Raw genomic sequence first — 286,094 nt, 5'->3', positions numbered from 1 at the left:
ATAATGAAAAGACAATATAAAAGTTGGAGAAGAAGTGGTATTACAAATTGATACATCTGCTTTGGAAAACAACCTGCAGTGCCTCAAAAGGTTAAACATAGAGCTACCATATTGCCCAGCCATTCTGTACCTAAATACCCATTGAAATTGAAAATATGTGTTCACAGAAAAATTTACACATGAATGTTCATAGCAATATTCTTCATCATAGCCAAAAAATGGAACTAATATAATTTCTTATCAACTGATAAGGGCATAGATGAAATGTAGTATATATCCATACAATGAAATATTATTCAGCAGTAAAAATAAAGAAAGTGTTGATACATGCTGCACTATGGATAAACTTTGACAACATTATGCTAAGAAGCCAGTTACAGAAGATCACATCTTATATAATTCTATTTATATAAAATGTCTAGGATATAGACAAATCTATAGTGATGGAAAATTGACTAGTGTTACCCAGCATTAGGGGAGTAAGAGGATACAGGAAGTACATACAAATGGGTATAGGATTTCTTTTTTTTTTTTTTTTTTTTTTTTTTGGTGGTGCTGGGGATTGAACCCAGGGCTTTGTGCTTGGGAGGCAAGCAAGCACTCTACCAACTGAGCTATATCCCCAGCCCCCCAAGGATTTCTTTTTGGTGTGATAAAAATGTTCTTAGATTGAGATGATGGTTACAGAACTCTGTAAATATACTAAAAACCAATGAATTATATACTTTAAATGGTGAATTATATATAGTATGTAAAGTAGATCTCAATAAAGCAATAGACAACCCACAAATTCACTAAAAACTATATAAAATTGTTATAACTAAGAGGTCTGGTTTTGGGATTTAAAAATAGTAATAAAAAAAGATTCTTTAGGGCTGGGGATGTGGCTCAAGCGGTAGCGCTCTCGCCTGGCATGCGTGCGGCCGGGGTTCGATCCTCAGCACCACATACATACAAAGATGTTGTGCCGCTGAAAACTAAAAAATAAATATTTTAAAAAATTCTCTCTCTCTCTCTCTCTCTCTCTCTCTCCTCTCTCTTTAAAAAAAAAAAAAGATTCTTTAAAATAACAACAAAAAATGTGAGAGCTTTGTTGTCAAATCTGTTTTGCCACCTGCTGACTCTGTGTCCTCAGACCAGTTATTTGACCTCACTGAGCTCACTTTTCTCATCTATAAAATGGGCATTAGATCATTATGAAGATTAAATGAATTAATGTGTAAAAAGACACTTGACAGCTGGGCACAGTGGTGCACACCTGTAATTCTAGCAGTTTAGGAGGATTGCAAGTTCAAAGCCAACCTCAGCAACTTAGTAAGACCCTAAACAACTTGGCAAGACCCTGTCTAAAATAAAAAAATAAGAAGAGCTGGGGATGCGACTCAGTGGTTAAGCATCCCAGGTTCAATCCCTGGTACAAAAAAAAAAAAAAAAGACACCTGTCACATAATAGGTGCTCAGTAAATAGAAACCGTAAAGAAATGTCAGTGAACTAAAGGAGAAAAACAGTAATTTGTAACTAAAGGAGAAAAACCAGTCTACATCAATACATTTATGTCTTAACATTTGGCTAGGCTCTAGGGACATAAAAAAGACCTTAATTTTGAGGATCTGGAAGACTGAGAAATTAGGCATTCTGGGGCATGTGAGAGCCAAGTACCAAACACAGTCATGAACCAGTTACTCAGACACAGGGGGAAAGACTTTTGCAAGGAAGGAGATTTGAGTTGGCCAGGTGGAAAAGAGAAAAGTGGACTCTTGTCCCCTCCCCTTGATCAGAAGGATACAAAGGATCCCTTCTGGAGAAAACTGGGCAGCCAGAGGTAGAAGTCAGAGGAGTGATTGTGGGCTAATTTTTCAAAGTTGTGGTAGGCACTGAATCAGCACAGGAGGTGAAAGGCAGGACTTGCTCCTGGCACAATAGGTGAGCTGAAGCTTAGGAGCTTCTCTTTGCTCCCCTTGGGCATAGCTCCCCTAAGTCCCTAAGCTCTAGATCTCCTTCTGCCTCCCACCAGTCCTCTTTTGGGGAACAGAACCCGATGCTCTGTGGGCAGAGCATGACGCCTCCATCACTCCTCCCTCTAGTGACTCATTCCCAAGACTCGGGGTGGCAGGAAGTGCCAGGGCCCCAGAGCTGCAACTCCATCCGGATTCTGGCAACTTAGAGACATCTTATACTCTTCCCTCCTCCCTCCACCCCCGCCACCTCCCTTACTTCCAGCTCTGACTCTTGACATTTCTGCATAAGAGACACCCACCTCCACCAAAACTCTTCTTGGCTTTCTATTACATCCTCTAGTCCCTCAATTCCAGCCCCTAGGGGCTGCTGGATGACACAGCCTGATCCCAAGAGAATCAGGTACAACTCAGACCTTGGAGGTCCTCTCCTGGGGAGGCTGATCAGTCAAGGTCTGTCTCCCCATTGCCAAGTGTCAGGCAAGTCTCATGATCTAGAAAGAACTCTGATTGACCCTTAAACAACAACAGAATTGCTTTACTACATGCTAAGCTCTTCAGAGGCTGTATCTCCTTACAAAAATTCTATGAATCAGACACTATTATCAGTGGCATTTTGCAAATGAGAAAAGAGGGAACTGATTGGAAAGTAGCAGAGCTGGGACTCAATCCCAGGACTTACATCCTGAAACTTTGGGCACCAGGCACTCCGGCTTGTCTTGGGAACTTGTTGCCGTGCAGGTGTCTTTGAGCACACTCAGGGGTATTCAGTACAGCTGTCCTGGGGACTATCCTGGGGTGCCCAGGAGCTATCTAAAAGAAGGAAAAGAAGGAGCATTGCAGCCAAAAGGAAGCTACAGGCACCCAAGAGTGGGGATGACCCAGGTTTACAGACAGAACTGACATCTATCAAATCAAAGAGGCACAGAGACGGCCCACATGACAGAAGAAATAATAATACCCTTGAATTATGTAGCACTTTATAATTTCTCAAACACTGTACAAATATTTGATCCTCCAGATGACCTCCTGGAACCCAAGGAGACAGAAAGCATCTTTTATAAGCTGTCACGACCTGTCAAGCTCTCCCCCGAAAGGGGGGAGGCAGGAGTCAGGCAAGGCAGTGAGTGGGTTAACGAAACTGAAGCCCCTGTGGGTAATTGATAGTTTTAATAGTGACTTTATCCTCAGACTTCATAGACATCATATTTCCATTGGATTACCACATTTACATAACAGTGCAGGGTGAAAGACCCTGATAAATCTTCCTGCATGGGGATGAATACAGTAGAAATGTACTTTTGTTGACAGCGATTTGTTTTACTACACTACTGCCCTTCAATTTAGGGAGGAAAGAGCAAAGTTATTGCTTTATGAGGGGAGGGAGGGAGGGGAGGGAAAGAAAGGGAGGAACAAAGATCAGAGAGCTGGAAAGAGAGGAATGAATTGAGGGGAAGAGATAGAAGGACAAGGAGAGCTATAGGCAAGGTAGGCAAAAGGAAGGGGTAGAAAGCAAGAAGAGAACTGTCTCCACAGCCAAGGTTTAGTGGTGGAAGGAACAGGATGGTCTGCAGATGTGTGACTGGCTGGTGGAGAGCTTCCCACCGAAGCAAGGATAAGAAAGATTCAGAGGTCTTTAGGGGGTGTGCCAGGTTCTCAATTTTGTCAATGGTCAGGAAAGGTTGAGAGAATAAGGGCAGAGGGTCAAGGGCACAGGGCTCTTTTTAAGCCCACTGTTTTGAATTGAACGTGGGAGTGCTTTAACCACTGGGATACAGGCACAGTCCTTTTTCTTTTCTTTTCTTTTCTTTTTTTTTTTTAATAGAATCTGGCTAACTTGCCCAGGCTGGCTTCAAGCTTGTGATCCTCCTGCCTCGGCCTCTAGAGTAGCTGAGATTACAGGTTTGTGCACCACCAGGTCTAGTTTAAGCCCACTTCTGAGATGGTATCAAAGGCCTCTTGGGATCTTGTCCCACCACATCCCTCCACTCCCTGCCAGCCTTTATCCAGAGAACAAGTGGGCTCTAGAGGCATGAGGACTGAACTCTAAGAATCCCCAGACCTAAAGTTCTTCTGATAACAGAGGCTTGGGCTCTGCCACTAATTTAACTAGATGGTTTTCATCCTCTGAATTCTCAGCATTGATTCTCTATTGATGAAATGGGAATTTATTTTATTCATCCAACAAATATTTACAGATTATGCACCATATATTGCGCTATGGGGCTATCTGTACAACAGAAAACAAGATAGAACTTTCCTTGAAAGAGTATACAATCCACTGAAGGTAGCAAACTTCCTCAGAGAATCAGGCCCTTCCCACGCTAGGACAATAATGAGAGCTCACTCTGTGCCAGGCAGGCACCGTGCTCTTGCTTATGCATATTAACTCCTGGAGTTCTCCAGCACCCAGTGAGGGACGTCCCATCACCATGCCCACTGCACAGATAAGAACACCCTAGCGGGGACAGCCTCCTTGACACACCCCAAACATTAACTGTTTTCTTTTCTTCATTGCATGCACTCTTATCTAAAGTGGACTATTAACTTACACATTTGTTGTCTGTTCACAGCTTTATCTTCAGCACCTTGAATAGTCTCTGATCCCAAATAGTTCTTAAATGCTTGTTGAGGGAAGGAAGGAAGGAAGGGATGAGAAGCTGGTGGAAAGTGAGGACCACCCTGCCACCAGCACCCTGTGATGCTGAAGCAGGTGCTGCAGATGTTGCATCATGCCTTAGAAACTGGGCACAATTATCAGCTGACATTTATTTTGGAAAAAGCGCATCTTCCCTCTTTTCAGCTGTTATTTATTTATTGATTGATTAATTTACTTACTTATTTTGTTGTTGTTGTTTTAATACTGATGATTGAACTAGGGGAACTTAACCACTGAGCCACATCCCCAGCCCTTTTTATATTTTGTTGTGGGACAGGGCCTTGCTAAGTTGCTTGGGGCTTTGATAAGTTTTTGAGGAGGGCTTTGAAGTCCTCCTGCCTCAGCCTCCTGAGCCACTGGGATTACAGGCATGCACCACTCTGTGCAACCAGCTGTTTTTTTTTTTTTTTTTTTAGTTCCTCTCAGACAGTCTTCTCATCTCTCTCCCCTGATTAATTCTACATCCTCTATTTGTCCTCAATTTCTGTCTTACTCTCACTCTTGTCCTTTTGGCTTCCCTGCTTCTTGGTTTCTCTTCATGCCTATCTTGAGAGAAAGTTCACCCACTTGGATATCACTAGTTTACCATGGTTTTCCAAGGCCAAGAGGAAGTTCCATTCTTGAACCAAAGTCTTCTCCCTGCAGAGGATACTTTTCTCCCTCTGTAAAATGGGTCTATTTTCACGGGGTTTTTTGAATCAGTGCTGGTGAGCCTGATAGGGAGGAATCTCAGGTTCACAGCAATGACCTTCCACATCCTCACTCAAAGAAGTCTCACCGAAGCCTCAGCCACGGGAGCCCTAGGCCCCAACAGAGACCTATTTCCTCTACTACCATATGGGCTCTTATAAATCAAAGGATTAAAAGCCTAATTTTCCCTCTGTCTTCAGAGTTTTGAGAGTTTCTCAATCCATTGCATAACAGGGCCCTGTTGTGGATTTAACTGTCAAGACCATGTCACTACAAGGCCAGTGGTATTCAGGAGTGATTGAGATGGGGGGCCTCAAGATTCAGACAGCTGAGCTGGGGTTGTGGCTCAGTGGTAGAGCACTTGCTTAGCAGTATAAGGCACTGGGTTTGATCCTCAGCACCATATAAAAATAAATCAAATAGGGCTGGGGATATATCTCAGTTGGTAGAGTACTTGCCTTGCATGCACAAGACCCTGGGTTTGATCCCCAACACCACAAAAAAATAATAATAATAAATGAAATAAAGATATTGTGTCCATCTACAATTAAAAAAAATATTAAAAAATAAAAAAGATTCAGACAGCTCTGAGTTTGAAACCTGGCTCTGCCACCTCATAGAAGAATAATTACTGGGGTTTTACTTTTCTCTTCTTCTTCTTCCTTCTTCTTCTGTTTTTTTAAGAGTGCTGAGGATCAAACCCAAGGCCTCACACATGCTAGGCAACTGCTCTACCACTGAGCTACATATGCATACTTATGGTTGCTATTAAAATAGGCACAGAAACACACTGCCCTCTGTGGGGCCTCTAGGCTTTTGCACATGAGGTTCTTTCAGCCTAAAAGTCTCTCTCTTTCTTCTCCATCTAGATAATGTGAAAAGTGTCCTCTTTGGCACTTTTCCCAAAGTGCCAGAACCCTCAGAGTCCCATGCCAAACCAATTTTACTACTTTGCCAATCATGTTGGGATTGTTTCTTGCAGGAATGTTCAACCCACTGGACTCTGAGCTCCTCAAAGTCAAAAACCAAAATTTTTCTTCCTCTTATCTCCAGAGCCAAGCCACTTACTGAGCTTGTCCAGTGCACAGGCACTCATCTTACTCCTCTAAACTCTATTGCTCCTTAAAGCTTCGTTATATTGAACAATTACTATGTACTAGGCACCCTAAATGTGTTATTTTACTTTTTTGCGGCACTGGGGATTGAACCCAGAGGTATTCTACCACTGAGCTATACCCCCAGCCCTTTTTATTTTTTTATTTTGAGACAGAGTCTTGCTAAGTTCCTTAGGGCTTTGCTGAGGCTGAGCTTGGTCTCAAACTTTCAATTCTACCTCAGCATCTCAAGTTGCTGGGATTATGTCCTCATAATGGCCATAGATTAAATGAGACAATAAGCATTATCTCTTATCTAGATATAGGAAGAGCCACCTTCTGGAAGAAAACTGAATTCTTCCTCATCTGACACCCAACTTTCACCCTTGCCACCATACAGCCACCAGGATGATCCTTTTTTTCCCCTCCTGATGTTGGGAGGAAAAGGGCCTCACTGGTGCTACACATATATTCTACCACAAAGCTATATCCCCAGGAATAGAGTGATCTCTTTAAAATCATGCCACTTCTCTGCTCACAACACTTTAATGATTCCCTATTTCATTCAGCATAAAATAAAAAATTCTTACCATGCCCTACAAGGCTTTACAGATCTTCCTAACCCTCAACCCACAAACTTTACTACCTCATGCCCTACCACTTTTTCTCACAAACCATACCAGCTTCCTGACTATCCCTCAAATGTTGCTACTCACAGTTCTGCCCTAGGTCCTTTGCACTCGCTGTCCCCTATGCCGACAAATTTTTACCTATGATATCCTGGAATTGTTCTTTTGCTTACTTCAAGTGTTTGTTCAAATGTCACTTCATTGAGGTGGCCACTGTGGTGATTTAAAAATATTCCCATGGTGCTGGGTCTGTGGCTCAGTGGTAGAGTACTTGCCTGGCATGTGTGAGGCACTGGATTCAATTCTCAGCACCACATATAAATAAATAAAAAATAAAGGTCATCGGCAACTAAAAATATATTTTTAATAAATAAATAAATATTAAAATAAAAATATTCCCACAAATTAGTTAATATTCCTGTCTTCAAGAGCTAGAACTAATTCCCCTTTCCTTGACTATTGTCTAGACTTAGTATCTCCTCTCTCTCTCTCTCTCTCTTCTCCTCCCCCCCTCTCCCCTCTCCTTCTCTCTCTCTTTCTCTATACTGGTGATTGCACGCAGGGATGCTTTACCACTGAGGTACACCCCCAGCCCTTTTTATTTTTATTTTTTTAATATTTATTTTTTAGTTGTCATTGGGCACAATACCTTTGTTTCACTTATATTTATTTTTATATGGTGCTGAGGATTGAACCCAGGGTCTTGCACACGCAAGGCAAGCACTCTACCGCTGAGCCACAACCCCAGCCCCTTTTTTTATTTTTTATTTTCAGAAAGGGTCTTACTAAGTTGCTGAGGTTGACCTCAAACTTGGCATCCTCCTGCCTCAGCCTTGCAAGTTTCCGGGATTACAGGTATGTGCCACTGTGCCTGGCTTAGTGACTCCTTTGTGAAGAACAGAATATAGTAGAGATAACATGTCACTCCTAAGATGAAGTCATCAAAAGCATTATGATTACCCTAGGTTGATCATGAGAAAACATCAGACTAATCAGACTAAGGAACATTCTTCAAAATAGATCAATAGTCTTCAAAATTGTCAAGGTCATGAAAAACAAAGACAGATTGAAGGAGACTAAGGAAACATGATGACTAAATAAAATGTGATATCCTGGATTGGATACTGGAACAGAAAAATGGTATTAGCAGAAGATGAAACCTATAAAAAGTCTGTAGTTACTAGTAGTACACCAGTGTTAATTCCTTAGTTTTAACAAATATACTATGATCATGTAAGATATTAACATTAGAGGCAGTTGGGTGATATATACATGGACCTAGGGGAACTCTATACAAGTTTTCTACAAATCTAAAATTACCCCCAAACAGAAAGTTATAAAAAGTTCTGCGGCTTCCTGCATGTTCTTTCTTTGGCCACATGCTGCTGTGTTGTGAGGACACTCAAACAGTTCTATCAGGAGGGCCACATGGTAGCAACTGAGGCCTCCAACCAACAGCCATGTGAGTGAATCATCTTGGAAACATCCGTCAGCCCTAAGGATCAAGAGAGACCCTGAGGTGAGGGCGTGGTGGCACACAAGCCTGGAATCCCAGCAGCTCAGGAGCCTGAGAGAGGAGGATCTCGAGTTCAAAGCCAGTCTCAGAAACTTAGTGAGGCACTAAGTAATTCAGTGAGACCCTGTCTCTAAATAAAATACAAAATAGGGGGCTGGGGTTGTGGCTCAGTGGCAGAGCGCTTGCCTGGCATGTGTGAGGCACTGGATTTGATTCTCAGCACCATGTATCAATAAATACAATAAAGGTCCATTGACAACTGAAAATAAATAAATAAATAAATAAATAAAATGATAAAATACAAAATAGGGCTGGGGATGTGGCTCAGTGGTTGAGTGCCCCTGAGTTCAGTACCTGATACCAAAAAAAAAAAAAAAAAAAGAGAGAGAGAGAGAGAGACAGAGAGAGACTTTGAATCAGAACAACAAAGCTAAGCCACTCCTGAATTTCTGATGCTCAGAAACTGTGAGATAATAAATATTCATGTTTTAGGTTTTAGAGTGATTTGTTGTGCGGTGACAGGGAGAAAAGAGGAGATGAGGTAGATGTCCAGGGTTATGCTAGGGTTCCATTAAGACCTTTCCCTTTTTTCTTCTATAATCTTAGTCTCACTGACAAAAGAAGTAGCCCCATCAACCGGCCTGCCCCTCTGTCTCACCAAACCACTCTGTCAAATGTTGTTTATTTGAGCCATATTGGCTGTCTTCTGAACCTCTTTCTCCTTAGTTCACCATGGCCCTTTTGCAATGCACATGCTCTGAGTTCCTTCCTAACACCTGCTCAAGGTCTCTGTAGACTTTCTCATATTTGGTATGAAGACAGGTTTGAGGGGCCACTTTCTCTCTAAAAGAACACTTTGTTCAATTTTTTTTCCCTTAGTACTGAGAATTGAACCCATGGTTGCTTTACCACTAAACTACAACCCCAGTCCTTTTATTTATTTATTTATTTATTTTAGTACCAGGGATTGAATTTAGGGGTGCTTAACCACTGAGCCATATCCCTAGCCCCCCCCCCCTTTTTATTTGAGACACGGTCTTGCTAAGTCATTTAGGGCTTCACTAAATTGCCAAGGCTGGCTTTGAACTCCTCCTGCCTCAGCCTCCTGCGCCACTGGGATTATAGATGTGTGCTGCTGTGCTGTGCCTGGCTTATTTTTTACTTTGAGACAGGATCTTTCAATTTGCTAAGGCTGGCCTCAAATTTGACATCCTCCTCCCTTACCCTCCTGCTGGAATTACAGGAATGTGACACTTTGCCCAATTTTAAAGGCTTGGAATCTTGGTATGTTGAAGGACCTGATAAGTTTTTGGAATCATAATGGTTGTATCATGTTTAGTCTGTAAAGTGAGATTGAGAGCCTTGGGAAATGAGGCAGGGCAGTAAGCAGGAACCAATCCTGGTTGATGTCTTAGTCTATTTTGTTGCTGTAACACAGTATCTCAGACTGGGTAATTTTTCATAGTTCTGGAGGCTGAGAAGTCCAAAGTCAAGGGATGGCATCTGATAAGGGTCTTTTTAATAGGTCATGCCATGGCAGAAGATAGAAGGACAAAATAACATGGGTGACGGACTGGGGCTGTAGCTCAATGATAGAGCACCTGCCTTGCACGTGTGAGGCCCTGGGTTCAATCCTCAGCACCACTTAAAAATGAATAAATAAAGATATTGTGTCCACCTACAACTAAATAAATATTTTTTAAAAATAACATGGGAGGGTAAGAGAACAAGAGGGGGTCAAATTTGCTTTTCCAACAAACCTACTCCTACAGTGGACATTAATCAATTCATAAAAGGAAGAGCCCCCAAGACCTAATTGTGAAGTCCCACCTTGCCCAGTTCAGAGGCGCACGCCTGTAATCCCAGCGGCTAGGGAGGTTGAGGAAGGAGGATTATGAGTTCGAAGCCAGCCTCAGCAATGCAGCAAGACCCTAAGCAACTCAATGAGACCCTGTCTCTAAATAAAATACAAAAAGGGCTGGGGATGTGACTAAGGGGTTGAGTGCCCCTGGTTCAATCCCCAATACCAAAAAAGAGGTCCCACTTTAGTAGGCCCCACCTTCCAACACTTATTGCTTTGGAGATTAAATCTCTAGCAAATGAACTTTGGGAATACATTCAAACCATAGTAGAGGATTTTTGCCTCACAGACTATGGAAACCACTAAAGAATTCCAATACATTGAAACATTTCCCTTCCACTCAGCCCTCCTTTCTTACATCCCTTGCTATCTTTTCTGTCCTGCATCCCCTTCCTCATTTGGCTCATACCAATATCCTAGGAACACCAAAGATTTATTGAGATTTTTTCACTATCTACATTTTCTGTCCACGTTACCTCGTTTAAAGCTTTCAACATCATCAAGGGGAAAAAAAAATATCTTCATTAAGTTATTTGCCCTAAGTCAGAAATCAAGGAAGAAGCAGAGTCCAGTTTCTTAACCATTACTTTAACTGATTCACATTCTCTACCCTATTCTAAATCTTTCATTTGGAGAAAAAATTAAAGATATCTGCATGACGCCTTTGATGTCTGTAGGCAAATGAGATCAGAATGAGTATAGAAGCTAGACAATTCTAGAACAGGGATTTCCAGATTCTGATGGGGCTGATTTCACCTAGCCTTGCTCCCTTCTCTGTGCTTGGCAAAGTCTCTTCCTATTCTCCCTATTCCCTTTTTTTTTTCTGGATCAGGAAGTCATAATTATCCTCCATCTCAACTCTATATAACCTATCCCACTGACATCATCATTCACTCAGTCCATCTGTCTTAGCTTGACTTCTCCCTGAATGACTCCAAGATGCCTCTCTGACCTCACCCCATCCATTTTCCATTAACCTTCCAGAGTAATCTTTCCAAAATGTAAACTTGATCTTATCACTGCCCTACTTGAAATCCTTAAAATCTTTCCATGTCCTAAAGTTAAATTCACATTCCTTAACATATTTTTAGGCTATTCTATACCACTCCCACCCAATTTTCTTCCTTTCTGCCTTCTGGTCACACCTGTCATTCTACTGGTATTCTAGCCAGAATTTCTGACACATTTGCTCAGTTCATTGTAACTTGAGTGCTCTCCTTTGACAATATGATACCCCTTTGATCTGGAACTCTCTTTCCCCAACTATCTTCTACTGACCCTTCAGACCAGTCTTGGCCTAAACTCTCTTCACCAGAAAACCTTTCAAAGCCCCTAGACTAGGCATACTACCTCTGCTTTCTGCTCCCATTGCCCAGTATTTACCCCAACACAGCACTGATTTTGTTTCTGCTGGTTTATTCCCTCTTATGTCTTTCACACCCAACCGAGAGCTTGCTGAGGGCAAAGGACATGTCTTATTCCCTTCTCTAACCCAGAAGCTAATAGACTCCCCCTGAACAATTTTTAAATAAGTGAGTGAACAATGTCCTCTTTGTCTTCACAGTACAGACTCAGGTGCCACTGCAGCTTCTACCACTATCTGCCTGTTACTGTTCCAGATAATAGGTGATTTGCTGGGTGTTCCTCTTTATGGATTTCAATTGCACTTGTAATGTTTGTACCCCTAATGCCTAATACCAAGTTCTGCATTCATCCTTCCACTGACCCACGCATTTTTAAATAATTATTGAAAGTCTATTATGTGCTAGATACTGTGGATGCAGCTGTGAACAAGTCGACAGGACCCTGCCCTTGAACTCATTCCCATGGCATAAAATGGGTGCTCAGCAAGCAAGCATGAGGTTGAAGGGATCTCAGTCCTACTGGGAAGCCCCCAGGGTCTTTCCTGTCTAGAAATACAAAGCAGCAAAGCAGAGAGTACCAGAAGAGGGGGAGGAAAGTAGATTCTTAATTTTTTTTTTTGGATACCAGGAATTGAACCCAGGGGCGTTTAACCTCTGAGTCACATTCCCATCCATTTTTACATTTTATTTAGAGACAAGGTCTCTCTCTAAGTTGCTTAGGGCCTCCAGAAATTGCTGAAGATTAAAGTAGATTTCTTTTGATGACTTCTGAACCTCCCTTTGTCCAGGCCCCCTTGAGACTAACAGCAGCAGGAAGGGAGAGTATGAGGCAGGGAGGAAAGGAGGGCTGAGTGAAGAGGGTCCCTAAAGACAGGCAATAGTGTTGTGACTCAGTGCCCGTGGCCACTTTGCTAGAGCAGTTTGGTAACCAACTTTCTTTCCTGCACTGGAGTAGAAAAAAGAAATGGATCCACAGCGGGAAAGATTAAGAGATAGAGATGACAGAGGAAAAGTGAAGGAGAGAAAAAAGGACCATGGCGGGGGAAGGAGGGAAAGGAGGGAAGAATCAAAAACCTAAGGAGAGGGGCTGGGGATGTGGCTCAAGCGGTAACGCGCTTGCCTGGCATGCGTGGGGCGCGGGGTTTGATCCTCAGCACCACATAAAATAAAATAAAGATGTTGTGTTCACCGAAAATTGAAAAATAAATATTAAAAAATATTCATTTTCTCTCTCTCTCTCTCTCTCTCTTTAAAAAACAAACAAACAAACAAAAAAAAAAAAAAACTAAGGATAGGGAGGGAGACTAAGGTACAGACAGAAGGCCTGCGGGACTGAGTCCTGTATTCATTACTGGCAGGCAGCTCTAGGGTGTAACTCCTCCTTTTAGTCACTGTGGGGGAAAAGATAATTCAGTTTTGAACCAATGGAATTCCCTAGATGCTTTCCAGGACCCACTGATTGCTCAAATCATTTCTGGCCCCATCTGGCCTTCTCAGGAGGCTTATTCCAGGGACCTGCCAGCCCCTAAACCTGAATATACTCCCTGCAGACCCCTCATAACCAGCAAGGGAAATACAGTCTCTCTTGAAACAGCAGCCATTGATTTTCATCTTTCTTAGAAAAGATCATAGAAAAGACACTGTTCACTCTGTGTTTCACTGGGGTCTCAGGCCCTGCTTTCTGAGATACAGGCCTGACAATATCTTAATTTGCAGCACAGAGAAAAAATTTAATTGAGCTGAGATGTGTCAAGGCAGGGGGCCCTGCCCCAGGATCCCCAGAGGCCAAGCCAGCAGCCTGAGTTCCTTACAATGCTGCTGCTCTTGCCAGCAATCTCAGCAGCTCGCTCCTGAGGCTGCGATGCCATCTGCTGCTCATTTTAGGAAACTGGTCTGATCTGGTTGCAGAGCTGAGGTCCAGTCCTGGGAGGGAGTGGGGGTTGAGCAGGAAGCCCTCTGAGCCTCAGGAGAACATGTCTAATACTGACCCTCAGGGATGAAGCAAAATCTCTGATCCTTGTCCTTAATCATTCTTCTTAGATTAGGCAGGATGCCTCTCTTTCACCAGAAGGTAGCTAGGGATTCTGGAGGTACAGGTGGGTCGCTCTATCCTTCATAAAAGTCTAGTGTCATCTCAAGGTTAAATTATCCAGAGGAGCCCAAACTGCCTTTGAAGTTCTATAGCTTTCCTCAAAGTGATATTTTTTTCTTTGCAGGTTTAACTAAGATTGACTTAAATTGGATGAATGAAATTATGAGGCCAGGCCTAGAGGAAGAGGACTTTGGAGAAATAAGCATACTCCTGCACAACTGACATAAGACCTGTAGATTCTCAGCAGCTTTCTGAAGGTCCCCCTCTTGGTATTGTTCTTATTTGTTAAAGAGATGATTAGAGAAATTCTTCTGCAAACCAGTTGTAGTAGTCAGCCTCCAAAATGACCAACAATGATCCCCAACTCCTGATATTCATTCACTTATAGTTCCTTCCCACATGGCACACTGTGTTACCAGGACAGACATATTTGTATGTAATTTCCAAGATTAGGTATCAAATAAATAATAGTTTCTGGGCTGGGGATGTGGCTCAAGCGGTAGCGTGCTCGCCTGGCATGCGTGTGGCCCGGGTTCAATCCTCAGCACCACATACAAACAAAGATGTTGTGTCCACCAATAACTAAAAAATAAATATTAAAAATTTAAAAAAAAAAGAAATAATAGTTTCTTTCTTGGTCACTTTCTGTTGTTCTCTCTCTGTCTCATCACTTGTTCTGGGGGAATTCAGTTGCTATGTTGTGATCAGCCCTATGAGAGAGGCTATGTCAACAGCCACATGGATGATCTTGAAGGAGATTCTCCAGCCATGGTCAAGGTTTCAGAGGACTGACTATAGCCCTACCAGATACCCTCACTACAACATCATGAGTGATTCTGAGCCACCTCAGCTGAGCTCTTGCCCCTCAGAAACTGTGTGAGATAGATGTTGTTTTAAGTTGTTAAAATTTCGAATGATTTGTTTTGGAGCAACATAATAGATTTCTTCTTTATCAAGAAGAAAGAAGCAGGTAAACCAAATCAGCAGTTTCTTAATATTATGATTCTATCGTGGCACCAGGCATGGTAGCACACGCTTGTAATCCCAGTGTCTTGAGAGGCTAAAACAGGAGGATTGTGAATTCAAAGCCAGCCTCAGCAACTTATCGAGGCCTTAAGCAAGCCAGCGAGAACTGTCTCTAAATAGAATACAAAAAAAAGGGCTGGGGATGTGACTCAGTAGTTAAGTACCCCTGGGTTCAATCCCGGTTACAAAAATAAAAAATAAAAATGATTATATTATCTCATGTCATCTGCATTATTTCACTTGGTTTTCTTATAAATCTGGCATCTTGAGTTCACCCCTTCAGTCTCTCTAACCTTATCTTTTATCCTGCCTCCTCAATTCATCCCCACCCTTGGCTTAGTCCTGCCTTAGGCACTTTGCATTTGCTTTTTTTCCTCCACTGGAACCTCCTTCCATCCGCATACACAATCCTCCTGCCTCAGTCTGAGAATCTCTGTAGGTCATTCCCTTGTCTCCTTCAGGTCTTTATTCAAATGTCACCTTTTCAGTATAGCCTTTCTTAATCTCCTCTCTCTCTTAAATTGCAACTGCCATATCTTCCTATTCTTTTCCCTACAGTATTTTTATTCTTATATTTTGTAATTATGTAACATATATAATAAAACATATTTTACATATTTATCTTGTGATTTTTCTCTCCCCCTCTCCACTAGAATGTAAGCTCCACGAAGGCAAGAATTGGTGATTTTTGCCAATGTTGCTAACTATTCTTTCCCAAGCACCTGGAATAGTAATAAGTATATAGTGGATATGCAATATATATTTAGTTGAGGGGGGAAAATGAAGGTCATAATTCATTTTAAATTTGTAATTGTAGTATGTCTTTTAGTTCCCACATTATATATCATGTGCTATATTACATTAGGTCACATATATGTTATACTTTTTTTGTGTGTGAAAGGGGGTGCTGGAGATGGAACCCAGGGACATTTAACCACTTAGCCACATTCCCAGCCCTTTTTATATTTTATTGAGAGACAGAGCCTTGCTAAGTTACTTAGGACCTTGCTAAGTTGCTGAGACTGGCTTTGAACTTGCAATCCTCCTGCTTAAACCTTCTGAGCTGCTGGGATTACAGGCATGCCACCATGCCCAGCTCATATATGTGTCATATTTAAATGCAGTTCAAGGCAGCACACAGACTAGCTTCACAAATAAGAAAACAAAGCTTATTACTTGCTAGCTAACTATGTGACTATGACCAGGTCTCAGTTTTACTCATCTGTAAAGTGAGACCAATACAATTTCCCTGTCCTATCATTGGGTATCATAGCGTATTATAGGGATCAAAAGAGATAATGAGTGTTACAGCATTTAAGAAAAATTTAATACATGACATAAGTGTTTTTGAAATGTGTTCCAAAGACCACTTGTCATAGGCTAAGCTATGTGAAGAAGAAAAAAAAAAAAAAAGGTCAAAGAGGTTTGGGCAATGTGGATTCTAATATCCTAGCCCCTTGTGGATATTTACAACTATATTAGCCTATGAAAGTTTCTAAAAATCCTGTGCCTAAAGGTCTTCCTCCAATGTACCTGACTACATGTTGAGAAATCTTGTTTTCTACAAATACAGAGTACTACTTGTATGAGCAGAATAGTGTTGTTATTTTAGATCAAGAGGGAATGCTTTAAGTTCTTGGAACAGATATCTTGCTGGGGTGAGTGAGGAGATCCAACAGCTGAAAGGGAAATTGGGAGGAGGGAGGAGGAGGAAACAGAAAAGGAGAAGGTATAAGAGGGAAGGAAAACAAGAATGAGGAAAAGCAGAAGGAAGAAGAAAGAAAAATGATGGTGAGGGGAGAAAAGGACGACTAAATTAATCACCTTTGCAAATGACTTAAATAGAACAAAAGCAACCTGAAATTTCCTATGGATGGGGGCAGAGACAGGAGAGGGGATCCTGGAATTCTAGTGCTGCCCGCTGAGCCCTGCTTATTCCTTTGAGAACTGCCTCTGCCTATTTCCGCAGTTGGAGCTCAGGTTTCCTTTTCAGCTTCAAGGAACCTCTCTAATTGAAGAGATTTCTTCTTTATCAAGGAGAAAGAAGCAGGTAAACCAAATCAGCAGTTTCTTAATTTAGTGTTCTTATTAAGTATCTGAAATGGCAGCTGCCATTTTTCCTTTTCTTGTGAGCAATAAGCCTTATGGCAGCATTCAGCTCCCCAGGGCACACCTGGCTTAGAAAAGGCAGAGGAAGAGTAATACCTCCCACAAGGATACTCTTAGGCTAAACAGGTTAATTGTCAATCTCCAGGTAGGGCTGCTCTGGCCCTGTCCAATAGATGCTCTTAGGAAAGCAGTTCCGTAGCTCTCTCAGGCATCTACTCACCCAGGCCTCAAAATGAGGAAGTTATTCTTCATTATATCTTTTTTTTTTTTTTTTGGTACCCCAAGGATTGAAACCAGGGGCACTTAACCACTGAGCCACATCCACAGCCCTTTTTATATTTCATTTTGAGACAGGGTCTCACTATGTTGCTTAGGGCCTCACTAAATTGCTGAGGCTGGCTTTGAACTCACAATCCTCCTGCCTCAGCCTCTGAATCTGCTGAGATTACAGGCATGTGCCACTGCGGCCAGCTCTTCATTATATCTTGTTTCAGTCTTTTTCTCATAATTTCGTTTTTTAAATGCCTTTCTCTTTCCTCAAAACAAGGGACTGACCTGGCTATCATAATTAGCCTGCAATTATAATAACCAATCAAGTAGCAACATCTCCCTCTCTCCTCTCTTCTCTCTCTCTCTTTTCTTTTTTCTCAACTGGGAATTAAGCCCAGGATGCTCTAACCCTGAGCTAGATCCCCAGACCTTTTATTTTTTATTTTGAGGCAGGGTCTTGATAAATTGTTGGAGTCCTTGCTAAATTGCCAATGCTAGCCTTGAGTTTGACATCCTCTACCTCAGCCTTCTGAGTTTCTGGAATTACAGGTTGTAGGCCACCTCCTGGCTAGCAACCTATCTCTTTGAACATGATTAGTGTAATACTATTTGAGAATCCTCATTTCCAGTTGGGAGACTAGGCTTTATTTATTTTAAAGCCAGCCAAATTTATCAGTGGGATCATTTATTTATTTTTAATTGTGGGATTCAAGGGTAAAAGAGAAGCCCAGTGCACACACCTGTGATCCCAGAAATTCTGGAGGCTGAGGCAGGAGGTTTGCAAGTTCAAGGCCAGCCTGGGAAACATGGAGATCCTGTCTCAAAATGAAATTAAAAAGAGCAGGGGCAGCGGGGACATCTTAGTGTTAAAGTGTCCCTGGGTTAAATCCCCAGTACCATAAAAAAATAAAAGAAAGAAAGAAAAGAAAAAAAGGATAAGACAGGGAAATAATGGAAAGTTAATGAGATACATTGGGTATTTCATTATATATGAGATATACCTGGCTCATTATACATGATATTACATTTAATCCTCACAATAGCATTAAAAGGTGGAGATTTCTCTATTTTTAAATTTAAAAAAAATTTAAAGATGGGGTTTTGCTATATTGCCCAGGTGACTGGCTTCTAAGTCCTGGGTTCAAGTGATCCTCCTGCCTCAGGCTCCTGAGTAGGGACTACAAGAACATATCATTGCATCTGGCTACTATTTCTATTTTATAGGCAAGGGAACTGAAATCCAGAAATCACTTACCTACAAATCAAATAGCTTATGTGTATGGGACAGATAAATTGTTGGAGTCAGAATCATGTATGACTCCCAAATCCATGTTTTCTCTACCTGGGGGCTTGCATACATCACACAGAAACCTAGGTCTTTAGTTTCCTGACATCCCTTGTGAAATATTGGGTCTATTCCCTAATAAACATGTTAGTGTTCTTACATCCCCATTTACTGCATGATAAACTTAATATCAGAAAGATGTAAGATCCCCAGCCTTAGTCTTCCTGGCTTTCCTGTGACCAAATCTGAATTCACTATACTTGAGGTCCACCTCCTCCATCACACTGTAATCTCCATAATGATAAGAATTAAGTCTGTTTTATTCTTCACCAAATTCCAGCATAGGGCCTAGTGTAGGGTAAATACTCAACATATGTTAAATGAATAAGTGAATGATGAAGTCAGAAACAGACTATAAAAAGCAAGATAAGATAAGACATAAGAGGTCAGATGAAGTGCATGCATCTGTAATCCTAGCAATTTGGGAGGCTGAGGCTGGAGGATTTCAAGTTCAAGGCCAACCTGGGCAACTTGGTGAGATTCTGTTTGAAAATAAAAATTTAAAAGGGCTGGGGATTAGCTCAGTGATAGAGTTCCCTAGGTTCTATCCCCAAAATGCCCCCCCCCCTAAAATAGCAAGATAAGAGAAAACTGGGACAAAGAATTAAAAGGCCAATTTTTTAGTTTAAAGAAGAAGCAAGGATAAAGAGAGGTAGCCAGGAAGAGAAGAAGAGACAGCAAGATAAGAAAACTCAGCACAAACAAGCAAGATAAAAATAGCCTATCGCCACTGTCCTTTTAAAATTACTTTCTATATTTGAGCCTAAGTGACAAGTGAAATCTCCTCTGTAATTTCCCATGTGTTCAGTTTAATGAATTTCCGGCAAATGGTTTCAGTATTGGAGGGCCAATTTGGACATCGTGGGGGTAGGGTTGGTGAGAAAATGAGGGGTATGAAAATAGACTATCAAATTGAGTCTAGCAACCAAATGAAGGGGTGATTGGAGGCATGTGAGGAGGGAGTCAAGTCCTGGAATTTGTTCAACTCCAAGAAGGAGTGGAAATTGGACTTGCTGTAGCTGATGTAATCATGTTTTCCTACGTGCGCCATATAGGGAGCCCAGAAGACTAGGGTTTCTTATGACTCTTCTTTGTATAAAGCTGCCTATTGTCTAAAGAGTTGCATTTGTTTTTACAGAGAGAACTATAGTAGTAATTTAATTTTAAACATCAGAGAGAATAAAGAGACTGTGAATTTTTCAGGTCCCACATACCTTCTACATGGTAGGTGTGCCATAAGTATTGCACTTAGTCATTATGAGGAAAGTGAGTTAGGGAGGGTAAGACTGAGAGTGCATGATGGACCCCTTTTAACTTGTGCTGCTGGCCCAAACTTATAGACTGAGGAAGGAGTTCTCAGAGGCCACACAGTTCTCTGAGTGACCACACAGCTCACAATTTCAAGCAAAATCAGCCTGAGCAACTTGGTGACACCCTGACTCAAGAAAAAAAAATTAAAAGGGTTGGGGAGGTAGTTTATTGGTAGAGTACCCCAGTACAACAAAACAAGAAAGAAAAAAGATAAAAAAGAAACTCTAAACCCTTTAGCTATCACCTTGACCACTCTTAGCCCTAAGCAACCTTTAATCTACTTTCTGTCTCTATAGATTTTCCCATTTTGAACTTTCATGTTGTCTTAGTCCATTTTTTGTTGCTATAACAAAATACCTGAGAGGCTGGGGCTGTGACTCAGTGGTAGAATGCTCACTTAGCACATGTGAGGCATTGTGTTCAAGCCTCAGCACCACATAATTTTTTTTTAAATAAAGTAAAGGTATTGTGTAATCTACAACTAAAATTTTTTTTAAAAATCCCTGGGGGAGCTGGGGATGTAGCTCAAGCTCGCCTGGCATGCATGTGGCCTGTGTTCGATCCTCCGCTCCACATACAAACAAAAATGTTGTGTCCACCGAAAACTAAAAAAAATAAATGTTAAAAAATTTAAAAATAAAAAATAAAAAGTCCCTGGGGGTGGGAATTTTATAAAGAAAATAATATTATTTAGATCACATGACCCCTTTGAGGAAGGTAAATGACATCATAGAGAGAGTTTGTGTGTGAGAAGATGAGATCACATGTGAGAAAGGAAGCTAGAGATCAGAAAAGGGACAGTCTTGCTCTTTTTATAACAACCCACCATCACAAGAACTAATGGGGGTCCCTAATCCACCACTTTTCACTAGGCTTCACCTTCTTCTTTTTTTTCTCCCCAGTACTAGGGATTGAACCCAGGGGCACTTGACCACTGAGCCACATCCCCAGCCCTATTTTGTATTTTATGTTATCTTCACAGTATCTTTATTTCACATTTATGTGGTGCTGAGAGTCAAACCCAGTGCCTCACACACACTAGGTGAGCGCGCTACCACTTGAGCCACATCCCCACCCCTATTTTGTATTTTATTTAGAGACAGGGTCTCACTGAGTTGCTTAGCACCTCGCTGTTGCTAAAGCTGGCTTTGAACTCAAGATCCTCCTGCCTCAGCCGCCCAAACCGATGGGATTAGAGGCCTGTGCCACCACACTTGGCTTGCTCACTCTTCCTTCCTTCTTTCCTTCCTTTCTACCTGCCTTCCTTCCTTCCCTTCCCTCCCCTCCCTCCCTTCCTCCTTCCCTCCCTTCCTTTTCCTTCCTTCCTTCCTTTCTTCTTTTCTCCATCCATCCATCCCTCCCTCCCTCCATCCATCCATCCATTCCTTCCTTCCTTCCTTTTTTAAGTTTTGAGACAGGGTCATGCTAAATTGCCTAGGCTACCCTCAAACTTGCAATCCTCCTGCCTCAGCCTCCCAAGTGGCTGGGATTACAGGCACAGAGCACCAGGACTAGCCAAGGCCCCATTTCTTAAAGTTTCCACCACTTGAGTGCTGCCACATGGATCAAGTCTCTAGCACATGAACCTTTGGGAGATAAACCATATCTAAACCATAGCACATATAAATAGAATCAAACAATACATCACTTTTTTTTTTAACTGGGTTCTTTAACTTAATGTAATGTTTCAAGATTTGTCCATGAACTTTATAGCATGAATTAGTGCTGAGAGCCACGGCTGAGTCTGTATGGCCCCTGTCATTTTGCCAACAGTATTGATTGACAGGCGAGGCATTACTATCCGCCTCTGCCGCAACTTTTGAGTTCTCACACTATTTTGGAGTTCTCCTGGGGATTTCCGGGGATTCCCCGAGAGTTCCCATTGGTTGGGGAAGTGCAGGAGGAGGGATTTCCGGGAGAGATATTTCCGGCTGGGGGTTCCTGGACAAGCCTCGTGGCGTTCCGGACGATTCCCCGGGAGCTGTGTGAAGTGTTTTCCTGCAGTTTAAAAATAAAGTTTGTTCCTGCTTCAGTGGCTAGTGATTTGTGCCCAGCCAGACTGCGGCAAATTAGTACTTCTTTTCTTTTTATGGTCAAATAATATTCTATTATATAGCTATACTAAATTTTATTTATCTACTCATCAGTTAATGGATACTGGTTTTGTTGTTGCTGTTGTTTGTACCAGAGATTGAACCCAGGGGCACTTAACCACTAAGCCAGGTCCCCAGCCCATTTTTTTTTTAATTATTAATTTTTATTTTGAACTTGCATTCCTCCTGCTTCAGACTCCCAAGCCACTGGGATTACAGATGTGTTCCACCGAGCCCAGCTGACATTGGATTTTTAAAAAACTTTTTGGGTATTATGAATACTGCTGCTGTGAAATTCATGTAGAGATTTTTTTAAGAGAGAGAGAGAGAGAATTTTTTAATATTTATTTTTTTAGTTTTCGGCAGACACAACATCTTTGTTTGTATGTGGTGCTTAGGATCGAACCGGGACTACACACATGCCAGGCGAGCGCGCTACCGCTTGAGCCACATCCCCAGCCCTCATGTAGAGATTTTTATGTGGACTTATTTTCTTTTCCTTTGAGTATATACCTAGGAATGGTATCATTGGGTCAAAAAGTAACTCTATGGTTTATTATTTGAGGAACTGTTATCTTCCTTCCTTCCTTCCTTACTCCCTTCCTTCCTTCCTCCCTCCCAGAGCAGCAGTACTACTTTACATTCTTACCAGCAGCATATGAAGACTCTGATTTCTCCATATCCTTGCCAATCTAATGATGTTCTCTCCCACCCCTGGTATTGGGGATTGAACCCTAGAGTGCTCTACCATCTTATCCCCTGCTCTTTTTATTTTTTATTTTGATACAGAGACTTGCTTAATTGCCCAGGCTGACATTGAACTTGCATTCAACCAGACTCAGCCTCCTGAGTATCTGGGATTATAGTCCTATCCAGCCCAGCTCTAATGAAGCTTTTGAGAAATAACAAGAGCAACTGCAGAGCCCTATCTAACTTGTATTGCTATTACATGTCAATAAAAAGAGCACAGGGATAAAGGAGTAGTACCCCTTTATTCTAAGCCATTATGATCAGTGATCTCTAGAATTTTCCCTGACCCCAGACCAAGTAAAGCTGCCCCTGATACATGCCCAAGGATGCCCATAGTCTTTGTCATTCTTCCCCACTAGACTATAAGCTTTAGGTGAAAAGGAATCCCTATTGCTCTGACTTTATCTGAAACATCTGAACAGGATCTGACACATGCTAGATGCTCAGTAAGTGCTGATTGACTGATGGAACACATTATTAAATAGTACTCTACTGGTGTTTCCTGTTCAAAAAGGAAAGGAAAAAAATCAGTCCTAAGGGCAAAAGTTTTCAAGGAAGAAAGCAAAAAAGAAGAGGATAGGTGGAAGAGAAATAAGATAGATGAGAAACTTGGGTATCTGGTATCATTTGGGGCTACTTTTAGTTATGAGGTCAAACTCAGAGCAAATGGACTTGCCCTCATTTTTTGCCTTCCATCTGGACACAGTTTTTCTAGAAATCCCCCCCTTATTTTTTGTTATTATTCCTAACAATTTTATCTTTGCAGGTATAGGAAACAAAAGTACAGAAAAATGTTGACATCACAGATAAAAGAATGCATAAATCAAGCCACCACTGTGAATTTGGAATTTAAAAGGAGGGAGGTCAAGAAGGTTGAGTTTGAAGGATTTTTTAATTAAGAAAAGAAGAAATCAAAATCAAGGTTTTCCTCCACAGGACACTGAATTTCCTAGACCTAAAAAAGGTGACCACATTTTCAATGTGGCTTGCCTCACAGCCTTACTCATAATGTCTGGCCTTTCTTCCACATAAGCCCTACCTTGTACCTGGACGAATCTGAGTCCAATCATTACCAGGTTGTTGGTCCCTTCTTCCCCAAGGGCCTTCAGATCTCCACTGTTCAATTATTTCCTGTCTCCTTTCTGAAATCACACATGTGCATGTTCTCTCTCCCTCTGTCTGTCTGTCTGTCTCTCTCTCTCTCTCTCTCTCTCTCTCACACACACACACACACACACGCGCGCACACACACACACACACACACACACACCCCTCATCTTTCCTTTTCATGAATCCTCAGGGTAACTCTGCATTCTCCACTTTGTGTGTTTAGAAGGAAAGATAGTAAAATATATGAGATGCCAATTCAATTTCTCCTTTAGCAGAGCTCCACAGGACAATTACCCACCCAATCTGCTTGGTTTTATAGCTCTCATAATCCTCCTTTATGAACACACTGTGACAGCTGGATGTGGCGGCATTGATTATGGCAGCAGTCTTCAGCCACATTCCTCTTTAAGCGCAAAGCAGAGCTCCTGCCTACCAGCACAACACTGGTCATGTGACTTTTTAAATTACTGGATTTATGTAAGCCTTTTCCTAACTAGTCTGTGTCCAACTCCATCAAAATTGAGGAGGATTTGTGCTTGCCACTTGTCCATTTCTCCATGGTTCTTTGGCTCCATAGCCTACAGTCTCTTGTTGAAATCAATTTGGGGTTCTGAACTTTTTCAGTAGATGTCTGCAAGTGTTGGGTGCACAGAAAGCACTTCTTTTATTTCATTATGTAAGAACTGAGGAAATAGTAAAACATGTTGGCAGATGCCAAGGGCAGTGGCTGATTTCCAGGGACTAGCGTCACAATCGTGCCAGGTGCAATAGCTCAGTAGAGGATGCTTTTGAAGTGGAAGGAGAAGGGGATCAGAAAGGGAGCAGCTCTAGGGCTGAGGTTGTAACTCAGAAGTACTGGGCTTGCCTATCATGTGTGAGGCACGGGGTTCGATTTTCAGCACCACATATGAATAAATAAATAAAATAAATGTCCATCAACAACTAGAACTATATATTAGAAAGAAAGAAAGAAAGAAAAAGAAAAGAAAAGAAAGGGATCAGCTCTAGAATTCAGGTATTACTGCTGGTGGACCTTGTCCCTCTGGGCCCCAGCATCACTCACCACTTGGAGTCATCATAATGACTCCAAGTGGAGAAAGGAAATTTGGTATTCAAAAGAAATCCTGGTATGGCGGCAGGCTGTCCAGATCAAGGACATGACATCTGTGGCTGATTTTGTCACGCAAGCAGAGCAAGCCTGGCAAAGAAAGCCAGTGTTCTTCCGCAGCCCAGCTAAGGATCCTATTGCAGGGCACTAGGGATGTGGCTGCAGGGTTAGCCTATAGGAATGAAGGGCCTATGTATTGGAAAACCTGGAGAGATCCCAAAGACCAGACCAAGGTGACCTGTGTGGGTGGGAGATCTATTAACGAGTGACAGCCCTGCTGCAGCAAGTCAGTAAGAGGATCTTTGTAAAAGGTGCAAAAGCGCGAGCTACACCGGCAGCAACCAAAATGTGCCAGGCACGGGAGAGAAATCAGCATCCCTAGCGCACTCAATGCGGGCAGGCAGCCAGCCTGGCCCTACTAAGACGTAGGTACCCTCTTTAGCAGCTCCCAACCCAGCTCCCCTTCTACCCATAAGTAAGACATGGGTTGGGAGTCCAACAAACGTAGCCACGATTAGGACCTCAGTCCTTTCTCCCGCGGGGCCTCACCTCCACCACCACCTTCGCGTTTTTTTTTTTTTTAATCGGCCTTTCCTGGGCGGGACTTCAAGCCCCGCCCCGACGTCCCGCCCTGCAGCCGCTCCGGGGCGGGGCTCCCTTCAGCCCTCGGCTGCCCTTTCCCCTGCGGCCTCTACCCGGAGTAGCACCCGCTGCGGAGCTCCGGACACGTGCGGGTGAGTGAGGGCCGGGTGAGCAGCAGACTGCGGGGTTTATTCGCCTGAGGCGAGAGGGAGTGTGGGGAGGCTTCTGCCAGGGCACGGGACGGAATTGGGGTTTGTTCCCTGGTGATCCCAGGCTTGGAGGGCTTTTTTGAAAAGACCTGGGAAATCGTAGCCTCAGAACCTGCCGCTATTTTCTGCCATCCCTCTTCTCACTGGAGAGTCGCCAGGAGCCTGACCCTGGAAGTCTCGCTCTCTCGGCGCCGCCATGGGCAGAGCTTGGGAAGATCGTGAGGAGCACGTGTCGGGTGGAACTGGGGCAGCCTCTGCAACCAGAGGCCCCGAAAGAGGCAGTCTAGTTTGAGATTCGTGGTTTTTGTTTGGTTTGGTATTGGGGATTGAAGCCGGGACGCTTTAAATTTTTTTAAAATTTTGAGACAGAGTTGCTTAGGGACTTGCTAAGTTGCTGAGGCTGGCCTCGAATTTGTAGTCCTTCTGTGTACCGCCCCCCACTTCCCCCATGACTGGCTTCCGCCACTGCGCCCACCTAGGTTCCTTTTCAGACCCCAACATTGAGTTTTCCATGCATTCCTGTTTCTCCCGAGGAGGTTAGATGTGAAATTGAGAATGGCTGGAAAAAAGGTATGGACTTAGATAAACTCACTTTATAAAAACAAATTATAATGGCGAGCGTGTAGAAATATTTGTTAACATCTTTGCAAACATCTGTTTTATGTGGTACTAGGCAACTGGGATTGAACCCAGGGATCCTTAACCACAGAGCCACATCCCCAGCTTTCCAATTTATTTTTATTTATTGAGAAAGATTCTCACTAAATTGCTGAGTCTGCCTTGAACTTGGGATACTTCCGCCCCAGCCTCCCCATCAGTCTCTGGGATTACAGGCCTGGGGAGCACCATTGTACCTAGCCAGCCTTTCTAGTTTTCACTGCCCATTCTTCCTGGACAACCTTCCCTTACTCATAATGTTAGGGTACAAATATTTGTGAATGGTAGGAACATGAGGTTAGGGAATAACTATAAAATGAGTCAACTGGCCAGGCATGGTGGTGCACAACTGTAATCCCAGCTCCTCAGGAGGATTGGGAGTTCAAAGACAGCCTCAGCAATGGCGAGGCACTGAGCAACTCAGTGAGATCCTGTCTCTAAATAAAATACAAAATGGGGCTGGGAATGTGAGTCAGTGGTTGAAAGTCTGATGTCATATTGCCGACGGTTAAAAGTCAAGAGGTGGGCTGGGGATGTGGCTCAAGCAGTAGCACGCTCACCTGGCATACGTGCGGCCCGGGTTCGATCCTCAGCACCACATACAAACAAAGATGTTGTGTCCGCTGAAAACTAAAAAATAAATATTAATATCCCCCCCTCTCTTTAAAAAAATAAATAAATAAAAAATAAAAGTCAAGAGGTGAACCTGGGCAGGATTCTCTGAGATCCCCAATAAAACTGGAGTATAGGAGAGGCACACTGTCCCTCTCTGAGTGAATCCACTCTCCCTTGAGGGTGTCCCCTTTCCCTTTCCTTTCAATAAACTCACTCCTATTGCTGAGCAATATATCTGAAATCTCTCTGACTTGATTGGGGGTTTGAAGTGGGGTGGACTTTGCACTACCTCAGTTTCTCAGAGGCCCCAGATCTCTAACAATCCTAGATCTCTTTTTTTTTTTTTTTTTTTAAAGAGGGTGAGAGAGAAAATTTTTTTAACATTTATTTTTTGGTTTTCGGCAGACACAACATCTTTGTATGTGGTGCTGAGGATCGAACCTGGGCTGCACGCATGCCAGGTGAGCGCGCTACCGCTTGAGCCACATCCCCAGCCCAATCCTAGATCTCTTCCTGAAAGGTAAGTTCTACATATCCTGTGGGTTTAACCTATATTCCATTTAAATCTATGTGCAGAGCACTGTTAATAATATCCCCATTCTCCAAATGAGGAGACTGAGGTTCAAAGTTACTTGCCCAGTGTGGTTTGGCATTAGGTGGAAGAGCCATGCTCTCTGATAATTGTTGACTGGGCCATTATTTTGGTTGCTGTTGAACTGCTGTGGTACATTAGTAAATATGATTTGAGCCAGGCATAGTGGCACACACCTGTAATCCCAACAGCACTGGAAACTGAAGAAGGAAGATTCCAAGTTTGAAGTCAGCTTCAGCAACTTAGATCCTGTGTAAAAATAAAAGGGCTGGGGATGTAACTCAGTGGTAGAGCATTCCAGTTGCACACACAAAATAATAATTTTAAATAATGTGAAAACAAAGCTAACCAGGGATAGGCTGTTTTATTGTCCACCATTGTTTCTTTTGCTCTGGCCTCTTAAGTTACAGGGCCTCTAATCTGCACACGTGTTCACTGTTGGCTGACTATAACTTGGTTTGTTTTGATTGCAGAGTGGCCAGCTATGGACTTAAGGCAGATATGACCCCTGGTAAGAATAATACCATTGTCCTCCTTTGGCACCAGCTGTAGGCAGCTGCCTAGGTTGCCTTGTACCTAGGCAAGTGTTACACTGCTGGGAGAACAACAGCCAATAGCTGGTTGGCATTCTGGTCTCGGTTCATGCTGACCCTGTACTGTTAACTATACCAGGATGTCAGCATAATTGTTTATACATCAAGGTTAAATCTGTAAGCATGATATTTTGCAGGGAGAAACCTGAAATCCAGACCTTCCTATGTAGGTACTGGACTAACAGGTTTGGCTAGTATTAAGTTGCTTGACTCATACCTTGGAAATAAAATGCAAGTAATCCAGCCAGGGAGGGATATGTAAATAGAGGGGGGAAGTCACATTTAATTTTTTAGTGCCTGTGAAGTATTCAAAAGTACTTGTGACCCCAGGTGAGTATAACACAATAGTCCTTTGGTCTCAGCTGTAGGCTGTAACCTTGTACCTAAGCAAGTGATGCAGGACAGAAGTCAATGAAAATTTTACTGATTTCACTGAAATCAAAGCAAAAACCCATGCATGAAAATATTGCCAGGCATGGTGACACACCAGTAATTCAGCTACTTAGGTTCAGGCAGAAAGATAGTGAGTTCAGGCCAGTCTGAGCAAACTAGTGAGATCCCATCTCAAAAAGAAAAAAAAAAATTGAGGGGCTCTGGGAACTAATAATAATTTATAGAGTTATAGAGTTGTTGTCCCTTTATAGAGTAGTTAAGTATTGAATCCCTTCAAAGTGTTTTCTCAGAAGAGATGCCTCCCCTGGGCAAACATCACATAGGGTGATTCTGGGATTGTCCAATAAAGCTGATTTAGTTACTGCTTCTGTGAAAAGTAACATCCTAATTTCCACATGAGGAACTGGTGAGGATGTTTGGGAGAGGGAAGCTTAAGTTATCAAAGCTTGTTTTGTTCCATCAGTTGGCTTTCCCTTAAAGGATTCTCCAACTAAATGCTGAGGATTTGTGTGACTGCCTCAAATGTTTATCATGAATAGCCTTTTAGATATGGGATCTTAAGACTAGAGACATGGGGGATGGTTAGCTTTATGGCACTCATAGGCAGGAAAAGCAAATAATGGGAGATAAAAATAATTCTTAAGGTATAGACAACATGATAAATCATAAATGGCAGGCAATATTGTTGGTTTGTTCAAAGTAAGAGGATACAAGTGGCTTAGCTTGGAGTAGAGTATCATTGATAACCAGTTTGCACAGTAGCTTGATGATATGACCACCTCAACGCACAAAATCATCAGCAAGCTGTCACTATATCCTTGGCACCAACAGAACATCAGGAATAAACTCCTGTACCCTCACCCTGCACTTCCCACCTTAGTGCAGGCTTGAGTGTACACCTAGATTTGATTGGCCCAAAGTTAGCCCACGCATGCTCTTTTTCAAATATATACACCTAAATTTTATATATATATATATATATATATTTATTTATATGTAGTGCTGAGGGTTGAACCCAGGGCCTCACACATGCTAGGCGAGCGCTGTACCGCTGAGCCACAACCCCAGCCCATACGCCTAAATTTGATTGGTTTGGGAAACAACCAAAAGGGGAGAAACCTTATAAGGAAACTTAGGCAACTTTCAGGAAGATTATAACCCCATAGTACTCGGCCTGTGAGGAACCAGGGGAGGGAAACTGCATTTTAGGGAATAAAATGCTCTATGTAACTGTTCTAGGGGTGCATGGTCACCAGACACTGGATCTTGCAAGACTTGCCATTAGAGCCTCACTTTTGTACCTCCTGTCTCTGAGTCCATTCTTTGGCATTGGGCGGCAGGTGAGTGAATTTCTCATTAGCAATTTTGAAATGTATAAGGCATTGTTATTATAGTCACTATTATGTATAATAGATCATTAAATCTTACTTGCCTGCCTTTTTAGGATGACTTGAAATTGTGATATTCTTTACCCTCCAGAAGAGAGGAAATAGTGATGGGTGGACAGTGTACATGTGGAGTTTTCAGATAAATATCCCTGTTCATTCTAGAGTTGTTGACCTCCTATGTGCCAGGCATGGTGGCACATACCTATAATCTCAGTCTCCAAAGGCTGAGGCAAGAGGATTGCAAGTTGGAGGCTAGCCTCAGCGATTTTGCAAGTCCCAAAGCAACTTACTGAGACCCTGTCTCAAATTAAAAATAAAAAGGGCTGCAGATATAACTCAGTGGTCAATTGCCCCTGGGTTCAGTCTCCAGTACAGAAAGAAAGAGAAATAATTGGGATGAAATTCACTGTTTGCCCTCAATAAATTCAGTCTCCAAGCAATTAAAGTAGGATTTTGGTGGTTTGGGTGAAAATATGTAGGACCTTGCAGATTCGCTGTGTCACTCCATCTGGGGTATTTACAAGGAGATTGTAAATTTTTTGAGGGAAAGGGTAGTGTATCTTCCGTTCACTGCTAGATCCCAATTTCAGCCCCTAGCACATGGCAGGAACTCCTTGAATGTTGGATAAAATACCCCAAAGCAGGCTGGGGTTATGGCTCAGAGGTAGAGCCTTTGCCTGGCGTGTGCGAGGCTCTGGGTTCAATCCTCAGCACCACATAAAAATAAATAAAGGCATTGTGTCCAGCTACAACTAAAAAAATGAATATTTTTTTTTAAAAAGCATGGAAAATACTTCCTTTCCTACTTCCAGCTACTACTGATACTGTAACTCTGTCTTCTATGAGGGTGGAGGCTGTAAGGATGAGAAATTTGTTTCAGAAACAATCCAGCGGTTGTCAGCTATCCAGGCTAGTGTGGTGCCTGTGATTGTGTTACACTGTTGGAAGAGCAAGCACTGTCTTTATTGAGGTTTGGCTCCAAGCACTGTTTTGGTGTTGTAGCTAAGTACCTTCAGGCAGTGTTCTGCACCTCTGAGAGTGGAATGACTCCTCCTGTGGAGTTGGTCCTAGTCTGGGTGCAAACAAAAGTACCCTGGGGCTGGGAATGTTAGCTCAGTGCTAGAGCACTTGCCTAACATGTGCAGGGCCTCAGCACCCAAGGGATAGTCTTAAAGGAAAACATGTCATCCTTTACCTTTGAATCCTAGATACTTTAACCTGAATGAGAATGAGAAACCTGTCTTCATCAGGACCTCAGACATCTAACAGCTTTGTGCACACCAAGACAAGTAATGTATATAGTCCTTTTTGTTATATATTTCAGCTCAGATGGGTGGAAGAGCTTAAAATTATGGAGGGAATTGGTTGTGGCTCAGTGGTAGAGTACTTGCCTACTATGTGTGAGGCACTGGGTAGAGACAAATGCTTAAAATCCAACTGTCATTTTTTTAGAGCTGTGCTGTACAATACATATGGCTAGTTAAGTTGTAAAAATTAAATAAACCAGTTTTTCAATCTCAGTATCTGTTTGACTAGTGACTACCATATTGGACAGCTAGGACATTTCACCAGTACAAAAAGTTTATTGTATACTCTTAGAGCAGAGATCTGCAAACATCCTGAAATGGGCCAGATCATAAATATTTTAGGCTTGTGCAGCCATGTGGTCTTTGTAACTACTTTGCAATTGTAGTGTGAAAGCAACCTTAGTATGTCAACAAAAAAACATGGCTATGTTTCAGCAAATTTTATTTATGAGCACTGGACTTGGAATTTCATAAAAATCGAGTGTCACATTTTTTCCATTCTTATTTTTGGGGGCCATTCAAAAACAGGTTACACCGGGTGTGGTGGCTTGGGGGACCTTAACAGGGCTGGGGATGTGGCTCAATGGCCCCTGGGTTCACTCCCTGGAACACCCCCACCCACCTTAAAAAAATTAGGTTGTAGCCTAGACATGCACAGTTTCAGCTACTCAGGATACTGAGGCAAGAGGATTGCAAATTCAAGATCAGTCTGGGCAACTTGGTAAGACTGCCTCAAAAAAATAAAAAGGGCTGAGGATATAGCTCAAGTGATAAACTACCCTGGGTTTAATTCCTAGTACCACAGACAACAAAACCCTGTAGGCCGGGCTGGGGATGTGGCTCAAGCGGTAGCGCACTCGCCTGGCATGCATGTGGCCCGGGCTCCATCCTGAGCACCACATACAAACAAAGATGTGTCCACCAAAAACTAAAATAAATAAATAAATCTTAAAATTTAAAAAAAACAACCACACTGTAGGCCGAAAGCTAGAATTGGCCTGTGGGATATGGTTTGGTGACCCTGTTCTGTAGATTATTTGGGCCTTGAATCAAATAGCTCATTAGTGACGGGTTCAGCGTTACCAGTGTGTCCCACTTAAAATTCCGTGTTAACAGTACTTTTTTTCCTATATCCATACACTCTTTTTTCATCTCTTAGAGGTAACTGAAGTAAATTAGTTCTTGTTTCTTTTGATGGGAATTGTTTGCTGGGCATACTTTTATCATAGTGGTTCTCTCCGTTTTTAATGCACATCTTGGGGAGATCTTAAGAAAGAAAATAGCCAGCAGAGCCTTTGATCATGAACTTTGTCCTAGGTAGTGAAACAGAAAAAGAAAATTTTATGTCATTGGTAGCTCCATGGGATTTGGGTGGTTTTTGTTGTTGATGGGGGTGGGGATCCTGGGGATTGAACCTAGGGCTGTGCTCTGCCCCTGAGCTATTAGTCCTCTGTAGGCCTTTAAATCTGGGGTCTCAATTCCTGACCACAGATAGGGCTACCCTTGTACAGAGAAGAGGAGAGGTTCCTAAGTCACCACTTAAAAAGGGATAATTTGGTGTTTGTGGACCTATAATAATATCCCAAGAGGTTTCAATGACATAAAATCATGCACAGATTTCCTAATTGATAACAGTTGTTTCTCTTTTTTTTCCAGCAAATTTATGTCCTGTTGTCTTAAGAAGATGAAGTAAAATATTTGAATAGTTTTTCGGGGGGGGGGGGTTGTTTTTTTAAATCCCTTTCTTTTCTCTTTTTATTCTTTTCCCATGCTTCAATGGACAGTGGAATTAGATTGCCAGGGTTGTTGGTCTGTGAATATCCAAGCTGCTATTATAACCTATATTTATTATAACCTATATTTATAACCTATATTATAATCTATATTTATTGCTACCTATAACACAAGCTGTTATAGGTAGCAATAAACACAAGTACTGGCCAGGTTTTAGGTCCCAAACCTGTACCATATTAAGAGGTAAGTAGGGGACTATAATAAGTGTTATCTCAGACACCTATCATATGTTCTTCTTGCTAAGCTCAAAGAAACTAATGAAAGTAGTTTTCTGGGGTTTTTTTACATTGAAATTTTGGATCCTGTCTCAAATTTCAATGGGGAAAACAAAGCCCAGAGGGGTAACTCTGTAAGCCTCAAAGGGATGCAAAAAGGTGGCTGAGTACCTAGGAATTCACACAAAGGAAAACAACCAGCTAAGAGCAATTAATTAAGAACTTGAAAAGAGTGAGAATGACTCCTGTGAATCTTATTGCTTAATTAGGGCTTTATGAGCAGCTCTAGTTAATGGACTTGTCAATATACACAATTTCACTGAATTAACAAATTAATTGTAATACTTAAAATCATGTTTCTACTGACTACTATTTAGGAGTATATATAAGCCAACTTGCTGGGTTATATATTTGTCATTTCTGTAGCCTAAGGCCTGATTCAAAGGAACCCCTATTTATTTGGCCTTCCTTGTCCTTCAGTAAAGCTCCTTTGAGGTGAGAGTGTTCCCTGCTGCATGTTAAGGGTAACTTTACTACTCAGGAAAGGGGTAACATCATGGACATGGAATGGAATTTATTTTAGAATACTTCCAGTGAAGCACATCCATTTTCCCCTAAAAACATCTTACATTAGTGTGTTATGATTGTCGAAATGAATAGGCTAATATTGATTCATTAGTATTTAAGTCAATATTTTATTTAGGTTTTCTTAGTTTTTGTTTTTTTTTTTTTTAACCTAAAGTCCTTTTGTTTTAGGATCCCAATAAGTATGCCATATTACAGGGCTGGGGGTGTAGCTCAATGGTAGCATGCTTGCCTACAACATGTGAGGCACTGGATACAATCCTTAGCACTACATTTTTTAAAAAGGTATTGTGTCCATCTACTACTAAAAAAATATTTTATTAAAAAAGAATATCACATTACATTTAGGTTGTCATGCTTCTCTTGGAAATACAGTGTTTATCAGCTGAAAATATTTTTTTAATATTTATATTTTAGTTTTTGGTGGACACAACATTTTCATGTGGTGCTAAGGATCGAACCCAGTGCCCCGCACATGCCAGGCAAGCACGCCACTGCTTGAGCCACATCCCCAGCCCAGCTGAAAATATTTTAATCAGGGTAGTAAATAATCAGTTTGAAGGTAAATGATAATTACAGTTATCTGTTCTAATTAAAAGGGCATTTATTTATAAGAATCCTAATAAAAATTAAAGCTATTTTACTCTAATATTCTTATGGGAAAATAATCTGTAAAATTAGTCACAACATTACAAACAGAATGAAATACATATCAATTGAGCAGATAAGGAAGTCCAAAATTAGGCATTAAGATACTGTGAAGTTTTTAATTGTTCATGGACCTTTATTCATTTCTTTGTATGCAGGGCTGAGAATTGAACCCAGTGCCTCACATATGTGAGGCAAGCACTCTACTATTGAGCCATGATCCCAGCCTTAACTGCGGAGTTTAAAAAAAAATGCTGGGGTTGTGGCTGAGTGGTAGAGGGCTTGCCTGGCATTTGTGAGGAATATGTTTAAAAACAATATGACAATGTTGGGACAACTTGATAACTGTGTGAGGAAAAAAAATCCCATTGAAATTTTGTGGCACAGATTTATATACAGAAATTAAATTTGAGAAGAACAAAGAAAGTGCCTTTTTTTAAAATATACTCTTACAGTAAGTTTGCCTTCTAAGTTAAAAACAATGAATGGTAAATGACTAGATTATTGCAAATTCTGTATGAAAAAAATAACTGGAGACACAAACTGGTAAAGATGTTTGCCAATTGTTGCTTATTTGTTTTTGTACTGGGGATTGAACCCAGGAGTTCTTCTCAGTCACTCTTAAGTCAAATATAACAACCCAACATGTCTACAAAAGAAATAAGCAGCAAGTTTGTTAACTTAAAAAAAGCACATTTGGGGCTGGGGTTGTGGCTCAGTGAGTGGAGTACTCCCCTAGACATGAGGCTCTGGGTTTGATCCTCAGCACCACATAAAAAGAATGGTGTGTGTGTATGGTGCTAGGGATTGAGCCCATGGCCTTGTGCATGGGAGGCTAGAAGATGCTATGTTTTTTAAAAAAGTGCACATTTGCTTAGGCAATAGTGCTGACTATCCACCAAATACCTGAGATAGTCAACTTGGAAAATGCTGGGCTGGAGCATTTGCCTTGTATGGCTCTGTGTTTGATTACTAGCATCACCAAAAGTTTATTTTGGTTCAGCTTTAGAGATGTTAATTCAATCCATGATTGATTCACTCTATGCTTTGGGCCTATGGTGAAAAATACTTCATAACCACAAAGTATAAAGGAGGAAGGGACCCCTGTCCAAATGTCTCTTTCAGGACATGCCTACATTGACCTGAAAACACCTATTGGTAATGTCAATATGGTGACCAAGCCTTTAATTAATGAGTCCAAATTTTGGCACCAATCCCAATGTGATTAAAATATGATGTGAAAATTATATGAAATTCTGGGGCCAGGAATGTAGCCTAGTGGAGCATATTCTTATTTCACATTTCTGGAACAATATGTATGTGAAATAGTTTTTATGTATGGAAAGTGTAGAATATATAAGAAGTGGTTGATAATAGTTGCCTTTTTTAATGTAGGGGAATAGAGGTTGTCAGGAAGGTGGTCAAACAGGACAGTAGGGGTCTCATTGCCTTACAAAAATTAACAGACCTATATCATTCATCCTCAATAATACCCTACTGCAAACCTCGTGACTGGCCAGTATGGCCCCATCGTCCAGTCCAGTCCCCAAGGACCAACATCCTCAGGCTCCTAGCCAACACCTGTAGATGCAGACTTTGGAAAATATGCTTCAGGTGAGCTGGGTATATAGCTCAGTTGGTAAAGTTCACAAAGAGTGCACAGGGCCCTGGGTTCAATCCCCAGCACCACAAAAAGTAGGCTTTAGGTTCACATCTGAAGGGTACAAGCTTAGCTCACCTACAGATTTACACTATGTGGCCTTACCACAATGTCTGAATAAGCTAGCAGGTGAAGGGCTTCTCATCTGAGTCCACTCAAAAATGCGTAATACCAGGGCTGGGATTGTGGCTCAGCAGTAGAGCGCTCTCCTAGCACGTGTGAGGCTCTGGGTTTGATCCTCAGCATCACATAAGAATGAAATAAAGATGTGTCCAACTACAATTAAAATTTTTTAAAAATGTTTAAAAAATATTTTTTCTTAAAAATGCACAACACCAGCACAATAGCCATAGGGGTCATTAACAGCCAGGAAACATGAGCCTACCAAATGAAGTATCCCCTGTTCCAGAGTAATGGAGATTTACAAGTTGCCTAGCAATTCAAAATAAGCTTGAGATGATCCAAATTCTGGACCTGAAGAACACAGTGTCTATTTCTACCAACCTGTACTCCCTAGCACTTGGGAGACTAAGGCAAGAGGATTGTGTGTGGCTGGCCTACAAAGGACTTATCTTGAAAATGACAGGATGAAACTGGTATGTAAGCAAGCAGAAGGCCCTATATTCAATCCCCAGTACCATAAAAATAAACTGAATTTTTCATAAAGAGCTTCAGCAGACTCAAAGATGATGAATCCTGGAATGGTGGTATCTTGGGAGGCTTAGGCAAGATGGTCCCTTAAGGCCAGCCAGGGCAATAATAAGATCCCATCTCAGTCATTTGAAATTCCTACCTAGGGGAAGTAAAAGCCTGAGACTTATCAGATAACAAACAAATGAATATGTGCATTGTGGGTGCTTTGGAAGAAGCAAAATGAAAGTTGCAGGTTTTCGTTATAGAGTAAAGTTCCCAAATTTGGAGAGGGAGATGAACTCCAAATAGATTAAATATTAAGAAATTACTGAGACAAGCTGTAATCAAGCACTCGGAAGGCAAAGCATTGCTGGGTGTTGTGTACACTTGTAATCACAGCAACTCTGGAGGCCGAAGCAAAAGGATTGCAGTTCTTGCCCAGCTTTAGCAGTTTGACAAGACCCTTTCTCAAAAAGGTATGGAGGTGCTGGTCACATGGTAAGCACCTGTAACCCCAGTGGCTTGGGGAAACTGAGGCAGAGTTCAAAGCCAGGTTCAGCAACTTAGCAAGGCCTTAAGCAACTTTAGAAGACTGAGTCTGAATTTTTTAAAAAAAAAAATGTGAAAGGTCTGGGCATATGGCTTAGTGCTTAAGTGCCTCTGGGTTCAATCCCTGGTACCAAAAAAAAAAGACAGTCCCAGGGCATTCAAATCTATTCCAATAGAAGATTCTGAGGCTGATATTCTGCTGAAGACAATATTGCATAAGTTCTGACTTTGTCTGTGTGACCATAGGCAAGCAGTCCTCCCCTCCCGACCCCTGTGCTGGGGGGTCAAACCTTGTACATGTTAAGCACACATTATGGACTGGGGTTGTGGCTCAGTAGTAGAGCACTTGCCTCATACATGTAGAGCACTGGGTTCAATCCTCAGCACCACATAAATAAAGGTATTGTGTCCATCTGCAACTAATTTAAAAACACATTATACTTTGTTTCCCATTTACAAGCAAATGCATGGCACATGATATTAGTCTCAAATATTGACTGCTAGCAGTGTGCAGTGGTGCACACCTGTAATCTCAGTGACTTGGGAGGCTGAGACAGGAGGATTTCGAGTTAAGACCCAGCCTCAGCAATGGTGAGGCACTTAACTCAGTGAGACCCTGTCTCTAAATAAAATACAAAATAGGGCTGGGGATGTGGCTCAGAGGTTGGTTGAATGCCCCTAAGTTAAATCCCCAGTACCAAAACACAAACAAATATTGACTGCTAAATGTAAAAATGATTGACCTTAAAGGGTGTGGATACCATTATGTAATCTTTTCTACTTTATCTAGTTTAATTCTTTCAAAATTTAAGAAAAATATTATTGGGCTTGGGGTATAGCTTAATGATAAAAGTCCTTGCTTAGAATGCATGAGAGCTTGGATTTGATCCCCAAAGTGGCGGGGAGGGTGTGGGGGTATTTAGGGCTAAGGTGGTAGGTAGCTCATAGATAAAGTACATGCTTATTAGCATGCACCAGGCCCTTCACTGAGTCCAGCACCAAAAACATATATGTGTGTGTGTGTGTGTGTATACAAACATATGTATTTCTCATGACTTCCTATATTTAACTAATTTGTATGTTTTAATGGATCTTGTCCTTCATATATGTATATTTTCTTCTCAGCTCAAATACAGATGTTATCTTGGCATTAAAAGTTTCATCATTTTGGGCTGGGGATGTGGCTCAAGCGGTAGCGCGCTTGCCTGGCATCCGTGCGGCCCAGGTTCGATCCTCAGCACCACATACAAACAAAGATGTTGTGTCTGCCGAAAACTAAAAAATAAATATTAAAAAAATTCTTTAAAAAAAATAAAAGTTTCATCATTTAGTTGTACCAAAGTGGTCATTTATACTGTTCATTCTCAACAGCAATTATTGCTTTGAAAGTCTCATTCTTTACCATTCCTGGTACATACTACTTCCAGTCCCAAATAACTCAAATGTGAATAGAACTTGATCTAATAGTAACTCTGCTCACTGCCAGGCTCCTTCAGTATACTTCATCAGACCAAGGTCCTCTAGGGCTTGCAATTTTGTCTTTTTCCTCATTGTATTCCCAACCTTGTAGAATGTTCTTCATGAAATAAGCACTTGGTGAATGAATTCCTGTTATCTTTGTTTTTCTGGGGTGTGGGACACCAACCTCGCAAGTGACTTGAGTTAACTCCCCCGCTGGGCGATGTGACAGGCATCAGGCACCCATGCTGATAGGCTGCTCTGCTCTTCTAGAGTTCAAGTGACCATGTCTTCGTGCCTGGGCGTGGCTTCCTACAACCCCATGGGTGGAGCTATGCTCACTTGTTCCTTTGTAATATAACCCTTTTCCCTGTTTGGGGTAGAATTTTCCAAGGAAGTTCCTTGTGTGTGTCCCCTTCTCTTACTGTGCCCCTGGGTGTGGCCTACCCAGATGTCAGTCAACCTGCTGACAGTGGACATTATGAAGATAGACTCAGCCCCCTAAAACCTGACCCCTTGCCTCATTTGAATAGCTTCTCAATAAAAGGGGTCAGCGCATGTGTGCGCTCTCTCTCTCTCTTCCTGGGGACCCTTAAGGTCGTAGGAGCCATCACAGCGACCCCAAAGGAAAAGGTATTTGTATCTCTTGTGTGGTTATTTTGCGCAGCCCCATTAGCCCAGTTCACCTGGAGTGACCCCTACACCTTTTAGTCCCGAACAGAAATCCAGCACTGGGGTTTGTTGTTGTTGTTTTGCTGATGAGCCTCTAAGCATTGGTAATTCCTTTGAATTTCCCACATCATTATGCAGTTCCTCAATAAATACTCAATTTAAAAAGCTTGACTTTTCTTCGTACAATCACCAGATGGCATTGGAAGGTTATGCAAACATATGGGTAAATGTATATGTGAACAGAGATTTGATAGGCAATCATGTTTCTGTCTGTCAGAGAACCAGGGCCTCTTGTTGACCAGGGCTGGGGATGTGGCTCAAGCGGTAACGTGCTTGCCTGGCGTGTGCGGGGCGCTGGGTTCGATCCTTAGCACCACATAAAAAATAAAATAAAGATGTTGGGTCCACCGAAAACTGAAAAATAAATATTAAAAAAAAATTCTCTCTCTTCTCTCTAAAAAAAAGGAAAAAAAAGAGTTGAGGACCACATATTGGGAAGGCTTTAGCATGACATTTGGAATCAGGCTGAGGAAGTAGAAAGCACAGGTTTAAAGTGGAAGCAAGACCCCAAGATTGACTGAAGAATTAGGATCCCTTACAAGAAGTTGTCTTAAAAAACAAACAAACAAAAAAAAAACCCTAGCTATATGATAGCCCCCAGCCCTTGATGAACCCTACTGAATGCCTTCTCTAACTATAGAAAATCTGCATACATATAACTGAGATTGCAGGTCCACTTTCCACAATGACTTTTTAAATTTTTTCCATTGCAACTCCAGCCCTCAACATATGAATTTGTCATAAAAATTGAAGTCACCTGGCTATAGTGTCCATGTTTCTCATTCAGTAGTTTTTCCCTTCTTTCAAAACATTCTACCCTCATTGCTTTCCCCACTTTACTGGAAGCAACCCTCAATGTTACTAATGATGTCCATGTTGCTAAATCTTGTTTTAAGCTTTCATCTTGACCTCTTGCTAGCATTTGATCCTGTTGATCACTGTCCTTGAAGGATTTTCATTTTCAAAGCAATACAATTTCTATGCTTTCCTCACTTTCCCCATATTTTTCATACATTTACACATAAACTTAAACCCTCCTGATTCCAAAATATACACTTCTGTTCAATAGATCTCCTATGCTATACTTGGTTACAATTTCTCAAGACTTGGTCCTCCGGCCACTCATCACTGTATTCTGTAGCATATCCTTCAATTCCTGTTCATTTATATTGTCACAAATTTGTTGCTAACCCATAACTTCCCCCTGAGCTCAAAATCCATATATAACACTCATTTTAAAATTTGTGTATCCCCGGACTGGGGTTATGGTAAAGCGATTGCCTAGCATGTGTGAGGCACTAGGTTCAATACCTGGCACCACATAAAAATAAATGAATAAAAATAAAATGCATGTATCCCAATTAAACTTGTCGTCTTGTCTCTGCATCTGATACATTTTCAGTGTTCCTTATATTAATAAACAGTGTTATGTGTCATTCACACCACTTCTCTCCCTTATATCCATTCCAAAATTAACAAGACTTGGGGTTTTATCCTCCTACAATATCTTTACAATTTGTTTACTATCCTCTGTTCTCTATCTTTTGCCCCCTCCATTGTCTTCATTGTGGAAGCAGAATGATTTTTCATAAATGCAAATCTGATTTAGCATGCTTTTAAAATTATTTTGTAGTACTGGGGATTTAACCTAGGGGTACTCTACCACTGGAACTCATTTTTATTTTGAGCCAAGGTCTCATTTGGAGGCTGGCCTTGAACTTGGAATTCTCCTGCCTTAGTCTCCCAAATCACTGGGATTACAGGTTTACACCACTGAAACCAGCTAAAATTATTTGTGAGAGCAGGTATCAGGGATTGAACTTGGAGGCATTCGGCCACTGAGCCACATCCCCAGTCCTATTTTGTGTTTTATTTAGAGACAGTATCTCACTGAGTTGCTTAGCACCTCACTGTTGCTGAGGCTGGCTTTGAACTCACCATCCTCCTGCCTCAGCCTCCCCAGTTGCTAGATTACAGGCATGTGCCATTGTACTCGGCCTTTTTTACTTTTTATTTATTTATTTATTTATTTTTGTAGTTGTAGAAGGACAACAAGCCTTTATTTATTTATTTTTTTTAAACCTTCATTGTATTTATTTATTTTTATGTGGTGCTGAGCACTGAAACCAGGGCCTCCTATGTGCTAGGCTCTACTACTGAGCCACAACCCCAGCCCCTTGTTTTTTATTTTATTTATTTATTTTTTTAGTTGTAGTTGGACACAGAACCTTTATTTTTATTTGTTTTTATTTTTATGTGTTGCTGAGGATCAAATCCAGAGCCTTGCATATGCTAGGCGAGTGCTTTACCAGTGAGCCACAACCTCAGCTCATTATTTGGTTATTTTTATGTGGTACTGAGGATTGAACCCAGGGCCTCACATGTGCTAGGCAAGCGCTCTGCCACTGAGCCCCAGCCCTAGCGGCCCACCACCCCTTTTTTACTTTTTGAGACAGAGTCTTGCTATATGCTTAGAGCCTACTAAATTGCTGGGGTTGACCTCAAACTTGGTGATCTTCCTGCTTCAGGCTTGCTGGGATTACAGGCCAGTGCTACCACCCCTAACTTGACACTGCATTTGTCACCCCAGGGAAATGACATTTCCAACTTTTTCAGCCTTATTTGTGCAATTTCTCCTAGTCTATGAAAGTATGTCTTTTACCACACATTGTTCCTTCTGCCTGGGAATTGCTTTCTTTCCATCACTTGGTTAACAACCTACTCGTCAGATATTAGTCCAAAGTTTGGTTTCCTAGGAAAATTTGCCATTCTTTAATTACTCAACTAGCTGCTTATAAACACTCATTTTTATGGTCCTCAATGAGGACAAATATCAGTTTTGCCTAAGTTTACTGATTCCTTGAGGTCTAACATAATGCAGGAGACACTCTCCAAGTTCTTCTATCATTTAATTAGATTTAGGTGGACTAATATTGTGAGCCAGGTGCTTGCAGCATATTTTGTCAATAGAGCAAATGTCCCTGGTCCAACAGGTTAACCTCATTTTTATGGGTATACTATTTTAGCAAATGCCTGATTTAGTTTCCAGGAGTCTACTAGCTTTTTCACTGTTACTTAATTTATATATCCTTGTTATGTCTGTTTTCTCATCTATTAAATGGGATAATCCTAGCCACCTCTCAGGGTAATTGTAAGGTTATTAATTACTTTTTTTTTTTTTTTTGAGGGGGGCAGGTGCCCGGGATTAAACTCAGGCACTTAACCACTAAGCCATATGCCCAACCCTTTTTTTGTATTTTATTTAGAGATAGGGTCTCACTTAGTTGCTTGGGGCTCCCTAAGTTGCTGAGGCTGCCTTTGAATTCACAATCCTCCTACCTCAGCCTCTCGAGCCGTTGGGGTTACAGGCGTGAGCCACTGGTTTTTAAAAGGTTTCTTAAGTGTCGTTGCCCACTCCATAGTAAGCATTCCATAATTATTATCAGTTGTGCTGGAAAATTCACTGCTGTGAGAGTTCTGTGAGGAGGGTTAGGGAGAAGGGCAACCAGATCTGGTATCCTTAGATTCTGAGAACCAGATCTCAAATCTTAGGCAGGGATTTGGAATCAGGATCTCAGCCCCAACGCTGTTTGGCATTCAATCAAGTTCCCCAAATGGCGATGGCGGTCTTTGGGAGAAAGGGCTTGTCTCCCACCCAGTGACCCTTTGGCGTGGTATTTGTTGAGGTTAAAAACCAAATTTCCGTGAGCGGGGGCGCACGCCTGTAATTCCAAAGGCTTGGGAGGCTGAGACAGGAGGATCTCCGAGTTCAAAGCCAGCATTTGTAAAGGCAAGGCGCTAAGCAACTCAGGGAGACCCTGTCTCTAAATAAAGCACAAAATAGGTCTAGGGATGTGACTTAGTGAGTTCGGTCCCCGGTACCCACCCTCTGCCAAAAAAAAAAAAAAAAAAAAAGAAGCAAATTGTAGGTATCGGTTCCGGTTCTCCTCTGTGGTGCCATTTTCTAGCGTTTCCCTCCATTCCATTTCTCGCCAGGTAATTGGAAGACCGAAGATAGGTTTAAGGTAGGGACTCCTGCGAATCGCTACTAACGGATACCGTACTTAAAGTTTTTAATATTTTTTTAGTTGTAGATAGACACAATACCTTTCTATTTTTATGTGGTGTTGAGGATCGAACACATTGCCTCGCACGTGCTAAGCAAGGTCTCTGCCACACATTGAACTACAAACCCAGCCCTCTACTTAAATTCTACACTGTGCTATTTATGGATTCGATTTAAAAAAGAATTTTTTTGATAATAGGACTCGAACTCGTAAACCGTAGTTTTTCCTCCATTTCCCGCCTCAGCTGAACAGGGACAGTTGGACTCGGGGATTAAGAAACAACCACCGCAGCTGAAGGCGCGAGCGGGATGCGCGCGCCGGAAAGGGGAGGGGCTTAGCGCGCGCCGAATCGGGACCCGACGCGGTGGGAACGAGCTCTCTCGCGAGAGTGGGTTAGTTCTTGGGCTGCAGCCGCTGCCGCCACCTCTTACCAGCGCCGTTGCTGCGGGGGATTGTGGGAGCCTCCGCGTCCCGCTCGCTGGGAGAGAGGTACCTCTCCTTTTCCCTCTCCCTTTCCCTAAGGTAGGCGTGAAGCGGGTAAGAGTCGGGGTGGGGTGGCCCGGGGCTCTTCGCGTCCGTCGGGAGGGGGCAGCGACGGCGACTAGGGCCTTGGGGAGCCGGCGGCGCGCCTTTCTTGCTCGCTCCCGCTCGCCGGCTCTGCCTCCCTCCGCGCTGCGTATGTGAGCCGCCTGATCGGCGGCCGCCATGTTAGGAGCGCAGTGGCGGCGCAACCAGTCTCCTCGGGCGTCGGAGGTGAGCGGTCCCAGAGGGAGACACGCGTTCAGCCAGGGTTTTGGGGTGCAGCAGGAGATTCGGGGGTCCCGAGGTCTGCTATTCGGCCGAGCTTTCCGCTTCCTCGTTTGTCTGTGGGCGGGGGCGGGACGACTAGCCCGTTACACGCGGGCCGCCGCGCTGATGATGAGGGAGGAGCGTTTAAGGCCTGAGGGACCGACTGTCCATTGGGGGCCTGCCGTTTGGGGAGTAGAGTTAAGATAGCAAAGTCCTTGGGTAGCGCCAGCCCCAAATGATGTGTTTGCCTTTTTTTTTCCTCGGTAAATGTGTCCCAAAATGGAGGACTTCGTAGACTATGAAAGGCTTAGCTGGTTTAAGCGTTTCTTAATTTTCCCGGTGTCGCGCCGTTCCTCGCGCATCGCTGCTTAGCGTCCCCTAAAACTCCCTTGTCCCCCGCCCACACACGCGCGCGATTTTAGCCAGACATCTAGAACAATTCCTCCCCACCCCCACCCCATCGTGTAAAAATGGCCGAAAAATGAAACGTTAACGCTTGTTTTTCGTATTGCGTCGTGCATAAAGCCTTCTGCAGTACCCTGCGAGGCAGCCGATTTGCTCTTATTTAGTCAGTCACCTCACATCCCTTTTAATTAAAATACTGTTAGACCAGGTTCCTCTGGAGAGGATGGCGTGTTGTGGGACCTTCCGGTTTCCAGACAAAGGGTTTGGAGTACCGTGGTGTAGACGCCGCATTGTTGTTCTTTCCATTGCTAGCGCTGTGCCGTGTTCTGTGTTCTACGTTTGTCGTAGATGAATATCCCTTAGGTGTTTACACTGCCCTGTGATTCTATCTTGTGGAACGGCCTCTTCTGTGGAATATTCCTATTGGATCAGTTACAGTTTTTCAGCCAGATATTTCCAGAACGGTTATGGAGATGGTTCTGAAATTTCTAGTCTTGTGTGCTGGAATAATGTGAGTCGTTGGTTTCGTAGGTAATATTCATGGAATTTTTGTTTTGTGTATTAAAGCTTTGGTAAAGGTTTTAAAGTAAGTAATTAAGCATATCTTATGAGGGCAAAGATACTTTAGGCTGTTTCCATATTTATTCCAAAATAAAATTTCCCTTTAAAAGCTCATTATTTTACTAACGGCTTGTTAGTAGACTATCTACGCAGTCTATCGACATAATTTTGGTATTTGGACATCAAGAAGAGTAGTGGAGGCATTTTTTGTTGTTGTTGTCGTTGTTCCAAAAAAGATCTGACATTGATTTTTGCTCTTAAATGGAATGTTTTTGCATGCTCGAAATTAAAGGCCATCGAAATATTACATGAAGATTTCTTCTGTTTGGTTATATAAGATTTGAAAAAGAGCCTGGCGCGATGGCGCACGTTTATAATCTTGGCTACTCTGGAAGGCTGAGGCAGGAGGATCGCGAGTTCGAGGCAAGGCTGTGCAATTTAGGGAGACCCTGTATCAGAAGGAACATAAGAGACATAACCCAGTAGTGATAGAGCATTTGCCTAGCATGTGTTTCTTCTTGAGTTCAATTCCCAGTGTTGTATTTGGGGGGAGGGGAGTTGGAAAAGATTCACCAGAAAAGTATCATAGTTCACATCCCTAATTTGGTAGAAGAGAAGATTGAATTCTAGAGGTTTTATAGTTTATCTGTGCAAGTGCTGTCAGTGTGGACTACAAGCCTTTGGCCCTTAATTCAGGGGATTTAATAAATAGGCTTAAAATAGAAAAGCTGTACACAGGAATTTATCCTAAGGAAACTGTGTGTCAAAGATTGGTGTCCATAAGTGTTAATGTAGTTATTAAACATGCTAAAAGTCTGCAAGATTTAGGCTGGAGGTGTAGCTTAGCGATGAGTGCTTGTCTAGCAGAAGGGAGGCCCTGGCTTCCATCCCAAGGAAGGAAGGGAAAGTTAAAAATAAGTTGCTACTTAAAATCTAAAAGATTCAGCTTTGAGGGATCTGCTAATTTTCTTGTGGAAATGGAATTCTATAGAGCCACTTAAAACAGTGTTTTAAGAGGAGAGAAATGAGAAAATGATGATGCTATATATACAGTTTTAGCTGGAAAGGAAATCATAAAACTGCTGGTTTCAAATTTGGTTATTTAGATATATGTTTATATATTGTTTTGGTGGTACTGGGGATGTAAACCTGGGGCCTCATGCAGGCTAGGCAAGCCCTCTCTACTATTGAGCTATAATCTCATCCTTTTTAAAATTTTTATTTATTTTTTAGTTGCAGTTGGACACAATATCTTTATTTTACTTATTTATATGTGGTGCTGAGGATTGAACCCAGGGCCTTGCGTGTGCCAGGGGAGCACTCTACCTCTGAGCCACAACCCCAGCCTCCCCTTTTTATTTTAAGACAGGGTCTCCCTAATTTGAGCTCCAACTTGTGATCCTCTTGTTTTAGCCTCCCAAGTAGCTGGGATTACAGATTTGTGCCACTGTTCCTGTCTTATTGAAATCTCCCAAGAAATTACATTTACTTAATAATGAGAAAAAATAGGGATTTTATTTTTTTTTAATAAATGCTAGTAGTGCTTAACAGATCAAAATCTGTTTTTTATTTAGCATTTTGTGAATTTTTAAAAGTGAACTAGCAGGCCCTGGCTGTGTCTCAGTGGCAGAGCTCTTGCCTAGCACACAGGAGGCACTGGGTTTGATCTCTGGCACCACATAAAAATAAAAACAATATAAAGGTATTGTATCCATTAAAAAAAAAAAGTGAACTACCTTGTTGAAGCCTAAAGATCAGAGCATAAAAATAGTACTTGTTGTGTTAAGATCAAAAATTGAATAATGGGGGCTGGGGTTGTGGCTCAGCGGTAGAGTGCTTGCCCAGCATGTCTGAGGCCCTGGGTTTGATCCTCAGCATGCACCACATAAAAACAAATAAACAAAATAAAGGTATTATGTACAACTAAAAAATAAATATTTAAAAAATTGAATAATGGTTTCTTAGGTTTTCTTAGCTAAGAATATTTTTTTCTTTGTTCTTAATGTCATCTATAGTTAGAATTACATAGAACTGTCTAGGTTCAAAAATGGGTGGCTGGCTTAACATCCGGGATAGACTGTACTAGGTTTGTTGGTGGTGTGTAGTTTTATTTTTTTTTGTGTGTGTGTGTGTATATATATATATATTTAATATACTTTTTAATTCCAAGACTAACACTGTAGGAAATAAAGTGCTGCAGTTGATTATTCTTAGGTATGTAGTAGGCTTTCCTCATTGGAACATTATGGTCAAGGGTTCTAAAATTCTTGGTGAAATAGTTTATATGTAGAAAATTTTAGTGGCTAATTAAAAGTAATACAGAGAGAACAAGCCTGTGGATTGATAAAATTTTAGATACATTGCCTTTAAGGAGTTTTTAAACATGATTCTAAAAATTGAGTGTAACCTTGGGTTTTAATTTATTCAGTTCATTTCTATTGTAAACCTAGACTTTATATGATAAAGTGCTATACTGTCTTGGGCTGAGTGTAGTTTATTATTGTAGCAGGTCTATGACTGGAGTGCAGAGTGCCTGTGATGTAATATAGCTTTGGTAGTTTTTATTTGCATGCCAAGCCCTAATGTCCTCAGTATAGATAAGGCTCAAGACTGTTTATAACTTAAACAAAACAACACCTTTAAGAGGAGTATAAAAAGTTTTTGAAGCCATTCCAAAATTAAAAGATGGTTATAAAATATTTTTTTGACAAGCTTTTTTAAATGGCCTATTTGGTATTCTCTACAGTTCTACTAAACTGAGGCTATTGGTAGCATTTTCAAGCAGTAACAGGAAAACAGTGTACTTATGCGGGGAGGTAGTTTTTTCTAGCTACTGTTGTTGGATAAGAGCAAAGAGGGAAAAAAAAATACCTGTGCTAGGTGTCTTAATGTGACTGCAGTAATATGTAGCAGATATAGAAGAATGTAATCATCTAGTTGATGCTAGGGTTTAAATAGGATCTTTGATTTGAAGTATCATTGTTGTTTTCATTACGTAGGGACTCATAACTTTTCAAATTAATCTGTGTGTTTTTTTTCCTACTTATGAGTACATTAGTCACCCCGCCCCCTCTTTGGTACAGTAAGAAAGGAATCTATACCATATATGAAAAGTTAAAAGTCAAGTGTTTGGACACCTAACTCAAGAAGTATCTTAGAGGTGCTGGGGTTGTGGCTCAGTGGTACAATGCTTGCCTAGCATGAGTGAGGCACTGGGTTTGATCCCTGGCACCACATAAAAACAAATAAAATAAAGGTATTGTGTCATCTACAACTGAAAAAAAATTTTTTTTTTAATTAAAAAAAAAGACGTATGAGGCTGGGATTGTGGCTCAGCGGTAGAGCCCTCCTCGCCTAGGGGTTCTATCCTCAGCACCACATAAAAATAAAGGTTTTGTGTTGTGTCCATCTACACCTAAAAAATAAATATTTAAAAAAAAAAAAGAAGTAGCTCAGAAAGAACATTATCAACCAAAGAAATTTTTTGAAAGGCTGTGGGTGTAGCTCATTTAAAAGAGCAGCTCCGGTAGCATGCGTGATACCCTGGGTTTGATCCCCAGCTTCATAAAGGAAAGGGGGAAAAACTCAACATATTCTGTGAAACAGTATAGAACAAGTTTTATTTTGTTTAGTTTTTAATTTTGGTGTGGTTGGGCATCAAACCCAGAGGCTCACACTTCTAGGCAAGCACTCTAACACTTTGCCATACCCCCAGCCCTTGGTACCAGTTTTAGTACTTTGTATTTTGAAACAAGTTTAGGGGGCTGGGTTTGTGGCTCCATGGAAGAGCACTTGCCTGGCATGCATGAGGCATTGGGGTTCAATCCCCAGCATCACATAAAAAAAAAAAAAAAAAAAGTAAAGGTATTGTGTCCATCTATAACTATCTTTTAAAAAGAAACACTTTAGGAATCCATCATCTGAAGAATTCATTATTATTTATCCTTGTTATATGTGCTTGCTTAATGATAACTCTTGCAGTGAAAGTGTAGGTTTAACATGTGTGAAAAGCAAATGAGAGCCAGGTGCTGTAGCACCATTCCTGTAATCCTAGCAGCTCTGGAGGCTAAGAAAGGAGGATTGCAAGTTCAAAGCCAGCCTCAGCAATTTAGCGAAGCTCTAAGCAACTCAGTGAGACACTGAGTATCTCACTGCATTCTAAATAAAATACAAAATAGGGCTGGGGGTGTGGCTCTGGTCCAGTGTCCCTGAGTTCAATTCCCAGTAAAAAAAGAAAAAAAGAAACTGAGCATGGTGGAACGTTCCTGTAATCCCAGCTGTTTGGGACATTGAGGCAGGAGGATCTCAAATTCAAAGCTAGCCTCAGCAAGTTAAGGAGATCTTGTCTCAAAATAAAAATTAAAAGGGGCTGGGGATGGGGCTGGGATTGTGACTCAGCACCTAGCATGTGGGAGGCCCTGGGTTTGACCCTTAGCACCACATTAAAGAATAAATAAATAAATAAAGTTATTGTGTACAACTACATCTAAATAAAAAGGTGTGTGTGTGTGTGTTTTAAAAGGGCTGGGGATGTAGCTCAATTGGTTCAGTGCTAATCTGCATGCCCAAGGCCCTGTAAATCCTCACTGCTACCCACAACAAATTTAAAATGTTGATATGTGAAATAGAGTTTAGTAGAAGAGAAAAATTGTGACTATTCATACGTCCCTGGGTCGATCCTTTTACCTCTAAAGTTTCTCAACTAAAACTAAATAAATATAAATTTTGCCTTGTGTCTCTTTGTAAAAGACCAAATTACAAAAAAAAAAATAGATGGTCATAACAGTGCCAGACACATTCTGAGTGATAATTTATTGATACTGGGAATTGGACCCAAGGACACTTTGCCACTGGACTACATCCCCAGCCCTGTTTTTATTTTGGGACAGGGTTTCACTAAATTGCTGAAACTGGCCTCAAGCTTGTGATCTTCCTGCTTCAGTCTCCCAAGTGGTTGGAATTACAGATGTGTGTTCCCACGCCCATCAGAGAGTATAAAATTTCAAAGTGGGGCTAGAAATTATAAAATGGCAAGCACTCTATCACTGAACTACAGTCCCAACTCCTAGTATTATATTTTTAATTAAAGAAGAAAATAAATTCAATAAACAATATCAACTCATGGAATAGGAGTGGTAAAATATTAACTGAAACATTTTTTTAGCATATATAGGAATGGTGTTTGTTCAGATTTGAATTTGTGAAGCTTACATTTTTAGGATAGTGTTGAATTGTATCAAGAAATAGACTAAAATTTCAGGTTAATTCTATGGAGTTGTCCATAAGCCCATTTGCTAAGAATTTTAATACCATATAGTAGTAGACTGCTTTTTTTTTTTTTTTGGCCGTGCTGGAGATCAAATCTGGGGCCTCATGTATACTGGGCAAGTATTTACTTCACCCCACAGCCAGCAAACTGCATTTACAAAATAAAGTTATATAAGTAATGTTGGTTGCTGTTTGGGGCTTCCCCACCCTGTTTTTTTGGGGGGTAGGGTAGGGTGCCCCCCCTTTTTGGTACTGAGGATTTAACTAAGGGGCACTTCTCCACTGAGCCACATCCCTAGCCCAGCCTTGTTTTGTATTTTATTTAGAGACAGGGTCTCATCAAGTCAAGTACTTGGTGCCTCACTGTTGCTGAGGCTAGTGAACTTGTGATTTTCCTGTCTGAGCCTCCTGACCCGCTGGGATTATAAGCGGGCACCACTGCTTCGTGGTGCATTCCTTTTTTGAACGTGAAAGGTTCTACATTGGAGGGCATTTAGAACTTAGTGTAATTTATGAAAAGACAGTTTTGGTAATTACAGGGAAAAGGCAAGCACGGTAGCATACCTGTAATCCCAGGGACTAGAGAGGCTGAGGTAGGAAGATTGCAAGTTCAAGGCCACCCTCCATAACTTGGCAAGACCCTGTCTCTAAGTAAATAAATAAAATTGAAGATGTAGCTCATTGATAACACATCCCTGAATTTAATCCCTAGTTTTTCAGTAAATATCTTGAGGTTGTGCTGACTACCTATGGCCAGCAGGTTCCATGTAAAAATGGCTTGTACATCTTTATGTTCAACATTGATCAAAGACGCCACATTGATCAAAGACGCCATGCATGCCTGTGATCCCAGTGACTTGGGAGGCTGAGGCAGGAGGACTGGAAACTCAAAGCCAGCCCCCAGCAACTCAGCAAGACCCTGACTCAATTAAAAAAAAAAAAAGCTAGGATATAGCTCAGTGGTTAAGTGCTCCTGGGTTTAATTCCCAATCCCTCTCCCCACTCCCCCCAAAAAAGATACTAGAAAAACTGCTTTGATGAATGGTTTGTAAGCAGTGCTACAATGTTTGGTTTATCTTGTTGGGTTTTTTTTTCCCTAATAAAAACATTTTTTAAAAATATTTTTTAGTTGTAGTTGGACCCAATTCCTTCATTTTATTTATTTTTATGTGGTGCTGAGGATCGAACCCAGGGCCGCATATGTGCGAGGCAAGCGCTCTACCACTGAGCCACAACCCCAGAACCCTAATAAAAACATTTTTGAGAATTTGTTGGAATAAAAAGTTCAACTTAAATTCTCTTCATTAATATTACTCTATAATGTTCTTATGGAGTTGTATTTTAGATTGAAATTCAGTTTATCTTTAAAATATTAAGTTTGTTCTCATGGAATTATACTGTCATGGGATTTACGTTGTCTTGCTCCCTTTTTTCCTGACATCTGTTTTGTATTGTCATCTTTATCCATATATAGATCCACTATTTTAGTATTAAGATGCTAAAGTGTAATTGATAATGTCTGTAATTTAACAACATATTTTTCATAAAATAATGTCATTAAATTTTTTTTTACACAGTCAGGTGTGGTATACACCTGTGATCCCCTCGACTTGGGAGGCTGAGGCAGGAGGATTGCAATTGCAAGTTTTGAGGCCAGTCTCAGCAACTTAGTGGAACCCTGCCTCAAAAAATAAAAAGGGATGAGGATGTAGCTCAATTAAGGGAAGAGCTCTTTCAGAAGTCTGTTTTTTTTTCAGTAGTTAATTTGTCTATAATATGAAAGTCAGAGCTGCATTAATACTTCTGATACTTAAAAACATTGAAGATATCTCTAAGTGGTTTTTAATTTTTTTATATTTTTATTTTCTTATTGTATTGTTTTGTACCTAGGATCAAACCCAGGGGTGTTTAACCACTGAGGTACATCCCCAGGCCTTTTATTTTTTGAGTTGGTTAAGTTGGTCTTTGAGTTGGTTAAGGCCTCAGCCTTCTGAGTTTCTGGGCTTATAGCCATGGGCCACCACATCCAATTTGTTTGTTTTTGTTGGTTCAACTTGTTTTTGTTGAACCCAGCCTTCATACATGGTAGACAACTGCTCTACCAACTGAGCTACATCCCCAGCCCCCTAAAGGTATTGATTTTTTTTAAAAAATTAAGTATACATGAAGACTTAGTTTTATCAATACAAATATACATAGAATTTAAGCTGCATTCTATGTCATTTTCAAGACATTAAACTTTCATCCAAAGTTTACTTACTCTTGTCTTTACTAATTTTGTCTTAAAACTCAAGGACTTTACATAGTGGATCTCATGTAGAACTAGTTTCCTTGGTGTCTTTTCTCAGATTCACTTTCTTGGTTTGCAAAAACATCTGGAACTCCAGCCACCTTTGACAGCATTTCTATCATTTTAATTTATTACATCTACTTTTTAAAATCTAATCTAAATCTTTTTTTATACTAACTCTGCCACTGTATTTGTACAGTTTATCCTTGCTTCAATCTGTCTTTGAAATTGGTCCCATACTAGATATGTAACTGTTACTTGATATTGTTAGTTTTTTCTGTAGTAAAGTTTAGCATATTGAACTACAAGTGCTTAGGTGTGTGGGTGATCAGACATAAAATTTTAATAAGCAATGCCTTGAAATAAAATTCTGTAGTAAGTAGCATCAGATTTACCTATGTATGTGGCTGTGATTATAAAACTGTTTTCCCTTCAGACATTTATTATGTACGTCTTTTTAACTAATATTTAATGAGAATCACGTAAATGCTTTGCATATTCTTATGTGACAATTTTTGAGACATGTAATGATTTAAGAAAGAAAATGAAAACGGTTTCATCTAGAAATGCATCTTGGTGGACCATAATCACAATTAAAGTGTTTCAGGTGATTGGATTGTTCTTGTGAAAAGTTTGCAGAAATCTGTGTAACCAAGGTCTCATTTTCATTTTTACCTGTTTTGAGCTCTAGAGGTGCAGTATCCCTGAGCATTAAATTAGTACTGATAGATGCTAACTTGGGGTGTTTTCCTTCTTTAAATCGCCTGTTTCCTATACCTGGGTTTTTTCTTGGGAGGTCTCATATCTACATTGACCAGAGTTGGCTCTCCTTACCTTATAAGAGTAGATATGAAGTAAGCATTGCCTGATCTAGGATGGTCAGTGAGAAGGCAATTCGTTGTATGGCTCAAGTTTGTGCAGAAATCCTTAAAACTTTCACATCTGTCTTCACCTCAAATTGATTTTGTTGCATGAAGGTCTCAACTATTGTTTGGTCTTAGATCTTATATTAGGTACTTGACCTTTAAGCTTCATTTACTTGTTATTTTACTTGTTTCTTTCTGATAGCGATAATAGATCTCGTTTTCCAAAGCAGAATACAACTGATTCATCTCTGACTTGCTGAACTTGATTTTTTTTTTATTTTTATTTTTAAAAGTCTTCTGAAACTTAAACATCATACTATAGGGTGCGTTTTTATTCTTCTAAAAGAAGAAACCCATCTATGTTTTGACTGAAATTTTGATGTGTTCAGACATCTAGCCCTTCAGTTTAAATGTTTTTAAACTCAGTATGAAATTCCCTTTTAATAGTTAAATTTTAGCATGAAAAACTACTTTTTAAGTATCTATATGCAGGCTCTGCATACATCTGGAATCTGTTTAAGATATGTAATAAATTCCTTGTAAGTTTGAGATCTTAAATGGTTTTTTTAATCAACATGATGCGTAAGTTTTTTTTTCTTAAAAAAACGGCATCTACTTAAAGGGATTTATGACTAAAATTGCTTATTTTTCTACAGAGTTGTCTGCTGGTTCTCAGCTTGAAGAAGATTCTACAGTCCTTATTGATCCTTTTTCTTGGCGTTACCATTTTTTGAAGCAAAGTTAACCTAGCTTTCTAGTTTGAGCTTTCTTTTTGGCCATCTTTAAAAAATTTTTTTTTCAATCTATAAAATAGACAAGAGATAGTTCTACAATGTCCAAGTCATTCCAGCAGTCATCTCTCGGTAGGGACTCACAGGGTCATGGGCGTGACCTGTCTGCAGCAGGAATAGGCCTTCTTGCTGCTGCTACCCAGTCTTTAAGTATGCCAGCATCTCTTGGAAGGATGAACCAGGGTACTGCACGCCTTGCTAGTTTAATGAATCTTGGAATGAGTTCTTCATTGAATCAACAAGGAGCTCATAGTGCACTGTCTTCTGCTAGTACTTCTTCCCATAATTTGCAGTCTATATTTAACATTGGAAGTAGAGGTCCACTCCCTTTGTCTTCTCAACACCGTGGAGATGCAGACCAGGCCAGTAACATTTTGGCCAGCTTTGGTCTGTCTGCTAGAGACTTAGATGAACTGAGTCGTTATCCAGAGGACAAGATTACTCCTGAGAATTTGCCCCAAATCCTTCTGCAGCTTAAAAGGAGGAGAACTGAAGAAGGCCCTACATTGAGTTATGGTAGAGATGGCAGATCTGCTACACGGGAGCCACCATACAGAGTACCTAGGGATGATTGGGAAGAAAAAAGGCACTTTAGAAGAGATAGTTTTGATGATCGTGGTCCTAGTCTCAACCCAGTGCTTGATTATGACCATGGAAGTCGTTCTCAAGAATCTGGTTATTATGACAGAATGGATTATGAAGATGACAGATTAAGAGATGGAGAAAGGTGTAGGGATGATTCCTTTTTTGGTGAGACCTCGCATAACTATCATAAATTTGACAGTGAGTATGAGAGAATGGGACGTGGTCCTGGCCCCTTACAAGAGAGATCTCTCTTTGAGAAAAAGAGGGGCGCTCCTCCAAGTAGCAATATTGAAGACTTCCATGGACTCTTACCGAAGGGTTATCCCCATCTGTGCTCTATATGTGATTTGCCAGTTCATTCTAATAAGGTGAGTTAATGCAACAGATGCTTCTAATTTCTTTTACATTGTAGTGCCTATTCTGTATTTATATCTTTTACTCTAATTCTATAGTCTGATGACCCCGAGTTGATCGAGAATTTTTATACTTTTGAGAACACTTACTTTATTTGGAAGGTAATTGTTTTTGAGCATTTTAAACCAGGGCTTTACATTAATAAAATCTGCCTAGATTACTTCTGGCCACAAAGCTGTCATCCACTGGAATTATCTTGTTGGTTTTTGGCATCAATATGTTCTTCTTAATCATATATTTAAGCAGGTTTTTTGTCTGCTTTGTTGAATTGTTGAATTAAGAATTTTTTTCACAGTCAATGAGCTCTGCCATTTAGGATGCTAGATTTCAGCTCTCCATCTGTCTTGATTGCTGATTTGTATGTAGTAAAGATATATTCTTGAACAATTCTCTTTTTTTCCTTATCTGTGGCTACAGGGAAAGAGTTAATGTAGAGCCCTGGTGTTTGTTTCCGTATGTTTCATATTTTAGATTAGTTCATTCTTCTTTTTTAATTTCCCTTTAACACAAACTCTCATACTATGACTGAAATTTTTCATCATTTTTTTTCTCCTTTTCCACAACTTTCTTAAACATACTTCAAAACTCACTTTTTATTATCCCATATTGCATCTGTCCCTTTAGAGACTTGAATAAATCAACTACTACAGTATCCTGCTCTGTGTTCCTCATAAGCAAATTCTTTTTCTGACTTAGGCTTATTAGACTTCTGGTATAGTCATTTGAAAAAAAAAATCTAATTCTCCTTTACTTTAATTATCACATCTGGCAAAATGGGGACTTTTTCAAAAATGCCCTTTTAAATACGTTGTCCTTTCTCTTTGAACTTTTTCAGTGTTGTTCATTCTCACTGGGTTTTTTTTCCCCCCAATGTATATTGCAGTTGACTTAAAGTCAACATTATATAGTACCCCACTAGCTTGATCTATAATCTGTGACCATCCATTTTTCCTGATGTGCTGTATAGTTTTCTGCTTAACTGGATTATTCAAGTTGCTGCCATGAAACTGATTTGATGGTTACTGTTACAGGGTTTTTCTTTACAGTAACATCTGGAAGGCTCATTTTCTTTTCATATCTATTCCTTTGAAGTGCATTTTTTAGTGAGTATGGATTTTTGAGTAGACTTAAACTATATGGATAGAGAATTTGTTTTTAATATGCTGTTAAAAGAGTATTATCAATCACTCCCTTTCCTGTTTGGATCTTAGCATTTTTGTCTTTAATTGTTAGTCCATACCAAAACAAGTTAACGTAAAGGCTAAATTTAGGTTCATAGATTTATTTTTGTTTAAGAAATAGAACCCCAAACTCAGCAAATTTTATTTGATATGTGTTTTTAGTGTTATCTTTTTCCAGTTTTGTTGGATGTACTAAATATATCATGGAATTTTAGTTTTCTGTACTAAACTTCAAGGTTTAGGTCCGATGTGAATTAATATAATGAAAAGCTACATTAACTTTGTTGACTCCAATTTTTTTTCTATATTACTTCTTGCTTTGTTTACAAAGATATAATAGTGGACATGGTCTTGGGACCAGTGTTCTCCAAAAAAGATCTCTGTATTTCAAGGAATGTAGTTAGTGTCTTAAATGAAAGTGATCTGAAGGGACTTAAAAATTATTGCCACTGGAGTCATAAAGTTGTTGGGATATCAAAAAAGGAAACATAAAAGGGAACTATAAGAGGACTTACAAGATAAAAGTTTGCTTTTGTATATGATTATTATTTTTCTCCAAATTTTGCTACTTTCTAGTTCCTGAAGAAGGCTAATAATTTAAATGGATCTAAATTAACGAACAGTTTTTTAAATATTTGATGAAACTTTGGATTCAAGAGTATACCCTACTCTAGAGCAAGAGGTACTTTTTAGCCTATAAAAAATGCTTAGGTCCTATCTAGTTTTGATATTCTGTCAAAGTACTGAATATATTTAAGAACTATTTTAAAGGCCTTTAATTGTTTTAATTGTTCAATTTACAATATTTGTATTTTAACCAATTTTATGGATTTTCTCAATGTTTTCTACTTGCCTAAACAAACGTATCTGATATTTTCTGTGCATCACTAAAAAAAATTAAATACTCACTTTAGCAGTGGATCCTTGATTTTATAACTGACATGGAATGATGGTAGAGAAAATTCCTATGGTGGAAGTAGATTTTGAAAAATTTTTAAGCATTTAATCCTGCTCTCTGGTATTGCTGCATAACTTGGAAAATCTGTTATTTCCACTTAATAGTAATGTTAACTAGCCTACATGCTCACAAGTTCTTCTTGCTATGAAATAAGAAACTTAAGTGAAAAACAGACTCTTAATTTATCATCATGGCGTCTTTTTTTTTATGTTTTGGTGTTACTTTAAGTGATGGTCTTACTTTTATTTCTTTCTAGGTCATTTTAGAACATCAAGTTGCTTTTCTACACAATCTCAAACTTCCTTCAAGTTCCTTTCACTTAAGGAAAATTGCCCACTAAAGCCCTTTTGCTCTCTTGTCATTTGAGTTCATATTTTTCCTTTGTATTACTTTAGAAGCCCTTAAATTGTTCTATGTTCTACCTTCTGGAAGTGTTTCCCAAATTATTCTTCATGTAACTTAAGATATCTCAAGGATATCAAGGTGAATGTAGTTTTCCTACAGAAATTTCTGAATTCTAAAAGTTATTTTTATTCTTTATTGATCTCAGATGTCTTTAAGATTGCCTTAGTATAGAATCTAAGGATACAGATTCAAAACAAAACAAAAAACCCTTTGACTCTTAGTTTGCACCTTAAACCGCACAGGAAGAGATCAGGTAACAAATGCAGATTTAGAAATTGGTGAGTTTGGGCAGTACTTGACTAATTTTCTGATTTTGACCTTTCCAGCATTTTGAAAGACCAACCACATTTTTTAAAAAATATTTTTTAGTTATATTTTATTTTATTTATATGTGGTGCTGGGAATCGAACCCAGTGCCTCACAAATGCAAGGCAAGTGCATTGCCGCTCAGCCCCAGCCCCAAAACCAACTACATTTTTATGATGAAGTTTGAACCTTTAAGGAACCTGGGGGATTGGATAGAATTCTGTTAAGCTATGTACCTTTTCCATTTCCTGTGAATTAGAAACTTACCTAATAGGGTACCATTTATTTTTCTGTTTGTTTTTTTAATAAAATATAAATACTTTTCAGTTTAGAAAAATTTATTTAATCCCTCTTCTGAATTTTGTGAACTTCACCTATAACACCTCTTCCTTACAGCCATTTTTAAAGTAGCCTCCAGCAAATCAATGGTCTGTTGCTTTGCTGTGAGACATCTTACATATCCCAAATATCTGATTGTAGAGCTAGAGTAATCTTAAGTTCCTATTTATTAGCCATTATTTTTAAAAGACAGTGTAAGTTTTTATAGTCGTGGGAATAGTAATTAGCAGCTCCCCACATTTTGTTTGGATACCATCTTAGTTCTTTCACAGGGTTTAAGTTAATTCCCTTGGGGCATAGGAATGTACATAAACTGTGGTAATTAATGTAAATTATTCTTTAAAAGTTAAAGTTCCATCTATAAAATATTATGAAGTTTTTCATAACTCTGTATCTTCAAAGTCTGGTACCATGTTTTTGTTTAGCCGAGACCTCCTATCCTTCCTCGATTTAGGTATAAAAACACATTGCCTGACTACATTTATATTCCCCTTATAACTGTATAGGTATAAAAGGTGTTACAGAAATTGCCTCATTGTGGGAATTTGGGAATAGTCAGTAAGTTGTAAAATGAGATGGATTTATGAGCAGTACAATGATAATTCACCCTGTTTTCCTCGAGAGCACTTGCCATGTGCTTCCCAGTGTTCTGAAGCAGTTTGCCTTTTATTAACTCATTTGTTTTTCACAACATCCCTATGAGAATATTGTCACAATGAATTTAAATAGCTTTGGACTAAGGAATAACATCTAGTCACATGCAATTTAGGAGTGGAACCTAGACAATTTGGCAGCAGACATCAGTTTTTTGCCTCTCATAATGGCTAAAAAGGTAACTGAATTCCCCCCCCCCCCCCCCAGGACAGGAACATTTATTAAATACAAATTTAGAGCTTAGCGCAGTGGCGCACGCCTGTAATCCCAGCATTTTAAGAGGCTGATTTAAGAGGATTGCGAGTTCAAAGCCAGCTTCAGCAACTTGGCTAGACCATGTCTCAAAAAAAAAAAAAAAAATTTGTAAACGGGCTAGGAATGTGGTTAAATGCACCACTGGCTTCAATCTCTGGTACCAAAAATGAAAATAAATTTAGTTCCTCTAATTTTAAAAAAGCCACAGAGGAGCAAATGTTAATAAAAACATAATGTTTCCCTATTTAAAATTTGGACACAGACTTAAAATTGCTTTTCTATTTTTGGGAAATATGGTTACTTGATTTTGGGGTAAATGGGGGAGCATTTTCTAGAGAATACATTTCTGTTAAATAATGTTACCTTTTTAAGGCAATGTAAATTATTGTGCATTTTTCACTACATGCATGCCTCAAAACCTGGGTGGAACTAAAGATTTTATATTTAATTATTCACATTTATACATTTTCTAAAAACTGTTTACAAACATGGATATTTTATCATTTAGAATGTTGTAAAGTAGCAGTTCTAATAGCGAATATTTCTGTTTGGTCTACAACAGAAGTTAATATGTTTAACTGATCTCAAGGTCAGTGTTCTTGATCTTTTAAAATTCTATATCTTTTCTGTGTCAGTATTCTTAAGTATGTTGACCAAGTTAATATTAATCCAGTTTTTCCAAGAATGTGCATAGCGTATTTGAGGGCAGGATCAAGTTTCAAGGACTCAATAATGGCTTTAAATTAAATCAGTGTGATTTAATGAATCGAGTGTTTGTATAGCCTATGAAACTGCATAGGCATTAACATCCTAGAGTTTGAATGGTTCAGATGAAAATATTTTAAGCTTTATTTTTGTTAATTCTACTAATTTACTTTGCTGCAGGAGTGGAGTCAACATATCAATGGAGCAAGTCACAGTCGCCGATGCCAGCTTCTTCTTGAAATGTAGGAGTTTGAAATACCTTTAAAGCATCCTATCCTGAATCAGAAACAACCTTTATTGGTTTTGGGTAGTTTACCATATTACTTGTAATAGCAACATAATTGATACTGTGTGGGCAATACTAATTACAGATAACATATTTAAGTCTATAATCTTACATTGATTATTAGATGCATAATGGTGACACTTCATGGTTTGATTTTATTTCTAAGGTAAATACATATTGGGCATTTTTATACAAGTGGATTTTTTTGGCAGGTGGTATTAAATATGGGGATCCTCAACCACTGAGCCACATTCTCAGCTATTTTTTGTATTTTATTTAAAGACAGGGTCTCATTACTTTGCCTCAATTTTGCTGAGGCTGGCTTAGAAATCTCCATTCTCTTGTCTCAGCCTCCTGAGCTGCTGGGATTACAGGCGTGTGCCACCACGCCCAGCAACAGGTGGAATTTTTAATGAACTAAATGAAAGCCTTTGAAACTTAGAGGATTCATGATAGCATTTTAAAATAATAGTGAATATGTGCTCTAAAAATATAGATGATATGACTAATTAAAAGTTACTAGTTTATCATGCAAAATCCCTCATGGTTTTTTTTTTTTCTTTTTCTTTTTTCTTTCTTTTGAGACACCTTAGTTTCTAAGTTTAGGCTGCTATAGCAATGTGGAATTCGTAAAGAAAATGCCTAAAACAGCATCATGCCCATTGTTCACTGAAGTTGAAATTTTTATATATGCCTCGCTCACTTGAGGCTGTTCTTTCTATTGTCATAACTCATATATGTTCTTGAGACTCAATATTAGGGAAGCAAAACCTGGCAATCTGTTCTTGTTTTTCTATATAACCCACAATTCTAATTCTTTGTTCAACATTTTTCCTCCTCTTAATTTAACAAATACAGGGATCATTTAGTTTCAGTATACATTGCCTACATTTGCAAGCAATACGAGACAAGTTGATTCACATTGGTTTGGACTGTTTTGAAGTTCTTTTGAAATATATTACATACTTTAAAACTGTAATGTTTCTAACATTTAGACTCTCAGATAACTTTACTAATAAATTATCTCTATTTTAGAGGCCAAACAAGGTTACTTTGTGAAAAGGACAGTTTTATTTTAAAGTTAATTTTCTGGTCTTTTTAAAGCTACCCAGAATGGAATCCTGACAATGATACAGGACACACAATGTAAGTTAAAAAATTTTAAGCTATTGTTTGTACAGGAGATCAATGTAAGGAATCCAGGTTTAACTTTCAATATTCATAAATATTTTAGAATTTCATTGCTGAATTTGAGAGATTAAAAATCAGTCTTATTATAAAATTGTGTAGTAACTTTTATTCTTTTATTGTTATGGATTTTCCCCTAGTTATGTCATATATAAAGCCCTCAAATAAAGTTGTCATAGTTGTACAAAGAATACTTGTAAATCTTACTTCTGATGCACCTCTTTATTGTTTTTCATATTTTCTTCACATTACTAGGGGTGATCCATTCATGTTGCAGCAGTCTACAAACCCGGCCCCAGGAATTTTGGGACCTCCACCCCCCTCCTTTCATCTTGGGGGACCAGCAGTTGGGCCAAGAGGAAATCTGGGTAATTATATGAAATGAAATTCACATTAACTTTTTTCATATTGCTTTTTGGTCATAAAATTTAAATTCGAATATTGTTCAAAAAAATAACAGCATGAAAAAACAGCCAGGTATTTGTAATATTTGTTTGTTTTTAAATAGTACTGGGAATCAAACCCAGGGCCTTCTGCATGTGAGGCAAACATTCTGCTAGTGAACTATATTCATTTCTCCAATGTTTTTTAATTTCTGATTGAAAATTATGTATACTTTTTCATTAAAATGGCTTGTTATAGAAAGTGTACTTACTATAAACTTTCTTCCCACCTCCCCCAAAGGTGCTGGAAACGGAAATCTGCAAGGACCTAGACACATGCAAAAAGGCAGAGTGGTCAGTAATGTAGCCATTGCTTTTTATTTTATTTTCTGTTTGGGGGTGGGTGTGTAGTTTAACGTAAATACTTACTAATTTAATTTTCATTGAGGTTCTTATCTATAGGAAGAGTGTCAATAGTTTGAAAATCATTAGATTTTTAAGTGACCTGGTATACCACACAGTCTTTAAAAAAAATCTCACCTTGAATTGGCATCTAAGGAACTTGCTACCCAGTTATGTATACAACATTCTATTTAAAAGACAATAGAGACTGAAAACCTTGGTGATCATTATAACCACTTGGATTTAAGCAGAAAGAATTTATTACAGTGACATTTAAATTACTATGAAGTTTTAAAATTCTGGAACGTTAAATACTTTTGTGGTTAATTAGACTATAAAATTCTAATGGATGATGTGTTTCATGTTACTTTAACTTCTTCAGTCTCCAGAACCTTGAGCTTGCTAAGTCTGTGGTCTATATCATTGGACTACAACTCCAGTCCCTTCTTTTTTTGTTTGTTGGTACTGGGTATTTTTTTCAACTTGGGCACCCAACCACTGAACCACATCCCCAGCCCTGTTTTGTGTTTTATTTAGAGACAGGGTCTCACTAAGTTGCTTAGCACCTCCTTTTTGCTTTGAACTCATGATCCTCCTGCTTCAGCCTTGCAAGCTGCTGGGATTATAAGCATGCGCCACCACACCTGGCTGCTTGTTTTTTGTTTGGGTTTTTTGTTTCTGTTTTTTATATGTACTGGAGATTTGAACCCAAGAGTTCTTAACCACTGGGTCACTTCCAGCTTTTTATTCTGAGACAAGAGTCTTGCTAACTTGCTGGGGCTGGTTTTGAACTTGTAATCCTCTTGCCTCTACTTAAACTTCCCAAGTCTCTGGGATTACAGCAGTCTACCACTGCACCTGGCTCTTGTTGGCTTTTTAAAAACTTACAGCTGGGCACACCTGTAATCCCAGCAGCTCAGGAAGCTGAGGCAAGAGGATCACAAGTTCAAGCAACTTGATGTCTTGAGTGGTTAACCAGCCTTAGCAAGTTACCAAGGCCCTAAGCAACTCATTGAGACCTTGTCTCTAAATAAAATATGTAAAAAGGGCTGAGGATGTGGCTCTGTGCCTGGATTCAGTCCCCAGTACCATATATAAAATATATATATATATATATATATATATATATATATACACACACACACACACACATTGACTTGAGTTTTCTCCCCAATGAATAGGAAACTAGCCGAGTTGTTCACATCATGGATTTTCAGCGAGGGAAAAACTTGAGGTACCAACTGTTGCAGCTGGTGGAACCTTTTGGAGTCATTTCAAATCATCTGATTCTAAATAAAATTAATGAGGTATGAATTGAAATAAGCATTGTTTACTAATACCATTAAGGTATTTTCTTAGTTGATATTGAATCAGAAAAGGAATGAAATCCATGTATATAAATCATGGACTGGGAATGTAATAAAGGAAAAGCCAATAGTTGAATATCTCAATATTCTAGTAGTAATTGATTATTAGAAACTTTGTATATTGTGATCTGTAAGTAGTAGTATTGTTATTATACTACTATAAAGGCAGTAAAAGTAAAATTCTTTGAAAACTTTTTCAGACCTATGTCCTAAATGATGCTAAATCATTTTTCAGCAATGAGCATAGTTAATGATAGTTTAATACCATGAATATAGTTTCGGGTAACTTTTAATAAAACAGCAAATTGTCAACACAAGTCTTTTGTTTACATTTCTTGAAAGTGCTTCCTATTCGGTGTGATGAAATGTAACATCTAGAAATGTTGGGGAAATATCATCTATTGAAAAAAAATTTTTTTTTTTTTTTTAACAATTTTAGGCATTTATTGAAATGGCAACAACAGAAGATGCTCAGGCTGCAGTGGATTATTATACAACCACACCAGCATTAGTATTTGGCAAACCAGTGAGAGTTCATTTATCCCAGAAGTATAAAAGAATAAAGGTATCCTCTCCCCCCTCCCCTAACCCTCCAGGTTATATATAGGTAACCACTCAATACATCATTTTATTAACTTTGTCTATTTTAAATTGCTGTTTTAAAAAAAATAGGATTGACCAACAGTTTCCTTTCCTTTTTTCCCCTTTTAAAGAAACCTGAAGGGAAGCCAGATCAGAAGTTTGATCAAAAGCAAGAGCTTGGACGTGTGATACACCTCAGCAATTTACCCCATTCTGGCTATTCTGATAGTGCTGTCCTTAAGCTTGCTGAGCCGTATGGGAAAATAAAGAATTATATATTGATGAGGATGAAAAGTCAGGTAATAAATTCATAAATTACTTTTTAAGATACTTCATTTGGCTGAGAATATAGCTTAGTGGTTGAGCCATTGTGTAATGTGTAAGTTTCTAGATTCCACTCCCAGTACCAAAAAGAAAATACATATAAGTCTTCTTAGCCATATAATGACTGAGATTTATTTTCCCCATAGTAGGTATGCATACAAAGCATTGAATAAATTCTGATAATAAAAAGCTTTTAGTTTTTGTTTTGTGTAGTCCTGGTTTTGAACCCAGGGAACTCTACCACTGAGCTACATCCCCTGTGTCCACAGCCCTTTTTATTTTTGTATTTTGAGATAGGGTCTTGCTAAGTTGACTGGGGCTGGCCTCAAAGTGTGATACTCCTGCTTCAGTCTTCAGGTTTGCTGAGATTCTGTAATCCCAGCAAATTCAGGCTGCAGTTTGGCTTCTTGTTTTATGTTACCAAATTGATAACACCCACTTCTAATCAAACTAACCTTGTTTGAAGGTGTGGTGTTTTGTTGTTTGTTTTGGAGGTTTTTCTTTTCTTGTTTGTTTTGGTACTAGAATTGAACTCAGGGGAACTCGGCCACTGAGCCACATCCTCAGCCCTATTTTATTTGTAGAGACAGGGTCTCACTGAGTTGCTTAGCACCTCTCTATTGCTCCTGTCTCATTGAGAGTGTTTTATAAATATATTATAGGCTTTTCCAAATCTGAAATTAATGGCTAAATTGTCCCATGCTTGTATTCCAGAGATTTGATAGCCAGGGGCAATGACACATCCTATAATCCCAGTGGCTTGGGAGTCTAGAAGGAGAATTTTGAGTTCAAAGCCAGCCATAGCAACTTAGTAATGTCCTGTCTCTAATATTCATCCATTTGCTTGCTTGCTTGTTTATTTATTTATTTATTCATTGTTGGCAGGCCTTTATGTGGTGCTGAGACTCAAACCCAGTGCCTCACACATGCAGGACAAGTGTGCTTCCACTTAACCATAGCCCCAGCCGCTCTAATAAAATATTTTTTAAAAGGGCCGGGGCTAGCCATGGCGCAGTATGGTGGCACACACTTGTAATCCCAGCAGCTCTGAAGGCTGAGATGGGAGGATCAAAAGTTCAAAGCCACCCTTACTTAGCAAGACAATAAGCAATTCAATGAGACCCTGTCTCTAAATAAAATATAAAATGGGACTAGGGATGTGGCTCAGTGGTCCAGTGCCCCTGAGTTCAATCCCCATCACCAAAAATAATAAAAGGACTGGGGATGTGGTGCCATGCATGCTTAAGTGCCCCTGGGTTCAATCCCTGGTACCGCCTCCCCCCCCCCCCAAAAAAAAAAAAATTCAGAGGTTTGAAGTAAGTTCACTAGAAGACTACCCTTGGTTCAATGCACAGCAGCCCCCCTCCAAGAAAAAAAAATTGGAGAGTGTCTTTTTACTGCTTTCTAGCTCAACATTTTGAGTTTTCTAGATTTTTTTTAATTTTTCTTATATTATCTGTGTTAATATCTACTAAGTTTATTTGTTTATTTATTTTTAATTTTTTTTGCAGAAAGACTGCATAAAAATGGTTTTATGTTTGTTTGGTTTTGGTACTAGGGATTGAACCCAGGGGCACTTAACCACTGAGCCACATCCCCAGCCCTTTTTGTGTTTTACTTAGAGACAAGGTCTCACTGAGTTGCTTAGTGCTTCGACTTTGCTGAGGCTGGCTTTCAACTCATGATCCTCTTGTCTCAGCCTCCCAAGCCACTGCACCCAGTTTAAAAATGGTTTTCTTTGATGCTATAGTGACTTTAGGGACTTCATAAACCTGATAGGTTGCCCACTGCCTTTTTTCATTGTGGCTCAGGTTTTTTAAAAGTGTTGCTATGTTAGTTTTCCTAATGAGAATAGAACAGATATTACTGTACAATTCTGAGAATTGATATCCTTAATGGGTTTTCTTTATTTTAGGCCTTTATTGAGATGGAGACCAGAGAAGATGCAATGGCAATGGTTGACCATTGTCTGAAAAAAGCCCTTTGGTTTCAGGGGAGATGTGTTAAGGTTGACCTTTCTGAGAAATATAAAAAACTAGTACTGAGGGTATGTACTGCTTGATTTCTCATCATGAAAAAACTTTTATTAAGTGACAGACTCTGGCTGTATTGCACAATCTGGCCCCTAACTCCTGGACTCATGTAGTCCTTATGCCTCAACCTTAGTCCCAAGAAGGTGGACTACTTGTGCACGTTATTGTGCCCAGCCAGCTGATACCACAGCATTCTTGTTCAGATTTTTATAAGATTTGATTATTGAAAGACAACACCCTTTTTTCTGGTTTTCTCTAGTAGCAGAAGTGTCTTTATAACTAAAATTTTGATTGAACAGCTTGTTACCAGAATGTTTATTATACACTCTGTTTGGTGATTTTGAAGAACTGAGTATCCTCAGTTTGAGTTCTTGGGCATGGTAACAGGGATTGAATGAGTTAATTATGTAAGGATGGCCACCAAATGTTAATGGATGACCATATATTCTATAAATGAGTATATGGATGATCATATATTCTATAAATGAGTATATGTTGATGCAGTTATTTCACATCTGCAAAATGTTTCTTCTCTTTTTAGATTCCCAACCGAGGTATTGACTTACTGAAAAAAGACAAATCCCGGTAATTTCACTTTTTATATTTTTTATGCATTAGTATGTAAAATTTTTATTTTTCCAACCCCCCAAAATTCATTGTGGTGCATCTTTTTAATTTCAGAAAAAGATCTTATTCTCCAGATGGCAAAGAATCTCCAAGTGATAAGAAATCTAAAACTGATGGTTCTCAGAAGACTGAAAGTACAGCTGAAGGTAAAGAACAAGAAGAGAAGTCAGGTGAAGATGGCGAGAAGGATACAAAGGATGACCAGACAGAACAGGAACCTAATATGCTTCTGGAATCTGAAGATGAGCTACTTGTAGATGAAGAAGAAGCAGCAGCACTTCTAGAAAGTGGCAGTTCTGTGGGAGATGAGACTGATCTTGCTAATTTAGGTGATGTGACTTCTGATGGGAAAAAGGAACCTTCAGATAAAGCTGTAAAAAAAGATGCAAATGCAAGTGCTTCAGCAGCAGCAAAGAAAAAGCTTAAAAAGGTAAATAAGAGATTTTATATTGAATTGTTTTTATAGAATAATATATATAATTTTTTCAGATTATTTACTGAAGCGCAGGGCCCAATAATGAGAAATATGTTACTAGTATCAGAAAAACAAAAACAAAACAAAAAGATATAAAAACATTTAAGTAAAATCTCTGCAATAAATAAATAGAACATTTTATTGTAGTTCTAACAAAGAAGTAGCTAATTTGAAAAGAGAACTTCTTAGTAATGAGTCATAACTTACGTATTCTTCTGTATTATAGTGGTCATATAAAAGTACTCCTAGGACATCCTTAGAGTACAGCTTATATTAAAAAAAAGATGGGGTTTGAGTTTGCAGTAGGTTAACTGACCAAACATAACTTAAAGAATTTATCCTATTTGAGAAATGTGGGCTTAGTAGGTACTTTGATTTAAAAACAATTTTACTAGAAAATAAGTTATATATAAGGATATAAATATAAAAATTTATTACATGCTAAAAAGTAAAATGATCCCCAGTACCACAACCCTGGCATGTTGAGATAAAATGTGATAAAATGATGACATGGTGAAATGAGGGTTAAGATAAGTGTGGTGTGGTATCATGCCTGTAATTCCTGGTGCTTGGGAATGAGGCTGAGGCCGAATGATCTTTAGTTTGAAGCTAGCCTAGGCAACATTGAGTTTCCCATCTCAAAAAAAGAAAAGAAATACTGCCAGGTATGGTGGTACATGCCCATAGTTCCAGTGACTCTGAGGCTGAGGCAGGAGGATTGCAAGTTCATAGTCCTAACAACTTGGCAAGACCCTGTATCAAAATCAAAAATAAAAAAGGATGGGGATGTGGCTCAGTGCTTAAGCACTCACAGGTTCAATTCCCCAGTACCAAAAATGAAAGAAGACTTAATATTTCCTTTTAACCTGTGAGTTTTAATGGCTTGGTCACACAGCTTATATATTAGTTTATTATTCTGCCTGAAGTATATGGTCATTGTGTAATAATGTTTACCCTTGTAGAAAGTTAATGATTGAGCACTAATAAATGCCATAAATTTTTCTAAGCTCTTTATATATGTGCATTTAAATCCTCACAGTAAACATGCAGTAGGTACCATTATTAACCCCTTTCCATAAATCAGGGTTTTTGTTTTTGTGGTACTGGGGATTGAATCCCTGGTACCTCATGGACACTAGCTAAACACTGTGTCACTGAGCTACGCTCTCCAGCCCTTTTCCATTTCTAAATTTAGGGAATTGAATTCTGGAGAAGTTCAATAACTTGTCATAGTTTGTACTGCTTCTAAAAAGTAGATCCAAAATTTAAACCTGAATAGTCATGCAGCAGAACTTGTTTTCTTAATGATTACACTGTATCAAACTTGAGGGGTTTTCTCAACAAAAGTTGTATTGCAAGGTATTGTCTTGCAGAGAATGTTACTCAACTGCAACTGCTTTTATCAAATCGGTTCTGTGACACATCTTAGCAGCATAATAGTCTCAGAAAGTGTGGAAATGAATAGTCTTATATCAATTACTTTCTTTGTGTGAGTCAGGCCTTTCATTAGTTTTTGTTTTTGGTGCTGGGGATGAAATCCAGGACGTGGCACATCTGTTGATGAAGTACTCACTGCCACTGAGTTACATCCCCAGCCCTATTCTTTATTATTTTCCAGTACTTACAGTCAAGTCCAAGGATTCTCACATGCTGGGCAAGAGCACTACCATTAAACCCCATCCCAGCCCCATTATTTAAATTTGAAACAAACTAAATTGTCGTTAAAGTCATCAGTGCCAAGAACAATGGTGCAATCCCAACAACTCCAGAGGCTGAGGCAGGAGGATCCCAAGTTTGAGGCCAGCCTTGGCAGCTTAGCAGAACCCCTCAAAATAAAAAATAAATCTCAGATAAGCTGCGGGGAGGCATAATGGCACACTCCTGTAATCCCAGCAGCTCAGAAGACTTGAGACAGAATCTTGAGTTCGAATCCAGCCTCAAGCAAAAGCGGGGTGCTAAGAATTTCAGGCCCTGTCTCTACATAAAATACAAAATAGTGGCTCAGTAGTTGAGTACTCCTGAGTTTAACCTGGTATCCCATCCCCAATAAAAAGCTGCAGATATGACTCATTGATATAGTGTCCCTGAGTTAGTTTGATCCCCAGTACCACAAAAAAAAAAAAAGTTACACGTGATTTGGGGGAAGTGAAAGGAAAAGGTTAGCATTTTGAGAGAATTGAATAAAGACAAAAGACGCGCTATCCCTTTCCGTTCAAGTAAAACAAATGGAAGGGATGCTGCAGGATAATTGTTGCAGAGTAAATTTGTCTTTCTTAACAGCGTCGTTTCCCAGGGAGTATGGAAGGTTTTGTCACTCTAGATGAGGTTGGTGATGAGGAAGATTCGGAACTTCAGAAACTTCGTAAATCGGGCATGGCATTTAAATCTGGTGACAAAAATGATGATGGTTTGGTTGAAATTAAGGTGGACAAGATCGAGGAACTTGATCAAGAAAATGAAGCAGCGTTGGAAAATGGAATAAAAAATGAGGAAAATACAGAACCAGGTGCTGAATCTGCTGAGACTGCTGATGACCCCAACAAAGATACAAGTGAAAATGCAGATGGCCAAAGTGAAGAAAACAAGGAAGACTATACAATCCCAGATGAGTATAGAATTGGACCATACCAGCCCAATGTTCCTGTTGGTGAGCTTTAAGGCTTTGTTATTCCCTCTTATCCCCCTTACTAAAATAATATGTAAATTTTGCTTTTATGTAATATAAGCTTTGATAGTATGTTAAACTAGCTTGTTGTGGGTTTTTTGATTTGTTTATTCCAGTGGGGAATAGTTCATACACCTAAGTAATAACATTCTCTTTTCTTCTTCCACATGTCTCTTGATTTTGTATTATGTTATTATTCCACAGTGTTCTCTCTGCTCATAGTTTTCAGAAAATTACTCATTGCTTTTTGTTTAGTGTTTCCGTGTTACATTTCTGTCTTTTATTTTTTAAGAGTACAGTTAGGTGGGATCTTGAACTATTAATGTGGGTTTGGATTTATTTTGTTTATAGCTTAGGACGTATGGAACTTCCCACAGTTATGTTGTCTGATTCAAGTTATATTGATAGGAGAAACAATTTGAGACTACTCAATTTACTTAATTTGTAAGAATGTATGTTTGTGTTTCTAGGTATAGACTATGTGATACCTAAAACAGGGTTTTACTGTAAGCTGTGTTCACTCTTTTATACAAATGAAGAAGTTGCAAAGAATACTCATTGCAGCAGCCTTCCTCATTATCAGAAATTAAAGGTAAGGCTGAATCTAAAAGAGGAGAGCTCTTTGGTGAAAACTAACAAATCATTTAAGTTACAGAATTAAAATAGATAAGTAAAATAAATGTGTTGTGTTTCTGGACCCAGTGCAGTGCTTTAGCCTGAAGATATTTTCTTTCAATTGATGGGCTTTAAGCAGTTTAATGGATTCTAGAAACATCTATTGAGCCTCTTTTCATAGTTCACTCCAATTAAATAAAGAAAATTTAGTAATAACTAGCTATATTATAAATTATCTGATATAATTAAAAACACCCAAATGTGCTGGGCCTTTTGGCACATACCTATACTCCCAGGGAGGCAGGAGAGGATCACAAGTTCAAAGCCAGCCTCAGCAACTTAAGGAGACCTTATCTCATCTCAAAATTTAAAAGACGACAACAGACCGATGTGGCTCAGTGGTTTTAATACCCTTGATTTCATCCTTGGTACCCAAAAATAAACAAACACGGGCTGGGGATGTGGCTCAAGCAGTAGCGCGCTCGCCTGGCATACGTGCGGCCCGGGTTAGATCCTCAGCACCACATACAAATAAAGATGTTGTGTCCGCCGAAAACTGAAAAATAAATATTAAAAATTAAAAACAAAAAACACCACACACATGGTGGGTAATATGTGTAGATGCTAGAGGTCTAAATTCCAAGTGAGATGATGTAAGGCTTTATCAACTTTGTACAATGCCATGTCCCTATGTAATTTTTTTTACCAACATTATTTCCCAGTAATGACACTCTTCGATTTTTTAAAAAATATTTATTCATAAGTTTTAGGTGGACACAATGTCTTCTTTTACATTTATGTGGTGCTGAGGATCAAACCCAGTGCCTCCTGCATGCTAAACGAGCACTCTCCTACTGAGCCACAACCCCACCCTACTCTTCAGTTATTTTTAAGTTGTAGATGTACAGTACCTTTTTATTTTTATGTGGCGCTGAGGATCAAAGCCCAGTGCCTTTCTCATACAAGGTGAGCACTCTACCTCTGAGCTACAACCCCAGCCCTCAACATGTTGAATGTCCCTAATATGGAAATCCAACATCAAACTTTGAGAACCAACATGATGCTATAAGTATAAAATTCCACTCCTGACCTCATGTAGTAGATCATTGTCAAAGGTACTCTAAAAATATTATATGAAAGTACTTTCAGGAGCTGGAGCTAGAGCTCAGCAACAGAACACTTGGGTAGCATGAATGAATCTCTGGATTCAATTTCCAGCACCACATAGTAAAAAGAAAAGAAATTGCCTTCAGGCTATGTGCATAAGGTATTCATAAAATAAAATATAAATTAATTTTTTATTTAGACTTGGGTCTTGTACAGTGCACAATATCTCCTTACGCTTTTGCACACATTCAAAAATCTGAAGTTCAAAATACTTATAATCCCTAGGACCTGTCCAGGTAAGGGACATTCAACCTGTACAGCAGTCAGTTATCAAAAACATTTTCTATGTTGACTAGATGGATAATTATTTACAAGTAATTATTGTTCCTGCCTACATCACTTTTGTTTCTTTTTAATATACCTATTTTTTAATTTATATTTAATGTGGTGCTAGGCACTTGCTAGGCAAGTGCTCTACCATTGAGCTACAACCCAAGCCCGAATATAACTATTCTTGCTACCTATATGTCTCTTACAATTATGGATATGACAAAGTATGGTGTTTATTCTCAGCAGTAACTGCAGTTGTGTTTGTGCATGTATGTGTATAGTGGGGATTTAACCCAGAAACCCTCCTACACATTAAAAGCATGTGCTGTACCACTGAACCTAGTGTAATATTTTTGCTTTCTTTGATTTTAAGCTGTTCAGGGTTAGAAAACTAAGTGGAAGCACTCTTTCCCTGCATGTGTGAGGCACTGGGTTCGAGTCTCAGCACCACATAAAGGCCTGCCAACAACAAACAAGCGAATGGATGAATATTAGAGACAGGGCATTACTAAGTTGCTAAGGCTGGCTTTGAACTCAATTCTCCTCCTAGACTCCCAAGCCACTGGGATTTTGTTTTTTATTAAATTAGTATAGGAATAATATGAAAGTGGTTTCTAGGTGCTCATATTTGGTCTCTTGGAGGTGGCTCACTTCATTATTTCCTTCTATTAAAAAGAACTTTGTCAGGGCTGGGGTTGTGGCTCAGTGGTAGAGTGCTTGCCTTGCATGTGTGAGGCACTGGGTTTGATCCTCAGCACCACATTTAAAAAATAAATAACTGAAATGTATTTTATTTATCTAAAGGAAACTTTGTCAGGCTGGGAATATACCTCAATTGGTTGAGTGCTTGCCTCTTATGCACAGTGCCCTGGCTGGGTTCACTCCCCAGCACTACAAATAAAGAAATTTTGTCATCTGGGCATGGTGGCACATGCCTGTAATCACAGTGGCTTGGGAGGCTGATGCAGGAGGATTATGAGTTCAAAATCAGCCTCAGCAACTTAGTGAGACCCTAAGCAATTCAGCAAGATCCTGTCTAAGTAAAATATTAAAAAGGGCTGGAGGATGTGGCTCAGTGGTAAAGCAACCCTTGGTTCAATCCCTAATACAAAAAAAAAAGAAAAAGAAATTGTCAACTATTAGGAAATAATACCTTGCTAATATATGATAAATTGATAATTGGGTGTTTTTTGGGGTGGGGGTTATTGGTGTTCATTCTATCTTTAAGGATATAGTAGCTTATAAGCCTTCCATCAATTTGCAGTAACAGAGTTGACACATTTCAACAAAAGAAGTAAAGAAACTTTTGGTTTTGTTTTTTTTTTTTTTTTTTTTAAAGGAAAGCCACACATCATGGCTTTCATCTTTTTTTTTTAGAGAATTTTTAAATATTTATTTTTTTTTTAGTTTTCGGCGGACACAACATCTTTGTATGTGGTGCTGAGGATCGAACCCAGGCCGCACACATGGCAGGCGAGCATGCTACCACTTGAGCCACATCCCCAGCGCAACTGGGGATTAGATTTTTAAATTACTTCTGTGCTTGAATTGGTGTCTTTAGTAGAGCTCATGTCTAGGAACTCTAGATTAGAAGTCTCAAGTTTAGTGGTGGCTCATCAAGCTATATTTGTGGCCCAGGTGCCTGCTCTTGGAAATAAAATTTTATTGGAACACAGGCATGATTATTGTGACTGCTTTAGTTGAGCACTAGTTCCAACAAAGACCTGGTGCTCCACAAGCCTTATATATTTATTACCATTCCTTTGAAAACATTTGTTAACAATTAAGACCATTGAATAAATGCATGCCATTTTAATTAATCTATGTTCTTGGAGTAGCACCAATTCTATGTGACTGTATTTTCATCTATAAAAGTTAGGGTTAATTGCATAATTGAAGAGTACATTTTTCACATTTATCATTTTTTTCCCCATGCCTTATTTGTGGTGTCCTCTGAACCAGTTGAGTTTTGTATACTTAAGAATAAACTCATTCTTGAAGTATTAATAAATTTCTAGTTTAAATTTTACTCAGGTCCCTAAGCTTGGATGGAATGTTTTAGAATTAATGTATGTTAATGTTTTTCTTCATGCCTTAATTTCTATAATTTTTTCTTCTCAGAAATTTCTGAATAAATTGGCAGAAGAACGCAGGCAGAAGAAGGAGGCTTAATATGTTCAAGAAGCTTAATTTCAAAGAAAACAATGGTTCTTTGTTTTTAATGTTAACCTTTTTTAAATACAATGCTGATAGTTAGAAGAAAACTATTGTACTCTTTTGTTTTAGTGGAAAAATAATAGATGTCTGTTCATGTGTTAAGTGTTATAGCAAAAAAAATACACATACGGTTAAGTTAATGAACAATAGTTTTTGTTTCATCAGAATGGCAACAGACAGAAGTACTTTGTAGAGACTGACTCCATAAGCTACGTTAAGACAACTTGCACCACTAAGTAAAAGATAACATAGAACCGTTCAGAGAAATGAAATTTAGTCGTTCCAAGCTTCAAAGAAATGTCAATTTTTGATTCCATTCAATAAAGAACAAAAACAATTGTATTTTTATTACTTTCATCTGAAACATTCCACATTTTAATCTGAGCCTTGCAGACTTTTCATTTGGAGTTTGAAGCTGTTTTGGTTGCATTCATTTTTAGAGAATTTCATGTGAAATTGGCAATTCAAATGCAGGTGCAGTTTTCTTTTAATGTCATGCTGTTGTTTAGGTAATAAGAAATATTAAGTAATTGGCTTTAGATTTTGTAATTTTTCCCTGAGTTCCTGCTAGGTTTTGTATTCTAGTAGTCAATGTATTTTCAGTGAAATGTAAAAATATTCCCGTTCTCTTTGACCAGTATTAATTTCTTGAGATTTACTGCTTGTCACTTGAATCCTATAGCTGTCATACATCGCTGGTATAAGCAATATTTGATTTTTGAAGTGTGTAGACCATCTCTTCATTTTTTCAAGATGTAATTTCAACATTTCTGCATTTTAAAGTTTGGCCATAATTCTAGACGCACGCTTCTAATTCATGTACCTGCACATGTGACCTTTGTGAACAGAAATTTGCATGTATAATCTGTGTTTACTTGTAACTCTGGTTATTTACTGCTTATATCTGTGGATTCAAGTTACTGAAGTGAATACCAATAAAAAAAAAATCCTAGGCCATGTTCATTGGTTATACATGTTTGGAATGTTAACCAATATATTTGTCAGTTGTGATTTTTATTCACTGTTACACTTTTGTGCATGCTTTAACAAATTATTACTTTTTTAATCTAGAGTGAGTGTTCTAAAGACTGCTACTAAAGATCTGAATTTTAAACTTTTTGGTGCTGGTGGATTTCTTGTTCCTGTTACATAGCTAAAATGTATTTTGGGATTTTTTTTTTTTTTTTTTTTTTTTTTTAAGAGGGATGGTTTAAAGCATTAAGGGTGAAGAAATTGCAAAGTTTATTTAGTCATGTCCATACCTTTATAGAATTGGGACATGAAGTAACAAGAATTACTTCTGCTAGCCTTTCAGTATAGTTATATAGGAATTCTTGGTGTTGAATTATCTGTTGTCTAAAAAATTTTTTAATTTTTAAAAATAAAACCTGTAGTGATTATTTGAAACTCCTAGCTGAAGTATATTAAACAATATTTCAAATAGTTGGGTAAAATTTTATGGTTTCCAGGTGGATGCAGCAGCACATGCTTGAAAATCCCAAATCCTGGTAACTTGGGAGGCAGAAGTATGAGGAGTTTGAGGCCAGCCTCAAAAATTGGTGACTTAGTGAAAGCCTAAAGTTTTTATTTTCTCATAATTAAAAAAAAAAAAAAAAAAAAGGACTGAGGATATATGTAGCTCAGTGGTAAAGTGCTCCTGGGTTCAATCTCCAGTTCCCATTCACCCCCATTTATTTATTTATTTTTAATTTTTTAAAATATTTATTTTTTAGGTGTAGATGGACACAATACAATACAATGCCTTTATTTTTATGTGGTGCTGAGGATCGAACCCGGCTCCCGCCCATGCTGGGCAAGGGCTGAGCCACAATCCCAGCTCCCCCCCTCCCCCTTTAAATTTTTATTTTTTTACACTATCCTTGGTTGAAGGGTAGATTACTATTTTAATGTAACATGCACAAAAAATCCTTGCCAGTTCACTTCAATTTAAATTTTATCTTTTACTAATTACCCTCTTGTTTTATTCCATTTTTAACTAACAGCAGCTGAAGAAAGCATTATGTACAACATTGTAGATTTTGTTAGATTTAAAGATGTTTAGTTTTTTTCTGATAGCATGTAGAATTCCTAAATTTTCATAAATAAGCTGCTAGCAATGTACATTTCTAATACCTATTTATCAGATCAGACTGGCACTTGTACACTTAAACCTTCTGATTGTACAGTTTAAGAACAGTTTCCCTGTCATGATTTCAGTTTTATTTGGAAATGGGATGAAAGCTTTTAGAAATACCCTGGGTTTAGCTAAGCACAGTGGCACATGCCTGTGATCTCAGTGACCAAGGAGGCTGAAGCGAGAGGGTCACAAGTTCAAAGCCAGCCTCATGGGTTGGGGTTATAGCTCAGTTGGTAGAGTGCTTGCCTAGCACATGTGAGGCATTGGGTTCAATCCTCAGCACCACATAAAAATAAAATTTAAAAATTAAGGTATTGGGGCTGGGGATGTGGCTCAAGCGGTAGCATGCTCACCTGGCATGCGTGCGGCCCGGGTTTGATCCTCAGCACCACATACAAAGATGTTGTGTCTGCCGAAAAACAAATAAATAATTAAGGTATTGTGTCCATCTACTGTAAAAAAAATAATTAAAAAAAAAAAAAAAAGCCAGCCTCAGCAACTTAGCATGACCCTATCTGGGGGATTAAGGGGAACAGTGCTAAAGCGGCCCTGGTTTTAAATTGTAGTACCAAAAAAACATGATTTTCCCTTAAGTTCATTGCTGGTTAAATTGGGATACCACGTGGCCTCAGTGACGAGGCTTCAGTTCAGTTGGGTAGCTATAATGTAATTCCATTTTGTTGGGCACAACGTTCTGTATTTGCAGTAACAGCCATTTGGGAGACTAGGAAGGTGTGATCACTTAAGCCTGAGTTTAAGTCCAGCATGGGCAGCATAATCCTGTTTCAAAGTTTTTTTCTGAAGATAACTTGCTATTCAGGAAGATGAATTTGTGAACATGGTGTACACCACCGGCACCTAGATTTTAAAATAATGAGTTTAAAGAACTTTTTACCAGAAGAAGGAGGGGCATCTCCCAGCTGGCCTCTAGCTTGTGACCTTCCTGCCCCAGATTCCCAAGGAAGTAGGTTTAAAGGTATGTGCCACTATGCCCTGTTTCTAAAAAACATCCCTTGTCTGGATTTCCTAAGAGGAAGAGATACCTCTGGCCCTTTCATTAAGGTGATGTGGCAGGTAGTAAGGTTAGAAAAGAAGAATGTAAAACAAATTTATTAGTTGAGCATTGTTTTTTGCATGTTAATTGATAAAAGCTCATGCACTGTAACTTTTACTATGACCTGGGTATGGTGGTGTTCGTGTAATCCCAGATACTTGGGAGGTGAGGCAGGAGGATACCACATTCAAGGTCAAGTCCTGTCTGAAAAAAACTTGGGCCATAGTTCAGTTGTTGAGTGCCCCTGGGTTGAATCCTCAGTACATCAAAAGAGAAGATGTACTACCATCTCTATGAGGACACTTGTTGGTCTCCATCCATCATAGTATGTAGTTCAGTATAACTTGAAAGCTAGTTCAAGTGTTTAATGGTTTTGGGTTTGAGATTGTATTCACTGACAAAGGACCCTGAGCCAATTTTTGAGCTAAGTATATTTTTTTATATATATATATATTTTGGTTGGGCACAATACCTTTATTTTGTTTATTTTTATGTGGTCCTGAGGATGGAATTCAGGGCCTTGCACATATGCGAGAAAAAAAGTGCTCTACCGCTGAGCCACAACCCCTATTTAAAGGACCCATCCACTGATGAAAGTTCTTACAACCATTGGAGGTTTATTAGACTCAAGAAAGTACCAGTGGTTTTCAAATGTTAATATACATCAAAACTACCTGGCGGTGTGAACAGTGCATGACCCAGAGTTTTAATTCGTTGAGTTTGGAATAAATACTGATAATTTGCATTTTGGAACCCAGGAGCACTCTACCACTGGGTCTCCAAGCCCTTTTTAATTTTGAGATGGGTTTTTCTAAAAGTTGCCCAGGCTGGCCTTAAACTTCTGATCCTCCTGCTTCAGCCTCCAAACAGCTGGAATTACAGGTATGTGCCTCTGTGTCTGGCAATAATTTACATTTTAAATGGGTTTCCATGTGATGGTGATGTAAAAGATTAGGGATCATCCAGAGATCTATTGCTGTACCTACATCTAAAGAAGTGTTTGTAGTGTTGGTGTGCTGGTGCACTCCTGTAATCCCAGCCACTCTTGAGGTGGAGGCAAGAGTATCACAAGTTTGAGGCTAGCTTCAGCAATTTGGCTCTAAGCAATTTAGTGAGAACTTGTCTCGAAAAGGACTGGGAATATGGTTAAGTGCCCCTGTGTTCGATCCTTAGTACAAAAAGGGGGAAAAAAAAAGTTTTTTCCCAGGCACAATTTTGGAGGCTGAGGCAGGAGGATTGCAGGTTTGAGGCCAGTCTCAGCAACTCAGGCTCTAAGCCACTTAGACTCTGTCAAAATAATCTGGGGGTATACCTCAGTAGTAAAGTACCCCTGGGTTAAATCCCCAGGACCCAAAATACAGTTTGTGCTTGGCATTTGTAACCAGGTGCCTGGAATGGTTGGTTAACAGTTATATAATACTAGATTCCTTACTTTAAAAAGCTAAAACCAGGGGCTGCAGTTATGGTTCACTGGTAGAGCACTTTCCTGGCAGGTGGAATTAGAGGTATGTGCCTCTGTGTCTGGCAGTAATTTTTGCATTTTAAATGGGTTTCCATGTGATAGTGATGTATTCAGTCCTTAGCACCACATAAAAATAAAGGTATTGTGTCCATCTACAACTAAAAATTCAAAAAAAAATAGAAATAAAAAACTAGTCCGATGTGGTAATCCCAGCGATTTGACAGGCTAAGGCAATTTGGCAAGCAAGACAATTGTCTCAAGGACTGCACATGCAGTTCAGTGGAACAGCTCCCCTGGGTTCCTTGCGCAATACTTTCCCCAAACAAAATGCTAAAAACTGAAGGGAAGACTGGGAAGTGCTAACCATTTGGACTCCTGCCCAATACAAAGCATTTTTTTAAATCATAGGAGAGAGCCTTTTTACTCCCTAAGTATTGCTTTGTCGGGTCTGGCTGGGGTTTTTTGTACAAAGTTTTATAATTTTTATAGGAACTTTCAGAAATATCAAGGTAAGTAGGGCAGAGAGAAGTTTTCAGGGATTTGCTGTTATTCCTGCCATGTTTTCTCCTTTTCCTTTTTTTTAATACCATCTTTTTCCAGTGCTACTAGAGATCCAATCCAGGGCCTTGCACATGCTAGGCATATGCTTTATTACTGAGCTATACCCTCAGTTCTGTTGATACATATTAATATATTGTTGGCACTGGCTAGAACTCAGTTATGGCAGTAACAATTGTGTGGATCTCAGTGGTAGAACACTTTACCAGCATGCTTGAGGCTTTGGGTTCATATACACAGCAGCAAAAAAGAAGGCAACACTAGTAATTGGGCAAAATTTGAAGATAACAATTATTGGAAAAGTTTTCCAAAAGAATAAACAAACATTTAAGTATTTACTTTTGTGTTCCCAGCCCTGGCCTCTCCTTGAACTTTTACCTCAGAAGTGGATACAATTCTAAGAGTTCTAAGAACGGTGTAGAGGGGCTGCGGGGAGCTTGGCCTGTAATTCAGCTGCTTGACAGGCTGAGACAGGAGGATCGAAAGTTCAACGCCAGCCTCAGCAACAGGGAGGAGCTAAGCAATTCAGAGAGACCCTGTATCTAAATAAAAATAAAAAGGGCTGGAGATGTGATACAGTGGTTCAGAGCCCCTGGGTCCAAACTTGGTATAAATAAATAAATAAGCCGGCTTCAGCGAGGGTAGGGCGGGAGGGATGTATCTCAATGGTAAAATGCCCCTGGGTTCAACTCCAATGTTCCTTTTTTTTTTTTTTTTTAAAGCCAATGCTCTCCCTACCTTAGAAGGATATGTACACTGGAGTTGAAAATTACTGTCATAGGGGGTCAGGATTGTGGCTCAGTGGTAGAGTGCTCGCCTAGCATGTGCGAGGCCCTGGGTTCAATCCTCACACCACATAAAAATAAATTAAAAAAAAAAAATAAAGATAAAAGAAAAAAATTACTGTCACTGAGTAGAGGTTTGATAGCCTTTCTTCAAAAGCGTGATACCATGCTTTATACATGGTAGTTTTTTAATTAGTTGCTCCTAAGGATGTACTGCAAATGAGGATATACCAAGAGCAGTTTTTCTTTCATTTTTTCCTTTCATGATAATGGGGATCAACCCTAGTGTGAGTCTTACTTTTAATTAGGAATGAATGCTGTTTGTGTTTCACTCTTTCCCCCTGCCTATTAAACAGCAGGACCAATTTCTGTTTGCTCAGTTTTGTCAGGAGTGATGGGTTCTCATTGGCTATTTGATTGAAGGTTAGCTAGTTGGGAGGCTAAGGCAGGTGTATAACATGACTTTGAGAGCAGTCTGCGCAATAGACCCTATCTCAATTAAAATAGTCAGGTGTAGTATCACAGGTTCATAATCCCAGCAACTCAGGAGGCTGAGACAGGAGGATCTTGAGTTCAAAGCCAGCCTCAGCAAAAAGCGAGGTGCTAAGCATTTCAGTTAGACCCTGTCTCTAAATAAAATACAAAAAGGGCTGGTGATGTGGCTCAGTGGTCAAGTGCCTTTGAGTTCAGTACACCCGACTCCCCCCTCACTTGCCAAAAAAAAAAAAAAAAAGGATAAAAATGGCTTGGGGATGTAGCTCAGTGATCTTTTAAAGCAACCTTAGGTTCTATCCTTAATACCAAAAAATAATAAAAAATAAAATAATGGCTATGAATATGAAAAGCAATTCATTCCAGCTAATTTCTTGGCAACTTTCAAGTTCTACATGAGATTCCTTTTTAAATTGGGTCCACTTCTACAGAGAAAGGATGGGGATGAATCTCAGTGGTTGTCCTTGCCTAGCATGTATTCAGCACCAAAAATGAAAATTCTAGCAAAGTCATGAGAGCTTGTGGAAAGGGATTGTGGCTTGAATGATGATTTATAGGATGAATTGAGACTCAAAAGATACCTCCTAATTTCATTTTCCTGATTGCGGCTGCAGCTCACAAGAACCAAATGTATCTGACCCTTTTTTTTTCTTTTTCTTTTTTTGGTAGATGTAGATGAACAGAATGCCTTTATTTATTTTTGTGTGGTGCTAGGGCACAGTGTCTCACACATGCTATGCAAGTGCTCTACCACTGAGCTACAGCCCAGCCCTGACCCATCTTATTTGAAAGTCAGCAGGAAAGGGCTTGACCACTTGCCCAGCCCAGGCTGGAGAAGAAGAATTGCTTCTGCCTTTCTAGTACTGACAAGTATAAACTCATCATCACTCTTCTGCAAAAATGTTTACCTATTCCCCATCTACACCTTCTTTTCCAAATCGTGCTTGCCCTGCCTAGTAGACCTCTACAGTTTTGGCCCTTCTTTTTATTTTCAATCATTTATTTACATTTATTTATTTGTTTGTTTGTTTATTTATTTTGGTACTGGGGATTGAAACCATGGGTGCTTTTCCCAGCCCATTTTATCTTTGTGTGTAAGTGTGTGTATTGTCGGGGATTGAACCCAGGGCCTTGTCATGACAGGCAACTGAGCTATATCCTCAGCACCTTGATTTTATTTTTTTAATTTTTTAAAAATCTCTTTTGTAGTTGTAGATGGACAGAATGCCTTTATTTTTTCATTTTTATGTGGTGCTGAGGATCAAACCCAGTGCCTCACACATGCTAGGCAAACTCTCTGCCATTGAGCTACAGCCCCAGCCCTAAGCCTTTTTTATTTTGAAATTGGATCTATGTTGTCCAGGCTGGCCTCTAACTTCAGATCCTCCTGTCTCAGCTTCCTGAATCACTGGGATTACAGGCTTGTACCACTATGCCCAGATGATAGATTTCACCAAAAGCTTTTCTAGGAAAAACTCATGTCACTCTATTGCCTGTGTATCTTCAGTGCCTAGAACAGTGATGGTATAGTAGGCATTAAAAATGTATTTACTAGCCAGGCACGGTGGCACATACCCAACATCTTGGGTGGCTGAGGCAGGAGGACTGAAATTTCAAAGCCAGTCTCAGCCATTTAGTGAGGCCCTACACAACTCAGCAAGATCATCTTAAAAAAATAAAAATTAGGGGGCTGGGGTTGTGGCTCAGTGACAGAGTGCTTGCCTTGCTCGTGTGAGGTACTGGGTTCGATCCTCAGCACCACATAAACAAAGATATTGTGTCCATGTATAACTAAAAAAAAAAAACAAAAAACCACACATTAGAAATAAATAAAAGGGCTGACTCAGTTAAGCACCACTGGGTTCAATCCCTAATACAAAAATAAATAAATAAACGGGATTGACTAGTTGGGTCAGTATTGACTAGGCAGATGCCGTGGAACATGCCTGTAATCCCAGAAACTTGGGAGTCTAAGGCAGGAATATAGAAAGTTCAAGGCTAGCCTTGGCAATTTAGTGAGTCCCTGCCTCAAAAATAGAAAATAAAAAGGAGTAGGACTATGGCTCCATGGTAAAGCACCCTGGGCTCTATTCTGAAAGAGGGAGGGAAGGAGAGAGAGAGAGAGAGAGAGAGAGAGAGAGAGAGAGAGAGAGAGAGAGAGAGAGAGAGAGAGAGAGAGGAGAGAGAGAGAGAGAGAGAGAGAGAGAGAGAGAGAGAAGAAGAAGAAGAAGAAGAAGAAGAAGAAGAAGAAGAAGAAGAAGAAAGAAGAAAGAAGAAAGAAGAAGAGGAGGGGAGGGAGGAGAAAGAGAAAGAGTGAGAGTGTATTACTTACTACTAATGCCTCCTCTCAGCTGTTAATCAGAGCAGGGAACTTTGTTTATCCTCACAGTGGTAGAAACTTATTCAACAAGTTCATACTAGGGTACATTGTCTGTTTAGCTTCCACATGATACAAATAAGCATTGGGCTAAGGCCATTCATTACTAAGTTACCATAAGAACATATGTTGGTTTTTATTTGGTGACTGGATTTTTTCCCCTGTTTATAAATGCAGGCAAGTTTTCATAAAATTAGACCATATTAAAAAGTATAGGAAGCCAGGCGTGGTCATACACACCTGTAATCCCAGCATCTTCCAAGGCTAAGGCAGGAGGAACTGCAAGTTCAAAACCAGCCTCAGCAATTTAGCAAGGCACTAAGCAACTCAATGAGACCCTGTCTCTAAATAAAATATATTTAAAAAAAGGAAAAAAGGCTAGGTTTTTGGCTCAGTGGTTAAACAGGTGGTTAGTGTACAGCATGAGCCTAATCACAGCCATCTTGGATCCTCATCACCATACTCTTCAATTCCCCATAACCTCCCCCGCCAAAAAAAAAGTACAGGAAATAGTAGATCCTTCCAAACATTACTACGTAGAGGTAGTGCTATTAACATTTTGATGAGGGCTGGAGGTATAGTTTAGTGATATAACACTTGACCCAGCATGTATGAGGTCCTGGATTTGATATCTAGTACCAAAAATAACATCTTTTTGGTGACCATTCTGATAACTTGGCATTTATATCCATGCATGCCTATGTTTACATATATTAGAAAATTATACATGCTGTTTTTCAGCCTTTTTAAAATAAAAAAAAACTTGTATATCAATGGATATACATTTTTGTAACAACTATATGATTCTATTAACACAGTAATATAAGCAGTTCCCTATTGATAACTTTTCAGTTTTCTGGTTATTTATGAAATTGCTTGACTAACAAATCTTTACACATGTCCAGTATCTTTAGGTAGATTCCTATATGTGAAGTGTTTGGGTGAGAAAATACTTTTTTGGGGGGTACTGGGGATTGAACTCGGGGGTATTCAACCACTGAGCCACATCCCCAACCCTATTTTGTATTTTATTTAGAGAGAGTGTCTCATTGAGTTGCTTAGCACCTCACTGTTGCTGAAGCTGCCATTGAACTTGTGATCCTCCTGCCTCAGCCTCCTGAGCCGATGACATTACAGGCATGCACCATTGCGCCTAGAAGAAAATACTTCTTACATATTAATAAACAGATCTGCAGAAAGGTGGTTAGTGTACAGCATGAGCCTAATCACAGCCATCTTGGATCCTCATCACCATACTCTTCTGATTCCTACTTAAACTTCCATCATTAAAAAAATTTTTTTTGTAGTTGTGGATGGACAGAATGTCTTTGTTTATTTTTATATGGTGCTGATGATTGAACCCATTGCCTCACACAGGCTAGGCAAGCACTCTGCCACTGAGCTAAGCCCCAGCCTTTAAACTCCCATCTTAAGATTGTTACTATATGAACCAAACAGGTAAATTCTACATTATCTTTTTTTTTTTTTTTTTGCAGGGGGGATACTGTGGATTGAACTCAGGGGCACTGAACCACCTCCCTAGCCCTATTTTATTTTATTTTTTTTATTTAGAGACAGGGTCTCACTGAGTTGCTTAACACCACCTCACCCTCATTGATGCTGGCTTTGAACTCAATATCCTCCTGTTTCAGCCTCCCAAACTTCTGGGAATACAGGGGTTCTCTACTGCACCCAGCTGGCTCTACATTATCTTCAAGCTTGATCTCTGCTAGTCTGATTGCAGTGTCTGTCCTCATCATTACTTAGCCTTTGGTCTTTGTGTGTGTGGTACTGGTGATTGAACCCAGGGCTACATGCCTTCTACGCCAGCTCTTTAGCACTTAACTACATCTCCATCTTCAACTTTTTGTTTTGAGACAGGTCCTGGCTAAATTGCCCAGGCTGTCCCTGAATTTGTGATCCTCCTGCCTCAGCCTCCAAGTAGCTGCGATTATAGGGGAAAGCCACCATGCCCAGCTTTTGACAGTGTTTTTCATTCATAGATCACCACCACCAGCATTCCCTTTTTAAATTTTGAGACAGGGTCTTGCTAAATTGCTTAGGGTCTCACCAAATTTTGCGGAGGCTGGCCTTGAATTTGTAATCCTCCTGCTTCGGCCTTCCAAACTGCTGGGAGTGCAGGTATGTATTACCACACCTGGCAGCATCACTGTATTAAAGTCCATCTTGCAAGCCATCAGAGGTTCTTCATGTCTGGAGGATGCCAAGGGATAACCGGGTCCATCAACTTTCTCAATCATGATGGTGATCTCTGTGATCAGGGAATTGATATCACAACTCCCTTTGTGTGGGTTTAAATAGCATAGTTCTTTGACTTGTTCACTTGAAACTAACCCAGGGTTTAGCAATTTTTTTAAATATTTATTTTTTAGTTTGGTGGACACAATATCTTTATTTTTATTTTTTTTAATATTTATTTTTTAGTTATTGGCAACACAACATCTTTGTTTTGTATGTGGTGCTGAGGATTGAACCCAGGCCGCACTCATGCCAGGTGAGCGCACTACCACTTGAGCCACATCCCCAGCCCAATATCTTTATTTTTATGTGGTGCTGAGAATCAAACCCAGTGCCTCACGCATGCTAGGTGAGCACACTACCACTTGAGCCACATCCCCAGCCCCTAGCAAATTTTTAAAATATTACCATTATAATAAATTAAGAGGTTTGTGTTACTAAATAATGAGTTCAGTAACCTCATGATTAGCCTCTAAGAGTATCTGGGTCAACTACAAATTATTTAAATATCAATATCTACCTTGATTTTTGTTCTCTTTAGATCTCTTCTAGTCTCAGATTGATTGCCTACCTTCCAGATTCCTCACCAGCCCCCTTTGAATGAATCATATACCACAGACTGTCAAAACAACACCATCTCTTTTGCTCAGCAGGCAACAAAGTCAAACCTTTCCTCCCTGTAAGTTCCTTGCTTAGTATTTGAACAGCCATCTTAAGTGACAGCCACCATTTTAAGAAAAATTTCTCTTAAATTTCCTGCCTAAAGGCATTTCTGACAAAGGCTCATCACTCCTTCATACCAACCCCATCCTTAACCACCAGCATTAGGACTCACCTGGCTCTAATCCCTGAACCTGCCCCATGAAAGTTCTGAACCTCAAGCCTGTTTTGCCTCTCTCGGTCTATTGAGAGATGTGCCTTTGTCAGCTCTGACAAATAAACTCTCCTGTGTATCTCTGCCTGGTCTCCATCTTTCATTTCTCGCTCACCTGTCTCCCAGTTCCTAGCTTTCTTTTCATTCCCAGTTTAGGATGTAGATCTGTAAATGTGGACAAAATGGTTGAACCACGGGTTAGAGCATAATACCTGTATTGATTTTGGGAGGCTGTGGGCTGGACCAGAGCAATTTTCAATGAATGAAAATTGCCTTGAGGAGAAATAAACTTGTTTCTGGATTCAAGTTTTCCTCTGGAGATTTTATTTTTAATTTAAGTGGATATTATAAACATTTCTATTTTTTATTTTATTAATTTTTTGGTGCTGGGTTTAAACCTAGGGGCACTTTATCACTGAGCTACAACCTTTTTATTTTTTGAGAAAGAGTCTTCTAAGTTGCTTAAAGCCTTACTAAATTGCTGAGGGTGGCCTGGAATTTGTGATCCTTAAGTCACAACCTCCCAAATCTCTAGGATTACAGGCATGTGCTATTGCACCTGGAACCGGCATCTGATTTTTGTTTTATTTATTTTGGTACCAGGATTGAACTTGGGGGCACTCCACCACTGAGCCACAACCACAAGCCCTATTTTGTATTTTGTATTTTTTCTTTTTAGAGACAGGGTCTCATTGAGTTGCTGAGGCTGGTTTTGAACTCGCAATCTTCCTGTTTCAGACTGCTGAGCTGCTAGGATTATAGGTGGATACCACTGTACCTGGATTCTCATATTTTAGAGACAGGGCCTTATTAAGTTGCTGAGGCTGGCTTTGAACTCTCAATCGTCCTGCCTTAGCCTCCCAAGATGCTGGGATTACAGGTATGTGCCACTTTTCCCAGTGAAGCATATGATTTTTGAAATATTCAAAGTTTATAAGAGTAAAAAATATAATTCTTTGTATTGATTTCCTAGTTCATTTTCCCTCCCCAGAGGGAAGAAATTACTAGGGTTTGTATGTCCCCTTTCAAATATGGAGTATACATATCTGAACATCCATGTTTTTTTTTGTTTTTACAGGTACTTCTCTTTACCTATCATTGATCTTTTATTTATCATTTATGTTCTTTACATATATTTACTAGAAATATATCTTGGAGCTTACCAACGATGATAGCAAGGAAGCATGGATAACAATAATGCATAGGTCCCAATTCACCAAGGTTCGTGGACTAGGAAATTCTTGAACCCTTCTACCCTAGGCATTTTCTCTCTCAGACTCAAAGGCAGCTCCACAGGCTGGGAACCACTTACTGATATTTTTTGTCTGCATAAGTCCGACTTAGAAGTTGTTGGTGCGCTTGCACATACAGCTTTGTGATCAGTTACTATGCTTCTGTCAGTGTCTTTATTATTTTTCTGTGTAAGGATCTCGATGTGACGTCGGTATATGTCACTCATTGTGACACTGTGTATTACTTTCAGTGTGTGTGTCTGGGTGGGTGTGTTTGCTGGGTTATCTAGATGTTCTTCGTATGTGTTTGAGGTCTGTAGAATCCACATCTGTGTATCTTAGTCCCCAGCTCCTCCACTCTCTGTATCCATTCTCGAAGGTTGGGCAGGTATGGGACAGTGGCTTCTCCCCAGTCCTGCCTCCCAGAGAGAATGCGACAGGACTATTCGTAAAATCCTGCGGTCCCTCGCCGTTGCACACGCACACGAGAGTGGCTCAGGAGACCAAGAGATCTTTGCAGGCGCGCGTTCTCCGGTGCGCTCTCTAGTGGCCTAAGGAGGGCAACGCTGACAGAACGAGAGGGCGGGGCCGCCAGCGGCGGAAGTGAAGTCACTTCCGGGCTGGGGTGTTTGTTTGGACTGGAGAAGGGAGGCGGCGGGCGAAGCGCACGTCGAGCGGGGGAGCGGCGCTGCTTGTGGAGATCCGCGGAGGCCGACAGGATTCGTTGGCTGCCGTCCCCGCTGCCGTGCACTGGGTGAGGGGTCCCTTCGGGCGGAGCAGCCAAGAAGGGTGCGTCGCCTCTGGCGGTCCACCTCGGCGACTGCTGAGGGGCCTAAAGGGTCCTCCGGGTTGTTGGCCACCAAGTCCTGTATGGCCTTCGTTGTTCCCTGCTTTATGTCCACCTAGTCTGAGGGATTAGATTGGGCCGACTTCATTTCTTTCTTTTTTGAGAAATGGCCGTCGCTTTTTTTCCCATTGTCATTTATGATTTGGATCTCGAAGCTTTCTATCCGGGTCCTCGGTGGCGCGCGGGGGTTGCCGGGATAGCACTTTCTCCCGTTCCTCAACCCCCAGTCCCTCCCCCCAACCCGTTTTACCCTCTCCCCTGCCCCCCTCTACCGCCTCGGCAACAAAGCTCATTGTTTCTACCCACTTTACGCCTGCGCGTCGCACGCGCAGCCCCTACTCGCTGCGCGTGCGTGCTCCTGCTGAGACTAGGGTTGGAGAGGGGCGGAGAGACCCGCGGGCTGGCGGGCTAGAGGCACTCTGCAACCTTAGGCGGGCTTCTACCTTTCTGATTTCTTCTCCCATTTCTTAACCATCCCTGCCTCCTAGTTTTATTTTGTTGCATGCTCCAGATCGGATAATCTTTGAGGGTACTGGGAATTCTTATTCTAGGAGGGCTTTGAGATTAATAAATTTAAGAGCCCAACTGGTTCACATTCTTTGATTCTGTTCCTCTTACCTTTAAATAATATGTACTTGCTCTCCTCCCTCACCAAAACCAAAAAGTGGGATGTGGGGAAGTTGTGGTGTAGTTAATGTTTTGAAAACATTTATTGCTGTAGCCAGCAGTGATTTTTTTTTTTTTTTATGACTCCTAAAAGGTGCCCTGCTTCCTTTTGTTTTGCTTTTCCTGATTTTACAGCCCCATTCCTCAGGGAAATCTCAAAGTAGAGAGAATTTGGCTTCCAATTTGCCTTAGGAGAAGGTCTACATAGCTGATAGACGTTGACTTTTATTTCAACAAAAGACAAATTCCTGTTTTGAGTGTGATAGCTAATCTTTTCTTGTACCCTGGTGGCATTGTTTTTCACAAATTTCATTTGAGCACCTAATCAGGTACTCATTTTCATTAAATGACATTTGAAATTTCGACTATAGGTTATGTTTGTAAACAGGTAAAGAAAGGGTGGCAAAGAATTTTTAATGTGACTCCCACTATTTGCTCTTTTGAGGTCTGTTTCTGTTTTGTGAAAGAATATTTGGGCCAAATCAGTCTGTAATTTGTTAGTTGTGACTTTGAACAAATTTCTTTTTTCTCACAAATAAAGATAGGTGACTTTCCCGAAAATTATACTCTGTTTATGTTTCTCAAGGATATGGGGGGGGGAATGGAGATTAATAGTTAAATAGATTAAATGTTATATTACAGTAAAAGGCTGGTCATGTTGCTATTTGAGAACTCAAATTGAAGTAGGTAATTTCCACCCACTTTGGGACATTTTTTTGCTGATTTTTCCTTCAATAAGTCTTATTCAGGTCCATGTATCCCTTTATGACTCTTAGTAATTTATAAACTTTTCATATTTACTGTCATGAAAAGCTGTGAAATAAGTAGAGCAAATTTTATATTGCCCATTTTGAAACTGGGGAAATAGAAGACTGAGAGGTATTGTATTTAGCAAATACATGCACTTAGTAATGTCAGGCCTTGTTTTAAGTGCTTTTACAAATATTAACTAATTCTCAATTTCTCTAGGTCATAGACACTACTGTAAAATAAAGCTAACAAATAAGAGATGTGAAGTATTGCCCAGTGTCACACAGATAGTAAGAGCTAGATTTTAAAACCACATAGTCTGAATAGTGTGTGCTCCTAACTGTTATACTGAACTGCACGTGATTTATTAACATGGCAGATCTTGTAGGTGGCTAGTGGCATAGGTTAGGCTTAGGCTTTGGATCTGGTTCTTCTCACTCTGGTTCAAGATTAGGATTGTCTTAAGACATTTCCTTTGTGACCACCCATTTCATGGGTGCATTAGTACTTTGTATTTGATACAGCCTAAAAGTTCAGTTCTGATAACTTTTTTTTTTTTTTGTAATTTCCTTGTTGTTTACAACAGTTCTGTTCAGTAAAGTAGTTATTAACTACATACTCATGGCTATTGAGCACTTGAAATGTGGCTCTTGCAGCTAAACAGCTGAATTTTAATTCATTTAGAGAGCTATACATAGTTAGGCTGCTATATTGAGTGGCACAGGTTTGGAGAGTTTTAATTCCTGCTGTGTGTGTGTGTATGTGTGTGTGTGTGTGTGAGAGAGAGAGAGAGAGAGATGCTGTGCATTGAACCCAGTGCCTTGTGTTTGGGAGGCATGCATTCTAACAACTGAGCTATATCCCTAGACCCCCCCCCCCTGCTTATTTTTTATATGTTTGTATAAGTTAGGATAGTGTTTGTGATGTGCTTGAGCTTCTAATAATAATAATGACAGTGGGAGTGGTGAGCCATTTCACGTAATCTCCTTTTGTTATATTACAGTGGAAATTAGGGTTATAGCCTTTAAGATTTTTTTTTCCCCCTGCAGTATTGGGGATTCTACTCAAGGCCTTTGCATGTGCTACACAAGTACTCTACCACTGAACTACATCCCCACCCCTTTTTTCAAATTTTTATTTTGAGATAGTGTCTCACAAAGTTGCCCAGACTGACCTTGAACCTGACATCTTCCTGCCTAAGCCTCTCAAGTAGCTGGGGTTACAAATCTGTGTCATCATGCCAGGCCTGACTAGGATTTGTCTATGATATTTTTTCATTCCTACGGATTTAATACCTATGACTTTTACCTGCACCTTGCTCTATAACTTTTAACTTCTACAAATGTTTAATAAATACCAAGATAGACAGTACTACTTGTTATGTGCCAGGTGCTCTACCTTAGTACTTTTATTATTGCTCATTTTTCAGATTAGGAAATCTGATTAAATAGCTTGCCCATCCATAGTCATAAAAGCTAATAAGGCAGCCTGGTCTCAGCACCCATAGTTGTTTTTTTTTTAAACTGTTATTTTACACTGCCCAAAATTAAAACAAAAAACTGAGCACGGTGGTGCATGCCTACAATCCCAGTGACTTGGGAGGTTGAGGCAGGAGGATCTCCATGGTTATGCACCCCAGGATTCAATCCCTGATCCCCCCCCACAAAAAAAAATGTGTGTGTAACTAAAAAAGTCACAATAGTTCAAAGTAGAGTCCTAGAGAATAACATGATGCCTATAAAGGCAAATTAATGAAAGAATCAGAAGGGAACTCTATTCAAATTTTAAGGAGAATTTTTTTTTTTTTGGTGGGGGGTACTGGGGATGGTACCCTGGGGCATTTTACTAGTGAGTACACCCATAGCCTTTTTTATTTTTAGAGACAGGATCTCACCTGAATTGCCCAGGCTAACCTTGACCATGTGATCATCCTGCCTCAGCGTCCCTAGTAGATAGGATTACATTTGTTTTTTTAAAGAGAGAGAGAGAGAATTTTTTAATATTTATTTTTTAGTTTTTTCGGCGGACACAACATCTTTGTTTGTATGTGGTGCTAAGGATTGAACCCGGGCCGCACGAATGCCAGGCGAGCGTGTTACTGCTTGAGCCACATCCCCAGCCCAGGATTACATTTTTTTAATATTTATTTTTTAGTTTTAGGTGGACACAATATCTTTATTTTTTAAATTTTTATGTGGTGTTGAGGATTGAACCCAGTGCCCCGCGCATGCCAGGTGAGCGCGCTACTGCTTGAGCCACATCCCCAGCCCCAAATGAGTTTTTTTGGGGGGGAAGGGTCTGTGCTGGGGATTGAACCCTTGTGCATTTGAGGCAAGCACTGTACCAACTGAGCTATATCCGCCCCTGCGCCCACCCCCCCCCGAATTCTTAAGAGCTGAAGCTATGTTTTGAAATTTTATAGTGAATAAAAGGACACTCCTGGAAACCAGTATGTCAATAAAGCCACTTTTGTAGGGAAAAAACAGCCGAAGAAGTAATTTAGTAAAGACTTGAGTTTGTAAATTGAAAGGTTTTGCTGGCTTTCAGGAAACATTAATAGAGATAAAATTGTTCTTTAAGTGTTAAAACATCTTAGCTGTCACCAGGCATGGTAGCACATGCCTATGATCTCAGTGAGTCAGGAGGCTTGGGCAGTAAGATTTCAAGTTTGAGGCTAGCCTCAGAAACTTAGTGATATACCATCTTAAAATTTTAAAAAAGGGCTAGGCATGTAGCTTAGTGGTACAGTGCTGTTGGGTTCAATCCCTAGTACAACCCCCCCCCCCCAAAAAAAAAAGAAGTTTAAATTCTGTTTAAGATATTTACAAAGGAAAGAAAACTGGTTTTCTGCAGCAGTGAAACTTGGAATAATATAAAAAGGCTGATTATTGACCTAAAGGACAGAAGTTGAAGAATTCATCAAGCTAAAATTTGTATTCAAATATATAGGCATATTTGGACATGGCAGTGGCTTAGAAATATATGTCTGCAGGTAACCTTTTGAAGAAATGCTCCATTTAAATTAAATTCAGCTGGGCAAGGTGGCACTTGCCTGTGGTCCTATACTTGAGAGGCTAAGGCAGGAGGATCGTAAGATACAGGCTAGCATGGGCAACTTAGCAAGACTCTGTCTCAAAATGAAATTAGTTTAGGATGTGGCTCAGTGGTAGAATGCCCCTGGGTTCAGTTTCCTGTACCACAAAAAATGAATAAACAAACACTTTAGGCACAGTGGTGTATGCCTATAATCCCAGTGACTTAGGAGGCTGAAGCAGGCGGATTGCAAGTTCAAGGCCCAGTCTAAACAATTTAGTGAAGATTTGTACACTGGGTCAAATAATACTATTATAGGGGAGGATCTGAATAAGGTACTTTAAAAATTTCACAGATCAAGTGAAAATGATTAACTTAATATGTACATATTACATTTGTGTCTTAGAAATCATTCATTCTTCCCTCTTTTTTTGGGGGGGGGTACTGGGGTGCTTTGCCACTAAGATATACCACCAGACCTTTTTAAAATTTTTTATTTTAGCATGATCTCACTAAGTTGCCCATCTTCCTGCCTCAGCCTCCTGACTTGTTGAGATTATAGGTATGCTTCTCTTTAGGCACAAGGAACGTTTTGCAAAAAGTAATCATGTAATCATAATTTTATGCAAATAAAATTATAATAAATTCCAAAATGTGAAGGTTTTTATGGTTGCATTTTATACCATAAGATGAGAAACTGTAATCAGCCAGGCACAGTGGCACATGCCTGTGATCCTAGAGGCTCAGGAGGCAGAGGCAGGAGGATATCAAGTTCAAAGCCAGTCTCAGCAAAAAGCAAGGCACTAAGCAACTCAGTGAGGCCCTGTCCTTTAAATACAAAATAGGGCTAGGGATGTGGCTCAGTGCCCCTGAGTTCAGTCCCCAGTACACGCCCCCCCCCCCAAAAAAAAAGGGAAGAAATTGTTGCATTAGATGATAACCAAAAGAGTTGGGTGTGATGGTGCATACCTGTAATATCAGCAATTTTGGAGGCTGAGGCAGGAGGGTCACAAGTTCAAGACCAATTTAGCAACACCCTGTCTCAAAAAGAGCTGGGGATGTGGCTCCGTGGTAAAGTGCCCCTGGGTTCAATCCCCAGTAACAAAGGAAAAACAACAAAAAACTTATAGGGAAAATTTATAGATATACATTTTATTAAGTAAAACAAAGATAGGGTTGTTTTGTTTTCAGTAATGGGGATTGAGCCCAGAGGTGTTCAACCACTGAGTTATACCCCTAACCCTCTCCCCCTCCCCCTCTCCCTCTCTCTCTCTCTCTCTCTCTCTCTTTCTTTCTCTCTCTCTCTCTCTTTCTCTCTCTCTCTTTCTTTCTCTCTCTCTCCTCTCTCTCTCTCTTGTATTTAACTTAGAAGCATCCTATTGCTGAACCCAGTCTCCAGCCCTTTTCATATTTTATTTTGAGACAGTATCTTGCTAAGTTGCCTAGGGCCTTGCTAAATTGCTGAGGCTGGCTTTAAACTTTAACCCTCCTGCCTTCTGAAGAGGGTTAAAGGGTTGCTGAGGTTACAGGCAAGTGCCATCATGCTTGGTCCTTTATATTTGGTTTTATCAGGCACCAGGACACTACCAGTTCAAGACCACCTTATACTCACTTCATGGTTTAGAACATTTTGGACTTTTTTTTCTTGATTTGCTAGAGCCAAGGCAACTTGGTAGGCAGTATGAATTTCTTTGGGTTCATCTTTACCTTGAGACTGCCCTACCCTTTGAGGTTCCAGTTTAGAGTAGATAAGGAGAATCTCCTGCTGTTAGATTTTCAAATTTGAATTTTGTGCATCTTGCCCCATGAGACAGCCAAGGAAGCAACCCACAGAAGTCTAATAAACAAAAGCCCTCAGTGCTTTCATTGATTGAAAGTTCCACTTAGCACTCCTGAACCCCTGGTTCAGTCCCTATTACCAAAAACAACAAAAAAATTTTTCATCACTTTTACTTTTCAGTAGGAAGACTGATGCAAATAATCTAGCCCACCATAATTGGAAAAAGAAATCTCCATGTGTGTTTTAAGAGACTAAAATCAGAATATTCATACCATCTTTTCTGACCAGAAGACATAATATTAAAATATCAATCCTGATTAAATTGCAAAATGTAATGAAAATGGTAGATTATTCTGGCAAAATGATTCTAAAGCAAGTCTGAGAAGGAGCTAGGGGTGTGACTCAGTGGTGGAGCACTTACTTGCCTAGCATGCTGGGGGCTTGGGTTTAATCCCCAGTACTGCAAAAGAAAGTGTGGAAGAAAATATGCATATCAAAACAGTAAGGTGATGGGACTGAAATATTTGAGAATGAAAGAGCATGATGCAAGGCCCTAAGGGTGCAATTTATCCACAAGTTAAGGAAAAATTAGAGAAAACTATAGCAAAAGTGTTCATTATACTGTTTCAGTTTTTCTATAGCTTTAAAATTCTTCAAAATGAGCTGAGCATTGTGGCACATGCCTGTAATCCCAGCTACTTCAGAAGGCTGAGTCTGGAGGATTACCACATTGAGGCCAGTCTAGGCAATTTAGCAAGACCCTGTCTCAAAATAAAAAGGGCTGTTATGTGGCTCAGTGGCAGAGCAGTTCCCTAACATCTGGGAGGCCCTAGGTTTGATCTCCAGTACCATAAAAAAATAAAGTAGGGGGAAAAAAATAATAAAGTTGGCTGGGGTTGTGGCTCAGCAGTGGAGCAGTGCTCACCTAACACATGTGAGGTGCTGAGTTCCACCCTCAGCACCACATAAAAATAAAGAAAATAAAGGTATTGTGTCCGACTACAACTTAAAAAAAAAAATTAAAAAAAAGAATAAAGTAAAAAAAAAAGTGTCATTTGCATGAGATTAATGCTGAAAATTGTAAAGTTTTAAATGTATATTCTGATAGTTTTAATGGTTTTGGGTTTTTTTGTTTGTTTGTATTTTGGTAACCCAGGGGTGCTTTACCCTTGAGTAACATTCCTAGCCCCTTTGTTCTTACTGTTGTTTTGAGACACAGTCTTGAATAAATTGCTGAGGATCTCACTGAATTGCTGAGATTGGCCTTGAACCTGTGATCCTCCTGCCTTTGCTTTAGGCACCACCATACCTGGCACATACTTTCTTGTTTCATTGCACATCTAATAATTTTTGTTGACAATGACATTTTGAATATTATAATGAGGTAACTCTGGAAATTATATTCTACCCTCCCCAGGATTACTTACTTACTTTTTGTAGTTGTCTGTTTACTGACCTTCTGAAATGCTTTGCAAATTTTGTACTCTCTTTGTGTGTATCACCATCAAGGTTTCTGTTTCATTAGAAGAGTAGTCAGCTTAGTGATTTAAGAGGTTTCTTTAAATACCTGAAAACAAAAAACAAAACTCTGCAAGTCTTCACAAATGGGCTCAATGTGTTGAGGCAGTTTCAGCACTTGGACAGTATAGAACTCTGCCTCAGCCTTCACTTCCCACATGTGCAGAACCTGAAAGTCAGTCAGAGGTGGGAGCGTAGGGTTTTCTCAGATTTTTTTTGCCCATGGCATTTTAGGTTTCCCAAACCTCTTGTGCTCAGACTATTTCCTCACTGGCTTTTTTCCCCAGATTTTATTTGCTTTGTCTGTTGCTTGCCCCAAATGATAGTGCTGCTGCATTTATTTATTTAGGCACCAGGGATTGTATCCAAGGGCACTGAACTGCAGAGCCACATCCCCAGACCTTTTGTTTTTTATTTTTTTAGTTTGAGATGGGGTCTCACTAAGTTGCTAAGGGCCCCACTAAGTTGCTGAGGCTGGCTTTGAACTTGCAGTCCTCCTGCCTCAGCCTCCTAAGCCACTGGTATTATAGGCATTGTTTAGGATCCCACTAAATTGCAGTCTTCCTGCCTAAGGTGCTAGAATTATAGATGTGTGCCACCGTTCCTGGCTTGCATTTATTTATTTATTTTAATGTACACAGTAGAGTTTTATTCAGTCATGAAGAAAACAGAAATTATGTCCTTTGCAGGAAAATGGATGGAACTAGAGATGATTCCTGGCTTATTTTTGTTTTCAACAAATATGTGAGTGCTGTAACTCAGCCACCGCAGACTTTATTTTTTGTACTGAGGACTGGAACCCAGGGGTGCCAAGCCACTGAGCCGTTTCCCCAGCCCTTTTCTAATATTTTTATTTAGAGACAGGGTCTTGCTGAGTTGCTTAGCGCCTTGCTAAATTTCTGGGGATGGATTTGAACTCACAATCCTCTTGTCTTGGCCTCTTGAACCACTGGGATTACAGACCTGGACTACTATGCTTGGCCTTTTTATTTTTTGAGACAGGGTCTCTTTGAGTTGCTGAGACTGGTCTCAAACTTGGGATCCTCCTCCCTCAACCTCCTGAGATACTGATATTGCAGTCATACAACCATTCCTGGCTCCAGGCTAGTTGAATTCAATACTCTAATGAGTATTCAAATTCAATCAAAATGATATATAGAGGCTAGGTTGTAGCTTAGTGGTAGAGCTCTTGCCTAGCATGTGAGACACACTGGGTTTCATCCTCAGCATCACATAAAAATAAAGTATTATACCTATCTACAACTAAAAAATATTTTTTAAAAATGATATGTATAGGGGCTGGGGTTGTGGCCCAGTCATAAAGTACTTGCCTGGCATGTGTGAGACATGGGGGTCAATCCTCAGCACCACAATTAATCTTTTTTTTTTTTTTGGCGATGCTGGGGATTGAACCCAGGGCCTATGCATGCGAGGCGAGGCAGGCACTCTACCAACTGAGCTACATTCCCAGCCCATCAGCACCACATTTAAAACAAGACAAATAAATTAAAGGTATTGTGCCCATGTACAACTAAAAATATGTTTAAAAATGATATGTATAAAGGCAGCCTTGAGGGCTGGGGTTGTAGCTCAGTGGTAGAGGGTTTGTCTAGTATGTGTGAGGCACTGAGTTCGAGTCTCAGCACGTCATATAAACGAACAAATAAAAATAAAGGTCCATCTACAACTAAAAAAAATAATTAAAAAAAAGCCTTGAATACCTGATGCCATGATTTGACTTGACCTGCTATCTCTGTAGTTCACTAGATATGTAACCTAGAACAGGTCACTTAAGTCCAAGTTTCTTCATTATTGAAATGAATTTGATCATAATGCCTCCAGCAATGAGACTTTTCCCCCCACCCCTATGTACTGCTGAACCACATCCCCTGCTGCTATTTTTATTTTTGAAATAGAGTCTTGCTAAGTTGCCCAGGCTGGCCTCAAACTTGTGATCCTCCTGCCTCAACCTCCCGAGTTACTGGGATTGTAATCACATGCCACGTGGAAGCCATAGGAAGTGTCTTGGTTTCTAGATTTTGCTTTGTTTTGGTACGAGGGATTGAACCCAGGGGTACTTAATCATTGAGCCACATGGGGGGGGGGCTTTTTTTTTTTTTAATATCCCTGTGGTGCTGGGGATTAAACCCAGGGCCTTGTGCAAACAAGGGAAGTACTCTACCAACTGAGCCATATCCACAGCCTCCCCAGCCTTTTGTTATATTTTATTTATAAACAGGGTTGGTCTCAGTTGCTTAGGGCCTTACTAAATTTCTGAGGCTGACTTTGAACTCAAGATCCTCCTGTCTCAGTCTTCTAAGCTGTTGGGATTTTTTTTTTAATGGACTTTTTTTTTTTTTAAGTTGTCAGTGGCCCTTTATTTTATTCATTTATGTACTTACTTTATTTTTATTCATTTATGTACTTATATGTGGTGCTGAGAATTTTGAACCCAGTGCCTCACACATGCAAGGCAAGCACTCTACCAACTGAGCTATATCCCCAGCCCTCTAGATCATTTTTGATGACTTCAATTTTGATTTGTTTTCCAGACATTGCTTGACAGATTATTATTAATTATTATCTTTCACTGGGATGTATACTGAAATCACAGGTTGTTTGATGAAGTGATGATAGGCAAAAATCTGACCTCAAGTGCATGGAATTAGTCTCTGCTACTTACTGTTTATATTTTAATTTTCTACTGGTGAGCATCAGAGAAGAAAGGAGGGAGTTCCCTGTTGACTCTGGAATTTGCTGAGTCAGATTTTTGTTAGTACAAGCTTAAAAAAGAGAGATTGCTTTTGTGTTTATTTAGGTAAACTTTAGTCAGTGGAAGCCTTTTGTTTGTTTTTTGGTACTGGGGATTAAATCCAAGGGTATTCTACCACTGAATTATATCCCTGGTTCTTTTTATTTTATTTATTTATTGGTAGTACTAGAGATTGAACCCAGGACTTTGCATGCTAGGCAAGCATTTTACCACCTGAGCTGTATCCCCAGGCCCTTCATTTTTCACTTTGAGACAGGGTCTCGCTAAATTGCCAAAGCTGGCATGGAACTGTGCTTCTTCTGCTTCAGCCCCTCAACCACCAATAGCTGTGATTACACACCTGTGCCACCATACCTGGAAGTTAGAACATTTTTGGAGGGATGCCAGAGATTGAACTCAGGAGCACTCTATTACTGAGCCACATCACTAGCCCTATTTTGTATTTTATTTAGAGACAGTTTCTTAATGAGTTGCTTATAGCGCTTTGTTAAATTGCTGAGGCTAGCTTTGAACTAGCCTCCCTTTTTCAGCCTACCGAGCTGCTGGGATTGCAGGTGTGCGCCACAACCCCTGGTGGTAGAACATTTTTTAAAAGCAAGTTAGGATTATTCTACATGTATATGTTTAATACATATAGTTACTACTTTTAATTTTTTAGTTCCAGCTCAATATTGAATACTCTATACTTGGTGCTAAACTTAATTGGGGGGGGGTTACCGGGGATTGAACTCAGGGACACTTAATTACTGAGCCACATCGCCAGCCCTAAACTTAATTTTTCTCTGTTATTTTTTCTAATAATTAAAGATGTAGGGGCTGGGGCAGGGGCTAAGTGGTAGAGCACTTGCCTGGCACACGTGAGGCTCTGGGTTTGATCCTCAGCACCACATTTTTTTAAAAAAAGGTATTATGTCCATCTACAACTAAAAAGTGTATTAAAAAATATATATAAGTGTGTCCCTGAGTAGTTCAATCCCTGGTTAAAGAAAAAAAAAAGATGGTTTATGCTAATACTTATTGATATGGTAGTCTTTTGAAAGGTAGGATTTAGTGGATATAAGTTGGGAAATGATAAATGAAGAGCTACTATACAATAGAGAATATAGCTAAACTTAATGGTTGGTTGAGATGTAATTAAGTAAATTGCAAAGCAAGGTCAATCACTGTTACTAATAGCTATTGAGGAAAATCTAAAATGTAATTCATTTGAAGATGAACATAAATAAGTATTTGGTAACCTGACTTATAAGAATGAGTAATTTTCTGTAGAGGAACTGATTGCTGTTTAGTCAAACTTGTCATCAAAATAGTTTATTTCATCCAAACATTTTTTGGGGGGAAGGTGCTGGGAATCAAACTCCATGTTGTGCAAGTGCTCTGTCACTGAGCCATATCCCTAGCCCCTTCATTCAACTTTGTTTGGTACTGGGGATTGAACTCGGGGACACTCAACCTCTGAGCCACATCCCCAGCCCTATTTTGTATTTCATTTAGAAACAGGGTCTCACTGAGTACTTAGCATCTTGCTTTTCGCTGAGGCTGGCTTTTATTTTTATTTTGAAACAAGGTCTTGATAAATTGCTGGGGCTGGCCTGAAACTTGGGGTCCTCCTGCCTCAGCTTCCTGAGTTGCTAGGATTATAGGCATGTGCCACCAAGCCTAGCAATACTCTACTGACACTCTAGCACATGACTCTCAGTCTGAATCTGCCTCTCCCACCCACTCCCCCCACTACTAGAAATTAAACCTAAGAGTGCATCTCCCCAACCCTTCTCAAGACACAGTTTTGCTAAGTTGTCCAGACTGGCCTCAAACTTGGTAAACCCCTGCCTCAGCCTTTTGAATCACTGGAATTACAGGCATAGGCCACACACTACCCTATCCCACCACTGCCTAATTAATATGTTTTTATTTGAGTGAAAGTAGTATCAAATAGTAGGTCTGGGTTTTTTAGAATCTCTTCAATAGCTGATAACATGATGTAACCTAATTGATATATTGTAGGCTAAAAGTTAAAGCATTATGTTTCACATTCTAGAAATAATAGAAAATGTAGAAAGAGCCAGCAGTGTAGCTCAGTGGTACAAAATAGCCTGGGATCAATCCTTAATATCCACCTCCTGCCAAAAAAAAATTTTAAAAAGCTTAAAATTGTATTTCAGTGAAATCCAGACACAGAGGAATTCAGTGTAGACCTGGAAAAAAGCAAATAAGGCAGTGAACTCTGAAGAAACTTAATGACAGTGGACTAAGGGCTTAAGGCATTGGTTTGTTTTTACTTTCAATCTCTGATCTTGTTGAAATGAGTTTTAAAATTAATTTGGTTTTAGTGGGGCACGCCTGTAATCCCAGCAGCTCAGGAGGCTGATGCAAGAGGATCGTGAGTTCAAAGCCAGCCTCAGCAAAAAGCGAGGTGCTAAACAACTCAGACCCTGTCTCTTTAGAGAAAAGGACTGGGGATATGGCTCAGTGGTCTAGTACCTCTGAGTTCAATCCCTGGTATCAAGAAAAAAAAAAAAAATGTTTGATTTTCATCACTTTAAGACTAAGTCTTCCAGATGTGCTTTTTTTGAAATATAAACAGAGGATATTGAAAAATAAATTGGATGATTTGGAGATTTTATATAAGTAATTTAATACTTTGGTTTTTCTTTTGTTTACCTAGGGATTGATTAACCACTGAGTCCCTTTTTATTTATTTAATTTGAGACAGGGCCTAGGCCTTCACTAAGTTGCTGAGACTGGCCTCAAACTTGCAGTCATTCCTCAGCCTCCCAAGTAGCTGTGATTACAGGTGATTTTTTTGTTTGTTTTGGGTATTGGGTATTGAACCCAGGGATGTTTTGCCACTGAGTTATATCTCCTGCCTTTTTTTTTTTTTAATTCAGGGTCTCACTAAGTTGCTATAGCTAGGCTTGAACCTTCAGTCCTCCTGCCTCAATCTCTCAAGTCACTGTGATTACAGGCTTGTGCCATGGCACCCAGTTTCTGCTATTTCTTTTTTTCTCCCCCTTTTTATTTATTGAGACAAGGTCTCGCTTAGTTGCTTATGGCCCTACTAAGTTACTGAGGCTGGCCTTTGAACTCACCATCCTCCTGTCCTGGCCTCCCAAGCCACTAAGATTACAGGCATGTGCCACAGCACTAGGCATCTCAGATATTTTAATCATTAAGATCATTTGGGGAAAAAATAGGAATCTTTCCAGTTTCTTAATAGATCATGTACCTACAATAGCTAACCATGATGCCTGGTAATAATAGATGCTAAGATTGAAAGAATAACTAAGTTAATTGTATGTTCTACTTTTAAGGTTAAAAACGACAACTAACGCCAACCATGAAAGATCCAAGTCGCAGCAGTACTAGCCCAAGCATCATCAATGAAGATGTGATTATTAACGGTCATTCTCATGAAGATGACAATCCATTTGCAGAGTATATGTGGATGGAAAATGAAGAAGAATTCAACAGACAAGTTAGTTTTGTATACAAATGTGTACTTTTTCATAGCTATTATAGCCTGTATAATATGATTGATTTGTGCCTATCACTGAAATGTGTTTATCTTATCATTTATTAAATGTGTGGATTTTTTTCACTACTCCTATTTTAATTAGCTTCTGATTACTACCAGGCTTAATATTTCATTGGTATTACTTGGAGAGCATGTATGTTTCAGTATTCCACCCTGGAAATTCTGATTCAGGAGGATTAGGGTAGAGCCTGGGAACCTGTTTTTCAAAAGCTTCCAGACAATTCTAGTGAGCAGTCAAGTTTTAAAACCACTGGCTTACACCAGTCAGATTGCTGTATTACACTGCAAGTCAGAAAAATCCAGGAATCAAGAACAAATGGACACATATTAGGGTACAGAATTTCAGCTGAGATCCCTTATCTGACCATCCTGAAAAATCTGGCACCACTTTTCTCTTTTTTTTGCTGGGGTACTTAGAGACAGGATCTGGCAAGCTTGATTAGGGGAACACTGTGTTGCTGAGAGGTTGGCTTTGAACCCCTGATACTCCTGCCTCAGCCTCCTGAGTTGTTGGGATCACAGGTGTGCACCACCATCCCCAGTCCCACTTTTCTCTTTAGAGAACTCTCATATGTTGATAAATGTTGTCTTTTATTTTGATACTCTGGTATCTCTTCTCATCTACTTTTTCATTCCTCCCCTGATTGGGATTTTGGTAATCAGTAGCTAACTTAACTTCTCCATAGGCATTGATAGACATTCCAGAGTAAAACAGTTTAGTATTATTTCAGTAAGTATCAGGTGGTGTATTTAATTTTCTTTTTAATGCTGGGACCCAGCACTCAAGACATGCTAGGGTCAGTTGAAGTGTCATCCTGCCCCATCCTGGGTAGTAGGGATTGACCCAGAGGCCCTCTACCACTGATTCACATGCCCAGCCCTATTCTTCAATTTTGAGATTGAGTCTCCAATTTGTGATCCTCTTGCCTCAGCCTCCCTGTAGCTGGGATTACAGGTGTGCATGTCCACACCCAGTTGTTTTTATTTTTTTTTTTTTTAATATTTATTTTTTAGTTGTAGTTGGACACAATACCTTTATTTTATTCATATATTTTTATGTGGTGCTGAGGATCGAACCCAGGGTCTCACATGTGCAAGCCGCTGAGCCACAACCCCAGCCCCTAGTTTTGTTTTTTTAATTACCCATGCCCTGACTCTACCCCTAGAGATTGGATAGGATGAGTTTGTATAGTTTTAGATATCATAGATAATTCTGATACATATTTCTCAAGAGAACCCTCTATTTCTTACCTGCCATCCTCAATAAGAAAATGTATTCTGGTAATACAAGTAAAGACATAGAAAAACCCTAAACAGATCTTGATATTTATGGTAAGCATTTATTTTTCTTTAGCACAGAAGTAGAGTAGAAAGCATGACACTATTTTTACTTTTATATTAAAAAAAAAAAAATTACATGCCTGTAATCCCAGCTACTCAGGAAGCTGAGGCAGGAGCATCATAGTTCAAGACCAGCCTCAGCAACCTAGAGAGGCCCTAAGCAACTTAACAAGCCCCTGTCTCAAAATTCAAAAAGTGTGGAACTGTGAATGTAGCTCAATGGTAAAGCATCCCTGGGTTCAATCTCCAGTACTATTTGTGTGTGTGTGTGTGTGTGTGTGTGTGTGTATTGAACCTAAGGCCTAGTGCGTTCTAAGCATGTACTCTACCACTGAGTTGTCTGCCCCCACCAGCCCCAAACATTGTTAACTTATTTATTTATTTTTATTTAAATTATTTTTTGTAGTTGTAGATGGACAGATGCCTTTACTTTATTTGTTATGTGGTGTTAAGAATTGAACCCAGTGTCTCACACATACTGTGCCAATGAGCCACAACTCCCACCCCTATTTATTTATTTATTTATTTGTTTATTTATGGTGCTGGGGATTGGACCTAAGGACACTGAGCTACATCCTCAGTCCCCGCCTCCCCTTTTTTTGGAGGCAGTGTCTTGCCAAATTGCTAAGGTTAAACCCTGTGCAGTCCTCCTGCCACAGTCTCCAACATCACTGAAATAACAGGCATACACCACCATGTCTGGTGTCATTGTGGTTTTAAATAGCTTAGTTAAGATATTTTAAGCCATTCCTAGTTAAAACTTAACAAGTGTGCTACAAATTATTCTTTATTTATTGTAAATCTAGATAGAAGAGGAGTTGTGGGAAGAAGAATTTATTGAGCGCTGTTTCCAGGAAATGCTGGAAGAGGAAGAGGAACACGAGTGGTTTATTCCAGCTCGAGATCTCCCACAAACAATGGACCAAATCCAAGACCAGTTTAATGACCTTGTTATCAGTGATGGCTCTTCTCTGGAAGATCTTGTGGTAAAAGTTATTTTTTCATCTTTTTAGATCTAGGTCATCTTTCTCATAAGCGGAAAAGCCAACCATCATCTGTTTAAGAAGAGTTCTGCATATCTTTCCCCTTACAGAGGCCTCCCATGTCACATATGACATGGAGTGACTTTTGGTAACACTATCCAGTCTTAGACAATTAACCGACTCTTGGCAACTACTCTTAAGTCATGATGGTGCCCTAGAATATTTAAAGATCTTTTAAGAGTTGATCTAGAAAAATATACGATATTACCATGGGACTTGCTTTTGCAAAAGTAGCCTAATTAGAACTGTGATATTATAAGGATTTTACAAGCTCTTGGCAGAAAAGGAACATTCAGTTGTATTTCTAGTGTCTCATCAATGCTAATATATTTGCAGTAAAAAGTTTATTCAAGAATTATGATAACATTAGTACTAAGGAAGAAATTTATGAGTCCTTTGCTAAAATGAAATAAATGATTTTTTCTGAAAGCAAACAATTTTCTCTAGGTCTGAATGTTGACTTTTTTTGAACTCAGAGGCATTCAACCACTGAGCCACATCCCCAGCCTTATTGAGACAGTGTCTTGCTAATGCTGAAGCTGGTTTTGAACTTGCAACCCTCCTTCCTGAGCCTCTGACTAGCTGGGATTTCAGGTGTACATCCCACACCTGACTTGAATATTTGCCTTTTAGTCCACATTTATAATATCTGGTTGCTTCTCCTACTCAGGGGACTCGGAAGTGTTTTTTGCAATTGTCTTTCACTTTCTTTGTTTCCTAATCTGTACTTGATAATTACTTATGAAGCTTCAAAACTAAAAATCAGTTCCTCTTGTGCATCGTAAGCTTGGGAGCATTAATCTTCTAGGCATGTTAATTTTTTAGAAGCACCCCAGAGAATTCATTATACAGCTATTCTATTCATCAGACATTTAGAAACTATTCTTCTAAAGGACTGTTTGGAGAACACTAAAATTTACATTATGGCATATTTTGTTGCAGTAAATAAAGATAACCAATTGAACACATGTATGATCTTATACTTTGTTGGGACATGCTTGCTTTTGACTACATTATTCAAGTCACAGATAATCCTGGTTGCCCTGATGAGTAAAGCCCTTTGTCAGGCTTAATGTATAATTGTAATTGGGACTCCGTATAATTCCTTAGTATAGAAACTGTTTTGTTCTACTCAGCCTGAGATTAAATTTGTTCTAACTTTTCTGTAGCCAAGAGATTGTACATTCAAGTATACTGCTTTTTAATTTAAACTGTCCACTGCTACTTTTGTGTGTGTGTATGTGTGTGGGGTTACTGGGTATTAAACCCAGGGTTTTGAGTATGTTAAGCAGATGCTCAAGTATAAATTATGAAACTAAAATTGCTCCAGTATGATGTTTAATATTATGTTTTGGTCTAAGTGACATAGGGTTCAAATTAGTGTAAAACTCTACCAGCATGCCTATATTTAGGTCTTGGAATCTGTCCTGGCTTCTTTTTATTTTTATCTACTTGGAATCCAAAATGTGGTAGAGAAGAATTTCCAGCTGTTCTTCCTATACACAGATACATCTGCTTAGGAAAGTAAAGACTTAAAAAATATAGCATAATGTTAGTACAAGTCTTTACAGCTCTTAGAGACTTTGGCCCACTCCACCCTTTTTTTTTTTTAATATATTTTTAAGTTGCCAATGGATTTTTTTTTTACTTTATTTGTTTATTCATATGTGGTGCTGAGGATCGAACCCAGGGCCTCACACATGCTAGGCAAGCGCTCTACCACTGAGCCACTACCCCAGCCCCAGGATCCTTGAGCCACTACCCCAGCCCCAGGATCCTCCCTCCCTTTTTTTTTTTTTTTTTAAACTGATGCAAAAATGGAGTCTCAGTGATTTATCCAAGCTTACACAAGAAGTTAGATAGAGGCAGAGCTGGGATTTCATACTTAGGTCTTCTGGCTCCCCCATGTAGTTTTCTTTTGCTGTTATATACCATGCTTCCTGTGGGAATTAGAAGATAGCAATTGTAGAAAGATAACTCCATGTTTTCAGTGAGGATCAGAAAGTAAAATTAATCCATCAACAATGCCCAGGTTATTTTAATCATTTCAAAGCTTAACATGTTTGCATAATATAAAAGTGTTTTAAGAAAGGTTTCAGTTAAATTTACAGAATTTCAAAATCAGTTCTATTCCTTTAGATATGAAGGTAGTGGGTTTCTGATTACATTTAGTTTCAGTTGCTACTTTCTCTTTAGAAAATTGATACAATTTAAGTTAAACCTTACTGTTCTAGTTCTTTTTTATATTTTTCTGGAAGATACTTTTGCTGCTAGGCTGAATGATTCTGAGTATCTGAAGCCATCTGTAATGAACTTGCTTTTTTTATGTACTTTTTTTCCAGGTCAAGAGCAATCTGAATCCAAATGCAAAGGAGTTTGTTCCTGGGGTGAAGTACTAAAATATTTGAGTAGACGGGGCCCTCTTTTGGTGGATGTAGCACAATTTCCACACTGTGAAGGCAGTATTAGAAGACTTAATTGTAAAAGCTCTCTCTTGTCACTGTGTTACACTTATGCATTGCCAAAGTTTTTGTTAGTCTTGCATGCTTAATAAAAGTGCTGAGACTGTTATTAAGTAAAAACCTGTCAAACATTTACTGAAAAATAGAATTGGCCCCATGGCTTAATGTAAAGACAGCAAGGAAAGAAGCACCAGTCAAGTTGTAACAAAGCACCAAATTAAATGACCTCTAAATCTTACTGAATTATTGTCTTTGAGGCTAAACTGGTCCCTTAGGATTAACTAACATTTGTTGATGTTGACAGTTTGTAAAATGAGTAAATTTAAATTAAGTCCTAATTGCTAAGCAGATTTCTCAGTTCTATTTGTCGTCATCAAAAAGAATCTAATTTTTCTGAAGAAGGTCTGTTAATTTAAAAATAGTTCATTAGAGACAAGTATGTCTTTAATGACTAAGCTTACACAAGGTAGTGATCAGGTAAGAGCTAGTCCTGGCTTTTCTGGTATGTTATCATGTTAGAAATGTCGAATTTTGTTCCTAATGTTACATTTGAGGAAGTATGTGATTTGAGAATTGCATCTCTTGAGGAGTCACTGCATCACAGCCATCCATACCTGTGTGAAGTCTAACTTAGGACCAATAGAAACCCATAACCCAATTGAACAAAGAGATTTGCAACATAATTTGAGTGGTGCTTTTCCTTGCTTTGTTACCCATCACGACAATAGTCTGCAGCACAACTTTTCTTTTTAACAAAGCTAGAACAGTTTTGGCTTCTTAAACTTCATATTTGAGTAGGTTAAGCTGCCATACGTGTTCAGTGTGAATAGTGTTTAAGTTGAAAATATTGTAAAAAAATTATATTTTTTCAAAAATATTTAAAAAAATAAATAATGGTAGAACTGAGCTGATGCTTGTGTTTATTGATGCTAGACTGCAGACTCTCCAGGGTGATATTCACTTGAGTATGGGCCCAATACCTCAGGACAACCCTGTCGGCAAAATGTGCTTAGAGAAGGATTTTTTAGAATCATAGTAGCAAGTATGTTGCTATATAAATATCTGTCAGTACAGCACTAAAATAAACCCTATTCCCTTGTCCTTGCTTTTTATTGCCCAAGACTGCAATGTAAAGACATTCATAAGCAGCCATTTTAAAATGAAACTATGACTGGACTGGGGATGTAGTTCAATTGTAGAGTTATTGCCTTGGGCACAAATCCCAGCACCACAAAAAGAAAAGAATTATGACTGACCAATACAATGGTGACCTTACTATAGTATAATCTCAGTAAATCTCATACACCCTTCTAAAAATTTTTTCTTGAGATTATTGGACCAGAAATTAGGAAGAAGGGCCATGTAGTCATGTCTGGCTCATATTCTTTATGAGGAGACACCAGTAATCTTTCCTCACACCCTGAAGTGCTGGGGATACAACCTAGGGGTTTCACTTCTCACAAAAAGCCCCAATGAGGGTATTTTTTTTGGGGGGGGTACTGTGGATTTAAACCAGAAATACTTAACCACTGAGCTGCATTTCCACCCCTTTGATTTTTTTTGAGACAGTCTTGCTAAGTTGCTTAGGACTTTGCTAAATTGCTGAGGCTTACCTTGAACTTACAAAACTTGAAATCCTTCTGCCTTAACCACCCAAATTGCTGGGATTATAGGTGTGCACCACTGTGTGAGCGCGCGAGGGGTGGGGGGTTTAAGCTGTGGGTGAGGGCTGGGGTTGTGCTCAGTGGCAGAGTGTTGCTTTGCACATAGGAGGTACTGGGTTTGATCCTCAGCACCACATAAAAATGAATAAAGACAAAGATATTGGGAAACAAAAACTGTGGGTGAACCTTTAATTGTATTGGTACTGGGGATTAAACTCGGGGGCATTCAACCCCTAAGCCCACCTCAACATCCCTATTTTGTAATTTTTATTTAGGGTCTTGCTGAGTTGATTAGCACCTGGCTTTTGCTGAGGCTGGCTTTGAACTCTCGATCCTCCTGCCTCAGTCTCCCGAGCTGCTGGGATTACATGCATGTGCCACTGCCAGTGAACCTTTGTGGTTATTTTTATGTGTGCTTGATAATCCAACTCAGTGCCTCACACATGCTAGGCAAGGGCTCTACCATTGAGCCATACCTTTAGCCTTGGGGTCGCATTTTTGATGACTCCTTTTTTGTTAGGACTAGGGTTTGAACCCAGAGGCATTTTACCATTTAACTACATCCCAAGATCTTTTTATTTTTTTGTTTGGAGATAGGTAGTCACTTAATTACCAAGTGGGTCTTCAACTTGTGATCCTTCTGCCTTAGTTTCTTAAGTTGCTAGAATTATAGGTGAGCACTACTGCTCCTAGCTTAATAGTTACCTTAATAAACAGGTGTTTTTTGAAGAATCTCTGAAACAAATAATTATTCTTGACTTCTTTTTGGTGCCATGATACAACTGTCCTCTCTGTTTCTTAACAACTCAGTATATACTAAGAGGCATGGCTACCTGCCAGATACATAAATCTTACTAGTCCTGTGTCTCTGAGCTTAGACAAGGGCAGGTAAGTTCATTTCCATATACTTCCTAATTATTACAGTGCAGTATAATTTGCACCAATTAGAAAGGCACTGTAACCTAATGATTAGGAAAAAAAAATTCTACTTCATGGTGGTGCATACCAGTAAGTAATCCCAGCAACTGTAGAGGCTGAGGCAAAAGGATCACCGGTTTGACACCTTAAGCAACTCAGCAAAACCCTGTTTTAAAATAAAAAGTAAAAAGTGGGGCTGGGGTTGTGGCTCAGTGGTAGAGCACTAACCTAGCATGTGCAAGACCCTGGGATGGATCCTCAGCACCACATAGAAATAAATAAAATAAAGGTATTGTGTGCAACTACAACTAAAAAATAAATATTAAAAAAAAAAAGGTAAAAAAGTATTGGGGATATAGCTTGTGGTAAAGTGTTCCTGGACTCAATCGCCGGTTCTTCCAAACCCCCACCCCACAACAACAACAAAAAAGATTCTGGCTTACTTTGTGGATGCAAATCCTGTGATCATGTGCAAATCATTTAACCTTTCTGTAACTTTGTTTCCATATCTCTAAAATGCTGACATGACACTTAAAAAGTTGGGGATTCAAATCATTTTGAGTTTTTGGTGTTGGGGATTAAGCAATTCCGGATTTCAGAGCATTTTGGATTTCAGATTTACAGATGAGGGGTGCTTAACCAAGAAAAAAAATACGTGTGTGTGTGTGTGTGTATGTGTGTGTGTGTTTGTAGTGGGGATTGAATTCATAGGCACTCAACTGAGCCACATCTCCAGCCCTATTCTGTATTTTATTTAGAGACAGGGTCTCACTGAGTTGCTTAGCGCCTCTCTGCTGCTGAGTCTGGCTTTGAACTCAAGATCCTCCTGTCTCAGCCTCCCTAGCCACTGGTGTTACAGGCATGTGCCACCTCACCTGTCTTAACCAAAAAATTTGATGCAAATATTCCAGAATCTGAAAAACCGCAATCTGAAACAGTTCTGATACTCAATCTGGGATAACAATATCTCTCTGGATTACGTGACTATTTTGTTCATTTTTTGGCACTGGGGATGGAACCTAATTCCTTGCTTATGGTAAGCAAGTGCTCTGCCGCTGAGTTACATCCCCAGCTGCCTTCTTTTTTTTTTTTTTGAGACAGGGTCTTGCAAGCTGGCCTTGAACTTGCAGTCCTGCTTCAGCCTCCCAAGTCACTGGGTTTGTAGTTGTGTGCCACCATAGTTGGTGAGTGTTTGTCTACCATGCTTGAGGCTCTGGGTTCAATCCCCAGCACTGCATAAAAATAAATAAAGATAAAGGTATTGTGTCCATCTACAACTAAAAAAAATTTTTTTTAATCTAAAAAATTTTAAAAGAGTCTAAGGCTGTGGATGTAGCTCAGTGGTATATCATGTGCAAAGACTAGGTTCATCCCCAACACTATATTTAAAAAAAAAAAATGTCTAGGCTCAGCTTGTCAGTATGAAGGAACATGCCAGTTAAATAAGAGCCTAACATCTGCATTTCATACCTGCATTTCATACTCTGAGAGAGTTTCAGAGTATCAGCTACCACACATTTTCAAGTCCTAGGGACAAATGATAATCTCACCAGGGATTGTACTAGCATAGTTTTAGGCTGACATCATCCTTTTTAGATGGTTTTAATTATATGACCAGTATTGAAACAGGATAGAATAGATGAGAAGATTTTTTTCCTGTTGGTTTGCTCTCTCAATACTTCAGCCTTTCCCATGTTAAATGTCAGGTATTTGTTTAGCTCACTGGAGTTCAAGAATGAGGCTGCCCAGTTGGCTCATGGACTGTGGTTGGCCTAGAATTCTGCTAAGTATGTGGGAAGATTAATATTTCAGCATACTTATACCAATTTAGTTACCTGAAAAAGTTGAGAAGTCCCAAAATGGCTATGGAATTCGGTCCAGAATCCATATATTGACTTTATTTTGGGGGAAGATACAGGGCATTCGACCACTGAGCCACATCCCCAGCCCTATTTTGTATTTTATTTAGAGACAGGGTCTCATTGAGTTGCTTAGCACCTGGCTTTTGCTGAGGCTGGCTTTGAACTCGTGATCTTCCTACCTCAGCCTCCTGAGCTGTTGGAATTACAGGCATGAACCACTGCGCCCAGCCCATATGTTGACTTTAGTCCACCTTTCCCTTGAAGATCCTCAAATAGGTCATAAAAATGGGAACTTAATAGTTTGGGTTTTCTTTTGTTGAAACATAAGAATGTTTTGTTCAACCTTCCCACAAAAACCATAGAGACTTCCTACCTTTTTTCGAAGTAATGTTCAGACCTTGGTGCACACAGACCCAGTTTCTATATTTTCTGGAATGTCTTCTGGAACACAAGACTGAGTTTTTGACCTTGAAGAAAATCCTTTGAAGACTGGGCAGACAGGAATGTATTTCAGAAACGCAATCCTTTTTACTGTACCCATCCCAATGGGAAAGTCATAGCTCTTCAGGCTGGCAGATGTCTCACTGTTGGCGTGGGCCCCAGCTTTCCACTGTATCAGGCCTCGTTCCTCTGGACTCCCTAGAAAGGGAAAATAAGGTCATTCACCACAGGCAGCAACCCTCTACTACCTCCCCTTTCCATAACCTAGTAGTAAGTCAGCCTTGTGAATCAAATATGTGAATGTGTCTGTATGCCCCCCGTTCCCGTGGTGCTGGAATTGAACCCAGGCCCTTGCACATGCTAGGGAAGCACTCTACCACTGAGCTACACCCTCAGCCCTCAGATCTTCCGATACTAAAACGTTGCTAAATCCATGATTTCTGAGCTCCTAAGCTTTGCCAGAACTCTTGAGATCTCTAAAGCTAGTTGGTAATACGTAACTACAGTGTGCCAGACTCTTTGCTAAGTGCTGTAATTTCATTATCTCATTTCTTCAAAACGTAGGAAGTGTTACACAGACTTTTAAGATGGAGAAACAGGTTAAATAATTGTGAACTTACATCTGTTAGTATGGGGATGGTGTGTGCTGGGTCCTCACCAGATGTTGCTAAGGTGGTACTCTTGGGTAGAGAAGTATATTTTGAAATACTATAATCAGTATTAATTTAGGATTCCACATTTTTGGAAAATCTTGTTTTTACACACAAACTTCAGAAGGTCAAACTAAGCAAAATCTATGATGGGGTTAGGGATGCATTTGCAACTAAGGAAGTCTCCTGTGGGGGAGGGGCACATGATAGCTCAAGTTTTCATAAAAGGGGTGGCGGCTGACAAAAACTGAAATACTATAAATCTAGCCAACAGAGTGAGGTCACTCCAGGCTGAGAATAACCCATAAAGTCACAAACCAGATGTGTCCCAAAATTGGCAGAAAGGGCTCTGAAGGAGTGCTGGGGTTCAGGAAAGACTTCCAGGAGAAGGATCTTTTGGAACTGGGCCTGGCTGCACAAGCCAAAGAGCACAGATGACCAGAGAAAAGGCATAGGCATGCACAGGATGATGGTCCCAATGTTTCTCCCCTGGCAGGACACTTAACAGCTGGCTGGGCCTGAAGCTCTCTCCCTCTGACAAACTGGTCAGCCTCCTCCACTGCTTTACTGCTCTGCCTTCTCTTCTGCTTCAACCTCTTTTCCTGGGCTGTAGATTCCCTTATCTAGAAGTCCCTGCAAATGATTCCAGCCCAGCCTCACTGATTATTGCTTAATTAATCCAGTTTTACCTCCCATCTTGTGTTAGGAGCTCCTCAAAACAAACTGTGACCTTTGCAACTGCTAAAAGAAAATAGGGTAAACCCTCCAATATAGACTCAACACCCCAGCATTCCTTCAGTGCCCTCTGCTGACTTGGGAACACGTTTGGTTTGTGATACAGATGGATTGTTTGAGCCTAGGCTGACCTCACTCCTTTGGCAAGTTTTACAGTATTTCAGTTTTAGTCAACCCCCCAGCCCTTTTATAAAAACTTGAGATCTTTATTTATTTTTTGGTACTGAGGATTGAACTCAGGGTCGCTTAACCACTGAGCCACATTCCAGACCTTTTTTTAAAAAAACAAAACAAAACATTTTTTTAGATGTTGATGGACCTTTATTTTAATCATTTATTTATTTGCAGTGCTGAGAATCTAACCCAGTGCCTTACACATCTTGGGCAAGCACTCTACCACTGAGCTACAACCCCAGCCCCATCTCAAGCCCTTTTATATATTTTATTTAGAGACAGGGTCTCACTGAGTTGTTAAGTGCCTCACTAAATTGCTGAGGCTGGCTTTTGAACTTGCTATCCTGCCCTAACTTCCCCAGCCATTGGGATTACAGGTGTGTGCCATCGTACCCAGTAAAACCTGAGATCTTTTGTGCCCCTTCCCCAACAAACACAGGCAAGACTTCCTCAGCAAGTCCCCTAAAGCTTAGGAAATAATGCAAAGAATTAATTAATGGGATGGCGTCAAATTAAACTATTGGCTGTGCTCAGTGGCACACATCTGTAATCCCAGCACCTAAGGAGGCTGAGGCAGGAGGATCGTGAGTTCAAAGCCAGCCTCAGCAATTTAGCGAGGCCCTAAGCAGCAAATCAGCAAGACTCTGTCTCTAAATAAAATATATAAAAGGTCTGGGGATGCCGCTCAGTGATTAAGCACTCCAAGGTTCAATCCCTGGTACCACCACACACACACACACACACACACACACACACACACACACAAAGCTTCTGCATAGCAAAGTAAACAAACATAAAGAGCGAGCCTATAGAAAGGGAGAAAACCAACCTTCCCCAGTTATTCCTCTGACACAATTAGCTTCCGAGATCAGACGAGATCGGGCGCGTTCAGGGTGGTATGGCCGTAGACAGCTCTGACACAATTAATATCCAGAACATATAAAGAACGCAAAACACTTACCACCAAAAAATCCCAATCAGCAAGTGAGCAAATGAACTAAACAGATTCTTGAAAGAAGAAATAGAAATGGCCAACAAATAAAGGAAAAAAATTCAACATCTAACAATTAGGGAAATGCACATCGAAGCTACATTGAGGGCTGGGGTTGTAGCTCAGCGGTAGAGCACTTGCCTAGTTCATGCAAGGCCCTGGGTTTGATCCTCAGCACCACATAAAAAATAAAATAAAATAAAGGTATTGTGTCCATCTACAACTAAAAAATAAATATTAAAGAAGAAAAACTACATTGAGTCAGGTGTGGTGGTGCATGCCTGTAATCAGCAACTCAGGAGGTTGAGATAGGAGGATTGCAGGTTCGGAGCCAGGGTTAGCAACTTAGCTAGGTTGTAAGCAAGCTATTGAGATCTTGTCTCAAAATATAAAATAAAAAAAAGAACTGGGAATGTGGCTCAGTGGTTAAGTACCCTGGTACCAAAAAAAGAAAAACTAAATTGACATCTCATTCCAGTTATAATGGCAATCTTTAAGAATACAAATAAGGGGCTGGGGTTGTGGCCCAGTGGTAGAGTGCTCGCCTGGCATGCATGGGGCACTGAGTTCAATCCTCAGCACCACATAAAAATAAAGATATTGTGTCCACCTAAAACAAAAAAATAAATTTAAAAAAATATTTTAAAAAAAGAATACAAATAAATGCTGGCAAAGATGTGGGATAAAAGGAACACTTAAACACTGTTGATGGGATTGTAAACCAATATAATCACTATGGAAATTAATTTGGAGCTTCCTCAAAAGAATAGGGATGTGACTGCATGGTAAAGCACTTGCCTAGCATACATGAAATCCTGAGTTCAATCCCTAGTACTTCAAGGGTAAAACAAAACAAAATAAAAAAAAAAAAAGACTAGGAATGAAGCCACCAGCAACCCATGCTTATAGCAATGCATTTCACAATAGCCAACTTATGGAGCCAGCCTAGGTGTCAATAGATGAATGGATAAAATGAATGAATGAATAAAAAATACACACACAACACACACATATACATACACACACATATATATACATACACACACACAATTATATTCAGCCGTAAGAACAAAACTGTCTTTTGTTATTTTAGGAAAATGGATAGAATTTGGGAGTATTATATTAAGTGAAATAAGCCAAACTTAGGAAGTCAAGGGTTGAATGTTTTCTCTTAGGTAGAACTAGAGAGAAAAAAAAAGTGGGGTAATCTCATGAAAATTGAAGTGGGGGGGAGACTGGGAAGTGGGAAGAGCAGAGGAAAAAGGGAAATACTGGGGAATTAAATTGACCAAATTATGTGCATGTATGAACATGTCACAATACCATACTATAATGCACCAATAATAATAAAGACTGAGAAAGTATAAATTTGGAGTTGACATAGAAGAGCCTGTGCTAAGTTTCTTCCTCTGACCAACTCAAGAGGTCATCAAAGTCACATTTTTTAAATTTTTTTAAATTGTTGATAGATCTTTATTTTTATTTATTTATATGTGGTACTGAGAATCGAACCCAGTGCCTCGCACATGCCAGGTAAGTGCGCTACCGCTGAGCCCCAGCCCCAGCCCAAAGTCACATTTTTATGAAAATCTCCATTATAAACTAGGGTTGTTTTCATTTTGCACTCCTTAATTTCTTTTTCTAATTAATTCAATAAAAGAATCTTTAGGACATTAAAAAAATGTGACTCAATATTGCTCTGCACATCCTCCTTTGTCTGATTCAGGCCAAGCTGCTAAGCTCCACCAGCATTTGCTAAACTACAATATCTTCTAAGGTTGGACTGTGGATAGATAAAGAGAAAGCAAATGGGGCTGGGGACATAGCTCAGTTGGTACAATGTTTGCCTCAAATGCATAAGGCCCTGGGTTTAATCCCCAGCACCACACACACACACACAAAAAAAAAAAAAAAAAAAAAAAGAGAGAGAGAGAGAGTGCAAGATGGCTCATCTGCAAATTAAGGACTGGAGAAAGCTGTGCTTTTCCATGATTAAGGACTGGGTTCTGAGCCATGCAGACCTGGGTTTGAATGCAGGTTGTGACCGCAGGCAAGTGACTTCACCACCCTAAGCTTCATATTCCTCATCAATGCACATTGAAGGACTATTGAAGATTATGTGGCATATTGCCTATAATCCCTGGCAAGGATGGTTGCTGAAGTTCAGCTGGGTTGAAAGATTGGAGTGTGAGGCAGTTCCGAAGCTATTGTTAGACATCTGGATAACTTTAGCCACCCAGATCATATAAAAAAGAAAAAAAAAAAAAGCCTCTATGTGTATAGCCGCCCACCCAGTGGCCCTCCATCTCCCTAGATTCCCTAGGCTGCCATTTCACTATCTCAGAATCACAGGCTGGGCTGCTCCAGTGTCTGCTGAATGGGAAGGGAAGTGTCATGGTCAGGTACATGCCCATCTATCTAAGGGACAGACAGCTACTACCAAAAGCTCCCTCTGATTCTACCCAAAATTCACTGAGGATCCTTGGTCCTTCCCCACACCCTCCCCTGTGACCCACGAACTAAGCACAGCGTCTAATTGCTATGTGCTACCAATGCGTCTGCAGAGAGATGAGACAGGCAGGACTTGTGTCTTTTTTTTTTTTTTTTTGGTACTGGGATTGAACCCGCTGAGCCACATCCCAGCCCTTTTTATTTTTCTATCTTGAAACAGGGTCTCAATGAAGTGCTTAGAGCCTCACTAAATTGCTGAAGCTGGTCTTGAACTTCCTACCTCAGCCTGCAGAGCCACTGGTATTATAGGTGTGTTCCACCACGCCTGGCACAGTTACATCTTTAAAGGACGACATGAAACATTTAATTACATGCCTGACACATAATAGATGTTCATTAAATTGTAACTGTGCTTATTACAGCACCTAATAACATTCAGTTTTTTTTAATACATTTACTGGGTACATGTGTACAGGGACACCATGAAGTTTCCATAATCCCTGCCAAAAGCTCTGGGACCAAAGGGACATGTTGGAGGCTCCTCTATTAGCCCATGGGGAAGGCTGCTAAAAACGGATGCTGCATTTACACCAGTTCAACTCTATGAAAGCAAAGACATGCCTCAGCCCAGGGGCTATCAAGAAATAGTGAGGAGCTGGGTATGGTGGTACATTCCTATAATCCCAGTGTCTTGGGAGGCTGAGACAGGAGGATCATGAATTCAAAACCAGCCTCAGCAAAGGCAAGGTGTTAAGCAACTCAGTGAGATGCTGTCTCTAAATAAAATACAAAACAGAGCTGGAGATGTGGCTCAGGTCGAGTGCCCCTAAGTTCAATCCTGGGTATAGCCCCCCACCAAAAAAAAAAAAGAAGAAATAATGAGGAAAAGACTTGCAAGATCCAAAAATAACAACTGGTCTTGGCTTTTTCAAGGCCAATGAGCCTTGTCTGTGCCTCCTCTCCTCTCAGCCAGCAGGCAGTCCACCAGACCATCCGTTCCTGCTACTCCCTCCAGGGCTTGTGTGACATCAGACCTGGCCACATCTTGGCTCAGGGGCATCTGTTGAAGTAAGTATGAGTCTAGCATTCTGCACTACCCTCCAAGGGCTGACCCATACCTGGCACTGTGTTGTCCAGAATGAAAGCAAGGCTCCCGCCCACAAACATCTCGGTGGTCAGCAGCACAGTCAGAATCTGGTCGATTTCAGGAACGCCTGTGGAATAGGTCAAGGACCAAAGGGCGTCATGGCCCCTCTGGAGAGCAGAACCTGGGGTGTCCTACTTCTGCACCCTACTGACTTCCTTGAGCAGTTGTAACATTGGAATGGCACAAAGTCCTAACTTTCAAGCCTATCTTTACCCATCTCTCCCATCTTTGGGTTTAAATCCCAGTTCTGAATAAATAAATAATTTTTTAAAAAATTAGCATGTGTGAGGGCTGGGGTTGTGGCTCAGTGGTGGAGCACTTGCCTCGCACTGGGTTCGATCCTCAGCACCACATAAAAATAAAAAAATAAAAATATTTTTAAAAATTAGCATGTGTGAGGCACTGGGTTTGATTCTCAGCACCACATATAAATACATGAATAAAATAAAGGCCCATCAACATGTAAAAAAAAAAAAAAAATCCCAGTTCTGCCAGCTGCTATTTGTTGACTTGGAACCAAAGCTCTCTGAGCCTCATGTTTGTCATCTGTAAAGCAGAGATGATAGTGGTATCTGTCTTGAGCCGTTCTGAAAATTAAATGAGCACATGTAAAGCTCAGTATCTATCTACAGAAAGTGTTTTAGTCAGGGACAGCTGCTAATAGTCTCTCAGCTGCTGATTAGTATCCAGAGTTGGAAAGGATTGATTTGTGGTTCTACCTGTGTGGAGCCCTTGAGGGAGGGGGCTGTGCTCACAGGTTTTTGTTTTTTGTCTTGTGCTGGGGAAACAAATCCAGAACCTTGTGCATGCTAAGCAAGCACTCTAACACTGAACTACACTCCCAGCCCATGTGCTCCGAGTTTTGCGCCCACCCCCCTCCCACACCTCTGGAGTCAGTAGACAGCCTGTAGGCACCTGTGTCGATGGCGCCAGGGTTGGAATCCAGGTAGTTGGGCAGTGTGAGCCCGAAGAACATGGAAAATCCAAGCACAAAGAGGTTGCGGGAGGAGTTCATGTCCACGAACTGCAGGTTGGAGAGCCCCACAGCCGTGATCATACCTGGGGGTCACAGTAAAAAGGCTAAAGGCGCCTCACGCGCCTCAGTGGGTGCCACCACTTAGCCACCCGCGCCGCGCCCCCGGGGCCCGCGCGGGACACTCACCGAAAAGGGTGCAGAACATGCCCCCCAGGATAGGGTCGGGGAGCGAGGCAAAGAGAGCTGTGAACTTGCCGATGGCACCCAGGACCAGCATGATACCGGCACCGTACTGCACCACGCGACGGCTGCCCACCTGCCAGGAATCCAGAGGCGAGGCTAGACGTGGGGGCGAGGCTGGGGTGGGGTTAGTCCAGGGGGCGGGGCCTGTTATAAGAACTAGGCATAAATGGGCTGGGTCTTGGCGTGGGGGCGAGGCTTTTCAAGGATAGGGAGGGGCTAGGCCAAAGTGGGGACGGGTTTGGGGCGGGGCTTCCGGCACCAGGAACCCAGAAGCCTGCTTTGGGCTGTTGTGGGTGGTACCGCACCTTGGTAATCCCTAGGACGCCAATGTTGGGACTGGACGAGGTGGACCCGTTGCCTGTGCCTAGTAACCCCGCGATAATGCAGCAGATGCCTTCGGTGAAGATACCCCTGTAAGGAAAGGAAGATTGGAGACTTGGTCCAGCCTCTTCAACAGCTCGTGTCCTCTTATCACACGGGCCGGCTGCCCGCCCCACCCCCGGGCTGTGAGCTGTGGATCTGTCCCTAGTACTCCCCACTCCAGGCCAGAGGGAGTCTGGGGACTAGAAACCCTGGTACAGGAGCTAGTTCCAATGCCCTGGCACTTACTCCCTTGGATAATTCTGGGCTTCAGTTTCCTCATCGGTACTATGGACTTGGTAATGGTCCCTGACTCACAGAATGGTTAGCAGATTACATAAGAGCATGCACATGGAGGGCTGAACATACCGGAAGGTTGTCAGTGACTGTGGTTTCCCTGGAACTCCCTTATCTCCTCAATCACTGGGTGATGAGCTCTTTCCCATTTCATAAGCAAGGACTATGAGGTCTGGAGGTATTAGTGACTTGCCCAAGTCTGCATCTCTGGGACTCAACCCCATCCCTACCCTGAGTGGCTCCTTGAAGCATCAGACATTGAGGAAGACCAATAAGCATACCTATTGATAGCATGCACTGGAGGGGGTGGTGCACCAGCCAGGCGGGCACAAGCATAGTAATCACCAATGGACTCGATGATGCCTGCCAGTGTGGCACTGAACATTCCCAACACAGCAGCCACAGTCACTGTAGGCAGGCCCCACTGACCTGGGTTGCGGGAAGACAGGGGGATGAATACACTGAGGAGCCTGTGGTGGGTTGGCAGGACAGGGCAGTACTTGAGAGGGAGAGGGAGCACTGGGTTGTCTTAAGCAAGAACAGGAGCTTATTTGGGTCATCCAGATGCATGGAGTTGTAGTGAAGCTTTGAGTCAAATACTGTTACTGGGCTGGGGATATAGTTCAGTTGATAGAGTACTTGCATCGCATGCACAAGGCCCTGGGTTCAACCCCCAGCACATACACGCACGCGCACACGCGCACACACACACACACACACAAAAAAAAAAACACCGTTACTTGGCCCACTATAAACGTGTGGCTTGTGCCATCAGCATCATCAGGGGTCTCACAAGTGTCTGAGTTGGAAGCAAAGGGGACCCAAGTGGGGTTGCTTACAGGGGTATGGAATGCGGATCCAGGGTGAAATACTCATGATGTCTCCACGGGCATCAGTTCGTGCCTGGTAGCCATAGGCTGTTGGGTCTTTAGGCAGCACATCTGTCAGGGTCAGCACGTAGCAGAGGAGCCACACGGTCATGATGGCCAGCACGATCTGAAACAGGAATGTTAAGGAGGTGCACTGCAGGAACTGGAAACCTCCCTCCGAGCTAACCTGCTTCTACTTTAGCCCCAGCCCAGCCCAGCCCAGCCCAGCCCAGCCCAGCACCAGGCCCAGCCCCTGCTGACTTCAGCCCCAAACCTGCTACAGCCTCTGGGTAGCACCTCATCTCTGCTCTGGCTCTAGTGCCTACACCGTTCCCGCTTTGCTCCCACCTTGGCCCTGGCACAGGTCAAGCCCCTGTTCTAGTCCCAGCCCCTCCTTACGGGAAACATCTTGAAGATCTGGATTCGGAAGAGAGTGAGGCCCTTGCCCCAGCGGTAGATGGGCAGCAGGAAGGTGACATTGCGCAGGTACTGGGAGAAGAGGATGATCAGGAGAATGGAGCTAGGGGCAGAGGCAAAGGAGGAGGTAGCTGGTAGGCTCCACTGGGGCCAGGAGACAGGACTAAGGCAGTAGGACATAAAGGGGTGGGAGGGTGAGGGCTGGGTTTGGACAGGATCAGGCCTGGCACCTGCTCACCAAGCTGAGATGCCCCAATGGGAGCCTGCTCGATCACCAGCAGCTTGGAAGACAGACAGGCCAATGAGTGAGACAGTAGGGGTGACTGTGAGAGGCCCAATGTAGCTGAGCAGGGCCCCAGGCAGCCCCATCAGCCCAATCACCACCTCCACCACACTGGCCACCATGATTGCACCTTGGACCTAGAAGGGCAAAATGAGCTATATGTCATTATGTAAAGGTCATGACATGGCTACCAGCAGGACAAAAGTTCCAAGATTACCTCTTCAAATCCCCCAACATAGCAGTGGCCCTCACTGCCATCTAGCCCCCTCCCCAGGTCCTGGCATCCTCTACCCACCTCTCGCATCCGTGGGTGCCAGATATGAGAGGTGTTCAAGGGCTGACTCCAGTTACCGTAGATCTCCTCTGTGGTCAGGGACATGACATGGACAAAAGATGGACAGGGGAAGAAGATGTTGCCATGAACACATCTTGGTGTCTGAACTCAGGATATTTGCTCAGACTTCCAGATCCCTGGGCCTCCCCTCTCTTTCAACCCAGATCCAAAACATGTGCCCACCTTCTGGGGGACATTTCCATTTCTCCAGGGCCAGGATGGCTTTGGCTGGAACCAAAAACGCAAAGGCACTGGCCTGGAACAGTGGCAGCCTGGAGGAGAGAGCAGAGCAGAAGGGTGAGGTGGGGTGGGAGGAGAGACATAGAGAGGCCCAGGGACACAGAGGGACAAGGAAAGGGGAGGGCAGAGGGAAGTCATTGAGACCCCATGCAGGACTTTAACATTTTTTTTTCTTTTCTTGGCGGGGGATGTTGCTGGAGATTCAACCCTGGGGGTGCTTTACCACTGAGTAACATCCCCAGTCCCTTTTAATTTTTATTTTGAGATGGGGTCTCATGAAGTTGCTGAGATTGGCCTGAATTTATGATCCTCCTGCCTCAGCTCCCTACCACCAGTAACTGGGATTCGATTAGGGCCACTAACAGTCTCTAACAAAGAAAAAAGACAACAGGCTCCCCCAGCTCCAAACCTACACCTCACTGTGAGGGCCAGCCTGACGCAAGTGGACATCTTAGTTCTGGCATCAGAGATGTACTTACCACCTTCCCCCAGCCACCTCCCAGCCATCTTTTTTTTTTTTTTTTTTTTTTTTAATATTTATTTATTTTTTAGTTCTCGGCAGACACAACATCTTTGTTTGTATGTGGTGCTGAGGATCGAACCCGGGCCGCATGCATGCCAGGAGAGCGCGATACTGCTTGAGCCACATCCCCAGCCCCCTCCCAGCCATCTTTTTGCCATCCTGGCCTAGGACTATGCATTGGGACAGAGGCTCCCAGCCCACACAGTAGCTCAAAGCCGGCTCATGCCCTTGGGACACAGAGGTGTGTGGTCCTGAGCATTCAAAGTAGAGCCTAAGAGGAGGTGAACCCAGGTAGGGCACATTCCTTAAGCCTACAGACTCTGTTCTTGAGGAGCCCCAGAACAAGTTCCCTAAATTCAGAGTAGAAGCCCTGATGCCTGGTTCTGTGGCTGGCCCAGGGGTAGGACTGGCAGGTAGGGCCTGAAGTGGTTAGGTTTTTTTGGTCCATAAAAGCCCTCTGAGGGAGACCAATTGGTCCTGTGTGTCACAGAGTGTGTGTGTGTGTGTGTTGGGGGCCGAGGCAGCTTACCGGATGCCCAGTGTGGTCTGGATGAGAGTGGTGATACCCACACATACGAAGATGGTGCCGATGAGCTGGCTGATCATGTTCTGGTCTTGGCCCACACACAGTGCCTCGGCCAGGAGGAAGGGAACAGCGATGGTGCCGCTAAAGCATGTCAGGTAATGCTGTGAGTGGCAAGAGAAGAATTATGAGGCAGGGCCTACAGAGCTCACGGGGAAAGGGCCACCCTAGGTCCTCATGCCTTTCTCACAGGGCCTGAACCCTGGTGCCCTGGCAGTGCACCCCCCATTACACTCCCCACAAAGCATTCCCACTCTGGGAGTCACTAAATCTTCCCCCAAGTTGTTCCTGTGTCTGGGCCCTCCTCCCTGCCACCAACTCTCAACCTGGTAGACACCAAAATCCTTTCTCAGGCCTTCTCTGTGTCTTCTGTGTTTCTGCTTGGTGACAGTCACCATGCTGACCTTAGCTTTCTCTTCCTCTTACCCAAGGTAACCTTGCTGGCCAGGGAGGGGCTGGGATACTTGGGGAGTGCCAGAGAGGCCCTAGGGCAGGGAGGGGACAACCTACCTGGAAGCCAAGCAGGATACACAGGTACCAAGGTGGCACATCCTCAATCTTGTACAACATGTCAAATTTGGGCTCCATGGGCAGGGGCATCTGTGGATCCCTGGTGGAATTTCCTGTTGAGCCCGGAGACTCATGCTGGGGCAGTAAAGAGAAGCAGCTCAAGGTGGAATAATGGGGTGGGCAAGATTCAGGCTGTCCCAGAATCAATCAGGTAACCTGAGTGGCCTGTCAGCAATGTAGAGTGAGGCCCTGGCCTGGGGTCTCCCCACCCTCCCCCACAGTCCCTGCAGGGGCAGGATACACTGTGCTGGCCCCGAGAGCCCTCAGGATAAGGACATTTTAGCAGGGGGATGGTCCAAGTCAGAAGACCCCTAAAGAACTAGGGATGGAGCCCAGAGGGCAAGAAACTGTGGAGAAACAACTCTGGTCCCACCACTGCTCCTGGAGGTCCTTAACGGTATGGCTGACAATGAGGCTGGGTCCCTACTGGCCCTCAAGTTCAAGCCAGCCAGTTACAAAATTAAAGGCTCCTTCACCTCCCCCTCCATCCCATCTCATCTCCCTATTGCCACATTCAGCTTGGGACTGTCACTTGTTATCAAGTTCATCAGAATTTCTGTCCCTGCCCTCCCAGAGAGGCCTATACAGGTCCTCCAGACCCCACTCACCCTGCCCCTGCCCAGCTTCCCCCAATCCCCCAGCACCTGTGTCCGGCCCTCGGGATCCGTCTGAGCCCTCATGTTTGGGGCACAGGTTTGAGAAGCTCCTGAGAAAAAGAGGATGACTTTATGAAGGCCAAGAAGGACTTTACTCCACGCATCAGACATTGTTCAAAGTAAATCTGTAACCAGGTCCCTAGCTCCAGATTGCGAAAGGGGGATCTGGGCAGAGGTAAGGTATTAACCCTGGCTAGGTGGTAAAGGCCACCCAAGTCTCTGCCACATTTGCCTCCTGGGCCCTCCCCTCCCTGCCCACACCTGAGCCTGGCACGAGACCTGTGCTTGTTTCCCAGAGAGGGCCAGTGTCGAGGGGTGAGGTGGGGACAGTCTTGGAAGTTCACCACAGGTGAGGTGAGAGGAAAGGGATTGGAAATGGGCACTTGTGATGTCACGCTCTGCCATTAATTAATAACAAGTTAACCCTTATCATCATTGTCATAATCATTCTCATTACTGAGGAATGACTGCATGCCAAGCCATACCTTTGTATATATATGCACTGTCACGTGAATGCCCTGGGGCTCAGTGTATTAACCCTTTCATGGCTCAGGATACAAGAGAGTAAAATGACCAAGGCCACACAGGTAGCTAGATTTCAGAAAACAAGCCCTAAAATTCAGGTTGACTGAAGCTGTCCAGTTTCTACAGCCCTTCATCACTCAGGATCCTGAGGCAGTAGCAGACAGGTCTGTGCAGCCTGTGTTTTTTGGCACTAGAGATTTAACCTAGGGGTGCTTTGCCACTGAGCTACATTCCCAGTCCTTTCTATTTATTTATTTATTTAGTTAGCTATGGTACAGGGGATTGAACCCAGGGGCACTTAATTACTGAGCCACATCACCAGCCCATATATATATATATATATATATATATATATATATATATATATATATTTTTTTTTTTTTTTTTTTTTTTTAATGTGGTGCTGAGGATCAAACCCAGTGCCTCGCACCTGTTAGGTGAGCACTCTAACACTAACTTTAACACAACTCCAGCCTCTTTTTTTTAATATTTATTTTTTAATTGTAGGTGGACACAATACCTTTAGTCTATTTATTTTTATGTGGTGCTGAGGATCCAACCCAGGGCCTCGAATGTGCTAGGCGAGCACTCTACTGCTGAGCCACAACTCCAGCCCAAGCCTCTTATATTTTATTTTGAAACAGAGTCTAGCTAACTTGCTTAGGGCCTCCCTAAGTTGCTGAAGCTGGCTTTGAACTTACAATCCTCCTGCCTCAGCATATGCTACCGTGTCTGGTTCCTCTTTATTTTTTATTTTGAGACAGGATCTCCTTAAGGCTGAAGGCCTTCCTAACCTAACCTCAAACTTGTGATCCTCCTGCCTCAGCCTCCCAAATCTCAGGAAATAGTGGTATGGGCCATTGCGCCCAACTCCGAGTATTAGGAATCTTAATATAGCAACAACAGATAATTAAACCGAGCATGGGGTCTTTGTAAGGACTGGGCCCCATGTGCCCATATCACACAACCCCATAAGCCAGTCCTGTGCCCAACCTATTTCCCTTCTGAGCTTCTAGCCCAACCCAGCCAAAAGTCTAGGGACTGCCAGAGAGGAAGCGGGGTGTGCCAGCTTAGAGCCCAAGCTGATGGGGAGTGGGCCTGGGATCCCCATATGCTTCCCTCTGGTCTGCTCCATCCCTAGCCACCCCAGGTTGCACCTACTTGGGGGTTGCTGTGCCCGTGGCCAGGCGTGGCCCCAGGGGCCCAGAGGCAGCACCGCTCTCCAGCTGGGCAAAAGCTTCATCTTGTAGCCCTGAGTCTGGTTGTCTGTCTTTCCTTCAGTTTATTCCTTTGTCCACCTTGCTGCTTCTCTTCCTCTTGGCTCCTGCTCCCAGGTTCCTAAAGCTGTCTGACTACTTTGGAACCTCTGCAACTCCTTAGGACTGGCCTTTCCACCTCCACCCCCTGCAGGCACAGCTCCTTGGACACTCAATTTAACTGATACCACACCTCAAGGCACCTGACTGGCGGGACTATTGTCTATGTCCTGAGGCATAGTAGCCCAGATGGCCCTACACCACTCAGACTCACACAGTCCCTACCAAAATACAGGGTCGTGGACCTCTCAGAGGCAACCACCCACATTCACATTTTATATTTTTGTTGGCTCCACCAGTTCCTTGGGCCCTGGAACCAGTGCCTGGGGGTTCGATCTCTTCTGGGGTAAGGGCCAGGAAAAAAGGGGCCCCAGGCAGAGTCTGGAACAGGTGATGGGATGTGTGGAGTTGGGGCTCCAGAGGGGCTCACAGGGCAACTGGAGTGGTCAGGGCGTGTCTGGGACACCCCATTCCTCTAGAGTGGAGCTTACCCTACCCCCCAAATCTGAATCTCCTTACAGCCCCACCACTACTAGGCCTGGGACTTGGCCTGAACCTCTGTTGTCTAAATCTCAATTTCTGCATCTGTCAATGGGGATTAGAGTGTGTTCTGCCCGTCTTCCAGGACATCAGTGGGTCAGAAACATGAGGGAAACTGTAAGTTGTAGTGCTGTTACTGAAAGCTCAGTCCTTGTCCCTGATGCCAATCCAATAATGAGGACATGGCTTTGAGAAAAAGGAAAAAGAAGTTTTATTGCTTTGCTAGCAAAGGAGAAACAAAGAGGACTCCTGTCCCAGAGGTTGTAATTCTGCCCATCAGGGGTTATCAGAGTTGTAATTCACTTGTTAATTTGGGAGATAGTCATTTCTGAGATCTTCCGGTGAATTACTTGTTCCTGTAGTGGGTGTGTACTTGGACAGATAACTCTGCCTAGGATGGACAAGAAAGGTAATCCTGTTTCCCCTGAGATGGGGGAGAGAGAGGGATTAGGGAGAGAGGAAGAGAAAGAAACATCCTTTTCAGAATCAGTTGCAGCGGCAGAGCATCAAGGGCTACATTCAAAGCATAAAGTGGACCACTGTCCCACTGCTACCTGATCCCAGGTTCCCATACCCAGGTGGGGCCCAAGGCTCCTTTCTGAAGGGTAAGGCCCTTGTCCAGAATTTCTAGAGAGAGCTGTATGAGAGCCAAGATGCTGACTCAGCTAGTTCTAGGAATCCTGCCCTGGCTCAGGTGTGCACTGTGGCCCAATCACCCCAGCTGCAGCCCATGGAAGAATGCAGAGAGTAAGGGCCACTAGGCAGAGAGCAAGAAGATATATTCTGTTGTCTTTGTTTTTTGTTTATTTGGTACCAGGAATTGAACCCAGGGGTGCTTAATCTCTGAGACACATTCCCAACCCTTTTTATTTTTTGAGACAGGGTCTTAGTAAGTTGCTTAGGGCCTTACTAAAATTGCTGAGGCTGACCTCAATTTTGAGATCCTCTTGCCTCAGCCTCCAGAGACACTGGGATTATGTAGGTGTGCCACCAAGCCTGACAGGAGACTTGTTCTGGGAGCAGCACAGATTGCATGGCGCAGATGCATAGATGTGGCCACAAGGTGGCCGCCTGTGGTTTCCTTGATTTTCTTTCTCTCCTGTTGAAGCTGAGGATCGGGGCTGTCCCTGTTCCATAGGCCTTTCATAGCTACTCATATTTCCAGCCAAGCCAGCTCTCACACCTCTAGGGAGTTGTAGTGATGTCTATTTGGTCTTTTCTAGAAGGAACACCAGCAGAAATACCAATGTCTGTCTTCCCAGCCCCCAACACACCTTTTGCAGGCAGGAGTTAAGATCACTGGGTTTTATTTGAGTTCAGAGAAAGACTATGTCCCTCCCAGGCCCTAGTGCCCCAGAGTGTAGGAGGAAAGAGCAGCAGCACCTCTCTGCCCTCTGGCAGCCTGCAGAAAGAACAGGAAAGGTCCAGAGGCGGTCCCAGCTTCTCTTTAAGGGATAGGAGTAGTGATGGACTAGAGCTCTTTCCTTGTGGCTGTCTCCTTGTCCAAACAGGCCCCCTGGGAGCCCCCACACAGCAGTGCCTCCAGAGCTCCTCGGCCTTGTTGGTGGGCTTTGTAGATCTGGTCTTCTCCAAACTCTCCCAGGTAGTGAAAGCATGTTTCAGAGAGCCTACGGGAGCCCAGTAGGAGACTTGGACTCTGCCCAGCCCACAAGGAAGTCGTGGGCAGACCAAGGCTCCCATAGCCCCACCCCATCCCCCACCCCATCATCACCTGACGGGCCAGGGGCCTCCTGTGATCATCACACTGATGCTTGGCTCTGTCCCCTTGCTAAGACCTGGGCCAGTGAGATGTTTCACCTGGTTCACTTCTTGGATACCATAGCTGGTGAGCAGGAAGGGGAAGGATATACCATTGGTGGGAGCCAGACCAGGAAGAAAGACCTGTTTCCATAACAGGCTGGGCACTTGGGCATTTGAGCTGAGAGGGAAAGACCCTGGCTCAAGGTTGCACAGAGACTTTCTGTTGGCCATTTTGTCTCGAACTTGCTCCCAGCTCTATAGCCCAGGGTTCATGGTACCCAGCCCCCTCCCTCAAGCCAGGCCAGAGCCCCCAAGGAATATGGGTGTGGTGGGAGTGGAAGAGGGATCTGCACCCACCAGCCCTGCTCCTGAAGGAGGGAGGCAGGGGCCGAATTGACAACTCACTCCTGCCAGTTCTGGGAGCAACTTCGGTCCAGGATGTCTGTGTATATGGACTCACTCAGCCCCTGTGTCCCCCTGGAGTCTGGATGATGAAGCTTGGCCTCTGCCTTTGCCAGATGTTGCCACATCTAGAACATGGAGAGGCTAGGAGCCAGGGGGTTGGCTGTAGGTCAGTGGTGGGGAGGAGGGGAACACAAGTCTCTGGGGATGATGTGGCAAGGGAGCGGTTCAAGCAGGAAGCACCTGTGAAGCAGGCTTCAGGACTTATCCCCCAGGTCCCCAAAACTGGGACTGGGCCAATGGAGGCAGCATCCACTCCCCTGAGATGGAAGTTTAGGCCCAGGCACTGTCCCTGCCATTTGGGCACATCTACCCAATAGCACATGCCATTTTAAACCATAAGAATGAGGAAAGCAGAAAGAAACACACACACGTACTCCTAAGCCATGTATATAAGCATGCGCATGCGTGCGTGTGCACACACACACACACACACACACAGAGGCATGTTAGTATGCTCAACGAGGCAAGTGTGCACTGAGACACACATATTTGTACATGTATCCACTCAACATATGTACCCCACATATACATATAAAAGGCACCCTGTGGATTTGGGGAAGGAGTCAGACCTGAGGGTGGGTCTGAAAGGGAGTCTAAGAAAATGAGTAATTCCCTCGCTAAACAGTATCTCAGGATACTGTGGGGGCGTCCCAGATCGTCTGCTTTCTGTTGGGCACGCGGATGAGTAAACTGAGGTTCAGGTGAGGTGGGGGTTGCAATCTTTTGGAAGGCTGGGTCTGGGCTTGATGCCTGGTGGTGGAGGTTGAGGATTAAAGGCCAGTGGTGGAATCTGAGGTAGATAGAGGGGTCTGGGTAGGGACAGGGGGAACTGCTGGAGGGGAAGGACTCACCTGATAGGACACGGCCCTGCAAGCATCACAGCGCAGGTGAGCAGGCATGTGGGCTGAGTACTTCTCCTCCTCATCAAGCTGTGGGGCAGTGGCTGAGAGCCAGGCCTTTTCTCCAAGGCCCCTGGGGGTAGCCCAGGTTCCTAACAGCAGCAGTAGTGGCAGTGACAGTCTCATGGCCTCCTGAGTGAGCTCACTGAGCATGCACTGTGGTTGGGGTGCAGATGTACATGCTCATGGGTGCAGTGGAAACTGCTTCTGTCCCAAACCAATGGGGAACTGACACCTCACCCCTCCCCCAGGGCCCTAGAGATGCCACGTGTGCTCTTCCTCCAGCAGGACCCTGGCAACTCAGCTCCATTTCATAGTCAGGGAAAAATGAGGCAAATAGAGGGGCTGTGTCTGTGCAAGGACACGTAGGGGTTGGCTGCAACCTCACGCTGGGATCTGGTCAAGTGGCAGGCACTTGCATGAGGAAGTAGTTGATTACTGTCATCTTTATTCTTTAACATGAAAGCTCATAGAGAAGTGACAAATCCTCCAGCTAGAGAGGCCATGTTGAGATTGGAATCCAAGCCTGATTGACTTCCAAAGTCCACTGGCCCCTCAGCCACTGAGATGAATGTGGCCATAAGGGTGGTTGCCAACTTAGGTTTCCCTTCCTGGGAGGCAAGTTCATCCAGGCAGGGAGGTCAGAGTGTGTAAAGGCATATGTCCTTCTATAACCCTGGGTTCCCCTCAACCTAGGGCAGACCTAGGCACGAAAGGACATTGTGGAAGGTCTTAAGAGGCCCAAGCAGGAAATTAGGCACCTTACACCAATCATCATTTCAGCCACCATGGCTCATGGTCAGCTATTTATTGCACAACAGGATGAGGCAAGGTGCCCAGAGGTGGGCTGGGACCCAAGGTTTTCCATACCATCAGGACCCATGTCCTTGGCCAAGAGCTGTCCAGGTTATTCTGACTCAAAGTTCACCTAGTCAGCTTCCAGTCCAGGGCAAGGGACGGGAACACAAGGAACATGGGCCCCAAGGTCGGTAACAAGGAAGGCATTGATTCCCATCTCTGACACTGTTTCTAATGGGAACTGTTTTTCCCAAACACATCACTTCACACCCCAGTCATTTCAGGCTCCGGAACCACACACAGACCCCAGGCATACACACACACACCCCCCTCCAGCTCCTTCAGCCTCCTCAGAGGCTCTTAGAATCTCTCAGAAGCTCCTAGAATCTCAGGACAGTTGGAGCACAGGTTCTGGGTCCTGTCCTTTCCTGTGCTATGACCATCCCGCTCCTCTCTGGGCACTGTTATCACATGTGTGATAAAAACTGAGAATTTTGTCCTCTCCAGTCTACTTCACACAGGGCCCACCCCTCCTACTGCCAGCCCAAACCCACCTTCCAGCCACTCAGAGGGGTCAAAGCCTCCCCTGGAAGCCAACAGCCCAATTTCCTCCTCTTGTAAGTTTTTTATTTTTATTTTTTCTGTGTTGGGGATGGAACCTAGGGGCACTTAACCTTTAGCACTCACCTACATCCCCAGCCCTTTTAAAAAATTTTATTTATTTATTTTTGTGGTGCTGGGTATTGAACCCAAGACCTCATGCATGTGAGGCAAGCACTCTACCAACTGAGCTATATCCCCAGCCCCCAAATTTATTTATTTTGAGACAGTGTCTCACTAATTTGCTGAGGCTGGTCTTGAACTTTTGCATCCAGCTTTGTAAATCCTTGGTGATTTATTTTACCTGTTCTTAACTGAGTGGAAATGGCTGATGCCTGCACTCCTAAGATGAGCCAGCTCAGCTCCCAGGGCTCTGAGAACCAGAGACTGGAGTTGAGGGGAGGAAGGAAAAGCTAGGCTTCCCAATGAGGGCCACAGCCACCTGGACCTACCTCACTCTAGCCTTTTCACCCCCAATTCCAGGCTGACTCCCCATACTCCCCCCCCACATTGCTTGCTCACTCCACCTCCACCTGCTGCCTGCACAGCTCCCTTTCTTAGTTCCAACTTGGCCTGGGGCTGTGCTAGCCACTTTCCCCTACGACCTCCCAGACCAAAGCTCAGCTACTTTTCCAAAAAACAGACTTGATGACTAGAGTCCTTCCTCTTCATCTGAACAGTGCTCACTGGCCTGCTCCACATCAACTAGGCCCATTTTCAGGAGAGGACAGACAGCTCACCACCTCTGGAGACCACCCTGTTCCTGCACATCCCATTCCCACTGCCCTTTGGGAACAGCCCCTCAGGCTGGTTTCCTCCCATTCCTTGCCAACATAAACACATACACAAACACGCCACACTCTGGGAATGCGGTGGGAAAGGGATATACATTTTTGTTGGGGTAGGAAGAAGCCAGCTACCTCCTGAACTCCAGCTCCATCAACCGGGGGTCTCACATACCTTCTTTGAAAATGACTTCTGGCCTGAAGACTGGCTGGAACAGACCAAAAAAGGTGATGGAAGGAAAGGTCAGGGAATTGGAAGCCAGAAACTCTAGACCATTTAGGGGGCCTCAACTCCATGTGGATCAGGCCCTAAGGCCTCACAACGGGAACACAGAGCCCTTGCTAGGCTGGGTGGGATGATCCGAGCGGGCAGGTGGGGCACAGAGGAGCAGAGATGGAGCGGGACTGGGAGTCCCGCTCACGGGGAGGTAGTACATCCCGTCCAGGGGTCCTGCCTCAGAGGCCCAGGGCAGCTGGGAGCTGCTGAGGGCAGGCAGGCCCGAGGATGGCGGGAGTGAGAGGCCAGGAATAGACCCATAGGCAGGCGGGTAGAGGCCAGGCCCCAGGGATAGCGGGGTGTAGATGTGGCTGGGCTGCCTGGGGGATGAGTGCGGTAGCAGCACCTCCACATACTGCCCGCTCTCGGGGTCGAAGAGCAGCCGCAGCCTCGGCTGCCGCGGCGCCTCCACAAAGTAGTAGCGGCCAGTCTCTGGGTCCACTAGGACCTTCCCCGGGTGCGTGGCTCCCAGAGGCCTGAGCATTGCCTGGGAGAGGCCTTGAGGGGACCGGTCCGTGGGAGGTGCAGAAGCAGCGCGGGGCTGGGGCCGAGCTGTCATGCTGGCCAACGCCTGGGACTCCCGCAGAGCGGGGGAAGCTGCGGATTCGGAGGTCGCAGCAGGGGCCTCTAGTTTGGGTGCAATCCCAGGGCTCGAGTTAGGGCATGCCTGAGGGGAGCCGGGGCAGGATAGTCGCGTCACTGAGGGTCCTAAAGAGGACCGCTGGGGTGAGCTGCGAGCGCCGCCTAGGGGGCTGGTCCGACCCTCGCCGTCGGGAACCAGGCGCAGTGTTTTGGCGTCCGGATTCTCTCCGCCCGGACTGTGGACTAGGACTCTCGAGATCCTCTCTGGCCGCCCGCCTAAGGCCAAAGCACCAGGCAAGCGGATTTCAGTGCGCGCGAAGGGTTTGGCTGTGCTGTTCTCTGCCCTCCGCCGCAAGACCCCGTTGGGCTGCGAGGCGTCCCGTGGGACTGTGTCGTGGGATGGCTCAGGGGACTCGTAGGGGTGCTGCACGACCGGCAGAAAATCCTTGAGAAAAACGGAAGTGTAGTGAGCTGGTGCGGGGGACCCCAGCACCTGATGCTCTGGCGTCTTTGATGCATCGCCCTCCTCCCCGCTAGAATCCGAAGGAGGCCCAGGTAGCCCTGAGCTTGGGCTTCCGGATGGGAAGCTTGGAGCGTACGTGGTCTTAACTATCTTGCGCACATCTCGCGGCCGCGGAACAGCCACGCGTGAGCGTCCAGAGGCCACTTCAGAGTACAAAGCTTCTGGGCGCACATCAGCGTCCAGGGTCCTCACGACGTGACTGCTCAGGGGCGGCTCAGGGGCCTCTGTCTTTGGCGATGGCTCGGTGCTTGTGAGGACAAGATTCGGATTCTCTCGCGTGGGGGTGCTCTGCACCTCCGTAAGTTCTGGAGTCCCGGGTGCGGCTGGTGTAGGCGGTGCCAACTCCTCAGCTACACCATTCATAGCTTCCCGCGTAAACGCTGTCGACGAGCCCTGGACCATGGGACCCCCTGTCCCTTGGGGTGATGGGCTCCGCGTTCCAACAGCACGATCTTCCGCCTCCCAAGGGAACAAGGCCAACGAAGACCGGCTTGTACCCGGCCCTACAGCCTCTCCTACTGCTGGTTGCGGAGCGTCCCACAGGGAAGGAACTTCGGGGGGTGAGCTCCTTACTCCAGGAGCACCCTGATTCCAGTGGGAAAGAGTTGGAGGGGAAGGGGTCCTCCTGCTGGAAGTTTCCTCCACAGAGGGATTCTGATTTTCCCAAGCAGACGATGCTTCAGGGAAAGACGGGCTACTCACCCTCCGTTCAGTCTGATCCCGTGGGGACGGGCAGTGAGGACCCCGCTCGGCCCCATTTGGAGCCTGCCACAATGGAGAAGGGCTCCTTGGCCTCACAGACCTACTCGGAATTTCCGAGGGGTCCCTAGACTTAAAAGGTGGACTATGTGCCCTAAGAAAGGTTCGATTCGGGGTCTCTCGTGGGAACCGAGTCTTGGGTTCCTGGTTTCGTGCCTCCTGGATCTTTTCCTCCGATTGCAGGAAGATACTGGAACTAACAGGACCCAAAGGCTCGGTGCCGGGCATGGGCTTGTCGCGCCGAATCGCGCGCTCGCGTAGGCTGGGCCAAGGCCGCGGGGCTCTCGCCCGGACCAGATTATCTTGATCTCGAAGTAGCCGAGACTTAGCCTCTTCCAGGACCACGTGGGTGCTGCCGGACGTTTCCCGAGTCTCAGGTTCTGGCCGCTCAGTGGGCCGAAAGGTGGTGCTGCTTGGCTCCGGGGCAGTGGGACCCATTTTTCTGGCCAATGCTGTCTGCACTAGGCCTGCAGCAGCCTGCAGGCGTCCCATTGACTCGTCTAGGGAGCCAGTGCGCAGGAACAGTGGGGGGCGCGGCGCGCCAGCTGTTCTCGAGGGACTTGGGGGCCGGGGGCGAAGCTCGATCTGACGCTTCGGCACGGTCCTGGGCCTGCTTGGAGCGGTGTGCTCCTCCTCCAGCGCCACCTCCACACACTCGAACTGCGCTGAGGCCACAGGACTTGGCCCACCGGGCCGCAGCTCCAGATAGGTGGCCCAGCGGGAGCCACCGTCCGGGGACTGGGGCTGCAGTTGCATAGGGGAGGATGACGCTGGCTCCGGCAGCGACGGTTTGCTTAAAGCCGGCGCCATGAGCTCTTGCACCTCGCAGTCCTCGGAATCTGAGCTGCTGAACAGAGGCCTGGCGCTGAAGATGACTTCCATCTCCCCCGACGGCAGCATGCGCAGCTGGGGCTGGGGTGGTGGCGGGCCGAAGCCCGGACCTCGAGGGAAACCCGAGCCGCACCAGATCTGCTGGCTGCTATTCTGGGAGCTGACAGACAGGCGAGGCTGCGTATCCACCCCCCGCCTAGGTACCACGCAGGGCCAATTCTCCTGGCCTTCAGCGTCCGGCCCAAAGTCCGGGGGCTCTGGAGAATCCGGAGCTGTGTGGTAGGAGCCAGATGAACCTGAGGAATCCTGGCGACGCGCGGGGGCCGCGGGCATCCACCTCGGGAGCCCAGGCAGCTCTTGCGGGACGAGTGCGGTCAGCATGGTGGGCCGGACACCGCGCACTACCTCTCTCGCAGTGCCTCTGCTGGTGGCGCCGGTACTGTCCCCGCCCCGCCGGAGGATGCGATGGGGTCAAAGCGCCTTAAAGCGGCCGCGTCCACTCGCAAGTCAGCGGCGTTGGCAGCAGGAGAGAAGTGAGCCTCAAGCCCCCAAGGCAAACCTCCCCCTTTCTCCAAGACTCCGGTGTAGGACTCCAAGGTTTGGACTGACAGGTGAGAGGAAGGCAGGCCCACCTTTGGCGCAGGCAGCTAGATCGAACTTCACCTAATACAAGTGAGGGAACCTGGGCTACTCAAGTAGGGGCTAGCCTGAGGTCAAGCCTGTGGTGTGCAGCGCGTGTGCTATTCAAGTTGAACAGGAAATCAGACCATCAGGCCAGAGAACTCAGGTCTTGCTATTGCCACCTCCCCTCAGTCCCAAGCTTCTAGATTTTGCAAGGCAAGACCCCTCCCCCACCCTCTCATGGCTTGCCCTGTCAGAGTTCATGAATTTCCTCCACCACACTCATCCTGCCCCAACAACCTTCCATAGTGTGGAGCATCATGAGAGGCCTCCCCCAGCTCCAACAAAAGTTGTGCTGGGGCCTCAAGATGGTTCTGATCACCGCAAGACAGACTGCCCTTAGTGAGGCTTTGGAAGGGGCTGAAGTGGACGGCTTTACTTTTTATAAACTGCCTTAGTGCCCAGAAGATGCCCTGGATATGCCCTTGGGAAACTCGTGTGGTCCCCTCTAAAGCCCCCAGGCAAAAAAAAAGCCCTGTGTGCCCTCACAGGCCCTCATTCCAACCCCCACAACCTTTGGTCCTGCCCTAGGGGCAGGTATTGGTGGGGGAGCTGCCACCACCTGTCATTGTCTTATGACAATGGGCACCATTTGCCCTTCAATTCTGGCTTCAAGGTCTTGCTATGACTCAGGCCCCAGCTGGCCCTGGATCAAGAACTCTGGCCTGTATATTCACCCTCACATTGACCCAGAAGAGGCTATACTTGACAAATCTGACTCAGCCTCATGGGTGCCCTGCCTGGGTATCCCCTTGTTCACCAAGAGCACACTCAGTGATGGCTTCTGAAAGGATATATCCTGTCCTTTGTATTGAGCCCTACCTGTGCAACTTGGGCAAGTGGCTGCTCCTTCCCAGATGATTTCTCACATTAAAAAAAGATACAGGTCAGTGATACAGCACTTGCCTAGCATGTGTGAGGCCCTGCGCTCAATCCCCAGTATTTAAAATGAAAAAGATACAGCATTGTGGTTTTCCCGCATCCATTTGTGAAGACTGATGAGCTTCTGTTTGGGGGAGGTAGAAGAGGATACAACTGTGATTCACAGGTATAATATTCTTGTTAGGCGATAGCAACTGGTTTCTCAGATCTGTTGGGGGTCCTGGAACCTGCTGTCTTTGAAGTCTCTGGTCAGGGCTTCTCATGCACAAACAGAGATATATTTAAGGAGTACTGAGAGTGGGGTGAGATGTTGAGATAGATATATATATATATATGGATTAAATACCAAAAGTAAGGGATGGTGCCAACTAGCAAAGACCCAGCTCCCCTCTTAGCTATAACCCTGACTCCCTTGGACCCCACCCCCACCCTGCTTTCAGGAGTTGGAGGATTGAGGAACATCCCCTCACAAGCCCAGAAGTAGCCTGGCAGGTGGTGGTTCAATGCATGTCCCCCAAGCAATTCCTGTTGACTACAGGTCATCAAGGACCAGGAGACAGACGGACAGAAGTGACTGTTGCCTCTTCCCTTGCCCCTTTCTTGGAGGTCAGACCTGGGGTGACTGGACCCACCAGAATGGGAAGGGAAGGGTTGAGGATCCCCCAGAGCAGACAAGGCAGAGGTTGGGCAAAGAACAGGTAGGTGACCACCATTTTATTTTTCCCTGAGACGTTGGTGCCTTCGGGCCTGACGCATTCCTGAAGTTTTCTTATGCTTCTGGTCCAGCACCTGGGCCATGTAGTTCTCCTGCTGCTTCTGGATCCGGAAGTCAGACATGTGATTCCTGCAACGGAGCCAGCTGGCTGGTCGTGGGCTGCAGACAGCCCAGGGTAGGGGCCAGAGGTCAGGCTCCCCACTTCCATCAACAACCCCCAGCCTGGCCCAGGCCCCTCACCTGAATATCTGTTTCTGCTGGCAGATTACTTGCTGCAACTCCTTAATCTCATTTTCTTTGCCATTAAGTATATCTTCTTGCTTTATAATGTGAGACTCAATTTCTGTGGGGGAGAGAGGCAGGGAGGAGGAGTGGTTCCCATCCCAAGAGCCCCTTCATGAGCTAAGTCCCTCATGGGACTTTTAGAACTTGGTTCCCCCCACCCAGGACCTCTCTGGGAACAACTGCTAATACCTTAGTAGGAATGAGTTTATTATGGAGTTTTGGGAAGAAGGACAATGTCTGATGAGTGTGTTAGTGTCTTCACAACTCTATTCTGGACCTCACCAGGCTGAGGCAGATGAAGGCCCTTGGAGAAATGATCCTAAAGGCAGGAGGATGAATGACTCCTGTCCTCATTCCTGCAGATATTTACAGATGTCACCTCCTTGGTGAGACCCTCCCTAAGACTAAAAATTATAATCATTTCTAATACTACCTATCCCCGTTTCCCGCTGCATTTTCCTCCTTAAGCATCTATCACACCATAAATTTCATTCTTTCTCTCTCTAGTATATAAGGTCCACAAGGACAGGGACTTTTAAGTTATTCACTGCTTTATCCTTAAGGCTCACAACAGTTAACAGCATGTAGTGGGTACATACTAAGTATATTTATGAAATGAATGAACAGGACATCCCCTGGGGGGCTAGGACTTAGAAACCTCATCTTGATCAGCCATTTCCATCCAACTGACTCACTAAGGATTAGAGAAGCCGCTTAGTAGGGGTCCTATCCCTAGTACCCCCCCCCCCCAAAAAAAAAGTCTTCCCCAACTTCCCAAGTAGGGTACCCACCAAGAGGGCTGACTAGATGCCCAGCACTGTGCTGGGGCTTCAGGGGTAATGGGAGAAGGTGGAATCCCTACCGGCATGAGACAGATCCTGAAAGGAACGTTAAGACCCAGAAGCTGAGGGCTGGTATACAGCTCAGTGGTGGAGCACTTGCCTTGCATGCATGAGGCCTTGGCTTATACCCCCAGCACCGCAGGAGGAAAAAAAAGGGGGGTCAGAAACTGATTAGAGAACAGGACAAGGCTACATTCCAATAATGCTCATATTGATGAGGCAATGTTACCATTTGGGCCAGTTATCTCCCTTTTCAGATGTGTTTCTTCCGTAAATTGGGGACAGAGATAGTTTCTTTTCTATAGTGGGGTGGAGAAGACTCCAAAAATTTGTGTTTTGGGTCAAAATCCAAGGAGCTACAGGGACCTGGGGGTGCTTTATTCATGTAATTGCCCTTCATGGAGCCCTGGGAAATTTGGATTTACACAGGAAAAAATCCCACTGATTTTAGATGTCAGACAGAATTAACTAGCACCCAGCTCTGACAATACAGAAATGCTGACACATGTAGGTTTTCAGGAGAGAAGATCTGGTACCAAGTGAAGGTACAGCATGGAAAGGAGGAAAAGAGACAGGCGGAGGGAGAGAATGAAAATGAGCTCACTGGGTGACGGGACCAGGACTACCGAATCTCCCTCCCAAGGTCAACCAGCTCCAGATTAATTGCTTATTAAGTTCTTTTGGGAACAAAGATTAAAAATTTGTGTGACTCTTAAAATAAAAATCTGTAGTATCCAAATGAGAATGGTTAGAAAATCCCTTTGATAAGAATAAAGAGCTATGTTAAGTGTAAAAATCAAACTGAAACTTCACTTGGGGAAGTGGTGGGGATGGGAGTGGGTCAGGGTAAGATTCACATCAGATTGAGTTAGGCAAGGTGTTATTTTTACCCACATTCTGGGGGCAGGCAGCCAGGCCCTGTCCCTATGATACATGAGTAAATACTGAGTTAATCCATGGCCTGGGATGATCTTAGTTGGAAGGAAATGCCTCAGAGGAAAGATGTCTCTGGAAGTAGTGGGGGAGAACCCCAGGTTCCTTTGGAGGAAGAAGGGGAGATGCCCAGAGTGAGAGAAAAGTACGAGGGGAACTTTAACCTCGGTATAAAGGCAGAGACTACTTGTTGGGGCCAGGAGGGTGCCAATGCTCAAACATCACTGAGGCCTTTCAGCCTGCTTGACTAGATCAAAATGGCAGCCTTCTGGCATTTCCCAGTAAGGATTCTCACCAGTAGGGACAGAGGTTAGAGCCGTGTGTGTGAGGGGACACCATGACCCTCTTTGGGGCTCGGACTGATTTCTGGCCTATTTGAGATCTCCCTACAGATGTTGCATATGGAATTTGTATCCATTTCTTAAGCTAGGTAAGGGTAGCTCAGCATTCCAGGAAAAAAAGGTTCCTGAGGACACTGGGTGGCTGACTTTGAAAGTCCCCTCAACTCGCATCAGCTGAGCCAGCAAGTGGCTGTAAGTATGTATGTAGAGCAGAGTTGAAAATGGTGGCCCAGACATATTGTCATTTTAAAAATCTTTAAATTATTTGCAAATACTAAAAAAATCAGAAAAGCTTTCATTAAAACTTGGTTTCAGGGCTGGAGTTGTGGGTCAGTGGTAGAGCACTTGCTTAGCATGTGTAAAGCACTGCATAGAAATAAATGAATAAAATAAAGGTCCATAAGCAACTAAAAAACAAACAAAAAAACCCCCTTGGTTTCAGCCAAGTGTGGTGCACAGGCCTGTAATCCCAGCTACTCAGTGAGACCTAGTCTCAAAATAAAAAATATAAAGGGCTTGGTGTGTGGCTCCATGGTTAAGCACACCTGGGTTAAAAAAAAAACAAAAAAAAAAACCTTGGTACCAAAAAAAACCCCTACAAAACTTGGTTTCAGCTGGGCATGGCAGCGCAAGCCTATTAATCCCAGTGACTTGGGAGGCTGAGGCAGGAGGATCACAAGTTCAAAGCCAGCCTCAGCAACTTAGCAAGGCCCTAAGTAATTCAGTGAGACGCTGTCTCAAAATTAAAAAAAATATATATAGATAAAAGGCTGGGGATGTGGCTTAGTGGCAAAGCACCCCTGGGTTCAATCCCTGGTACCAATAAAACAAAACTTGGTTTCTAGCTTTTTGTTGTTTTTGTTCTTGGTACTAAGGCTTGAATCCAGGGGCACTTTATCATTGGGTTACATCCCAGCCCTTTTTTTATTTTAAGAAAGGGTCTTGAGGCTGGAGTTGTGGCTCAGTGGTAGAGCACTTGCCTGGCATGTGTGAGGCCCTGGGTTTGCTCCTCAGCTCTCCATGTCACGACAATCCTATTTCTCTCTATTGAGTGTCTGACTCTGAGACTATCAGTCAGCTCTTCAATAGGACTGTTCTTGCCCTGTTGTTCTTGTAGAAGGGTTATGAGTAAAGTACACTATTTCTAAAACTTACCAAAGTGGGAAAACAAAAAGTGGACTAAGAAGGTTGTATGTTTCAAGAAAAGTGGGAGCGAGCCCATTCTTTTATGGCCAAGAAGAATATTGTACACCAACTGTTTCCCTCATTTCCGTGGCCTGCCTGGTACCTGAAGGCCTTTTCGAAAGTATGGCCCGCCTGGGCATGCCTGTATCCTCATCCGGGAACAGAAGTTGGGGTGCAACCCTGTTTTTGACACAGGCGCTGGGCTGTTAGGAAAGAGCCCGTGTATGATAGCGTGGTGGGGAGTACGAACCTCCCGCCTACCATTGCACTTGGTGATGAGCTGGTCCTTCTTGCTGGACTCCTGCAAGACTCTACTCTTGACATTGGAGAGCCTTTGTAGGGAGGATAAGACAAGATGGTGAGCAGGACAGCAGGCAATGGGACCCCCACCCTCCAGAGCCCATCCTGAGGCCCACTCACGCTTTTTCAAAGGCCAGCTTCTCTTTCTCCAGCTGCTTGGACAATACTTCTACCTCACCAAGGGCAAACTGCAATTTCTCCTCTTCCTTGGCCAGGAGGACCTTGGTCTTAGCATGGGCAGCTTTCTCTTCCTGCAGGAGCAGCAGCAGTCACCTTAATACCTCAAGCCACTTTGGGTCTCCTAGGCTCCATTAAGCAGCTCCCATTCTCAGATGGGCACACAGAAGTAAGGGTATAGAAAGATTCTTGCCTTAATATGGGGGATGGAGGCTCTCAAAAGCCAATACTCTGCCCAACCACAGGGATCTTGGGAAATGGAGATTAGGAGCCTGCAGAGGGATTACTCACCACCAGCTTCTTCTCCACTGCCTGGAACTCTTCTTTACTGACAAAATTTTCGTCCTGGAGAATCATCTGCAACAGAGCCTGGCTCAGGGAGGGGTACACAGAGTATCCTCTAGGACCAGGACAAAGGATGGATAATGGGATGATGCCCAGGGCACCTAGGATGAGGCAGGTCCTTGGAAGGGATAATCAATTCCACACATTCACTGAATTCCATCTATAAGTCCTGCCCTCTGGGCTGGAGTTGTGGCTCAGTGGTAGAGCACTTGCCCAGCACGCGTGAGGCACTAGGTTCTATTCTCAGCACCCATATAAATAAATGAATAAAATAAAGGTCCATCAACATCTAAAAAAAAAAAAAGTCCTGCCCTCAAGGAGGGACATTCCACAGATGTGTTTAATGCCAGTGATGGGAAAGCACAAGGCGGTGTGGTGCCCATAGGGGCTTCTGATCCAGCTTGGGGAAGGGTTAGATTTGCTTTTGAAGAGGTGACATGAGTTCTGAGATCTGATTGCTAAATAAGATAGAAGAGACATAGAGAAAAGTGTTCCAGATGGTTGGAACATACAAGCCAAGGCCAGCTGCCAAGAAAAAGATATGGGTACCTTCAGGGAATGGAAGGTAATTCAGTACCTAGAGCTGCATACATTTTGTTGAAATAGGGTATTAGGGTAGCCAAGGGAGCATGTCGCTTCTTCCTCCCACATCCAACTTCCCAGAAGGAAAGAAGTTGTCTAAGAATCATTAGAGTGAGAAACAGATGTGAATCCAGTTTTATTTCTGAGATGGAGATACATCTGAACATTCTTACCAAGATAGAAAAACAAAACCAGAAAAACTATGAACTCCAGCTGTCTAGCATTGGAAGTAATCTGTGGCTCCAATTAGCATCTATGCATCTATTAGCTGGAATTTGAGAAGGCAAAAGCAAAGGGACATATAGGCTGGGCTGGAGGTTCTTGAGTTAACGTGATCAAGGGCCAAATCTGTGCTTACTGCACTCATTATGGCAATGTACTTGACACATAATAGAAGAGATGATACAGTGTTTTCTGCGTGCAAGTGAGGGCACTGGGAAATCAGTGAAGTCGTCTCCACTAAAAATAGAGAAACTGAAGCTCAGTGACTATTACTATGCCCTGCAGCAATAACGCAGAGTACTCAATTTAAATTTAAATTCCTTGGTAAATATTCTGGAAGGTCCCACGCCCTTTTGGCTCCACCCCTTCCAGCCAAGTCCCATTCGGTCTCTGCCTTCCCAAAGACGCCTTTAGTAGCGTCCTAGCCACGCCCCTTGCATCGAAACAGGGTCTGGCCCCGCCCCCGCCAGTGAGGCGTCCAGTCCAGCCTCTACCAGAGTTCTTCCGCTGCGTACCACATTCCTCAGCTGGTGGATTAGTTCCTCCTGAGATTCAATCACGTCCCGCAGTTGATCGAAGGCGAGACACACAGATCCTGACCCCCCCTGCGACCACCCGAGGGGCGTCGCCATCTTTCGCCCCCGCCAGCTCGTTGGAAATGGCTGCCGCCAGGCGCCTTACTACGGCGCCCACCAATGAGAATGCGACGCCACAAAGCACCCTGGCAACAGGGGGTGGGGACTTCCTCTGTTAGCAGGGGTGGGTCCCGCCTCTTAAAGGAGCCGCATGGGATAGGGGAATCCTATCAACTCTCTCTCTCTCTCTCTTTTTTTTTTAAAGAATATTTTTAGTTTAATGTTTTAAAGAACATAGTTTTTAGAATATTTTAAATTCCTTTATTTAATGTTTATTTTTATGTGGTGGTGAGGATTGAACCCAGTGCCTCACACATGCTAGGCAAGCTCTCTACCACTAAGCTACAAACCTGGCCCCCCAACAATTCTTGAGAATTTAAGTTTACAGGAAATTTGCTTATCTAGTGTATATATGTGTATATGTATATGTACACATATATACACAAGATATACATATGTATACATATATACACTAGATAAGAAAATTATACATATATAATTATCATTATTTACAAATACCTTTATTTTGTTTATTTATTTTTATGTGGTGCTGAGGATTGAACCCAGTGCTTCAACCAATAAGCCACAACCCCAGCCCCTCTATTATATCTTCTACTTCTCAATCAGTCCTGAGGACAGGCAGGCCCTACTTCCTTTAAGTGTCAATGAGTGGGCAGCACTCAAACACCAACCCTGAGCCTTCTTCCAGGTCCTATTATACTACAAAAAGGGGAAGCAACAGTCAGTTTAGGCACCCTTGTGTGTTTTGCTTCACAGATTTCTTTTCCCTACCCTAATCTCCAAATTTCCCCTGTAGTATGAGCCTCCTGGAGCACACATAGTACTTAGGTCACCCTGGTTGGGGCCCACCACAGACTCGTACTTTATAAGTCAAAAGCACTCAGATTTTTGGCCAACCAAGGCTCAGTGAGACTCAGGATAACATGACGTCACAAATAGCCTGTGATCCTGCCCCAGGAAAAGTTTGTCATTCTAATTGATATTCAGGTTATCTATTGTTTTATAATAAACTACTCCCAATTTTTTGTAAATCACTTAAAAATAATTTTGCTGGGGCTGGGGATGTGTCTCAAATGGTAGTGCGCTCACCTAGCATGCGTGAGGCACTGGGTTCGATCCTCAGCACCACATAAAAATAAAATAAAGATATTGTGTCCACCTAAAATTAAAAAAAATATTTTAAAAAAATAAAATAAATCATTTTGCTAAGCTGGGCACAGTGGGACCTGCCTGTAATCCCAGCAATTTGGGAGGCTAAGGCAGGAGGATTCCAAGTTCAAGGACAATCTAGGCAAATTAGTAAAAACTTATCTCAAAATAAAATTTTTAAAAAGGGCTGTGGATGTAGCTCAGAGGCAGAATGCTCCTGGGCCCGATCCTCACTACCCCAAAATTTATAGTACTAATACTAATTTTGTTCATGAATCTGCATTGTGGGGAGAGTTCAAGGATGCGAGCTGACACTGTATGAAACATGTCAGCTGACACTGTTTCATACAGTGTCAGCTGGAATGGTTTAACTGGGGTCAGAAGTGCCACTTCTAAGATGGTTCACTCTTATGACTGGCATGTTGGGTCTCAGCTAGAACTGAGGACCAAGGTCTTGGTTCTCTTCATGGACTGCCTTAACTTTCTCATAGCATAGTAGTTGAGCTAAAGAGAAAGCATCCAAATTGACAGAAAACAGAAAGTGCCAGTGTCTTAATGAGGCAAGCACTCTACCAACTGAGCTATATCCCCAGAACCCTCTGCTGTACTCTTTTAGTCAAGGAGTCATGGAATCAGATTTGAAGGGACACCCTCACCCCCCCACCCCCATCAATGGGAGTAGCAACAAAGAATTAGGCTGCTCCATCACAGATGGTATGTTACTCCCTTAAAGGGTGATCTCGCATAAGACCAAATTGGAGCTCAGTCTAGTGAAGGAGTCAGAAAATACTTAAGTAAAACACTCACACAAATTCCAAATGATGCCATCGTTCAAATGAATATTATACCTAAGACAAGTGCTAAGAAAGAAAGGAATGAGAGGAATTTCAAGGGAGATTTAGCCCTGTCTGTGGAAGGAAAAGCATCTGTAAGGAAGTGATTTTCTTGCTTAAATCTACAAAGATAACCAGCAGGTATTTAGAAAAGGAGGTAGGGACAGGTAAGTAGAAAAGGATTCTAGAAAGAGAGAACAGTATACACAAAATCTCTGAGGCAAAAGGTGTTGGCAGAGGATAGAAAGTAAAAGATTATTATGTTAGAAAACTAAAAAATCTCTAGGACAGTGAGTAGAAGCCAGGAATTTGGCAGAGCTTTGCCAAACCATGGCGGGCTATTCTGAAGACTGACAATTTTCATCCCAGAGGCATAGGAAAGCTACTTGAAATGTTTTATTTATTTTCTGGCACAGCAGATTGAACCCATGGGCACTTTACCATGAGCTACACTGCGAGCCCTTTTTATTTTTTGAGACAGGGTCTTGCTAAATTGCTGAGGTTGGCCTTGAGTTTAGGAACTTCCTGCCTCAGTTGGGATTATAGGCATGCGTCACCTCACCCAACTGGGATCTCAGATTTTTGCTGTCAGCTGTTCCTTGGGTCTCTTCTGCATGGCTTTTCTATGTAGTTGAATAGCAGTCTCAGGGTAGTTGGATTCATATGGTGACTGGCATCCCTCAAAGTGCAAAAATGGAAACTGCCAGTTTTGCCACATTCTATGGGTTGAAGATCAACAACCAACTCAGATTTAGAATGGGGACTACACAAGGGCATGAAGATATGTGGTCTATTGGAGAACACCAAATTCAGTGACCACACAGAATCCCTCTTGGGATTCTGACTTTTGTACTTGGATAGAGAGTGATGCTGTTCATGGGAATGGAAGCCCTAGGTGTGGCTTCCATGCTCCTACATTTAAAAAAATTCACCTCTGTAGGAAGAAGAGTGATTTTGTTGCAAGTCTCTCTTGAGTTGAAACTCTGAGTCTCTCTGAGGAGTTGCTTTCACTGATCCTTCAGATTGGGTTAAGTCCCTGTTATGGATTCCTTGCTCCCTTAGGTCTTCCCTTTGACATTATTCCACTGAGGAGCATTGTCTAAAGTCTGGCTTCCTTGCTAAATGTTCACTTCAAGAGTTTTGGACCTAGGTCTCACTTGTTCCCTGACCCCTATCCCAAAAATGCAGATCAAATATCACATAGCAGGTTCTCAAACTTTGCTGAATTGAATCTCATGTCCATTTTTTTTTAAACTGAAAGATATCATGACAATTTGGGCTTATGTAAATACCATGTATTGTATTTTTAAATCGACTTTCCTAAACATGGTGCATTGGGAAGAAGCCAACAAGGAACTTGGACTACACCTGATTTTTCTGATGCTCAATCTTGTCTTCATCTGTAGATTGACTATGATATGCTGCAGCTGCTGTTATCTGATAGAAAATATGGACTCCATGATGTCATAGATACTATCTACTGTTGTAAACACAAATAATTCCACCCCTGGATGATGTAAGACTGAAGCAGAGGACAACAGCTTCTGTAGCCTGAAATACTGTAAGGAAGTCAAGCATGTGCGCAAGTGCCCAAGGATACCACGGGCAGAGGGTAAAATAATAAAGGGGGAAAAAAGCCATTCTTTTTACATAAAATCATTTAATGTTTTCTTTGTTAAAATACACTCAATCTAGATGCAGTAGATCAGGTGAACAGAGTGTTCAGGATTTGAACTCCACCAGGAGCTGATTTCATCTTGTCCTCCCTGACTCTGGTCACAGAACATTCACATCTATAAATCTGCGTACTGAATATGATGCAAATGATGTAATCAGTACCTAACACATGGTATATAATTACGTAGTGGCCACTGCACAAGGTATCAACAATGCAGCCTCAAAATATACGATGTATAGTAACTTGTCTATCTCCAAAAATAATTAAGACACTAAGCTGACACCTTAATTAGTCCAAAATAAATGCAAATTGCTAACTCCTGTGAGGAGCAGTGCATGCAGAGACTTGGTTGTGTGGCCAGTTGTTAACAGAAAGCTTCTGGAATTCCAACATGCTTCCTCACAGTGTTCTGAGTGTGAGGATAAAAATAAGGAGTACATAGCTTGGCCAGGCTGCTGAATCTCATGTTCTGATGAGGTCTGGAGTTCACTGTAATTTCTAATGGTTTCCAGAGAGCGCAGCAATGTTCTTTTTGGTACTGGGGATTGAACCCAGGAGCATTCTGCCTCTGTGCTATATCCACAGCCCTTTTTAAATTTTATTTTTTTGATACAAGGTTTCATTAAGTTGCTGAGGCTGGCCTTGAACTTGTGATCCTCCTGTCTCAGCTTCCCAAGTTACAGGGATTACAGGCATATACCACTGCACTCAGTGCAACATTATTTTCTTACTCTTAAGCCATGAGGCCTGTTAAGGAAGCTTAAAAGTTTTCTGGGTTTGAGCAGATGAACTCCAGGTCTACTGACCTGGGTACATGGGTTCCTTCAAGCTGCAAGTTTCTTTGTGAGAAGGATTTTCATTCTTCCCTCCTTAGTTCTGATCAAGCAGTGCAGGAGAGCATCTTCACTTGAATGAGAGCTTATTTCTATGTGAGCTTCAAGCCCTCTTTCTTAGCCTCACTCCCAACACCAGGGTCCAATCTGTAGTAGCCCTCCAACAAGTAGTCTTGAGCTGTGTGCCAAGTTCCAACAATGAGAATAGCCTTCCCTAAAGAGTTTATATACCAGTAAAAATCTTCCAAAGGATTTAGGCAAGAAGGAAAATCTTATTTTACCACCATGCAGGCAACCCATCTACAATACAGCCAAGGATATTTGTTTAACATTATTCTTGATAGTACCAAATAGATTAAATTATCCGTCAACCAAAAGCAAATATGGTTCCCTTGAGAAAAACCAGATGTGGGTATTGTGGTCCAGTAGTAACAAATAAAACAATACTACTATAGCATCACATTTAATTAATCACTACCATGAAATCCATAAAATGTTTGACAACACTATTTGTGGATATCTTCTAGGGCAGGGTCTTTTGCCTTTTAACCTATCACTGTTTCCACTGTGTTTTTTTTTTTTTTTTTTTTTTTTCTTTTTTTGCAGTACTGGAGATTGAACCGAGGGCCTCATGCATGCTAGACAAGCACTCTACTACTGAGCTATATACCCCCAGCCCTTTTTATTTTGAGCCAGGATCTCACTAAATTGTCAAAGCTGGCCTTGAATTTACAATCTGCCTGCTTCCCAAGGGACTGGGATTACAGGTGTGTACCACCATACTCAGCTATGGCTCATTTTCTGGCAGAGGTGGAGGCTGGAGAGTGGCTGGGATTATAGGTGTGCACAATTGTGACCAGATATGGTTCACTTTCTAGCAGAGGTTGAGGAGAGCTTTGATTTTTTTGTGTGTAAGAGCTTTCCATAAGACTGTTTGACTCATGGAAACAATTTTATAGTGTAAATTCTCTGTCACTCAGAGGTCAGGAAGACCCAACAAAACCCAGAATAGACCTAGCTGGGCAGCAAAATCTGGCTATATCCAGAACTGTTTCTCCTTCCTATAACTGAACATTTGTCACTACCAGTCACCAGCCCTCCCCCTGCCTTTTTTCTGGCACCTTGGATTGAACCCAGGGACACTTTACCACTGAACCACATCCCCAGTCCTTTTTATGTTTTATTTTGAGACAGGGACTTGCTAAGTTGCTCAGGGCCTCCTTAAATTGCTGAGGCTAGCTTTGAACTTGCAATCCTACTGTCTCAGCCTCCTAAGACTCTGGGATTACAGTTGTATGCTACCATACCAGGCCCAAAGCCCCCATTCTTTACCTAAGAACTCATCTCCTGTCCTTATGGAATGTGCACATATGAACAGTGCTAGACATCGGAATGGAGAAACTTTACTTTGGAACTCAGACTTAATGTAGACCCTCCTTTCAATAGGAACTCTTCTTCCAAACCCAGAGAAGAATGTAGACTATGGTCATCTTCCTGGTCCTTTCAATTTCAGAGGCTCATAATAATCTGGGCAGCGCATTCCAAGTCGCTCCCTTCCACAGGAAAAGCGTAGAACCACATAGTCTAGGCAGCGACTTATTTCTTCCTTGTCACCAGAGGGAAGGGCTGCCTGCCTTTAAGGAAACTCTTACTTTGTATACAGAATTTATTCATGTGGTCCTGCTTTTAATGAACAACAGGAATGCAGGACTGCCATAAAAAGAACAGAGGAGTGGGTTGTGGGCAACAGAGGCATCCTTGGGAAAGATGCTGCTTTGCCAGTCTGGCTTGAATCACCTGAGAAATGAGGATGAGCTCTCACATTTTCCACTGATAATTCGCCTACCAACCAGTTCTACCACTGCCAGTTGTATAACCAAGGTCAACCATCCTCTCTGGTCAAGGTTCTCATTCATAAAAACAGAGATAATACACCTACTTCACAGAGTTGTGAGGAAGCTTCACTAAAAAAAATACATGTGAGAGCCTGTGTTTTATAGCAGGCACTCAATAAATGTTGAATGAATGAAAACCATTTTATACCACAAACTCGAGGGTAAAACAAAATGACTGCTGGGCCAATGCTAGCCCCTAATGGACACAGAGGCAATCTTCCCCTTCCGTCTCTAGGCATGAGCCATAGCCTGGCTGGAATGCCTCCTCTTAGGTCTGATCACTGTTCCTCTGTGGGGTGTAGGGACTTGGCTCAAAAACGATGATACCAAATGATGATACCAAGGGGAAATGACAAAAAGAACATTCTCTAGTTCTGTGATATACTTGAGAATGTGCGCTGAGGAGCTGAAACTTTGTCTTGCATTTTATCTTCTCCCTCAGTCCTTGCTTCCTGCTGCTGAGTTGTCAGTGGAACTGTATCACAGCTCAACAGTTTCTAATTTCTGGCCCCTCTATGGGAGGGAGGAGTAAGGAAAATAAAAGAACCTCGAATCAGTCAGTTTGCTAATGCCCCTGACTGAACAGAGACTAGGATAACAAATAACTATTGGTTAAATAGTTTAAATGTCTCCATATTCCCCTTAGAAAATGGAAAGTTGAACAGGAACAAGTTCCGAAGGCTGAATCTTAGGGGAGATGATGACTCTAATGCAAGGAGAGGTATAATTTTTCAGACATTGTAAGTAATATAAAGCTGCTTTGGATAAGTCCAGGGGTACCTAGGTATTGAAAATTCACTGAAGAAGGGAAGGGAAAAAATGTAGATCTTCTTTGGGATGCCCTTAACTACATTTACAGAGGCAGGGGTTGGCCTGGCGCAAGGGGGCTCAGTGAAACACTTTGCCATTCATGTCACTTAGGAATGTTCCTGTCCTGGGAGCCACTCCCTGGGAAGGAATCTGTGATGACAAGTCTGGCTCCATGCTCAAGTTCTTAATTCTGCTCAGTAAACAAAGTTAGTAAATTGTAAAATGTTTGCCATTTCCTAATTTTGTATTATAAAATGGAATTAGGAACATAAATAGTAACAAGTAACAAAACCCCAACCCTGCCCTGGACCATCATTCTCTCAACCACCTCTGCGGAGGCCAATAAGTTTGGAAAGTTTTTCACAGTTTTCAAGTTTGAGTGACTCTGCTTTCTGTTTCAATCGTTCATCTCTGTATAATCCTGCTAAATTTGTCAACTCCGATTCTGAAAGATAAAAAAAAAAAAAAAAATAACAAAATCATCAAGAGTTGAGCTTGTTTCATTTCAACATTTCTAGAATCAAAGTGCCATTTATTTATTTATTTATTTTGGGTACCAGGGATTGAACTCAGGGGCACTCAACCACTGAGCCACATCCTTAGTCCTATTTTGTATTTTATTTAGAGACAGGGTCTCAGCTGAGTTACTTGCAGCCCACTTTTGCTGAGGCTGGCTTTGAACTTGAGATACTCTTGCCTTGCCTCCTAAGCTGCTGGGATTACAGGCATGCGCCACCATGCCCACCCAAAGTGCCTTTTATTTTAATGCTTTTCTTTTCCTTTAAATTTAAGCAACAGTTCTTCCTGTAAGCTGCCTGAGGTGATCTGTGAAAATGATTCCCTACTCTGTTGACCCGAAAAACCCCACAAAATGATGTAAATCAAGAGGTTCTCAAGTTCAGTTTAAGAACACCCATGAAACTGCATAGGCCATCAGGGACATGCATAGGTGAAAAGATACCAAGTACCTGAAAGATGTCACATTTTTTGGGGGGGATTGAACAGGGACAGGGGATTGTACAGGGGATTGAACTCAGGGACACTTGACCACTGAGCCACATCCCCAGCCCTATTTTTTAGTTTAAGCCTAAAAAGCACCTTCAGACAGGGTCTCACTGAGTTGCTTAGTGCCTCACTTTTGCTGAGGCTGGCTTTGAACTTGTGATTCTTCTGTTTCAGCCTCCCGAAGCAAAGATGTTACTTTAAAGAAATAATGTGTGCCATTCTGGAATTATAATGGTAGAATTGGGAGGTATGCCAAGCCAAAGAGTGGAGCTGGTCATAGGGTTGGTAGCCCAAAAAGAATGCTGAATTTTTGCTGCTCATGCTTAAAAATGCAGAGAGTAATGAACTTAAGGGTTTAGACAGAGATTCTCTGATCACTGAACATACCCAAATGAACAAAGCACCAAGATGCGCTGCTGTATTTACAGAGCTCATGGTCAGATAAACCATGCCACATTGAGATGATTCTCACTGAAAAGGAACAAACTGTTCCTAAACCAGAAAAGGAGGTTGCACAGAAGGAAAAGATATCCCAAAAGAAACTGAACAAACAGAAACTCATGGCACGAGAATAAATTCAGCATAAAATAAATGCAAATAAAAGTAAAAAAATAAATAAATAAACTTAAGCAACGTTTACTCATTTATTCAAGAAACATGTTCTAGCACTAGACCAGGTGCTGAGGATTAAAGGACACCTGTGATCCTGCTGTCCTACAGTATCTGTGCTCTATTATAAAAGCACTGGATGTAGTTCTTATCTATAAAACATTTGGCACCAGACTTAGGAAAGATGCATGTGTGCAGTAAGAGGAGACTGTCACCACCTTCCCACCAATGGTATTCAGATGGCAGTTGGAGAGACTGAAGTCCAATGGCCTGTTCCTGTCATTTGAAACAAAGACAGCTGCTTCATTCTTTCTCTGGCCTTGATGGATCATAACTCACATGACACAGGGCCTATCTCTGTTGGGAAGTGTCTACAGAAGGCCAGGCTGCTAGTGGCTTTCTTTACTGCCTCTCTCTCTCTCTACATGTGGGGTCCCCAACTTAAAGGCCAAAGGCAACTGGGCTCTTTTTTTTAAATATTTATTTTATAGTTATGTGGTGCTGAGGATCGAACCCAGTGCCTCACGTATGCTAGGTGAGCCCAACTGGGCTCTTTTAAAAGTGAAATCATAGTGTCCAACTAGCTCAGTCAGTAGAGAATGAGACTCTTAAAATGAAATCATCTGGATCTGGTGACCTTTGTCTCCTTGGCTAAATGAATTTCATTTTCTCTTCATGATAGAGAAGGTCATTCTATTTTTAACTAGAATATAATCTCTGCTGTATTCCCTGACCCTATGGTGGTTTGGCTCTATTGACTTTTTATTCTTTTGTGAGGTTTCAGAAATATTCTAATTGAGGAAGACCTAAAAAGCATCTTCAGAGGTATGCCCAACAGGACACATTAATAGGAGGGCATGCCTGGATGGCGTATGGCTTCATAGAGCCTCCTACAGCAGGCAGCTACTTCATATTTAAAGGACCACACTTGTGAAAATACTATCTTAATCATTTTAAAATATGTCTAATCATTCTTAATCATCTTGGTGACAGATTTTGCTTTTCTTGGGGGAACAAGAGGCACCTGTCTGATTAATCAGCAAACTGCCTGGAAACAGGAATTAATATTTAGCCAGGAGAAACAATGGCCATTGCTTTCTGAATAAGTTTCTATCAAAACAAAGCACTTGCTGGTATTTCTGTTCACAATAATTCTATTTGCACCGCATAGGACTCAAAGTGCGATTAAGTGCAGGACTCCAGGGTGAGGGATGGATATGCGTGAAAACCCTCCCTCTACAATGGAGCTGCAGAGCCTGGGCTCTAGCCCAGCAGTGACTTGGCAAGCAGCGAGTCCCCTAGGCTCTAGGACAATGTGCTCTCACCCCGTGGGGAGGGTGCCTGCAGCGCCAGCAAGCTAGAGCTTGCCTTGGCAGAGTCAGCCTTGCAGGTGATGGTGCTTCATAGAGGATCATGTGCGGCACCCAAATGAAAAATCCTCTGTTCCTGTGTCCTGCCCAGAACTCAGCATGTTTCTCCAGCTTCTCTGTCATGTGGGAAACCTAATCAGGAATCTTCCATGAAATCAGTCTATGCTTTTGGTCCTTCAGAATCACAGTTACACCAGTATATGGAATAGATTCTGTGGTTTTGCTTTTCATGGAGAGTTATTTCCTTAGGTTTTTTGGTTACTGGCCTTTTTAAAATGCCTCATTCCCTGAATTTTCATTCCAGAAAACACTAAAGGCTACTGATTCCTCATATTTTCCACATTGGAGAACACTGTTAACAAGCTGATGAAAGATAACTGCACATGTGTGAAAGCTTTTCTCAAAACATCACATTCTTTTCATAAAACTGTTGAAATTGGGTCAGGGACCCCTGCTCCAAAGTGATGACCTGGCATAAGGTCAGCATTTCAAGGAGTGGTGTCCCACACCCTCTCTACCACACTCTTGAGAAACCTCTCCAAACTATAGGTGAATACCTTCACTCTTATATGTGCAAAGGGTCAACTCAAAGAATGTTATTTTGATGAATTTTGTTAAATTCAGTAACTTTTAAGTAGCTGAAAAAAATCTTTGGGAGGGGAGGATCAAGAGAACATCTTTTCTTAACAAAATGTTCCTCTTTGCCCCTAATGCCAGTATAACAGATGGACAGAGCACTGAGCCTTGAAGGTAAACTGACTCTGGCAAATTGCCAAGCAAAGCAAATCCCAGAGCCTCTCTCAAGAATAGTCTGTGCAAGAGCCCAGATTGGAGCTTGACAGCTGGAAGGTCCCAACAAATCCCAACTACCCTCAGGATCCAGCCCCATGAGACATTGTTGCCACCAGTCTACAATGCAAGGCCATGCAAAAACCTGAACTCCACCAGGAATCAGGCATTTATATGCCAGGCACTGTGCTGAGTTATACCCTCACAATCTCCTATACTCCATATACCCTTTCCAGGAGGAAGTTAATTCCCATTTTCAAAGCCTCTGCCTCTACCCACTCATTAACCTGTTCAAGGGCATGTTAAGAAGTGCGCCTCTGTCAGGGCAGGGTCCAGTCAGGGTCTCAGTCAGCTCAACTAGGCCAGGATGCAGTTCCCAGCTGTTACTTTTGTTCCGCCCCGCCCAGTGCAATCAGTGTTCATAGTAAAGAATAACTCATAAAAATTAATCCAGATTAAGTATTCTAAGGAAAAGCAGAGAACAGAAATAAGACTCAAAAAGATAATGGCTAACTTTGTTTTGATAAAAACAGTTTCCATTTGTATTTTGCCAAGAGTGAACTCTGTTCTCAAGTGGGTTTATTTTTACAACCTCCAAGTGCTAAATTTAACCTTGTTGGCTGCATTTGCTGCTGGATTCAGAAGGCAGATGCTGCCTGTTCTCAAATGGCACTTGAGCAGTGTGGAGGCTCCATTCAGCCATTGTACTTAAATGCCAGAAATAGATTTTTAAGGGGTACATGATATGAACCCCTGTTCAGAGTCTGTGAGTGCACGCAGCCCACTTACTCGTTGGATTTTTACTTGTGCCAAAGCTCTAAAACTAGGCCTCAAGTAGATGGGAACAAAAGTTTAGAAGCCACCTTCACTGCAATTTCTACCAGAACTTTTTGTATAGTTCTAACATTTTAATGCCACAGAAGAAGGTGTGTGTGTGTGTGTGTGTGTGTGTGTGTGTGTGTGTGTAGGATGTGGGGGCATATGTATGTTTTAAAGATATGAAATATAGATTTTCCCATTCAATTCTTGCATTGAGCAACATATCCAAGACCCTCCTAGTGTCCAGAATAATGGAGATGTTTAGGAATTCAATGGCTTTCACTTGTTTTGGATCCATCTTTATAAAGTCTTTTAGCCCCGGCCTTTATCTTATTCCCAAAATTCTTCCTTCCTTTCTCCCTCTGTCCCTGCCTTTCTTTCTCATACAATGGATTGAATCCACGGGCACTTTACTTCTTAGGTACACCCCCAGCCCTTTTTATTTTTTATTTTCAGTCTTACTAGGTTGCTGAGGTTGGCCTTGACTTTGCAATCCTCCCACCTCAGCCTACCTAGTTGCTGGGATTACAGGAGTGTGCCACTGCACACAGCTTACCCATTTTTTCATTAAAAAAAATCAAATTCCTCCTCCTGTTGAATTGCCCATTATGTCCTAGAGTCACTGCCCACCAATTAATGTACCTTGAGAGGGCGGCTGAGTTCTGCTATACAGAAATAAGAGACCCATAAAGATCAGGAATAGACATTAGCCCTGATCTGTTATTCATAATCCTCAGCATTTCCATTCCTTTCCACTCCTGAGAATGCACCCTCCAAAGACATTTGTTGAGCACCTGTTTTGAAGCAAGGACTGTGCCAGCAGCTTGTGACATTAAAATTAGTTAAGACATCGTCTTATCTTTGGAGAACCAGCAGTCCTGCACGTCAGATTGACAGGTACCCATGGAACATTAATACTATGTAATCAGTACTATGCTAGCAGGAAGAACAAAGTGGTTTAAGATCATACAGGAAGGACAGATGAACTGGGGGTTAGGGTTGGGAGTGTGTGATGGGTCACTGAGGCCTTAGCTATGACCAAGTAGCTAATTTTAACAGACACTGTTAGATGTTTAACTATACCCAGTAATAAGGTTTAAAAGATGACTTAGCATTTACTTTGAAAAAAAAATTAACCAAAGCCTAGTTTTATAATATACAATTCCTAATGTTTTTTTTTTTTTTGTGTGTGTGTGTGTGTGTGTGTAATTCAAGTGGAATACAAAGTGAAGCTGCTAGCTGAGGTTGGGCTAGCCCAGCTGCCAGCTCTCCCTTAGTAACAACTGGAGTTGTAAGCCAAGTGGCAGATATTGTCACTCTCACTGTCTCCAGAGAAGAAAAGAGTGTGCAGGACTTGCTCATATTCACCCATATTGAAGAGGCAGAATCAGAGGATTATTTTTATTCTGTGTGACCACAGTCAACAGAGGTGAGGGTAGGGGACACCTGACTCAATAGGAGTAACATCTAAACATTTGGCGTGATTCAAAAAGTTAGGCTAGCTCAATCAGATTTCCCTCTGGGGAATGTGGAATTTGGAAATTATGGACCAAAACTGTGGACTAGCATTAAGAGCTTCACGAGGGAGCTTGTAATGAAGAAATGGGCCAATGACAGGTGGGATTTGGAAGCTGGGAGAGCAACAAGGAGGGTAGCAACAGTTATGAAGGAGAGATGTTTGAGGAAATAAAAGGTAGATGGCGGAGAGGACAGTGCAGCAGATGGGCAGAGAGAGGCAGAGACCCAAAGAGAGGCAATAAGCACTGCCTAAGTTTCTACAATTTCTAAGTCCTGAGCACATGAATCCTGTCAGTAATTTCCTCCCTTTTTGCATCACGAATGGGCCTCTGTCTCTGTTTACATAAATATATAACCCCAACAAGAAGAGAGAAGGGATCAGGAAGCTGGGTCCACCTTATGCTGGGAGTCTGGCCATTAGCGAAAGCCCCTTTGACAGATCTTACTTTGCTGTTTCTCCTTCCAACAACTTGTCTGGATGTAATCGATGTAATCCTTCTCTATCGTCTTCTCCAGGTCATGCAAAGAAGCCCCTCTATAGGCCTTGTCAAAGTTTTTATCCACGAAGTAAGGCACCTGCAGGTTCTGAGTTTCTCTGGAAATGGTGTAGCCCAAGGTCCTGAAACAAAGAGTGAAAGGCTTGGAGAGTTTGCAGTATTTGGCAATGTCACTCCTAGCTCTAGCCTCGTAGACTCCATGTCACCATCACCTCCTCACAGGGCAGAAGCAGATACCAGTTTTTTTTTTTTAATATATATTTTTTTAGTTGTCAATGACTCTTTATTTAATTAATTCATTTATATGCAGTGCTGAGAATCAAACCCTATGCCTCAAACACACCAGGCGAGCGTTCTGTCACTGAGCCACAACCCCAGGCCCAGAGGCAGATACCATTTTTATAATATACTCAAAACTTCTTATTTCCCTAGTAAAGTAGAAAGCAAAAAGCCTTCATTATCAATATTAACATGAGCACGTTCATATTGTGAATTTAGCTTCAGCATATATAGTTTGTTCTCTTTAAAGATTTACCTCTCTTATACTGGTCTCTATATAAAAAGTAAAATGCTGAATGCTGAAAAATAAATAAAAGTTGTGTATTGTGTAGGACTTAGCATAGTACCTCACAGAGTAGGCTACAGGTAAATGCTGGTTGCATGAGCTGATTAATATTAGAGCAAAACACTTGTAAAAAACTATATAGCTTCCTACAACCTAGAACCAATTTTTAGGACATGACATAAAGTACTTCACACAGAGTTGCTAAGTGACAACTGCAAAAAAAATGTAGACAAAGGATTTCTTTCTTTTTTGGGGTGATGGGGAGGTGGTGGGGGTACCAGGGATTGAACCCAAGGGCACTCGACCTCAGAGCCACATTCTCAGCCCTATTTTGTATTTCATTTAGAGACAGGGTCTCACTAAGTTGCTTAGCACCTTGCCTTTGCTGAGGTTGGCTTTGAACTCATGATCCTTCTGCCTCAGCCTCCCCAGTTACTGGGATTATAGGCATGGGCCACTGTCTGGCTAGACAAGGGATTTCAGTGATGCCTCAGGGCTTACTCCCTGGGTCCAAGTCACCCAACACTGTCTGATACTCAGAGAATATTTTTTTTGGGTGGTGGTGCTGGGGATAGAGTCCAGTACCTCATACATGCTAGGCATAAGTTCTACCACTGAACTACATCCCCAGCCCAGATTCCATTATTATTTTAAAAATAACTAATTCAGTGATTCTTAAATTTTAGTATGGGCCAGGATCATCTGAGGGTATTGTTAAAATTCCAGGTTGTTATCTACGTGCAGTGGCACATACTTACAATCTCAGCAACTTGGGAGGCTGAGGCAGGAGGACATAAGTTCAAGGCCAGCCTCAGCAACATAGCAAGAACTTGTCTCAAAATAAAAAGGACTGGGGATTTAGTTCAGTGGTAAAGCATCACTGGGTTTGGTGCCTAAAACTCAGATTTTAGCCAGGCTCAGTGGTGCATGCCTAATCTCAGCAACTCAGGAGGCTGAGGCAGGAAGATCACAAGTAAGATGCCAGCCTGGGAAATTTAGCAAGACCCTGTCTCAAAATTTAAAAATGAAAAGAGCTGGGATGTGGCACAATCGTAGATTGCCACTGGGTTCAATCCCCAGTACTGAAAAAAACAAAACAAGACAAAAAAAGACTCAGATGGTTGGTACCCACTCCCTGAGTTTCTGATTTAGTAGATACAGAGGAGAGCCTAAGAGTTTGTTTCTTTCTTTATTTTTGCAGTACAAGGTATTAAACCAAGGGCCTTGTCCAAGCAAGGCAGGTGCCCTGTGATTGAGCTAAATCCCCTCATCCCCTTAACCACTGGGCCACATCCTCAGCCCTTTTTACTTTTTAAATATTTTTTGTTGCAGATGGACACAATACCTTTATTTTGTTTATTTACTTTTTTTTTTTTTTAATGTGGTGCTGGGGATCAAACCCAGTGCCTCACACATGCTAGGCAAGTGCTCTACCACTGAGCCACAACCCCAGCCCTATTTTTTATTTTGAGACTGGGTCTCACTAAGTTGCTTAGGGCCTTGCTAAATTGCTGAGGCTGGCTTTGAAATTGTAATCTTCTGGGGCTGGGGTTGTGGCTCAGCGGTAGAGTGCTCACCTAGCATATGAGAGGGGCTGGGTTTGATCCTCAGCACCACATAAAAATAAATAAATAAAATAAAGGTATTGTGTCCAACTACAACTAAAAAAAATTATATTAAAAAAAAAAGAAATTGTAATCTTCCTGCCTCAGCCACCTGAATCATTGGGATTATAGGTGTGGGCCAATACGCCTAGCTAAGTTTGCCATTTTAATATGTTGCCAGTTGATTCTGATGATGCTGGTCTAAGGACCTAACTTGGAGAGCTAAATTAATCAAAATAATTAGGGTTGAGGGTATAGCTCAGTGATAGAGAGCTTGCCCAACAAGTGTGAGGCCCTGGGTTCAAGCCTTAGCACTGCAATGATAACAATAATAGTTAATTGAAGAAATAAAATTTTCCTATTAAGAGTTTATAATCTATATGCATTAACAAGCATCCTGATTCTCTACATTTTTGGCAAAAACAAATGTGATATCAATAAATATCCCTTTCTTAAAAATGTATTAAACAAAATTATGTGAATAAATATTCCCCCCAAATATTTAAAAATAATAATAATAAATAAATATCCCCTTCTTGTAATTTTTTAAGTTGAAAATCATCATCGGGTCCAAGTTACTATCCCCCCAGGCTGCAAATGTCCAGTAACTCTATTACAAGTTCATTAGTGTCCTTTCTAACTCCACCATGGTGAGAGAAGGACTTTCTTCAATAGAACTCTTCAGAATTCTATTGATCCTTCAGAAACCACTGGTTGCTGTTCTGCAGCTGACCAGATGATGTCACTGTAGAACAACAAACTCTATCTCATAAGGCACACGTGAGACTGCTTACAGCATTTGAGTCTGCACTATTACTACTTTAAATATAAAATCAGTGTTTTCTACAGTGAAAGGTGAAACAAAGCGTTAGTAATATATCAGAAAACCTTCAAGACTTTCATTCACCAGACTATTATTAAAGAAGATTTATAAGTATTTGACTTACGATTTATAGAATAGACTATATGGAGGATTAGCAGCCAGCAGCTGAGTAATGACAGATACAATCACAATCACAAGAACTGGAAGTAACTGAATAAATGCAGAATACGTGGTCTAAAAATAAAGAAAAAAATATTTAGTAGAAGTTTCCTTTCTCAATATAAAAAAATACAAATGCAAAGAAGTCTCAAAGAAAATACAAATTATCAAAGCACTGCACAGAGTCCATAATGCCCAAGGCTTTTCTGGCAAGGCTGTACCAGCAACTGAGAGGTACCATGCAACCTTATTTATACTCTTTGCTGAGAAGGATGAAGGAGGCCTACCCACAAACTGGACTGACTCCGAGCAATCTTCCTGCAGCCCTAGACCAATGAAGCAGACACCTCTAACTAAGGTCTTCCCAGACTGTGACTCTCACAGTGCTGGGACTTTAGAAGCCATATTAATATGAGGCAACTCTTGCCTTGGCCACAGCTGACTGAACTGGGAGACATCTAACTCTAGCAGGGATAACCACATTCTTCCTCCTTGGGGGGAATTTGGGGTTGAGATTCATCACCCTTTGCTGCTAGGCATTTGAAAAAAGGATACATACTCACTCTTACAAGCTGTGAACCAGCCATTTGAAAGGGGAAGTAGAACAAGTTAGACTGCTAGAAAGAACAAAAGAGAGGTAGAGTGGTGGGAAAACTGGAGATAATTTGGCCCTAAAAAAACATGGTGAGCCGGGTGTGGTGATGCATGCCTGTAATTCTAGAGACTCAGGAGACTGAGGAAGAAGGATTTCAAGTTCAAGGATAGTTTCAGCAACTTAGCAAGACCCTAAGCAATTTAGCGAGATCCTGTCTCAAAATAAAAAATAAAAAGGGCTGGGATGTAGCTCAGTGACAAAGTGCTTGTGGGGTTAATCACCAGTACAAAAAAAAAAAAAAATTTAAAAATTATGGTGAGCTTAACTGCCTGGAAGCCTGCCAGCACCCAGTTCGTGGTTCCTATCTGTCAGGAGGCCCAGCTGTGCTTCTTGCCATTGAATTTCATGAGACTTCCTTGAACTCTTAGTTCTGTTTTTTTGTTTGTTTTGTTTTTTTGTAGTACTGGGAGTTAACTCAAGGGCACTCTACCATTATTATGGTAACTATATTACCATCCTTTTTAATTTAATTTAATTTTTTTGCTTGTTGCAGTACTGGGGATTAAATACAGGGATATTTCACCACTGAGTCATATTTCCAGCTCTTTTTATTCTGAGATAGAATCTTGTTAGGGGCTGGGGATGTGGCTCAAGCGGTGGCGCGCTCGCCTGGCATGCGTGCGGCCCGGGTTGGATCCTCAGCACCACATACAAACAAAAGATGTTGTGTCTGCCGAAAACTAAAAAATAAGTATTTCTCTCTCTCTCTCTTTAAAAAAAAAAAAAAAAAGAATCTTGTTAAATTTCCCTGGCTAGCACTGAATTGGCAATTCTCCTGTCTCAGCCTCCTGAATTGCTGGGATTACAGGCATGTGCCACCACTCCTGACTAGTTCTGCATATTTCAGAGGGTCCTATTTTCTGTAGTCATGAAAACCTTGATCAAGATATAGCGCCACGGGGCTGGGGCTGTAGCTCAGCGGCAGAGCGCTTGCCTAGCACATGAGAGGCACTGGGTTTGATCCTCAGCAACACATAAAAATAAATAAATAAATAAATAAATAAATAAATAAATAAATAAATAAATAAAAATAAAGGTATTGTGTAAAAGAATTAAAAAAAAACAAAAAACCTCCTTGCCAGGTTTGGTGACACATGCCTATAATCCCAGCAGCTCAGGAGGCTATGGCAGGAGGGCTGCAAGTTCAAAGCCAAACTCAGCAACTTAGCAAGGCCCTAAGCAATTTATGAGACCCTGTCTCAAAATAAAAAGGGCTGGGGATGTGGCTCAGTGATTAAGTGCCCCTGGGTTCAGTCCCTGGAAGGAAGAAGAAAGAAGAAAGAAGAAGAAGAAAGAAGAAAGAAGAAGAAGAAGAAACCATCCCCATAGGAAGACTGAAATACTGGCAGAGTCTGAAATACTGGGAGAGTCACAAAAACTAGGTGGGCAGGATGGGGTTACCATTCTGGCCTACTTGGGCCAATGATTCAGCTCTTCACACTATTGCCTCTGCTTTCCTAAAGGATACTTTGGCAACATATCTCAAGTTTAACTTCTAGAACTTGATCATGCACAATAAAGGTGGGCTCAGTACAACTGTTTATGAGCAGCAGCTCTCCTTTCTTCCCTAGGCACCTGAGGTTTATCGTCTTCCTCTTCTTTCCGTGTCTGTGTTTTCTCATGTCGATGCCGCCGTCGATAATAGTGAGTGTCATCTGTCACATTTGAAAACATATGAATATTTCCTGGAAAAGAAAGAAAATAGCCACTTAATAGAGGATATGGCAAACATTCCTTTCTTGCAAGATATTTACTCCAAACTAGGTTCTTTAAGGATACAGTATTGCCCTATTTTACCCAGTAGAAGAGAATAGGTAAGACATAAGTCAGCTGGAGACAAATGGTGCTTAGCTCTTCTGACTTGGTTTAAATAGTCTTTTGCAACTAATAAGGGAGAGAACACTGCAAGGCTCTGAGAGAGAGAAAGTACATTTGGGCCATGAATCCTAGGACTACTTTTGTGACTAAAATCAGATTGTGTCACTGGTACCACAAAAATTTTTCCATTTATTTCCTGGATATTGAATTATCTCAATTTCTAACACACTTAGAAGATACTTTTTAAAACATTTTAACACTGAATTGGATGCTCATTGGTCAATCTTTTTTGTTTTTTAGAGATGGGATCTTGCTATGTTCCTGGCTAGTTTTTTTTTTTTTGCAAAATCAGGGATGGAACCCAGTGGCACTCTACCACCAAGCTATATCCAATCCCTTTTTGTTTTTTCACTTTGAAACAGAAAGATGTCGAACTAGCTGGGATTACAGGTGTGTGCCACTGCACCTGGCTCTAAGCTACTCTTGAACCTGTACACTTAGGTGATCCTGCTGTCTTAGCCTTCTGAGTAGCTGGCACATACCACTGGGCCTGTGTTCTTTTCTTTTGCTTTTTGTGTCTTTGTGTATGTGTACTGGAGATTGAACCCAGGGGTGATTTGCCACAAAGTTATATCCCTAACCCTTTTTATTTGGAGATAGATAGGGTCTCACCGGGTTATTCAGTGTCTCACTAAGTTGCTGAGGCTGGCCTCAAACTTCTAATTGTCTGGCCTCAGCCTCCAGAGTTGTGGGAATTATAGCCATGTACTGACGGGGTAATTTTCTAATGTATTTATAACTGCTATTTTTATAATGATAATAGTATTTTTTCTATTCATTTATAAAACACTTAAATATATTTATCTAATCCTCATAGCAACTTGCAAAGTAAGACATTATGATCAGCCCCATTTTTGGGGTGAGGAACTAGATAATGAGAAATGCTAAATACTGGTCAAAATTATCCACAACTAGAGGCTTGAGATTTGCTTCAAATTCCTGTGCAACTGATTTGAAATTCCTGTTGTTCCCATCAAACCACTGTCCTTTTATTTAGATCTTCAAACAGGAGCTTGTTACAAGCCATAAATAAAGAAATATTTTTAAGAATCATAACATTGGTCAGGCGCAGTGGCACATACCTATAATCCCAGTGATTTGGGAGACTGAGGCAGAAGGATTACAAGTTCAAGGCCAGCTTGGGCACCTTAAAAAAAGAAATCTCAAAATTAAACAAAACGAAACATAAAAAAAGGGCTGGGGATGTAGGTCAGTGGTAGAGCAATCCTGGCCTCAATTCCTGGCAAAAAAAAAAAAAAAAAAAGAATCATAGCTTTGGGTTACTAACCTGTAGGAAAATGGCCTCCAAAGAAGACATTGAATAGCTCTTCTGGAGTGATGTCAGCTTCAAAGTCCCTGTAATAATTATAAGGTCTGGCTTGAGGTGCAGTGAAAGTCACCTGTTCATCTCCATATTCATCATAGCGGAGTCTCTTATCAGGATTGCTCAGAACCGCAAAGGCATTTCCTATTGCTGCAACCAAGAAGAAGCACATGAGCACAGTCTTTACTGTGGTTGAGAGTAATCACAGCAGTAGCAATGAGGAGCCCAGAGTTGATTGTTGTTAGACAACTTTCCAAGGGCCCAAGGAGAGGATCTTTGGCCTGCAAATTTCCCCAAAGTGCTTGTGATAGCTTGTGATCTAGTTTGGTAAGCCAGAAATAACAACGCTGAAATCAGACAAACAAAAACTGCTGATGTGAGAGTTAACTCTTAATCAATTCTTGTCAGGCATAGTGGCCCTTGCCTATAATCCCAGCAGCTAAGGAGGATGAGGGAGAAGGACTCCAAGTTCAAAGCCAGCTCCAGCAACTTATCGAGGCCCTAAACAATTTAGGGAGGACTGGAGATGTGGCTCAGTGGTTAAGTGCCGCTGGGTTCAATCCCTGATACCAAAAAAAAAAACTTGAAACTGATCCTGGTGGGCCACTGGGGGAGGCTAGGGCAGAAGGATCATAAGTTTGAGGCCAGCCTGGACAACTCAGTGAGACCCTGTCTCAAAAATAAAATAAAAAAATTTTAAAAGGGTTGGAAATGCAGCTCATTGGTAGAGTACATTTGCCTAGCATGCAAAGGCCCTGGGTTTAATCCCCAGTAACACCAAAAAAATAAAATAAAATAAAAAAGTTCTTACATCATCATAGCTGTCCTGGAAATTGGGACCCAGTGCCTCAGTTCAGATTGCCAATCACTGCAAGTCTCAGACATATTGGGGAAATGTCTTCCAATTGTCCAACACTCATGCATCAAAAATATGTTCTTGGTTGGACACAGTAGCACACATTTGTAATCCCAGTGACTCAGCAGGCTGAGGCAGGAGGATTGCAAGTTTGAGACCAGCCCCAGCAATTTAGCAAGGTCCTAAGTAACTTAACTAGACCCTTTTGGATCCTTATCCAAAATAAAAAATAAAAAGGGCTGGGGAATGTAGCACAGTGGGTAAGCACTCCTGTTAAATCCCCAGTACCAAAAAAAGGAAAAAAAAAATTGACAAGATACCATACAGGTGCTCTATCATGTTAGGCTGTCCTAGTATTAGTAATGCTAAGTTGGATTACTTGGTTGTAGTGGTGACACCCAGGTCTCTCCATTATAGAGGAATTTTTCCCCTTTGTAATCAGTAAGTATTCTGTGGGATAAAACTTTAAGTTCATGGAACAACAATCTATCATCCAATAGTTTTAGCATCTACTGATGAGTCTTACATTAATCAATGACTTCATTGTGAATCATGCTCTTAAATTTTTATTCATATGTTGGCCAAAAAAAAAAAATGTTTTCCCCCAAAACTGGGGTTTGAAACCAGGGTACTTTACCATTGAAATAAGTCTCCAACCCCCCCCCTGCTCCCTCTTTTTTTTTTTTTTTTGTGGTGCTAGGGATTGAACCCATGGCTTTGTGCATGTGAGGCAAGCACTCTCCCAACTGAGCTATATGCCCAGCCCCTCCAGCCCTTTGTTATTTTGAGACTGGGTTTTTACTAAGTTTCATAGGGCCTCTGCAACTTAGGGGGCCCCTTTCTCAAATAAAAGACTGGAGATGTACCTGAGTAACATAAAAACATTCCTGGATTCAATCCACAATACAAAAATAAATAATCAGACTGGCCTTGAATTTAGGATTCTCCTTCCTCAGCCTCCCAAGTCACTAGGATTACAGGTGTGCATCACTCTGCCAAACCCAAAATATTTTTTTTAAGAATATATTTCTGGGGCTGGGGATGTGGCTCAAGCGGTAGCACGCTCGCCAGGCATGCGTGTGGCCCGGGTTCAATCCTCAGCACCACATACAAACAAAGATGTTGTGTCTGCCGAGAACTAAAAAATAAATATTAAAAAATCTCTCTCTCTCTCTCTTTAAAAAAAAAAAAAAAAAAAAAAAATATATATATATATATATATATATATATATATATATATATATATATATTTCAGGGCTGGGGTACAGCACTTGGCCTAGCATGTGTGAGGCACTAGGCTCGATTCTCAGCACTGCATATAAGTAAATAAAGATCCATTGACAATTAAAAAAAAATATTTTTTTTTTTCCCTGAGCTAAGTGTGGTGGCACATACATGTAATCCCAGCGACTTGAGTAACTGAGTTAGGAGAATCTTCAATTTGAGGCCAGCCTTAGCAACCCTTGGCCTCAGCAACTTACCAAGACACTGTCTCAAAATAAAATAAAAAGGGCTGGGGATGTAGCTCTATGAGAGAAAACCTGTCTAACATGTATGAGGACCTGAGTTCAATTCCCAGTATCACAAAAATAAGGAAATGAAACCAAATACTTTATTTTCAAATCAAATTAAGGTTACATGGATGAAGGCAGGAGAAAGCTTTGCTGATAATCACTACTTATGAAGTGTGGCAAGAAAAAAAACCTGCTTAAGGTCTTATAAAACAACTGCAGGGAAGGTTGAAAACAACTGGCTATGAGAAACCATAACAAGGGAAAAATTCAGCATCAGCTCAGAATCAGACCTTTGAAAGCATCTGTTGCTCCTGGAGCACAGTTCTTGTCAGGGTGAAATTTCAGAGCAAGTTTTCTATAAGCTTTCTTAAGCTCTTCGTCACTGGCATTTCGAGAAACTCCCAGAATTTCATAGTAATTTCTGCATTTCTTGATCCTATAAAAAGAGAAATAATCAGAAATATGTTTACAAAGGGCATTTTTATATTATTAGCTGCAAAATAGTACATCAATCCTCCTTCAATCTGTGAGACTCAAAACAGACTTAAAAGAAAATTAGTGAACTCATTAATGAAACATTCAAATCCTCCCATCCAGGCTTTAATGCCTTTCAAAGTACTTTTAAATCTAGTATTTTATTTTCCCTATATTCCTGTGAGTGGATAGAACAAGAATACTAATCCTTACATCAAAGTTCAGGCTCAGATTTTAAGAGATGAACCACTGAATTTCAAAGCCAGAAGAAATAGCTAACTACCCTATTTATTTATTTAGGTCCCTCCTCCCATTTCCCTTATGGCTATCTGTTTAAACTGTGTTTGTAAAAAGTTAATATATACACACAGCAAAAAAAAAAAATAGCCACCAGTACTAAAGTATATACAATGAAAAATCTTCCTGCTCCCTCATTCCTGGTTCCCTTGTACCCCACCTTAGGGAAAACCACCATTAGATGTTTTTTGTGAATTTTATGTACAGAGAGAATATGCAACTAAACCACCCTATTTTTTCTTGCCTAAAGGAAACATCATCACTTTTTTCATCTTGCAGGGTATTTTTTTTTTTTTAAATACTGGGGATTGAATCGAGGGGCACTTTGCCACTGAATTACACCCCTAGCACACTACTCCCCTTTTTTGGTACTGGGAATTAAATCCAGGGGTGCTTAAACCCTGAGCCATATCCTCAGTCTTTTGTATTTTGAGAGAGTCTTGCTAGTTGCTTAGAGCCTCACTAAATTGCTGAGGCTGGCTTCAAACTTACAATCCTCCTGCCTCAGCCTCCTACGTAGCTGAGATTACAGGTATGCACCACTGCATCCAGCTAGAACTTGTAATCCTTTTGCCTCATCCTCCCGAATCACTGGGATTATAGAAGTGAGCCACTGTGTCTGGCTGAAAACAAATATTTAAAAAATAGAGTGATGATATAATTATGCCATATAGACTTTCAAAAGCTTCCCTGTATAATCATAAGAAAATAAGAGTAAAAAAGAAAAGTAACATGTTTGCATTATAAAAATAGTCTTAAATGTACAGAACACCCTGGAAAGGTCTTGGGAGTTCCCAAGCCATGCTTTGAGAACTACTGGACTAGAATATGAACTTAAGGTCAAAATACTTTGGTTTGAATCTGATCCTCCTGTATATTTAACCTTAGTGCTGCCTTCCAAAATGAACTAAAATTATACTCATATTTCAGAGAGTTAGTGCTATGATTAAATAAAGCATTTATCAAAGTGATTAATAGCATCTAATACTAAACATTAAGTATTGTATATCTACCTCATTCTTTTTTTTTCAATATATATATTTTTAGTTGTAGTTAGACACAATATGTTTATTTTATTTTTACTTGGTGCTGAGGATTGAACCCAGCGCCTTGCAAGTGCTATGTGAGTGTTCTACCACTGAGCCACAACCCTAGCCCCTATACCTCATTCTTTAAAAAAGCATTAGTCAACTGGGTGAGGTGGCACATGCCTGTAATCCCAGCAACTCAGGAAGCTGAGGCAGGAGGATTGAAAATTCAAAGCCAGGCTTAGCAACTTGGTGAGGCACTCAGCTACTCAGTGAGACCCTGTCTCTAAATAAAATACAAAAAATGGGCTAGGGATGTGGCCCAGTGTTAAGTACCCCTGGGTTCAATCCCAGGTACAGAAAAAAAGCATTAATCCATCTTTTTGTATAGTATGGATGCATATACATCCCTAATCACGAGCATTTTTTTTTTTTTTTAAAACACTGTTTTTTTTTTTTTTTAATTTACATTTTAGTTTTCAGCAGACACAACATCTTTGTTTGTATGTGGTGCTGAGGATCGAACCCGGGCTGCATCCATGCCAGGGGAGCGCGCCACCACCTGAGCCACATCCCCAGCCCATAATCACGAGCATTTAAAATGCCTCTAATCTTTGGCTACTATATAATTCACTTAGGTATGCAGAGGCCCACAATTTTGTTGAGGAATGCATAGTAAATCAGCAACAGGCTGGACTATAACACAGTATCTTCCCTTCCTTTAGCCCCTGGCAACCACTTATCTACTTTCCATATCTGTAGATTTGCTTATTCCAAATTATTGATTGATTGATTACTAGGGATTGAACCCAGGGCTCCAGATTTCTTTCTTTCTTTCTTTATTTGTTTGTTTGTTTGTTACTGGGGATTGAACCCAGGGTCTTCTACCACTGAGCTTCATCCCCCACCCTTTTTATTTTATTTTGAGATAGGGCCCTGCTAATTTGGCCTCAAACTTGCAATCTTCCTGCTTCAGCCTCCCAAATTGCTAGGATTATACACCTGTGACACCACACCCAGCTATGGCTTTGATGGATAACATTCTTTGAAATATTAATTTTTGAATTAGCATCCTTTGAAGCTTTAGTTCCCCCCCCCCCGCCATGTCTGATAATTGAACCCCAGGGCCTCATACATGCTAGGCAAGTACTCTACCCCAAAGCTACATCCCCAGGCCCAAAAGTTTTAAAATTTTGATGAAATCTAATTTATCTATTATTTTTTCTTTTGTCACTTAGGTTTGGTTGTCATATCTAAGAAACCACTCCCTAATCCAATGACATAAAGACTTACATTTATATTTTCTTCTAAGAGTTGTATAGTTTCAGCTTTTATATTTAGGTCTTAAGGTCTTTGAGTTAATTTAAGTATATGGTTCAAGGTAGGAATCCAAGTTCATTCTTTTGCAAGTGGATATCCAGGTGCTCCAACAATATTGTTGAATACTACTCTTTTCTCCATGAGAATGTCTTAGCACTCTTGTCAAAAATGAATGGTCCAAGGGGCTGGAGCTGTGGCTCAGCAGTAGCACACTTGCCTGGCGTGTGTGAGGCACTGGGTTTGAGTCTCAGCACCGCATATAAATAAATAAAATAAAGGTCTATCAACAACTAAAAGAAATATTTTTTAAAAAAATCAGTGGGCTGGGGCTGGGGCTCAGCTGTAGTGTACTTGCCTGGCATGTGTGAGGCACAGGATTCGATTCTCAGCACCACATTTAAATAAATAAAATAAAGGTCTATCAACAACTTAAAAAAAATCAATGGTCCATCTAGGTACAGTGGTGCATGCCTGTAATGCCAATGGCTCAGGAGGTTGAGGCAGGAGGATCTAGAGTTCAAAGCCAGCCTCAGCAACAGTGAGGCACTAAGCAACTCAGTGAAACCTTAAATAAAATACAAAAAGGGCTGGAGATGTGACTCAGTGGTTGAGTACCGCCCCACCCCCCCACCCCCGCCAAATCAATATGAAAGTTTATTTCTGGACTCTCAATTCTATTCCATTGATGTATATGTCTCTTTTTATATCAGTCTGCATGGTCTTCATTATTGTAGCTTTGTGCTAAGATTTGAATCAGGAAGCATATGTCCTTCAATTTCATTCCACTTTTTCAAAATAGTTTTGTCTGTTCTGGGTCCCTTGCATTTCCTTATGAATTTTAGAATCAGTTTGTCAATTTTCTCAATAAAATACAGATAGAGCTGGGTGTGGTGGCACCCCTGTAATCCCAGCTTTTCAGGAGGCAGAGGCAGAAGGATTGCAAATTCAAGGCTAGCCTGGGCAATTTAGTGAGACTCCACCTCAAAAAAAAAAATATTTTAAAAGGGACTGGGGATGTAGCACAGCGGTAGAATTCTTGCTTAGTAAATGTGTGAGTCCCTGGGTTCAATCCCCATCCCCAATACTACCAAAAACAAAAATTAAAAAAGACAGCTAGGGGCTGGAGTTGTAGCGTTGCTTCACATGTGTGAGGCACTGGGTTTGATTCTCAGCACTGTGTATAAATAAGCAAATAAAGTAAGGGTCCATCAATAACTCAAACATATTTAAAAAAAACAGCACAGCTAGGATTTTGATAGGAATTATATTGAATCTGTAAATCAATTTGAGGAATATTATATTATCAAAATTTTATTTCGGTATTGGGAATTAAACCCAGGGCACTTAACCAACTGAGCCACATTTCCAGCCCTTTTTAATTGTTTGTTGGTTTGTTTGTTCATTTATTTATTTCTTGAAACAGAGTCTCACTAAGAGCATAGGACCTTGCTAAGTTGCTGAGGCTGGCTGGCTTTGACTTGAGATCCTCCTGCATCAGTCTCCAGACCTGCTAGGATTATAGATGTGAGCCATGGCGCTTATCTTCATATTACCAATGCTAAGCCTTCTAATTTCTGAAAATATATCTTCTACTTTATTGAGGTCTTCTTTAATTTCTTTAATGAAGTCTTATAGTTCATAATGTACAAGTCTTATATATCTATTTATTTATTTATTTTATTTAAAGTTTTTAGTACAGGGGATGAACCCAGGGTACTCCACCACTGAGCTACACCCCAGCCCTTTTTTTAAATTTCAAGACAGGGTCTTGCTAAGTTGTGTAGGGCCACACCACATTGCTGAAGCTGACCTCAAACCTTTGATCCTCCTGCTTTAGCCTTCCAAATTGCTGGAATTGGAGGTGTGCACCACCATTCCTGGCCAGCATTTTGGTTTTTTTTATGCATTTATAAATGAAATTATTTTAACTTAATTTTTAGATTATTTATTGCCAGTATATAAAAAACAATTAATTTTGCATATTGATCTTATATCTTAACACCTTTGCTTAACTTATTAGTTCTAATAGTATTTTTGTGTGTATGCAATTCCTTAGGATTCCTATATACAAGATATTGTTATCTACAGACATAATTTTACTGTTCATTCCAATTTGGTTGGCTTTTATTTCTTTTTCTTGCTTAAATGCCCTGGCCTGTACCTCTAAAAAAAAGCTGAATAGAAGTGGTAAGGGGTAGATCTTACCTGTCTTTTTTCTTAATCATGGTGGGAAAACAGAGATTTTTAACATTAAATATAATATTGCTATGGATTTTTTGTAGATGACTGTTATCATATTGAGGAAGTTCTCTTCTAGTTCATATGAGAGCTTTTATCATGTCAAATGCTTTTGTGTTTGTGTGGGAAGTGGAGTACTAGGAAATGGACCCAGAATCTTACATATACTAGGCAAGCACTCTATTTGTGAGCTACATTCCCTTAGGGAGACAGGATCTCCCTAAATTGTACAGTTTAAGTAGCTTCAAACTTGCAATTCTCCTCCCTCGGCCTCCTGAGTAGCTTGGATCACAGGAATGCACCACCATACCTAGTCTGTCAAATATTTTTTTCTGTAACTATTGAAATGAGTGTGCATTTTTTTTTTGGTTGTTTATTCTATTAACAGTATATTACACTGATTGATTTTTGTGTTATGTAATGTTTCTAAACAGAGATGAATTCCAGTTGGTCAAGGTGCATAATTCTTTTTACAAAATGCTGCATTTGGCTTGCTAGTATTTTATTAAAGATTTCTGGAACTATATCTAAAGGGATAATGGTTAATAGATTTGCTTTCTTTCCTTTTTTTCCCCTTTTGTGGTGGGGATAAAACCAAGAGCCTCATGTGTGTTAGACAAGGGTTCTATCACTGAGCTATACCCTCAGCCCCAGTGGTTTTATTTGTGTGTGTGTGTGTGTGTGTGTTTTGTCTGGTTTGGGTAACATTAGCCTTACAGAATGAGTTTGGAAGTATTAACTTCATTCATAATTTTTTTGTAAGAGTTTATGAAGGATTAATTCTTCAAATGTTTGGTAGAACTGGATGTGGTTGCACACACCTGTAATCCCATAGACTTGGGAAGCTGAGGTGGAGGATTACAAGTTCAAGACCAGCCTCAGCAATTTAGTGGTTAGGAATTTAGTGAGATGCTGTTTCAAAATAAAAAATAAAAAGGACTAAGGATATGGCTTAGTGGTTAAGCACCACTAAATTTAATCCCTAGTACTAATAAATAAATAAATAATGTTTGGTAGAATTACCAGTGAAGTCAGCTGAATTCAAGGCCTCACACATGATAATTCCCAGCTCATTTTATTTTTTATTTTGAGACAAGGTCTCACTAAGTTGCACAAGCTGGCCTTGAACTTGTGATCTTCCTGCCTCAGCCTCCCAAGTAGCTGGAATTATAGGCATGTACCACTACACCAAGCTAATTTTTCTAATTTTTAAAAAAATACATACTAACCAATATTAATCATATAAATTAACAGGTTTCACAATGACATTTTCTTTCTTTCTTTCTTTTTGTGGTACTGGAGATAAAACCCAGAGGTGTTTTAACACTGAGCTATACCCCCAGCCCTTTTTATTTTGAGACAGGGTCTCAATAAGTTGCTGAGACTACCCTCAAACTTGTGATCCTACTGTCTTAGCCTCCTGAGTTGCTGGATACATAGGCATGCACCACCAGACCTGGCTCACTGTGACGTTTTTCATACATGCACATATTGTGTTTTAATAGTGCCCACCCTTCCTGGCACCCTCTCCTCCATTATTTCTCAATCCAGACAGAAGAATTTGTGTATTTCATCTAGGTTATCTAATTTGTTGTTCATAGTATTCTCTTATAATCCTTTTTAGCCGGGAGTGGTGGTGCTCACCTCTAATCCCAGTGACTCAGGAGGCTCAGGCAGGAGGACTGAAGGTTCAAAGCTAGCCTCAGCAATTTAGTGAGGCTGTAAGCAACCTAGTGAGACCCTGTCTCAAAATAAAGAAATAAAAAGGGTTGGGGATGTGGCTCAGTGGTTAAGTGCCCTTGGGTTCAATCCCTGGTACAAAAAAAAAAAAAAAAAAATCCTTTTTATTTTTGTAGTAGTAGTGATGTCCCCTGTTTTATTACTGATTTTAGTTATTTGAGCCATCTCTCTTTTTTTCTTGGCCAGTCTATCCAAAGATGTGTCAATTTTGTTGATATTTTCAAAGAACTACCTCTTGATTTTATTGACTTTCTCTATTGTTTTTCCATTCTCTACTTCATTTATTTCTATGTTACATTATTCTATTTATCCTGCTTGTGTGTGTTTACTTTGTTCTGTTTCTAGTTTCTTAAGGTAGAAGATTAGGTTACTGATTTATGGTCTTTTTTTTTTTTTAATATTGTTTTTTTTTTCTTTTTAAGGAGAGAGAGAGAGAGAGAGAATTTTTTAATATTTATTTTTTAGTTCTCAGCGGACACAACATCTTTGTTTGTATGTGGTGCTGAGGATCGAACCCGGGCCGCTCGCATGCCAGGCGAGCGCGCTACTGCTTGAGCCACATCCCCAGCCCCGATTTATGGTCTTTTTAAAAAAACACATAAGTAGGGGCTGGGGTTGTGGCTCAGCAGTAGAGCGCTCACCTAGCACATTCTAGGACCTGGGTTCGATCCTCAGCACCACATAAAAGTAAAAAAAAATAAATAAATAAAGGTATTGTGTCCAACTGCAACTCAAAAACAAAACAAAACTCATAATTTTATAGTCATAAATTTCCTTGTAAGCAGTATTTCAGTTGCATCCCATAGTTTTGGTATATTGTATTTTCATTTTCATTCACCTTAAAGCATTTTCTAGGGGCTGGGTGTGTAGCTCAGTGGTACAACATGCCTAGCATGCTCAAGACCTTGGGTTCAATCCCTAGTACCACAACCCCCCCAAAAAAGGGATTTTTTAAATCTGCCATGACATAATTGTTTTTGGGGACTTTGTGGTTTAATTTCCACTGGTTGTAAGTATACCAAATTTCCTTTTGTTATTAATTTCACAGCATATACACTGTATGATTTCTTCCTTTCTTTTTTCCTTTTTTTTTTGCACCAGGAATTGACCCAGGGGCACTCAACCACAGATCCTCCTGCCTCTGCCTCCTGAGCAACCGGGATTACAGGTATGCATCGCACCACCATGAAATCATGGCTTATGATTTCAATCTTTTAACATTTATCGAGATTTGTTTTGACCTAAGATATGGTCCATTCCGAAGAATATCCTATGTATCCTTGAAAAGAATGTGTATTCTCTGGTCGTTAGATAAAATGTTCTAACAGATATCTGTAATGTCTAGCTGGTTTCCTCTGCCTCTCTTAAAGCCATAGCAGGGCAGACAGCTCACATTATACCCGATATTCAATATTCCTCTTCTACCCAGTCTTTCCTATGAGGTCAAGAAGCTATTGTGCTTTAAAAATAGAAGTAATAATGTCAATACTTACACAGCACATCCTTTGTGCCAGGCATTCTTCTAAGCACTTTACATACAATCATTCATTTCATCTCACCACATGCTTACCTTTGTACCCCAAGCAGTTGTTCCTCAGTATAAGTGGAGCTCCCTTCACCCTGTCGGTTCTGATTCCACTCATTCTCGCACTTCTTTTCCTTCTGTGCCTTCATGCAGTTACAGCAACCACAGGGGTCATGACTCTCAGGAGGTTTGTCTTCTGGGTATTTGTTTCTTCTAACTGCATCAATGTAAGCTGCAAAGTAATAGCTTCTTAATAAGGCCTCTGCCTGACTCTGCAAATCAACTTTGCTATATGCCTTAACTCTCTTAGAGGTTGCTTGGAGACAAGAGAAGGATGGTATTAGGAAGAGGCAAAGGACATTATGTGGACTTTTTTTTTTTTTGCAGGGGAGAGGTCCTAGGGAGTAAACCTAGGGCCTTGAGCACGCTAGGCAAATGCTTTATTATAAGCTATATACCCATCATGATGACTTTTGAGTATCTATACAAAGCTGAATAAACATCTTTCCTGGAAAACTATTACAGAAAATATGAGAAAGCAGCTAAGAAAAACTTAGAAATGCTAGAAATATGAAGGACAGCCTATATTCCCAGCAACTTGGGAGTCTGCAGGAGGATCACGAGTTCCAGGCTAGCCTCTGCAACTTAGTGAGACCCTGCCTTAAAATAAAAAGGGCAGGGCTGGGGCTGGGGCTCAGGGGTAGCACATTTGCCTGGCATGTGTGAGGCACTGGGTACGATTCTCAGAACCACATATGAATAAGTAAAATAAAGGTCTATCAACAACTAAAAAGTAAATAAATAAATAGGGCTGTGGATGTAGGCCAGTAATAAAGTACCCCTGGATTCAATCCCCAGTACTACAAAGGGAAAAAGAAGAACAAAGAAAAGAAACATGAAGTATAGAAAGTCTACCATACTTAACAATGGTCAATCATCAAATAAAGTCAGAAAAGGGGCATCTACTCAAAACCCTGCTTCTAGTGCAATACAGGGGGAAATTTATTTCTCTCTGCTCCATGGTCAGAAGCAACATTGCTCAGAAAATGAAACTTTTTTTGCAATGCCTCTTACTCCTAAGATTTAAAGTAAAGAGAAACTCAATTATTTTAAACTAACAATTATACATACAAAGAAACTTGGCTAGATAGTTCAGGGGGGAATGTAGGAGTAAGACCTACTCCTAACCACAAAGAGGTTAGTTTAATAGGAGAGGATTCAATAAATCATAACACCAGCAGAATGTAAAGAGAGTTTCATGAATTCAAAGAGAGCAGAGCCTCATGTCTTGTCTGGAGAATCGGGGAAAGGCTTTAAAAACATCATTTCCTGCTTAACATCCTTCAGTGACTACCCACTGCTCCCTGACACTCCTCCTATAAGTGGGCCTAACTCCAATGAATCCTTCATACCATCATTTGTAACATTTACTTCAAGAAGCCTCCCTTGACACTCAGGGCTGTGCTGGGCCTTATCAGTGTGCTTCAAACCCTCAACCTTGCTATGTTAGCCCAAGGCTTACTGGGCTTGTTTTGTAATTAGTTGATAACCCTTCAAACTCTCTCATTGAGCCTACAGTTCTGTTGGCTCAAAGGCCCATGTCTGTCAAATCCCCATTATAGGTTCAACACAGTAAGTAATGGATCAATACTTTTTGCTTGGCTATAATATAGGATGGAAAAGGGCAGCCTATAGGTCCTGATTCATATTGCAGGGGCAAGATCAAACCAGGACTGAGGGTCGTGCGGCCCAGTTTGATGGGGTAATAGATAAGGTTAAGATAGCAAGCTGCAGGAGACCGCAGCACCCGGGGGACCCTCCAGTTACCCCGGTGAAGGAGGGGCAGGATGGCTGCGGGGGCCCTGGGCGGGGCACGGGGCAGGGCGGGGCTGGGGGCCGGAGGCAACAAATCGTCACCGGTGACTCTAAGTTCCCGCCAGGGCCCTAGCTCGGGCCAGAGTTCCCGTTCCGGGATTCTGGCCTGTATCCTGGGCGGTCCTCCACCCTTTTCGGAATGCTACTTAAGCTTAGCATCTTCTTACAGGCCTCCATCCTTCACCTCGAGCTCAGGATCCCAACCTTTATGCTCTTTCAGGAGCCCCATCCCTGATTTCTCCGGAATGCCACCTTATCCCACCCTCAAGCCAGGACCTGGTACCTTCGGTCCAGCGCTCCCCGCTGCCCAGAGTGGCCGCCATATCCTTTTCCAGTCAGCAGATGCTTGGAGCCTCCTGGGCGTCCGAGGCTGAAAGAGAAGGGGGGCATGGAGCGCGGGGCACGCTGGTCATTGTAGTTGTCTGTGTGGGCTACAAGGGACACGGGACTACAATTCCCGGCAGGCCTCACGAGAAAGGTCTGCGGAGGTGCAGATAGACCGAGGGGCTCGACCCAGAGAATAGCCGCGGGTGCGGCTGAACGACCACTGCGCAGCTACCGACACTTCCTCACCTGTAGAGAGCGAGTAGCGGCTTCTGCCCTGCCTCTACCTCAGTGCATCCAAGGAGGCGCAACTGAGCGTCCTGCCTGCGAAGAGCTTCGTAATCTATAGGGTAGAGGGTGACAATTTGACTCTACTCTTCAGGATGTCCTTTTTAAAATACACCAATTCCTGTTCAGTGTGAAGTCTGTGTTGGGCCCCAGAGATTCAGAGATGGTTTGTGGGGTGCACACTCCAGTTCTGGGGAGCTTAAGAGCCACGAAATTAGAATTAGAAAAATGAAGTAGAAACGCGCTTGTAGTTGTAGATGGACAGCGTACCTTTATTTTATTTGTTTATTTTTACGTGGTGCTAATGATCGAACCCAGTGCTCAAGACTTTTCTCCCACGCAGGCGTTTCTTTGGCCGGTTCCTTTTCTGAAGTACCAAATCTGGTGCTGAGGATCAAACCCAGGGCCTCACACGTAATCCCAGCTACTGCAGAGGCTAAAGCAGGAGGATTGCAAGTTCAAGGCCGGCTTCAATTTAGTGAGGCCCTAAGCAATTTAGCAAGACCCCTGTCTCAAAAAATTAAAAAAAGGCTGGGGATGAGGTTCAGCGTTTAAGCGCCCATGTGTTCAATCCCTGGTACCAAAAAACATAAACAACACAACAACAACAAAGATAAACGAATAAAATTTTTAAAAAGGGCTGGGATGTGACTCAGTGGTAAAGCAAGTGGGTTCAATCCCCAGGAGAGAGAGAGAGAGAGAGAGAGAGAGAGAGAGAGAGAGAGAGAGAGGCGCTAGGGTTGTGGCTCAGCAGTAGAGCACTCGCCTAGCACATGCGAGGCCCTGGGTTCGATCCTCGGCACCACATAAAAATAAATAAATAAAACAAAGGTATTGTGTCCGACTACAACTAAAAAATAAATATGAGAGAGAGAGAGAGAAAGAAGGAAAGAAAAAAAGAAAAAGGTCTGGATGGCTCTACTGGCTACAGTATCCTCATTCACTGACTCATGCATGCAGGAAGATGTGGGTGGGTTGGAATGTCCAAAGATCAGATCTAGGAAATGGCAAAACTGTCATCTCAAAAACAAACAAAAATACACCTGAAAAAAACTGGAATTCATTCAGAGCTTCACCCAAGAAGACTAAATCAATTATGATAGCAGCAGCAACTTAGGCTTTTGGGGGAGTGGGGTAGGTGTGGTGATGATGGATAACCCTGGACAGGAACTGGAAGAGGAAAAGTCCCAAATGGCATGCAATTCCAGCAATTCCCTGCAACAAATCATTGTGTGGCCCTGGCCAACTCCCTTCTTCTCCTTTGGCCTCAGTTTTCTTACCTGTAAGATTATTTCCACCTTATAGAATTTTTTGGATGGGAATTATATTGGGGTTTGAACCCAAGTCCTCACATACATCTCACCTATGAGGTTAGATTAGATTAGATTGGTGGTTTTAATTTTATCTATCTATCTATCTATCTATCTATCTATCTATCTATCTATCTATCTTATTTTGCAGTGCAGGAGATTGAACCTAGAGCCTTGCAGTACTGGATAAGTGCTCTACCACTGAGCTACATCCCCAATCCTGTCTCTGGGATCTTATATGGAGAGTGGGAAGGGGAAGGAAGGCACATCAGGGAAGGCTCTAGCATCTTACCTTTCTTTGCTTCTTCAATCAAAGTAGCTCTGCTTTTTTCTGGCTTACATTTTGTGGTCTACTAAAGGAAAAAAAAAACCCACTATTTGAAAACTACCAAACTAATTGACCACTAAGTGCTTGTGTCATTTGTAGCATCAATTACAAAACAAGTCCTTAAGATAGTGCTCTGCAGTGCCCCCAATCCCAATAAGCACTGATATTGGATCATTTTCATTTGACTGAGCAGGGAGAATTAGCATAGTTGTTGAGAGATCTGAATAAGATTGTTATAGAATATAATAAGAGTGTTTGTATTTAGTATCTTATATTGCATGTAGTATGTGTTTAATACATTGTAGCCAACCATTATGAACTAGCTTGGTGAAAGAGAAACATTTGTGTGTGTTTGTGTGTGGTTCTGGGGGTTGAATCCAGGACCTCATATATGATAGTAGATGCTCTACCACTGAGCTACTTCCCCAGCCCATTTGGGGGGGGGGTAGGGGATACTGGAGATTGAAGCAGGAGCACTTGACCACTGAGCCTCATCCTCAGCCCTATTTTATATTTTTTGTTTAGAGACAGGGTCTCACTGAGTTGCTTAGTGCTTCACTTTTGTTGAGGCTGGCTTTGAACTCACAATAATCCTACCTCAGCATCTAGAGCCTCTGGGATTACAAGTGTGAGCCGAGCCCTAGCCCCTTTTTAAATTTTATTTTGAGATAGGGCTTCACTAAGTTGTCCAGGCTGGCCTCAAACTTATGATCCTCATGCCTCAGCCTCCTGAGTAGCTTGGATTACAGGTGTGTGTGCCACTGTGCCCAGCGAGAAATCATTTTTTTGTATGTGTTTTGTTATAGCAAATTAACAGTAGGGATGTAGGGTTGGGGTTGTGGCTCAGTGGTACAGTGCTCACCTAACACAGGTGAGGTACTGGATTTGATCCTCAATACCACCTAAAAATAAATAAATAAAGTCATTGTGTCCATCTACAACTAAAGAAGAATATTTTTAAAAATGTAGGAGTGTATACTGGGCATGTCTATACTGGAGTATGTCATAAGGTCATGGTTATGACTAACTGGACTCCCGAGCATATATATGTGGCAAAATTACTACAAGCAGGAAAGAAGCATAACACTACCAAGAATGGAGGGAAAGCTGCTTTTCCCTTCACCCTAACCCCTGAACCAGCAGCCAAAACCAGTGATTATCCCATATTTCAGAAAGAGCAGAAGATGACAAAAATATGAGAAGAAACGTCCATCACAATTAGATTGTTATACTCTTGAGTGGCAAGGGAGGCACCCAAACCATAAGATGAGTCAAAGGCTCTATGCTGGGACCGTGGGCCTATGACCAGCTTATATATTCCAGGCAGCAGTGTGATTACAGAAATCTAGATCCTGAAGGAGCTACTTGTGATCTGTGGCTCAGGAACCTAATCAGTAACATCCAGCAGGTGGTTGTATATAAGGAAGTTTTTTTTTGGTTCTGGGAGGGTAGACAGCCTGCTCGAGAAGATGGCCAGCTGAGATGGACTGCAACTTGGAGCCAGAATCACATGGTTAAAGTCTACAGGTACTCAGAGATGTCTCAATATCATGAAGTCATGGGTATTTGGCTGAGAGGGGGAGTGCAGGATTGAGAAGGGGTACCATGAATAAAGAAACTAGTTAGGAGCAGAATCCAGGTAATGGAAAGGCTGGGTATAGTGGTACACACCTGTAATTCCAGGTACTGGGAAAGCTGAGGCAGGAGGATTGCAAGTTTTGGCTGTTCTGGCAACTTAGTGAGACCCTGTCTCAAAATAAAAAGTCCTGGGAATATAGCTCAGTGGTAGAGCACTTTCCTAGCATATGCAAAGCCCTGGGTTTAACCCCTAATAATAAAATAAAAAGGAGGATATCCACAAACCCAGGAAAGACTGGTAAAATGAGTCATAAATGTTTTCCGACAGATTCACATAGAATGTTTTAGGAATAGCCTGATTTTGGGAAATTGTGTGCCAAAGTTAGGACAAGGAGGCCTGCAGCCAGGTTTTCCCATTTTCTACACTTACTTTAAAAAAATACTTGTTGAATTGTAGTGAATTTTTCCTGTTGATCCAGAGGTTTTCGATGTGCCCTGTAAGACTGAGTTCTGCCCCATCCAGGCCTGAAAGAAAGATACTGGGAAAATAGTCCTCCCGTCCATGGGGCCTGTGTGCCTGAGCTGGTGTATTGGTTGCCCTCCCATAGGATTGGGGAATAAATGAGAGGACACTTTACATAAATCTCCCCACCCCACCACTTGCTCCTGCTTTAGGACCATGTAGTCCTATATCAGAAAAGGGAGGAAGTCATTTGTAAATGGCCACCATCCTGTTGTCTAGACAACAAGGAGGAGATGTGGTCTTAGGGAAGCTGCAAGGGCAGCAGAAAGCTACACTCGGATTTCCTGTCAGAGGTGGGGTCTTGTATTTGCATAAATAAAAGTATCCTCCCAAATAACCCCCTCTAACATAGTTTGCTCAAGAGCAGAATTCAGCATTGAGTTCATCCTCAACCCCTTCCCAAAGTATAAAGTTTACTTAGCAGCAGGAAAATCAACATGGCTAATGTGGTACTGCAGTGTCAGCAGTAGGGTAAGAGCCTTTTAAACCCAAAGATATTAATACCAGTTCACCCCTTCTCCCACACATATAAATACCTTATGACTAACAGCTCATATTTGCAGGACATTGTCCAGAGTCAGGAGAAATCTGTGGCCTTATAATGGAGACGCTGACTGAATTATCTAGAGTGAGACCCACACACTTGACCAATTAGTTCAGTATGCTAAGCATTTGAATAAGTGCCCTAAACAGAATCCAAGACTTTTTTATACATTGTTATATCACCTGGAGGGTTCTATCCCAGTGATAGATTTTTGTATTGGAACTGACTAGTAAGTCATGTGCCTTTTGCAGTGTGGTATAAATCAAATGTATGTGAATTATTTTTTTAAAAATGCTGTAGTATTGCTACATAGGTTGGATTCTCTAGGAAATGACTGAAATGCTGAGATTTGCCTACTGAGGGTTTATTGGTGATGCTTCTGAAAACTACAGTTGTGAAGAGTAAGAGGAGCAGGATTGAGCAGGGGGGAAAATTGAGGCAAGGGGTCCAGGTTTTCATCCCTTCCCTCATCCCCACCAGCCAGCCATCAAGCAGCCAAAAGCTCTCTATGGCCAGCACACTGCTGCAATTGGGGAACAAATATCTTAGTCCTGAAGTGGGACCTGGGTGGTACTGCTTTAGACTGTCTGCTACAATTGCTGATGAGTACTTTACTTCCCAAGTATCTCCACTTGTTATTTCATTTTACCTACCCAGTAGCTTGTGAGGAGAGAAGGAATTCCTGAGAATGTTAAAAACTTGCCAGTGACACCTAGGTCGTGTCTCTGGCTCCCACCAGAGTAAACTCTGCTCAACAGATTCATTTCATTCATTCATTCATTTTTTTTTTCTTAGATCTAGAGTTCACAGAACTGTGGGATATAAAACAAAAGAAGTTAGTGAAAGCCAAGTAGTCCAGCCACCTCACTTTATTATTTATTTTTGGTGCTAACGATTGAACTTACAGCCTTGTACATGCAAAGCAGATGCTGTACCACTGAGCTACACACCTTCAGTCCCCAACAAGCTCTCTTTTGTATCTCCCTCTACCCTCCCTCAACCTCCCGAGCCACTGAGACAATAGGTGTGTGCCACCGTGCCTAGCCCACTTTAATAGTTTTTTGGAGGGGTTTTGGGCACTAGGGATCGAATCCAGTGGCACCTTACTGAGCTACACCCCCTGTCCTTTTTATTTTTTATTTTGACACAGGGCCTTGCTAACTTGATGAGGGCCTATATGAATTGCTGAGGCTGACTTTGAACTTGCAATTCTTCTGCCTCAGCCTCCTGAGTTCCTGGGATTATAGGCATGTACCACCATGCCTAGTATTTTATAGTTTAACTGAGACAAATAAAACAAAACTTTTTGTTGTAGACATTCTGTCTCATACCACTTTATGAAGTCAAAGCCAGAAGAAAATAGCATACTGTTCCTGCAGGTGAGTAAGCTCCATTCTCCCTGTGTCCTAAACTGCTTATTAGCAGTAGATTAGATACACACAGATGACTTCTCTTGATTCATTTCCAAACCAATGACATGGTAGACATGACTATTACTAAGAAAACAGATATTTCCTTTCTTTTTAATGACTTCACAGTATGTCTGCAATCCTTTATTATGTTTCTAGGACACAAACACAATGTCAGTCAAAGGTCAAATGTGTGGGTTTTTGGTCCTTAAAGACCTATCCTTGAAGTAAATCTTCCCAGTGCTCATCTCATGCTCAGAGCCAAAATGAAGTGTATCCATGCTGGCAGAGGACACTTGAATTTCATTCAGCTTTCACTCCTGGAGTTTCTTAGTCAAAATGGATTGTGCTTCCCTTGTTTTTATTCTACAGATTTAAAACTTTGTATTGCCTGGGCTGAGAATGTGGCTCAGTGGTAAGGTGATTGTTCAATCCCCAGCACTTCAAAAAACCTTTTTATTGGTGATGATTGGTCTCTGTTTACAGTCCCTTGTGTCTCATTTCTGTTGAGTAGGTCAGTCAGTTACCTCAACCCCACTTAATAAAATAGGTGAACAGAGGCAGACTGAATAAAAAGTTCCTCTCCCACATTTCTCAGAGAGCTTCCCACAGAAGCAGAAAGAGGTATGAATGCTTGGCCTAGTAAAGAAAGCTGGAAAGCTTCTGGAATGTTAAAAAATGTACAAGGGAGACAGGCATGGTGGTGCACACTTGTAATCCCAGCAACTCAGGAGGCTGATACAGGAGGATTACAAATTCAAGGCCAGCCAGGGCAATTTAGGGAGATCCTGTCTCAAAACACAAAAAGGACTGGGGATGTAGCTCAGTGATAAAGTGCTTGAAAGTATGAGGTCCTGTATTTGTACCACACACACAAAGAGGAAGAAATGTGCATAGAAACATAGACCTTAAAAGAAATTAGACTGCAGACTAGAAAATAATTTTAATGCAAGTATAAAGGATCAGTCCACTGCGGTATTTTTCCTTCTTCTTGCTTTATAGGCTACTCCTTCGTATGACTCTAGAAAGAAGAGGACCAGGCCATATTTCTGTCTGTGTGGGAAGCAGTCTCTCATGCTGGAAGCTTGCTGCCATATCTGGAGGAGTGCCAGTGTCCTTTAGATCCAGGAGCAGACACAAAACAATAAAATAATAATTTATATATGGTTTATTGCCTCTATCAATTTCATCTCTTCCTCCTTATAGTCATGGAACAGCTGCATCATCCTTGGACCCATGGGGACCAAAGTCACTTTTAAAGAACCTGCAAAATGAATACATAATGAGGAAGGGTGAACTTCTTAGGAAGGGGAGGGTAGGGGAAAGGGCAGAAGAACATGGGTCTTTGGAAGTATTTCCTTGCTGACCAAGAACCAGAGCCTGAAAATAGGAGCAGGAGGAGGGAAAGATGAATTTGGAGAAGGAAGGAAATAGATGAATGTACCTTCTCTGCTGAGGGGCAGCCTTTGCTGTTATTCATGTTGATATTCTTCATGGAGATGAGGGTGATGCTGTCTTTTTCTCCATTGGCTGTGGAGCAGCTGGGGCAGGAAGGAAGTTTGTGTTACAGAAAGAAGCTGGAAGGGCAATGAGAGGCAAGGAACCCAGCAGGGGCGCGGGGGGGGGGGGGGGCTTCAAAAACATCTATATTTAGGGGGTGCACCATAGTGAACCAAGAGTGAGCTTTGAGGGGCTGGCATTGTGGCTCAGAGGTAGAGCGCTTGCCTAGCATGCGCGGGGCCCTGGGTTCAATCCTCAGCACCATGTAAAACTAAATGAATGGAATAAAGGTATTGTTTCCAACTACAACTAAAAAATAAATAATTTTTTTTTAAAAGAGTGAGCTTTGAAGCTTCAAAGACTTGCATTTACTACCCATTACTGATTTGATCTTGATCAAGTTACAACTTCCCTACAGCCTCAATTTTTAAATTTTATTTTTTATATTTGGTATTGGAGATTGGACCCAGGGCACTCTACGACTGAGATACACCCCCAGCTACACCCCCAGCCCTTTTTATTTTTTAAATTTGAGACAGGGTCTTGCTAAATTGCTGCCTCAACCTCCCAAGTAGCTCAGATTTTAGGAATGTGCCACCACAGCTGAAACCCTCAGTTTTTTAATTATATAAAATGAAGTTACATTTACCTTGGAGAATTGTTGGAAGGATTTGAGCTCATATTGCACATTACATACTATTACGAGTGGCCCAGTCAATAAAAGGTTCCTAAACTTAGAAGAGAGGTCTTATCTTAGAATCTGCATTCCTATAATTATCATTAAGGGCTTAGCCCTGGAGCTGAAGAGTTCCTTGGGGTGGGGAGGCAGGCGTGGCATTTGCCTGGAATCCCAGCAGGTTAGGAGGATGAGACAGCAGTATCACAGGTTCAAAGCCAGCCTTAGCAATTTAGCGACGCCCTAAGAAACTTAGGGAGACCCTGTCTCAAAATAAAACATAAAAAGGACTGGGGACAGGGCTCAGTGGTTAAGCACTGGGTTCAATTCCTGGTATCAAATAAGAAGAGTTCCCATCCATCTCGTGTCACTTGGTTGTTTCTTTTCAGGTCCGCCACTGGCCTTCCTACACCTACCCCCGGCCTCAGTAAAGGCGGCAGGATTATGGTGTGTGTGTGTCAGTGGTGTGTGATGTATGATTTGTATGGTGAGTATGTATGGGGTGTATATATATGTGTGAGGTGTACGTGATGTGTGGTGTGTGATGTGGGGTGTGTGTGTGTGTGTGCACGCATGTGTGTGTGAGGCAGGAAGTGTTTTCCTTTTGGAGTAGAGAAAAAGGGGGTCAGATAGAAGATGCCTCCCTTGAACTTCTGACAGTCTTACCTTTCAGATAGTCCTGAACTCCCTGGTTTCTGGGGATCTGTAAAAATGCAAGGACATACATTAGGGTCACTTGCTATAATTCAGAATTTCAGCCTTCCCCTCAAAGCCCCCCCAAGGGGATCTTTCCAACTCATCCATGGGGCTTATAGGCTTGTGCCATTCCTTCCCTCAGCCTGAACTGGGTGTCCACCTTGGCCTTGGGCTCCAGGTCCCCCAGCACAGGGGAAAGACATATACCTTCTGACTCCTTGTTCTTCCGACACTTAAACCTTAGACTGACCACACCGACTAGGATGATCACCACAACCACCAAGATGACAATGAAGCTGATCACACCTGAACAGGGAAAAGAATGGGGTTAAGGAAAGATGATGACAGGGGACAAGAGGGGGCAACAAGAGTCCAGAATACCCTTCCTGGCTAAGTACTATATAGACAGGCTCAGGGAACAAAGTGAATTTCACTTCTCTGCTGAACAAATGAGCTATCAGCCTGCTGTCCCTGGCTGGAGTGGGCTTTACAGCCTAGCTCCCTCCTGTCATAAGAACATGGAGTCCAGCACAGCCAAAAAGAGCTGGCTAGAGGGCCAATGGAACCTTTCTTCCATCAGTGCCTTGTTCATAAGCCAGTCCCTCCTGGAACAAACGGGTAAGATTTGAACTTGTGTGCTCAGACCCAGATCCTATCCCCACGTCCTAATCTTCCTTTCTCACCAAAGGCAGCCACAGTGAGCACAGTTGCTAATGTGGGGCTAGGCAGGATGGTCAAGTCTTCCATCATACTTGAGTCCATGGTGACTGAATTAGAAGTATCATTTTGAGATGTTTCTGAAACAGAGTGGGTTTGATGTATCAGTGAAGGGTGCTGACACAGCCACCAAAGACAGCTAGCTTCTCTCCTGCTCCCCATATACAAGGCTACAGAGCCACACCCTACAAGACTTCCTTGCCACTCTGGCCAGATCTCATGGGGATAGAGGTTGGAAATGTGGACTGTGAAGATGTGGGCTCATCTGAACAGCACTGCTAGTTGCTCACGTTACTGGTTTCAGAGGATTCCAGAAGGTTCAGGATGTTTTCCACTACTCTTTGGAGCCCACAGGAAAAGGATTTATGCTTTAGAGCTAGGAAGCCAGATCAGGCTAAGTAGAGTTGTCTGTGTTTTGCCAAGGATTGGAGATGATTCAACAAATTGGGTTGTCAGTTAAGGAGACAGTACAGGTGTTGGGCCCTCTTAAAAAGTGGCATGTCACTCCACTCCTCCCCTGTTCAACTAATTGTATCTCAGGCCAGACTGCTGTTCCATTTCCTTATCTCTCCTCACCCCCCCTCCCAAATAAGTCTGGAGAGTAAACTATCCAAGAGCCAAGGGACAGCTTGAGAGAAAGGGCCACAAGACATCTCCAACCCCCCTCTTTGCCATGTAGGACATACCTCCCCTTGCGCTGCTGCCTCCTCCGCCACTGCTGCTACTGCTGTGTGGAGCTCCAGTGCCTGTGCGGGAAACAGGTGGCCACAACAGAGGGTGTCCACCCTCCCCAGCCTTGTCTGAGAAGCATGGCCTTTCTCCACCTTTTCTGCCCTCCAGCCCCTTCTTCTCTTCATCTATGCCTTTCTTGGTCCCAGGTCCAGTCTCATTTTGCCTTCTCTGTGGCCAGGCCTAACTTCCTGTCTCAACTCCTCTCCAATCTCTTTCATTATTTCCAAACTAAGGTGCAACTGATGCGGCTCCTGGCCTCAAGACCCCCACACCTCTGCCTCCCAAGGAGGGGAAGAAGGACCCCACCCAGATGTAACCCAGGGTTCTTCACCCCCTGCCCCTCCCACCCTGGGTACTCACTAAGTTCCGCTGTGTGCTTCTGTGCCTGGGCCTGAGTCAGGTTCTTAAAGGAGTGCCCATCTGTGACACTTGATCTCCCTGTTACAGGGTTCCTGGATCCCAGGGGGCTTTGTGGGGTCTTCTGCGAAGTTGCTATGCATTAGGAAACACAAATGGCCTGCTCAGGGCCTCAGGCAGCCCGTGCACAGAGAGGGCTCATTAGTCCAAAATCCTCCTCTTCTTTCCTGCTTACAACTCCAGAAGCGGTCATTCTCTGGTTCACCTCTGGGCCTTTACCCTTGATGTTTATTCTGCCTGGCACATACCCCATCATCCTCCACCTCACCACCTTCACCTATTCATAACTCCTTCTTTGTTCAGTTTTGGAGGCCAATGCCTCTGGGAATCATCCCTGGCCCCCCAAGTCTGAAGGCTGATATTTGTCTGGCCTCTACAGCATTTTTTACTCTTACCCATGAACTTTCCCCCTGCTTTATAAAAATTGCTAATGTAGGAATTGTAGGCTTGTCCCTTCCCCCACTGGTCTATAGTCTCCTGTAGAGAAGATGCAGTGTCTGGGTCCTCCCCAGTTCTTCCCTGGATGGCATTTGTGGTATCAAAGGCCGAGTACCTGGGATACTGGAGCTGAAAAGAAGCCTTGGGCTGCCAAACTCGGAGGAAGATTTTTCTCCTGCAAGGATGGAGGCAGATGGAGAGTTGGGGGTTAAGCAGGTTTGATGACACCCCAATCCCTTGCCCATCCAAGAACTCTGGAGCTTTAAACAGGTTTGAATGGCTGGGGGAAGGGGTTGGGGAGAGGGAAGGCCCCCAGGCAAGCACACTCACTCACCTGTATTGGGAGAAGTTGGCTCCGTGACCAGACTTAAACTGCTAAAGGGTCCTGAAACAGATCATCTTAGGTTGAAGGGTCTGCTACCTCCTAGCTCTCTATGCCCTTCTCTTCTTCTCTATATCTGGCATTTTCTGGTCTTTCTTCCTACCCGTCCTCCACCCCCTTCATTTCTCTCCTTTTTCAAGACATGTTAGGCTGGGCCAAGTGAAAAATATCCCTCTGTGAGCTCAGCCTTAGACGAGCCACTGAGAACTGTGCCCCCAGCCCCAGAGCCCTGGGGTCAGTGCTAAACTGGCCTAGCGCTCCTCTCACCTTTCCTAAGCTTCTAGGCCCAGTTGCTAGAATAGGACCCACAAGTTGGATCCTACCCTGAGCAGTCTGGATTTTCATGGACTGGAAGGAAGGCGCACATGGCAGAGGGCTAAAGGATAGGTCTCCAGCTCATGGTGTTGGCTTCCATTAGAAATGGGACTCAATTGCATCATCACCACCACCTCATGGTCCAGAGTCCCAGAGTCCTTTCCTGGCTCTTGACCAATCTATGGGTACGGTACCAACCTCACACAAGATCGGGGGAAGGATTTTTGTTTTTGTTTTTTGTGGTACTGGGGATTGAACCCAATCTCATGCATGCTAGGAAAGCACTCTACCCAGCCCAGAGGAAGGTTATTTTAAACTAATGGCATGTTCAAAGAGAGAGAGCCAGTAGCCTGGCATGACTGGACAAGGACCCAGGATTCCAGGTCTCTAGGCTAATGTGCACCCTATACTATTGCTCAGGCCATTAATTTTCCTCTGTGAAGATTGTTCTCCCAAGGGGAGGAGATGGGAAGGTGAATGAATGAAATGGGTTTGGGGTGGGTTTAATGCTTATATTAGGGTGTGTGTGTGTGTGTGTGTCTCTCTCTCTCTCTCTCTTTCTCTCCCCTCTTCCCAGCCAGTGGTAGGGGCCTGCACAGGAAGCAGGTTCTGAGGTGTGTACAGGAGGCAAAGAAGCTCTATAAGGAGCTACCTACCAGTTTACTTTCACAGGCAGAGGCTTCTTTGGAAATGGTCATTATTGACCAAACCCAGAGAGGAGTCAGTTACTAGGAGTCCCGGGTCAGAAGCCCTCATTAGCCATTTAGTACATTTATGTGTGTGTCGTGGGTTTTTTTTTATTACAGATGTGTGTGTGCTTATGGTCCCCTATCTGTATCCTGCTGTGGATGTGGGCCCTCAAGGGTCAGTTGGGTTTGCTCACTTTCCACAATGAAATCATTCTTGAAACCTGTGAACAATGTGAAAGGAAAACAACGTGGGGAAGTGGAGCCGCCCAGCTGGGTTCCCGTCCCTTTACTCAGCCTGGGCCGAAGGCCCCTGCCTGGCCCTTCTGCTCCTGTGGCCTATCATCATCAGGGAAGCATCGAGCCCAAACCTGGGTGGATGGAGGCGGCTGGGTGCCAGGAGCCCACCCCGGCCTGTGGCAGCCTGCTGGTTTGTTTATTTTTCTTAAGCCACTGCCTTTCTCCATGGGGCTATCACATAGAGAGTGTGGAATTAATTGTTTCCAAGCCCAAGCTTGCCCAAACCCTAGGCCATGTTTTATCAGGGCACAATCTGACAACCACATTCCTTTGTGGGTGAAGGATAGAGAGAGGAGTTAAAACTTATAGACACCCCAGGCTAGAAAGAAGCCTTTCTAGCTAGGGATAACTTGGGGAAGACTTTCAACCCATAGCGCACCTTAACACTATCAGTTACTGATCCAGTGTATCTTACACATCATCGAAGTGCTGCAAGAAGTGGTCACAATGCACCAACTTCAGCATTTACCTAGAAAGAAACCTGTCTAGCATCTTGGAAGGAGTTCCAAAGTCACAAGCTTCAAGTCTCATTTGCCTGCCCTCTCTTTGACTCCTGTCTCCTTCTGCTCCCTCGACTTGTCACCTGTAAAGATTCACCTGCAAAGGTTCACTTGCAAGTAAGCGAGGAACTAGAGTCAGGTTTTTTTCAGCAGGCCAGGTACCTCTGACCACTTGGCATGTAGACACCCAAAGAACTGTGGCCAAGGGAATTTCTGATTTTCCTGGTCTCCATTCCCTAACCCCTCCCTGCTTCATTTCCTCCCAATCTACCACTTCCCTATCCCTCTGTTTTCCTCAGAGCAGCATGTTTAGTAGGTAAAATCATGGATTTTACAGTCTGACAAGCTTGGGTTCAAATCCTGCCTTTGTCACTCACTCACTGTCTGACATCGGCCTCAGTTTTCTTTAAAATGCAATTTTTATGAGGGGATAGGGGTGTGGCTCAGTGGTGGGGCTCATTTGCTTAGCATGGGCAAAGTCCTGGATTCAATCCCCAGGGCCAAAATTAATTAATTAATAAACACAAAAAAAAAACCCATGAGATGTTAGTATCGTATAAGTTGTTGCAAGGAAAAGAAAACACATGTTCAACACTTAACACGGTGCCTGACAGTACATGCTCAATCAGTGCTAGACATTTTAATTTTTGCCCCACTTTCTCAAATCCTCTGAGTTACAAGTCGGCCCTGACTCTGTAGCCACAGTCAAGTCTCTGTGGGCATGAATATGCTCAAAAGGATTCCTCGGTTTACCAAAATGAAGGAGACAGCAAATGCCCAGAGCTCTGAGGATGAGAGGTTTAGGGAACCCAAGGAGGCTAGTCACTTTGGTAGAGTGTATATAAAGCCTGGGTATGTGCCTGGGACAGGGCAGTGGGTCAGAAAACTGGGAGAAGTCTAGGCCCTTGAAAATGCCTCATGAGTCTCCCCCTGCAGTTTCTGTTACAGCCTCCCCTTCAGCCCCAGATCAAATCTCTGACTCTGTCCTATGTGGGCAGAGAGGCCTGGTTAGAGTTTTATTCCCAGCCAGTGGCTTTCAGAAAAATGTCGGATATCTCCAGGAGGCAGAATATTCTGGTACTCAGGCCCTCTCATCCTACCACCAATCAGGGCAGTCACCTCTCTCCATAGAAGTGCTCTTGCACTCTCTCTTTCTGCTGCTTTGAACACAACCTCATAAATCTTCCATAGAGGACTTGGGAGGTTGGGGGGGGGGGGTGTGGATTGACCAAAGGGAAGTTGCTGCCCTGTGAGTCAGAGTGTCCTGGACTTCTCACGGTTACCAGCAACTGCTCCCTAATTAGAGCTCCTTCATGAGCTGGCAAGAGACCTGTCTGAGAGGTGTCGCTTCTGAGTCGTCTCCTCTGGAAGTTATCTCATCTAGCCCCTTGGGTGAGAATGTTATACACAACTGCTTTGGTAAATAGTTCTTTGTGTCTAACCTTAGGCCTTCTTGCTGTGATTTGAGCTTTTAGAATTCCCAAGTTCTTACTTCTCACCAGCAAGGGAAAAAAGAAGAAGAAAGAAAAGAAAAAAAAAAAAAAAAGAAAGATGATCTGTAAAGGCCCGGACACAATTTCGTACTCCAACAATCTATAGGGTGACCATAGCACCCAGACCCAAGGGAAAGGTTGGATGGAACAGCTGCAGGCTTCTTCCTGCCTGTGTACCTTCTGGAAGGAGCTTTCCAGCCTCAAGCTCAAGCCAAGCCAGTTACTTCTCACATTTCAGGGGGCCCATCTCTATGAGGGACCCAGTTCTCCCTGAAAAAATTTCCACAAATGGATTTAATAGTTTCTCTGTTTTGTCCCTGCCTGGTAATGCCTACCCCACCCCCCAGTCAGACTGATCCCCATTGTGGAAAGGGTCTGGAATTTCCCTCCCTCAGGCAGATCCATGGATGCAGAGCATGTGTGGCGTGTGTCCCAGGGGAGGGATGAGTGGGAATTACTAAGGGAAAGTGGCAAGCGCTCCTTACCTTGGAGGAAGAGCAAGCCCAGGATCGCCCAGCACAGCTGCCTGGCTCCGATGGTCCCCATGTCAGCTGGGTAGGTGGCCAGCAGGCAGCTGCTCTGTGGAGACTCTATCCATAGTGGAGAAGAGAAAGGGAGTACTGGGGCGGGGTGTGGGGTGGGGGTTGGCTCTCCAGGAGCTTCCTGTCAAAGAATAGAAGGAAACAGATTGGGACCGGCTCCAGGGGCCCTGCTCAGCACGCAGCCCAGATGAGGATGTGATGCTGAACAGCAGTGACTATGGCCGGTGCGCCTCCGGTTGGCTCTAGGGCCCTATGAGCAATGATAGTAATCTGGTCACATCTCTGTCTTCCTTGCCTAGGGGGTCCCTCAAGTCCTTCCCTATACTACTTGGAGGTTTTCCTGGAGCAGGCTGTTTCAGACCAGGTTTTCCTCTCCCAGGATTGAGCTTGAGGCTGAGCCCACTAGCCGCCCATGCTCTGTAGACTCTGAATTCTCCACATTCCTCTCCTCCTCAGGGCTCCCAATCCAGACAGGACTCCCAACATCTTTCAAGGAGAGTTTATAAATATTATTATTATTCCTAATAGAAAAGCAAGAATACCACATGCTAAGCATCCCTCCCTCTGCCTCCTGACCCCATTGGAGTTAGGTGTTCCCTGTGCTCTGGCAGCACCCTGTCCTTAGACTCTATCTATCACTCATCTGCATCCCATGATATTCTCTCCTGCAGACTATAGACCAGCATGGTTACTTTTTTTCAGTATCCCTAGGACCTGGCATAATGCTTCCCATATGGCAGGTTACTGAAGTAAACTCAAAAATTTTAGGAGCATTGGTTCAACCCTACACCATTTTTAAAAAAAAAATTAAAAATAGAAATCTTTTTTTTTTTTTTTTTTGTAGAACTGGGGATTGAAGCCAGGGGACTCTACCACTGAGCCACTCCCCAGCCCTTTTTCTTTTATATTTTGAGACCTCCTCCCACCACTACCACCTCCCTTTTTAAAGGAAGGGTCTCACAGGTTGCTAAGGCTAGCCTTGAACTTGTGATCCTCCTGCCTCAGCCTCCCTAGTCGCTGGGGTTATAGGTGTGCACTACTGTGCCCAGCTTTCCTTGACTTCTAAGACCTTTACACTTTTGAAGGTTTTGGTCTAGTTATGTTGTTGACTGTCCCTCAATATGTGTCCTCATGATCAGATTTAGGTTTATGTCTTTGGCAGGAGTATCACGGAAGCAGTGCTGTGTCCTGCCTTCATTTTCTATTTAGTGATGCATGATTTTGATTTGTTCCATTACTGAGGGTGTTCATATTCATCACTTGCTCGAGATGGTGTCTACCACTATATCCATTTTCTGTGTCTTCTTAACAAATTACCACACAGCGATGGCTTTAAACAACAGAAATTGTCAGGTGCAGTGGTACCCTTCTGTAATCCCACCGATTTGGGAGGCTGAGGCAGGAGGAGCCCAAGTTCCAGGACAGCCTTGGCAATTTATCAAGACCCTGTCTCAAAAATAAATAAATAAATAAATAAAACAGTCTGGGAATGTAGCTCAGTGGTAGAGAACTCATGGGTTCAATCCCCAGCACCACTTACAATTCTGGAGGCCAGAAGTTGAAATCAAGATGTCAGCAAGGCCATTCTACCCTGAAAGCTCTAGGAAAGAACCTTCCTTGCCTTCTTCCAGCTTCTGGTGGCTGTTGGTCTTTCCTTGGAACTCCTTGGATTATGCCACATCACTTTAATCTGTGCCTACGTCTTCAGATCTCCTTCTCCTCCCTGTTTTCTGTGTGTCTCTTAGAAGGACATTTTTTTTTTTTTTAAAGAGAGAGAGAGAGAGGGAGAGAGAGAGAGAGAATTTTTTTAATATATTTTTTTTAGTTTTCGGCAGACACAACATCTTTGTTTGTATGTGGTGCTGAGGATCGAACCCGGGCCGCACACATGCCAGGCGAGCGCGCTACCTACCACTTGAGCCACATCCCCAGCCCTTAGAAGGACATTTGCCATTGAATTTAGGACTCATCTGCATAATTTAAGATGATCCTCTCAGTTCAAGGACCATGGCTTAATTACATCTGCAAAGGCTCTTTTTTTCCAAAGACGTAACATTCACAAATTCTAAGGGTTATATCTTGTGGTGGGGGAGGGAGTGTGAGGGTGAAGGTGGAGGTCACTAATCAGCTGGCTTTCTCTATACTAAAGTTATACTTTCTCCTTTGTATCATTAGTGGGTATTTTGTGGGGAGATACTTAGAAACTATCTAAATATTTCACTCTTCAACAAATTTTCAACTTTATTTTTAAATTCATATTTGTATGAAGTCATTCCTGTCATTCAATGGATTATAATATATCATAATAATTTATGATTTTGCTGCTCCAATTGTTCCCTTTTTGGCCAGTGGGAGCCCCTTCAAGCTGGTTTCTGAGTCCTTTTGACAAAGCTCCATCATGAGCACTATTTTTACTTCCTAGCTTAATGAGATCTTCCAAGTTTATTGTGTAACCTGCCTAGTCTTGGAATCAGCAATTTCTCTAAGGAAACTTCGCTCCTTTTACAAGCAGATGGTGAAACTGGTAGCTTCTCCAAGGCCATTCTCTGAAATCTGACTCACGCATCTTTTTTTTTTTTGTACCAGTGATTGAATCTAGGGGTGCTTAACCACTGAGCAACATCCCCAGCCCCTTCTTTTGAGATAGGGTCTCGATGAGTTCCTTAGGTGTTAAGTTGCTGAGGCTATCTTTGAAATTGTGATCCCCCTGTCTCAGCCTCTGGAGCTGTGTATGCCACTGCAGACCCATTCACATATCCTTTTTGTGTGTGTATGTAATACTGAGGATTGAACCCAGATATGCTCTACAACTGAGCTACAATCCCAGGTTTTTTGTTTTTGTTTTTTATTTTAAGATAGGATTTCTCTAAGTTGCCCTGGCTGTCCTCAAACTTGGAATTCTCCTGCCTCAGTTTCCCAAGTCACTGTGATTACAGGTGTGCACCACTGCCCAACTGGCTCACATACTTTTTTTAAAAAATGTTTTGTTTTAGTTATAGTTGGACACAATACCTTTATTTTTATTTTTATAGATGTGCTGAGGATTGAATCAACCTCCCCGTACACACTAGGCGAGTGCTCTACCACTAAGCCACAACCCCAGCCCCACATATTCTTTTTAAAAAAATATTTTGTTTTTTAGTTGTAGTTGTACACAATAACTCTATTTTATTTATTTTTTAAAAAATATTTATTTTTTAGTTTTTAGGTGGACACAATATCTTTATTTTATTTTTATGTGGTGCTGAGGATCGAACCCAGTGCCTCATGCATGCTAGGCGAGCGCTCTACTGCTGAGCCACAACCCCAGCCCTCATATATTCTTGATATGTTTATTTATTTGATCACTTCCTTTTCAGTAACCAATCTACAGTCTCTGTTTCCACACCCTGCCTCATGGATGCCTTCCTCATCCCACTCAGGTGCTAGACATCCCACCACTGTATGGATACCTTCATCACCTTCAATCAACCTCAAAGTGTAATTCAGAGTTGGTTATGGTGGCTCATGTAATCCCAGCAACTCGGGAGTCTGAGGCAGCAAGATCTCAAGTTCAAAGATAGCCTCAGCAATTTAGTGAAACCCTGTCTCAAAATTAAAAATAAGCCCAGTATGGTGGCTCACACCTATACTACCAGCAGCTCGGGAGGCTGAGGCAGAAGGATCTGTAATCTCAGAGGTTTAGGAGGCTGAGGCAGGAGGATTGCAACATGTGATCCCCTAGCCTCAGCAACATAGTGAGGCCCTAAGCAATTTAGTGAGATGCTGTCTTTAAATAAAAAAAATTAAAAAAGGGCTGGTGCTGTTATTCAGTGTTAAGTGCCCCTGGGTTCAATCCCAGTACCAAATAATAAAAATGTAACAAATATTAGAAGCTGATGAGAAACCAACTACTATAGGGTTTAAAGAAAAGAAAGAAGGTGCCAGGCATGGTGGTACATGCCTGTAATCCCAGCAACTCAGGAGGCTGAGGTAGGAGAATCACATGTTCGAGGTCAGCCTCAGCAATTTAGTGAGACTTTCAACAATTTAGTGAGAGCCTATGTCAAAACAAAGAATAAAAAAGGGCTGGATATGTAGCTCAGTGATAAAGTGTCCCTGGTACTAGGGACTACTGAGAGGAAAGAAAGAAAAGAAAAAGAAAGAAGGCTACTCAAGTATAATGGGTGGTAGAATACATTCTGGAAGGAGGTGACACTAGAATTAAGCCATTATTGATGGTTAAGGTTTAGAGGGTAGGAATGGGGAAAGGCAATTCACAATACTGAGTGTGGAGATAAGAAAGTGGTGGAGAAGTTCCACCTTCTTATCCTCCATGGACCTCTTTAAGAGATAGATCCAATATTGATGAAAAAAAAAAAAAAAAAAAAAAAAATATATATATATATATATATATATATATCCATCAGAAGGATTACAAATTGAGCTTTTTGATCCAAGGCCCCAGTGAAGGTGTTTATAAGAGCATTGTCACATGTGTCTTGAGAAGGGGGGAGGCAAGAAGCAGTGGCTAAAACCTTGGACTTGGGACACACTCCAAATTCCCACTGGCTAATGTCTAAGTGGATCAGAGTAGGAGGCAGAGGATGACCAGAGCCCTTAATTGCATGGGCAAGTGCTAACCAGAGGCTTCAGAATCAACCAGCAACCATGCTCATGTAATTCAAGGGTCAGTTCAGCTCAAGGTACCTGGGCTCAAGTGATCATGGAGGGCTCAGTGGACTCCCTGCATGTCAGGGTGTAGGCTGTTTGGCTAAGAGACAAGGAACCAAGAGGTTATACCCTGTTTCATCAAGTCACTAGGTAAGGGGGGGTTCCTGGTCTCCCATCTGAAAGACAGAGTGGTGCTGAGGTTGGAGTTGGATAAAAGACATAAAAAATAGGTAGACAGCTGGGTGCTGTGGCACTTGCCTGGAATCAATCCCAGCAACTCTGAAGTCTGAGGAAGGAGGATCATAAGCTTGAGGCCAGCCTCTACAATAAATAAAAAGGGCTGGGGATGTAGCTCAGTGGGTCCCTGGGTTTAATCCCAGTACAATGAAAAAAAAAAAAAAAGTAGAAAGGAGACATCAAGGAGGGATGGGGTTGTGGCTCAGCAGTACAGCGCTCTCCTAGTATGCATGAGGCACTGAGCTTGATCCTCAGCACCACATAAAAAATAAATAAATAAAAATAAAGGTGTTGTGTCCAACTACAACTAAAAAATAAATATATATATAAAAAAAGAAAGGACAAGGAGGGGCTGGGGTTGTAACTCAGTGGGGGAGTACTTGCCTAGCACGTGTGAGGCACTGGGTTCAATTCTGAGCCTATAAATAAATGAATAAAATAAAGGTCCATCAACAACTAAAAACTTATTTTTTAAAAAAAGGAAAAGGAAACATCTCCTCTTTTCAAAAACTTTTTTTGGTATTGGAAATTGAACCTAGGGCTGCTTTACCTCTGAACTACAATCCCAATCCTTTTTATTTTTCAGTTTGAGACAGGGTCTTTCTAAATTGCCCAGGCTGGCCTTGAACTTTCAATCTTCCTGTCTTAGCCTCCTGAGTCACTGGGGTTACAAGAGTTCACCACTGCGTCCAATGAGGAAATATAATTTTGATCTGAGGTTTGACATACCTTTCCAGGCCTGTCACTCTCTGAGCCACTCTCTCTCTCCCAGGCAGGTCCCTCCCAAATTTCTGGGAAATCTGTAAATCTTAAATTTACTGTAAATTGACTCACTTAGGAAAATTACCTTTCACACTGTTAATTAGCCCAATAAATAGAAACTTACAACTTAGAGGACTTTCCAATATTTTCTACTGATCAGATAATGAAGACCTGGACAGCCTAAGAACACTGAGAAGAACCAAACTGATGCCATCCTAGCATACCCGCTCATGTCCACCCCTCACCAAGTTTCCTTTAAAAGAAATCAGAGAACTCAGAACTGTGTCTCACTCTCTGCATTCTCCTTGAATGTGCATTACTTGTTTTTCTTAATAAATCTCCGTGTATGTATTGGTGTGTACTGAAATTCTTTTCTGTCACATACACCAAGGACCCCACTTATCCTGAGCTTGACTCGGGAACTTGTTCTGCCCTCTCTGGGAACACTTTGGAAACCCTCTTCCAGTGACCTATATTCTCTGGTAATGATGTATGTGCATCAGGTGGCAGGATGAAGAATGGCTGGTCCCGTGAAGCCAGCCAGAAAAAAAGCAACTTGTAAAAACTGTCTCTGAACTGAGTGCATGGCATGCACCTGTTAGTCCCAGGGACTCGGGGGTCTAAGGCAGGAGGATCACAACCTCAAGGCCAGCCTCAGCAATTTATCGAGACCCTGTGTTAAAATAAAAAATAAAAAAGGATTGGGAATGTGGCTCAGTGCCCCTGAGTTGAATCCCCAGTCCTGGAACAAACAAACAAACAAACAACTGACTAGAGAGCACTCTGTTGGACACTTTTTTTGACTTTGACACATTAAATAAAACACTTTTGCAAATGAAGTTACATTCAAATAAATGCAAAGAGATATAAAATTCATGTTTGTAAAAACCAGGGCTGGGGGAGGGTGGAGGATGGGAAAGGCAGCGGAGCACAACAGACACTAGTATGGCAATATGTAAATCAATGGATGTGTAACTGATGTGATTCTGCAATCTGTGTATGGGGTGAAGGTGGGAGTTCATAACCCACTTGAATCAAAGCGTGGAATATGATATGTCAAGAAATTTGTAATGTTTTGAACAACCAACAATAAAAAAAAAAAAAAAAAAAACCAGGGCTGGGGCTATTGCTCAGAGGCAGAGCGCTTGCCTAGCATACGTGAGGCACTGCGTTTGATCCTCAGCACCACATAAAAATAAACAAATAAAATAAAGGCATTCTGTCCATCTACAACTACCAAAAAAGAAAAAAGAAAAAAGAGAGAGAGAGAGAGAGAGAGAGAGAGAGAGAGAGAGAGAGAAAACAAAAGAAAAGGAATGTTTTTTTTTTGCTGGATGCCGTGGCACATGCCTGTAATCCCAGCAACTCCAGACAGAAGGAAGAAGATTGCAAATTCAAAGCCAGCCTCAGCAATTAAGCGATTCCCTAAGCAACTTGGTGAGACCCTGTCTCAAAATAAAAAACAAAAAGGGCTGGAGATTGTAGCTCAGCAGTAGTGCCTCTGGGTTAAATCCCCAGTACCAAAAAATATAATAAGTAAATAAATAGTAAAAGGGCTGGGAAGTAGCTGAGTGATAGAACCCTTACTTCACGTGTGTGTTCAATTCCCAGTATTATTTGCATAATAATAACAACAACAATAATAATAAATAAAAAGTGAAAATGGATTTTCTTTTTGCAGTACTGGGAATTAAACACAGGGGCGCTCTAACACTAAACTATGTCCTCAGCTCTCTTTTTTTTTTTTTGAGGCAGGGTCTAGCCAATAGCTGAGGCTGGCTTTGAAGTTGGGATCTTTCTGCCTCAGCCACCTGAGTAGCTGGGATGATAGGCATGCACCACCGCACACCAAATTAACTAAAAGTAAAAATCGATTTTTTTTTCTCCTGGGGATTGAACCCAGGGGTATGTAACCACTGAATCACATCCCCAGACCTTTTCTTTATTTTATATTTTGAGGCAGGGTCTCACTAAGTTGCTTACGGTCTTGCTAAATTGCTGAGGCTGGCCTTGAACTTGTGATCCTCCTGACTCAGCCTCCTGAGTGCTGGGATTACAGGCGTGAAGTAAAAATAGATTTTTAGAATAAACTTTAATTCTTAATATTTTATAAATAAATGTCAGAAAACTAATAAGAAAGGAACAGAGCCGGAGGTTGGGCCATAGATATTTAGAGATTTATTATATATACAATATGTTACATAGGGAGTGTGTGTTAATCTACATTTTCCTTTGAGTTTGAAGTATAATATATAAAAAGAAGATCAAAGGACAGTAACTTCAGGAAATAGGTGGCGGTGGGGAGTGCATATCCTGGTGCGGGAGAGGGGGAGCCTGGCAGGGGCTGAGATCTGGTGGAGGAGGGGTGGGCGGGCTGACCCAGCTCCTGAAGTTGGCAGGCAGCCAGAAAGGAGGGGCCAAGGAGGAAGATCAACTATCAGAGTTAACGACTGGCCCAGGGTAGCTCAAATGTTCCCGGAAGTGCAAGCGCGGGAAAGAGTAGTAAAATTGTGTGCAGAGGGTGTGTGCCCCATGAGCCCTGCAGACGTGGCAGCTCCGGGTAGGGGCTGAGCGGGGGCAGCCAGCTCGCCTTTGCCTACCTGGCCTCGAATCCCAAGGGAGCCCCGCACCAGTCCCGGACAATGAACCAGGTAGACTCTTGCTCATCCCTTCCTGCCAGGCTGGCCTGACTCCCTGCAGGGGCCCCAAGCCTTTCCCAGTCCTGGGCTTCCCCCCCAACCCCCTACATCCGGTGCTGCTTTCCTGTCCTCTGCCCTGGAAGCCCTATGGTTGGTCCCTGAAAGCTCAAGGAGGGGCGGTGAGTATTGGGCTTTCCACATTATGCAAAGGGAGATGGGATAGAAAGGACAGTGTGACAGAGGACAATTGGGGCAAGCCATTCCTGAGTCCCAGTTGCCTACCCATGAGGAGGGCAGGGCTGAGGCCTAGAAGGGTGCCCCTCCCCCTAGGGTCTGCAGCATGGTCCTGCTCGGGAGAAGCTGGGGAGAAATGTTCCTCAGGCTTGTGATGACCTCACTCTGGGGATTACAGTTTTGAGCTTTGTTTCCTTCACTGCCATCCAGCAGGGTGGAGATAGATAGGTGGGGATTATGTCCCCATGCTTTTGGTAGAACCCAGAGATCCTGACAGGGGGAGACTGGCACTGAATCTCCTCAGTTTGTCCTTGGCAAATCCAGGAATACACCGTGGATACTGCCCCCTCAAGCCTCCAGAACTTGACCCTGAGGCCTGGGAGCAGGGGGCACATAGTATAGAATGAGGCCTCCCTGCCTCACCCCAAGCTTCTGGGGTTCTTTGTGCTCTGTTTCCTCCCCCAGAGGAGCACCTTTCTGCCTTCCAGTGAGTGGGAGTAGGGGAGCCTAAGAGGCCAGACAATGATTCCCTTTCTCCAGGACTTTAAGAAGCAGCTAGCTGTTCACTTCCCACTGCCCAGAACGTGGGACAGCAGCCCATAGCATGCTCAGATTCTTGACCCAGGACACAGGACCTATTTAGGAATCTTGCTAAGACCTGGGAAAACAGGCAGGCAGTGGGAAGGGACTTGGGACCAAATTATTGGCCAGACTATAATGATGCCCTTCTCTTCGCCCCTTTCTGAGCAACTTTAACTTGCTGTCTTTCCATTTCTTTGTCTCTGTCTCCATCTTTATTTCAGTCTCCATCTTTATCTCCTTTTCTTTTCCTTTTCCCATGTGTATCTTTCTCTCTGTATCCTCCTCTGTCTTTTGTCTTTGTCTTTTATTTTCTGTTTATGTGTGTGATTACCTCTGTTTCTCTTCTGTGTGTGTGTGTGTATGTGTGTGTGTTTTCCTCTCTCAGTTTCTCTGTCTCTCTGTTTCCTTTGGGTGTCAATCTCTTTCTATTTTGGTCTTTTTCTTTGGAGGGGGTCACTAGGGATTGAGCCCAAGGGTGCTTTACTTCTGAGCTACATCCCCAGCTCTTTAAAAAAATATTTTTTAGTTATAGATGAACACAGTCTCTTTATTTTATTTTTATGTGGTGCTAAGGATCAAACCAGTGCCTCACACATGCGAGGCAAGCGCTCTTTCTCTTAGCCACAATCCCAGCCCTCTCCAGCCCCTTTTGTTTTTTAATTTCCTGCTAAATTGCTGAGGCAGGTCTTGAACTTGCAATCCTCCCGACTCAGCCTCCTGAGTTGCCAGGATTACAGGCATGCACCATCACTCCCGGCTCCATTTTGACCTTTTTCTGTGTGTACATGCCCACTTCAGCCTCTCTTTTCTCCTCCCCTCCCAGACTGATGACTCCTCCTCCAGCTGTGAATGGTTCATTGGGGCAGGAGCCCCAGAGGCAGCTTCCAGAGGTGCTGGGTGGAGCCTGGGAACCACTTCAAGGAGACGGGCTGCCACCACTCACCATCATTGTTGCCGCCTTTGTCCTGCTTGCGGTCTGTATTGTGGTGGCAGTCCACTTTGGGCCAAGGCTGCACCAAGGCCATGCTACTCTCTCCACAGAGCCACCAGCTCCAAAGCCAGAGTATGGCATCTACCTCATCCACTGGAGGCTGCTGGGCCCCCAGGACAGTCATAAAGAAGACCAGCAGGGACCTCCTATCCCTGGATCTGATCCTACTCCAGAAGGGCCCAGGCCCAGTATTGATGAAGAAACATATCTGTAAGAGGGAGATTTTGGAAGTTAATCTGATCTGGCTCAGCACAAGAAACTGGACTGAGAATTAGAGCAAAAGCAAATTGGAGCCTAAGCATCAGAGCTGTAGATGGGTATACTGGACTGAGCAGGAGCTGCCCTCTCCAAATGTTTCTGAAAAGAGCTCTTGATGGACAGGAAAAATGAAAGAAGCTTGAGAGCAGGGCCCTGTGCAGAGGACTGCTGCTGTGGGTGTCCCCAGGGTCTAAGGTTTATGAAGACTTACCTCCCTTCACAGAGCTCCTGACCCTTAAGCTCTGAGTCCCTGCCCACACCATCAGCCTTAATCTCCTTCCCTTTTGGGGTAAAGTGAATCCACTGTGAAAGATTCCACCACCCACCTCAATTCTAATCAGGAATGTCAGATGCTCCATAGAGTGCCCAGATCCTATTAAAGTCCAGTCAGGGACAGCCACAGCAAAGAACCCATGATCTGCCTTTTCTGAGATTCTGAGGACTCAAGGAAGGAAAGGTTGCCTTTCACCCATGATGGAGCAAATCTTGGTGCAGGGCCTAGGTTTTGTTGACAATGTCTAAAGCCTTTGGAAATCCCAAGCACCATTTATAGTTCAAAGATTGCCTTTGAATGGACCCCACTGACTCTGTCTTGCCTTCTCAGGGTGTGATGGGGGAATTTGGGGATTCTCATCATCTCCCACTTTCTATCCACATGGTCCTGTAGAAATAAGCCTAGAATTTACCACAAAACATTTCCTACCCAGGCACAATGGCACAATCTTAGCTACTTGGGAGGCTGAGGCAGGAAGATTGCAAGTTTGAGGTCAGTCAGTGCAATTTAGAGAGTCCGTCTCAAAATAAAAAATAGCTCAGTGGTAGAGCAACTGGGTTCAATTCCCAGTACTAAAACAAACAAAACAAACGAACAAACAAGAAACACCCAGACAGATGCAAATACCAACTGGTAGAGTCAGGACATTATATCTATTTACCTGTTTTATAGTACTGGGTAGGGATGGAAGCCAGGACCTCATACATGCTAGGCAAGTACTGTATACTGAGCCACATCCTTGACCTGGAGTCAGGGTTTGAACTTGGGGCCATTAAGCTCTACACACTGGCCACCATGCTGGGCGCTGATGGGTGGAGCAAGGTCAAGTCCGAGGCCCTTGATTCTGGACTGGTTTCTGGTGTAAGAGTAACTGACATGATGGAAGAATCTCAGGTCTTGGAAGGAATATGGCTGGAACAGCTGGGCAAGGGGATAGTTTCCCCCTTGATTCCCTTGACTCTGTTGTCCATAGGAGTAGCTGGTTTTCTCTGTGCGGAACATTTCTTCAAAATGATGCTGCACTCAGAAATGCTTATTGAGCATTTGTGATAAAAATAAAAAGGTGGAGGGGCTGGTTTGTAGCTCAGTGGTAGAGCACTTGCCTAGCATGTGTGAGGCAAAGGGTTTGATCCTTAGCACCATATAAAAACAAATAAATAAAATAAAGGTATGGTGTTCATCTACAAATGAAAAAAAAAAATTTAAAACAAAGGTGGAGCTAGCTATGGTGGCATGTCTGTAATCTCAGCGGTTCAGAAGGCTGAGGCAAGAGGACCACAAATTCAAGGCCAGCCTCAGCAATATAGCAAGGCTGTAAGCAAATTAAAGACACACTATCTCAAAATTTAAAAAACATAATAATAAAAATGGCTGGAATTGTGATCCAGGGGTAAAGCACCCCTGGGTCCAATCCCCAGTACCAAAAAAACAAACAACAAAAACCCTACATATCAAAAAACAAAGTTGGAAAAGCAACAAAGGTAGGAGGGAAGGAGCAAGTCATCCCAGATGGAACTAGTAGAAACAGGCTGCCTTCCCCCCCAGTGAGGGGCAACTGTGCCACCACAGTGCCTCTGTTCTGAGGATGATGCCATAACATATGGCATGATGACTAGCTGTGTTGTCCAAGACATCCCAGGGGATGTCCCATCTTCTCACACAAACTCTTCTTCCTTGATCCTATTGCAGGCTCTCTCATCTGGGGACATTTATTCAGTGGGCCCTGGATGCCACTCATGGCATCTGTGTACTGGTTCAGCCTATCCTCCGGCCCCTGCTCCCCAAGCCACTCACCGGAGATACTGAAAGGGCATTGAAAAGGCAGGGAGGTTAGGGGATACCACCTGACTCTATGCTCTTTGCCAACTGGTAGGCTCTGCCCAGACTGAAGTGGCACCCAACCCACACTGCCCTGAACAGGATGAGAGGTACGTGGAAGCATGCTTGGATTTAGGTCTGAACATCAGAGCAGATAAACACAATTTTTTTTTTTTTTTAATCTGGCAAAGTCCAACAGCAAAATGATGACATACTCAAAGTAGGTAATCTGAGCTCAAAAAAGGACTAGAGAAATGACTATTGAGAGTCAGGTGTGGTGGCACAGGCCTGTAATCCCAGACGCTTGGGAGGCTGAAACAGGAGAATTATAAATTCAAAACCAGGCTCAGCAATTGGGAGGCACTAAGCAACTCAGTGAGACCCTGTCTCAAAATAAAATATGAAATAGGGCTGGGGATGTGGCTCAGTGGTCCAGTGCCCCTGGGTTCAATTCCTGGTACGCCCCCCACACACACACACACCACCACCACCACTTCAAATAAAAAAGGACATTGAAAAAGGGCAGGACATAAGGAAACCACAACTGAGAGTGAGGCCTTTACTGGAGAGCCAATGCGATTGCCAGGGGTAAGGAGAGGAGGCAGTTCCCCCAACCTGGAGATGGACAGGTTTGCCAGGAGGGTCACTTGTCAAGAGAGCCCACTCGACTTTTGAACTGCCAGGAGGGAGCTGGGATAAACACCCCAACCTCTTCCTCCCTCCATTCTCCTGCTGAAGCTCCCCATTGAGCAAAGATGACCAGAAATCCAAGGACAAGAGAGTCTGTTGTGCCACCCAGACAAATCTGTCCCTGGGCACTAGAGGGTCTAATGGAAAATAACTGGCATACCCCTTAAGTTTACCTGGTACTTAGAGCTTAGACAAAACTTCTACATATGCACAGTCCTCACAACAACCCTGTGAGGTAGGGCAATAATTATAATCCCATTTTGTAGAAGAGATTACAGCTCAAAAAGGTAAAATGGCTTGCCCATGGATACAGGACTCATCTGGAGATGTCAAGTCCAGAAACCTTCTCTGCAAAGTCCTCTTTGGGAGGCATGGCTCTGCTGAACATCCAGCAGTTGAAGCAAGCTCCAGTTCTGATTCTCGAAGGCTCAGGCAAGATGACCCTGGGCCTCAGAAGACATCAGTGCGGAGTGGGAGAGGCTGTTCCATATCACTGATGAGGAGCTTGGGCTCTTGGGACAGGGTGGAGGAACTGGGCACCACTGAGGTCCCCATGGTGCTCAAAGTAACCTCCTCTTTTTCCTCCTGCCGCATGTGCCGGAGAACTTCCTGTGACAGCAAGAAGCTGCTCCCCTCTGCAGATTCTGGAGTGGGGTCATGGGACAGGAGTTAGGATCCTAAACCCACTGGAACATACTTAGAGAAGATCCCCCATTCCTCCCTACCCCCTCTTCCCACCCACCCACAGCCTCTGGGGCTAGAGGCTCAATGGAATCCTAGTTAGAAGTGGTTTTAGAGGTCATGGAATTCCATTCTCTTGGTCTTAGAGATGGTGATACAAAAGGTCACACAGTCAAGGTAGAGCTGAGGCTGCAGCCCTCTTCTCTTGTGCTCCCTATTCTCTAACCAAGGACTCTTCTGCTTCCCATGGCATTCCTAGATAAAACAAGGGACTCCCAGAACCCACCTCTTCAGGCTCCACCCAGTGTCTATAGCCAAAAACCTCAGAAAGCAATCTAGTGTCCCAGGTTGGTAGGGGAACCTTTCCCACAGAAGAAAGGGGCAGGGTTTGACCACCCTGACCACTTGAGATGGCTCAGGAAAGTGCTGCCTTCTTACTCTCTAGGGACCCACAGACCCTGACTCCTCCTGCCCCCCCAGTCTATCAACCCCTCACCCTGGTAGACAATGAGGCGACAGTTGTTCTGACACTCAGGGACTTCTGCCAGGATGTCCTCAAGTGTTCGACAGAAGAGTTTGGCCTGTTCAAGCCGATCCTCCCGGCTAAAGCCAGCTCTGCCATCTTGTGACATGGCAAACAAGGTCTGCAAGGGGGTGGCATACTCCAGGACACAGGTACCTGCCTGGAGGAGGTGAAAGAAAGAACAGATTGAGTTTCTGTCTAGGCAGACAGACTCTGGACTGCAGTGCTTTGGGCTGAGGCCCCGTTCCCTCAGTCTGCAGAAACCGAGTTCTGGGAGGTGGCCACTGATGATGTCTGTGCTCTCTGATCTGCCTTCACCTGACACCTCCCTCCTGAAATCAGGACTAGATTGGGCAAATCTTATCCTTCACAGATCCTTCTAAGATCCCAGGGCAAGACCTACAGCAGCTGCTCCAGCTGGAAGTGGAGTCTGGGTGCGGGGCTCTGGGCTCCAACTGTGGTCTGGGTTTCCCCATACCTACAGGAAACTCTTTTTTTAAAAAAAAATATTTATTTATTTATGTATCTTTAGTTTTAGGTGGATACATTAGCTTGTTTTTTATGTGGTGCCAAGGATCGAACCCAGTGCCTCATGCATGCTAGGCATGCACTCTACCACTGAGCCACCACTCCAGCCCCAGGAAACTCTTCAGATGGTCTCACAGCCTGCATTTAGGGCAGCTTGGTGATCAAGAGCATACTATACTCAAGCTGAAATCATCCACTTTTTCACTGTCTCTGAGCCTCAGTTTCTTCCTTTGTAAGGTAGGCATTGTAACAGTCCCTGTCCCCAGAGACATGGTGAGTTTCAATGGAATGGTAATATGATCCACTCAGAATGGCACCTGGCATGCAGTAAATGCTTAAGAAATGTTATTTACTATTACCATTCAGAACTGAATCTTGCTAGCCCTGGGACCAACCGAGGCTCGGAGAAGCATCTTGAATTTTTATCAGTGCTTGGTCAGAGCCCAGGGTCCTGGAGGTCTTCCAGGGACCCCCTACCTCCTTGTGAGCTCACCGGCTTCCCATTCTCCAGAAGCTCATAGATGCTGTTGGAGTAAACCCGGCCCTTGATGCCAGCACGGTCAGCACTCTGCTGGGGCAGAGTATGCAGGAAGCGAATGTTGGGGTCAGCTACACTCAGGTCATCAGGCACCCCACACTCCAGCGGGAAGAGGATATACAGCCGTTGGCTCCCTGCACCTCGTAGCATGTTGTTGTGGAACTGGTTATAAGTTTGGATCCGAGCCCGGAGTCCTAGGTAGGGAAGTCAAGAAGTCATCTCTGTAAACCCTGCATCCCATGAAATTCGGGACTAATACCAAGGCCATTGTCCTCCCTTAGTCTATGGGTACAAGAGAATTGAGGGTCTAGTCCACTCTCATTGTGTGTTTGCTTTGGGACTAGAGGTTGAACCTAGAGGCTCTTTGCCACTGTGTGACATCCTCAGCCCTATGTTTTGTTTTTGGTACTGGGGATTGAACTCAGGGGTACTTAATCATAAGCCACATCCCCAGCCCTTTTTTGTATTTTATATAGAGACAGGGCCTCACTGAGTTGCTTAGGACCTCACTAAATTGCTGAGACTGGCTTTGAACTCACGATTCTCCTGTCTCAGCCTCCTAAACTGCTGGGATTAAAGGTGTGCACCACCATGCCCGGTCCCAGCCCCAGCACTCCCTTTTTTTGGTACCAGGGATTGAACTCAGGGCACTTGACCAATGAGCCTCATCCCCAGTCCTATTTTATATTTTTATTTAGAGACAGGGTCTCACTCGGTTGCTTAGTGCTTCACTTTTTGCTGAGGCTGGCTTTGAACTTGATATCCTCCTGCCTCAGCCTCCCAAGTCACTGGGATTACAGGCATGTGCCACCATGCCAGGCCCAGCCCTTTTTATTTTCTTATTTTGAGATAGGATCTCACTAAATTGCTGAGGCTGGCCTCAAACTTGTAATCCTCCTACCTCAGCCTCCTGAGTTGCTGGAATTATAGCCATTCCACCATGTCCAGTTCAAGTCCAATCTCATAGTATAGGAGGCCAGCGAACGGTGGAGAAGAGTACCTAGTGGTCTTCTTCCTAAACCCACCACCCTGTTTCTCCTTCTCCTTTTCACAGGCTTCAGTGCCAATTCTTCCCCTTCCCATCACAGCTTTCAGAGCTCTCAGAGGTGGCCAGAGCTCCGGGAGGTGAAATTGCTAACATTTTCTGGCAGAGAGCCAGGCCTTTAACTCCAGAACCATCTCCTAGGAGAAGCCCTAGGGCGAAAGGCAGGTAGCCATAAGATGTGGAAGAGCTGCAGGCTTGGCCTGCATGTCAAAGGAATAAGACTTATGGCTCCACAGTGAAGGGGTCAAGGGTTCAGGTCTGGACAGAGCTGGGATCAAGTCCTATCTCCTCCTCTCACTAAGCCCACTAAGCTGTATAACACTGAACAAGTCACTAATCTCTCAGAATCACACTTTTCTTATCTCTTAAATAGGGATAAACTGGGTGCAGTGACTCACACCTCTAAGCCCAGCTACTTGGGAGGCTGAAGCAGGAGGATCACAAGTTAGAAGCCAGTCTCGGCAATTTAAAAAGACCCTGTCTCAAAACAAAAAATATAAAGGGCTGGGGATGGATGTGGTTTGGTGATTAAGCATCCCTGTGTTCAATCCCCAATACAAAAGAGAGAGAGAGAGAGGGAGGGAGAGAGAGAGAGAGAGAGAGAGAGAGAGAAACAGGGATGATAACTATCTCTTCTTCATAGATATGAGTTAAAAAAGGAAAAGCACAAGGCATAGGGTAAATATTTATCAAAAAACATTCACAGATGACCTTAGGCAAGTCACTGAATGGCTTCCGGCTCCACATTCCTCACTGCCAAACAAGCAGAGTAACAACATTGTTCAGGCTGACAAGGATGCTTTGGGAATCCAATAATTTGATAGACACAAAAATGCTTTGAAAAATATAGTGCATTCTAGGTACACAAGAGGCTATGTGTCTTATGGTGTCTAGGAATGAGTACACAGAGAGCAGCCTACCTGGCAGGATCAGCCGCAGGTATCCAACATAATATGACCATGCCAGTCCTTGGGCGACGTTGAAGTTCCTTTTTTCACAGACTGCAGAGACTTCAGCTGGGGCCAGGCCCTGTAGGCAACAAGATGGGATCAGAGCTCTCCTCTTCCAAGAAGCTTTCCAACCTGCTGATGACTTGCTCACTTCTCTGACACCACTGAACCTACCATCCCAGGACATTACAGACTCCACTCCCAGGACTCCACTCCCAGCTCTAAGCTTAGGCAGATCACACAAGACCATGCCCCAATTCAACCAGACCTTCTATCTCCCTCTGCACCATACCTGGAGACCTAGGAGGATGCTCAGGGCCTGTGAGAAGCCCAGGAAGGCCAGCATCGAACTGAGGGGCTGGCCAGTGGGGTTTGGGAGGGAGCAGTAGAAATAGCAGGACAGCAGCAGCACAGCTCCACGGCGGATGGGACAATCCACACAGGCCCTCACAGCCTTCCAGTAGCTACCTTGGTACCTGCAGAGGACATCCCAGACCCAGACCCAAGACCAGTTCAGCCAGAGACGTTCAAGGAGGGGACTGGAAGTCAAGGGAGTGACACTGGTGGGGAACCCAATTGCCACAAGGATTATAGGAAGTCACCTGGAATGGATGTGGCATAGCTCCTCGGCCAGACAGCAGATCCCTTTTAACAGCAGTCCCAACTGCAGAGAGGCTAAGTAGAATACCAGGTACTGAAGAGTATGGTCTGGAGAATTTCCAAGTCCCCAAAGGGCCACCAGGCAGGCCCCCAGCAGGATCAAGGCCATCTGCTGGGCCCGGTGACCCCTGGGATGTGGGATGGATGGATGCAGTCTGGAGCATGGCATCTGTGGGCACCAAGAAATCCATGACATGCTCTGTCACTCTCCTGCCCTTCTGGGATTAAGGCCCTGGCTGGCACCTCCTCTAGTGTTCCCATTCCTGGCGCCCAGTCATTCTCTCAGATTTGTCTTAAAGATATCTCTAAGGGATAGCTCAGGCACACAGCACCCCACAGCTACTGTCTAGGACAGATTTGTGGTGAACAGACCAAGGCCTGCACACAAACACTCCACCCAGCCCCAGTGAGACCACAGGTGTGGAAAAGAGACCAGGCAGAAGCTGGGTGCAGTGGTGCATGCTTGTAATTCCAGGGGTTCAGGAGGCTGAGACACAAGGATTGTAAGTTTGAGGGCAGCTTCAGCAAACTAGCAAGGTCCTGTCTAAGAGAGAGAGAAGAAAAAAGAAAAGGAAGGAAGCAGGGAGTAACTATCCCCAGATCCGGACTCAAAATTGACATGAGCTGCCCAACCCACCGGGGGACCTTTGGGGACTTGGGCTTTCTTGTCCCAAGAACTCACGCCAGGGAAGACCTTAGTCAGTAAAGTAGAACACCAGAGCTCAGGTAGTGAGGGTGACCTTTGGATCTCAGGACCCAGGACCCCAGCCTTGGGGCTCTGGCTGGGCCACTCCTTATCCTACCTTCTGCCTCCTACACACAGGTCCTTTCTGGTAGATGACAGACGTTGAAGGGCAGGCACAGCGACTACCAGCAGCCAATGAAACCTGTCTGAGTACAGCCTAAAAAACAAATGTTCAAAATAACTGAAGTTTTCTCAGCAACACCCAAAGTTGGGCACTTTGCCAGACCTTAGCTTTAGGAGGGGGTGTAGGGTATTTCCTGCCCTCCGGCAGGGAGGAAGAACCCTGTGCCCAAAGATCTGATGAGCCAGTTCTGAGTCTTAGAGTGGGGGTAAGGTTTGAGAAAACTCCTTTGATAGTCTTGATATCCCAAAACTGAGTGGGTTCAAAAAATCACTCACTTGTGGGGGCCGGTGGTGCACAAAACTGTAAAACCAGCGACTTAAGAGGCTAAGACAGAAGAATCACAAGCTCAAGACCAGCCTCAACAATGTAGTAAGACCCTGTCTCAAAGTAAAAAATAAAAAGAACTAGGAGTGTAGCTCCTGGTTTCAATCCCCAGTATAGAAAGAAAGAAAGTTTTGGTGGCTGGGGTTGTGGCTCAGTGGTAGAACGCTCACCTAACACGTGTGAGGCCCTGGGTTCGATCCTCAGCACCACATAAAAATAAATAAGTAAGTAAATAAAGGTTTCGTTGTCCAACTACAACTGAAAAATATATATTTAAAAAGAAAGATTTGGGCTGGGGATGTGGCTCAAGCGGTAGCGCGCTCGCCTGGCATGCGTGCGGCCCGGGTTCAATCCTCAGCACCACGTACAAACAAAGATGTTGTGTCCGCCGAAAAACTAAAAATAAATAAATAAATTCTCTCTCTCTCTCTCTCTCTCTCTCTCTCTCTCTCTCTCTCTCTCTCTCTCCTTCTCCTCTCTCTTTAAAAAAAAAAAAAAAAGAAAGATTTTTTTTTTGGGGGGGTGGTACCGGGGATTGAACTCAGAGGCACTCAACCACTGAGCCACATTTCAGCCCTATTTTGCATTTTATTTATAGACAGAATCTCACTGACTTGCTTAGCGCCTTGCTTTTGCTGAGGCTGGCTCTGAACTTGCATTCCTCCTGCCTCAGCCTCCCAAGCCTCTGGGATTACAGGTGTGTGCCACCGCAGTCTGGCCAGAAAGTAAGAAAGAAAAGAAGGAAAGAAAGAAAGACACGCACCTGTAGCCACAACCCTGTACACCAGGTTCCTCTCAAGTCCCCAGGATCCAAAACACTCTACCAACACCCAGCAGGACTCCACACAAGGGCCAAAGGCAACACATGCAATGCTGGTTAATTGTTTAAAGCAGATTTCCAGTTGTAGATCCTTTTTTTTCTGAAGACTGGGACTTCAGGAAGGGGCGGGGAAATGAGTACAGTTACTTCCTTCTTAGCAAAGGGCTTGGTGGGAGAGGCCTGCACACAGAAAAAAGTGATTTTTTGGCTCTGCACAGAAGTGGCCACGCCTGTGAATTCTCAGAAAGTGCTTAGAAAAGTCACACGTGGATAGTAACAATGCTGAAGCGTTTGCCTCGTTGCAGCCAAGTGCTATGTGTATCATATCCCTTAGTCCTCCCTGCTACCTTATCAGGTAGCTATTATTCTATCCCTGGGTCACAGATGAGTGATCTAAGGCCCTGGGAGGTGAAATAACTTGCCTGAGTGAGGGAGCAAGGACTTGAGTCTGGTGAGTTGCTCCAAAGCTCAGCTTGCTCTGTGCCTTGATTTCAAGAAAGGAAGGTTGGTGGGGGTGGAAAATACCAGAATCAAGTTTCATTCATGCTTCTCTTGGTGTAGGGAGAGACCCTGGCTGCTGCCTGGCAAGCTGCTAGATTTGAGGACGGGGGCAGGCCTGGGGAGTTGGGTTAATGTAGCACCCACAGAGCAGCAATAGTCATTCCTGTCCAGGTCAGAGGGTCCTTACCTAGACCTTCCCCATATCAAAAGCAGACACAGGCAGGGCTTGGCGGCACACTCCTGTAATCCCAGCGGCTTGGGAGGCTGAGGCAGGAGGATCATGAGTTCAAAGCCAGCTTCAGGAACTTAGCGAGGTCTTAAGCAACTTAGCAAGACCCTGTCTCTAAATAAAATATTAAAATAAGAGCCAGGGATGTGGCTCAGTGAGCATCCCTGGGTTCAATCCCCTATACCAAAAAAAAAAAAAAAGAAAAAAAAGAAGAAGAAGCAGACATAGGAAAAGTCTTACCTTTGCTTTCCCAAGGAGCAATTTAGCTTCCTAGAAACTCCCTAGTTTCTGAAAATTACTTCATAAGGATATAGGGAATTCCCTTTGCTTTTTCTTCTGTATAATTGGCTACATAAAAGTCTGGAAGGATAGACGACAAATGATTACTCTATGCAGTAGGAATCTGGGTGATTTTTATTTTATTTTCCCCCTTTTGCTCATTATATTGAACCTATGTTGTTTAATGTTTGAAGTGTGCACTAAAAAGAGAAAACCTCAATATTGTGTCTACCTTGGGAATGCCTTCGCCTTCCTCTGTCCTCTCTCCCCTCTGCTTCTGTCCCCTGTTTCTCTGAATCATTTCCCTGTTTGGACTTTTTCTAATAGAGGCCTTGAAGACACAGAAGGCACTGGGGCCAGAAAGAGCAAGTTGTAGCCTGGATGTCAGGAATAGAGATGATGGAGACCAAGTAATCAGGGAGGCCAGCCAGAGCCTGATGGGTGGGCCAGTTCATGAGCTAGCCTGACTGGAGAAAAAGTCCTGTAGAGAAGGCAAGAGAGAGAAGGTCTCTGAGGGGACTGAAGCCCCAGTGTCTGGGTCTTTAAATGTCAGGTGGGGAGTTTCTTCTGCACAGATTTTATCCATGCATGCCGTGCACACATGTCCTGTCTTTCTCTTTTGTGCTAGGACTGTGCTAGGCATGGGATAGGATTGCTGGTGAATGTATCACAGGCCAGGCCTTGTGATCATGGTGCTTTCAGTTGGGGAAATGGATATAACATTAGTATCCAAATAAGTAATTAATGCAGATGGGATGAGGGCTATGAAGGATACATTGAGCTTGCAACTGTGAGGGGTAAATTGGAATAATAAAAGTCTAGCTTTCCTTAAAAGTGTGCCATTTAAGCTTGTCACTGGATTGGGCTCCTGGGAATTAAACCCAGGGGTGCTCTACCACTGAGCTATATCCCCAGTTCTTTATTTTTTATTTTGAGACAAGGTCTCATTAACTTGCCAAGGTTGATCTCGAACTTGTGATCCTCCTGCCTCAGCCTGCTGAATCTCTAGGATTACAAGCATGTGCCACCACACCCAGCTCCTGGAAGGTTCTTGATTTGTGCCACAGAAAGAAATTTCAGGATGTGTCAAAAGAGGCACAAGAGATTTATTTAAGAAAGCAAGCAATGGAGCAGGATATGCATTCAAAGAAAAGAAGGAGGAGAATAGGCACTCAAGAGTGAGATAGACTTTTGGGGGTATTGGAATTTTGTGAGTGTGTGGCATTGGGAATTGAGCCCAGAGATGATCTACCACTGAGCTACACCCCAAGTCTTTTAAAATTGTTTTATATTTTGAGAAAAGATCTTGCCAGGTTGCCTAAGCTGGCCTTAAACTTGTGATCCTCCTGCGTCTGCCTCCCAAATAGCTGGGATTAGGTTGCTATGATTTGAATATGGTTCATTCTCTCTGAAATTCATGTTGGAGTTTAATACCCATTGTGAGGTATTAAGAGGTTAGTAATTTAATCCAATTATAGTGTTTAGAGATGAATCCTCTAGGAGATCCTTAGAATTAGATAAAGTGATCAGGGTGGAATTCCTATGATTGAATCCTGGTGGCTTTATAAGAAGGAGAGAAACTGGTGGAGATACATTCAGGCTCCTTCTTTCTTGATATGTAATGCCCTGTACCACCTTGGGACTCTGTGAGCAAGAAAGCCATCAATAAATGAGGCCCTGAAACTTGGGCCAGAGTCATGAGTAAAATAAACCTATTTTCTTTATAACTTACTCAGCTTATGGTATTGTATTATTTGTAACAGAAACATACTAAGATATAGGTACTGGAGGTTAGGACTTTAACATATTTTTTGGGGACACAATTCAATCCCTAATAAGGCCAGTTATATAAGGAGGGGACTGAAGAATGAGTAGGATGCTTGTCAGCTGTGGCCAGGGCCTCAGAGCCTGGAAAGCATCATGACAGCTGTTTGCATGGGATTGTTCTCAATACTCAGACCAGCTCTATAACAGGCAAGTTGCCTGAAGCTTTTCCAGATTGACCATCTAGTCATCCAGGAAGAAGCTGAGGGCCATGGAGGGAAGTTAGGTCCAAGTTGCAGGCTGCCTGGCTTCCAGGCTGCTATTTTCAGGCCAAAGTCCCAGTAGTTACTTCTTCCCTCCAGATACCCCGGAAGTGCTGGTCTGGGCAGTCTCTTATTTCTATTTCCAGCCCATTTACAGTTCCTCGTCTTCTCTGGTACCAGTCATCAGTGTTCCTGGAAAATTAATAAGCTCCACACACTCATTTAGGAGAACTGGGCCCTGGACAGGGTGTGAAGGGAGGCCTTTGGTCACTTAGAGCCTCTTTTTTGCCCACAACCTCATATCCCTTAATCTTGCTAGAACAGGACATTGGGGGATTTAAGTACCAGTTGTCTACAGTAGACTTGTGATCCAGTCTGGCTTCGGCATCTCCTAGCTATGTGATATTGGCCTGGTTATTTAACCTCTTTGAGTCTCAGTTTTCTCATACTTAAATGGAGATAGTGAGCATTTTTTTTTTCTCTCTCTCTTTTTTTGACAGTATTGGGGATTAAATCCTAGGGCAATTACCACCAAGCTTCATGCTTCACCCTTTTTTATTTTATTTTATTTTAGTACTAGGGATTGAACCCAGGGCACTTAAACAATGAGCCACATCCCCAGCCCTTTTTTTGTATTTTATTTAGAGACAAGGTCTCACTGAGTTGCTTAGGACCTCACTAAGTTGCTGAGGCTGGCTTTGAACTCATGATCCTCCTGCCTTTGCCTCCTGAGCTGCTGGGATTACAGGCATGTACCACTCTGCCTCCCGCTATTTTATTTATTTATTTTTTGTTTGTTTATTTATTTGGTACCAGGGATTGAACCCAAAGGCACTTACCCACTGAGTCACATCCCAAGTTTTTTGTTTGCTTGTTTTTGAGACAGGGTCTCACTAAATTGCTAAGGCTGGTCTTGAACTTGTAATCTTCCTGCTGTAGCCTCCCGGGTTGCTGGGATTACATGTCCTTCTCTATATTCAAACTTTTTAAGGAGCTTGTTAAAGTCTGCAAACCTTCTTCCAAACCTTTCTCTGTAAACTTTCCAGGGTTCTTTTTCTTCTCCTGCAATTTCCCTTTCTCTTTCCTTTTTTCAGCTATGCCTTCCTGTACAAGTTCCAACTCCTATTAGTCTGTTTCTTAGAACCACTCTTGAGATCTTAGGAGATCCTCAACATCATGCTCATCCACAGGTTAAAATTGTTTACGATCTTAATAACAAACTTGTTGACTTTTGCAACTTCCTCATCCTTGGTAAATCCTTTGAAGACACGGATGAAGTTCTTGAGCGTCTTCTCCCAGATATCATTCATATATTCCTTGGTGACACATGAACACCAAGCCCAGGCCAAAAAAAAAAAAAAATCTCCAAGTGCTGGGGATTGAACCCAGGGTTTTGCATATACTAAACATTCTTTACCACCAAGCTCTCTCTCAGCCCCAGAGCAAGTTCTTGATGCAGTCATAGACATTACACTTTTTCCAGAATTACATCAGTGTGTTCCTCTGTGTAGTAACACACTGGGTAAGGCCCTCTTCAGGTAGTAGGCCTTAAAAGCTACTCTAAGTCTTTGGTTGAATTGAAGAAGTGGAAGGAGAAACAGCACTTCACTATTGAGATTAAGATCACCAATAAAGGAGTTTGGGGGTAGAGCGCTTGCCTAACATGTGTGAGGTCCTGGGTTCAATCCTCAGTACCACATGTAAATAAGCAAAATAAAGGTATTATGTCCCTCTACAACTAAAAATATTAAAGAGAGAGAGAGAGATCACCAATAAAGGAAGGGTGTGCAAGAGCATTACCAACATTAAGCAAAATATTAAAAGTTTCTTATTCTCTAAATAGCACCTCTCCATTTCTCTGTCACAGCAGTTAAGAAGGATACCTTGGAAGAGGAGCTGGGTCATATGTGACTTCTTATTGCTCCTGTAGTAGACTGGCACTGTGTTTTATTGCTGTACCTGAAGACCTTGGGGTTTTCACCATGCCAGATCATGAAGGGTTTCAATTTGTAACCTGTAACATTGCTTCCAAGCAAGATTATTATTCTATCCCTAAAAGCTTTGAAAGCAGCTGGGAATGGTGTCTCATGTCTGTAGTCCCAGGTATTCAGGAGGCTGAAGCAAGAGGATTAGTGAGGCCCTGTCTCAAAATAAAACATAAAAAAAGATCTGAGGATGTGACTCAGTGGTTAAGGAACCCTGGGTTCAATCCCCAGTACTGAGAGAGAGAGAGAGAGAGAGAGAGAGAGAGAGAGAGAGAGAGAGAGAGAGAGAAAGGGGAAAAAAAGGCTAGGAGTGTGGCTCAGTTCAACCTCAGGGTTGAATGCCCAATACCACACAAAAAAATAAAAAAATAAAAGCCTTGAAACTTGACATTGACTTGACCTCCTTATACATGAAAGTCCATTCAGGCATCTATTTCCAGAATAACAAGTTTTCATCCATATGGAAGAGTTGCTTTGGCAAGTAATTTTCCTCTGCAATCAGCTTATCTAGAGTTTCCCAAAATTCTTCAGCTGCCTTCACATCAGCATTTGCAGACTCACCACTTACTCTCACATCACATAATGAATAATGATTTTTGAGTTATTCAAACGACCTAAAGCTAGAAGAAAATTCAGTATTGGAGGCAAGACCAGCCTTTTCTTTCAATATCACAAGGACTTTGCCTTGGGCTGAGGGTGTAGTTCAGTGGTAGAGTACTTGCCTCACATGTGGGAGGTTCTGGGTTCAATCCCTTGTGCCACAATTTTTTTTTCCCTTTGGCCGTGATTATCATAGTAATGAAAGGCATTAGTGTCTAGTCTCCAATCTTCTGTGTCTAGTCTCCAATCCAGGACATTATAAGTTTATTCATACCTCCCTTCCCAAAGTTTTGTTAGTCTCACTGTGTTCAATGAAGCAGAATCTTTAACAGGTTCATCATTTTATTTTTGTTCTTCAAGATCATAGCTATGTGGAAGGAAATACACCTGTCTGCTTAGCAATGACCATCACTATTTTCTACTTTTGTAGTCTTTATTTATTTTTGAGACAGGGTCTTACTAAGTTGCTTAGGCTGACCTTGAACTTGTGATCCTCCAGTCACAGCCTCCCAAGTTGCTGGACTATAGGCATGCGCCACCACACCCAGCCTTTTGTAGTCTTTAATTATTTCTAATTCAATTTCCAGGTTAATCACTCAAAATAGTCTTTGCCTGACTTTGGTAGTGAATTTTTTAAAAAGAATTTTAGATGTTAATGGATCTTTATTTTATTCATTTATTTATATGTGGTACTGAGAATGAAACCCAGTGCCTCATCCATGCTAGGCAAGCGCTCTTCTACTGAGGCACAACTCCAGCCCCTGGTAGTGAATTTTTTACACATTGAAGCCATGATGAACAAAACATGAGATTAAATTTAAAAAATGGGAGAAAAGCTGGATGTGTTGGTGTACAACTGTAATTCCAGCAACTCAGGAGGCTGAGGCAGAAGGATCGCGAGTTCAAAGCCAGCCTCAGCAACTTAGCCCCTGTCTCAAAATCAAATATGAAAGAGGGTTGGGGATGTTGCTCAGTGGTTAAGCACCCCTGGGTTCAATTCCTGGTACAATAAATAAACAAACAAACAAATAAATAATGGGAGAAAAATGATACAATCAAGAGAAGGCATAAATGAGATGTAAGAGGCTGATATTATTATAACTTAGCACATGTTTTATGGTAAATATTTTAAGAAGTAGGATTATACTCTAAAATTATGATTAAAAATGCTGGATATAGTGATGCATGTCTATAATCCCCAAGTATTTGAGAGCCTGAGGCAAGAGGATCTGGAGTTTGAGGCCACCTGGACAACTTAGTGAGATTCCATCTCAAAACAAAAAAAAAAAAAAAGAAAAGAAAAAGAAAAAAGAAAGAAAGAAAGAAAAAGAAAAAGAAAAAAAAAGATGCCATAAAATCTTGGATACTCCTCCCTTCAAAAGGTGGAGCCTAATTCCTCTCCCAGATGTAAATAGATCATAAAAGGCATTGCAGCTTCATCTTTGTTCTCTGTTGGGTTACCTGCTCTGGGGACAGTCAGTTGCCATGTCATGAAGCCACTCAAGCAACCATATAAAGAGGTCACTACCAATAATCAGCAATATCTTGCCAGGTGTATGAATCAGTCACCTTGGCAGGAAAATCCCAACCTCAGTTAGACTTTCAGATTGCAGCCCTGGCTGACATCCTGGTTGCAATCTTGTGACAAACCCTGAGCCAGAACAATTTAAGCCTGTCTTAAATTGTTGAATCTGAGCCAGGTGTGGTTATCCTGGCCTCTAATTACAACAACTAGAATGCATGATTGCCAGCCTGAGCAAGTTAGTGAAGTTCTAAGCAATTTAGCAAGATCCTGTCTCAAAAAAAAAAAAAAAAAAAGCACCCTGGGTTCAATCTCCAGTACCATAAATAAATAGATAAATAAAATTGTTGAATCTGAGAAACTGTGAGGTAATGAATACTTATTGTTTAAAGCTGCTAAATTTTAGAATAATTTGTTACACAGCAATGAATAAAATTATACATAGTAATTAGAGATTTTAATTTTGTTTATTGCATTTTAAATACTTTATTAAAACGAATATATATGGAAATGAGAACAGTGGCATAAACCTGTAATTCCAGCTACTTGGGAGGCTGAGGTAGGAGGACTGTATGTTTGAAGTCAGAGTGGGAAACTTAGTGAGCCTTTGTCTCAAAATTAAAATAAAAAAGGACTGGGGTGTTATTTAGTGGTAGAGTACCTGCCTAACGTAAGTAAGGTCCTGGATTTGATTCCCAGCACTGCAAAAACAAAACCAAAAAAAAAAAAAAAGAAAGCCTGAGAGAAAAGGAAAAGACTAAGAGAAAAATGGAAATAAAACTTAGCCTGAGGCTCATTAGCCTAGTTGTGTGATCCCTACATGAGGATGCTGATGTACTTTGAACAAAAAATCCTTGTAGTCCTTTCCTAGCACAGGCAAGGTCCTCGGCTCAACCCCAGTGCCTAAAAGAATTGTTTTTGTTTTTGTTTTTGTTTGTTGGTTGGTAGCAGGGATTGACCCTGAGGGCAGTTAATCACTGAGCCATATCCCCAGCCCTTTGTATTTTTTATTTTGAAACAGGGTCTCACGAGTTTGTTTACTGAAGGGAAAGTGAGGAATAAGAGATGGGTAAGTGAGAAATGAAAGATGGAGACCAGGCAGAGATATTATTGTTTATTTGTCAGAGCTGACAAATAAAGGCACATATCTCTATATCAGAGAAAGGCAAAACAGGCTTAGGTTCTGGAACTTTTATGGGGCAGGCTCAGGAATCAGAGCCGATTGGGTCCTAATTCTGGTGGTTAAGAGGTTGGGTTGGTATGAGGGAGTGGTGAGCCTTTCTCAGAAACACCCTTGGGCAGAAAGCGAAACTTTTTCCTTCAAATGGTGTCTGTCACTTAAGGTGGCCATCCAGATGCTAAGCAAGGACCTTATATTCTCCCCGCCTCTTTTGTTTTTATTGGGCCCCTTAGGGAACAGGGACATAGGTCAATCTTCTGTAACTACTTCCTGCTGGGAAGGGGCAGTGTTTGAATCCTCCTTAGAGGTTTAGGATGTAACTGGAATGCTACCTCCAGAGGCCCAATTTTGGTGAGGGATTGGTATTCCTGTAACAAAAGTAGGTCATTAGTAGTTGTCTCCCATCTGGAGTCTCAGGGTCCAGATTAGTAATAAAGCCTTGGTCAGGCAGTCTAAAAATGCTGAAGGGTTTCATTCTTATCTTGGATGATTTCCTGGAGCTTTTCATAACTGATAGCCTTATGGGCTGCCTTTCTAAGTCCTGCCATGAGGCAAGTAGTGAATTGGTTCCTACTAGTTACTCCTCCAGGCGAATTATAATCCCAATTGGGGTCCTGATCAGGGACCACTTCAGTGCCAATTGGATGGGCAGGGGAGGTCTGATGTACCTCATCAGCATATTTTCTAGCTTGCTCCCAAACTCACCTGCACTCCACAGGCAGGAGAGTGTTAGACAAGATCATACGGACTTTGTAGAAGATCAAATCATATGATTGAGTCAGATATTGAAACTCTTTGATATATGTGGTGGGACTTGAAGTATAGGACTCAAGTCACTTTTCTATCTGGGAAAGATCTGATAAAGAGAAAGGCACATGAACCCCGATTATACCTTCTACCCCAGTCACCTCGAGTAGAGGACACAGAGATGCGTCCGTGAGTGTGTGGCAGGAGGAGAGAAGGGTGGAGGGTCTGAGAGGACAGTTGCTATGGTGGTTTCATCAGAAAGAGAATTGTGGTATAGAGGAGGCTCATCTTCTGGGTGGAAGGAAGAGGAGTCTTGGATAGGATCTTCTATCCCTTTGGAAGCAAGCGTAGGAGAGAGGAAAGCTAAGAGGACTTGTGCAGGAGAGCAAGACTTGCAGAGAGAAGGCTTAGAACATAGAGAAGAGAAGGCCTGAATGTATGATAACTCATTCCATTTTCCCAAATGCTCACAGTAGTTGAAAAGATCCCTGATGATATTGGGATCTAGAGTGCCATTAAGCGGCCATTTAGAGTCATTATCCAAAGGATAATGAGGGCAGATTGCACAAGTAGATAAGTTTTTCCGGGGGTTTAGGTCCAGGGTGTGAGAGAGAGACACTAGGTTAGCCAGGAGGCAGCCTAGGGGACTATGGGAGGGAATGGATGAGGTGAGCTATGGGAGGTAAGATTAGAGGTGGGGCATCCCCCAGTCTCTAGTATCACCTACCCAAGAGGACAGTTACACTCAGGGGGTCATCACCACTGCTGGGTAAGCATCGGGGCAGGAGCCTGTAGAGGCACTTGGGCAACCAGCCAGGACTAGTAGTAGGTGCAGAAGCCTGTAGAGATTAACCCAAGGCTAAGAGGTATCACCAGGAAAAACTCCCAATCACCCTCTGTGGCTTTTTCTCAAAATCCAGGACCCAAATAAAAGACCACCTGTAGAGTTGGCCTACAGTAGGGATCAGCTGTAGCTGTAAAAGCTGTGGCTGGGGGTGTCCCAACCACACAGTAACCCTGGGAATGCCGGACATTCAATGGTCATTTCCTGGGACCTGTAGGTTGTTTAGGCCGACTGGAGACAGGGGTCTTACCTGGAATGTCTAGTGGTGGGTGCAGAGAGGGCATTCGTCAGAATGGAGGGCCGGGTCCCACGATAGAATTTGGATTGGGGCCCAGGGGTGCTCAGTGACCCTCGAAGATGGGATTGGGTTTTAGCACCAAAATGAAGGGAAAGTGAGGAACCAGAGACGGGTAAGCAAGAATTGAAGGAGAGTGACCAGGCAGAGATACATACAAGAGTTTATTTGTCAGAGCTAAAAAATAAAGGCACATCTCTCTCAAGCGGAGAGAGGCAAAACAGGCTTGGGTTCTCACACTTTTATGGGGGAGGCTCAGGTATCAGAGTGGGATTCTAATATGGGTGGTTAGGGATGGGTTGGTATGAGGGAATGTTGAGCCTTTCTCAGAAACACCCTTGGGCGAGAAAGCAAAACTTTTTCCTTAAAATGGCAGTCATTTAAGATGGCCATCCAGATGCTAAGCAAGGACCTTATATTTATAGCCTCACTGAGTTGCTGAACCTGAGATCCTTCCTGCCTCAGTCTGCCTTCCACTGGGATTGTAAGTGTGGGCCATCACACCTGGCCCCCTAAAAGAATTTTTACAGGCTTTAGAATGTCACAAGTACACTGCAAGTCATCATCATCCAAAGGTTGATTGTTTTCTGGATCATGTTGGTGGGAATGTAGTCTCTACATCAAGGGAAGTGACCTTGTGGTCCCAACATGCCCTACAGCACACAACCGCTAAGCACTGAACACTAGTGTCCAGAAGGTGTCAAGGGCTGGAAGATGCACCTTCCTTCACTCTGGGGCATCTTGCCTCACAGCCCTTCGTCAGTCATACACTCCAGCAAGACACTCCATGCTCTCTCTCACTCCTTAGGTGGCTCTTCTGTCTTTCCTCTATCCCCCAAACATACCGACTACCCATGATTCTATATTTCACAGTGAGCAGAATAAGCTCAGGGCACCAGAAAAACCCTTTCACTTTTTCTTTTTTGTTGTGCTGGGGATTGATCCCAGTGCTCGTGCATGCTAGGCAAGTGTTCTAGCTGTTGGGTGTGTGGGAGACCTTGCATTTTAGTTTTATTTCCCCCATCAGATTTCTCCCCGCTGAAGTTAAGTTTCCTTTTCATAAGAAGAACATCACTTAATCCCTTAACCCTCCCCTTCCTCTCCAAAGGGCGTCAAAGTCAAAAGTTCTCTCGACCAATCCCCGCAGGACACATCAGCACCTGCCAAGTCGCCAAGCAACCCTTCTTAAGGTGAAGCTTGCAGGCTCACGCTCTCTGCTCTCTGCTCTTTTCCTCTGCTGTCTGCTCTCTTCCTCTCCTTTTCTTCCCCTTCGGGCACCCCCCCCCCCAGTAAAATCTCTTGGTTGAATCTCCATCTCGGGTGAGTCACTCGCCTTTCACTAGCAACTAAGCTATATTCCCAGTCCTTTCAGTTTGTCTTAAAAATGATATTTGAACAGAGCTGAGTTACTTACTGTCTGACTGACCATAAAGAGAAAGCCCCAGGAAGCCTTCCCAGACCCTATGCCCAGGAGGACTGGCCTGGCTTCCTGCTCCAGGCCAGACCGATCTCTCCTGTTTGGTCTGGTGCATGAGTCATTATTCCTACCAATTTGGTTGTTGGCTTCTTGGTCACAGAAGAGCAACCTTGTTTGCTCTCTGCTGTGGCCCCAAGACTGACACACAGCAAATGCACTTACAAAGTCAAAAATGAGTGAACAAACTAACAAAGTAAATGAACAAACAAACAAATTCAGGGGTCCTGAGCCATCTCTTCGAATATCTCAAGGGCTGTGTGGGTGATATGAGCCTTCCTCTTTTTAGCCGCAAAGGGCAGAAGTAGGACAAGTCAAAGTGAGTGTCAAACTTTGGATTGAAATCAGGAAGAATCTTCTAATAACATAGGCTGCCTACTGAAGACGTATTCAGTGGTTAGAGGACATGGAGAATAAACCTTAGGGCACTTCCCTTGTGTGCAGCTGTTTGCCTACCCGCCTTCCTGCGTGTGTGTGTGTGTGTGTGTGTGTGTGTGTGTGATGTCTAGTAAACTGGCACTTTTGTTATTCAGAAGCCCAGGCCTCAGCCAGAGGGAAGGTAGGAAGGGAAAATGGAGAGAACACAAAAGGAACTCTCTCCTGACCCCCACCTGGCTTAACCTGCGGATCCCAATGCAATAGGCCCCAGGGAACCTCCCTATCTTCCCTCCTGTCCCACTAAAATAGGTGACCAACTCATGCCATGACCTGGCTCTGTTAAAGCCTATAAAACTCAGACCCTTGTATCCTTCCTCCATATTCTCTTCCAAAAGTGGGCCCCTCTGGTGCTTAATAAAAAAATCACTGATCCATGGATGTCTGTCCCTATTTTGGTTACATTTGCTTTCATTTTGGTATCAAAACCCAGGAATGGGGCTGGGTGCAATGGTGTACACCTGTAATCCCAGCGGCTCGGGAGGTGGAGGCTAAAGGATTGCAAGTTCAAAGCCAGCCTCAGCAATTTAGCAAGGCACTAAGCAACTCAGCGAGACCCTGCCCTAATAAAATACAAAATAGGGCTTGGGATGTGGTTCAGTGGTCGAGTGCCCCTGAATTCAATCCCCAGTACCAAAGAAAAAAAAAGGGAATGGGAGTTTTAGAGGTTCTTTTTACCCTTCCCCATTCCAATGAACCTCCCTTCCCACCCCACTTTCACCTTTTCACCCAACAGTCATGTAAAAAAGCTGATGAGACCTGGGAAATAACCGCTGATTGTTCAGCGCTCTATGATTTTTTGAGGTCAGGAGAGCCCCAGCCACGGCTCATGCGGCCACAACTTATTTCCCAGAATTTCCTTCCCATGCCTCCTTCCTCTCTTATAGAAGGAGACCCTTCACACTCTCCAAAGTCCACTTTGGTTAAATGGCAGCTGGTTTGTAACCCAAATCAGACCCCATTCTTGGGCTCAGTTTTTGCTGTCTTATTGCTACATGGACGGAGCAAGGATCTGTACCAGGTCCTTTATTGGTGTTGGAGGCATCCTCCTTCTAACCCTCTCCTCTCCAATCCCTGCCTGTACTTAGAACTCTTCCCAGCACTTAAGACCTCCAAATCAGAGGCTGCTTTCTGCCATTTTGTTCCTGTATACAACACTGGCCTTCTCATTCTTTGGAGAAGTAAGGATCCCTTTTGGTCTCTTGCAGAGGTGCCCTGCCTGAGACCCTCACCCTTTGGCTCATCTGGACTCGGAATCCTCCACCATTGAGATTATAGAAGGGGATGCCCTCTCAGTCTCCCATGGAACTCTGGTGACAGGAAATGTCAAGGGACACCTTGATTATGACTGCCACCCTGGTCAAACCTCTCCAACATGGGGGTTAACCAGTCCAACCCACGGGACTCCCTCTTAGATTATCTCATTAAAAATCTCAGAATCCTCCACCTCCAAATCTAACCTCAAAAGTAAATACCTTGGGGCTGGAGCTATGGCTCAGTGGTAGAGCGCTCACCTAGTGCGGGTGAAGCACTACGTTTGATCCTCAGCACCACATAAAAATAAAATAAGATATTGTGGCCATCTACAACTAAAAAATAAATATTAAAAAAAAAAAAGCAGGGGCTGGGGTTATGGCTCAGCGGTAGAGCACTCACCTTGCACATGCAAGGTCCTGGGTTCGATCCTCAACACCACATAAAAATAAATAAATAAATAAAAGTTATTTTAAAAAAGCAAATACCTTATTAGGCTGAGTACCCAGATCTAGCTGCAATATAAATTAGCCTAAATTGATGGCCCGAAAAGGGACCTTTGACCCCCAAATTCTCTAGGATTTAGACAATTTCCTCCAACAAAACGGCAAATGGCCCGAGGTTCCCTATCTCCAAGCTTTCTTTCACCTCTGCTCAAAAGCCTCATTATGTCAGCACTGCTCTGCTGTACAATTAATTCTTGCCAACACCCTGCTCCATAAGCCCCTAGATCAAGTCCTGATCCCCCAGCCTTCTTCCTCATTTTGCTGCCCCTGAAATAGCAGATGACCCCCACCACCACCACCTACAAGTCCCAGGGGCCTTCTGCCTCCTCATCTCAGCCCCCTCCCCAAGCCTTAAATTCCTGTTTCCCATCCCCCATACCTTCACCTCCCACCACATGGTCTTCTTTCAAAGTACATGTTTCCCCTTCAGGAGGTGGCCAGGGCTGTAGGGACAGTCTGAGTCCATGTTCCCTTCTCTTTGACAGATGTATCCTGAATTAAGGACACATTAAGGAAAATCCTACTATGTTTAGGAAGGAGTTCATACATCTGTCTCAGGCCCATCAACTTATTTGGGTAGATGTTTACTATATTCTCACTTCTACTCTGACTCTGATGAATGAGCATGCATTTGGCAAGTAGCTAGAGAACATGCTGACCTCCTCAATACCCCAAACCCCTATACTAATCCTGGAGCAGATACTGCCCTCCCTGTGGCTGAATTTAATTAGACATACCAAGCTCAAGACCCCAGGGTCACTAGACTCCAACTCACGATTGTTTGCCTCCTTGAAGGCATGACAAAAAAACTGTCATACTCAGGTTAACTAAAACAAAATTAGGGAAATCACTCAAGGCCCAGATGAAAACCTTGCCCTGTTTTTGGCCCAACTTAATGAGGCCATTACCAAATATAAAACCCTAGATCTCAAACACCCCCATCAGTACTCTCTTTCTCCATATTCAATTCATCAGTGGTTCTGCCCCTCGCATTTTAAAAAAATCTCAGACAATTAGAAAAGGTCCCAAAGACTCCCCAGCAGCAAATTTTAGATGCTGCTTTCAAAGACTTTAACAATAAGAAAGATGAGGCCAAAGGCACAAAGAAAAGCATCTTAAAGCTAAATATCAACTTCTGGCCTCAGCCATCCTTAACCCTAAAAAGGTCCCACTGCTCATAGCCCCACCAAACCCTCTAATTCACCTCCTGGGGCCTGCTTCTGACTTGGGTAGATGGGACACAGAGCAAAAGCCTGCCCTAACTCAAGGCCCTCTACCAAGCCCTGTCCCAAATGTGGACAATGGGGACATAGGAAGATGCACTGTCCCCAGGGAAGGACACCCTTCCTCTTGGTACATCCTGCTTCTCAAGCCCCATACATTGAGTCAGTGGAATGAGGGGACCTTGACTCCACTGCCCCATCACCTCATGTGATACATTCCAGGAGCCCTGGGCTACAGGGATGGTGAATAGCCAGGCTTTTGTGGCTGACAGTGGGTTAGTGTTTCCCTTCTGATACAATGGCATGGACCTACTTTTAAAACAAATATTCATATTATGGTAGACGCTGGGACCCCTGTATGTCCTCTAAAGATACCTCCCTTCTTTTGTGCATTTGGATCTCTCTCACTATCCCACTCTTTCATTGTCATGCCAAATTGCCCCATCCCCCTATTGAGCCGAGATCTCCTTCACTAACTGAAGGTTTCCATCTCCATTCCCCCTTTACAATCTACTACTCTCTGTCTAGTACATTCCAGCTTGGATCTACTTCCTATACCCCTTAAGCCTCCTGATCATCCCTTACTAACTGGGATCAACCCCACAGTTGATCTCAGCTCAACATTGCTAAGCACTATCACCCCATCCAAATCCAATTAAAAGACCATACTTGGACTGGGGTTGTAGCTCAGAAGTAGAGCGCTTGCCTAATGCGTGTGAGGCACTGGGTTCAATCCTCAGCATCACGTATAAATAAATAAATAAGTAGATAAATAAATAAATAAATGGTATTGTGTCCATCTACAACTAAAAATATTTTTTTAAAAAGACCATACTCAAAAAAAGAAACAAAGTAAAGCCATTTTGTTCTGACCTGACTCCATTATAAAATGTTTTCTTTTCAGCCTCCTGTATTTATGTTGACAGTGCAGTAGGACCTTCCTGTGTCCCTGACTACCACTCTGAAACATAACAAAATGACTCTGAAATGTGTAATCAAAACAATTCTCTCATGTAATCAGAATATCTGTCTCCATAGTTTCTTTCTGTCCTACATGTACCCCAATTGTTCTTGTGAATTTTGCCTTTATAAATTCTGTACTTCCAAAATTCAGGTGCTGGGGAGTTCTTTGAGGCATTAGCCTTCTCCCAGCTGCTTGCCTGGCATGCTCATTAAAGGACCTTTTTTCCCTCTCAATTTGGCTTAACATGCATGGTGGTTTGTGATTCTTGCACACTCTGTAACACTCACTATGTCACCCTTTCCAAATATCCTCTAACTTCCTTGACTCTCAAGGGTTTAAAGCCCATTATCTCCCACTTATTACAAGCTCATATTCTCACACCAACCACTCCCCTGACAACTCTCCCATCTCGGGGCCAAAAAATCTAATGGACAATTTCAGCTAGTCAGGACCTCTGAAAAAAATCAATGAGGCAATTGTCCCCACCTACCTGATAGTACCCAATCCCTATACTCTTCTTTCTTATATCCCCTCCTCCACCACCCATTTCTCAGTATTAGACCTAAAAGATGCCTTCTTTACCCTCCCTCTCCATCCCACTTCACACCCTCTTTTTGCCTTTACCTGGACTGGCCCTGACACTAATTTCTTTCAAGAACTCATCTGGACTGTTCTCCTGCAAGGTTTCCAAGACAGCCTCTATTACTTTGGCCAACCTCTCCAGCACTGTCTGTTCACCCTGGATTTGTTTGCTAGCCACCTTATACAGTATGTTGGTAATGTACTCCCTCTGCTCTGTAGCCCCTTACTAGAATTCTTGAAACATCATAGTATAATTCTCCTCAATTCCCTAGCCTCCTGGGGATACTGGGTCTCTCAATCTAAAGCCCAGCTCAGTACCCTCAGGTGCAATATTTAGGCACCCTCTTAACCCCCACCACCCATACCATACCCCCAGAAAGACTTCAGGTTCTAAAGGATATTCCTTTACCTTTTGTTACAGGGACAAATGAGGCAGGGCACCAAAAATAGCAGGAAACAGTTTTATTTGGCTGTAGCCAGGTTCAGAGGGCACAGCTTTTGCTGTAATCAATTAATCCCCTGAACCCCGGGTTCAGGTAGTTTCAGAATTTTATACTCAGCATGTAAGGGGAGGGGTTCAGAAGTTCATAGTCTGCAGAAGTTCACATAAAAGCAGCTTTTTCTTTTACTATTCTGGGCAAGTTAACCCTTCAAGGACAACACCTGAGAAGGGGAAAGCTTCTTCTCCCCTTTATTTCCTCCCCCTGCCAGCTGTTACCATGGAGCCCAATTGGTAGACTTCTCTTGTCTTAGGAATGTAGACATTTCTGTGAAGGCCAGCTCAAGGCCAGAGGCCTTGTTTGCACTTTCTACAAACTACTATACTGGAAACATGTTTCTGAGAAACTAGTAAGGGAGTGTCCAGCACCTGGAGTGCTGATTTCTTCTCGGCCAGTGGCCAAGTAAAACAGGGCAACATGAAAATTGGAAGTTTATCTACATTGAAATCTTTTGTAGAGACTCTTTTGCTGACAGTCCTAAAATCAGCCATGGTGAAGATGTCTGGAGAAGCCCAGTTAAGATTCTCTGTAGAGAAAGCGGGTGCCACTTCACTTCCTCTAAAAAAGATATGCTTTCCCTCTTAGGCCTTTTCAATTACTTTCGTATCTGGATCCCAAAATTCTCTCTTATAGCCAAGCCCCTATGTGAAGCCTCAAAAGGGGATCTTTCTGAACCTCTTCTGTCTCCCTGCTCCTTTTCCTCTACCATTTTCATTCTTCAAAACTCTCTTCTCAAATCCTGAACTCTTCATCTACAAACACTACAAGCCTTTCTTCCTGTCCAGAAAAGAACATGGCCAAGCCCTAGGAGTCCTTCACCAGAAAGCAGGGGATAGATACCTGAAGGGTTTTGGAAAATAATATTCTGCAAGATAACTCTCCAAGAAAAACAGAGGGACAGTGTGGCTCAGGGGGACAGAGGGAAATTAGCCAAACACTAAATCTCTCCCAATATAGCCTTTCCTTGTAATAATGGGCCCTGAGGAAAAAGCAAACTTTCATCCCTTCCCGGGTTCATCCCCAGCATCTTCACCTGTCGCCCTCATCCAACTCGGGTGATGGAAGTAAGGCCACTCCAAGTGAATTGGGCTGGGAACGAAAAAACCATACAAACATGAATATACCTTTTTCTCAATTGCTGGGATCAGGATGGCTCTGCAACCTCAAAGATCAGCTGCCATGCTGGAAAGAAGGCAAGGGGAGCAAGAGAGGCATGCAAGAGAGAAAGCACAGCTTTTCCCTATTTATTGGGGAAAAGCCATTCATAGAACATTCCACCCAAATAAGGCAAGGGATTGGGTTTTGAAGGGTGGAGTCTTGCTTGGTGATGTCTTGCAGTCAGTAGGTTGATTGACATCTTGGAAAGCCACACCCACCTCAGGTGCTGTGTGGGATCAGAGTGATAGAAAAAGCACACATACCTTGCACAGCCCAATCAGGCAGCAATGTCAGGACAGTCCCCTCATATAGGGACCTAACTTAGCATCTGACTGCCATCTTAAATGTTAGGCCGCCATCGAATGGGATAAATTTCATTTTCCTGTCCTGGGAGGTGGCGTCCTAGAAATCTGACCACTCTTAGAGAGATGGCCTTTGTTTGTCAGCTTTGACAAATAAACCCTCATGTGGATCTCTGCTTGGTCTCCATTCTTCATTTCCCACTCGCCATCTCTTGCTTTTTCATTTTCCTTTCACCTCATACTTCTCAAATGCGCATAGCTCACACACACAGCCCACGGATGGTTTGAGACATCTACCAAAAACAAAAACAAAAACATTTACCCCTTTCCAACCACAATGGGTCCTGAAGGAAGGAGGCAAATACTGAAACACTGGGCCCTTCCCCATTGCAAATGAGTCCTAAGAGGAGAAAAGCAAATAGAGAAGCTCTAGGTAACAGTGGGTCCCAGAGGAAGGAAGATAATCAATGAACACCAAGTTGTGAGCTTTTCCCAATGACAAGGAGTTTCAAACTTTTTACAACTGCCTTCCTGAGTTAAAATTTTAACTTGCACAACTAGTTTCCTGACTGTCCAAACTGCATATCATAGTCTCTTACGATTAATTCACCCTCATTGCAAACTATAAAACCCCAACTCCTTCTGTAACCTGGGGGCCATTTCCCATATCCAGAAAATGAGCCCTCCCGTGCCTGTTGGATTGACTTTGCTGCAGAATAAAGGAAAGTTTGCTGATCTGAGTTTTGCTTCCGTCTCTTGCCTCCATCATTTGTGGGCCATGTGCTTTCCTATCCAAACAACTAGACTCAGTCTATCAGCAGGTGCCAGTGCCTCAAGATTTTAGCTACAGCAGCTCTCCTCATCCCTGAAGCCCACAAATTTGCTCTGTATTAACCTATCACTGTTCTTACCACATACCGGCTCTCAGACCTCCTCAGTCATCACTCAATCCTCTCCCTTCCCCCAGCCAGAATCTGATTACTGAACGCACACCTCCTGGATCCCTGACTATCTTCCAACAAGATTCCTCATTAAACCCCTTACTCTTCTCCTGGCAAAAACAAAACAAAACAAAAAAAACTTCTGCTCCTGCGGTTTCGCACTCCTGTCCTGATACCCTTAACTTCTTAATGAATGCCTTTTTACATATAACTGACCAACTACTTCTCGACTCCTCAGATTGTTTTATAGACAGAAGCTTCCAAAAATAGCCCCCTTACCTCACAGGCTCTGGATAATCCAAGATAAAACTACTACCAATTCTCCCTTCACTTGGGGCCTGGGGTTTTGGCTCAGTAGTAGAGCACTCGCCTAGCATGCACGAGGCACTGGGTTCGATCCTCAGCACCACACAAATGTAAAATAAAGATAGTGTCCACCTAAAAAAAAACCTTAAGAATAAATATTAAAAAAAAAATTCCCCCTTCACTGTAACCCAAATAATTGAAGACTCCTCCCTACCCCCAGGCATAACCTCCCAACAGGCCAAAGAGTAGTCCTCAGGCTTTATCACTAGCCAGGGATGAATCAATCAACATTTTTACAGATTCCAAATATACCTATAACATCATTCATTCTAACATCCTGATTTGGAGATAATGAGGTTTCCTCAATCAGAATGTAACACCAATTCTCAGTGTGAGCTATATAAAAGATTAATAGAGACCAGCTCCTACCCCTCCAGGCAGCTATTCTTCACTGCAGAAAACATCAAAGCAATAAACAATACATTTCCTTAGGTAACAATGAAGCTGACCAACTAGCCAAACAAATTGCTTTCTCTGATCACCACTACCAATCATCAAATACCCAAGTTGGGTCCTATACTCCACCCCCACAAAACTTCATCTTCTTCCTGATAAAACCAAACCTCTATTGTCATAGCTCCACAATCTCTTTCACCCCAATCTTCATTCCCTTCATGTCTTCCTAAAGAATTCATAAATTGGGGCTGGGGTTGTGGCTCAGTGGTAGAGTGCTTGCCTCACATGTGTGAGGCACTGGGTTCAATTCTCAGTGTAATAAATGAATAAAATAAAGGTCCATCAACACTAAAAAATATTTATTAAAAAAAAGAATTCATAAATATATCTCTGATTTACTACACCTCCAACAAATCTCCCAGTCTTGTGCCACCTGTCTTAAAACTAATCCCAAACTCCAACTTTGACTGCCTCTATTCCCCACACACCAAGCTAGAGGAGTCCTTCTGGCCATGGACTGGCAGCTGGAATTCACTCAAATGCCCCCTATATAGAAAACTAAATATCTCCTTGTCCTGGTGGACACTTTTACTAGATGGATTGAGGCCTTTCCAACACCAAATAAAAGGGCTTCAACAGATGCAACCTTACTTTTCTGAGAAATAATCCCATGCTTTGGCTTACCTATCTCACTGCAGTCTGACAATGGCCCTGATTTTTACTACCTCTATTACCCAAGAATTAACTAGACTTTTACATATAATATAGAACTTCCACATTCCCTAATATCCTCAGGGAAGGTCGAATGGACAAACAGAACCCTAAAGACAACCCTAACCAAATTATCCATAGAAACTCATCTAGTTTGGATTAAGTTCCTCCCCTTGGCTTTCCTTTGAATCAGGGCTCTCCTCAAGAAGCCTGCCATGATTAACCCATTTGAACTCCTCTAAGGACAACCTCTTGTCCCACCCACCTTTCAACCACAATCACCAAACACTCCTCCTGATGTCCTGAATCTCCTCCTAACCCACCTCAGGACCACCCTCTGGAAATATGCCCGTTCCCATGATTAGCCCATTTTAACTGCCAATCTATTCCCACAGGCTAAGCTTCAAACTCTTCAAGGAAAACAGGAAATCTTCCCCCCATACTTGAACAGGAAGAAGCCAACAATTAAATGCTCTCACTTGAAGAATTCCACTACTCTTTAACTGCCATTCATATGGATCTAATCTCTTTTCCTCTCCCCACTCTTCAAAGGACATCCTACTTCATTACATCTCTTCTCTCCTGGATTACAGATTTATGGTTCCAAGGAACTCTCTCTCTTTTCTCCCCCCAATTACTTTCTTTTCCTTCTGTCTCATTCTTATCCTCTACTTGGATGAGCTTCATCCACACCCCTCACCCTGGCTCTGTGGCTGCAGCTATGAACTCTCTCTTACCCTTCCTCAACTCCTCAGCCACCCTCCTCTTTGAGGCTAACCCAGAGTGGTCAACCTGTTGGGTGTAGAGCCCAGGCCCCTTCCAACAAATGGCTTTTCACCCCTGCACCCCCCATGTTTGGGCTACAAGTTCTATGAGGCTCTATCACCATCAATCTAAGGGTTCTGTATTCTCTTCAAGAGAATTCTAATATAATGCCCCTAAAATGGCCAACAATGCTCTCCAGATCTTCACCCAGCAACTTAACTCATACTTGTTATAAGGTCCTTGCTTAGCATCTGAACAGCCTCCTTAAGTGACAGCTGCCATTTTAAGAAAAAAGTTTAACTTTCCCGCCCAAGGGCATTTCTGAGAAAGGTTCACCACTTCCTCTTACCAACCCAACCCTTAACCACCCAAATTAGGACCTGCCTGGCTCTGATTCCTGAACCTGCCCCATAAAAGTCCTGGAACCCAACCCTATTTTGCCTCTCTCTTCTATAGAGAGATGGCCTTTATTTGTCAGCTCTGACAAATAAACTCTCATGTGTATCGTATCTCTGCCCGGTCTCTGCCATTCATTTCTTTTTTTTTTTTTTTTAATATTTATTTTTTAGTTTTTTTCGGCAGACACAACATCTTTGTTTGTATGTGATGCTGAGGATTGAACCCGGACTGCACGCATGCCAGGCGAGCGCGCTACCACTTGAGCCACATCCCCAGCCCTCTGCCTTTCTTTTCTTTTTTTTTTTTTTTTAATCTTTGGATAGATGACAAATTAAGAAACATTTCTATTTTTTATTTCTTATTTAGTCTTTGGTGGACACAACATCTTTGTATGTAGTGCTGAGGATCGAACCTGGGCCGCACGCATGCCAGGCGAGCGCGCTACCGCTTGAGCCACATCCCCAGCCCCAGCCCTCTGCCTTTCATTTCTTATTTACCCATCTCTCGTTCCTCTCTTTCCCTCCATTTGTTCACTCTCCAGATGAAGCTCCCTGCTTTCAGCCATAATCACTTGATGTCTTCCTCAATCACAAGCCCCACTCTGCATCTCTCAGTCTTCATTTCTGGGAGGAAACATCCTGGGTGCTTACCCAAACTCCTCTCTCACCATAACTATTCCCACTCCCTCTACCCTTAAGAACTCCTATTCTACCACTACAGGAGGATCTCAAGCTGGATGGCTTCAAATAACACCCATTTACCCACTTCAAAACACCTAATTTCAGGTTACATCAGGGCCAACCACATCCACAATATCAGCCTTCTGTCAAGTCGAGCCCCCACAAACCAGGAGATCTCACTTTATGGGTTATCCTACACGGAATCTTTTCAAAACAATGATTGTGTAGGGCTTCCCACCTCTTTTCCCTTACTGCTTCTTTCTCCACTAAAACATGGGAAGACTTGCCTCTGAACACCCTGTTCCCTTCACTGCAAACACCAAACTACAACCACTTACAGCAGCACATCTAAACACCACCCTGCTAGTTTATCACCATGAGCTGCCTGCAGATTAAGTATGAAAGCAAAAATAACTGAAATGGTGAAGACCTTGACAGATCAGCAGTGCTTTTTACTAAACAGCAGAGGGACACATTTTCAGGAAAAAAAAAAAAATGGCAGCAGGATACAACAAGGGTCTGAGTTTTATAGGATTTAGCAAAGCCAGGTCATAGGATGAATTGGTCTGTTACTTTTGTTTGTTTTCTTTTTGGTGATGCTGAGAATTAAACCCAGGGCCTTGTGCATGCTCGGCAAGCACTCTACCAACTGAGCTATAGCCCTATCCTGGTCAGTTACTTTTATTGGGCTCATTTAGGGTAGGACAGGAGGGAAGGTAGGGAGGTTCTCTGGAGCCTATTGGACTGGAATCAGCAGGTTCAGTCAGGTGGGGGGGTCAGGTGAGAGTTCAATTTGTGTTCTCCCCATTTTCCCTTCCTGCCTTCCCTCTGGCTGAGGCCTGGGCTTCTGAATAACAAAAGCTCCAGTTTACCCACCCACATGGGCAGAAAGGCCTGTAGGAAAATAGTTATAGATAGGGGAAGTGGAGCCTATGCTCCATATCCTTCATTTTAGACTCTGATAGAAGTTAATGAGTTGGGATGATGTCATAATATCTGGCTACTTCCTGCTGAGAAGGGGCAAAGTTGTGGAGAAATTCCCTTTCAGAATCCTGGAAGAGGATACAGAGACTCTGGCAATTGTGGCTAAAGTGGTCAATGCAGGATATCTTGTCCCATGGTGGTTTCTGGGAATACAGTCTTAAATGCAGGATGAGAATGGCTTTGATGTGTCCTTGGGAAGCAGTTTGATGTTGTATGACGTTAAGGATATAGGGAAGACATGTTATTATGAGGAAGATGAATATTAAAGGAGATAAAAGGGGGTGTGACTAGGGAGTCCACCATTTTGATACCCTAATGAGGACCACCAGCGAGTTCTTGCCTCTGTTGTTCCAATCAGTACTGTAATTTTTTTTTTAGTTGTAGTTGGACACAATACCTTTATTTTATTTATTTTTATGTGGTACTGAGGATCGAACCCAGGGCTTCACACGTGCTAGCCAAGCGCTCTACTGCTGCACCAGCCCCAGTCCTGTAATTATTTAACTTTATCCCTTTACCAGTCCTGATTGATTGACATAAAAGAAACATTCTTCCCTGAGGAAGAGGCAGGGGCCACCTTGTTCAGCAGTAAGGAGAACTAGACCCTGACAACTTTGTAGGATGACAGGTGCCAGGAATCCAATTGATCTTGTAAATTTATCTGAATTGGTGAACTATGAATATCTTCAGTAGCCTTTTCTGACAACTTTTTATAGTAGTGAATAGTGGTTCCTAATCCTGCTGCTCCTGTGCCAATCCTGGCAGATATCTCTAGTCTTATGAGTAAGGGAATAAACTGAAGGGCTCTCTTATATCTGATGTGCACCATTACCAGGATAGGCAAACTTTGGTTGTTAGGTAAAACATAAATTTGAGGAATAAGGAAGACTAAAAGTACAGAGGCCAGTACAAATTTTGGTAGGCAGGGGTAAATATGAAACTCATAAAGGAAAAAAATGCCTCAGAATTTTGGGGAAGGCACCCAGGTTGTGGGGCTAACACAAGTGTAGTCTTAAGTTCTATTAAAGAACTATTGTCTTTTCTTTTAAACCCAGGTATGACTGTACTTTTGTTATAACTGTTTTGCTGGGTGTTCAAGACCATGTTGGTCAAATTGGTCTTGTTCCTATCTATGAAGAGTCAGCTGAGTTCCATCAAGGAATCACTCTTGGGGAACTTGAGAGCATCCTTTTAGCTCCTTTAGTGACATCTGCAGGATAGGTCAAGGTCTTCCTTAGTGGCTTCCCTTAGAAGCATCAGGAATGTCTGCCTTCTCCAATGATCCTCTTCATTTGCAGCATGTACACTGGCATTCTGTTCTCCAGGGTCTCAGTGATCCCTTGATAAAGAGGTCCTATGGCCCAGAGTTGCAAAGACCTTAGAGAAGTCCCCTTATTCCCTGGGTTCAAGCTGATTCAGAAGTCAAAAACTAAATGTTGGCTATTTTTTTTCCTTGACCTTTTTACTTCCTTAACTTTAATCTCCAAGTTTTGATCTTAAACATACACTAAGCCAGTTTAACAGTCTTAAAATAAGAGTACTGGGTTTTAACTTTCATGTCTATAACTTTACAGTTATTTATCTCTTTTATTTAATTAGGGCATCTATTAGTACTGAAAGTTAGCCTTACATCCTGTCTGTCTATAGATAATGGCCTATTACCTCAAATTAATGTAGATTTTGTTTTATTAAATGTTATAGTTCCATAAGGCACTAACAGACAACAGTTAAAGTTCACAAGGAAAATACAAAATGAAATTAACAAGAGTAAAAACATAAAGTTTGTATAATAACTGTGAACTAAGAAACATAAATGTATAATCCCAAACCTGTACTTTAAACTTTAGCTTGAAAAACACCAGTTTGGTAAAATGCTCTTTTACACTCTGATTACACTGATATTTTTATATTAACCAAGTTTAGCTTTTAAAGAAAAAAATTTGACTCAGTAATGTAGTGTAGTACTATAGAATAGTAGTTGTTGTTTAACCAGAGTTGTACAAACTCTAATTACTTTAAGACTAGTTCCTTTAAAGAATAAAACTTAACAGACACAAGAAATTATCTTTTTTTTTTTTTAAAGAGAGAGGGAGAGAGAGAGGGAGAGAGAGAGAGAATTTTAATATTTTATTTTTTAGTTTTTGGCAGACACAACATCTTTGTTTGTATGTGGTGCTGAGGATCGAACCCAGGCCGCACGCATGCCAGGCAAGCGCACTACTGCTTGAGCCACATCCCCAGCCCAAGAAATTATCTTGATAGATAAGAGTAGATTAATGTTTTAAGAAATCTTTGTTACTTTAACCCATAGAGGATTAAACTTTGGTTTATATAAGTACATTATTATTTGACCATAGGGAAAAAACCTTGAATAGTCTTAACTGATTACGCTAATTATATATATAACTAACTTAGTTACACACAAACTTTTTGAAATTTGCCCTCCACAAACCTTTTGCTTAGACATTTTACTTTACCATACAAAAGACTTTCTTATCCAGAAACATTTATTTTCCTTCCACTTTCAATACCTAAAATGTATTTCCATATCTAGAACCTTCTTCTATTTCTTTTCTGATTGTTCACCCTTTTCTTAATTCACATTCTGAAACAATCCTTATTTCTGAATTTAGACAAATTATTACTCTTTAATAAGATGAAATACTTTGTTTTTATGGTACTTTAATTGAAACCCAACTAAAACCTCTTATACTCTCTGCATATCAATTACATCTGATAGAATCTGGACTCTTAGTAATCTTGTTTTAGTGAAAAAACAGACATAAGACAATCTTGAAACTTTTTCCATTTACCCATTTATGAAAACACACATAATGTTTAAATATATTACCTTATCAAACTTAAGAGGTCAAGAGTACTTGATTTTATATTTAGCAGTTGATGTTTTAGCGCTTTAACTTTATAAATTTGTTGTTGTTGTTGTCTTAAATATTTTCTTAGTTGTCAGTGGACTTTATTTAGTTATATGCGGTGCTGAGAATTGAACACAGTGCCTCGCACATGCTAGGCAAGTTGCTACCACTGAGCCACAACCCAGCCCTTAACTTTGTAAATTAATCAGATGTTTCTAACAAGCAAATTTATGAAGATTAATCCCATTTGTGTTTAATCTAATTTATTTATTTCTAACTGTAAAAACCAAGATATCAGACAAGTATTTTTAACATCAGTAGCCATCTCTTCCTTGTTGAAAAAAAAAATCCTAGAAACAATGGCTATTACATTTTGGACATTTTATAGAAATTAACAATCCATCACCATCTATCCTAGTTGGCGACCTAATGCTGGATTCACAAAATCTGACTATTCAAATAACTTAAGAAAATGACAAAGAAAGCATGCAAATACATAGAAGTAACTTTTCAAAATCTGTGACAGCTCTTTGACCTTAAGGGTCCATGGGAAGAGAAGGAGCCACTGGAATTCTTTATTCTTATATAGGGGACACATAAAGGGAGCTTCCATGGAACATTCTATCCCAAAAAGGGCAAAGAGGTAAGATTACATAGGAACAGGTGAGTATAACTCAACCCCAGTGAGTAATACCTTCTCCTGGAGGCACACCTTGTTATCTGAGCTGGGGGAACAGTCACTGTGACCTGGCACTACTCTGCCAGACTAAAGGCAATAAATGTTCAGAACCCCGGTGCACCAGGACTTGAAGGCGTCTGCATCCAGGGCAGTTCCCGACAACAATCTATTGTCTGATCACCTGGAAAAATTTATGAGTTAGTAATTTTAAAGAATATTCTCATCTGTTTACCTAACTTAAATTGAACCTTTTTTTTTTTTTTTTTTCGTACCAGGGATCAGGGGCACTTGACCACTGAGCCACATCCCTAGCCCTATTTTGTATTTTTATTTAGAGACAGGGTCTCACTAAGTTGCTTAGTGCCTCACAGTTGCTGAGGCTGGCTTTGAACTCAGGATTCTCCTGCTTGGCCTCCCCACTGGGGATACAGGCATGCACCAGCTAAATTGAACCTTTTAAATCATGTGAACTAAAAGGTATTTGGATCCATTTTTCTTTTAAATTTTAATTTATGAGTGCTCATTTATCTATATGCCAATTTTGATACTATATACATGATATAGGGACACAAGCCCACGTAGAAATGAAAACAGGTGTGCACACAGACACACAAAAAACAAGAAACAAAGATCTTGTAGCTTTTTATAGGTAGATCAGCACTGCAATGCTACAGATGTTTATTAAAGCCTCTATCAGATTGAGAGCTAGCCCCTGAAAATTTGGCCTTGGAAAAAAACAGTGTAAAACCTTATTAGATGAAATAAGACTGATTAGAAAAATATTTTAATTTAGGCATGCAGGATCAAATGTGAATTCACCATAAAACCATGAGTCCAAAAAGACAGAATTTAAAAAAAACAAGAGTCCTAGAAAAAAAAAAAATAACATGGCTATAATTAGTAGAGGAGTATTCAGAATATATTTATCAGATCAGAGTTTATTTTTGGCTCACTCTAATCGTGAGTTCAGATATTGAAAGAATAAGAGAGAGCTCTGAAATACTTAGATAAGGATTCTCAAGGTAAAGAAGAATTGACAATTTCATTTTCCCTCCGATTTTCCTTGGTCAGATACCCGGCCACAAGTGGCTTAGTTTTAAAAGGGGTACATTTTTTTTCCCTCTGTTCCCAATTCCTGTAAGCTTGGGAGGCCTCTGAAATTTACATTACAATGCAAGTCTTGGCAAGATAGAGATCTGGCAGAAGCCAAGAGAATCTGCTGTTTAAGCTACACCTCATGCCTAGGGCATTTCAACCATTTTTCCTATCTAAGATCAGTCTCTTCAGGTGTGGTCCTGTAATTTATGTTTACCCTAGAGACCAATTTTATTCCCCAGTTGGTAATCAGACCAGGTTTGAGTGGGGTCTTTTAGTTAGACTTGACTAGGGAGATGGTGTTAAGCAATGTTGGAAATTACCATCCTTGTAACTTGGGGATCCGCTGATATATCACATGAGGTGATGGGGCAGTGGATTTTGGGCCCCCCAATTCCAGTAATTCAGTATATGGGGCTTGGAAAGTAGGTTGTACTGAGGGGAGGGGTGTCCTTCTCTGGGAACAGCTCTACTTCTAGTGTCCCCATTGTCCATAGTTGGGACAGGGCTTGGTGAGGGGCCTTGAGTTATGGCAGGCTTTTTCCCAGTGCCCTGTCTACCCACATTGGAAATAGGCCCCAAGAGTGTATTAGAGGTTCTGATGGGGCCATGAGCAGCGGGGGCTTTTTAGGGTTATGGATGGCTGAAAACAGAAGTTGATATTGAACTTTGAGATGCTTTCCTTTCTCTTTTTTTTTTTTTTTGTCTCATCCTCCCGATTGTTAAAGGCTTTGAAAGCAGCATTTAGAAATTGCTACTGATGAGTTTTGGGATGCTTTTCTGTTTTAAGTTTTTTAATGGGTATCAGGTACAGATCTGCCGATAAAGTGAACATGGAGAAAGAGAATACCAGTGGGAGTATTGAGGTCTAGGATGATATATTTGGTAATAGTCTCAGGAGTAAGATTTTCAGAAAATGAAACTAATTTGTCCTCAGTATGGGACATATCTGTCATAGAAACGGAAACATGAACTTTGACCATCCCTTCAGCCCCTGCCACCTCCAGGAAAGGGAACATGTATTTCATTGGAAGAATTTTAGATTGTGTAAGGGAAGGTGATGGCAAGAGGTAGGGGACGTGTAGGTGTGGGATTTGAGGAAGGGGATGGGATGAGGGAGCACAGGGACCCTAGGGTCTCTAAGGAGGGTGTTTGCCTGGTATTTCAGGGGCAGTGAATGAGAAAGTTGTAAGTCCACAAGGATTAGTTGTGGAGCAGGGCTGACATAATGAAGGCTTTGAGCAAAGGTAAAAGAAAGCTTAGAGGTAGAGAACCTCAGACCATTTGCCATTTGCCATTTTGTTGGAGGAAATTGTCCAAATCTTGGAGAATTTTTTGATCAAAGGTCCTGAATTCAGGTCACCAATGAAGATTGTATAAATATTGTGTCCAGATCAGAGTACTAAGCCTAATGAGGAGTTTGCTTTTGAGTTCAGCTTGGAGGTGAAGGATTTTGAGTTTTTAATGAGACAACCTAGGAAGGAGTCCTGTGGGACAGACTTGTTAGCCCCCATGTTGGAGAAGTTTGGCCAGGGTGGCAGTTGAGATCAAGGTGTCCCTTGACATCTCTTGTCACCAGACAGAGCTCCACAGGAGAATGAGAGGACATCCCCTTCTACAATCTGACCCTGAAGTGCCACCCCTTTTCTACACAGAAAAGTCCTAACTGGGCTTCTCCAGAAATCTTCACCATGGCTGATTTTAGGACTGTCACCAAAGAGTCTCTACAAAAGAGTTCAGTGTAGATAAACTTCCTATTTTCACATTGCCATATCTTACTTGGCCACTGGCCGAGGAAAAAATCAGCACTCCAGGTGCTGGACTCTAGCCCGAGGCCTGTGCTGGCTTCATGAAAGAAGGTTCGAATCAAAGGTTTGCTGAAGAGGCTACCGCGCGAGAGAGAACACGCTAGAGAGTGGACTTTTATTGGGGAACAAGAAATTCTGGGGAAAATCCCAAACAATGAAGATTAAGGGGGGCAGCATTCCAAGGTCAGAGGCGACGACTGGGTCTTCAGGGCAGTGGCCAGACTCACCTCTGCACGGACAAGCCCTCGGACCTGGAGAAGGGTGGGGAAAGCTCTGACATAGCTGTGTCTAAGTGCCTCTCACCCAGCCAGGGAGATAACTCAAATCACGTGTGAGGATGGCCTCCCACACTGGACACCCCCTTACTAGTTTTTCACAAACATATCCAATATAGTAGTTTGTAGAAATGTGCAAACAAGGCCTCTGGCCTTGAGTTGGGCTTCACAGAAATGTCTACATTGTTTAGAGAAGTTACCAATTGGGCTTCATGGTAACAGCTGGCACGGGGAGGAAATAAAGGGGAGAAAAGCTCTCCCCTTCTCAGGTGTTATCCTTGAAAGGTTAACTTGCCCAAAACAATGAAAGAAAAAAAACTGCTTTTATGTGAACTTCTGCAGACTGTGAACTTCTGAGCCCCTCCTATTACATGCTAGGTATAAAACTCTGAAAATACCTGAACTTGGGGTTCAGGGGATTAATTGATTATAGCAAAACCTGTGCCCTCTGAACCTGGCTGCAGCCAAATAAAACTGTTTCCTGCTATCTTCGGTGCCTTGCCTCATCTGTCCCTACAACAACCCCAGGTGGAGGACTCCTGAAGTTAAATGTGCCAAAAGTTGAGGGTCTCAGGGAGGGCACCTCCACAAGAGTCCAGAAGGGATCTTAACTCTTGGAAGAATGAGAAGGCCCATGTTGCATGCAGGAACAAAATGGCAGAAAGCAGTCTCCGATCTGGAGGTCTTAGGTGCAGGGAAGAGGTCTAAGAACAAAGAGAGATTGGAAAGGAGACGTTTAGAAGGAGGATGCCTCCAACACCAATAAAGGACCTGATACAGATCCTTGCTCCATCCATGTAGCAATAAGACAGCAAAATATGAGCCCAAGAATGGGGTCCGATTTGGGATGCAAACCAGCTGCCATTTAGGCAAAGTGGACTTCAGACAGTGTGAAAGGTCTCCTTCTAAAAGGTGGGAAGAAAAGGGAGTGGAAGACAATATGGGAATTCAGCTGTGGCCACATGAGCTGTCGCTGGGGGCTTCCCTGACCTCAGAGAATCATAGGAGCACCGGACAATCAGTGGTCACTTCTCAGGTCTCAGCCACAATTTTAACATGACTGTCCAGTGAAAAGGCAAAAGAGGTGGAGGATGGAGGTTTATTGGAACGGGGAGGGGTCAAAGGAACCCCAGAAAATCCCATTCCTGGGTTTTGGCACCAAAATGAAAGCAAAAATAACTGAAACAGGGACAAACCTCACAGATCAGTGATGCTTTTTATTAAGCAGCAGAGGGACACATTTTCAGGAGAGAAAATCGTGGCAGGATACAACAAGGGTCTGAGTTTTATAGGGTTTAGCAGAGCCAGGTCATGGGATGAGTTGGTTACCTACTTTGGGCAGGCTCACTTAGGGTGGGACAGGAGGGTAGGAAGGGAGTTTCCTTGGGGCCTATTGTACTGGGGTCAGAAGTTCAGTCAGGTGGGGGTCAGGTGTGAGTGTCTTTTTTGCATTCTCCCCATTTTCCTTTCCGTGTCTTCCTTCTGGCTGGGGCTGGGTTTCTGAAGGGCAAAGGCTCCAATTTACCACAGACATCTTCCTACCCAGGGTGCAAGGCAGGAAGGAGGTTAGGGGGAACAGTTGTAGATAAGGAAAGTGCCCTGGGGCCTACTCTCCATGTTCTTCAGTAGAACTACTTCTCTGTCACCTCCTGAGGATGCCTGGAATCTAAGCAGGGAGTATTCTTCATATGATGGGATTGGGCCTACTTATGACTTCCCTCCAATTGGAAGGAATCTGTACCCTAGCATTTTCAGCTCCCCCTGTATCCTATACCTGGAACACCTTTATCATCCCTATCTCTACTACACATTTTCTCTATTGCAGCCAGCAGAACCCTGGCCTGATTCCCATCCTTGCAGTTCTTGAAACACTCATGGGGCGGCCACAGGAGCAGCTGGTCTTGGGGTATCTCTAGACAAATATGAGCAATTTTCCAGAGCAGTTAGGGAATTACCTGACCATATAGCTTCCCAAATTAATGACATCCAAGATCAACTGGACTCTCTGGCTGCTGCTGTCCTTCAAAAACAGAAAGGCTTAGATTTAATTCTCATGGAAAAAGGAGGTCCTTTCTGTTAATAAGTCAGGAATAGTAAAAGATAAGATTTAAAGAAAAAAAATACCGGGCTGGGGATGTGGCTCAAGCGGTAGCGCGCCCGCCTGGCATGCGTGCGGCCCGGGTTCGATCCTCAGCACCACATACAAACAAAGATGCTGTGTCCACCAAAAACTAAAAAATAAACACTAAAATTCTCTCTCAAAAAAAAAAAAAAAAACCTAAAATAACAAGCTGCCTGGCACAATTGCACATACCTGTAATCCCAGTGGCTTGAGTAGCTGAGGCAGAAGGATCATGAGTTCAAAACCAACCTCAGCAATGGCAAAGCACTAAGCTACTCAGTGAGACCCTGTTTCCAGATAAAATACAAAAAATAGGCTGGGGATGCAGCTCAGTGGTCGAGTGCCCCTGAGTTCAATCCCCAGTACCAAATAAATAAAATAAAAACTAAGCCATTAACCTAGCAACCACCTCCTCCTCCCCTGGATGATGGGAAGGGGAAGACTCCCAACCTGGATTTGGCGCATTGTGACCCCTATTCTCCTGATTATCTTATCTCTCTCCCTCCTCCATGTTTCATTGATCTTTTCCAAAAGTTTCTAACAGAATGTATCCCCACCATCTCCAGGGCCACCACCTAAGATCATGTGAAAGTTATGTTCCTCTTTCAGACTCTAGAAGATGCCTCAGCTATGCCCTTTCTCAGCATGAAGTAGACAGATATTGTTACCGCTGTTGACCGGTGACGAGTCCTTGCTTCCCCAATGTTGAAGAATAACACCAGAGAGCACGCCGAGGCAAGGTCAGAGTAGAAATTAGAAGTTTATTAAAGGACAGTAGAAAAGACTTCTCCCGGAGGAAGAAGGGGACCCAAGAGGTGGAATCCGTGGAAGGGATGTTGTCTCCCCTTTTTATAGTTCTTTCAGTGATGGAATGTAGGTGGGAAGGACCGAGGGGTGGGACACAGGTGGGCCAAAAAGTAATCTGGTCAGGAAGGACTTCTGAGTCAGCACCTTTTTGATGGGGGCTGTTCATTAACATTTCTTTGAGGTGGACTTTGGCCTAGGGCCTTTTGGGACTTCATTAACATTCCATGAGTTGTCCTGTGTTTTCCCGAGTCATTCTCCGCACGGCCTCCATTTTAGATTTCACTCGATATTAGACCCGATTTACCTAACTACACTGACTACCTAATTTTAAATCTGGCTTCATTCCCCCCTCTAATTTGGGGAACTCCTTACTGCTGTAAGGAATGGGGGCGAAGACCGTTCTGGCTTCTTCAGGCTGACAAAAGGGACGATGTTGGGCAAGCAGTTTGGAGTCCCCCTTTAAAAATCGGGTCTATCGAGTGGTCCATGATAGAAGTCTGATTGAGAAGTAATAGGCTGGAGGGCCATTTGAGCGATGGGCGGTCTATAAGAGAGACAAGAATTCATTAATATTGGAACCATATTGATGCAGCAATAAATACCACAGCACAGGAATATGCCAATAAGTATGATACCAAAGACAGAGACTAACAATGTTTTCCACCAGGAAGTACCAGAGAACCAGGAGCTAAGATATTGTCCCCATGACAAAGTTGGTGAGGACATGGCTTCTATCTGAGTATGTAAATCTTTAAGGATATTTGTCACATTGCCAGAATTGTCAGGGATGTAAACACAACATTCAGTTTTAATAACAGCACAAGTACCACCTTGGGCTGCAGTGAGGACATCTAAAGCCATTCGATTTTGTAAGATGGCCTTCCTCATAAGTGTTATTTCAGTATTAAGGAGAGAGATACTTTCCTCAACATCATGGAGGGCAGTTTGAGTATAATTGTTTAAAGTCTCCACATGCCACATTACATCTTCTAAACCAATTTGTGGGATAAACAAAGAAGCTAGATGATCATACCAACGGAACACAGATCGTCCCCATCTGTGTTTGAGATTGGGGAGGTTTGCTGGCTGTGTTATATTTGGGGTCCATCTCCCCTGCATCCAGGGGTACCCAATAGTACATCTTCCTATCCAGCCCGGGGGAAGCCAGGGCCATAGGTTAGTTCCACATATCCATTGAGTCCCATTGGGTGCTGGCCAAATAGTTTTAGGTCTAAAAAGCCAATCTGTTCCAAACCAATCATTGGCTTGTAAAACTATAATTTTTTGACATTGTGACTCTGGGGTCCATCCTAATTCTCGAGTAGCATTAGGCCACGTGTCATAGGTATGGTTTCGCTGTTCCCAACAGAGTGGGGCCTTTTGGTTTAAGTGCCCAATAGTGGGAGTGAGCCATAAATCTCCGTCCCAAATCTGATAATAACCATCTTTATACCTGTGACATATTGATGGTGCAGGTAGTGGAAGGAGAGAATTAGATGGGCCTATATGGGATTTAATAGTAGAGGACGTCTGAAGGTTAGTCTGGTTTAAAGTGAAAATCTTTCCATGACCAGGTTGTGATAAAGTTTCATTTATAGGCCATAAATTAACATCTGCACGAGAGGCATTTTGTAAATAGGGTCTTTCTTTCTTTTGTTGTAACATTAAGGATTGTAAGTTTATCCAGTCCTTTCCTTGTAATGGGGATACCCACCAAGGTAGTCCAGAAGTGCTGGAAAGGGGTAATAGTCCACATATCCAGCAATTATCTTTCTGTAACCTAATGGCATATTGTTGAGCCCACATTAGAAAAGAGTTAGCTTCAGTTGGTCTGTTTATGGTAACAAAGAGAAAGAGAAGGAAAAGTTTACATATCACCATTTTCTCTGCGGAAGAGATACTTTAGGTCCTCTACTGGAGTGCAGGAGTATCGTTCCTCAGTTTCTTGGGAAGAAGAAGTCTCTTTGGGTATCGGCTCAGGATGGCAGGCCTTAATCCGAGAGTGGTGGATCCAATTCTCCTGTCCCAGCACCTTTACTGCAGAAGGGGTGGATAAGATTACGGAAAAAGGTCCTTTCCAAATAGGGTCTAAGTTTGGAGAGTTTGAAGGAATGGTCTTAATCATAACTAGATCTCCAGGCTCATATAGAGGTGGAGAAGTAACTGGCTCAGATATAGGATACTTGCGAATTTCAGCCTGAAATTTGGCCAACTTTGTGATATGAGTTACTAGATCTGCAGTTTCTTGGTCTTTAAGAATATCATTTCTTAGGAATGGTCTCCCATATAGGAGCTCAAATGGGCTGAGCCCTAATGTCTTTGGGGTGTTCCTGATTCTGAGCAGTGCTAAAGGAAGCACCTTAGGCCATGGGTAGTGGGTTTCTTGAGTGAGCTTTCTTAGATGTCTTTTTAAAATATCATTAGTTTTCTCTACCTTTCCTGAGGATTGAGGTCTCCAAGCACAATGGAGATGATATTTAATGCCTAAGGCTTTTGATATCCCCTGAGTGACAGCTGCCTTAAAGGCTGCTCCATTGTCGCTCTGTAGACTTCGAGGCAACCCAAATCGTGGGATTATTTCCTGTAATAATGCCTTGACTACCTCTCCTGCTTGTTCAGTTCGGGAGGGGTAGGCTTCAGTCCATCCAGTAAAAGTATCTATCATAACTAATAAATATTGAAATCCATTACTCTTAGGCATATGGGTAAAATCAAGTTGCCAGTCTTCCCCAGGGAATTGTCCCGTTCTTTGTAATCCTGGGGGCTTTTGGGTAGAATTATGTGGATTATTTCTTTGGCATGTGCCACAGGCTTTGACTATTTGGTGAATAGTCTTTGAAAGATCCTTTCCTTCAAATATCTCTCGGGTTAGTTTGAGAGTATTTTCTTCTCCTAGGTGGAAAGATTGATGTAAGGTATGTAAAATCTTCCACTGGGAATTAGCAGGTAAATAAAGTTTGTCATCTTCCATTTGAATCCACCCAGAGGGTAAAAGAATACCTCCCTTAGATAGTGCCTTGTTAGTTTCCTCCTGGGTGTATTGAGGTCTTATCTCTGGGGGAGGGCCTGTCCATATCAAAGGGGCTAAGGTAGTTATCTGTGAATTACCCTTAGCAGCCTCCTTGGCTTGTTGGTCTGCTAGTCTGTTCCCTTCTGCTATCTCATCTATTCCTTTCTGATGCCCTTGGCAATGAATTACTGCTACCTCTTTGGGTAAATGGACAGCCTCTAGCAGTCTTAAGATTTGCTCATAGTTCTTTATAGAAGTTCCCCCAGTAGTTTGAAATCCTCTTTCCTTCCAAATTGCTGCATGTGCATGCAGGATTAGGTAGGCGTATTTGGAGTCAGTATAAATATTAATTCTCTGTTGTTTCCCTATTTCTAATGCTCTTGTTAGGGCTATCAATTCAGCTAGTTGAGAGCTTGTGCCTGGGGGCAAAGACTGTGCTTCTATGGTGTCATGCAAGGTCACCACAGCATATCCAGCTTTGCGTTCTCCTTGTTCCATAAAGGAACTCCCATCTGTGAACATGGTAAGGTCAGGATTGGATAGGGGAAGGTTTTGAAGGTCCTTTCTAGCTGAGTAATTTATAGACAGGACTTGTTGGCAGTCATGTTCAGGATTTCCCTCTAATTTCTCTGGGAGGAAGGTAGCTGGGTTTAAATTAGAACAAGTCCTTATTTGAGTTACAGGTCCTTCTAAAAGTAGGGTTTGATATTTTAGAAGGCGATTGTCTGAGAGCCATAGTTCACCTTTTGTATTTAAAATTCCTGAGAGATCATGGGAGGTGTAGACAATAAGGTCTCTTCCCAGGGTGATTTTAATTGCCTCAGGAACTAGCAAGGCCACAGCTGCTACTACCCTCAAACAATGAGGCCATCCTCGAGACACAAGATCAAGCTCCTTACTGAGATAAGCTACTGGCTGTTGAGCTGGTCCCTTCTTTTGTGTGACCACTCCTAGGGCTATCCCTCCTCTCTCAGTAACAAATAGGTTGAATTCTTGTTCAGTGGGTAAGCTGAGGGCAGGGGCTTGGAGTAAGGCCCCTTTTAATGCCTTGAAGGCTTTAATCTGTTCTGGTTCCCATATGAGGGAAGTCGTTCCTTGGCGTAGTGTTTCTTTGAGGAGGCTATAGAGAGGTTTAGCTATTTCCCCATATCCAGGGATCCAAAGCCTACAGTATCCAGTTATCCCTAGGAAGCCTCTAAGTTGTCTTATGGTCTGAGGTAGAGGATATTGTCCTATGGGGGTTATTCTTTCTGGTCCTAGCTTACGAGTTCCTTGAGACAGCTGTAATCCTAAATATTGAACTTGTTTTTGACACAGTTGAGCTTTTTTCTTTGAGACTTTGTAACCTTTATCAGCTAAGAAGTTTAAAAGCTCTTTAGTAGCCTCTTGACATTCCCTTTTAGTGGAGGCACACAAAAGTATATCATCTACATATTGCAGGACAGTCAGAGATGTCTTATCTTTGAACTCTGTTAAATCCTTGGCTAGGGTTTGGCCAAACAAATGGGGACTGTCTCTAAACCCTTGGGGTAATACAGTCCAAGTTAGTTGAGATCCACTATCTGGCTCTTCAAAGGCAAACAGATACTGAGATTGGGAGTCTAAGGGTATACAAAAAAAAGCATCTTTTAAATCTAACACCGTGAACCAGGCAGCAGCTGCTGGAATCTCAGATAACAGAGTGTATGGATTAGGAACCATAGGGTGGAGAGGAACAACTGCCTCATTAATTATTCTCAGGTCCTGAACTAATCTCCATTCCCCATTGGGTTTCTGAATTCCTAAAATGGGTGTGTTACATGGGCTATTGCAGGGCACTAAAAGTTCCTGTCTTTTGAGGTTCTGAATGATCTTCAATAAACCCTTTTTTGCCTCTGGGCGTAGGGGATATTGTCTCTGATGTGGAAAGACAGAAGGGTCCTTTAAGACTATTTTGATTGGAACTGCACTTTTCGCCCTTCCAATTTTGCCTTCAGTAGCCCACACTTCAGGGTTTATATCACATTCTTATAAAGGCAGACATAATGGTCCTCTTGGTCTTAAATTCATTGTAACTGACGCTTGAAGTTTTGAAAGTATGTCTCTTCCCAATAAAGGGGTAGGACATTCTGGGACTATCAGAAATGCATGAGAAAACATCACCCCGTCCCACTCACAACTCAGTGGGGGAGTAAGCCTTCTGGTAATAGACCGTCCAGACACCCCTTGTATGGTTACAGTATTAGAGGAAAGAGATCCAGGATAAGAGGTGAGCACAGAATAACTGGCACCAGTATCTAAAAGGAAGTTGACCTTTTGGCTCCCTACGAAGAAGCATACCCGGGGCTCACATGCGGTGATAGGAGTCACGGGAGCCAAGGTTGAGCCCGGGCCCCGTCAGGCTTGTGTGGAGAGGTCTGACTTCAAGGACTTACGCCCCTGAGGACAGTCACTCTTCCAGTGATTGCCTTGACATTTAGGGCAGGGCCATGGAGGTGGTCGCTTGGCCTTTGGGCAATCCCGTTTGAAATGTCCTTCCTCTCCACATTGGAAACACGTCCCTTTTGTGGATTGAGGAGCATTTCGTCTTCCTCCTGCACCCTGGGAGCTTACTCCTCTAAGAGCAAATACCAGCGTTTCAGTTCTTTTTCTGTCTCTAAGCTCTTTCTCCTTTTTTTCCTCTATATCTCTATTATAGAAGACCGAAGTAGCAATTCGGAGGATGTTATCTAAAGATTGATCAGGGCCATATGCCAATTTTTGTAACTTCCTCCGGATGTCTGGGGCTGACTGAGTGATAAATTTGTCCTTTAAAAGTAGTTGGCCCTCTGTGGATTCAGGATCCACGGTGGTGTGTTTTCTCATTGCCTCTCTGAGTTTCTCCATGAAAACAACAGGGCTTTCCTGGGGGCCCTGAATAATTTCTGAAATCTTAGAGTAGTTAATGGGCTTTTGCTTAATTCTCCTAAGGGCCTCAAGGATCAATACTTGAAAATGGCTAATTTTCCAAGCATCTTGCTCATCATTTGGGTCCCACTCAGGATCATTTCTGGGAATTGCCTGTGCTCCAGATGGGTAATTAGGTTTGCTCCTAGTCTGTTCTGCTGGGGAAGGAGCAAGGTATGGTTCATCCCCAAATTCCTCAGCTGCTCTTAGAGTTGCTTCTTTCTCATTGAAAGTCAAGGTCTGGTTGAGTAATAGCATAATATCTTTCCAGGCAAGGTCAAATACCTGGCATAAGTTTCGAAATACCTCAATATATCTATCTGGGTCCTCTGAAAAACTCCCCAATTCAGTTTTTATCTGCCTTAAGTCTTGAAGGGAGAAGGGGGTATGTACTTTGATTGGCCCAAATTCTCCTCCTGGCATCTCCTGGAGAGGTAATACATTTGGTTTGCTTGTTGGGGCAGACACAGGGGGGCCAGGATATGGAGGACAGGAAGGCTGTTGTTGCGCACCAACAGCCGATGGGGATTTTGTGTGTTCTCCTGATTCTTTTTCCTCAGTAGTTGAGTCCCCAAGACTTTCTCTCTTCATGGCAGATATCATGGCTAAGTCTACTTTACACTGTTGGCATAATTTGCATAATTCAGGATTTTCCCTTAGAGCAAAGAAAACCTGAACATATGGCACCTCACACCATTTCCCTTCCTTTTTGCAAAATTTATCAAGTTGTAAAATAGTATTAAAATTGATACTTCCCTCTGGTGGCCAGGTTTCTCCGTCAGGGAGTTTGTATTGAGGCCAGGCCTGGCGGCAGAAGAAAATGAGGCGCTTTTTCTTGAGCGTCTGAGGGTCAAATTTATCCCAATTTTTCAATACGCAGGTAAGTGGTGTACCTGACGTATTAGAGAGTGAGGCTCCCATCTGAGTAAGGAGAGAAAAAAACAGAACTCAGGCGCCCGCGCCGGAGAAAACTGTTGATCTCCCTAAGTTTGAGCCTCCTAAACGGTCCAGAAAACCCGTCTCTCACCTTGCTTTTGCCAAGGGGTTTCTGGTCCCCTTTAGCAAACTGCTGGGGTCTCAGTTTGCCCTGTGCCAGAGACCCTGGGAGGATTCAGACTTAAGGGCCTTACTGCTTATCCTCCCGGCCACTAAAACCCACAGAAAAAGAAAATCATGCACTTTTGTCGCCTTTGCTCTGTAGACTAGCATATTACCGGAGGAGTTGACTCTAAAAATGCCTCTATTAGCAGCTTAAGGAACGCAGCACATTTTAAACATTGGGTGGTAAAACAGGCTAGTGAAAGTTACCTATGCACCTTAGGGAACCTGGGCAGATCTTACTAATTATCCCATGCCTTTCTCTCAGTCCTACAACCTGAATTGCTAAAGTTTCTGACCAACGAAGGAAGGGGAGCATCCAGGAGGGATTGGATGCGGGGTTGGGAGTGTTGCATGGCCCATGGCCCATACGGAGGCAAATGTGATTGGGGCTTTCCCTCAGTGCCATTCATCTACCGATCACCCTAGATACCCCTGAGGGCTGTCGGGAGGGGGCTCAAGAGAAAGGAAGATCACCCTAGATACCCCTGAGGGCTGTCGGGAGGGGGCTCAAGAGAAAGGAACCTTAAGAATACGTCTGAGTGTAGCCCAGACCGGAATTCCGCAGTTGTTCCAAACTCTTTCCTCCACCTCCACGCATCCGAGGCAGATCGGGATTCGGGACACTGTGTACTCACGCCAATTGCTCTCCGGGCCCAGACAGAAAAGTTGGAAGCGGCTTTGGCAGAACCCAACATGCCTGCTCTGTATAGAACAGGTGATTGAGAGCTGTCTAGGCCGGGAAACCTCTCACCCGAGTCTTGAAGAGTGGCGGCTGCACTAATTGCGTTTAAGTAGCCGTCGGGTGCCCACCTTACCCTCCAGAAAGAAAGAGAGAGAAAGATGCACCTCAAACAGACATGGGGTGCATAGAGAGGCGCTTACCTCGGTGTAGAAAAATCTCGGTGGGACCTCCAATATGTTACCGCTGTTGACCGGTGACGAGTCCTTGCTTCCCCAATGTTGAAGAATAACACCAGAGAGCACGCCGAGGCAAGGTCAGAGTAGAAATTAGAAGTTTATTAAAGGACAGTAGAAAAGACTTCTCCCGGAGGAAGAAGGGGACCCAAGAGGTGGAATCCGTGGAAGGGATGTTGTCTCCCCTTTTTATAGTTCTTTCAGTGATGGAATGTAGGTGGGAAGGACCGAGGGGTGGGACACAGGTGGGCCAAAAAGTAATCTGGTCAGGAAGGACTTCTGAGTCAGCACCTTTTTGATGGGGGCTGTTCATTAACATTTCTTTGAGGTGGACTTTGGCCTAGGGCCTTTTGGGACTTCATTAACATTCCATGAGTTGTCCTGTGTTTTCCCGAGTCATTCTCCGCACGGCCTCCATTTTAGATTTCACTCGATATTAGACCCGATTTACCTAACTACACTGACTACCTAATTTTAAATCTGGCTTCAATATGATGATGTCACCTCAAGTCATTATACCACTTTCAGAGTCTAAAATGAAGGACATGGAGAATAAACCCCAGGGCACTTCCCCTATTTAGAGTTGTTCCCCCATCCACCTTTCTGCCTGCCTTATGTGTGTGTGTGTGTGTGTGTGTGTGCACTCGCAGGGGCGCAGGAGATGTCTGTGGTAAATTGGAGCTTTTGTTATTTAGAAGCCCAGGCCTCAGCCAGAGGGAAGGCAGGAAGGGAAAATGGAGAGAACATAAAAAGGAACTCACACCTGAGGACACACACACACACACACACACACACACACACACACGCTAGTGGGTTGAACTAGCTGACCCCAATACAACATGCCCCAGGGAACCTCCCTACCTACCCTCCTGTCCCACCCTAAATGAGCCTGCCCAAAATAGGCAACCAACTCATCCCATGACCTGGCTCTGCTAAACCCTATAAAACTCAAACTCTTGTTGTATCCTACCACCATTTTCTCTCCTGAAAATGTGCCCCTCTGCTGCTTAATAAAAAACATCACTGATCTATGAGGTGCCGCAGTCTGGCTGGGCACAAAATCACGAGCCACTCACAGCCTTGTAGATTCAAACAGCAATTCTTTATTCCCGAACTGTCACTGGCACTCTACACGCACATTCTGGGGAAAATCCACACTCTCCACCAGGCTCTGAATCCCAAATACTCTCTGAATCCCGAGAACTCAACGGGAACTCAAGGCGCCTGAGGCAGCAGGATACGCCCTATTCTCAGCAGGAATCACCTTAAACCTGGAACCGCCCTAAACCCTGATCCACCCTAAACCTGGATCCGCCCTGGTCCTTGAGCAAGGTCACCTTTCATGCAAAGTCACTGCAGATGACCTGGGTCCACAGTGGAGAGTCCTTCCTCTAAGCAACATGGGGTAGGCTGACAAGGAAATTGCCATGTGTCGTACCTACTTAGCTATGGCTCTCAGCAATGAGGTCTCTCCCTGTTTTGGTATTTTGCCTTCAGTGAAGGAATTTGTAAAACATGTGGACTCTCTGCAAGGGTACTCCTGAATGCCAAACTGATCCCCAGTCATGAATTCCCAAGGTCCCAGGACACCTGGACTGTTGAGGAAGTCAACTGTTGAGGAAGTAAGTTCCTTCACTTGAGGAACTTGCTTCTGAGTCAGGCTGGCTGAGCAGAAAAGGTCAAGTTCACTCATGCACACTTCTCCATCCCAGCCCATCTTTTCTCAAGCCTGTGAGAGGCCATGTGTCTGGCACTAGTGACACCTGGTGGCCAGTAGACTAAGAGAGACAGTTATCCATCTGGTTCATGTCTGTATTCCAGGATCTAGTACAATGCCTGACTCAGAGAAGGCATTTTTCATCCTTTGAAGGTTGAAAGAATGAATGAATGCAGTCTGGAGAAATGAGGAGGAGTAGATGTTGTTTGTCTGGGCCTGGGGACCCACCAAGAGGACTGACTTCAGGAGAGACTAGACAATTCATCTACTGAGGGATGTACAGACAGGAGGGGATCTGCTTACTTGTTCCTACCTCTTGCTTCTTTGTTTTGTATTTAAGGGCACCTGAGAAGCAGGAGAAGAATTATTTGGGGAAAAGGGCTAAAGTCAAAGCTGTTCCTGCATCTGGGTTTAATCCTGCTCTGAAGTTATGAATGGAGAGAGACCAGTGAGCTGGGCTGGAAATATCTGAGCAGCCCTCCCTTCAGAAAGAGGACCCTGAGGGTGTAGCTCAGTAGTAGAACACATGCACAGCACGAACAAGGCCCTGAGTTTAATCTTCAGCATCAAAAACAGGAGCATTGGCACACACCTGTAATCCCAGTGGCTCAAGAGACTGACACGGAAGAATTGCAAGTTCAAAGCCAGTTTCAGCAAAAGCGAGGTGCCAAGCAACTCAGTGAGACCCTGCCTCTAAATAAAATGCAGAATAGGGCTGGAGATGTGGTTCATAAACAAGACACTTAGGGGCTGAGGATATAGCTCAGTTGATTGAATGTTTGCCTCGCATGTCCAAGGCCATGGGTTCAAACCCTAACACCATAGGAAATAAATAGAAGATGACTTAGGTCCAGAGAGGGCAGGAATCTGCCTAATTTCCAACAGTTAGACTATAGCAGGGCCAGAACTCCCAGCTCTACTGCCTTGGACCACAGCATTCAACACCCTAAGACAGAAACACAGAGGAAAGGAGCAGTTGGTATGGAGCCTAGAGGAACCAGCATAGCACCTCCACCTGGCAGTCAGGGAGTGTAATCATCACAGACTCCTCTGTACATCCTTTGCTTTGAACTGAAGAACTGCACTTCTGTCTACCCCAAATGGAGTGTGTGTCTCCACACAGGTCCCCCTTCCCAACCACTCTCTTTGTACCCATCCCTCCAAGTGAATGGGCTGACGCAACCTCTCAGAATCTCAGTTTCTTTTGAAGTGTAAAAGATGTCAAGTACTTAAAGTGATGTTTGGCACACAGTGTGCATTCAATAGAAACCATAGCTGTGCCAGATCCAGTGGCACATGCCTGTAATCCCAGCAGTTCAAGGCTGACATGAGAGGATCCTAAATTTGAGACCAACCTCAGCAATATAGCAAAGACCTAAGCAACTTAGTGAGATCCTGTCCCAAAATAAAAAAATAAAAAGGACTCAGGATGTAGCTCAATGGTAAACCATCCCTGGGCTCAATCTCTAGTACTGAAGAAGAAGAAGGAGAAAGAGAAGAACCATAACTGCTATTAGAATTGTTATTCTAGTTAAGACTCAATTCGAGTCCTTTCCACAATCCTTAACTATAATGGAGACATCCCTGAGGGTGGAGGTCAGGGAATGCCCAGGACACATCAGTGGTCTGTGTTGGCTCCAGAGGGCCGTCTGCTGGCTGGTTTTCTAGCACCTTGCCTGTGGGCTGGGAAGGAACTGGCTCTGCTACCTGAACCTGACCTGTGGCTTCATTGAGGGTATAATGAGTCATTTGACTAAACTGGGGTCAGTTTTTCTCTGATATACAAAAATAAATAAATAAAGATAAGGTACTGTTGAATTTTAATGATGCCATCTCCAGTTGCCCTGGATGATACAGGTGGAACTCAAAAACCCCAGCAGAGAAGAGTAGGTCCTTGAGGCTACAGAAAAGGGAGCTGACACATGGACCCAGGCTCTCTTGGCATTCTTGAGAGGAGATATGCCCTAAATCAGAATTTTGTGGGTGGCAATTTGAGGAAAACTGGAAGAGCCTACTTTTCCACATTTGTTTTTCTCTCCTCCATCCCCAGGGCTGGCTTATTCTGGATTTCTCTTCTTCCACCCCACCCCCGCCCGCCCCCATGCCTAGTCCTAGAATTACTTTAAGCTTATAATACACCCAGATATTCAATCGTCATTCAATAGTCAACAAGTATTTCAGTCCCTTCTCTATGCCAGGCACTTTGCTCTGGGAACAAACCCAGCCCTTGCCCTTGCCATAGGAAGCTTACACTCTACTTGAGTGGACAAAGATGCAGACAGGCAAAGCTCTATTGAATAATTGCTGTTCTAGGAGCAAGCCCAAGACTTCAAGAGAGCAGGAGAAGGATGACCTTTAAACTCAGTCTCAAAGAAGAAGAGGAGGTAACCTGCATATAGAAGAGAAGGGAGCTCTAGAAGTGAGTCCAGGGTTACTCTATCTCTGAGCTACATACCGGGCCCTTTTTATTTTTTATTTTGAGACAGGGTCTCAAATTTCAGAGGCTGGCTTTGAACTTGGGTTCCTCCTGTGTCAGGCTCTCAGGTCACTGGGATTTGGGATTTCAAACATGTGCCACCGGGTCCAGACCTCCTCCTCTTCCTCCTCCTCCTTCCTCTTCCTCTTCTTCAGTGTTATTGTGTTTTACTCTTTAATTGACATAGTTTCTAAATTATTGATATGTTGTTTTTGCCATGCTGTGGATAACAGGACTTTTGGCACACTAGTCAAGCACTCACCATTGAGCTACAGTCCCTGCCCCCTAGGGTTTTTTTGTTTTGTTTTGTTTTTGATGTTGTTGTTTGTTTGGTTGGTTTTACGGGATGGAGTGAGTAAAAGAGATTGAACCCAGGGGTGCTCAACCACTGACCCACATCCCCAGGCCTTTTTATTTTTTATTTTGAGACATTATCTCTCGCTAAATTGCTTAGGGACTCGCTAAATTGCTGAGGCAATCCTCTTGTCTCCACCTCTCCTAGTATTCCAGGGGGAGGCACGAAAGGAGGTTTTCCAAGCTGGTTCAATCCTCAGTACAGTCGCCCTCCTCGAAAAATAAAAGAGGGCAGAACTGCTGACTAGTGTGACCCTACCGGCCTAGAGCGGATGTTTGTGTGACTTAGGAAAGAGGCCTTTAGAACAGACAGAGGTGATCAAACTGAACCCCTATTGCGCTGGCCTTGAGAGAATTAAGGGAGTCAACACGAGGGTGAGAAAAGTCAAGTGGTAAGAGAAGTCGGAGGAAAGTAAGGCGCAGAGGAAGGGATCAAAAATGGAATGTGCGCGCCGGTAATCCCAGCGGATCTGGAGGCTGAGGCAGGAGGATCACTAGTCAAAGCCAGCCTAGCAATTTACTGAAGCACTAAGCAACTCAGTGACACCCTGTCTCTAAATAAAACACGAAAAATGACTAGGGATGTGGCCCAGTGGTTAAGTGCCCCTGGGTTCAATCTCCAATAAAATAAAATGAATGAAAGAGGGTCAAAAAGGGTCAGATCTCTGTGACCGGGCACTCAGGTTGGAGGGTGGGGAAGGAACTGGAGCGCTCTCAGTAAAGCTATAAGTCCGGGAACCGGAGCCGGAGGCCCTACCCTTTGGTGTGATCTGAGTCCCCAGTGAGGATACAGGCCAGATCGGGACAGTCCACAGCAAGGTCACATCCCTCCCTCCGCCCCTAGGTGACGCGCCCAGGAGGCTCCCCTTCCCAGCATGCCCCTGGGAGGTGACCTCATCGGGCGGGTGCTAAGACCCAGTCTTCGCTAGGTGGCGCTGCTCTCAGTCACCAGCTAGGTCCGCGCCGGGCAGGCTTGAGAGGTCCCCCTGCCGCTGCCCGCAACGCTTGGGCGGCGGATCTCTGGCGGCCAGAGCGGCCACCGCCTAGGAGCTTGGACTGCTGACTGACGTCCCCGCGCGTTTGAAGCTTCTTTCAGGCACCCAAGTCAGAGACCTATGCTTCATCCTTGGGAGAGCTCTCATCCTCACACCCACGTGCGGGGTGGACAGGGAGTCCAATGTCCATTCTTTCTCTAAATCTTTTCAGAGCTCTTCCCTGTACTTCCCTCCTCCCCAACCTGAGACCCGCATAACCTGATGGTGGTTTTTTGTTTTTTTTAGTACTGGGAATTGAACCCAGGGATACTTTACAACTGAGCTACAGTGCTTTCCCCCCCATTCCCAGTGATTTGTTGTTGTTGTTTTTAATACTGAGGATTGAACCCAGGGGCACTGAACCACATCCCCAGTCCTTTTTTATATTTTATTTAGAGACAAGGTCTCTCTAAATTACTAAGGGTCTCCCTAAATTGCTGAGGCTGGCTTTGGACCCAAGATGCTCCTGCCTCAGCCTCCAGAGCCTTTAAGATTACCAGCATGCGCCTCCAGAGCCTTTAAGATTACCACCATGCCTGGCCAACATTCACTACCTTAACACTTCTTTCTGTGTTGCTGGAATATATTCACAGTCTCCTAACTCTTTAATAGCTTCTGATGGATCCTGCCGTCAGGATCCATTTCAGATCTTTAACTTGACCTGCCAAGTGCTTTCAGCCTCATTTTCTATCATTTCCCACCTTTTTATCTCCATCATCATTTGTTGATTTTATTATAGATTCTTCTGTGCTTTGGCCTATATGCCCTTCTCCCACCTTCCCTACCTGCCCAATCCCTCCTTTTCTTTTAGACCTAACTCCAAACATTTTCTGGACATAGGGTGGGGTGGCACAATCTTGTAATTCCAGTTACCCAGAAGGCTGAAAAAGGAGGATCACAAGTTGGAGACCAGCTTCAAACTTTGAGATACTCTTGGCAGGGAGAATATCTCAGTGGAGTAGAGTGCCCCTGGGTTAAATGACCAGTACCAAAACAAAAGAAAAGAAAGAAAAAAAAAAAAAAAGGCTGAGGATGTGTCTCAGTAATAGTGTGTGCTTGGCTTTGGGGAGACTCTTGATTTAATCCACAGCACCAAAATTAAATTAAAAACCTTCATAATGATCCCCGATTATAAATATAATCTGGTGTGCCCTCCATATCCGTGTTCCAATCCATGAATTTAACTAACGACTGATGGAAACTATTCTTTAAAAAAAGTTAATCAAGCCAGTCACAGTGGCATCCACCTGTAATCTCAGCAATTTGGGAGGCTGAGGCAGGAGTATTGCAAGTTTGAGGCCACCCTCAGAAATTTAGCAAGACCCCATCTCAAAATTTATAAAGAAAAGGACTGGGAATATAGCTAAGAGATAAAGTATCCTTGGGTTCAATTCTCAGTACCAAAAAAAAAGTGCAAAGTGCATTTGTACTGAACATGTACACATTTTATTTCTTGTCATTATTTCCTAAATCACACAATATAACAACTATTTACATAGTATTTACATCATATTAGATATTATAAGTAAACTAGAAATGATTTAAAGTAACATGGGAACCACTTTTAAATGAAGAATAAAATGTTTTTGTTTATAAAACAAGCTGGGGGCTGGGGATGTGGCTCAAGCAACAGCGTGCTCACCTGGCATGCGTGGGGTGCTGGGATCAATCCTCAACACCACATAAAAATAAAATAAAGATATTGTGTCCACCTAAAACTAAAAAAAATAAATAAATAAATATTTTTAAAAAAATAAAACAAGCTGGGCATAGTGGTACACACCTATAATCTCAGCAATTTGGGAGGCTAAGGCAAGAGGATCAAAGTTTGATGCTAGCCTGGGCAACTTAGTGAGACCTTGTCTCTAGATTAAAAAAATAAATAAAAATAAAAAAGAACTGGGGCTGTAACTCAGTGGTAAAAATCCCTGGATTGAATCCCCAGTACTGGGAGGTTAGGGATACACACACACACACACACACACACACACACACACACACACATGAGGATGTACATAACTTAGATGCAAATCCAGGCCATTCTGTATAAGGGACTTGAGCATCTTAACCACAGGAAACCAATCCTCCATGGACATTGAAGGAGGACTATATTCTGACCTCCCTAAAACCGAGGTCAGTTCTCTAGAGAGAACTGTTCTATAGGGTTTTGGGGTTTTATTGTTGTTGTTTGTTTTGGTACTGGGGATTAAACTCAGGAACTTCCTACTACTGAGCTACATTTGTAGTCCTTTTTATTTTGTATTTTGAGACAGGCTTTAAATTGCCAAGAGGCTGGCCTAGAATTTTCAGTCTTCCTGCTTCAGCCTCCTGAGTCACTGGCAAATCACTGGGATCACATATGTGTGACATCACACCCAGCTGCTTTGTAGATTCTTGGAGGCAGGTAATACACACTCATTTGAGTGGCATTTCCAGTTATGGAAATAAGTTTTACTGTAGAGTGTGATGGCCCACACCTATAATCCCAGTGACTCAGGAGACTCGGACAAAAAGATTCCAAGTTTGAGGCCAGCCTCAGTAATTTAGACGGACCCTATCTCAAAATAAAAAATAAAAAGGACTAAAAATGTAGCTCAGTGGTAGAGCACCCCTGGGTTCCTTTCCCAGTTCCAAAAAAAAAAAAAAGTTAGCACCAGGGGCTGGGGATATGGCTCAAGCGGTAGCGCATTCGCCTAGCATGTGTGGGGTGCTATGTTCAATCCTCAGCACCACATACAAATAAAATAAAGATGTTGTGTCCACCGAAAACTAAAAAAAAAAAAAAAAAAAAAAAAAAAAAGTTAGCACCATGCATAACGTATAGGAAGTGATCAGTAAGAATTTATCTGATGCTATTTGTTCAAGATGCCATTGAAAATGCAAAATTCATCCTCTAAGCCTTTTGTAGGCTTCTCAATAAATGTGAAGGATCCTCATTAAATCTGGGTGGTTATCTTTCACAATCCTTCTCCACCCCCCACTGAACCCACACAGCCTGAGTTCATCACCTGAAAAGAGGACAATGGAGGGAGACAGGCAAAGAAAATCAGTGGAGGACAATAGGAGAAAAAAAAAAAGACTGGGGAAGAGCTGGAATCTCTATAGGAGGTCAGGCCATTGGGGTACCAAGGGGGCCCACCTGGTGAAAAGGACTCCTTAGGGGATCCCTGGTTTTGGATGCATTTGCTTGAGAATAAGGAAGCATTAATTATTTATATTAAAGAGAAGCTTTGATATAAATCTATGGGAACAAATGCCAGGTCATATCTCCAGATCATCAAGACATAACTGAGGATGCCAAAGAGTATAAAGAATGAAATCACCAAGCCAGGGATTGGCACTGCCTGTAATCCCAGTGATTTGGGAGGCTAAAGCAGGAGGATCACAAATTCAAGACCAGTCTCAGCAATTTAGCAAGACCCTGTTTCAAAATAAAAAAATAAAAAGAACTGGGAATGTGGCTCAGTGGTTGTGTCCCTGGATTCAACCCCAGTACCAAAAAAAAAAAAAAAAAAAAAAAGGGGGGGGGGGACTGGAGATGTAGCTCAGTCACTCTGTGATAGTAGATCAATCACCTCTGAATTTGACGTCCAATAAATAAAAACAAAACAAAAACAAACAAAAAGCTAATAATCAAATTTTTGCCAGCCTCCTTAGTTATTTTGGGAAACACTTTTAGATTAGGACTTGCTGGTTAAGGGGCAAACTTTTGATTATATTGCCAAAATATAAAGGGACATCTTTAGAGCCAGATTTTAAGAGTTGAGTTTAGGAGATAAAGCTGATGGGAGGTGGAGAGGGATGTGTAGGAGGAAAGAAGTTAGCCTGGGTTTTTGGCTATTCCAAGGAGTCCTGGAACATAAAACTAGAAAGTCACCATTGGATCCCTTAACTATCACACACTGTTTCCCTGCATGATGTTCAAGTTCCCACAGTCTAGCATCTCCCATGGGATTCTATAGCAGAACAGGGAAACTTTTATCCCTGTGGAGTGAGGAATAAGATTATCTCCATTTGGGACCAATTATGCTAAAGTGATGATCCAAACCATTGTATTCTTCCTCAGCATTTAATTTTAGGCATTTTTGTGTATCACCTAATTTAATTGTCACCAAAATCTACATTAGTAGGTGTTATCTTTATTCCCAGTTATGGATAAAGATACTGATGCAGTGCTGGGTACAGTGGCACATGCCTATAACCAACTACTAGAGAGGTTGAGGCAGGAGGATTGTAAATCTGGGGCTAGCCTGGGTAACTCAGCAAGATCTTGCCTCAAAATTTTAGAAAGGGGGTGGGGGATGCTTGGGGATATAGCTCAGTTGCTAGGCCCTTGATTGAATCCCCAATACTGGGTGGGGGTGCGGGCAGGTGGGGGAGAAAAGAAAGAAGTAAAAACAAAAACAAAACTGTGGCATGAAGGAGCTCAATGATTTGGCCAAGGTTAAATAGATCTGGTGGAGCCAGATCGCTGCCCAATTTGTTCCCACCCTCAGCTCTGCTGGATGTTTGTTTGTTTGTTTGCTTGTTTTTTGGAAGTTTTTTTTTTAACAGATCTAGACCTACTTAATCTGGGAAGGGAGAATGTCACAAAAGAGATTTTTTTTTCTTTTATTTGTGTTATATATGACAGTAGAGTGTATTTTGACATATTTATACAAACATGGAATACAACTTTTTCTAAGTAGGATCCCGGTCTTGTGGTTGTACATGATGTGGAGATTCATGACAAAAGAGAATTTAAAGCTTCAGGAGTTGAATTTAGGAGAGAAAGCTGATAGACCACCTCCCAGAATTTTCTAGAAGCTACATTCTGGCCTTGGACTAGGAAGGCATTGACAGAGGCTCTTCTCAACACTGGTAACCTTTGAGCTTTAGGTAGGTTGGCTAGTAGCAGCACCCGAAAAGATAGAGGGGTAGCTGAACTGGGAGGAATTGGGAAAATAAATCCCTTTGTAATTTAGTGGTGTCTTGAATAATTAGAGGGACAATGATCTATGATGAGGGGAATTGAACCCCAGCAGGTGGGCTGGAGGTCAGGTTAGAAGAGCCCAGGAAAAACTGATTCAGGGAAGCAGGGGAAGCTGAAGGTCCAGGGAGAGGAGGGACAGGTCCCGAAGTGCAGGTGGTGAGGAGGAGGGGAGCACTAGTGTCAGTCCCAGAACCGGCTTTCAGTGAAGGCCTGGTTATTTTGTTTTGTGATCACTTTGAGCAGTTAAGGACTTTCAGTGTCCTTTTTGTTGTCTGCAACAGTATCTTTCTCCCAAAATAGTTGTGAGGGGTTTGGTACCTAACTGTACTCAATAAATGCTAGCCATTGTCACAAAGTGCTTAAGATATGGCCCTGAATGTGGTAAGTGCTCAGTAATGGGGGGCCATTGTTATGCAATACTTACTTGAGCGACCCTGGAGGCCCAGCCTTGACCCCCTCTCAGGGTGGAGTGAGGGATCAAAGGCCTGAAGATCCTGAATGTGAAAGCCCCTGACAAGCCACCAAGGATCCTGAGACCCCAGCCTGGAAGGCTTTGTGATGATTATTAAGCACTAGACAGCAGGGGAGTGGGGAGGAGGGGCTGTCAAATTTGAGCCAACTACCCCCACCTGCTCCTTCTCTAGAGTCAATGGTCTCCCTGGGGTCTTGGCAGGAGGCATGTGAAGACTCCCAGTGAAAATAGGGAATACCTCAAGCCAAAGCTGGACCAGGTGAGCATCTGGGTCAGCCTCAAGGCAGAGAATGGGAAGCAGTCCCAAAAGCATCCTCCCCAGGCCACCTTCCTGCCCCCGTAGACTTTGACAGATGGCACAGGGAACGGGGGGGGGGGGGGGGGGGGAGAGAGAGAAGCTACAGGACCTTAAAAATGACCTCCTCACACTACATACAAAATTCAAGAGAATGACTTGAAAAGGCAGTAGTAGGATTGAAATCAGACTGCAAGAGGGGTTTATTTCCCTCCTGACAGCAGTAAGTGAGCTACTTAGGAAGAGATTCTGAAACCTTTTGTTGGAGATCTGTAAGAATAATAATAGCTACCTGGTTAGGTGCCTGGTGTTCTTCATGCATTAGATCATCAATTCCTACAAAATCTCATTGGATAAGTGCTATTATTATCCCCATTTTATAGATAAAAATGCTGAGCTCAGATTAGGGAAGGCTCTTGTCCAGTACTTTATTATTCAGCAATATGAAGAGCAGTGCCAGGACCTCTATCCACTTGGAGACCCTGCTTCTTTGACACCTACCTTCAGGGAGGCTCTGGGGGGCCCAATTTAGAGCCGCCCACAATACTTCTCAAGGAATCTTGTGTTAAATTTGCAGACTCTCACCCCCATAAAGCTGTCATACAGGTAGATACAGATGTGCTTTGTCACTGCTAACCATCAGCTGGAAGCTTCCAATGCACTGCCCAAAAGACCCAAAGTCCACTCAGAACAGAAGCTCCAAGTTTTCCCCCTCCAGGGCCAGAAGGCTTCTTCAAAACGGGAGCCAAAAATGCATGGGGTGGGGGCTAAGAAGGCAGGAACTGCACAAGTCCAGACATTTTTTTTCAGTGTATTTTGTTTGTTACTGGGAATTGCGGTCAGATGCTCTACCGTGTAGTCCATCCCCAGCCCTTTTTCTACTTTTTAATTTTTTGGTACTAGAGATTGGTACACAGGGGAGCTTAACCACTGAGCCACATCCCCAGCCCTTTTTAATTTTTAAAAAATTTTGAGGGGTTGGGGATGTGGCTCAAGTGGTAGCGCGCTCGCCTGGCATGCGTGCGGCCCGGGTTCGATCCTCAGCACCACATACAAACAAAAGATGTTGTGTCCGCTGAAAACTAAAAAATAAATATTAAAAAAAAATTCTCTCTCTCTGTCTGTCTCTCACTCTCTCTTTAAAAAAAAAATTTTTTTTTTTTTAGACAGGGTCGAACTAAGTTGCTTAGGGTCTCACTAAATTGATGAGGCTGGCTTGGAATTCATGATCCTTCTGCTTCAGCCACTGGAATCATACATGTTTTTTCTTTCTTTTCTTTTTTTTTTTTTTTGGTACTGAGGATTGAACCCAGGGCCCTGTGCATGTGAGGCAGCACTCTACCAACTGAGCTATTTCCCCAGCCCCATATATGCTATTTTTTAAAATATTTTCTTAGTTGTAAAGGGACACAATACCTTTATTTATTTGTTTATTTTTGTGTGGTGCTGGAGCTCAAACCCAGTACCTCATGCATGCTAGGCAAAAGTGTTCTACCACTGAACCACAACCCCAGCCCCTATATATGCTATTTTTTTGTTGTTGTTATTTTATTTATTTTTTAGTATTCGGCAGACACAACATCTTTGTTTGTATATGTGGTGCTGAGGATTGAACCCGGGCCACACGCATGCCAGGCGAGCGCGCTACCGCTTGAGCCATATCTCCAGCCCCATATATATATGCTATTTTTAAGAGAAAAAGTTGCCCATGGGGCTGGGGTTGTAGCTCAGTGGTAGAGCGCTCACCTAGCATGCTTGGGGCACTGAGTTCGATCCTCAGGACCACATAAAGTAAAATAAAGACATTGTGTCCACCTATAACTAAAAAATAAAGTTGCCCATGTTCAAATAATCAGCAATTTGTAGAGTCACCATTCAGCTCCGTTTTATCTGGTTTCCCCCATTAACCTTGATGTTCCTTTTCCCCAGGTCTAGCGCAGGGGAGGCACTTAATAAATACGAGCTGTATGGCGCCATCTCAAGGGCACTCCTCTTTCCTTTTGTAGCACAGACCATGAGGTTGGTTTCTTTGTCTCATGAATTTTAAGAATAAAATCCACGGACACAAGGGTAAGAGCCAAGTAACGTGATTTATTTAGAGGAATAGAAAGAAAGCAGGGCTCCCAAAGAGGGAGGTGTCCCAAGAGTCGGATGCCAAAGAGTGGCTATTGTCTAGGGGTTTATATAGATCTACAGGTTTAAGGAAGTCAGCCCCCTGTCCAATCCTGGGTGAGGTATTCCATGTCCATGATTTATTTATGCAGCCTTAATTCAATCAAAATATTGATCAGGTATTTTTCCTTCTTTGGAGAGGCATAGACCCCAGTCATAGGTCCTGATTTAAAAATTGTCTTTATGTAAATTTTTCAGCAAATATCTGCAGCTGCTATTTGTGCTCTACTGCCTAGGAAGTAACCTAGGGCTCATTTCCCTGTCCACCCAGACTTATCTCTTCTCCTAATTTCATCTCTCAGTCCCTCCTTCCTTTATATTTTTGTATTCCAGCCAACAGACCTAGGTAAGGAATTAGCCAACAACTCATACCAATCACAACATATGTGAATGCATAAGCCTTCAAACCATCTGAGGAAGTTAGGTACAGTGGCACATGCCTGTATTCCCAGCAATTTGGGATTCTGGGGCAGGAAGATTGCAAACAGCTTCAGCAACTTGGTGAGATGCTAAGCAATTTAGCAAGACCCTATCTCAAAAAAAAAAAAAAAAAAAAAAAGGAAAAAAAATTAAAAAGGGCTGGGGATGTATCTCAGTGGTTAAGAGCCCCTGGGTTCAAATCCCTAATACTAAAAATAAGTAAATAAGAAAGAAAAAGAAAACAAATTTTCAAGGACCTGGCTTTGCAGTCTTCCATCTGAGGACCTAGATATGGTAGAGCACATATAATCCTTTGTGCTTTGTCTGAATTCCTCACCCATAGGCAAGAGAGACTTTTTAGGCCTGGCGTGGTGGCACATGCCTGTAATTGAGCAATTTGAGAGGCTGAGGCAGGAGGATTTGTAGGCAGCCTCAGCAATTTATTGAGACCCTGTCTCAAACATAAAAAATAAAAAGGCTAAACTGGGCGCAATGGTGCATACCGGTAATCCCAGCAAGGCAGTAATCATAGTTGAGACAGGAGGATCACAAGTTCAAACCCACCTTCAGCAATGTAGTGAGGCCCTAAGCAACTCAGGGAGACTCTGTCTCTAATAAAATACAAAAAAGGGTGGGATGTGGCTGAGTGGTTAAGCATCCCTGGGTTCAATCCCTGGTACAAAAAAAAAAAGAAAAAAGAAAAGAGAAAGAAAGAAAGGAAGGAAGGGAGGGAGGGAGGAAGGAAGGAAGGAAGAGAGACTTTACTTTTGCAGTGCTGGGGGATTAAACTCAGAGCCTTGCCAGGGGCATTGGTGCACATCTGTAATCCCAGCAGATTGGGAAACTGAGGAGGAGGATCACATGTTCAAAGCCAGCCTCAGCAACTCAGCAAGACCCTGTCTCAAAATACAGACTAAAAAGGGCTGGAAATGTGGCTGGGTGGTTATGTGTCCCTGGTTCAATCCCCAGTATAAAAATAAAACAAAAAATACCCCAGAGCCTCATGCAGGCTGGGCAAGCACTCCTCAACTGAGCTACATGCCCTCAACCTGACCCACAGAATTTGTGCACACAATAAACATTGTTTCAATTTTGGGGTCCTCAGTTACACAAGCAAAGTAACTGGAACACTCCTTCATTAGAAATCAGCTCTGTAAGGGCTGGGATTTTTTTCCGGGCCCAGTGCCTAGCACAGGTGCTAAATCGCTGTTCAGCAGATATTTGCTGAATGAGAGGATGTATCTTTTGGGGTTCAGAAGATGATACTATGACCTTCTCCTCCTGGCCTCCTTCCCCCCCACTTATTTCCCACCTCCACCTCCAGGCATGCCAAAGAAACTAGATTTCCATTTCCTCAAGGTGAGTCATAGATATCAGAACTGTTTTTCCACAAAGGCATGCATGAAGCCTAAAAATATTATCTTTTTTTTTTTCTTTGTACCAGAGATTGAATGCAGGGGTGCTTTACCACTGAGCTACATCCCCAGCCTTTTTTTTTTTTTTTTTTAATCTTGAGGCTGGGTCTTGCTAAATTGCTTACAGCCTTAGTTAATTGCTGAGGCTGGCTTTGAATTTGCCAATCCTCCTGCCTTAGCCTCCTGAGCTGCTGGGATTATAAAAATATTACTTTAATCTTCCCTTTAACACACACATATATACTGTGTAAAAGTTGATCATAAGGAAAATAAGACCCTCATTCCAGAGGGATCCTGCCCCATACCCAGGAAAATAAATACTTCATGGAGCATCCAGGAAGAATCTGAATAGACAGCCTTGCCCACTCAGTTTATTTCTATTAGTGCATAAGCCTTTTGTTCAATCACATTGTACACAACTGTCCTTGTATCATTGAGCCTAAGCATAAAAAAAGAGATAATTCACCCTGGGACTTTGGGTCTTCATTCAGAAGGCTCCAGCATCATGTAAAACTATGATCCAGTAAATGGATCATAGTTTTATATGCCTATTTCTCATGTTAAATCTGTCTATTGCAACAGACTTAAAAGATTTGAACCTTTAGAGGAAAAAATTGAACTTCCCTACATATCTCTGTCCAGTTCCATTCAAACAGCTGATACAATTTGTCCTAAGGCTTTAAGGGCTGAAAATGCCTCTATGTAGGAACCATTTACATTTTAGATGGCAATCATGACTAAGGGTTAGTATGGTTTATCAAGGGGACCCCTCCTCCCTAACCCACATGTCTGACTTCCTGTCTGGCTTTAGTGTCAGCAGCTGGCTACACTGATCTTGTGCTGGACATGCTGTGAATGTGACTGCCCTCAGCTCAGCCACCCATTCCAAGGGCCTTGGCTGTGCCTAGTACTTCTAAAGGGCAACTAGGATACAGGCTTTGGTCTTCAAGATGACAAAGAGATCTTTGGGGGAAGACAAGAAGAGTAGTCACAGAGCAGAAACTTGCCTTGGGACTTTTGAACTGTGGACCTCAGTGCAGAGGAGAGACCATAACAGCTTCTCTGACACATAGGCCTTTATTCATGCTTTTCCCTGGGCCTGGAGGGCAGCCTCTTCCTCACCAGGCCTGATAATCTCCTACCTGTAACTCAGGTTCCAATGAAATTTTGTTTTCTCCAAACCCCCTCCTCTAAACCTCCCAACCTGGATTAGGACCCCTCCTTTGTGCGTCATCGCTTCCTGTACCTCCCTCTACCAAAGTTTCAGTTTCCTCATCTGGAGACTGTTTTCTTATCTGTAAAATAAAAATAGTATCTACCTCATTGGATAAAAGGAAACAAAAGGATTAAAAAGAGACAAAACTCAGAGTTGGAAAAATGATTGTTTTTGCTGTTGCTGTGGGGTTTATCCCACGGGATTTTGTATATTTGTGTATATATATATATATATATATATATATATATATATATATATATATATATTTAAGTTGCTGATAGACCTTTATTTACTTATACGTGGTGCTGAGAATCGAACCCAGTGTCTCTCACATGCCAGGCAAGTGCGCTACCACTGAGCCCCAGCCCCAGCCCCCATAGGATTATAATTATAATTTATCTCTGTCTGTTTGACCATAGCACTTTTACGTCAATCTCTTTCATTGTATCCTAAGATCCAGGCCAGATGCTTGGAACATAGTAGATGCCCATTCATTAATTTACTGAATCATTTGTTCATTATTTGGACACATAATTTTTTTTTTTTTTAATGGTGCTTGGGATTGAACCCAGGGCTTTGTGCATGTGAGGCAAACCCTCTACCAACTGAGCTATATCCTCAGTCCTTGGACAAATAATTGTTGATAGATCATTCAATATATGCCAGACATTGTTGCAGATGTTGGTAAGTGCTCAGGAACAATTTGTTGAAAGAATGACAGAGGAAACTGAAAGACTCTTAGTAAGATCAACCCTCTATTTTTGTGGAGTGGTAGGATTCAGAATCTCTATTTCCCAATGTTAAGTATTCATTGGGTGGGCATTTTTCCCGTCCTTCCTTCCCCACTTCCTTCCCCAAGATACCTAAAGCCAACAGAATGGGGGTGGGGAGCTTGGAGCATGTGCACAGTGATCTAGCCATACTACTTCCTAGCTCTGTGGTCCTGGGAACATTACTAAACTTCCTTCAGCTTCATTTTTCTCATTTGTATACATGAGGAACATGGGGAATGTCCATAAAAGGGCACAGAGTTAGAAATTAAAATTAATAAAAAAGGGCACAGCGTTTCTTACTGATATGATGAAAGTATTCTAAAATTGGTTTGCAGTGATTGTTGAACAACTCCGTACTTGTACAAAAAAAAAAAAAAATCATTGACTTATACGCTTTAAAATGAGCAAATTTGATGAAATGTCATACTTAAATAAAGATGTTAAAAGAAGTAGTTGGGTGAGATGGCACATGCCTGTAGCAGCTCAGGAGGCTGCTAAGTCAGGAGGATCACAAATTCAAAGCCAGCCTCAGCAATTTAGGGAGACCCTAAGCAACTTAGGGAGACCCTGTCTCAAAATAAAAAATAAAAAATGGTTGGGGAGGTGGCTCAGTGTTTATGTGTTCCTGGGTTCAATCCCCTAGTACCAAAACAAAACAAAACAATAACAATAAAAGATTTAAAAAGAAAAAGAAAAAAAAAGGAAAACGATTGATAAAGACTAGTATAATACTGGACTAGTATATATCAGAAATAACCTCGAGGAGTTTTCTAGACAACAGTCTCTCCACACATAAAACTTTTTTTCTTTTCTTTTTTTTTCTTGCAGTGCTAGGAACTATACCTGGGCTCTCAGGCATGCTAGACAAGTACTCTACCATTGAGCCACATCTCTAGCCACATATAAAAAAATTTTAAGTCAGTACATCATTTGCCCTAGCTTCACTTCTTTTTCTTTTCTTTTTTTTTTTTTAAAACACCCTCACTTCCAAAAATTTATACAAAACTGGGGATTGAACCCAGGGCTTCACACATAAGAGGCAAACACTCTACCACTGAACTACTCTGCCCCCTACTAATTTACTAAGGAAATAGTTAATTGGGCACAGATATTTGTGCAAAGATATTTCCTGCAGAATTTATTGAATTTATAGAATTTATTGAATATTTGTCAAGAAACATTTATAAACAATTCAAAGTCCTGGATTAGGAATTTGGTTAAATAAATATGGAAGAGCTATGTAAGGCAAATTTCCATGTGTTGAAATAGAAAGATGTTTATCGGGCTGGGGTTGTAGCTCAGTGATACAGCACTTGTCTAGCATGTGTGAGGCCCTGGGTTCGATTCTCAGCACCACATATAAATAAAAAGAAAGGTCCACTGACAACTTAAAAAATTTTTTAAAAAGATGTTTATAATATGTATTTTTGTTATAAAGGAAATGTAGATAGAATAGATTATAATGAGCCCTAGTGTATTCACTACCTAGTTTTAAAAATCACCAATTTCCAGGACTTGGTAATACATGCTCCCCTGTAATCCCAGTGATTTGAGAGTCTGAGGCAGGAAGATTGCAAGTTCAAAGCCAGCCTCAGGTTGGGGATTTAGTTCAGTGGCAGAGCTCTTGTCTAGCATGCAAAAGGCCCTGAGCTTGGTCCTCAGGCCTGGGGGGGGAGGGGCGGGGTGGGAAGCCAGCCTCAGCCTCAGAGTGAGGCTCTAAGCAACTACAGAGACCATGTCTCAAAATATACAAAGGACTGGGGATGTAGGTTAGAGGTAAAGAATCTCTTGACTCAATTCCCATACCAAGTAAATTAATTAATTAACTAAAATAGAAAATAAAAAGGGCTGGGGATATAGTTTAGTTGTAAAGTGCCCCTGGGTTCAAACCCCACTATCACAAAACAAAAAACAAAACAAAATAATCAATTGCTAGTTCATGGGCATTCTTGTTTCATTTATACCTTCATTCACTTCTTATATTATATTGAAGCAAATCTCAGACATCATTATCATTTCCTCTGTACACATAACCACAATAGTATTATTGCACTTAAAAAATAAATCCTTGATCAGCTACTTGGGAGGCTTAGGCATTAGGATTACAAGTTAGAGGCCAGTCTGAGACATTCAGCAAGACCCTGTCTCAAAATAAAATTTAAGGGTTGGGTTGTGGCTTAGTGGTAGAATACTCAGTGTAAGGCACAGGGTTCCATCCTCAACACCACATAAAAAATAAATAAAATGAAGTCATTGTGATCATCTACAATTAAAGAAAAATATTTAAAATAAAAATAAAATAAATAAAATTTAAGAAGGCTGGGGCTGGGCATGGTGGCACACATCTGTAATCCCAGCAATTTGAGAGGCTGAGGTAGGAGGATTGTAAGTTCGAGGCCAGCCTCTGCAACTTAGCTAGGCCCTGAGCAACTTAGTGAGACCCTGTCTCAAAATAAAACTAAAAAGGGCTGGTGATGTGGCTCAATGATTAAGTGCCCCTGGGTTCAATCCTTGGTACCAAAAAAAAAAAGGCGGGGGTGCTGAGGATGAAGGTCACTTATAGAGTTCTTGTACATCACCCTGAGTTCAATCCCTAGTACCACAAAAAGAAAAAAAAAAAATCCACACTATTCTCAAAGATCTAGTCAGTGTTCAAATTTCCAATTATTTCTACAATTTCATGTTTAATAGTTTGTTTGAATTAGAATACGAATAGGGGCCATAAATTATGATTGATATGCTTCTTAAATATCTTTTTTTTTTTTTTTGCAGGGCTGAGACTTGAACCCAAGGCTTTGCGCATGCTAGGTAAGTGCTCTACCACTGAGCTACATCCCCAACTGCCTCCTCCTTTCTTAAAAATGTTGAGACAGGGTCTTGCTAAATTGCTCCAACTTGAGATCTTCCTGTCTCAGCCTCCAAGTAGCTGGGATTACAGGTGTGTGCCACATTTTGTTTTAAGTGATTTTTATTTTTGTTTTAAACTAGGAATTGAAAGCAGGGGCATTTAGCCATTAAGCCACATCCTCAGCCCCCACCCCCACCCTTTTTAAATTTTGAGACAGAGTCTCACTAAGTTGTTTAGGGCCTTGCTAAATTGCTGAGGCTGGCCTCAAACTTGTGATCCTTCTGGCTCAGTCTCCTGAGTTGCTGGGATTATAGGCATGCACCACTGTGCTCAGCTCACTTAGCATGTTTTAAAGGTTCACCTATGTTATGTAGTCCATGTACTTCATTTTTTTTTTAGAGCTGAATAACAGTCCATTTCATATACCAAGAGTCTTCTCTTGGTATATGGGGTATTGGTTACAGGACTCCCACAGATACCAAAATCCACAGGTCCATTTTATAAAATGCTCAGGTCCCTTATAGAAAATGGCACAGTATGTGCATATAATGTACATGTATCTTCCTACATACTTTAAATCATGTCTAGATTACTTATAATAACAAATACAATGTAAATTATTATTATATTCTATTGTTTAGAGAATAATAACAAGAAAAAAGTCTATACATGTTCACTGCAGTGCAACCTTCCCCACCTGAATATATATATATATATATATATATATATTTTTTTTTTTTAATATTTATTTTTTTTAGTTTTTCGGTGGACACAACATCTTTGTTTGTATGTGGTGCTGAGGATCGAACCCGGGCCGCACGCAGGCCAGACAAGCGCACTACCACTTGAGCCACATCCCCAGTCCCCACCCCAACCTGAATATTTATGATCTATGATTGGTTCAGTCTGAGGATGCAGAATACTTGGATGTGAAAAGAAGACTACACAACATTTTGTTTGCCATTCATCAGTTGGTGAATGTGTTGTTTCCACTTTTTGGCTATTGTGAATAACACTGCTGTGAATATTTGTGTACAAGTTTATGTGTGGATTCTTTTTTTTTTTTCACCCCAGCCTTGTGTGGATTCTTAAATATCTTTTAATTTCTAGGTTTCCTCCCTGTGTATGTATGTGGGATACTGACTTTTAACTTATTTGCTGAAGAAACTGTGTTGTCATATAGTTTCTCACAATTTGGATTTTGCTTCTTGTATTTCCAAGGTACAGTTTGTGTGTGTGTGTGTGTGTGTGTGTGTGTGTGTGTGTTTCTGGGGATTGAACTCAGGGGTCTCAAGCAAGGTAGGCAAGTGCTTTATCACTGAACTAAACTACCAGCCCAGGGGTTTGTGTGTGTGTGTGTGTGTGTGTGTGTGTGAGAGTATGTGTGATTATAAAGAAGTGAAATGGAGTAGGTCTTTATGGTGATGGACTAGTTCTGCTTTTTTTTTTTTTTTTCTGTACCAGGGGCTTAACCCCTGAGCCACATCTCTAGCTTTTTAAAATTTATTTATTTATTTTTTGAGGCGGGTCTTAGTAAATAGCTTAGGGCCTTACTATCTGGTTCTACTGAAGCTGGTTTTGACCTTGCTGTCTCATGCTTCAGACTGTGGTTGCTGGGATTACTTACAGGTGTATGCCACCATGCCTAGTTCTACATCTTGATTATGGTGGTGGTTACAGGAATCTGCACATGTGACAAAATGATGTAAAACTATATATACACATTGGTCAAACACCAATTTCCTGATTTTGATATTGTTCTATAATTATGTAAGAGGTAATCACTAGGAGAAAATGGAGGAAGAGAACACTGAAACTTTGTACTATTTTTGCTACTTCCAATGAACCTATAAATAGAACTCCCCAAAAAAGTTTTAGAAGTACTTTTACAGGGCTGGGGTTATAGCTCAGTGGAGAGCGCTTGCCTAGCACATGTGAGGCACCACATAAAAATAAAATAAATAAGACATGTGTCCATCTACGCTAAAATTTTTTTTGCTTGCTTCGCACATGTGAGGCACTGGGTTCAATTCTCAGCACCATATAAAAATAAGTAAACAAAATAAAGATATTGTGCCCATCTATAACTAAAATTAAAAAATATTTTAAAAAGTACACTTACAGAATTTTAGATATGGTCTGATTCCACTGTGTTAAAAATTTTCAATGACTGTTATTATTATCACATTTTACATTTGAGAAAACATATGAAAGGTTAGGGTTTGATTGTCAGATGTAACCTATATTCTTAATGGTTGCGACATACAGAGTGTGTGTGTGTGTGTGTGTGTGTATAAAGTAAAATTAGACAAAAAGAGTTTAATTTTTCAGTTTTATAGATCTCTATTGTTTGAATAGTTTACAACAAACTTATGTTACTCTTTTTTCATTGGGGGGGAAGTAGAAAAAGGTTAAAGTTAGTGAGGCATCCTCTCCTTAGTGTCCTAATGGTGGATCTGAGCAACCCTATATTAGTCACATTATTTCCAAAGTTCAAAGCTCCGCACAGTGCGCTGCAGCCTTTATTAGGAGGTCTCCTTTTCCCCACCCCATTTTGTGTTTCTCTCTTAAGTCATAACTGACTACTTTGGAACTTCTCTCAAATTCCGCGTGGATCCTAGATTGCATGTGGGGCTGGCTGCAGAGGAAGGATACTGTCGCGGTGGGTCCCAGTCCTACATCGCAGAAGGGCAGCAGCAGGCGCGACGGCGACACCAGGGACCGGACGCAGTTAAAATATCTTGGGGAGGGTCCTGGCGGTACACGCAGCTTTCCCACACGCGACTTAGCTTCTTAAAACCAGCCCCTACCCCGCCCGCCCCCGCCTTTCAGGCCCTGCGCCTGTTTCCCATTGGCTAGTTTCTATTGCAACGGAGACTTTTTTTTTTTTTTTTTTTTAAAGGAATGCGTCTAGGACATAGGTAAAAATAGTCATTTAAAAAGCGATAAGGTTCACGCAGAGCTGTCGCTGCCAAATTACAATTCTTTTCCAGGAGCAGTGCTGAGGTTACAAGGTCGTGGGCTAAGAGCAGTAACCCTTGTTTGCCTTCTCTTTTAAACACGATCGACTTCAGCCAAAAGTTCAACTTCCTTCATGTAAATTAAAGCCGAATCAGCAATTCCCACCATCTGCATTAGGCACAATTTGCCCGAAACCATTAGTGTACTTTCACGTGAAATGGAAGGAAGGTGTCAGGAAAGCTCTTGAAATCAATGGAATGATTTAGAGAATTCTGTATAATATAGTTTATTTTCTAATTTGATGTTGTTGTTGTTCACAAAAGCAAATCATGTTTATTATCTGAAATTAAATAATTTAGCAGAATGTTAAACAAGAAGTGAAAGACTCTTCCAGTTCTCCACATAATCTCACAGGCTAATGTAACTAACCACTTTAAAAATTGGGTATTCATTTGCCTAGCCCTTTTTCTATGCACATTCTAACACACATTCAAACTTTTTTTTTTCCTCTTGTGAGATAAACTCTGGCTATGTTGCCCAGACTGTTCAGAACTGATGGGCTCAGGTAATCCTCATGCCTCAACCTCCTGAATAGCTGGAATTATAAGTGCACACTACTACACCTGCTCCAATGTTTTTGCTATTACATATTGCCAGATTTTAAATTTTATTTAATTTTTAATTTTTTTTAGTTGTAGATGGGCACAATACTTTTATTTTTTTTTAAATTTATTTTTATGTGGTGCTGAGGATCGAACCCAGTGCTTCAAACATGGAAGGCAAGCGCTCTACCGCTGAGCCACAAATCCCAACCCCTAAATTTTATTTTTCTTCTTTGTATATACAGGAGTAACACATGCTCAGTGTAAAACATTTAAGATTTCAGAAATGTACGGCTTAGAAAGCAAAAGTTATTCATAATTCCTTCTCAGATAACTACCAAATACAGATGTTCCTCTATGCATATACCACATATATCATCTGTTATTGTGTAGCTCTATACATTATTGGTAACACAAATGTGGTTATATTACACGTTTTGTTTTCTACTGAAGTCAATGCATTTTGAATTCCAAGTCTTTATCTTCCTAGCAGCAAAGAGGCTAAGCCTTTTAACCTATGGAATATAAGAACCACCAACTCTTCAGAAACAGGGAATTTATTTGGCTGTCTCACTGTTAAGAACCTCCTCCTGCCCAGGGCAACTTCCCTATCTAACTCCTCAAAGATCCCAAACTCTTTGGAATACTAAGTTTGTTTCTGCTCTTATCTTTACAAATTACTCCCTGACACATGATAAATACATGACTTGTCCACATTATTATGTAAGCTGCTTTTACAGTTAGGTAAATTAGGTTCACAACTAACAACAGGAGCCTTAGAAAGGAAGAAGAGATGCTGATTTTTATTTATTTTATTTATTTATTTTTTTTAATATTTATTTTTTAGCTTTTTGGCGGACACAACATCTTTGTTTGTATGTGGTGCTGAGGATCGAACCCGGGCCACACGCATGCCAGACGAGCGCGCTACCGCTTGAGCCACATCCTCAGCCCCGAGATGCTGATTTTTAAATTAAGCTTTCCATTGGAATGATACCAAATAATAATTACTAACAGATTTGGTGGACAACTTGCAAATGCACAGCTTCCCATTCAAGTGTTCATCTTTCCACCTCCTTCCCAGGATACAGAGGAGGGTTGGGGGTCCATCTATAGATTGAATAGCCAGGCTGTTTGTTTTCCATGCTAAAAATCCCCTACATTGCACCACATAGCCTGGCCAAAGATTCACAGGAAAGAGAAGTTGAGAGCTCTGGGAACCTGAAACTGAATACCAATCCCAACTTCACAAAGGCTGAGTTTAGGGATTTCTCTCATGTGTCAAAAGTTGGAACCATTTTTTTTTTGGGGGGGGGGGTACTAGGGATTGACCCAAGGAGCTTTACTGCTGAGCTACATCCCCAACCTGTTTTATTTTGAGACAGGGTCTCACTAAATAACTAAGGCTGGCTTTAAATGTGTGATCCTCTTACTTCAGTCTCCCAGATTGCTAGGTTTAGAGGCATGTGTACCATTTTTTTTAATATAATCCTACTTTTCTCAGAAAAATTATCACCATTATCACTGGTAATATTTATTGAGTACTTTCTTCAGGCCAGGAACTTTATACACAGCTTTTGTTATTTAACTTCACAATCCTATGAATGTAGTAACAATGATCTCTTTTTTTTTTTTTTTTTAAAGATAGAGTGAGAGAGGGCGGGAGGGAGGGAGGGAGAGAGAGAGAGAGAGAGAGAGAGAGAGAGAGAGAGAGAAATAATTTTAATATTTATTTTTTAGTTTTCGGCAGACACAACATCTTTGTTTGTATGTGGTGCTGAGGATCGAACCCGGGCCGCACGCATGCCAGGCGAGCGCGCTACCGCTTGAGCCACATCCCCAGCCCCCACAATGATCTCTTTTTAAAATTTTTTTTAATATTTATTTTTTAGTTTTCGGTGGACACAACATCTTTGTTTGTATGTGGTGCTGAGGATCGAACCCAGGCTGCACGCATGCCAGGCGAGCGTGCTATCGCTTGAGCCACATCCCCAGCTCATGATCTCTTTTTTTATTGATGGGAGAAAACAAATTTTAAAAAGTCAAATAACATCCAAACTTCCCATTAGGAACAAGTAGCAGAGTAGGGCTTGAACCCACTGATTGCAGAGCCCTGGTTCTAAACCACTTTATCACTGAACCACAATACTTTGGTACCACTGGCCTCAGTATAAGAAGAAGCACAAATGTGCACATCAGACCTTTTCACCAGGAGAGCTTCACATTGCCCAAGGCTATTCTATTATCTCTAAGGACAAAGCAGGGATGGTCTTTTTACTTTCTATTGGATTCTGAACCCTTCTACACTAGGTGTAGACCATAAGAGTTCTGTGATATAAAGTCTTAGATACTGCGGGGTGGAGTGCAGGGTGGAGAGGGAAAGAGATAGTTTTAAGGGAGCTATTGTCTTACCTAACAGCCTGTGAGGATAAAGGGATTTTTCCTGAGCTGCTCATTATTCAACCAGTCATTCATGATTTCATTCAGTAAGTGTCTTTGAGATGCCAGGCATTGGGGATTAAAAGAGGAGCAACAGAGACAACATCTGCGCCTTCTAGAAACTGACAGTTTATGGGTTCAATCCTTAGCACCACATAAAAATAAACAAACAAAACAAAGGTTTAAAAAAAAAAAAAAGAAACTGACAGTCTATTGAGTGAAACAGTTGTTTGACAATTACAATCAAGTGTGGTCAATCTCTGGAAGGACTCCAATCAGGGCCCCTAACCTAATCTAGGGTTACTGGTCAGGAAGGCTTCCTGACAGAGATGACTCTTAGGCCAAAATCAGACTACAACAAAGCTAAGGAAGTGTATAAGACTCAGGTGGCACAAAGCCTGTGTCATTTATTTCTCTTTCTTCCTTTTTTTTTGTGGTACTGAGGATTGCTCTACTAGGTATCTTCCATCAAGCTGAATCCTTTTTCTTTGTACAAGAGATTGAACCCAGGGGCACTCAACCACTGAGCCACATTCCTAGTCCTTTTTTATTTTTTATTTTGAGACAGAGTCTTGCTAATTGCTTAGGCTTGCTAAATTTAGCTGAGGCTGGCTTTGAACTTGTGACCCTCCTGCTTCAGCCTCCCAAGCTGCTGGAATTACAGGCTCCTTAGTCCTTTTTTATTTTGAGACAGGGTCTCCCTAAATTGCTGAGGCTAGCCTCAAACTTGGGATCCTTCTGCCTTAGCCTCCTGAATTGATGGGTTTACAAGTATGCACCACCACACTAAGCTTGATTTCTTATCAATTTCTATGAAGTAGGCATGAATATGGCACTAGACTCCAACAAAAGAATAAATGCTGGTAGGCAGAACACATCCCAAATCGAGCTATATAACAAGAGAGGGTGGCTATGCACAAACAATGTAAAATCAAGTGCAATTCCTTCAATAAACTACTGCTCTGATATTTTACCATGAATATATAAGCTGCTTCAGACTCACAAAGTCCATCTTTTCAAAGAAAGAGATTAGCTGCTACTAGTTAACCTCTAATAGACAGCCTATAATGGTAGTATCAACTTAAGACATCTAGACTATTTATGGACATTCTTACATTTAATTTTTTTTTTTTTTGTAGTTGTAGATGGACACAGTTTCTTTATTTTACTTGTTTATTTTTATGTGGTCCTGAAGATCGAACCCAGTGCCTCACGCATGCCAGGCAAGTGCTCTGCCACTGAGCTACAGCCCCAGCCCCTGGACATTCTTTCATTTTAAGACTAAAACCATACCTTAAAAAATATCACATGGCTGGGTGTGGTGGTGCATGCCTGTAATCCCAGCAGCTTTGGAAGTAGAGGCAGGAGGATCACAAGTTCAAGGCTAGCCTCAGCAATTTAGCAAGGTCCTAAGCAATTTAGTGAGACCCTTTCTCAAAATAAAGAATAAAAAAGGGGACTGGGGTTGAAGCTCAGTGGTAAAGTGCTTGCCTAGCATATGTCAGGCACTGAGTTGATTTTCAGCACTGCAAATAAATAGATAGATAGATAGATAAAATAAAGGTCTATTGACAACTAAAAAAATACTTAAATAAAAAAGGGTTGGGATATAGCTAAGTGGTTAAGTACTCCTAGGTTCAATTCCCAGTACAAAAACAAACAACCAGACAACAACAAAAACAAACTTCAAGAATATGCAGTGTGCTCACAATTTTAGAAAAATAATGGAAGGTAAATCAAGGGCTGTATGTAGAATGAGTGGGAGGAAAAATCACCCCAAGGACAAATTTATTACATAAGAAAATTTACACACTCTGTACAAATTTATAATATTGTTTATATGTATATATGCAACTTAAATAACATGTGCAGACCTTTAACATTCAGATCCATAAATTTTGACAATTGTATATAGCTGTGTAACTTCCACCCAAAACAACATTTGGTACATTTACATTACCCCAGAAAATTTCTTCAATTCCTTTCTTGGTAAATCACTTCCCAACAATGGCAATCATTTCCTGAATTCAACACCAAATAGGGTTTGTCTATTTTGGGGTTTCATGTGAATGGAATCATACAATCCATATTCTTCTGTGTCTTGCTTCTTTTGTTTAATATAATCATTTTGAGATTCATGCATGCTATTGAGTGCATCAATAATTGGTTCTTTCTCTTTTTTTTTTTCCCTCCAGTGCTAGGTATCAAATCAAGGGCCTCAAGCATGTTAGACAAGTGCTCTACTACTACTAAGCTACAACCCCTAGTTCAATTATTTGTTTTTTTTTGTTGTTGTTGAGAAGCATTCCATTGTATGACTATATCAGAGTGGGCTGTTCCATTCTCCTATTGATGGACATTTGGGCTGTCTCCAGTTTGGGGCTACATATGAATAAAGATGCTATGAATATTTATATACAAAACTTTTGTGAATATATATTTTCACTTTTCTTGAGTAACTACTCAATAATAAAGTTGCTAGGTCATATGGGTGTGTTTACTTTTATAAGAAATTACCAACAATTCTCTGAACTGGTTGTATCATGTTACACTCCCATTGGCAATATATGAGAGTTCCAATTACTGTACATTCTTGTCATTACTAATTATTGTTAATGTTTTTTAATTTAGCCATTCTAGACAGTGTCAAATGGCATCTTATTGTGGTTTTAACTTGTATTTCCCTGATGACTAATAAATTCCAAAATACTTGAAAATTAACTTTGGTTAAAGAATAGATCACAAAGTAAATTAGAAAATTAGATGGGCTGGTGATGTTGCTCAATGGTAGAGAGCTTATCTAGTATGACCCTGGGTTAGACCCCTAGCACCACAAATGAAACAAACAAAAAATTTAGAGCTGAACAAAACTGAAAACACAACATATCAAACGAGGGGAATACAACAAAAGCAGCATGCTTTTGGTACTTTATTAATAAGTTTTTTTTTTTCCCCTACTGGGATTTCTGGTGCTTGGGATTGAAACCGGGAGCACTTTACTACTTAGCTACATCCTAGCTCTTTCACTTTTTAGTTTGAGACAGGGTCTTGCTAAATTTCTGAGGGGCTTGCTAAGTTGCTGAAGTTGGCCTTGAACTTGCCATCCTCCTGCCTCAGACTACCAAATTGCTGGGATTGCAGATGTAAACCACAGTCCCTGGAAAGAAGTACTTTTAGAGAAAAGGAAAAGTGTGGGGTTGAGGCAGTAGTTCATGCTAGAACACATGCTTAATATGAGTGAATCCATGGGTTCAATCTCTAATACACACACACACACACAAAAAGAAAACAAAAATAAAAAAAACCCCAGTGATTTAAGCTCCTACTTCAAGAGGAAAGAAACAAATTAAATCCAAAGTAGGTAAAAAGAAAATAATAAGAGCAGAAGTCAATAAAATAGGAAATGGATTGAACAATAGAGAAAACAACAAGGACACAAACTGTTCTTGTTGAACATGGTTCAAGATCAATGTCAGCAATTTAGACCCTCATCAATTTATGTGACTCAGGAGGCTGAGGCAGAAGGATCACAAGTTTAAAGCTAGCCTCAGCAACTTAACCAGGCTCTAAGCAACTTATCAAGATTCTTTCTCAGAATAAAAAGTAAAAAGGGCTGGGGATGTGGCTCAGTAGTTAAGTGTCCCTGAGTTCAATCCCTAGTAAAAACAAAAACAACAACAACAACAACAACAACCAAACAAAACAAAAAAACAACTTTTTTTTTAAATTTTATTTTTTGCAGCTGAGCAAGTGCTCTACTACTGAGCATATTATATCCCCAGCCCCTGGAGGAATTATTTAAATTGATAAATCCTATGCTACATTTATCCCCAATAAATAAATAATAATAAAGGAGAGAAAACACACTTTACTAATGTCAGGAAAAAGGGACACCATTATAGTTGCTACAGATAGTAAAACGAAAAATAAGGGTATTATATATAATATCTTTATTCCCCGTTGGGTCCACAGTGGCTCTGCCCTAATTTTAACCCTTCTCTGTTCAGTATATGAGACAGTATAAATCTTGCCACACTCACCTGCTGTGACTGTGGCAAGATCCTTTCCTTGATTGGGCTGTAGTTTTTTTTTTCTTTAATAAATTTAGGAGTGAGAAACAATGAAGGCAAAGTCCTTTCCAGTAGATGGAAGAGAAAAAGGGGGGGGGGGTGGGCACTGCCCTGAGCGGTGGCGCTGGTTTGTAATCCCAGTGGCTTGGCAGGCTGAGGCAGGAAGATTGTTGGATCAAAAGTTCAACGCCAGCATCAGCAATTTAGCGAGGCCCTCAGCAATTTATCGAGATACTGTCTCAGAATAAAAAATAAAAAGGTTTGGGGATGGCCCGGCCTGGTAGCTCATTCTCGTCTTAATGTAGATCTCTACACAGAGTATGTGCTCAGTGAATTAGTTTGTCCCCACCTTCTAAAAAACAAGTGCATGTATTCCAGGTTTGCTTATCAATAGGTATTCCTGATGATCTGGAACACATGGTTGATTTTTTAATTACTGGAGCACACACTATATAGTTTTTAATTTTTTTCCTGAAGCACTTGGTAAAGTGCTTTTTTTACAATTTACCAAGCCAAGGGACACCTCTCTTAAGGTAGATATGCCAGTGGCTCAGGACAGAACAAGATCTTCTGGGGTTGCCCGCCCAAGCTCGAGGAATTTCATTCCCAGCGGGTGTCCAGGCTACTACCACAGTTTCTGGAAAGGCATCTGATTAGACCTCAGAAAAGTCCTAGTTTTGCGACTAGAGCTGTGTGACAGTGGACAAGTGCCTTCCTCTTTCGGGGACGTTGCAATGGGATTA

General features: G+C 42.5%; 10 protein-coding genes, 1 long non-coding RNA gene and 1 other non-coding gene across 23 annotated transcripts; 5 read left to right on the top strand and 7 right to left on the bottom strand.

Annotated features, from left to right (window-relative positions):
• The first annotated feature begins 30,898 nt into the window (after positions 1–30,898).
• On the top strand, positions 30,899–31,099 carry LOC114086670 (small nucleolar RNA SNORA74). Its single transcript, XR_003581670.1, has one exon. It is a non-coding gene; the product is annotated as a small nucleolar RNA SNORA74 (small nucleolar RNA).
• A 12,955-nt stretch (positions 31,100–44,054) lies between these two features.
• Positions 44,055–76,147, top strand: Matr3 (matrin 3). Of its 7 annotated transcripts, none has more exons than XM_027927573.2 (15): positions 44,067–44,182; positions 54,496–55,583; positions 60,613–60,674; positions 61,823–61,864; positions 62,162–62,274; positions 62,591–62,643; positions 63,873–63,998; positions 64,498–64,623; positions 64,772–64,939; positions 66,880–67,011; positions 67,539–67,582; positions 67,679–68,054; positions 70,380–70,746; positions 71,235–71,356; positions 74,938–76,147. In XM_027927573.2, exons 2-15 carry the CDS (start codon positions 54,672–54,674, stop codon positions 74,986–74,988), a joined length of 2,694 nt encoding a protein of 897 aa, XP_027783374.1. In that variant the 5' UTR covers positions 44,067–44,182; positions 54,496–54,671; the 3' UTR covers positions 74,989–76,147. The 7 variants fall into 7 exon arrangements, with proteins under 7 accessions (XP_071468422.1, XP_071468421.1, XP_027783374.1 ...); XM_027927575.2 differs by having other exon boundaries at positions 44,069–44,182; positions 70,524–70,746; XM_071612318.1 differs by having other exon boundaries at positions 44,080–44,149.
• A 12,735-nt stretch (positions 76,148–88,882) lies between these two features.
• On the top strand, positions 88,883–108,917 carry Paip2 (poly(A) binding protein interacting protein 2). 3 transcript variants are annotated; one of them, XM_027927615.2, is made up of 4 exons: positions 88,883–89,017; positions 102,942–103,105; positions 105,313–105,492; positions 107,892–108,917. In XM_027927615.2, the coding sequence occupies exons 2-4, from the start codon at positions 102,968–102,970 to the stop codon at positions 107,946–107,948; spliced, it is 375 nt and encodes a 124-aa protein (XP_027783416.1). In that variant the 5' UTR covers positions 88,883–89,017; positions 102,942–102,967; the 3' UTR covers positions 107,949–108,917. The 3 variants fall into 3 exon arrangements, with proteins under 3 accessions (XP_027783416.1, XP_027783417.1, XP_071468418.1); XM_027927616.2 differs by having other exon boundaries at positions 88,883–89,052; XM_071612317.1 differs by lacking the exon at positions 88,883–89,017 and adding an exon at positions 102,338–102,424.
• Positions 107,324–125,443, bottom strand: Slc23a1 (solute carrier family 23 member 1). Its single transcript, XM_027927614.2, has 15 exons — positions 125,384–125,443; positions 124,680–124,814; positions 124,116–124,273; positions 123,007–123,095; positions 122,785–122,852; positions 122,445–122,626; positions 122,189–122,309; positions 121,760–121,916; positions 121,202–121,349; positions 120,569–120,674; positions 120,207–120,336; positions 119,960–120,103; positions 119,016–119,111; positions 112,829–113,094; positions 107,324–107,489 (listed from the first exon to the last, which is right to left on the bottom strand). Exons 1-14 carry the CDS (start codon positions 125,417–125,419, stop codon positions 112,847–112,849), a joined length of 1,818 nt encoding a protein of 605 aa, XP_027783415.1. The 5' UTR covers positions 125,420–125,443; the 3' UTR covers positions 107,324–107,489; positions 112,829–112,846.
• A 3,623-nt stretch (positions 125,444–129,066) lies between these two features.
• On the bottom strand, positions 129,067–131,091 carry Mzb1 (marginal zone B and B1 cell specific protein). Its single transcript, XM_027927617.3, has 4 exons — positions 130,854–131,091; positions 129,943–130,067; positions 129,509–129,619; positions 129,067–129,404 (listed from the first exon to the last, which is right to left on the bottom strand). The coding sequence occupies exons 1-4, from the start codon at positions 131,052–131,054 to the stop codon at positions 129,248–129,250; spliced, it is 594 nt and encodes a 197-aa protein (XP_027783418.2). The 5' UTR covers positions 131,055–131,091; the 3' UTR covers positions 129,067–129,247.
• A 584-nt stretch (positions 131,092–131,675) lies between these two features.
• On the bottom strand, positions 131,676–136,593 carry Prob1 (proline rich basic protein 1). The gene has a single exon (XM_027927524.2). It carries the CDS (start codon positions 136,435–136,437, stop codon positions 133,402–133,404), a length of 3,036 nt encoding a protein of 1,011 aa, XP_027783325.2. The 5' UTR covers positions 136,438–136,593; the 3' UTR covers positions 131,676–133,401.
• A 1,715-nt stretch (positions 136,594–138,308) lies between these two features.
• On the bottom strand, positions 138,309–144,225 carry Spata24 (spermatogenesis associated 24). Of its 2 annotated transcripts, none has more exons than XM_027927703.2 (6): positions 144,062–144,225; positions 142,689–142,754; positions 142,341–142,471; positions 142,182–142,252; positions 138,575–138,677; positions 138,309–138,493 (listed from the first exon to the last, which is right to left on the bottom strand). In XM_027927703.2, the coding sequence occupies exons 1-6, from the start codon at positions 144,176–144,178 to the stop codon at positions 138,334–138,336; spliced, it is 648 nt and encodes a 215-aa protein (XP_027783504.2). In that variant the 5' UTR covers positions 144,179–144,225; the 3' UTR covers positions 138,309–138,333. The 2 variants fall into 2 exon arrangements, with proteins under 2 accessions (XP_027783504.2, XP_027783505.2); XM_027927704.2 differs by having other exon boundaries at positions 138,309–138,463.
• Positions 144,226–147,824: 3,599 nt separating this feature from the next.
• Positions 147,825–178,254, bottom strand: Dnajc18 (DnaJ heat shock protein family (Hsp40) member C18). Its single transcript, XM_027927991.2, has 8 exons — positions 178,166–178,254; positions 176,053–176,239; positions 167,676–167,821; positions 164,980–165,165; positions 163,389–163,498; positions 161,124–161,233; positions 157,957–158,129; positions 147,825–151,845 (listed from the first exon to the last, which is right to left on the bottom strand). Exons 1-8 carry the CDS (start codon positions 178,203–178,205, stop codon positions 151,721–151,723), a joined length of 1,077 nt encoding a protein of 358 aa, XP_027783792.1. The 5' UTR covers positions 178,206–178,254; the 3' UTR covers positions 147,825–151,720.
• LOC139705775 (uncharacterized) lies at positions 175,581–185,229 on the top strand. The gene is made up of 4 exons (XR_011707597.1): positions 175,581–175,650; positions 178,103–181,659; positions 184,093–184,156; positions 185,189–185,229. It is a non-coding gene; the product is annotated as an uncharacterized lncRNA (long non-coding RNA).
• Positions 185,111–193,641, bottom strand: Ecscr (endothelial cell surface expressed chemotaxis and apoptosis regulator). Its single transcript, XM_027927818.3, has 10 exons — positions 193,524–193,641; positions 189,697–189,747; positions 189,478–189,537; positions 188,868–188,999; positions 188,462–188,521; positions 187,742–187,855; positions 187,266–187,364; positions 187,029–187,065; positions 185,631–185,727; positions 185,111–185,450 (listed from the first exon to the last, which is right to left on the bottom strand). The coding sequence occupies exons 1-10, from the start codon at positions 193,582–193,584 to the stop codon at positions 185,442–185,444; spliced, it is 720 nt and encodes a 239-aa protein (XP_027783619.1). The 5' UTR covers positions 193,585–193,641; the 3' UTR covers positions 185,111–185,441.
• Positions 193,642–201,719: 8,078 nt separating this feature from the next.
• Positions 201,720–204,512, top strand: Smim33 (small integral membrane protein 33). The gene is made up of 2 exons (XM_027927669.3): positions 201,720–201,883; positions 203,511–204,512. Exon 2 carries the CDS (start codon positions 203,515–203,517, stop codon positions 203,890–203,892), a length of 378 nt encoding a protein of 125 aa, XP_027783470.1. The 5' UTR covers positions 201,720–201,883; positions 203,511–203,514; the 3' UTR covers positions 203,893–204,512.
• Positions 204,513–206,573: 2,061 nt separating this feature from the next.
• Sting1 (stimulator of interferon response cGAMP interactor 1) lies at positions 206,574–213,779 on the bottom strand. Of its 3 annotated transcripts, XM_027927599.3 has the most exons (8): positions 213,600–213,779; positions 212,447–212,545; positions 211,586–211,812; positions 211,276–211,459; positions 210,954–211,062; positions 208,944–209,182; positions 207,896–208,082; positions 206,574–207,362 (listed from the first exon to the last, which is right to left on the bottom strand). In XM_027927599.3, exons 3-8 carry the CDS (start codon positions 211,810–211,812, stop codon positions 207,169–207,171), a joined length of 1,140 nt encoding a protein of 379 aa, XP_027783400.1. In that variant the 5' UTR covers positions 212,447–212,545; positions 213,600–213,779; the 3' UTR covers positions 206,574–207,168. The 3 variants fall into 3 exon arrangements, with proteins under 3 accessions (XP_027783400.1, XP_027783402.1, XP_027783401.1); XM_027927601.3 differs by lacking the exon at positions 212,447–212,545; XM_027927600.3 differs by lacking the exons at positions 212,447–212,545; positions 213,600–213,779 and adding an exon at positions 212,326–212,428.
• Between the last annotated feature and the right edge of the window lie 72,315 nt (positions 213,780–286,094).

This window comes from Marmota flaviventris, chromosome 5 (assembly GCF_047511675.1).
Source record: "Marmota flaviventris isolate mMarFla1 chromosome 5, mMarFla1.hap1, whole genome shotgun sequence".
Taxonomy (NCBI): Eukaryota; Metazoa; Chordata; class Mammalia; order Rodentia; family Sciuridae; genus Marmota; species Marmota flaviventris.
The sequence above is the reverse complement of the archived record's forward strand: the minus strand, read 5'-3'. Positions and strand labels throughout refer to the sequence as shown.

Bases quoted from the DNA above. Each gene is read 5' to 3' on its own strand.
- Matr3 (XM_027927573.2), top strand. From the start codon at position 54,672: ATGTCCAAGTCATTCCAGCAGTCATCTCTCGGTAGGGACTCACAGGGT. The intron at 62,644-63,872 runs GTCAGTAATGTA...CCCAATGAATAG, and splicing joins ACATGCAAAAAGGCAGAGTG to GAAACTAGCCGAGTTGTTCA. The intron at 64,940-66,879 runs GTAATAAATTCA...TCTTTATTTTAG, and splicing joins TGATGAGGATGAAAAGTCAG to GCCTTTATTGAGATGGAGAC.
- Paip2 (XM_027927615.2), top strand. From the start codon at position 102,968: ATGAAAGATCCAAGTCGCAGCAGTACTAGCCCAAGCATCATCAATGAA. The intron at 103,106-105,312 runs GTTAGTTTTGTA...TTGTAAATCTAG, and splicing joins AAGAAGAATTCAACAGACAA to ATAGAAGAGGAGTTGTGGGA. The intron at 105,493-107,891 runs GTAAAAGTTATT...CTTTTTTTCCAG, and splicing joins CTTCTCTGGAAGATCTTGTG to GTCAAGAGCAATCTGAATCC.
- Slc23a1 (XM_027927614.2), bottom strand. From the start codon at position 125,419: ATGAGGGCTCAGACGGATCCCGAGGGCCGGACACAG. The intron at 121,917-122,188 runs GTAAGGAGGGGC...TTCCTGTTTCAG, and splicing joins AGATCTTCAAGATGTTTCCC to ATCGTGCTGGCCATCATGAC. The intron at 120,337-120,568 runs GTGCGGTACCAC...GATTCCTGGCAG, and splicing joins GCGTCCTAGGGATTACCAAG to GTGGGCAGCCGTCGCGTGGT.
- Mzb1 (XM_027927617.3), bottom strand. From the start codon at position 131,054: ATGCTCAGTGAGCTCACTCAGGAGGCCATGAGACTGTCACTGCCACTA. The intron at 130,068-130,853 runs GTGAGTCCTTCC...TCCATGTTCTAG, and splicing joins GCAGGGCCGTGTCCTATCAG to ATGTGGCAACATCTGGCAAA. The intron at 129,405-129,508 runs GTGATGATGGGG...GGGCTCCCGTAG, and splicing joins GGAGGCCCCTGGCCCGTCAG to GCTCTCTGAAACATGCTTTC.
- Prob1 (XM_027927524.2), bottom strand. From the start codon at position 136,437: ATGCTGACCGCACTCGTCCCGCAAGAGCTGCCTGGGCTCCCGAGGTGG.
- Spata24 (XM_027927703.2), bottom strand. From the start codon at position 144,178: ATGGCGACGCCCCTCGGGTGGTCGCAGGGGGGGTCAGGATCTGTGTGT. The intron at 142,755-144,061 runs GTACGCAGCGGA...GCTCTGTTGCAG, and splicing joins TCCACCAGCTGAGGAATGTG to ATGATTCTCCAGGACGAAAA. The intron at 138,494-138,574 runs GTGAGGGGCCTG...GGCTGTCTGCAG, and splicing joins CAGCAGAAACAGATATTCAG to CCCACGACCAGCCAGCTGGC.
- Dnajc18 (XM_027927991.2), bottom strand. From the start codon at position 178,205: ATGGCGGCCACTCTGGGCAGCGGGGAGCGCTGGACCGAAG. The intron at 176,240-178,165 runs GTACCAGGTCCT...ATTACTTTGCAG, and splicing joins CGGGGAGCGCTGGACCGAAG to CTTACATTGATGCAGTTAGA. The intron at 165,166-167,675 runs GTCTGATTCTGA...TCTTGGTTGCAG, and splicing joins AGCAACAGATGCTTTCAAAG to CAATAGGAAATGCCTTTGCG.
- Ecscr (XM_027927818.3), bottom strand. From the start codon at position 193,584: ATGGGGACCATCGGAGCCAGGCAGCTGTGCTGGGCGATCCTGGGCTTG. The intron at 188,522-188,867 runs GTGAGTACCCAG...TTTCCCGCACAG, and splicing joins GAAGCACACAGCGGAACTTA to GCACTGGAGCTCCACACAGC. The intron at 187,066-187,265 runs GTATATGTCTTT...GCATTTTTACAG, and splicing joins GAAGAACAAGGAGTCAGAAG to ATCCCCAGAAACCAGGGAGT.
- Smim33 (XM_027927669.3), top strand. From the start codon at position 203,515: ATGACTCCTCCTCCAGCTGTGAATGGTTCATTGGGGCAGGAGCCCCAG.
- Sting1 (XM_027927599.3), bottom strand. From the start codon at position 211,812: ATGCCATGCTCCAGACTGCATCCATCCATCCCACATCCCAGGGGTCAC. The intron at 211,063-211,275 runs GTATGGTGCAGA...TGTTGCCTACAG, and splicing joins GCATCCTCCTAGGTCTCCAG to GGCCTGGCCCCAGCTGAAGT. The intron at 209,183-210,953 runs GTAGGCTGCTCT...TTCCCTACCTAG, and splicing joins CCTGCGGCTGATCCTGCCAG to GACTCCGGGCTCGGATCCAA.